The sequence below is a fragment of the Vanessa atalanta genome, chromosome 28 (genome assembly GCF_905147765.1).
Source record: "Vanessa atalanta chromosome 28, ilVanAtal1.2, whole genome shotgun sequence".
NCBI classification, from domain to species: Eukaryota; Metazoa; Arthropoda; class Insecta; order Lepidoptera; family Nymphalidae; genus Vanessa; species Vanessa atalanta.
The window spans coordinates 1,080,999-1,286,536 of NC_061898.1; the positions used below are offsets into that span (position 1 = coordinate 1,080,999).

The 205,538-nt window shown below is 34.9% G+C and overlaps 13 protein-coding genes and 2 non-coding genes across 25 annotated transcripts; 7 read left to right on the forward strand and 8 right to left on the reverse strand.

Moving 5' to 3' along the window:
• Positions 1-17,133: 17,133 nt before the first annotated feature.
• On the forward strand, positions 17,134-49,895 carry LOC125074608 (synaptic vesicular amine transporter). Its single transcript, XM_047685965.1, has 13 exons — positions 17,134-17,264; positions 22,227-22,366; positions 33,858-34,004; positions 43,678-43,816; positions 44,468-44,526; positions 44,798-44,919; positions 45,540-45,684; positions 46,286-46,387; positions 46,775-46,909; positions 47,210-47,301; positions 48,171-48,354; positions 48,990-49,123; positions 49,695-49,895. Exons 2-13 carry the CDS (start codon positions 22,237-22,239, stop codon positions 49,758-49,760), a joined length of 1,455 nt encoding a protein of 484 aa, XP_047541921.1. The 5' UTR covers positions 17,134-17,264; positions 22,227-22,236; the 3' UTR covers positions 49,761-49,895.
• Positions 37,381-38,230, forward strand: LOC125074642. Its single transcript, XM_047686020.1, has one exon. It carries the CDS (start codon positions 37,381-37,383, stop codon positions 38,125-38,127), a length of 747 nt encoding a protein of 248 aa, XP_047541976.1. The 3' UTR covers positions 38,128-38,230.
• Positions 49,896-53,746: 3,851 nt separating the features above from the next.
• LOC125074506 lies at positions 53,747-65,335 on the reverse strand. The gene is made up of 10 exons (XM_047685836.1): positions 65,330-65,335; positions 64,014-64,097; positions 60,444-60,512; positions 58,196-58,313; positions 57,822-57,920; positions 56,767-56,921; positions 56,348-56,405; positions 55,326-55,426; positions 54,590-54,697; positions 53,747-53,855 (listed from the first exon to the last, which is right to left on the reverse strand). Exons 1-10 carry the CDS (start codon positions 65,333-65,335, stop codon positions 53,775-53,777), a joined length of 879 nt encoding a protein of 292 aa, XP_047541792.1. The 3' UTR covers positions 53,747-53,774.
• Trnad-guc lies at positions 60,317-60,388 on the reverse strand. Its single transcript has one exon. It is a non-coding gene; the product is annotated as a tRNA-Asp (tRNA).
• Trnad-guc lies at positions 61,962-62,033 on the forward strand. The gene has a single exon. It is a non-coding gene; the product is annotated as a tRNA-Asp (tRNA).
• Positions 65,336-73,498: 8,163 nt separating the features above from the next.
• On the reverse strand, positions 73,499-87,266 carry LOC125074507 (probable tyrosyl-DNA phosphodiesterase). Its single transcript, XM_047685837.1, has 14 exons — positions 87,109-87,266; positions 86,777-86,875; positions 86,379-86,520; positions 84,930-85,228; positions 83,924-84,103; positions 82,411-82,513; positions 81,309-81,431; positions 80,016-80,111; positions 79,724-79,894; positions 78,489-78,657; positions 77,857-77,959; positions 75,812-75,911; positions 74,801-75,011; positions 73,499-73,621 (listed from the first exon to the last, which is right to left on the reverse strand). Exons 1-14 carry the CDS (start codon positions 87,143-87,145, stop codon positions 73,499-73,501), a joined length of 1,956 nt encoding a protein of 651 aa, XP_047541793.1. The 5' UTR covers positions 87,146-87,266.
• Positions 87,267-88,010: 744 nt separating this feature from the next.
• On the forward strand, positions 88,011-88,316 carry LOC125074508 (gametocyte-specific factor 1-like). The gene has a single exon (XM_047685838.1). It carries the CDS (start codon positions 88,011-88,013, stop codon positions 88,314-88,316), a length of 306 nt encoding a protein of 101 aa, XP_047541794.1.
• Positions 88,317-92,664: 4,348 nt separating this feature from the next.
• LOC125074594 (conserved oligomeric Golgi complex subunit 7) lies at positions 92,665-106,734 on the reverse strand. Its single transcript, XM_047685946.1, has 17 exons — positions 106,615-106,734; positions 106,453-106,539; positions 105,065-105,145; positions 104,546-104,719; positions 103,875-104,021; positions 102,006-102,123; positions 100,513-100,682; positions 100,093-100,194; positions 99,883-100,015; positions 99,203-99,336; positions 98,014-98,148; positions 97,269-97,467; positions 96,870-97,040; positions 95,557-95,651; positions 94,497-94,580; positions 93,600-93,693; positions 92,665-92,799 (listed from the first exon to the last, which is right to left on the reverse strand). Exons 1-17 carry the CDS (start codon positions 106,615-106,617, stop codon positions 92,696-92,698), a joined length of 2,031 nt encoding a protein of 676 aa, XP_047541902.1. The 5' UTR covers positions 106,618-106,734; the 3' UTR covers positions 92,665-92,695.
• A 290-nt stretch (positions 106,735-107,024) lies between these two features.
• Positions 107,025-112,687, forward strand: LOC125074623 (zinc finger protein 59-like). Of its 2 annotated transcripts, none has more exons than XM_047685992.1 (4): positions 107,025-107,043; positions 108,399-108,510; positions 110,526-111,092; positions 112,102-112,687. In XM_047685992.1, exons 2-4 carry the CDS (start codon positions 108,419-108,421, stop codon positions 112,685-112,687), a joined length of 1,245 nt encoding a protein of 414 aa, XP_047541948.1. In that variant the 5' UTR covers positions 107,025-107,043; positions 108,399-108,418. The 2 variants fall into 2 exon arrangements, with proteins under 2 accessions (XP_047541948.1, XP_047541947.1); XM_047685991.1 differs by lacking the exon at positions 107,025-107,043 and adding an exon at positions 107,144-107,198.
• A 6,019-nt stretch (positions 112,688-118,706) lies between these two features.
• Positions 118,707-178,564, forward strand: LOC125074580 (myosin heavy chain, skeletal muscle-like). Of its 7 annotated transcripts, none has more exons than XM_047685929.1 (16): positions 118,707-118,956; positions 124,609-124,859; positions 160,266-160,417; positions 164,213-164,347; positions 164,664-164,806; positions 166,151-166,312; positions 166,958-167,194; positions 167,375-167,584; positions 168,740-168,917; positions 169,608-169,772; positions 170,673-170,798; positions 171,666-171,768; positions 176,179-176,310; positions 176,735-176,866; positions 177,418-177,545; positions 178,361-178,564. In XM_047685929.1, exons 2-16 carry the CDS (start codon positions 124,726-124,728, stop codon positions 178,549-178,551), a joined length of 2,328 nt encoding a protein of 775 aa, XP_047541885.1. In that variant the 5' UTR covers positions 118,707-118,956; positions 124,609-124,725; the 3' UTR covers positions 178,552-178,564. The 7 variants fall into 7 exon arrangements, 6 of the variants coding, with proteins under 6 accessions (XP_047541885.1, XP_047541886.1, XP_047541880.1 ...); XM_047685930.1 differs by having other exon boundaries at positions 124,625-124,859; XM_047685924.1 differs by lacking the exons at positions 118,707-118,956; positions 124,609-124,859 and adding exons at positions 139,650-139,756; positions 148,588-149,828.
• On the reverse strand, positions 126,274-129,378 carry LOC125074654. The gene is made up of 3 exons (XM_047686032.1): positions 129,331-129,378; positions 127,327-127,778; positions 126,274-126,516 (listed from the first exon to the last, which is right to left on the reverse strand). The coding sequence occupies exons 1-2, from the start codon at positions 129,340-129,342 to the stop codon at positions 127,332-127,334; spliced, it is 459 nt and encodes a 152-aa protein (XP_047541988.1). The 5' UTR covers positions 129,343-129,378; the 3' UTR covers positions 126,274-126,516; positions 127,327-127,331.
• Positions 133,099-151,322, reverse strand: LOC125074660. Of its 2 annotated transcripts, none has more exons than XR_007120150.1 (3): positions 151,252-151,322; positions 134,190-134,509; positions 133,099-133,188 (listed from the first exon to the last, which is right to left on the reverse strand). XR_007120150.1 is itself a non-coding variant. In XM_047686039.1 (3 exons), exons 1-2 carry the CDS (start codon positions 135,161-135,163, stop codon positions 134,192-134,194), a joined length of 333 nt encoding a protein of 110 aa, XP_047541995.1. In that variant the 5' UTR covers positions 135,164-135,222; the 3' UTR covers positions 133,099-133,188; positions 134,190-134,191. The 2 variants fall into 2 exon arrangements, 1 of the variants encoding a protein (XP_047541995.1); XM_047686039.1 differs by lacking the exon at positions 151,252-151,322 and adding an exon at positions 135,149-135,222.
• A 2,660-nt stretch (positions 178,565-181,224) lies between the features above and the next one.
• Positions 181,225-183,100, forward strand: LOC125074649 (39S ribosomal protein L43, mitochondrial). The gene is made up of 3 exons (XM_047686028.1): positions 181,225-181,429; positions 181,705-181,811; positions 182,106-183,100. The coding sequence occupies exons 1-3, from the start codon at positions 181,293-181,295 to the stop codon at positions 182,417-182,419; spliced, it is 558 nt and encodes a 185-aa protein (XP_047541984.1). The 5' UTR covers positions 181,225-181,292; the 3' UTR covers positions 182,420-183,100.
• Positions 183,101-183,190: 90 nt separating this feature from the next.
• LOC125074638 (zinc finger protein 267-like) lies at positions 183,191-185,375 on the reverse strand. Of its 2 annotated transcripts, XR_007120149.1 has the most exons (3): positions 185,050-185,375; positions 183,743-184,789; positions 183,191-183,657 (listed from the first exon to the last, which is right to left on the reverse strand). XR_007120149.1 is itself a non-coding variant. In XM_047686015.1 (2 exons), the coding sequence occupies exons 1-2, from the start codon at positions 185,289-185,291 to the stop codon at positions 184,114-184,116; spliced, it is 918 nt and encodes a 305-aa protein (XP_047541971.1). In that variant the 5' UTR covers positions 185,292-185,375; the 3' UTR covers positions 183,191-184,113. The 2 variants fall into 2 exon arrangements, 1 of the variants encoding a protein (XP_047541971.1); XM_047686015.1 differs by having other exon boundaries at positions 183,191-184,789.
• Positions 185,376-193,048: 7,673 nt separating this feature from the next.
• On the reverse strand, positions 193,049-205,053 carry LOC125074583 (mannosyl-oligosaccharide glucosidase). Of its 2 annotated transcripts, XR_007120147.1 has the most exons (17): positions 204,733-205,053; positions 203,620-203,771; positions 202,557-202,734; positions 201,721-201,877; positions 201,304-201,452; positions 200,033-200,220; positions 199,134-199,289; positions 198,355-198,503; positions 197,882-198,054; positions 197,094-197,224; positions 196,509-196,619; positions 196,302-196,390; positions 195,589-195,708; positions 194,960-195,077; positions 193,726-193,916; positions 193,252-193,497; positions 193,049-193,214 (listed from the first exon to the last, which is right to left on the reverse strand). XR_007120147.1 is itself a non-coding variant. In XM_047685933.1 (16 exons), the coding sequence occupies exons 1-16, from the start codon at positions 204,952-204,954 to the stop codon at positions 193,355-193,357; spliced, it is 2,427 nt and encodes an 808-aa protein (XP_047541889.1). In that variant the 5' UTR covers positions 204,955-205,053; the 3' UTR covers positions 193,049-193,354. The 2 variants fall into 2 exon arrangements, 1 of the variants encoding a protein (XP_047541889.1); XM_047685933.1 differs by having other exon boundaries at positions 193,049-193,497.
• Positions 205,054-205,538: the final 485 nt, after the last annotated feature.

Sequence of the window (205,538 nt, forward strand, 5' to 3'; positions counted from 1 at the left end):
TTAACAAAAAATAAAGAAATGTCAATCTCTCTTGAAAAATGCGGTTTTTTGTAACGGTGATTTCATTGAGTTTATTTGATTTATTAGAGATAATACACGGTTCTACGGAAGTATTGTGCAGTTTGGAGTATTATTTTTCAAAAGCAATTTCGTTCCAATGGGCTGCTCGCTCAAATCGTCTCGTTTTTTTTTTAATATATGTACTTTCTGATTGGTTACAAAATATAGTTCTGATAATGCGATCCATGAGGACTCGAAGGAGCTGTTCATTCTTTATTAATAATCTTTTTTTTATGATATCTGATGGTAAGTGGTCACCACCGACCATAGAAAATGGCGCGGTAAGAAATATAATAACCATCCCTTACATCACCAATGCACCACCAACCTAGAAAACTAAGATGTTAGGTCCCTTTCGCCTGTAGTTACATTGGCTCAATCACCCTTCAAATCGGAACACAACAATACAGAGTACTGCTGTTTGGCGGTAGAATATCTGATGGTGGGTGGTAGCTACCCAGACGGGCTTGCACAAAGCCCAACCAAGTGAATCATCCGTTATAAACGTTAATAATAACTTGTATTTGGAATTTAGTTTTTCCAAGTATATTTCGTTCATTCACGAAATGTCATTCGCTCATTTAATGAGTATAAACGAATGACACGAGCGTAATATGTTAATAGCGTGGAACGAACTGGAACGCTATGAATTTCAATATACAGAGTGCAGAGTAATAGCCTGTTGAATGTTTGAGACTAGCTTACATGGGGCCAAAAGTTATTCTCTATATTAATAAGGTCAGGTCTACTATGGACCCGATCGAAACCTATCCACAATTATAGATCGTTAAAAAATAATGATTTTTTAGTCGACAACATATATGTAGCATTAGCAGCCCGTAAATGTCCCACTGCTGGGATAAAGGCCTCCCTTTGAGGAGAAGGTTTTGGAGCATATTGCTCCAATGCGGGTTGGCGGAATACACATGTGGCAGAATTTCGTTGAAATTAGACACATGCAGGTTTCCTCACGATGTTTTCCTTCACCGCCGAGCACGAGATGAATTATAAACACAAATTAAGCACATGAAATTTCAGTGGTGCCTGCCCGGGTATAACATATATGTACTTATATGTTATTATTATATTCGTATAATCGAGATATTTCGATATTTAATCTGCAAACCCTAAACTCTCCCTATTGATTTCAATAGGGAGGATGGGTTTTAACTGTTGAAAGTATGGAATCCAGTGATAGAGTTATGCGAACCCTCGAACAATAATATAAAAAAATCGTGAATCGTAACGGTGTATTTCTTCTGTAAAACACGAGATCGACCGTCGAGTGCGTATAAAAAAAATAGCAATATAATAGCAAATAGTAGGGTTGAAAGTTTCAATGGTAGTGTTTACGCACGAAAAAGGTTTTTGTAAACGCACGAGAAAGGAGGTAGTCCGATATGGACACTTATAATGCCGTCAATATCTACCCGCAAACTGCAGTCTCGTGAACAAGACATTCGTAGATAATGTCGAAATATCGAGCTCCATTAAATAAAAATAAAAAAAAAACATGGTAAATATCCCGTTTTAAATACTTCTAGCTATAATACTCAATACTAATTTCAATGGTCCCTTAGGGCTGTGAAAAAATCGAATCTCTAAATCCACGTAATCAAAAAACGTTCTTCCCGTTGACCTAGAATCATTGTCAAGAATTTTTAACGTATGCTTGAAATATATCAATTTTTTAAAATTGATTTAATAAGTCCAAACGCCATGTAAGCCCGTCCAAAGATCGTGGATTGAATTATCCCTTCCACCTACCCTCCTCTTTCTTTACAAAGATTAACTTACAGAACTGTCGCTTCTAATAATCGCGTAACCAAACTTGGGTATCAGCAAGTCTGTGTTCTTTTTAATGTTCAATTTTATTTTTCGTTGTTTTTTTTTTAATTTAGGTTGCCTGCTTGTTTTCATTACCAGGAATTACAACTAAAGTATAATATTAGGATTAAAATAAGTTTTTTTATCATTATGGTATTCATATGCAATCAAAATTTCAGCCAGAATGTTGTGATGGGGTGTTATTTGTCTTCGTGAGTTTCTGGGCTCCTGGTATAGTATTCGGCCTGACTTCTCATAATCTGAGAATATTCGTTTGTTCTATTTAGTTTCGTTTTTTATGATATCTGAATGAACTAGAAATTAATGATTTTTTTATGAGCGATAACTGAAACTTTTATTAAATTATATGTGTAAATACGTGTAATGTGTGCACCTCACAAAAATAAGATTAATCAGATTAATCGTATATGAGACACATCAACAGACAATTTGTTAGTAGATTTTGGGCCCAGGACGGACAGTTAGTTATTTGTAAACATAGTGTTTTTTTCTATTCCACGCGTTCACATTTGTAAATTTATTTTTAACAACTACTACAAGTTGCTGTGCTCCTGGTACGTGAAATATACTTCATAGCCTGGACTCCTTGAATTCCTATTCTATGCGTTCTTCGTATCTGTTGACCTCAACTTACTACAAGTTGCTGCTCTCCTGGTACCCAATAATATACTTCATAGCCTGGACTCCAAGTTTCTGCTCTCCTGGTACATGACAATATACTTCATACTCTGGATTCCTCGAGTTTCCTTCCTATTGTTGATCTAATAACAACTACTATAAGTTGCTGCTCTCTTGGTACCCAATAATATATACTTCGTACCCTGGACTCCTCGAGTTCCTCCTCTATGCGTTTACACTTGTAAATTTCTGTCGACCTAACAACTACTACAAGTTGCTGTTCTCCTGGTACATGATAATATACTTCATACACTGTACTCCTCGAGATTATGCTTCTTGCCCAGAAATTGGACCAGAAGTGAACATATATTCTGAAAAGACCTGGGACAATAAATTTCCAAAAAGCCTTCCCCCCCTCCCCCTTTAAATACAACTTGATTCTGTCCTTCCCTTAATAGTGAGAAATATACGGGAACAATCCAAGGTTTCCCCTTAAGACAAGATGTAACGATTTTGATTTGGATTATGGGATTTATGCCAAGTCCCACGTCTGCGTGTTACTCTATCCCCAAAGGTCAATTATCACCCTTCCTCCTGCTAGCGACAGGATCGTTTCATCCCGATGGCTTCCATTGTGCTATAATGGAAGCTGAATACCAGTTATCGGAAACGAATTTTAAAAAAGTTCCAATATGTAATTATAATTTTCAAGTCCCAAGCTTCGTGAGATAAAAAAAAAATTAGTATCATGTAAAATAAAATTAAGTGTTTCTTAATTAGTACAAATTAGAGTAGATGTTTTTATTTATTTATTATCAAGAACTCCTGATGACGCGCCTCCATGTTAAAATATGATCTTTCATAAGTGTGAGTGACGCTCAGCCTTACAAAAGTTGTATGTGTACGTGAGAATTGAGTATATCTTAATAAAATGGCGATATTTAATTACGAGCAAATAAATTTATTTAATAATTTTACTCAACGATAAATGATTAAATTCTGAGGCGAATAAATAGTCAAATATTTTTGTAGTTATACTTATGGCGCGTTAGGAAAAAATAATGGGTATAGTTTTATGATGTGCGCGCAGTGAATACTACGCGATGAAGTCGCTCGCGTAACCGCCAATCAAGCGTCGAGTAGCTCAAAATTGACAACTTCACGACTTATCTTATTTTTAACCGACTTCTTATTTTATTGCGTCACAATATATTTACAACAATATTATGTATATTCGGAGTAGCATTGATGACTTTGATAAAACCATTGTTTGTGCACAAGACGTAAGGATAAGCTTATAACGCCAAGTTTCCGATTCCGCAAAGTCAATAAATCATTCTTGGGGCAAGGTATCCGATTCTTTAATAAAATTCCGCAGACATTTTTAACTTTGTCGTTTTATAAAATCAAATCATTTGCAAAAAATACGGTAAAGAAGGCATATTATTCGATACAAGATTATATTGATGATAAAAAAGCGTGGAGTCAATGCTTGTTGACTTCCAGGCAGGAGACATAACATACATATATAACTGTATTTAACTAACATGACTGTATTTTCAAATGTTGAAAAAGAGTAACTAGTGAGTTTCTTGGCGGTTCTTCTCGGTAGAATCTACATTCCGAACCGGTGGTAGCTTCACTTAAAATAGTTTGTTAAATGACGATTCAAAAGCGCTTGTAAAGCCTACTTGAATAAAGTATATTTCAAATTTTGATTTTGCCAATACAACTATCAATTAAAAAAAAAGCACAATTAAATTTTTTAAATTAATACGTTTGTCCATCGATAGCTTTTAAGTCACTAAAAATACCGTATTACGTGAAAATAAATCGAAAACCAGACCAAAATCTTTATCTAAAGTACGTCCTTACAAGTCAAGGAATCCGAGTGACGCCATCTTTAAAAATTCCGTACAGATGCCTCCATGTGCGAATTTGTCGCTTATTAAATAATTCGCGAGGTCCGCGTGCCGACATACTGATGGAGGGTGGCCACGAGTTTTACTTAACATGGACTAATAGACTAGCTATTCGAGAAATTGTTTAATTAACCTCACTATATACGAATTCATACTGCAGAGTCCTCGTCACAGACCTCATTTTAACGTAGCTTTATGCCGTATTGTCAGATATTAAATTACATAAACAGCCTGTAAATTTCCCACCGCTGGGCTAAGGCCTACTCTCCCTTTGAGGAGAAGGTTCTTGTAGCATATTTCGCCACACTGCTCCAATGCCGGTTGGTGGAATACAAATGTTGCTGAATTTCGTTGAAATTAAACACATGCAGGTTTCCTCACGATGTTTTCCTTCACCGCCTTAAACGAGATGAATTATAAACACAAATTAAGCACATGAAAATTCAGTGGTGCTTGGCTGGGTTTGAACCCGAAATCATCGGTTAAGATGCACTCGTAATAACCAAAGGACCATCTCTTTCTTATATATATATAACAACAATCAAAGACAACAACAAGATTTAGACGTAGACAATTTCATTACTTTTTGGTAATTGTTATATTACTAAAAATAATTTAAGAAAAATTAAGATTGATCTGATTTATTTGTTGGTAGGGTTTTGTGCAAGCCCGTCTGGGTAGACAGCGTCCACTCATCAGGTATTCCACCGGCAAACTTCAATACTTAGTATTGTTGTGTTACAGTTTGAAAGGTGATTTGTACAACTGCAGACACAAGAGACATCACATCAAAGCTCCCAAGGTTGACATCGTATTGGAAATATTTTAGAGGAAGGATTGGTTAAAATTTCTTACGGCGCTAATGGTCACGGACCGTGTGGCTGACGCCAGTCCTAACTATCCCAGAAAGAACGGCAAACCCGATTCTCTTGATGAAAAATGTACCAGCAGTCAGATGTTTTAGGATAAAAAGGAGAGATATCTGTTGGAACGAAGTTGCTTTCGTTACTTTTTTTTTAAAGTTGTAGTAGAATAGGCGTTTGTCTTCCATCTCACTGATGGTGTAGATGAAGACGAAGATGGTTCACGCTCATTCAAAAGAAACCTGCTCACTCTACTCTTAAAGGGTCCAGAGTTCAACTTGAAAAATAGACCCAGACAGGTCGTTACAAATCTTGGCGATTCTCACCAAAAACGAGCTGTCTAACCGTTTAGTTCGAATTTTGGGTATATCAACAACGTATGGAAGAATTTTTTGTTATATATAATGTATTAAATAACAGACAAAGTAGAACCGGAAACTTACCTTAAGTACGTCGAGTTGAAGAGACATTGTCACCCTACTACTAGAGGAAAGGTTAGTCTCAAATATGATCGAATTTAAACCTTATATCGTACAATTTAAGGTTCAATTTTCATTAATATAAATACATTGACGTCTTTAGAATTGAGTTGCTGTAGTCTACTAGTTAATTTCGACTGTATGGCTTCGGAATAAGGTGGTATTTTGAATGATTTGGTATCTCAAGCAATAATAAGTCTTATCGACGGTAAGACGGACACGTTATGGGGTATAATGGGGTTAGAGAAATGAATAATAAATGAAATATCTTTTATTGAGTTTGGTATTAAATCTATTATAAAAATTGTTAATTTTTTATATAACAATGTATTGACGTTTGATTTTAGTATACGAAACCGAAAACACGACGTTTAGTCCGTCTGCTCTCTGCCAAGCCCATGATCATAAGTGACGTCACATCCAACTATAAATTGAGAGAAATTGAATACCCGAATAATGCTTTTCGGAACGTTAATGCAAATTGCCGAAAGTATTAATTCGCTTAATCATTTAAGCTATATAGAAACATAAATCTGTCTATGTACATGACAAACATACACACATATGTATGTATGTATATATTACATATAATAAAGAAAATTGATAATCCGAGATGGCCCAGTGGTTAGAACGCGTGCATCTTAACCGATGATTTCGGGTTCAAACCCAGGCAGGCACCACTGAATTTTCATGTGCTTAATTATAATTCATCTCGTGTTGGAATCCTGCATGTGTCTAATTTCAACGAAATTCTGCCACATGTGTATTCCACCAACTCGCATTGGAGCAGCGTGGTGAAATATGCTCCAAACCTCCTCAAAGGACGAGGTGGCCTAAGCCCAGCAGTGGGAAATTTACAGGATGTTAATGTAAAAGAATGTTTTAAAAATTCCTTAGTAATAGTTCGACATACTTTTATTCTTTTTTTTTTCTCTTTTTTTGTACTTTGTACTTTTAATATAATTAAATATAAAATTTAAAACTTAATAATAAGTCTAATATGTAAACGCTGATTGGGAAAACACTAAAAGTAAAAAATACATCGATAAAGAAGGCATATTATTCGATACAAGATTATATTGATGATAAAAAAGCGTGGAGTTAATGCTTGTTGACTTCCAGGCAGGAGACATAACATACATATACAATTGTATTTAACTAACATGACTGTATTTTTAGATGTTGAAAAAGAGTAACTACTGAGTTTCTTGCCGGTTCTTTTCGGTAGAATCTACATTCCGAACCGGTGGTAGCTTTACTTTAAATAGTTTGTTAAATGAAGATTAAAAGGTAAAGTAAAAGCCTACTTGAATAAAGTATATTTTGATTAGATTTTTTTTATTTTTTTATTTATAATAAATAAATAAATATTGGACAACATCACATACATTACTCTGATCCCAATGTAAGTAGCTGAAGCACTTGTGTTATGGAAAATCAGAAGTAACGACGGTACCACAAACACCCAGACCCAAGACAACATAGAAAACTAATGAACTTTTTCTACATCGACTCGGCCGTCCGAACCCGGGACCTCGGAGTAGCGTACCCATGAAAACCGGTGTACACACTGCTCGACCACGGAGGTCATCGATTTGATTTGATATAGAGCGCCTTTTGGCACATGTAGTGTCTAAATCCTGTGATTGATGGCATATTGTTCTTAATTCTTGCAATGTCATGATTACTATCGACGCTTATTAATCCAAAAATATATTACCAGAATGTAGAAACCCGTCTGAGTAGGTACCACCCACTTCCAATAAAATATAAAAAGAACAAAAGGTTAATTGAACCAGTGTAATTACAGCCACAATGTGCTTAACATCTTCTATATTATTGAAGTATAAGGAGCGCTTGGTATTAATTTCTTCTTCAGTACCAATGTCTAAAAGCATTGGTGGAAAGACAGCCACTGATGTTAAGTGGTCACCACCGCCCATAGACATTGGCGCTGTTAGAAATATTAACCACCCCTTACTTCGCCAATGCGCCACCAATCTTGGAAGTTAAGATGTTTTGTTCCTTGTGCCTTTAGTTACACTGGCTCACTTAGCCTTCAAATAAAAATACTAAGTATTGCTCCTTGGGTCACAATATCTGATGAATGGGTGGTAAACCAGACGGGCTTGCATAAAACTGTACCACAAGTTAAACCACTGACTTAACTTGTTTATATATTAGTCATAATGAAAACTCACCCTCAACATTTAAAGAGAGTGAAAGAGCAAAATAATAGTACTAGCTATGCCCGCGACTTCGTGCGCGTATGTATTTAATAAAAAAGCGTGACTTTATTATTATTTTACATATCATTCTAAAATAAAAGCCTAAGTTACTCGTTATTACATCAGCTATCGACCAGTGAAAGTCCAGTCAAAATCGGTCCAGCCGTTCCAGAGATTAGCCGGAACAGACAGACAGACAGATAGACAAAAATGGTGATAAATGTTATTCAGGTATATGTACCGTGTATACATACATATATTTAGTAAAACGCGGTTATTTTAATACTACAAACAGACAATCCAATTTTATTATATGTATAGAATATATACTAAAAGCTTTTGCAAAAAACGCTCCATCTTATATAAGTTCTGTGAATATTGATTTAGTATTTTTAAATAACTTTAATTCATGAAATGTTTGTTTGTTCAGATCAAATCTTAATATTGAAGTCACTTCAACATAAGCGTTCTCAACGGAATTAAATTAGCATTTTTCAGATCCGTGTTTCAAAAAAGCTTAGAGGCTTTAATTATTAATTAATAATGACTTTAAATCACATTATTATTAGAGACCTTTTCATATGTATAACTAGTTGAACCTGTGACTTTACCGAAATTTTAGGCGAAATTCCAACGCGCCTTTTACCCCCTTTGGGGAGTAGTTTTGCGAAATCCGTTCTTACCGGATGACGACACCCTATAAGGAACCTACTTACCAAATTTCAAGGTTATAGATGTTATCGTTTCTGAGGTTTCGTGATTAATAAGTCAGTGGTATTTCGCTTTTATATATATAGATTAACGAATTCCAAAAAATGAGAAGTTTCTCAATTCGGGTCTATTTTTTCATGTTCTTGATCTTAGATCTCTTATTTACTTGTTTTTTTTTAATATGGTTACTTACCATTTGGTACCGAACCGGTGGTAGTGTTTAATTTGACTATCAATAAGTAAGTGTAATGCTTCTATATTGAATAAAGGAATTTGAGTTTTAGTTTGAGTTTGGTTCCATTAAAACAATACTAAGGGTTAAATACGCACCCCTCTTCTGCAAGCCTGGTCAGAATAAAAACAGGAAGGAGAAACGTGCGATCGTATTATTTGACTAATTTCAACCTTTATTACAACTTGCAGATATAAGTTACGATACTAACTTGGTTTTACTGGACGAAATAACTTGTTCTCATCAATGGATCGGTTTTTGTTTCAAAACCACGCAAATAAGTTGCGTTAAAGCGTCAAGGGTTAATTTGTGTATTTTGCGTATTCTCGAGATACATTTATTACACATAAATATTTATTATATATTTTTAATACATATTGTGCGAAATCCAGTGCACGGTGAGACTACCTGTAAGTAGTAGAACTTTTGCTTTGATAATTTTTAAATGTAATTTTTATTTTTATTCTGATGTAATATTGTGTCTACTGTTGGTTGTCCTAATGAAAATAAATAAATATATATATTACTAATGTTAAATTCGTAACATTGCAATTTGAACTTTAAAGGTAACGAAATTAATTTTTATACTCAAGAAAGAAATATTAGAAATACTCCATTTTGACGTAGTACTGTTTATTCGTATTCGTAGCACTTGTAGCTCGTACTACGTACGTAGCGGTCGAAGCTCGTAGTGCTACAACAGCTACGAAATTGAAAGCTTTCGTATTTATGGAAATTATATATTTAATGTTATTATTATTATCCGTTTAATAATATTCTTACCGCCTACCTACAACCTACCACAAATACCTTGTAGAGTAATAAATTACGCTACGAGTTGCAAGAGTGCATTACGGTTTTTCATGTCATCATGCCTCCCTTTCGCGTCTACTCCCTAGTTTATGCGAGTCGCGTACTATATTTTTGTATACATATATATATCCTAAATAATAATATTCATCCAAATAATTGTTTGAGAGCCGAGATGGCTCAGTGGTTAGAACGCGTGCATCTTAACCATGCAATTTCGGGTTCAAACCCACTGGGCAACTACCACTGAATTTTCATGTGCTTAATTTGTGTTTATAATTCATCTCGTGCTCGGCGGTGAAGGAAAACATCGTGAGGAAACCTGCATGTGTCTAATTTCAACGAAATTCTGCCACATGTGTATCCACCAACCCGCATTGGAGCAATATGCTCCTAACCTTCTCATCAAAGGGAGAGGAGGCCTTAGCCGCTGGGCTATCGTGGGAATTTCGAATGATTATTGTAAACGCCAAGCGAACGAAACCGCGGCTATAAATAGTGCATTTAAATAAGAATCGCCATTTCAGTATTGAACGAGGTCGGTATTCATTACAACTATCAATTGATCTAAAATTTCTCTAATCTCCGCTTAGTATAATTTCCCGTCTCGCTCGTACTCGTTCTGACCGCTGACCTCTCTTTCTAGCACTTAAACCGACCCTTAGGGTCTGGAAATGGATTGCAGAATGTGTAGAGTCGAAATTTTTGAATGTTTGTTTTTCATTAAAGGAAATTAATTTTAGTGTATAATATTGATTTTTTTTTATGATGTAGGTTCGCGGACGAGACGACGACTATTAATCCCAATAGCCTTTGATTGATTTGTCTGGAACAAATTAAAGAAAAATGTAATAATTATTTTTGGGTGATATTTGTAATGTAGCAACTTGGGAGAGGACGGATTATCCTCAACATCGGTAATTGAATTAGCGTAGCAGGACAGCCAGTACCTGATCTATATTTCGTTTGATGACTGATATTATTATAAACTGGTTCCTATATTGTATTTTTCCTCCATGTGGAAGTGGAGGGTATGTGGGATTCGCTAGTGCCCAGAACGCCGAATGTGCACACTGGAATACCCACTAAAAAAACCTTATTTGTAGAATAAATATATTATTACTATTCTATCATATGTAATCAATTATAAATAAATTTTAGTTAAAAAAAGATTATAGAATAAACTTGTACGAATATCGTCTCAATGCCTCTCTCTAGTCCTCTCAACCGGTACAGCGCTCTGCACTCGCCTAATCTCTGTGACGTCAGCCTCCATCACGAAGTCTTGCCTGGATGGGAAAATAATATATTGTTATATCTTGCACTATACTCACACCCTGTATAAAGAAAATTAAATAATTAGACGTAGAAATTTCTAGAATTTACGTTGATATTTTAGACTGTATTGTGGTTGGAAGACGCGCCTTAACGCGTCAACAAGAGACAACACTCGACAGTTCTCGATGTTGGTAACGCTATTAGAAATGTATGACATTTCCTACGGCGACAAAGTCCTTGGGCAGTGGTGATCACTTACCATCAGGTGGCCTATATGCCAATGCTATTTAAAAAGTGATTAAAAGTGTCCTTTATTTAAAAAATATAGCGTTCTGAAAAAATCCTATCGCAGTAATAATACTACGTATCAAAGAACGCTGGTGGTCAAATGGTATATTAATAAACAAAATATAGTTAAAAAAACATCACATAGTGATAGAGCTTTGTTGAAGTCCGTTTGGGGTATCACCGTCTGGACCGATTCGTATGCTGTGACTCATAAAGGCATTATTTAACTACCCTTGTTTGCTTGTGGTATACTATGTTAAACACTAGCTCAAATGAATAAAACTTATCATATAGCACACAAAGCGTCACCCGCATTTTAACCCCTCGAGGGGTGAATTAAAAAAGTAGTCTATGCCCTTACCCGTGTCTCAAGCTCTATACGAAATTTCACATAAATCAGTTCAGCGATTTAAAGGCGAAGAGGCAACAGACAGAGTTGTTTTCGCATTTATGATATTATACATAAAAAAGATATATCTCGTGGGACCTATCAATTGCTTTCGTTATGACATATCTGACATATCTGGTTCGATTCCCGGCCGAGTCGATGTGGAAAAAGTTCATCGGTTTTCTGTGTTGTCTTCGGTCTGGGTGTTTGTGGCACCGTCGTTACTTCTGATTATCCATAGCACAAGTGACTTAGCTACTAACATACGAACAACGTCTGAGAATAATAAAATCACAAGGAATCATTTTGTTATATATAATCCCTTCTGAATTAAAACAATAACAAAAAAAAACATCTTAATAATGTTATATGTTAGGCAGAGACAGAGAAAATGAGAGGGACAGGACACGTAGAGGGGGGATAAAAGTCTTTCCATACGTGACGTTATCTGCCTGTTCACTCTACTGTAAGGCGCGTTAAAGAATTTCGTCTCAAAAATACTTATATTATGACTATGTATAAAGTCACTTTCTCTGTCCCTATGTCCCTTTGTACGCTTAAATCTTTAAAACTACGCAACGGATTTTGATGCGGTTTTTATTTAATAGATAGAGTGATTCGAGAGGAAGGTTTTTGTATATAATACATGGACAATATAGTTAAGTAACACTGATAATTTTAAAAGTTTCTAATGTGATGTCGTAAATTTATACATTTTTTGCGCTTACATTGTACACGCTGGCTGAACCCTACGAGATTTATCAAAATAATTTACTACAGTATTGTACACCATAAAAATGATACGTCTATCTCTTAGGGATAACTCACAATAACCGTTTTTTATCCTTTACTTTTTACGAGAAACAATGACTTATTTTTGAGAAGATTTTAAGCAAAACAGCCTTAATCCTTATCCAATTAAGTACCTTAAATACATTGTGTATTTAATATAGATCAATATGGCCCTTTACAGCATGTAATTTAAATTAATATTTTCGAAAATATTACAGATTAAAAACGCAAGGACATAGCGGTTTGTATTGTCTGACGACAAAGAAGATGTGAACGTTGTAAGACATTTTAGTATATTTAGTATCAGCATTGCATCCGTGCGAAGCCGGGGCGGGTCGCTTGTTATGATATAATGCCTTCAATCCTCGCAACGACCAGATTTTTATCATTATACAATAAGATTTATTTTATTTATTTATTTAAAGGTACATTAACATTACATGTATTAAAATCTTACAACTATGTTACAGTTTAAAGCGTATATGTTACTGTAAAAGCTCGAACTGAGGTAAATCTTAAGATTTTCCATTTTAAGATTTACCAACACGAGTTGGTAAATGTTTATTATATTTGAGTTTGTAAGTATTTATTACAAAGGGACGACTTTTTCGGACTTTTACCTTTCCAACCTAACCTAACCTAACATGTAAATCGGTAATTCTTAGGTTTTACTGGAAAATATTAAGATTTACCGTAGTTCGAGCTTTTAAAGTAACATATTTAAAGATAGACAATAAGTTTTTAAGCTCAGTACTTAAGCACTGTTTAACAAAACAATTTAACAGCGAATACGCTATTATAGAATCTAAATATGACATTAAATTAAAATAAAGAAACTAAGAATTAATTAATTAATATGAATTAAATTATGAGAGCCGAAATTGCCCAGTGGCTAGAACGCGTGCATCTTAACCGATGATTGCGGGTTCAAATTCAGGCAAGCACCACTAAATTTTCATGTGCTTAATTTGTGTTTATAATTCATCTCGTACTGGAAACCTGCATGTGTCTAATTTCAACGAAATTCTGCCACATGTGTATCCAACCCGCATTTGACCAGCATGGTGGAATATGATTCAAACCTTTTCCTCAAAGGGAGAGGAGGTCTTAGCCCAGCAGTGGGAAATTTACAGACTGTTAATGTTATGAATTTAGGTAAGGTATATATACATAATATATGTTTAGATATTATGTTCGAAACATATGTCTGTGTGGAGTTTTTAACGAGCATTTTATGTCTCAAAAAACAAGTAAGCGAAAGGTTTATGGCTAGTTAAAATCACAAAAGCTGCGACCGTTCGACCGTAAAACTTACGACTGATCATTTTATATATCCAAAAAGTATAGGATGTCTGTTTATAAATATACAAAAATATTCACAAAAAATTCACACATCCATAATCGTTCCAATATTTTCGCAAACACATAGAAAAAACGTACACAGTCATAAATAGACACTTATTCACAGATGCAAAGATAACCACACACATACAGAGCCACTCACTAAACAGACCGCAAACGCACACAGATAGTCTTTTAAAAAGTCGATTTATAGGAAAATCTATTTTTTAATAAATAAGTATTTCAAATATGGAATAATTCGAGTTAAAAAAGGAAAAGTACTATGAGTCTGTCGAATTAATTTAAAAAAAATAAAATTTTTTACTGTGTATCAATGTTCTTGGGTCTCCTGAGAAAGAAAAAAAAAATGTGTTGAACTTATATATAAGTAGCACGTGGATATCATTCTTAACTGCCATTGAAATATATCCGATTGTATAATTGAAGATCAAACAATAATCTTTTCCAATAAAATTTTAAATCCAGACAAATCCGAGTGACTTCCTAGTAACGGACATAAAACGTTAGGAATTGTACTTAGTACGGAACGAGATGTAAATACAGAAGCGTGTGAGCGTAAACGAGATAGAGGGAGAAATTAAGGACCTCTCGTGACGCTCTGAAAGAAAAAGTACGTTATTGAATTTACTTAAATCAAATGTCAAATTTAATTACTTATCTACAAATTATTTTATTCTTAATAAATAAAAAAAATATTTAATCAATTATAACTACTACCAACTGATTTGTTTTCACCATTTTGCCGTCCTCTGCTGGACAAAAGTCTTACCAATGAAGTATCCCCATAAGTATAGTTCTTAAATTGGTACGTTACAGCACGTTCTAAAAGCATGGCACCTAAGCTTATCACCTAAGCATGGCTTCACTCTAGCTCGGATCGGTTGGATCGGCAATTAAGGCGCCTGGAGACATGACCAGCTACTGGTCTTAAGTGACTGCTACATAGGCGAGATTCGAAGTAAATTGAGGCGGATTAGATACACTCATTGCAGGCAAAACTACGATGAACAGTTAGTGTTGTGTGTGTGCTAGTAATCTATGCTCGTAAGCAGATACCATTGGTTAAGTGACGCTGATTGGAAATGAGATCTGGAGTATTAAAGTGTAGTATAACACAATTATCCCGTTATAGAACAATTTATTATTGGTATATAAGACATTCAGACGTTATATACTATTATATATGATATTTGTAGCTTCTCATTTACAAGATATTGCAAGAATATATTTTGTATAAATGTCTCAATTTTTTTACAATGTTGGGCTAACGTCACATCGTCTTGGGTTAGAATATTTATATAATCGTGAAAAATGGCCTTTATCGTACTAATTATGTATTACGATAGTCATATACTATCCATTATATATGTGGGAGTCCAAATATTTGAAAATAAATACTTTAAAAAAAGAAAAATATTTTAAACTGGATGAATCTTTTGGTTTTCCAAATGCTTGCAGTTTTATAGGCAGCCGTAGGTAAGTGGTGGGGTTCGTTACAAAGCCTGTAAATCGTCCTTTGTTTCTTTATAACTTCATTGTCTTATTTTTATTAGTCTTTATGCTTCGTTCTTTGGAGTCCAGGGCGTAAAGAATATTGTTTATATTACTTTTAAAATTATGGTCTCGAATTTGGGTGAATTGACTGACCTGACAAAGTTATTGAGTTTTTCTGTGGAAGAATTTTCAGTAACAGTTCGAAGTCTTAAATTTGGAAGAGGGTACACTGCCTCTCTACACTTAAAGCCGTTGGTAAGAATGAGGGTGCATAATCACTCGCCCACTGTATTATGTCCCGCGTAGTTGGCTGGTCTCCCTTATTATTGACTGGTCTCCGTAAACTCTCAGCACGACATAGTCATCATAATTTTATTTTTGTTTATTATTTCTGTATTCATTCGTATTGTTATGTAGAGTTTATCATATAGAGTTTTGTTGGTGATCTAATAAGTAAAAAAGTGTACAGTTAGGATGAGTAATAGTTCTATTATTGTATTTAATAATATATTTAACTGATATAATTTTCAATAAAATCTACATTCAGAACCAGTGGTTAAATTTAATTATGTTTTTTTTTTATGTTATGAAATTGAATATGAAATGTATCCTCGATTATGAAAATGATGGAAAATGACTACCACCGACCATGGACATCTGCAACACCAGGGGCTTATAGGTGCGTTGCTGGTCTAAGAAACGGTTATTCTCTTTCTTTAAAGGTTCCCAAGTCGTATCGGTTCGGAAAAACCGCCTGTAAAATGACGATTCAAAAGTGTTAGTAAGTGCCTACTTTACTAAAGTATGATTGAATTCTATTTCATTTGATATAAAAATTATATATTTTTACCAATACAGTAAAGGAAACGAAAGTCGCGGAACAATGACTGTCCAATCACAATTCGATTGAAACTAAGTTGCTTTCCCTAGATTGTCTTAAATAACACACTTTTAATTAAATTAACAATGTTTGAGAATAAATAAAGGACAATGATACAATTGTTACTAAAAATCCCGCGAAAAAAATTTTTATATATAAAACCGTATATAATAGAAAGAGACAAATAAATTAAGAGAAAGAGAGGGAAATGTCGTCTGGAGATGTATAGTTTTTCTGTTCGTGACGATTTCTACAAGATCGAAAAACGTAACTAAAGTCGGTTGACAATTTGGGAACGTATCAAATAACATATATCAACTAAAAACTACCTTTTTTGCAGTCGGCAAAGAAATATGCAGCCATTTTCAAATTCAATTATTCCAATTAAATAAATCGATTTTTCGTCCTTCAAAAGTTCATTTACAACATTCTGCGTTACGACTGTATGGCGCACTTTCAGCGGGAACTTATCGAAAACCTGTAGCTTTGATTATTTACAACATTCAATATTCAACCTTATTCTAAGCCCACAAAGTTGGATTTCCATTCGACGAATATCGATTAAAGAGTCCTCAATTTGATCATTCAAAATTAAACCCTATTTCCGAGACGATAACGTCAAAATTTCTCTACGTCACTATAGACTGAGATCTTTGAAACAATCAACTCCACGTTCACTGGAGATTGAATTCTAAATTCAAACGATATGATTCGAAGTTCCTTGTCAGATACTATTGTATGTCAAATCGCGACCAGTGTTAATGACCTCCCGCGCCTCTCCCCGGTACTCAATAGATGTACTATAAAGGGGCATACTAAGTTTAACTCGGAGGTCAGTGCTTGTGGTTGCGTTCGAAGTGCTGTTTCGTTTTTCTGGCTGTGTTAGTCGGTCCTCGGACGGCGCGAAGAGAGGACGTTTATGATTTATTTAAATTAAATAGTATTATTTTATTAATTATTATTTAAATTTTATTTACAAGAAGATGAAGGGTGGTCCTGACTTTATTTAGGGTAAGTATTTAATGATTATAAAATTAAAAAAAACAAAAACAAGAGTATTTTGAGTAAAGCGAACTGTTATTTATTTATGAACATTACAACGGTACCTTACTTTGAAATATAAAAAAAAAATAATTCATAAGTACCGTCAGAATTAGAAATAAATTTTAGTCTTCAAATGGAATATTTTCTAACAAAAAATTTAGTACTAAGCGTAAGTTTTTTTATGTTAATAACTGTTGCTTCGTGTTATTGCAATACCATAAAGATCATATCCATAAATATTTTATTAGCAAGACAGCTATGTCCTACAAGGCTAATTAAAAACGAACTATGCGTAAAAGGAACTTTTCCTTCTTACGTACCATAGAGTTAAAAACAATAGACAAGGGATATATTTCTCATAATATATTAATATAAAAATTTAAGACTCTGCGAAGCACTTTCAAATCGTAATTTAATAAGTAATTGAACTTAAATCTAGCGAAACGAAACGTCAACAATTATATACTTTGCTCTTTTACTAAAATCCTAATAAAATATTAAGACTAAATGAACCAATAAAACTTATTATTCATTAAAAGAAAACTCTTTATAAAAAATAAAACGCCCGGATTTAGGCTCGGGTTCCATCACAGGACAGATTGAACACGAATTGTGAACAGCATTGTAAATCTGTTTGTTTGAAAAGAGCAACTATGCGAGTTTCTTCTCGCTGGAGGCTGTATTCAAAACGGCGGTAGTGTTTAAATATTGACGATTCAAAAACGCTTCATTGTGAAGTTTACTTGAATAAACATTTGATGTGATCCATAACCTTGATGAGAGTAGAAGGCATTTTACGATCTTGAACTAGGAAATAGATATATTTGTATTTTTCTAGAAACAACAGACTAAAAATTGGGGGTTGAAATATAGGGGAACTTTGTTTTTATGGCATTGGTTGGCGGACGAGCATATGGGCCACCTGATGGTAAGTGGGCACCACCGCTCATAGACAAAGGCACTGTAAGAAATATTAACCATTCCTTACATCACCTATGTGCCAACAACCTTGGGAACTAAGATGTTATGTCCCTTGTGCCTTGTGACTACACTGGCTCACTCAAAAACTACTTTTATAATGAAAAAATAAATACACATTTTGTCCCATACATTATATACTAGCTATTAATCCCGGCGTCACTTCTACAAAAATCTATATACATTTTTGAATTGAAGAAAATCATAACTTTTCTCGACTATAACATTTATTATTCAAAAAACCTTCCTCTTTAATCGCTCTGTATTGGTGAAAACCTCATTAAAATGCGTTACATTAACGGCCTGTAAACTTCCCACTGCTGGGCTAAGGCCTCCTCTCCTTTTGAGGAGGTTTTTGCAGCATTTTCAACCACGCTGCTCCAATGCGGGTTCACATGTAGCAGAATTTCGTTGAAATTAGACACATGCTGGTTTCCTCACGATGTTTTCCTTCACCGCCGAGCACGAGATGAATTATAAACACAATATAAGCACATGAAAATTCAGTGGTGTTGAACCCGCAATCATCGGTTAAGATGCACGCGTTCTAACCACTGGGTTATCTTGGCTTAAAATGCGTTGCGTAGCTTAAAAGATCCCAGCGTACAGATGGGAAGCGACTTTATGCGATGTAGACTAAATACTTATGACAAAAACTTTTACGAAATACGCTACATTTTCAGGAATAAATTTTTTCATATATTGGTTAGAAGTTTTTTGCAGTTAGGCATTATAAAAGACTTCTCATTAATTAAATCAGATTTGAGAATATTAAACATAATACTTTAAGCATACCGCCGAGATAAATTAGTGGTTAGAACACCTCTTAACCGATTATGGCAAGTTCTAGCCCAAGCAAGCACTGAATTTTCATGTGCCTTATTTGTATTTATAATTAATCTCGTCAGTGAACTACGAGTGTTTAATTTCAATGAAATTGTGCCAATTGTGTATCCACCAATCCGTATTAAAGTGTGGTGGAATAAGCTCCAATACTTCTCCTCATAAGAGTGAAGAATTTACTTTGAATAATAACGTAAAAGATTTTACCGGCTTACTTGCAATCGTTCTATATCGGCGTTTCATTTAAACACATCTCTCTGTCTGACATCATTGATTTGACATGCGAAAGACGAAGATAGCATTAACTAATCATATCTAAATAACATTTCACGGATAGAGCCGTGAGTAATTAAAAAAGTTAAAAAGTCAATTAGAATTTAAATGTAATCTCTTGACCTATATTAAGATTTTCAAATGGCAATTTCGTAACCGTGAATTTGAATGGAATTAATTTTGTGAATTTAGCTTTTAGGGTTAGGTACTCTTTAAAAAGAGGGTTTAATTTCGTTACTGGAGAGGGTGGTGATTCCGTAGTAGATGTCGCTTTGACAAATTTCGGCCAAAGAATCCAATTTTCAATAGAGACCAATCAACTACGCAGGAGAAAGTATAGTGCACGTGTGTGGGCAAACACAGGTCTCTAATCCCTCACTCTCATAATCTTGGTGGTAGGGCTTTGTGCAAGCCCGTCTGGGTAGGTACCACCCACTCATCAGATATTCTACCGCTAAACAGCATTACTCAGTATTGTTGTGTTCAGGTATGAAGGGTGAGTGAGCCAGTGTAACTACAGGCACAAGGGACATAACATCTTAGTTCTTAATGTTGATGGCGCATTGGCGAAGTAAGGAATGGTTACCTCCGTGATCGAGTAGTGTGTACACCGGTTATCATGGGTACGCCACTCTGCGATCCCGGGTTCGATTCCGGGCCGAGTCGATGTAGAAAAATTTCACTAGTTTTCTATGTTGTCTTGGGTCTGGGTGTTAGTGGTACCGTCGTTACTTCTGATTTTCCATAACACAAGTGCTTCAGCTACTTACATTTGGATCAGAGTAATGTGTGTGATGTTGTCCAATATTTATTTATTTAATATTTCTAACAGCGCTAATGTTTATGAGCCGTGACTTAACATGGTCCGCTTACACATTACATAAAAAAGGGCTTAACCTGCTTTTCAAGGCTTGAAGACTCATTTCCAACTTACAGACTCCATGTCACTGAGTATTTCGATGGTCAAACACATCAACATATCCAGACACTAGACTAACAATTTGATAGATCATAATTATTGAATCTAAACGAAATGAATTAATTATATCGATATCTTACCTTAAATTTAACCCTCCCATTGGAATATTAAAGAAATAACTTAAATCGCCGTCTTTACGACAATAAAGTCCTCAAACAAAGATGGCGGATTCAATGGGAATCACACAAGTATTTTTAAAGGACTTCAAACGAAGAATGTTCTAAATTCGGATTAAATTGTTAACGCTTGTTACCTTTTATTTGTTGATAGGGTTTTGTGCACTTTTATAGGTAACCTCTCATCATCTATTCTATCGCCAAACATTTATATCAAATATTATTGATTTCTGGTTTAAAGGGTGAAAGCTAGTGCGACTCCAGGCACAAGGGACATATTATACACTGTATTACAGGAACAATGTCTATTATGAATGGTATTTAACATTCCAACAAACTAAATCATATAAAAACACACTAGAAATCGCGATCAGAAATTAGTATACATAAGATTTCAGAATAAGAATTATCATTTCCATAAAACTAGTCGTCACGTAACGATCATTTTGTAGACACCGTAGCGATAGTATTCGTAGCATCGTTCGTAGCATAATATCGTAGCAGACTACTGGACGCGTAGCTTTAACTCTGCCGATTTGCAACCTTATCGTTATAGGTGCGGACGCGTTGAATGGACATATTTATGTGAATATAAAAAGTATACCTAAAATGTTGGATAACATTTATTGTAGACGTTGGAGGCTATTTAAATCTTACTAGAGACTCACCTCAGATTCGCACGCTTGACATTTTAAATATATGTATGTTTGACAGTCGCTATGAGAAAACCTGTATAATAAGTTTTCTGAAAATTATTAATTAATCAATTTTCATTGTATTTTTCATCATCCGAGATGGCCCAGTGGTTAGAACGCGTACATCTTAACCGATGATTTCGGGTTCAAACCCAGGCATGCACCACTGAATTTTCATGTGCTTAATTTGTGTTTATAATTCATCTCGTGCTCGGCGGTGAGGGAAAACATCATGAGGAAACCTGCATGTGTCTAATTTCAACGAAATTCTGCCTCATGTGTGGCACAACCCGCATTGGAGCAGCGTGCTGGAATATGCTCCAAACCTTCTCCTCAAAGGGAGAGGAGGCTTTAGCCCAGCAGTGGGAAATTTACAGGCTGCTTATGCTTAATAATTAAACAATTTTCATTGTATTTTTCATCATCAACGGTATATTAGAAATTAAAAGAAAAAAAAAGGAAATTAGTCGTTTTCGAGTTATGGCGTGACCGATCGGATATATCGATTCATTTATATTGTACTATATATTATGTAAAGTTATATTTTTATTGTATTGTATTATTTTTCTTTACATCAAAATTAGTAACATTAAATCCTTAACCATATACAAATACGAATTAATAAATAGTTACGGTATAAATCTCGACCGCGTGGCCGGAAGAGCAGCATTTCCCCGTTGAATCGCAATTCCGAACTTCTGGGCGAGAAAGTACCAGCCCTCCTGTCACCAGTGCCAGACAATAAGGCGAGATGTTATAATTTTAATGACGCTTCTTGGACTACTCCAAGGTCCAAGAGTTCAACAGCAATGACAAAAAAACAATTTGGAATGAGACTCGAATATTTGAATCGTTTGTTCGCTTAAGCCTTTATCAAGGCGGCTCCAGCTCTTAAAGTTGTTTCTCTGATATGAGACGGAGTTTGTTTTTTAATCTAAAATTTGTATATGGACCCTTACTGTACACGTGTAAAGCTTGTTGTAGTAAATAATATAACACTATAGCAGTTTCTGTCAATGGTATTTAAGTTTAAATTATGTTTTAGGATAACAAAAATGGGTGCAGCATCTGACGGTATGGGGGTGTGGCGCGCGCGTATCGCCGCCTGTCGGGAGTCCCGCAAGTTGGTCCTCGTGATCGTTGCCATCGCGCTGCTGCTTGACAACATGCTGCTGACCACCGTTGGTAAGTTATATTATCGCAGGTATAGTATTCGTCCATTGGTCGAAATTCTTAAATACAAGGAAAAGCGTTATCACCAATTTTGTTTTTATTGAATATAAACGCACGGGTAAATGGACCACGTGATGGTGATTAGTCACCATCGCTCATGGACTAACTACAGACACAAGGGATTATCTCCCATATCCATTTTAGATCCAAAGGTTGGTGGCGAATTTGTGATGTAAATAATGGTTGATATTTCTTTCAGCGTCTATGGGCGTTCGTTGTCTATGGGCGGTGGTGAGCACTTACCATCAGGTGGCCCATTTGCTCGTCCGCCTAAACATATCATTAAAAAAAGTTGTTGATGATTGAAGACACAGCTTTAAGTGTTTACTTGAATTTATTGTAATTTTTTGTGTGGAACATAAATTATTTTCAAAAACACCAATTTATAATGCCCATAATTTTCACTTTTTGAAACAGAACTCACAACTCTTTTAATAACAAAAATCCACAATCCAATATCGAATTCAAAAATATCCTTTTTTACATTTATTTATAACGGCTTCAAATTAAAAATCTATCATACTAAAATAATTCTTTGATTGTATTAAACTCAAGCCCTGGTAGTTATACAACCTTCGTTTCAGTAAGAATATAGAAATCTGTTAAGTCAAATAAATTATAAGATAATCAAAGATCGAGATCCACGCGAACATTCTCTCATTATCCGAGAAGAACTTGCGGTGCACCAGCTTAAAGTTGTTTCCGAAGCACGCTAATGTCAACACTGTCAACTACAAAGTTTTCCCAGAATCCATTTTTGAATCCAGAAGTGTATGTATCCAGATGTGTATATGTGTGTAATCCAGAATTTACTTGGTGGTAGGGCTTTGTGCAAGCCCGTCTGGGTAGCTACCACCCACTCATCAGATATTCTACCATCAAATAACGGTGCACTATATTGTTGTATTCCAGTTAGAAGGGTGAGTGATCCAGTGTAATCACAGGCACAAGGGACATAACATCTTAGTTCCCAAGATAGGTGGCGCATAGGTCATAAGGAATGGTTAATATTTCTTACAGCACCTCTGTCTATGGGCGGTGACTACTCACTATCAGGTGGCCCATATGCTCGTCCGCCAACCAATGCCATAAAAAAAGATCGAAATTTGCATCCTCTTCATCTAGGACACTTATCCCACCCAATATTATTGTTCTTTATTCAATAAATATCAGACGCGATAGCAATATAATCCATCTCCGTCTAACAAACGATCGCTATCTGGAGGCGTAAATGAAAATTCAATTCATGAGATGTGCTCCATAATTTATGAACCCATCCAATCTCCAACGCCTTCAGATAAACATTGCGAGGGTTCCGTCGTTACAGTGTGCTTTTGGTTTTCCTTGTGATTTTGTAAATACGAAATGATTGTTCATTTTAAATATTTTTCTAAGTGCCCATTGAGTACATCTTGTTGTTTTAACAAAATTTTGGCTACGGAGGGGGCGTGGTAAGGGTGATTGATGATTACTTAAACACTTTTTTTACATTAGCAGCCTGTAAATTTCCCACTGCTTTAAGGCAAGGCCTTCTTTCCCTTTGAGGAGAAGGTTTGGAGCATATTCCACCATGCTGCTCCAATGCAGGTTGGTGGAATACACATGTGGCAGAATTTCGTTGAAATTAGACACATGCAGGTGTCCTCACGATGTTTTCCTTCACCGGTGAGCACGAGATTAATTATAAACACAAATTAAGCGCATGCAAATTCAGTTGCACCTGCCTGGGTTTGAACTCGTCGTCATCGATTAAGAGGCACGCGTTCTAACCACTGGGCCATCTCGGCTCTTAAGCATTAAACACTGCATTCTTCTTTTCCCTAATTAATGTTTAATGATGACAAAAATTAAAGAAACTTATATAAGGCCAATTAGTATAACCAAAAACGATTCGTCTTTCTTACGGACAGTAAATTTTACCAGCAGGTTGAAAAGGCGACAGAATTGAAACGCGGAAGACTTAGGTGGCAGTATATTTATATTAAGAGCAAGGGGACGGCGGAAAATTTAATTATTAACGCTTTTCACGCAATCAAATCTATACTGGTGTGTTTTATCAAATTTTGCGAGTTAAAATTGACCCAGTTTCCGTTGACCGATTGTGATGAAATCTACATCCGTTTGGTTCTAGTTCTAGGTACTCGAAATCAAAATACTTTATCCAAGTAGTCTTTTAGACTTTTGAATCGTCATTTTAAAGATTCTACAGAGAAAAATCGACAAGAAACTATAATGAAATCTAATTGACGTATGGTTTAAGAAGTTTTCGATTAAGATATTCTTGGAACGAAGTTCTTTTACGCGGCTTTTCTTCTAAGCGTTATTGAATACATAATATAAAGCAGAAACAACTTTAAACTTTAAAGAAACTATATATACTTTTCGTGTTTTTTTTATTTCGAAGTCCACGACGCTTCGCAGACCTTTGTTGAACCTCAAAACGAAATCATCAAAGACATTAACGAACAAAAGTTTTGAAACTTCAACCGAATTCATTTTAAAGGAGTTTCGCGAAAACTTCTCGGAAATGTTTTAAATGTACAGATTCTGGGCGGTTACTCCATACTGTAATGTCACTATTTGAAGTTATACTTTTGGAACGCTATAAAAATTACGACAGTGTTTTTTTATGATGCATGCACAGACAAGAAAACTACACGAAGAAGTTCCCAATCAAAGGAAATCAGTGAATAATAACGGCTTATAATTCATTTCGTGCTCGGCGGTGTAGGAAAAATCCTGCATGCATATTTATATATTTCAATAAAATAATGCCACATGTACATCCACCAACCCGCATTGGAGCAGCGTGGTGGATTATGCTCCAAGCCTTCTTCTTCAAAATAGAAAGGAGCCCTTAGCCTAGCAGTAGGAAATTTATGGCTGTTTCCCCCCTGTGTCTCCGTTCGGGACTGAAGGGAACTTAACATCGAACCTCTATCAAATGTTAGATATTCGATATCCAATAAGGTAACCATGACAATGTATTGTGTTTGAGAAATTTAATGATCGTCGTTTGATCAAGGATATGTTTTAACTTATCAAATTCCAATATCAGCGTCGCCAATATTCAAGCTTTGACAACAGCCGAGTCGGCGCAGTAGTTAAAAACGCATCTTAACCGGTCCAAACTCAGACAAGCACTGAATTTCCATGTGATAAATATGGACTTATAAGTAACAAATGACTCGCCCGGCTTCGCACGGGTGCAATACTGATACTATTATTATTTTTTATGGTATCGGTAGGCAAGCAAATGGGGCACCTGATGGTAAGTCGTCACCACCGCCCATAGACAATGGGGCTGTAAGAAATACCATTCCTTACATCACCAATGCGCTACCAACCTTGGGAACTAATATGTTACGTGTTACTTCGTGTTAGAGCTTGCACAAAGCCCTAACACGAAGTAAATATATACGACAGAAATAAACTGCAAAAACTAAATATACTACAAAATAGAGTATATTTATATATAACGATAAAAAAAAAACTGCTATGTCCCTGCGTTTTAAATCTGTAATATCTTCGAAAATATTTATTTAAATTACATACTGTAAAGGGCCATATTGATCTATATTAAATGCCCAATGTATTTATGTACTTAATGTACTTAATGGGATAAGGATTAATGCTGTATTGCTTAAAATCGCTTCGAAAATAAGCCATTATTTCTCGTAAAGTACTCTTTAAAGATAAAAAAACGATCATTGTGGATTATCCCTATGAGGTAGATATATAGGTACCATTGCGGACTTTTTTGAGGAACCTTTTTAGTCAGCAATGTAAACGCAAAAAATGTCTTCTAAAACCTCTAAAATTATCAGTGTTTCTCTACTGTATTATGCATGTATTATACATGTAAACCTTCCTCTTGAATTACTCTGTCTATTAAAAATACCGTATTAAAATCCGTCGTGTTTTAAAGATCTAAGCATACACAGGGATCGACAGACAGCGGGAAGTAACTTTTTTTTATACTATGTAGTGATATCGTGAGGAATCCTGGATGTGTCTAATTTCAATGAATTTTCCCTAAATGTTCTGCAAACCTGAACCGAGGTGCCTAATAGTTAGAACGCGTGCAACTTAATCGATGATTGCAGGTTCACACCCAGCCAAGCACCACTAAATTTTCATGTGCTTAATTAGTGTTTAAAATTCATCTCGTGGTCGGCGGTGAAGGAAAACATAGTGAGGAAACCTGCATGTGTCTAATTTCAATGAAATTCTGCCATATATGTGGCACAACCCAGGTGGAGCAGAATATGCTCCAAACCTTCTCCTCAAAAGGAGAGCAGGCCTTAGCCCAGCATTGGGAAATTTACAGGCTGTTCATGTTCTCCAAAACTCCTCAAAGGGAGATGAGGCTTTTGCCCAGCAGTGGGATATTTAAAGGGTGTTACAGATTATAGAAATATGTCATAACCATGACGATGCAATTAAAACTATGATAACTTTTATAATAACAAGGCGAGCCCAATTTCACGGCGAGATCAAAGTGAAACTCATTTAGCTCTCATCAAAAGCGTGACTTCATAGTGATGTGCTGTGATAAAATATATCGATAATATTTATTTTTATAATTATGACTTAACTAATGTGTTTTTTTTAATCTATACTTAATATAATAAATGAGAAGTAACTCTGTCTGTCTGTTCGTTGCTCGTTCACGGCTCTGAATCGAATTTAATGATTTTTTTATTTGTCAAACTTAAACTACTAGGAAAAATATAGGCTACATTTTCACGTCTAACCGTAATCGTATACCGTCACGATACGGTCGTTGGTATTAGTGAAGTCAATGTTGATTTGAGCTATTTTTACTATATTTTTATTAAATAATTATTTATTTACATTAAGTATATTAAAAAAAACTACAACTTACATGAATCATATACAATTAAATTTATATGTGTACTGTTATTTTATTATATTGACAATCTTGTACAAGATAATGTCTTAATTTATAAAATTAATTCGCAAAGCTAAAAACTAAAACGTAACATTAAAAACAGTGATGGACATTTGAAAGTATCGATAGATGTCGCATCACTGTAAGTGCAAAGCGTCAGGCTCAAACTTGGTGTAGTATAAATCTGATTATAGCAGCCGTCTCGCCTCGTGTCGGTTACATTTTAGCCTTGGATATAATTGAATTGGCATCCTGTATATTTTAGTTTTAACTCTATTAGTCTCCTAACTAACATCGACTACCTCGTCGGTCTAGTGGCTTGATATAAGGCCTTAGATCCCGAGGCTCTGAGTTCAAACAAAAAGTCGAACCTATCAAATTTTATTGGGATTTTCTGTACAAAAATTCTCAGTAACACAACGTCTGGATGTTGGAAGTGTGTGCACTCCTGTCTCTCGAAAACATCTTTTTTTGTGGTATACGTAGGCGGACGACCAAATGGGCTACCTGATGGTAAGTGGTCACCATCGCCCATAGACAACGGCGCTGTAAGAAATATTAACCATTCATTACATCACCAGTACGCCACTAACCTTGGGAACTAATATGTTACGTCCCTTGTGCCTGTAGTTACACTGGCTTACTCAAGCTTCAAACCGGAACACAAGAATACTAAGTACTGCTGCTTAGCGGTAGCATATCTGATGAGTGAGTGTTACCTACCCAGACGGACTTGAACAAAGCCCAACCTGTTGTTTGGCGCCTGTTGATCCTGTGCCTGAATGTTTTCCGGTCGGAATAGAGATAGACTTGTGCACTATATGTCCTGGGTAGTTGTCTGGTCTGTCGTGACCGAAATCTACCGGATGACATCATCCAATGTAATGGATTGATTTCTTACGCTTTTACATTTTAAAATATGTAACCGATCATGTAAATAGGATAAAAAAAACTACTATATACAATATTTTTTAAGTCAGTGTGGGCCACGTCATCCAAGAAGACGACAAGCTCGAAGTCCAGCGAAGATCTGCTGATGTTCAGTAAAAATATAAAATAACGCCACAATTTATAAAAGTAAAATGTAAAAAAAGACACGGGCAACTGCGAGCCCCTGGATGTTGTAATTAAATTAAAAAAAAAAACCGATCATGATAAAATTAATACAGAATAGAAGATTACTTGAAACCTGCCCCCTCCCACGGGTGAAAACTGACACTTACACTGAAATATGGTCGTTTGGACACGAGAGTCTTAAGTGCTCAAATCCGGGAAACTTTATTATTGTACTTTCTGGACATAATTCATTTCGTTGAAGGCATTTTTTTTTTTAAAGAGCTAGTTTTTCATTGGTCACTTGATGGTCTGCCAAAGGCACTGTGAGAAATATTAACCCTCACAAAACCAATGCATAATCAACATTGGAAAATCAAAACAAAATATACTTTATTCAAGTAGACTTTTACAAGCACTTTTGAAAACTATATTAAGTGAAGCTATCACCGGTTCGAAATGCAGATTCTACATAGAAGAACCAGCAAGAAACTCGGTAGTTACTCTTTTTCAACATCTAAAAATACAGTCTTGTTAGTTAAATACAATTATATATGTATGTTATGTCTCCCACCTGGAAGTCAACAAGCATTAACTCCACGCTTTTTTATCATCTATATAATCTTGTATTAAATAATATGCCTTCTTTACCAATGTATTTTTTACAAATGATTTGTATTTATAGGACGTTATGTTCTTTGCACCTATTACACTGGCTAACTCACTCTTCAAACCGTCAAACCGAAACACAACAATAGAACTGTTGCTTAGTGGTAGAACATGTGGATTGGGTTAATATAATAAATGAGAAGTAACTCTGTCTGTTTGTCAGTTCATTGCTCATTCAAGGCCCAAACTCTGAACCGAATTTAATGATTTTTTTATATATCAAACTTAAACTACGAGGAAAAATATAGGCTACATTATCACGTCTAGCCGTAATTGTATACTATCACGATACGGTGTTCGTGAATTTTATGTTAATTTGTGCAATTTTTTACAATAATTCGTAAATAATTATATATTTACATTAAGTATATGAAAAAAAAACTGCAATTTACATGAATCCTATACGGCATTACGGCATTAGCAGCCTGTAAATTTCCCACTGCTGTTCCAAAGGCCTCCTCTCCCTTTGAGGAGAAGATTTGGAGCATATTCCACCACGCTGCTCCAATGCGGGTTGTGCCACACATGTGGCAGAATTTCGTTGAAATTTGACACATGCAGGTTTCCTCACGATGTTTTCCTTCACCGCCGAGCACGAGATGAATTATAAACACAAATTAAGCACATGAAAATTCGATAGTGCCTTCCTGGGTTTGAACCCGAAATCATCGGTTATGATGCACGCGTTCTAACCACTGGGTCATCTCGGCTCATATACAATTAAATTTGTATGTATTCTGTTATTCTATTATATTGATATCTTGTACAAGATAGTTGAACATGTGGAGATATCTACCCAGACGGTCTTGCAGAAACTCCAATCACCAACTGAAAGCCCATTAATACCATTCAATTACTATTAATTATAAATTTTATCGGCGCGCTATTAAATAAACGATAAACGACGAGAGCCGTCGACGTCGAGTGTAGTTCGTTTCGATTGGAAAAGAGTTGAGGATCTGTTTTTGACAGATCGTTTAACTCGAGAGATGGCGGATTAATTTTATTATGATTTTTAAAACGTTTTGTGAAACGAAAATGATTTATGGAAAACTAGCAAAACCTAGATTCGGTCGTCCTACTTAATAATAATATACTACCATCTGGCCGCGGCTACGCCTAAATATGAGAAGGACGGGCGGGGGCAATGTTAGATACTTGTTGATATTTAGGTGGAAATAAATAATCGATCGGGTTCAAACCCAGGCAGGCACCGCTGAATTTTCACGTACTTAATTTGTGTTTATAATTCATCTCGTGCTGGTAACCTGCATGTGTCTAATTTCAACGAAATTCTGCCACATGTGTGGCACAACCCGCATTGGAGGAGCGTGGTGGAATATGCTCCATACCTTCTCCTCAATGGGAGAGCAGGCCTTAGCCCAGCAGTGGGATATTTACAGGCTGTTTATTTATGTTTATGTAAATATATTATTACTTAGTAAATTCAACGCACTTTTATTGTTATCACAAAGGTTAAAAACTTAAGTATCAATCACCGATTCGGATAGAGGAAAAAAATATATAAAATTTGTCAACTAATAAACGAATAAAACCTTATTTTTGCGGTCTTATATGTCAACAATACTTAATATACCTTAGTAGTATAACATACACTCACACATATGTATATACAGGGTTATTGGTAATTCGACTTATTCACGTTAGGAGGTGATAGGGGTGATTATTTGCGATAATTTTAACACCCCCATGCACGATGCAATAGTGAACCATTTTTGAGTTATTAAGTTTTTTAGATTTTACCATAATAAGTCAAAGATGCAACTTCAAAAAATGCAATCAATTTAAAACGAATAAACACGGGCAAAACATTTATCAATATTAAAACAATAATTATCGGTCCAAATTTAAAAATGCGAGACAGAAAACGATATATTTTCTGATTTTTTTTTCCACAAAGAACCTTAAAAACAAAAAAAAATAAATCGTTATGAAACTTGTCCTGCAGGTGATGATAGCTATCACCTCCTAACGGGAATACGTCGAATTACCATTAACCCTGTATAGCAAGCCCAAGCCCAAGCAAGCTAAATATCTAACATATGTGTATTAAGCGACAATACCGTAATAGTTTAAAAAGCACTTAGCGCTGTAAAACTCCCTTACAACTTCTTGCACGAACTTTTAATTGAAGAATAAAAAGGGGCATTGTAACGTAACTTATAAAAAAATGGACGAGCAAATGGGTCAGCTGATGGTAAGTAGTCACCACCGCCCATAAACAGTGTCGCTATAAGAAATATTAGTAATTCCTAACATCCCCAATGCGCCACCAACCTTGGGTACTAAGATGTTACGTCCTTTGTGTCCGTTGTTAACTGGCTCAACTTTCAAACCAGAACTCATCAATACTGAGTACTGCCGTGTGATATTAGAATATCTGATGAGTGGGTGGTACCTGTTCAGACGAACTTGCACGAAGACCTACCACCAAATACTATGCTTAATATGTGTTATAATTCATGTCCTACTTCGTGCAGGATCTCATCGTGAATGCCTGAATTCTACGTCAAGTGTATCCACCAAAACGTTCTTACTAAAAATATATATTACACAATTGATAAATTTAATTAAATATCGATATCGCACTGGAACAACCCTATGGACGCTTTGGTGCCATGAAATCCTTTGATTCAGTTCTAAAGTCATCAAAACTAACTTAGTTGTCAGGCTGTGAACTCCACTTGCCTTTAAACGTCTGCGAAATATTCGAGCTAAATATCTAACATATTTGTTTCCAACGTTGGTGGCGCATTGGCGATGTAATTGGTTAATATTTCCGACCAACAGTTGGCCCATTTCGCTGTCTGCCTATCTGGAACATAATAAAAAATGTTTGAATCAAAGGTGTAACAATGAAATTTCCCATTTTTCTTAAGTATGTCATTTTTGTATATTTTTTTTGAACGAAGTTCTTTTCCCCTTACAGTAGAGTGAACTGGCAGAAAACGTCACGTAAGGTAAAGGCGTTTTCTTATGATAAAGGTAAGCGGACGAGCAAATGGGCCACTTGATGGTAAGTGATCACCACCGCCCATAGACAATAGCGCTGTAAAAATATTAATCATCCCTTAAATCGCCGATGTAGTTACATTGGCTAACTCACCCTTCAAACCGTAACACAATAATTCTGGGCACTGCTGTTGTGCGGTAGAATATCTGATGATAATAAAGCGTGGAGCTTACACTTGTTGACTTCCAGGCAGGATGTGTTATATACATATATAATTGTATATACATATATTTATTTATAATACATATATAATTGTAATTAATTAACATATCTGTATTTTAAACGTTGAAAAAGAGTTACTACTGAGTTTCTTGCCGGTTCGTCTCTGTAGAATCTACATTCCGAACCGGTGGTTAGCTATATATAGTTTCTTAAATGACGATCCAAAAGTGCTTGTAAAAGCAAAATTTTGATTTGATTTGATGAGTGGATGGTACCTAACCAGACGGACAAACACAAAACCCCACCACCAAGTGAAGATATGCCTTCTTCTGGTGATATTTGCCTATTTTTCTATTGTATACGATTCTATAAAACATTATATAAACTATACTTTTGTTATTGTTTTAATTCAACGGAATTTTTAATAACAATTTTGTTTATTAACATTTAAACTCTTAAACGTTATTAGTTTATTTCATTATGTCTGTTATTAAATAAATAATATACAGAGGACTTATTATGATATATTATGATAAATATTCACTCAGGAATAATGTAGCTTTCTATGAGGAAACATATTTTTAGAATTGAACATCCCTAATATACAAATTTAAGCCCTTTATAATATTAGTACAAATATGTGATATCGATAAGTGTATCGCATCACTATCGAGTTCATGTTCAAGTATTGTCATAACGCTTTGATCTCGATCTCATCAGCCGCTGTCATCATAAGCGCTCCGATGTCTTAACTAATTTGATTCTAGATTTTAATTAGTATCTATATAATTATACTTTGATTTTTTTTTTTATTTAATCTACTTTTTTTTTTGCTTGAAATAGTTTTTTTTTTTTTAATTAATTTTATTAGATGTATTTATTATAGTTCTTTGTTTATATGTGTATAAACTAGTTATTGCCCGTGGATTTTCGTGAGCTTACGGCTTACCGAGCCACGGGAATGTAAATGTCGTAGCCAACTGGTTAAATTATCCTTTTAATTAACACTTTACTAAAGGCCGTTAAACCAGCGCCCTGAATGACACCGGCCAATGTATCCTCGAATAGGGACAATTTAAAGTAAAATATTTATATTGATAATTTAGGTAGGATATAATTATTCGGTTAAACAAAATACTCCGTTCCTGAGAAGGCAAATATTAATCATGTAATTATAACTTATAGAAAAATACACGTCTACTTTCCAGACTCGAGGCGGCCATTGAGAAATTTTCGACACAAAAACCCAATAATAATTTCATCAGCTCGACCTGGGGTCGTTTGTCTAGTGACCAAATATAAGGCCGCAGATCCCGACGTACTAAACACGGCACTATGGTCAAAATAGAAAACATTATTACAGCCGTACCCTGAAAAAGCCGTTGTTCCTGCGCCTGAACTAGATCCAGTCGTATCAGATTGCTCATCTGATTACGATGACTAGGAAACAGAGAGTTCATCTCATCAATGCTAGTCATGACCGAAATTTCCGAGAGGATTTCGTTTACAGAATTCCAGTTTGACAGAAGATCTCCAATTAATTCCATGGAACCTTAAGATAACCCTGAGAGCCTTACATCAATAAGATTAAAAGTTATTTTTTTTTACAGTCCCCATCATCCCCGAGTTCCTCTATGACATTCGCCACCCGGACGCGCCGCTCTCCGTCTCGATAGAGGACCTCACCACTCCTCTGCCACCACCGACCCCCTACTGCCCGTGCATGAACAAGACGCTCGTGGAAAACAACACACAATGTAAGTAAAATAAACTAATGTAACCTAGCATTCTTGCCACCATTTCACGCGGTCAAGATTTATGCAGTAACAATTTTTATTTCTTCTTCTTATGCTTACAAAATAACAAGTCCTGACTGACTGATTCTTCATCGCCGAACGTAAACTATTAAAGTTAGGGCCATGATATTTGCTGAGTAGGATCGTTTTATTGAGTCGACACCCACTAAGAAAGGAATTTTGGAAATGCTAACCTAAGTCCGTCATTTTATCGGACAGAAACGTGAAATGTTCTCTTTGGAATACTGATTTACGATGAGTAGATACGTATTAAAGCGTTTCTGGATATTCTGCCCTAAGGGACGAAATACACACCGAGGTGGTATACAAAGAGGACTTAAATTTACGTTATTTTTTGAGTTAATCTGTAACTGCAGATGCAATGCCGTGGCCTACAGCTAGTATTTGTACATATTTAAGGACAAATTGTTAATAATTCTTATGTATGACGGCGCATGGTGCCTCATCTTGTTTATTCATACTGGTTGGAAATTAGCGATTCGTCGCACACGTGGTGCGCGGGAAATCTTGAATGTAACTGTCGTTCCAAGATGGCTGCCACGCTACCACCGACGCGACGCTTCACTAGAGCGCCGTTCAAGTCCCATTGACACTCTTTTCCGACCAGTATGAATAAACAAGATGGCGGACCATGCGCCGTCACGTAAATATTTTATTATTGTAAACATAACCAAAGTAAATGTTAATACAATTAACGCAATATAATATTTGATTATTTAGTCAAAAATCTACCACCAGTTCAGTAAGACATATCTAACAAAGATGATCGATCAAACGGGCCAGCTGTAAGTGGTCACCGCTGACCACTGACACTGTGACATTGGCTTACATCATTATGCCACCACACTTGGAAACTAACACGCTATGTCCCTTGTGCCTGTCACACTAGCTCCATGTTTGGCGGTAGCTTTTGGCGGGGTTTGCACGAAGCCATTCTTTGATTGACAAGCCCAGGACCCAGGAGCCGAGTTGGCCCAGTGATTGATGATTCAAATCCAGGCAAGCACCACTGAATTTTCATGTGCCTAATTTGTGTTTATATTTCATCTTGTGCTCGACGGTGAAGGAAAATATCGTGATGAAACCTGCATGTGTCTAATTTGGAGCATTGGAGCAGCGTGGTGGAATATGCTCAAACCTTCTCCTCAAAGGGAAAAAAAATGTAACTGAACGGATAAATAGTATTAAATAAAACTCCATTTTATTTTATTCGTTAAGCATTTCACAATGATATAAGTTAAAAAGTTATTTCATAAAAACATTTCTAAAGAGGGATTATAAAAAAAATTCCGAGTAATTAATGTTTCAAAGGATATTTCAGAAAGTTTCTGTTCCCAGCGGACGGCCTGCGTATTGTAAATGTTCTCATTACTTAAATCCGAGGACTTTGAAAGGAAGTCTTTAAGGGATACATTTGTCAATTCTTTGATATACCCATCTAGATTTGTGATGAGTTATCCATTCTATATTAACATAACCGCTTATTACTAAATGCATATTTATGTATAGACGGTACATATACCAAAAATAACATTTTTTTCAAGTTTTTCTCTGTCTGTCTGTCTGTTTGTTTGTTCCAACTAAGCTCTGGAACGGCTGGACCGATTTTGACGGTACTTTCACTAGAAGATAGCTGATGTAATAAGGAGTTAGTTAGGTTACTCGCGAGCATAGTTAGTCTGTACTAATATTATGAATGCGGACGTAACTCTGTCTGTCACGACCAAACCTTTAAACCGAATCTGATGAAATTTGGTTTAAAGCAAGCTTGAGCTTTTTTGAAGGACAAGGGTTACTTTTTCATGCCGTACACCTGACGACTAACACATAAGCCGCAAGGGATGCTGCGTGTGCCAACTAAATTATGAACAGCTCGCTGCGCCTCTAGACATCGTACGATAAAAACTCATAAGCTGAATTTTCATGTGCTTAAACACTATATAAGATTTTAAATTAACATATTTATTTTTATTACTACAAGTATTTAAAACGGGATATTAATTATTTTTATTTGGTGGAGCTCGATATTTAGACGTTATCTACGATTGTCTTGTTCACGAGATTCGTAAATATCCCGTATTAAATTAAATACTTGCTTAAACACTAGTTTATAAATCAAGGGATCGGTCGTTGGGTTTTTGGTTTAAAAATTGCCAATGTCCTTTCTTGAAGTTCAAGTTTTCTTCATATCAAATCTAATCATAAATAATTCGCTTCAGTAATTCGGCAGTGAAAGACCAACAGACAGACAGAATTACTTTCGGCATTTATAATATTATAGATGAGTTAATGCAAGTATCGGAGATGAGACTGTTGAGAGGAATGTCTGGTGTTACGCGAATGGATAGAGTAAGGAATGAGTGCATAAGAGGAAGTTTGAAAGTGGCACCGATAGCCGAGGAGTTATGTTGGAGGCGGCTATCATGGTATGGGCATGTTATGCGGAGGAATGAGGAACATATTGTGAGGAAGGTCTCATGAACGTGGATATAGAGGAAGGGGACGACCAATGAAAAGATGGATGGATTGTGTGTAAGATGATATGGCTGGAAATAATGTTACTTGTGAGATGACGTCAGATAGGGAAGTATGGAAGAAGACATGCTGCGCCTACCCCAAGTAAATTGGGATAAGGGCAGGAGGATGATGATGAGATGAGTTAATAATCAAAGTCAAAATCTTTATTCAATAAAGAACCGTTAAACTTTCTTATTGCCTGTTTAATAATTGTAAATAGCTATAACAAAACTTGTTTTTTTTCTTAATTGAAATAGCACGGATGCTATCGTTTCATTCCCAAATTGACCAGTTACCAATCTATTCCTTGCCATAATGAATTGATACTTTACAATCAAACTATCAAACAGTCAAATAAAGAAAAATACTTGGGATTAATTTTAGATAAAAATTTAACTTGGAAAACTCATATAGATTATATACATTCCAAAATAACTTCGCTTACTGGAGCTTTACGTAAATCTGCACGTTGTATTCCTCCAAGAGAACGAAACATTATTAACAATACTTTAGTAAAACCAGTATTAGAATACCTTATAGAAATATGGGGCAACGCGGCTAAAACACATATAAAAAATTTGCAGATTTCTCAAAATAAACTTATCAAGGTCTTATTTCATATGGATTATTCATAGACAGCAAAAAGTTCTCTTAAAGTTTTTTTTTTTATTTAAAAATTATTGTATTTGTAAATAAAACACTATTTATGAATAAATTATATATTTAAATAACACCACCCACCAACAACAATCTCCTTCAAATAATTTTTCACTACAAAGAAGAAATTACAAACGACAATATGGATTCAATTAAGGACACATTAGCAACGATGACAGAATTATTTAATACAAGGATGAACGAATTTCAGCAGGATTTACAAAAAAACTCTTCACCAGTGACTACCAGTTCGTTGGCTGCTGATTTCAGTTCCTTCAAGAAATTCATTTTGTCAGCTTTAACTACACTGCAACGACAAGTCGAATTTCTGACTAGGATTATCGACCGTCAGGAAATGAAAACACGTCGTAAGACACTTTTATTTCACGGTGTTCCGGAGGAGAAGTCCGAGGATGTGTCGGCGCGCGTCACCAGTATTGTCGCCGAAAACTTAAACCTGGCGAATTTCTCCAGTGCCAGCATCAAATCGTCATATCGTCTTGGTTGGTCATCTGGCAACAAGCCTCGTCCCATTGCCGTTAAGTTTCGTGACGCAGCAGTGCGCGACAAGGTTTGGTTTGCCAAAACCAAATTAAAGGGAACTAGCTTCACTCAGTCGGAGTTCCTGACGAAGACACGGCACATTGCGTTCCTGGCGGCAAGAGAGCGTTTCGGTGTCAACAGGTGCTGGACGCGTGACGGGATCATATTCGTGATCACCTCGAACGGGAAGCGATATCGGGCTGAATGTTTAGCTGATCTCGACGAAATTCCGGGGTCCGTTCCATCTGAAGCGCTGAAGTCTCCCGTCCAAAACATCGCTGCCGGTCCAATAACAACTGAATGCAAGACAGCTGCATCGCGTTCGAAGCGGGTGATAAAGAAATGATTCACTTCGTATAGGTACTATGCTATTCTGTCTTGTCTATTTGTACAATAACTTTTATTTCTTGTTTTAATAACTTATTTCCTTAAATTATTTTTACTTTTATATACTTTCTTGTTATTTTAGTAGTAAGACACTTATTTACTTCGTTGATTTACTATTTTTGTTATGTTTTTTCGATTTTAATTTGTTTACATTTACTTTTACTTTTAATTAATGAACTACTGCACGTCAGATATTATACGTGGCTACGCGACGACTGCCGGTAGTTTGTTTATGTCATGACTTTATTATCTTAATATGTAAGTGCAAAATAGTAACTGACAATTGGCATACTTAGTTTTGTAACATTTTCTTTTTTTTTTTTTTTTTATTTCAGTTTTTTTTTTTATTGTTTTTTGTTTTCTTTGTCTCACTCTATTGTTTAAAATATATTATAATTCCAAGTCTATAGAAAGCTATAAGTAAACAAAATTGCAGTATGTATGTAATTGTGTGTATTGCTAATTTGCTATTATTATGTTATGTTGTGTATTTTTTTATATTACTCTCCTTGCAGCTGGCGGGTGCGTTGAATGGAATTTACAAAGGTTTTATTGTATTATTTTGATATATTTTAGGTATATAATAAACTGTATTATACAATATTTTATATTTATAGATATTTTATCATATACATAAATTTATACAATTTTAATTTGTTTTTATTTTTATTTATTATAGTAAAAATACCTTGTATTCACATATATATATATTTACATCTAGATAGTTATTTGTTTATTCTTATTATTCGAAAATGTCTTTAACAGATGATTGTGACACGTTTTTATCCTTATCCTCTTCCGACGGATTGTCTAGTGATGACAGTTTTTACAGTATTCCCCCTCTGAGTGATAGCCTAAACTCTCACTTCACAGATTGTTCAAAAAATTTCAATGCAGTCCATATTAATGCACAAAGTATTCCTGCACATTATCCTGATCTGTTGTCGTCTTTTAGTAATAATAATAATATTCACGCTATTTTAATTTCCGAAACTTGGTTAAAGCCTTGCTTGCCTTCCACTTCCTTCTCTTTACCGGGATTCCACCTAATCCGGAACGATCGTATCGGCCGGACAGGTGGAGGGGTTGCAATTTACCTTCGCTCTCATATTCCTTTCAATATCATTAATACTTCGCAACCTCAGACCGGTGCAGCAGAGCATCTTTTTGTTGAAGTTATTTTCTCCCACACTAAACTTTTACTCGGGGTTTTTTATAGTCCATGTCTTACTGTTGACTATTTTTCATCTTTTGAGACCTTATTACATTATTTAACTCCCTTATATAGTCACACAGTAATCATGGGCGACTTCAATACATGCTTGCTGAAAAATGACCACCGGTCTTCCCGACTTAATTCTCTTGTCAACAGTGCTAATTTAAACATTCTTCCTTTGCTTGCCACACATGTTCTACCTAATTGTTCTCCTTCTCTTCTGGATCTAATTATTGTTTCCTCGATTGACCATGTTGAAAAACATGGTCAATGTGATGCCTATGCATTCTCCTATCATGACCTTCTCTATTTGTCTTATAAAATTAAGCCACCCAAAGCTAAATCAAGAATTCTTCTGCAGCGCAATTTCAGTAGTATGAATTCTGAGCGACTGTCTGAAGATGCAGCTAAAATCGATTGGAATGCGGTTGAAAATGCACATACAATCGATAACAAAGTTGCTATTTTCAATTCGTTGTTAACCCAGCTGTATGATGTCCACGCGCCTATCAGACCCGTGCGGATCAAACATCTCCCAGCACCCTGGATTACATCTGAAATAAGGAAATTACAGGATAAAAAGAACTATGCCAAAGCGAAATATAGATCAGACGCCACTGAGTCAAACAGAGAGAAATATGTCAAAGTTCGAAATCGTTGCAATAGAGTGTGTAGAGATGAACAACGACGCCATATCTACAAATCTGTCATCGAAGAAGAAGATTCCTGTAAAGTATGGAATTTTTTAAAGTCACTAGGAGTTGGTAAGACGCGACAGGACAATTCTTATCAAAACTTGAATCTTAATGATTTAAATATCTATTTTTCCTCTTCTGTTGCTATTGACAGTGCAACTAAAACATGTACAAGGAATCAACTTTCAGCTTTACCAACTCTTGATACTCCTGTTTTCTTTTTTAGTCAGTTTTCCGAAAGTGACGTTAAGAAGAGTATTTTAGCAATAAAGTCCAATTCTATCGGGTCTGACTGCATTAGTCGTAAGATGATCATTCCCATCATTGATATCCTGGTTCCTGTTATCACATCAATTTTTAATGCATCCATTTCTACTAGCGCCTTTCCATCTATTTGGAAAAATGCTGAAATTATTCCTCTCCCGAAAAAAAGTAATCCTTGTTCTATGTCCGAATATCGTCCCATTTCAATTCTTCCACTTTTGTCCAAAGCTCTTGAACGTCTTGTTCATCAACAGCTTAGCAATTTCCTTTTAGAACATAGTCTCCTTAATCCTTTTCAATCTGGTTTCCGTCCTGGTCATAGTACGACTACTGCACTTGTCAAAATTACTGAAGATATACGATGGAATATGGACAATCAAAGGGTTACAGTATTGACGTTACTTGATTTCAGTAACGCTTTTAATACTGTGGACTTTGATATCCTGTGTGATATTCTGCGCACTCTTAACGTATCTCCTACGGTTACTGAATGGTTTCAAAATTACTTACAGGGACGCCGACAGCGAGTCAGACTGAATGATTCATACTCAGACTGGTCAATGGTCTCTGCCGGTGTCCCGCAAGGTGGCGTGTTGTCCCCTCTCCTATTTTCAATGTTTATTAATTCTATCAGTAATATTATCACTTCTCTCTATCACCTCTATGCAGACGATCTTCAGATATACTCTCACTGCACAGTTAATGATTTAACTAAAACTATAAACTGTATTAATAGCGATCTCACATCAATAGCAAACTGGAGCAAATCCTTCGGCTTAAAAGTTAATCCATCTAAAACTAAAGCGATAATAATTGGTAGCTCTAAATTACTAGCTCGAATCGATAGAACGCAGCTACCACCAATAATATTCGATAATATTGAAATTTCTTACAGTGACAGTGTTAAAAATCTGGGTATTTTGTTTGACCAACATCTCTCCTGGGGACCACAAATTTGTGACATAAGTCGTAAGATATTCGCTTCAGCTGGATCACTCCGCAGATTGCGTAATATGCTCCCGATTCCTACTAAAATTGTGCTTGCACATAGCCTTCTTTTACCAATTCTTGATTATGCTGACACATGCTATGTCGACATCACTGAGGAGCAACTAAATAAGCTTGAGCGCATTCAAAATTTATGTATTCGTTACATATTTGGTTTACGCAAATATGATCATATATCCGAATTTCGCAAGAAGCTCAAGTGGCTCCCAATTCGCCTTCGCAGGAATACTCATATTCTCAATCTGCTATACTGTATACTGTTCAATCCTGTTTCCCCTCCATACCTAAAAGAACGATTTAAATTCCTTAGTGATTCCCACGAGCGTTCCCTTCGATCTGAAAGCAACTTGCTTCTTGAAATTCCTTCCCACTCCTCTAATTTTTATAGCAAATCCTTTACTGTTCAAGCATCCCGTCTTTGGAACTCCCTACCCCTGACCATTAGACGTGCTCAATCACTGCCAGTTTTTAAAAAAGCTGTCAAGAAACATTTCCTAGAAATGTAACTTTGTAATATATAAATATTTCTTTATATGTATTTATCGATTAGTTTATATATTATTTATATATTTATTGATTATATATGTATGTTTGCCTGTGTATATGTATCTATTTATTTTTGTATGTATATTTGTATGCACAAATATACTCGTATGTATGTATATTGAATATTCCATTTAAAAAATGTACACCTATGCCGTTAATAGACCATTTCCTCTGCCCCAAGGTTGCCTGGAAGAGATCGCTCTTCAGCGATAAGGCCGCCTTTTGTGCCATGCTTTATTTTGTTAAATTTATTTCCTGTGTGTTTTACTTATCTTGGTGTACAATAAAGAATATATTATTATTATTATTATTATTATTATACACCTACTAAAGATTTATATAAAACAACTAAAATTTTATCTATTAAACAAATGTATAAATATAAATTATGTATACTTATTCGAAAAATATTAACAAAACTTACTCATTCTCAAATTATCTTTAAACCCAAAACCCATTCTTACCACACAAGGAACAAATATAAACTAGAAACACCTAAAACTCGAACCAAGTACGGCATTAAAACTATTTCATTTGAAGGAGCACAGCTGTATAACTCTTTGCCTCTAAGTGTTGTAAATTCGAAATCTCTAAATATATTTAAAAAACGATTAAGAACCCATATATTAGAGGATTTCACTGATCTTGTTTAATATCACTACTGTTATTGTTTGTAATATATTAATTGTAGTTGTAATTTTAAAATTTCCTTTGTAAGCGAACTTTGTTTCTTTTTGGAAATAAACTTCTTTAAACCTAATATACTAGTTGCAGGTTAGTTACGAGTCATGAAACGGATGTAATTTCAGATTTTTATCACCATTTACGGGTCTATTTCTTGAACACTTAACTGTGATCATTTAGACCCGACGTAACAACTCACGTCCTTTACTCGAGTGCTAAGGTCAACGCCAAATTCAATGTCGTTTGCGTAATTTGGTCGAATAACAAGGTTTAATACGTTAATACAAGAATACTTCATATAATTACTCATTGAAAACTCACAATTGTTATTTCATCAATTTTACATTTATTTTCATCAATACACACACACATACAAACACACGCCATTTTTGTTATTTAAAAACACACACACACACGCCTTATTTAAAAAGCCCGCTAAAATGACATATCATTTTTACAGATAATAAAATCTTAAATTGGAAGTCGATTAACAAAATTAACGTTCGATTCTAGTAGATATTAATAATAATTATTGGTTCGGAATATAAAGTAATTAATAAAATTAATATTTAAATAATTAATTAATTTAAATAGATGAATAAATACGTCTTATTATTGTTAACACAAGATTATATAACCACAGATTACAAATCAAAATCGTCCTGGCGCCTCCTGTATGAACGGTATAAAGTTAAAATCTACCGAAGATAACTTCAAAAGAATTTTACCAAAGAATGATTCATGAGAAAGGTTTACGTGTATAAATATTTGATATATTATAATGACTGTTGAACTGTGGACAAATCCTGCCTAAGTGCGTGCGGGTACTATTGGGTTGGCAAATAAGTGATTGCCGATTTTGTGGGTAGGTAGACTTTACACTTTCTTTTGTTTTCTTAACGTGGTCAAAACGTCTAAACCTAATTTTTTTTCGTATTGTTTGGACTTCTAAATTTAATTAAGTAAAAAAAAATATATCGATTAGAGCTTCAGTTTTGTTTTTGTTAAATTTCAAGTTTTTAGGTGTTGTAGTTTTAGAGATTTCGTGATTAATCAGGAAGTTTGGCTTTTATAATTATAGATTTCATTGTTCCAGTACCCTTGAACCTGACCGCTGAGAAGGAAGAACGCCACAAGGAACTGATCCACGAGACCGTAGCCGTCGGAGTGATGTTCGCGAGCAAAGCCATCGTTCAGCTACTAGCTAACCCATTTGTCGGACCTCTTACACACAAGCAAGTATCCAAATTGAATAAATTAATGAAAAGTATAAAACATAGCTTCCAGACTGGCATCGTGTGTTACCTCTCGCGCGTCCGTCTGAACATAGCCTTAACCTCATTAAGTAAATAATTACATACTTTTTTCTGAATTGCTAATTACAATTAGGTTCGAACAAACATTAAAAAATAAAAAGTATCATAGACCTGAGGCCTTTTAACGATGAGGTTCAAAAAAAGGTTTCGTTAAAAAAAAGTATTTTTTTGCTAGCTGTACTATTTTTTTAATCTGTTAAGTAACAGCTTCTTAACGTTCCACTACTTGGAAGAGGTTCTCTTTTGGATGTGGCAGACAAGGCAGATGATTTCCTTCACCACCGAGCACAAGATGAATTATAAACAAATTAAACCCATCAATACAGCGGTAGCTGTCCCAGATGCCAACTCAGAATCTTTGATTAGGAAACACGTTTAACCCTGATACTTTATTCAAGTAGACTATTCCAACCATTTTTGAATTGTAATTTTACAGAACTTATTAAACGTAGATACGTATGCTCTTCCGAATGTTGATACATACGAGAAGAAACAGCAAGATACTCAATAGTTGCTGTGACAAAAAAAAAATCATTACAATACTGATTAAATATGAAATCCTTGTTTCAGAATTGGTTACAGCGTGCCCATGTTCACCGGCTTCATCCTGATGTTCCTGTCCACGTTAAGTGAGTTTCGATTTATGAATATCATTTGTAATTGATTACCTACTTGGTCTAGTGGCTAGAAATAAGGCAACAGATAGGTAGGTTCTTGGTTAAAAACCCCAGGCCGGTCCAATAAAAAAATATTGGATTTTTCTGAAAACTGGTGAGTTTGATACCTACTTCGACAGGCTTGAACAAAGTTACAGTATTCACAGAAAGACCTAATAATGAACTGCCTTAGTTAGTTTCCTAAACAAAAACGAATGTATTTAAAAAAATATCTTGTTTTCAGTATTCGCCTTCGGTCGATCATACGGCGTTTTATTCGTGGCGCGAGCGTTACAAGGCATCGGTTCGTCTTGTTCTTCCGTTTCCGGTATGGGAATGTTGGCTGAGAGATATCCTGATGATAAGGTAAGTTATTATTTGTTATTCAATTATACAACAATTATATAAATTCTTATAGTCCAGTCTTTGCACACAGACGAGAAATGAAAATGTATTTTTAAAAAGAAGACTAATAATAATATAAGAGATCGCTTTTAGTGATAAGGCCGCCCTTGCCTTCAACTTTCTGTAATTAACCATTTTACATGTACTGTTATTTTATATGATATTGAGTGCAATAAAGTTTTTATCTATCTATCTATCTAATAAATGTCTGACTTTATATTGACAAATAGCCATCAACAATAACATTAATTACATTAAATGATAATTAAAAACAAAAGTATAATGGCATATTTCTATGACTCAGAAATATTATGTCCGAAACATCCAAACTTCGCGCCAAAGGTAAACCCAAGCGATGACAGACAATCGCGCGTTCTTTTTTTTTAAATATACGTCACAGGAAATTAGGCAATCAGCGGGGAGGTTGCTAAGAATATAAATAATATAATTATACTAATTGCTTCCATTTCGAACAATGTTTATGTTTTTTTTATCTAGCAACGTAGGCAATTTGATTTTTTAACTGGTATCATTAAACATTGATTTGTTTTGACCGTAATGATGTTTATCATACGTTTCAGGAACGTGGTAACGCGATGGGTATAGCATTAGGTGGTCTCGCCCTAGGAGTCTTAATCGGGCCTCCTTTTGGGGGACTCATGTACGAATTCGTCGGGAAAACTGCTCCATTCCTGATGTTGTCAGCATTAGCTCTTGGCGATGGATGTAAGTATTAAAACGCAGTCAACAACCAACACCATCAATTATTTAATGAACCGAGACGGCCCAGTGGTTACAGCGCGTGCATCTTAACCGATGATTTCGGCTTCAAACTCAGGCAGGCACCACTGAATGTTCATGTGCTTCATTTGTGTTTATAATTCATCTCGTGCTCGGCGGTGAAGGAAAACATCGTGAGGAAATCTGCATGTGTCTAATTTCATCGACATTTTGCCAAATTTGTTTTACAAAAACCCGCATTGGAGCAGCGTGGTGGAATATGCTCCAAACAAAAATCAAAGGGAGAGGAGGCTTTAGCCCAGCAGTGGGAAATTTACAGGTTGTTAATGTTGTTATGTTATATTAGTATTTAATACTAGTGCATAATTCGACTAGTTCAGAAATACTTCAGGCGCAGGACCATCGGCTTTACGTACTATATCGAGGCAAAGAGCTGTATATACTTACAACTTACAGAATCCATGGTCGTTATCATTGTCCATTGAGCAAAACAAATAAATTTGCAGACATTTTCAAGTGTTAGAAAACGCCATATTGATGCAATAAAAATTAGCTAGTTAGAATAATTGGTACCATTTATCAACAGTGCTGCAACTCATGATCTTGCAACCTGGCGTGGTGAGACAGGAGACGGAACCACCGTCACTGCGTGCCCTGGTTACGGACCCTTACATCCTCGTTGCTGCTGGTATATTTCATTCAATTGTCAAGGGTTTATATCGCAATATTTATTAAAAAATTAGATGCCATGAAACCTTAGAGTAAGTCCTACACCTACCCATCTGGGCTTGTCACTCACTCGTGAATGGTGAATGCGCCAGTGTTACTTAGTTTACAAGCACATGGAATATACCATCTTACTTCCCAACGTTGATAGCCATAAATTTTTCCTACAGATGCATTTTATAGAATCAGTAATAATCACATACCATCAAGTATCTACCTATCTAATTTAAGTTAAAAAAAAAGGAATTGACCATTGATATTGTCATTTGTGAATACAAAATAAAATAAACTGGATTTAATTCCAACACTCAAGCCGGAATCGATATGAAATGTTTGTTTATCTTCCCAGGAGCGATAACATTCGCAAACGTTGGCATAGCCATGTTGGAACCAAGCTTGCCGATCTGGATGGCAGACACAATGGAAGCTAGGCGTTGGCAGCAGGGGGTTGCATTCCTGCCAGCGAGCATTTGCTATCTTATTGGTAATATATTCATTGATTTTTATTCCATTACAACACCATGACCCAAAGGGTAGGAGACCAATCTTAACTCATCACTGTGGGTTCAAACCTAGACGAGCTTACTTACTCGGCCAAATTCAACGGATTAGTGGAAACCTATGGCAGAATTCGACTGCAGGCGACCTCACGAAACTCAAATAAGGCTCTTTAATTTCCCACAAGCTTCTTTTATAATAAAATCATCGTACATTTTTGACATTAAAAAGCTATAAGCATGCTATTTGAGTGACATGTCTTGAAAATACTTTTACATGTCCACAGGAACTAATCTCTTCGGTCCGCTCGGACACAAGATGGGCCGCTGGCTTGCAGCTTGCTCTGGACTTGTCATCATTGGTATCTGCCTTATCTTGGTAAGTTGAAGATTTATTCCCTTAAAATGACTATTACTATTTGTCAGTTCATTTATATAAAGTAACACTTTCCTCTTAGTCCATTGAAATTGAATTTTTCAAAAGTACTTTCCTAGTAAGTATCTACCTCGTGGAAATGGTAAATATGCTAAATTTGTAGTCAATCGGACCGGATAGTTTCGGAGATCGTTTCGCTAGGGAGTGGTATTTCGCTTATATGTATAGACAAGCGACCCGCCCCGGATTTGCACGGGTACAATGCTGATACTAAATGTACTATAAAATGTCTTACAACGTTCACAGTTTTCTCAGTCATTAGACAACACAAACCGCTATGTCTGATCGTTCCGTATCCGTTTTAAATCTGTAATATCTTCGAAAGTATTCATTTAAATTACATACTGTAAAGTACCATATTATTTAAGTTACTTTATTGAACAAGGAATAATGCTGTATTGCTTAAAATTGTTTCGTAAATAAGCCATTATTACTCGTAAAAAGTAAAAGAAAAAAATGGTTATTGTGGGTTATCCCTAAGAGATAGACATATACCATCATGGAGTTTTTTGTAGACTCTTTTAAGGTGTACAATATTGTAGTACATTTTTTTAATCTATCTCGTAGGGTTCAGCCAGCGTTTGCAATGTAAGTGCATAAAATGTTTTTATTTACGACGTCACTTTAGTAACCTCTAAAATTATCAGTGTTTCTCTACTATATTGTGCATGTATTATACATATAAACCTTCCTCTTGAATCAATCTATCGATTTAAAAAAACCGCAAATCAGTTGTGTAATTCTAATTCAGCGGTAAGCGACTTTGTTTTATACTATGATTGCATCATTACTAAAAAATGTTTCTTGAATAGATCCCAATGGCACGAAAATTGGAACATCTCATCATCCCCAACGCTGGTCTGGGCTTCGCTATTGGAATGGTCGACTCGTCCATGATGCCAGAGCTCGGCTTCCTTGTGGATATTCGCCATGCTGCTGTCTACGGCTCCGTGTATGCCATCGGCGACACTGCCTTCTGTTTGGGTTACGCTGTTGGTAAGTCATAGAGTACAGAACGTCAGGATCGGATTCAAAGGTCTTGAAGCCCAGGGGAGAAAATAGAGAAGTGAAGACTCAAATTATTATTTTACAAATTAATTCGAATATATTAATTTCTGTCTGTAAGTAATAATTTATTTACTCTTCTCTTAAAACAGTATTTAGTGATATAATTATAAATTTCTCTAGACATCTACAAATATATTACATTCAAATTGTTTGGTTGTGGGTCCGTCTGCCTTGTGGAGGCTCAAGGGCAGTTGCTTCGGTTCCCCCCTAAATCCGGCCCTGGCGAACATTGCGAGAAAATTCGCAAATTTGGTCAAATTTTGCGTTTTTAATCGCGGACAGTGCGTACTTTTGTATCAAACTTTTTGGTTCTTGGAATAAACAAGTAAATGAGGATAACTATTGGTTTATCGACTTATCATTCAGATTACACTGTTTCCAATTAATTAACAAAATTGCATACAATGTCTTGGGACTTCATCAAAATGGCGCGATAGATATGCTCAGGTACGCGTTTGCGCGACTCGCAAACAAATCTCTGCATATGGTAGCGAAGTCAGTCATTCTAAATATTTAAAAAAACATTAAGATTTAAATTAAGAAAACGTTACTTCGATCCACAGGTCCAGCGTTCTCAGGGGCTCTTGTGAACAGCATCGGCTTTGAATGGATGCTCGTCATAATCGCGATACTGAACTTCGCGTATGCCCCGTTCCTGTTGCTGCTGCGCTCACCACCAGCCAGGGATGAGAAACAGGTAAAGATTTGAAAAAACATACCCATCACGAAATTTTATTTTGTTTGTTTGTTAACATGAAATTCAATTTGTTTTCAAGTCCTATTTCTTGTGACTTATGACTTTAAGAAAAATACCGCCATGATGAATCAGTAAAAATATTGTAATCATATTCTAAGATCAGAATTAACACAGATATAAATCCGGACAGGCATCACTGAATTCAATTCATTGAATTATTTATAGTCAATCTATGCTAATATTTTAAATGCGAAAGTAACCCTATCTGTTACCTCTTCAACCTCAAACTGCTGAAACGATTTTGATAAAATTTGTTCTGGAAATAGTCCAAGACTCGGTGAAGGACATAGGCTACTTTTTTTAATTCACTCAACGAGGAGATCAATACGATTTGTGTACTAAATGTAAAGTTTTATAATTGACGCGCGGGTAAAGCCAAATGTTTATCTAGTAAATAATAAATATATTTGTCATATTAAGTTGCTGGTATAGAAATAATTTAGTATTAATAAATAAAATTTATGTTCAGTAATTTATCATTAAATGTTGACGTGTCATTACGTTTTGACAGAGCCTAATCATTAGCGAAAAGTCATCAGTTCGCTACGTGAGTTACCAGAACGAGGAAGAAGAATAAGCCCGAAGATTCAAAATCAAATTTGACAACGCCGCCATCTTGAGACCCGCCCGATTCTAACATTATTACTAAAATCTTTGCCAAAAATTATATAATGCTTGTATGAGAAAAGAAAAAAACGAAAAAAAAATTTTAGCATCATAGTAGTTAAAAAAATCTGATATTTACTATATTTAACTAAATAATTTACATATTTCTTAATATGTCTAGTTTAACTCTAACGATTTTAAAAAATCTTACACATATATAAAAAAATATAAATATACTGTAGCGGCTGCCAATGTTTGTATATCTTTATATATAAACATAGTATTGATTATATTTATTGAATATTATATATAATAGTTTAGTGCATTTTTTGACCAATTTTCCTCTTTGACCAGTTCTCTCTAAATGTATATGTATTCTGCGACTTCTTGTAGGCTTTAGCGTTTAAAAAAATATTGCCGTTTAGTCAGGGTGTCTATAGAAAAATGTATTTTATATATCAAAAATATATCAACATATTTTAAATATATATATCGCGAACGAGATTTTCTTTTTAAATTATGATTCAAAGTATTTCGCAATGGTGACTTTGACAATATTTTTGATTAAATTTTTGAAAAGGCGATTAGACAATAAGAACTTTTCAAACGTAACCTTATTTCTTTTACCAAAAAAATTTTATTTTTTAACTAAATTTACAATAATAATAAACATTCTTTTAAAAAAGAGAACGACGTGTTTTACGTACAAAATAACAATGATTTATTTTGTGTAAAAAAAAGAACATAAATTTTCGATACAAATGGCAACAATAAAACTTTTTTTTATATTTGACAATAATAAATACAATAATGTATTTAAATGCACACGTTATTCGAGCACACTTATTTGATTACGGACCAAAAATATCATTTTTTTAATTAATAAGGTATATTTTTATAAGTCATCGCTCTCACACCACAAACCACATTAGGTATGTAACAATCATTACATCTTGATTTTACATCATTTCATTAACATATTAATCATTAAAATTTTGATCTATTAGAAATAATATTGAAAATCATTTCGTCACGTCTAATCTTAAACATGTGTTTTGCGGTATTCATTACTGTAGTATCTTTTATATACGCTATAATAATCTCTTTGTAATCTATAAAGCATATTCCCATCAAATATGAATGGTTATTCTCACATTATCTCGATAGTAAAATCATATTTTTTATGATAAAAGCTTTGTATTTAATAATCGTTAAAGACGTACCAATATATGCATGCACTTATGTAAAAAATTTAATCATTATCTACCTTTTCATAAACTAGATTCGTGTTTCATTGTAACTTTCATAAGTGAATAGTTTTTCTGAATAATACAAGCTAGGAATATTAAGAATAAAAACCTATAACTCTTAATCAATATTTTATATAATAATGAATAATAAGGTATCAATAAATATCATTTCATTGATCGAAAATAAAATTGACACAATATTAAATCAAAGTTTAATGACTAAATCATTATATCCAAAGTTAGGAATGTTTACTGTAGTGTTTATAGTTCATGTAATCATTATTTAAAGTGGTTTCAATATAATATAATCTAACATAATAATGATGCGATGGAATGTTATTTGTCACGCGTGTCTTTGAAGGATGTGTCAAGAAAATCATTTTCTTTCTGTGTGTCAACGTTTCATTGTGTTTATAGTCTCTTCACGATATATGTCGATAAAAAAATCACATAACAAAAATAAACAAGAGTTTTATGATGTAATAAATAATTAGTAATAATAATTTAATATTTTAATCAAATTCTAAAGTATTTTTTTCTCAAGGAAAGTTCTATCAATATACGTATGGCTGCGTATTTGATAAAATTTAGTGTGACTTAAACATTACCATCGCTTAAAATATATCTTAGGTTATATTTCAATCTTCATACGTAGTTTATGACTATTTCTCGATCTCATAACATTTCATTAATAAGTTATACTTATAAAATATATTGATACAAAATAGGTAACGATGCATGAAGTATTTATAAATGGCTTATAATTGTAATAATAATTAAGGAAAAAATATAATCACATAAACTTCCAGTATTAGATGTTCAACGTTATCGAAATGTTTATAACGTATGACAAGACATAGAACTTTGAAATCGTTCATTTTTGACATTCAGTCTATCATTAAACCTTTATCATTAGTTGTTTTTACACATAGATTATAATTTTCATCGTTAAAATATTCATTCATAGATGTTAAGTAATGTAATGTTCAAAATATCATTAAACGTAGTGTAGAAAATAATGAAATAGAGCATTCATTTAAATTTTATCATTAATTATTAATCATTCATATTTGATGCTTAATTTCTATGTACAAAATATTATATAATAATTAATCCATAGCTGGAATTGGGTCCTTTCATGTCTTATATTAGTTGAAACAACATGAAATAAAAAAAATGTTGATTATTTAAAATAATATAGAACTATAACAAAGGTCTTGGTTCGTGCAGTGTAATTATTTAATTAAAAATACGTTTATTTCTATTCGTACTATGTAATGTACAGATTATATTCGAACTTTTGTAGTTATAATGACGAGGCCACGAGCTGAAAGTGTATGATAGTAATAATTAGAAACATTTGTAAAATATACAAAAAAAATATTAATAGATTTTATCTAAATATATCAAAATGTTATTGTGATAGTCATTAGTGATATTTTAAAGCTTTTAATGATATCATTATGTAATGATTTTCGTGTCGATAAATAATGATACTAACTATTTATATTAGCATTGTTTGAATGCTTCGATAAATATATCCTAGTCATGTTTTAAATGATTTATTTTTATAATTCGTTCAAATATATTAATTAGCGATGTTGCTTATTAATTTTATAATGTTTTAATTATATCAGTGTTACGTCAAGTTTGTGTTGAAATTTGGTGTTGTTTTAATAAAGTGTGGGTATATGAACTAAATTATTGTTTTATTTCATACTATGTTTAGTTCTGCGATTTGGTCTGCATAAAAACACATTTAAAGCAAATTGCCTACTAAAGTTTCTATTTTATTGATAAATTTTAATTTTAGTGATGAGTGATGTAATCTTCTCTGTTAACTTTTTAATTACTTTTTTTTTTTATTCTATTTTTTAATTTAAAATAAAAAACACATAGTTTCATTAATTCTTTCAATTTCTATTTTATTCATTTATGGGCTAAAATATATCTAAAGTCTTTATTCAATGTAGAAGCTATTCACTTGCTTATTGATTGTCAAAAATCTACCACCGGTTCGGAAATTAACAACTCGGACCTGAGAAGAACCCGCGAAAGAAACTCAGCGGGATATTTTTTTTTAATTTCATTTTCACAAATATAGTATAGTTCGTGTACAATAAGAATAAAATAATAAACACATTTTCGTTATTTGAAACAACCTGGAGGCGATCATCTCATTCCCAAGGTGTGTAATCAACTAAAAAGTCATTAGTGTTATAATATACTTTATATTATTACAATTAAAATATATCTCTGTCTTAGTTTCTTATTTGCAAATTCACTAGTATCAAATCGGCGGTGAAATCAGTCAGCATGTAATTTTAGATTCATTTGTATAAAAAATATTCAAAAGAAACGTCATCGACTGTCTCATAAGCACTCGTATTTAACGTATAGCACAGTAACAGCCTGTAAACGCACCTCTGCTTTACTAAGAAGTCATTTACCTTCTAAGTAGAAGGATTAAAGATATTGTAGTTGTACCGATGCTATTATACTCAATTTTAACAAAAAAAATGGTTAAATAACAATAAAATAAAACACATTACTCTTTATATAAATGTTTATATAAAAGGGTTCTATTAATTATTGCTGTAAACAAATACATTGGACATTTTTTTCAATACAGCTCAAAGTTTTTCTTATCTAAATCCAAACAATTTAATTTGTAAAAACATTTCATTTACTCCAAATAGATTCTCCACGGACGGATAACCTCTTTGTTTTTTTATTTAACCTTTGAAAGCGAACGCGTATCCTCCTCCAAATGAATGTGGTCCACGGTTTTGTTCCTCTATGTCGTTATCTCGGTACTGAAAACAAAAGGAAAATATATATTACATTATATCATAAACAAATGATAATAATTTGTAATACTATGATTTAAGATATTATATTTGGGAGCCGTGATGGCCCATTGGTTAGAACGACAAAGACAAGCACGGCTGAGTTTTCATATTCTTAATTTGTGTTTATCTCGTGCTCGGTGAAGGAAAACACCGTGCGGAAACCTGCATGTGTCTAGTTTCAATGAAATTCTGCCACATGTGTATCCACCAAACCGCATTGGGGCAGCGTGGTGGACTAGACCTTAGGTCAGCAGTGGGACATTTAAAGGCTGTTACTATATTTCGAACCATCAATTTATATCTACTGGAATCAAACGTTAATTTTGCTATTAGACTTATGACAAAACTTAAGTTTTATTAACTACTAAAATAAAATGGCGATTTTTTTCTCGGTGCTCACGGAGGTATAATTTATATAGTGATGATTATTACGTGTGACATTTAATAAATCAAATAATAATTATTATTAATATTATAGATTATTACCGTTTACATTATAAACTCAAAAAGACCAATACTAATGAAATTAAGGGGACCATCTAGGTCTTATACTTAATTAACGCAAGAATTTACCCGATTATATTATATATAACATAAAAAGCTTCTCCTTTTTTGATTTTTAAAAATACTTTTAAAAATTATACCTGAGTATTTGTTTATAAATGTCGCTAAAAAAATGATTCAAACATATTTCATACCTGACCATCATCACGACCATCTGGTCTCCAATTTTGGTTGAAATATTGACTGCCTGCGCCAGCTACTGCACCCGAGCCTCCACTTGCACCTCGCTGAGTTTCAGCGGCCTGAACATATTTCGAACATATGCATGAACTCAGACAGGCATTAAAATCGGCTAAAAGGTAACTATCATATTGTAACTGTAAGAAAATAATAAACATACTATGTTTTCTACACCAATAGAATATAGGATTTTCGGTGCTATGTCAATTATATCTGACAGTTTCTTTGGTCAATGTTATTTACACGCTTAGAAACGTATCATTTTGATGCTACCCGCATCAGTGATTACTTTTAAGTGCTTAATGATAAGTTGATGGTGTAACTTTTTCAATTAATAAATAAATAGGCCTATTGATTAGATGCTTTTAAAAAAAAGATAAGTAGCTATGCTCGATTTTAAGTTTTACTAATATTTCCATTTACAACACAAATTAAGTTTAAACCGTGTCATCCGTGTAGGCGTCAATAGCCCAATTGGTAAGGGTCGAAACTGCGAATTTTTATTTTAAACCGTTGCGCAATTGACGTTAATTTTAAAAAGCTTTTTTTTTAATTGAATACAATCAAGTAATCCATTCATCTATCCATCCATCACTTATAGAACAAACAAAATAAACTAACCCTATTAACAATATACGTATAATATTAGTATGCCTTATCAATCATTAATTCTTGACGTATCATTAATACCTGATTTTGCCACTGCGGCTCGGGACGCTGTTGGTTGTACTGTTGTTGCAAATCGTACTGACGACGTTGTTGTTCGTAAGCCTCCGAATAGTAATTACCTGCTGGTATATTAATTTAATTTAATTAAACGTTTTAGGGCAGTGCTATCTGTAATAGCCGCGTATATGTACGTATCTTACGTTATTTTGTAGTAATATAGATGATAAAAAAAGCGTGGAGTTAATGCTTGTTGACTTCCAGGCAGGAGACATAACATACATACATAATTTGTATATTGTGTTTAACTAACATGACTGTATTCTTAGATATTGAAAAAGAACTAACTACTAACTACTGAGTTTCTTGCCTGTTCTTCTCGGTAGAATCTACATTCCGAAGCTTGGTAGCTTTAATTTAAATAGTTTGTTAAATGACGATTTAAAAGTGCTGAAAAGCCTACTTGAATAAAGTATATTTTGATTTGATTTGATTTGTGACTTATATCTATTACATATGACGTTTCCGATCGTTTTCTACGATAAGTTTTCAGCTTGTTTTTACAGAATTTAAACGGCATTTTTAAAAATGAGAATTTTCTCCAGCGTCGACCTTACCGGGCTGTTTCTTGTATTGTGATTCATAAACAATTTTATTAATTTTATTTGAACATATTTTTTATTAATCAAACTTCTCTGTTAAAACACTATGAAGATTTTAATTTACAAATTTTCAGTTTGAAATTTTCGCCATGGGCGATTAAGGGTTGAGGTCCTAGCATGAAGTTAGAGTAAAATAAGGGTAAATAAAACATCTCACTAATGTTTTACAGTGTACGCCAGTAAAGCTGTTAGACATCATGATATTTTCCGCCATTTTCAATAGTTACCGTTAAATTTAACGCAATTTACTCCATAATGTATGAGGCACTTAAACCTTAGTCATAGATCACTCAGTTCAGTAGTGAAAATCCATATGAGCCTTACGTTCAGACAGATAGACAGACGCGGCAAGGGTATTGTAATTAATATAAATAAAATAATTACTAGGAGCTGCTGGCGGTACTGGCTCGGGGCTTTTCGGTAAATGACTTCCTTCCAGAATCTGGAAATACATATCTATTTAGAATTTGATACAAAATAACACCTTAAATGTTCAGAACTCCACAAAATTACTAAAAATTGAGTCAATCTTCTAATAAATTTACATCAATAGACCCAAAACAATATTGAATGAATGAATTAACTTTGTGGACGCAATATTTCGTATTGTTATAGTCTGATTCGAAGGGTGAGTGAGCCAGTTTAACTACTGGAAAAAGAGACAACATCTTGGTTCCCAAGGTTGGTGGCGCTTTGGCGATGTGAGGAATGGTTGATATTTCTCACAACACTGTCTATGGGCGTTATTACATTAGATGGCACTTTCACCCGTCCTACCTATATCATAAGTCAGTACTTCTTACTTGGAATCCTTCCTTTCCAGCGCGATACTTCAATTTCACGAGCTGTCCACTAGGATCCTTGTATTGATAAGCGCCGACCCTGGATCCGTCAGGTTCTATCACCTCGCCGGCCGCAAGGCCATTGTCTGACGCGTATTCGAATCGGAAAGCGCCCTCTGGGGGATGAATTCAAATCGGTTATAAGGCATCAATCGCTACTCGAGGTTATGTTTAGACCGTAGGTTTCCGTTTCTGGTTGTGCTTTTATTGGTACCAATAATGTCATGTGTGAACTCACTCCTACAACTACATAAATCTGACAAAATGGACTCCTGTGAATGTAACCTCAGCTGAGATTCGAAGCGTAAATAATGACAGATTAAAGAATTTACTCCTTCGAATGCCATGTTTCAATTACGGTGAATATTTTCAATGAATACTAAATTACTGTAGGAGTTTAATATTCAGGCGTCTGTTCGGAAATACTAATAGTCTGGCCTCATAGATCTGTCACAACCAGAAAGAGATAGACGCAGAATGCGCATTGAACTGAAAAAACTCTATCAAGTACCAAAGTCACGATTGATACGGAAAAATTCTCGAAAATATCACGAAATTTTGTAGTTCCAACATAAAAAATGGAATCTAAAATCCTATCCACTTTATGTTCATTTGTGAGAAAGTAAATGTTACCAGTTGTTGCATATATCAATACAGACTTGCAGAAATGATGGTTCTGTTGTAATGGCTATTGACTTCTAGCATGGTTGCATCAAGTGGCTTGATTGAAAGGCCGCAGATAAATGTAGAACAAGATTTAAACACCATTTAAAATTAATTGGGTTTTTCTGACTATAAATTCTCAGTAGCAGTTCCGAATTCCTCCTGTGCCTCGGAAATTACGTAAAGCGTTTGGGTAAAGCTGTTCCTAATGTGCCTGAACTCTTTCTCGTCTTGTTGAATTTGCCGTTCCTTTGGATTATGAGAGGGACGTATTGACAGCGAACTCGTGTACTATATCTCGTGCAGTTGCTTATGAAGAGTGGTTCATGGTCATCATAATGAATATCACAAACCTGAGCTCAAAGATTGCTTGTGGTGCAGGATCGCTGCTTGCTGTTCCTTAGAAATTCCGTACGGAACGCGCCAATTTTCTGATCGTGGACCTTCTGAGCCTGGAATGACAAAACTTTTTAAAGGAAAGTAAATTATTACCAGCCTGCCTATCAGTGTCACAATATTGGACTCTTTTTTTATTCCATCACGCTTCTCCAATGCGGATTGATGATTCATAAGGCAGAATTTTACCAGTTACACACTTTTCCTTCACACACAAGTAACAGATCAATTATAAATTAAATGAATCAAGCAAATGAATATTTCTGATATAGTTTCATGAATCTGCAAGAGGTGGCAATCGAGCTGAATTAATTAATTTAATGTAACGAACCTCGATTGTAATTTTCATAGACCGGTGGTGGATTGGGTCTCCAGGATTGTGCGGTAGTACCTTGTGGTGTGACGTCATCGGAAGCTGGGTTGAACAGCTGCGGGCGGTATGGATTTACCTACAACGTGATGAAAATAATTTAGCAGATCATTTTGTTGTGTGCCAAGTTACCATATCCGAAACGTACATAACTGCAGGCATGATATATAACGTCTTAGTTCTCAAGGTAAGTGGCACATCTTAATATGTGTCGTCCATTATGAAGAATTAATAACTTAGATGATTTTTTTGTATCTGTGGGGTGTGTACGCCGTGACATAATGAGTCACGTGATCGGAATCGTTTGATGGGATAACTGTTACATTTTGAATTCTATGCAGAGCGATGATAGTTCAGTCAATAAAGCCCAAAATCACTAACAAATTCGTAACTCGGCAAATTTTGTGGGTTTATTTAGTAAGGTAAAATAACTTACCGTGTGATTTTGCAGCGTCGTGGGTTGAAGGGAAAGGGTTGAAAAGGGGTGAAAAGCGTTTTTTGGTAAGACCATTGTTAAAAAAATTAGTAACACGCTGCAAATTTGCAAATATCATGTTCATAGCATTTTGTAACATCTATTAAATTTGCAGCGTTTTGCAACATACGGAACATTGTTTATTGTTGAAAAACATTGATATTTGTGAATAATAGGGTAAAAAAATTTGTAACACGCTGCAAATTTGCAATTATCATGTTTATAGCATTTTGCAATTTTTTCTAACAATGGTTTCAACAAAAAACGCTTTTCACCCCTTTTTGACCCACGACGCTGTAAAATCACACGGTAAGTTATTTTGCCTTACTAAACAAACCCACAAAATTTCGGCGAGTTACGAATTTGTTATGGATTTTGGGCTTTATTGACTGGACTATGAGTCGGAAGTTAATTATTATTAAAGAGAGCAATACAGTTTGGGCCTTCCAAACGGGACCGTTGGTTCACGTAACTCGGATAGTTATAATATACCTACTTTATAATATGTGATTGCTGATTACCTACTTAAAGTACAAGAATTGTCATATTGTATCGTCGTGGTTAATTGCCTGAGACCTACGCCATGAACCCTGTACCAGAAGCTCATACCGATAACGGGCATACCGCTGATCTATCGCAGTCGCCGTCATATATAATTAATAGCGTAAGCCGATTTGTGCCAGTGATTATGGGACTATAGCTGCATTGCACGCTTGTGTGCAAAAGGTTACTACACAATTAGTGAGTTTATGTTTGATAGCACACCTTGGGAATGAAACGATCGCCTCCTGGCCATTTCTATTCATATTCAATATGTATTTAAATAGATTGACAAAAAAAAGACCCGCTGAGTTTCTTTCGTCGGTTCTCCTCAGCTCAGGTATTCTCTTTTCCGAACCGGTGGTAGTGTATAATTTAACTATCAACGAGTAAGTGTTAATGCTTCTATATTGAATAAACGAATTTGAGTTTGAGTTTGATATAAGAGATCTGTTATGGTCTCATTTTGAGGAGCTCCAGCCGTAAATGTGCAGAAAAATAAAGAGAATTCTTGATAGCAATTTACTAAATTGTTACGATTTAAGAATTAATTTTAGAGAGTGGAAAAAAGTTCCTGGCCGTTTAAAGAGCGGTCCTAAGGCTGTATAAGAAAAAAATAAAATAAAAACGTAAACAAAATTAAAGTAAACTGTTATAGACAAATCAAATTCTAACTGAATTAATGTATACTATTTGACATTAAAGATTTCACTCAAATAAGGTTTGGTCAGTGACATGCAGTTTACAATGAAACGCAATCAAAACAAAACTCGTCATAGGTTTCGAAATTCCTAAAAAATCTTTTGTATAAACGCGTAGTTTCGCGGGAGACACACTAGTTGATGACTTTGTGTGCCATCAGGGGGCTTATCTGTTCGTCCGCCTATACCATAAAAATATCTTAACATTGTTTATTGTTTCATTTGGCAATCCAACAGTAAATATTAAAATTATGATTTTAGAATACTATAAAGAAAATATGTGAATTATAAACGTCATTTATAAAAAAAATGCGATAAAACTAAAGGCATTTAGCTAATTTGTTTATTTTAAAAATGAAAACAATCCTCCCCGGCGGGGAATCGAACCCCGGTCTCCCGCGTGACAGGCGGGGATACTTACCACTATACTACCGAGGATATGCTTACAAGTGCAATATTTTGGGTAGAACAGATAGTATCAGCGAGTACTTACTACGTCGGTAGTTCTCTGTGAAGAAGCCCAAGGTGTATCCAGGGGCTGGAACATGGCAGATCTTGGCACCTATAATATTTTTTTAATATTAAAGCTAGAATTATAAGGCAGTTCAACAATTCATAGCTCTATGGCCTTGAAATGCGGTTTGAGTTTTTTAGAATTGTTGTTCGTGTAAAGTTTTATTGTATTATGTTGTCTTAGATTTTCGCGATTATTACACATTGAAATAAAACTAGTTTTTAACGGATTTTTGACATCTCCTATATGTTCCTTGACCCTAGTACCAATACTTCTATATGACTGCAAGACCTAAAGATACAGTTAGTGCCTTCTGCGTGCAACCGGAACGCTACTCAAGATACCAATTAAGAAATCGTTGGCGGTAGTTGTAAATAATATTTCTTTTTAATTCGAACAGACAAATGTCACCTTAGTCTGCCCGTGACCACGAACACTGCAAAGTGCTCGAAACGTCGGGATGTTAAAATAATTAATATACGCGATTAAATCCGTTAAAAACTAGTTTTATTTCAATTTTATTGTATTGTTGTTTGTTGTTGACTGTAGAGTTTTAGTCGTCCAACAAAAATACCGTCAGTTTACGTTTCGTTTTGTGGCAGAGGCGGCTCTAGCCCTTGTGTGCAGCCAGTACCCTGGCCCCTCTAATAGTCAAAATTGAATACTCTTACAGTTATATTTTCAAACGGAAATTCGAGTGCCAATAGTGCAACTTTAAATGATATCGGGAAGCACAGCACGTGTTTATTAGGAAGGAAGGGGTTTGAGATGGTCTTATAACCCTCCCTAGTGTTAAATTGTATTTTACGTCATACTTAAGCGAAAAATTCAACTTATTACAAACGCGAGTGGGCGGAATGGTGTACATTTCGAGTATGAGGGAAAAGTTATTGTGTTGAGGGTTTAAAGACGCCTTGCTTTGCTACATAGGCCGTAACACGGGCGCAGGGTCTTGGAGAGCGCCGGTGCCGAACGACGCATCTTTAGAGGAGCCGCATTAGAGGGCGCTCCATTAGACCCTTCTCCCGTGTGCCCCGCACACAGACGTCTCAGTTACATATAACGTAATACGTCAAACTTAATCTTTAAGGTATTTATAATCTACCGCCAAGAAGCGATACTTTGTATCACTGTGCGAATTTAAAATGAGTTAGTAGAACTACGTGAACATGGGAAACAGAATCGTAGTTCCCAAGGTTGGTTGCGTTTGTCACTGCTAGCTAGTAATTAAATAAAAAATAACACACTGAAAAAAAATATCAGAATATACAAGAAACTGAAATATGACTAACAATTTTTTATTAATATGTATTAAAATTTTAAGTACGTGCCAAGTAAGCTATATCTTTCTGCGACCTTCTTGGTGAGATAGTTCAATTCTATCAAATTTGTAGTTCTTTCGTCGTTCAGAACTATGAACTAAGTTGAACGTTTATGATCAGCTTGTACGAAAACAGTATTAAAAGGAAGTACAATAATTTCGCTGTTTCATCCATATCCTCGGTAGTATAGTGGTAAGTATCCCCGCCTGTCACGCGGGAGACCGGGGTTCGATTCCCCGCCGGGGAGGATTTTTTTTTGCATTAGAGATTTTGACAAATAAATTGCCTCTAATTAAACGACTCTACTATAATTTAATTTACATCTCTTCATTTTTTCTTCTTAGGATTATTAATTATAATTTTAAGTTAAGATTATTGTTGTGAAATTGTTTAGTTACAAATAAACTTTATATTTATATGATATAACAGCGCCAGGGCTGGATCTACCGTATGGCTTTTTGGGCTTCAGCCCAGGGCCCCGAGGATTCAAGGGGCCCCAAGCTAAGACAAGTCAAAGTCAAAAATAGACGATGATGCGAAAGAATCCATCATTTTATTAAATTAAACAGATCGTATGGTTTGCAGCCCACATTCAGGTGTGCCTTAAACTCACGGTCCGGCCCTGAACGGTTCATCGCTAGCGCCAGATTTTAAATCACGGGGAAACAAGATTTGACAGCTTCTCGGTCTATTCGCGGGGATATTGAACACGACCATTATTCACGGTAATCAACTTGAAGCTCTACGACGTCTACGAGTCGTCTTTATTCCCTACAATGTTTATATTGTGAAATTGTATTTTCTTAAGTAAGATTAATCAAATGGCTAACACAGACAGAGGTAGATATCAGTCTTTATAAATAATCACTCTTTAACTATAAATTAACTTAAGTAACAAGTCAAAGTCAAAGTCAAAAATCTTTATTCAATATAGAAGTGTTTACACTTGCTTATTGATTGTCAAAAATCTACCACCGGTTCGGAATTTATCACCTCGGACCTGAGAAGAACCGGCGAAAGAAACTCAGCGGGATATATTTTTTTTTTTAACCATTTTCGATGTACAATTTTAGTTGTTTGAAACAGCCTGGAGGCGATCATTTCATTCCCAAGGTGTGCAGTCAACTAAAAAGTCATTAGTGTTGTAATATCCTTTAGCACACGAACGCTCTTTTGAATTTTATAAATGAATAATTTTGAACGTTTTCTGGGATCCTGTTGTAAAAACGTATACATTGCCCCAAAAAAGAGTTACTAACCCTGTGTAATCGGGTACTTGGAGTAACAATTAACTTAAACTTAACTTAACGTAAACTTTATTCTTGTTCCTAGTGTTAATAGAATGTACGTCACAATTTCTGGGAAAATTATTTATGTTTTTGCGTACATACATAACATAATCAAAAACAAATTGAGAAGCGACATTCATTATTTTAATTTCTTTAAATTTACCTCTTAACGAATCTTTTGGGCCCAGGTTATCAAAACAATAAAAAACTTGAATTTGTTGATTTTTAAGGCGTGATATATAGAGGCGGTCTGTTCGCTTAGATCTTTTGAACGACGCAACGGATTTCAATGCGGTTTTCATCAATAAATGTGATTCAATTGATTTTGTTTATATTCGAACCAAAAATTTCAACCTTTTTCAATGTAAAAGTTGTATTTAGGCTGTTATTGTTCCCGTTAATTTTATCTATATTAATATTTTAGAGCCGAGATGGTGAGATGGATGATTGGCGGGTTCAAACCCAGGCAAGCACCACTGAATTTTCATGTGCTTAATTTGTGTTTATAATTCATCTCGTGCTCGGCGGTGAAGGAAAATCATCGTGAGGAAACTTGCATGTATCTAATTTCAACGAAATTCTAACACATGTTTATCCAACAATCCGCATTGGAGCAGTGTGGTGGAATATGCTCCAAACCTTCTCCTCAAAGGAGAGGAGGCCTTAGCCCAGCAGTGAGAAATTTACATACATACATGTTTATATGACCTCTTTATTTTTATTTAATAGTGTTGTAAATACCTGTAGTGATGTATCACATTGTATCAGTCCGCGTATTTTCGGTTTCGGTTTCGGTTCGTATTTGTTTTGGTGTTTCAAATATATAAGCAATGGTGGCGCCAATTACAAACCTTGTCAACGGTCTGATAATAATCCTAGCTAAAATACTGTGGAAGACCGTGTATGTACATATCTATTTAAAGAGTAATAAGACTGACTTGTCTGAATGTTTGTGGTCCATAGTAATCTTCGTCCCGCGACTGCGCTGCCGTCGCTACGACGGCGCACCAGAAACATATTAACTGAAACCAAAAAAATATATATATTTTGTACGTTTAGACTCAATAGATTTAGCCGCGCGTTGAAAGTCAAAACATACGTTTAGGACCGGATTCGGAGGTCTAAAGCCCTAGGACTACAAAGGAGTCGAGGTCAAAAATTGTCATTAATTTATTTATCTTCTAAAACAGTAATAAGTAATATTATTATAATTTTACGATATTATGCATGGAGTTAATACTTTTTGACTTCTAGGCAGGACTTTGGGTTGTCTGGAAGAAATGGCTACTTAGCCATAAGGCCGCCCGTTGTACTCTACAATAATATCTAAATTTTTCTTGTAACATATTTAATTCTGTATCATGTGGTGTACAATAAAATATAACTAAATAAATAAAAATATATAACATAAATATATGATTGTATTTAACTAACATGACTGTATTTTTATGTATGTCGAAAAAGAGTAACTATTGAGTTTCTCGCCGGTTCCTCTAGATTGAATCTACATTCCGAACCGGTGGTAGCTTCACTTAATATAGTTTGTTAAATGACGATTCAAAAGTTCTTGTAAAAGCCTACTTGAATAAAGTATATTTTGATTTTGATTTTATACATATATCTAAACATATATGAACTATAATTCTTAACTCGTCGGAACCTCTACTATGGGGCCTTTCATAGAGGCCCTAGGGCAGTTGCCCCGGTTTGCCCTCCCCTAAATCCGGCCCAGCATACGTCGTAAAAAGTATATCAGATTATTTACTGGTTTAATTTGAAATTGATATAGTTGGACTTTTACGTAACACTCAATAAAAATCTTTATTCAATACAAGCTGTGCCCGCGACTGCGTGCGCGTTTGAATTTAAAAAAAAAGTTATTGTTGTAGCCTAAGCTAGCCAGCGAAAGTCCCATCAAAATCGGTCCAGCCGTTCCAGAGATTAGCTTATAGCAGAGATTTTCATTTTGCTATATGTACCGTGTATACATACATATGCATTTAGTAAAAAGCGTTTATTTTAATATTACAAACAGACACTGCAATTCTATTATACGTATATAGAAAACATCGTCTTATTGTCTGTAATGACAGGATTTCTCGTCCAAAAAATCGGATATCTCGCAACCATTCCACACGGTCGTGATTCAAAAGATATTTTCAAACCTTTATTCGTATAAAATTAAACTCAATTCAAATAATTCATATGTTTTGTTTAATAAACAACAAAAAAATAATATAACTAATCAACTTACCCTCATAATTAACAATAAAAAAACACTTTCTTTCAACAGACTAACATCAAGTATGCTCCACATACGAAAAGTACATCTATATATAGATGTTTGAGGAGCGATGGACCGAAAAGTAACAGGTTGGCATGCACTGGCCGCGCTAATTATTTACGTATGAAATAATTATGACCTATCGCTGTAATGAACACATTTCGATCATTAGCGAAATGATCTAATTGTCAAATCAAATAAAATTGTACCTGAAATACTAAAATGGCGGCATAAGTCACAACAATAAACTTTACATTAATATATTAAATGTGATTTGCTAATAACTCAGCTATATCGTGCACTACTAAGAGTTTATGATTAATATATCTTTATTTATAATACAACACTGTTACACTTAACTACTTATTTCCACTTTCATTTGACTCGCTAAGTTCTGATTGCAAAATAGCCGAAATTCAAAATTAATTCGAATTTTTTTTTACCATCCCTACGTATTTTATAAATGTCTGCCTGTTGCGCTTTCACGAGTAAGTCATTATAGATGAAATATCACATGAAAAGACATAGGATACTCAATTCACCCCTTGAGGCGTAAAATCGTGGATGAAGATTTGTGTGCTCTAAAGTTTGATAAAGTAAAGTGGGTTCATCTATTAGATCATATAGATGAATAAGAAAATGTTTATTTAAGACACAAATATTTTATATACCTGACAAAAAACATATAAAATATTATATTACTTAATCAAAATAAAAAATCGAGGCAATATTGTAAACTACGAAGGAAAAATGAAGAGCCGAGATGGCCCAGTGGTTAAAACGCGTACATCTTAACCGATGATTTCGGATTCAAACCCAGGCAAGCACCACTGAATTTTCACGTGCTTAATTTGTGTTTATAATTCATCTCGTGCTCAGTGAAAGAAAACATCGTGAGGAAACCCGCATGTGTCTAATTTCGACGAAATTCTGCCACATGTGTATTCCACCAACCCTCATTGATATGCGTGATGGAATATGCTCCAAAGGGAAAGGAGGCCTTAGCTCAGCAGTGAGAAATTTACAGGCTTCGTCTTCGTCAATGAATAAAATCTAACAAAAATGCCTTGTGAATTAAAAAAAAAAAAACAAAAAGTTAAAATATTTTATTTATAAAACCGTATATATATATATAAAAAAAGAGACAAAAATAAATAGAAAGGGATGGAAGATCTCGTGGATAACATAACGCTTTCTCCTTACGTGACGTTATCTGACAGCTCATTCTACTGTAAACCGTAACCGTAAAAGAACTTCGGTCCAAGAACAATGACAGACGTATAGGTGCGCCATTCAGCTTCCGAGTTGGGTTCCAATCCAACACCACCTGGTCTTCCATGGTAACTATGATAGTGACAATAAGTCAGACTTAGATTATTAATTAACAAAAACCAAATTTCTCAATAACTCGTTTACAGTACAGGCCATAAAGTTATGGAAGGTCCTTCCAGAAAATATAAAAAATCAATTTGTATATTTGATGAGATGATTTATTTCCCATTAAGAACAAAGTTCACTTACATAGGAAACTTAAACTAGTAACATAATAATAAACATATATATAGTTAATGGTGACCTTATTTATACAAACATTCAAATATAATTATAAAGTTTGACAGTATGTTTTTAATTTAGCCTTAAATTTCAAAAAAGATTTTTCGTTAAATATTTCTTTCGGTAGATTATTGTACATTAGCGCTCCCTCAAATTGTATAGTTTTGTTAACATAATGTTTAGTTCTAGACTTAGTTATTTGTAATTTATGTATATTTCGTGTATAGTATTTATGTGATTTAGTCTTAAAAGTAGTTTGTGTGTGTATAGATCCTGAGAGAATTTTTCTTATAAGTATGCATGTTTTGTATTTGTATAATTGTGCTATAGATAGTGTATCAGTTTTCTTGTAAAGTTCATTGGTTGGAAAGCGGTAGCCCAGTTGGTGTAGTGTTTTTAATAGTTTGTTTTGTGATATTTGTAAATCTTTTAAATTATTTTTGTGTGCAGATCCCCATACTTCTATTAAATATTCAAGTGAGGGTTTAGCTAATGAGTTATAAATAATAGTTCGAACTTTATATGGAATACATCGGACATACCTGCGTAAAGCTCCAGTCAGTGATGTTATTTTAGTTTGCAAATAATCTAAATGAGGTTGCCATGATAGTTTGGAATCCAAGAGTAAATACTTTTCTGTTTCTGATTTTTTTTTTTTAAATAATTTTTAAAAAAGTTGTTAAAAATTATAACCTAAATAATAATTTAGTCGACCTAAATTGATTTCCTCGAATTGTAACATTTTATTATCTTAATAGTTATATATAATATAAATATTTATTACAAGTATGTTACAACATTCTATAAATAATAATAAATAAATAAATATCGGACAACATCACATACATTACTCTGATCCCAATGTAAGTATCTAAAGCACTTGTGTTATGGAAAATCAGAAGTAACGACGGCACCACAAACACCCAGACCCAGGACAACATAGACAACTAATGAATTTTTTCTACATCGACTCGGCCGGGGTCGAACCCGGGACCTCGGAGTGGCGTACCCAGTATTGTTGTGTTCCGGTTTAAAGGGCGTGCGAGCCAGTGTAACTACAGGCACGAGATAACACCTTGGCTCCAAGGTTGGTGGCGCATTGGCTATCAAAATCAAAATACTCTTTATTCAAGAAATAACTTTTGAATCGTCATGTTATTGTTGAGTTAAATGTAAAACTACCACCGGTTCGAAATGTAGATTCTACCGAGAGAACCGGCAAGAATCTCAATAGTTACTCTTCTCCACCATTACAATTACAGAGTAAGTCAATGAATTACAATTAGATACATCTATTTCCTGTCTGGAAATCAATGAATACTAAGTCCACGCTTTTTTATAATTAATATAATCTTGTATTGACTAATATGCCTTGATTATCGATATTTTTAATATGAGTTTGATTTTTTTTAATAGACTTAGAATATTGTTGTAAACAATTGTGAGGCAAGTGTATACTCTATTCCAAACGTAACAGGAGAAAAGCCAAATAAACAACATTTGACAGCAAATTGACGCGATATCATTGGTCGAGAGCTTGATTGATCTATTTATTTATTGATAGGTACTCAAACAGAATACAATCAGAACATACATTCAAATAACGGACTTTAATAATATAACAAATTACACAATTTTGATCTAGATTACATTCCTAAGCATGTGTACACGGCGTGCTCGTAACAATTATACATCAATGCAGTCTGGTGCTATTTTATATAACAATTAAATATTAATAAATTACAGTAAATATATAAATTAAAATAAATTTAAATTATGTTAAATTAACAATGACGTAGCTATTGTAGGGCCAGGTAGTGCAGTGCACCGGGTCCCCGGAGCTCAGGGGGCTAACTTAAGCTTTGAAAAAAGCTTAGAATAGAGATGACGTATGGATTTAGCCTACTAATAATAAGTTCAACTCACCCTATCCTGTTCTTATTCCTATCTATAATTTTGAAGGGCAATATAAGTTAAAGGGAAAGTGGAAAAAGGGGATGAGGACCCGATTATTTTTCTATGCACCGGGGCCCTTGCCTACCTAGCTACGCCACTGAAAATGAATACTTAAATTATCTAAATAACATTGAATATTTATTACTTTTAAACTAATAATAATACATTAATCCATTTGAATTATGAGACTAAGACAATAAATTATATCAAATAATCATAAAATAATACAATTATCGAATTGAAGAGAAATAAAAAGGGATTTAAATTCATAGATTCAGAAATATCTGTCAATAAGTTATTAAGTAGTTACAGACGATCATTGAATCGTAGATATAATATTCCTTACAATGTTTTTAAATTTTGGGAAAATGGGATTGAATATGTGTGTTTAAACTATGATATTTACTATGGATTTGCGAATATAAGGCGTTTTGAACGTCGACGAAACTCTTATCGGAATTTCGGAAGTAAAATTAAAGTGGAAATAAGTAGTTAAGTGTAATAGTGTTGTATTATAAATAAATATATGTTAATCATTAACTCTTAGTAGTGCACGATATAGCTTAGTTATTAGCGAATCGCATGCAATACGTAAATCTAAAGTTTGTTTATCTTTTTTCCTACTTCCATTGGAATAGGCTATCAATCAAATTTCTCCCCCTGCCTCAATAGGCGTCGCAGGGACTAGGGGGGTCTCAGTACCCTGAGAACCCTCTAGGTGTTGGCCCGCATAAGCGGGCCGACCGTCAGGGCGTCACGGTAGCATGCGTAAGCGATCCCGTGGCGCCCGCCGAAAGACGGAGAGGGTACCTCTGGTTTCTTAGTGGGTAACCCCGGCGTACCTGGGCGCACTCGGTGTCCAGGGCTCAGGGGAGTCCCACACACCCCCCACTTACTATCACGTGGGGGAAGCGCGAAAAGCGTTTTTCCAGCGAGAAAAAAAAGGCTATCAATGAAAACATCGCAAAGGCAGTATCGAGCTCCAAGATTACAAATATACCGGTTTTTTAGTAATAAATATTGATCTTATCGTGTAATACGCCTTATTTATCAAAGTTTCTACTTTCTGAAATCATATTACACGACTAAAAATGAATATTACAACCGTGAAGTGCACGTAAGATCGGATATATGATAGACACTGATTGTTTTAAAATATACTAATCCTTATAATTAATGATTAATTAATGTAATTAAATAATTAGTGAGTATTTTGATTGTTAATTATAATATTTATTTATAACAAGTTAGCTTACCGGTTAGTGTATTAAATCTTAATAGTTTTAAACTTGAGCAAGCACCGTCATTTCAAACTTGGGTACTGAATATAAATGTAAATATTGGACAAGTTAAGTAGTTAAGTAGCTAAAGCACTCGTGTTATGGAAAATCAGAAGTAACGACGGCACCACAAACACCCAGACCCAAGACAACATAGAAAACTAATGAACTTTTGCTACATCGACTCGACCGGGATCGAATCGGGGACTACGGAGTGGCGTACCCATGAAAACCGGTGTACACGCTACTCGACCACGGAGGTCGTCCATAAAATAACCTATAAGGAGTATTTCGGAACGATATAATTATTGACATAATATTATAATTTATTATTTATTTAAGAGACCTGATACACTGACATTGGTTCCCTGGGAACGAAGACGGGCCCTTATGTGGGACGTTACATGCGTTAATACGCTGACTCCGTCTCATATCCGAGAATGTTAAGAGCCGGTGCCGCGGCGGAAAAAGCTGAAGCAAAAAACGATCCAAATGTTCGAGTCTTATGTCAAATTACTTTTTCGTTCCATTTGCTGTCGAAACTCTTGGCCCTTGGAATAGTGCGAAAAGCTTCATTAAAAGTATAACACCTCGCCTTATTGCCTCCACTGGTGATAAGTGATAAGAAGTGTCTACGTAATAAGAAACTAAGATCCAGTACTCTTATCTAACGTTCTAAAGTTCATCTCTTACAAAATATCTCCTTAATTTACTTGGACTTAACAAACATTTTAAACGTCTACGCGAACGGAGTCGCCAGCAAAAGCTAGTATGATGTATTCCTAACAGGTTGGTACAGCATTGATGTTGTAAAGGATTGTGTTTACTTCTAATAGTGCTAGTATTTTTTGGGATAATGCACGCTTCTTAGAATATCTCTACCGCCAAACAGCAGTTCTCAGTATTGTTGTGTTCCGGTTTAAAGGGTGAGTGAGCCAGTGTGACTACAGGCACAAGGGACGTAACATCTTAGTTCCCAAGGTTGGTGGCGCAATATTATTTCTTACAACGCCATTGTCTTTGGGCGATGGTGACCACTTACCATCAGGTGGCCCATTTGCTCGTCCGCCTACCGATATCATAAAAAAAACTTACCATAAGGTGACTAAGTAGGTCGCAACCCTATTTAAAAAAGAATATAATAGTCACATTTTTCTTTTTAATCTGTATTTAATACGTCGCCGTTAAAATAGTCAAGGTTTTCGTGAAAATTACATTTGATTGCTTTCAATTACGAAGTGCGCAACGTCGTTATTGATTTGAGTAATAAAACATTCCAGGTCAAATCAAATCTGATATATTTTATTTTAGTTCCTTAAGTCAATAATAGATGGCGCTGTATGCCAGTTAAATCGCGCTATCAAGTTATTTTTCTTGGACCTTATATACTCGGAAGCGATTTATATCGGGGTAAATTTGATCGACGAAGTCTCGATCGCTCTGTGGCGTGAATCGCACCCGGTTCAGACATCACGGATAATAATCCACCCAGTAACCCGTCTGTAGTTGCAAACGGCGTTGTCACCACTGTAGGGGGCCATCGCCCCGAGTCCCGACTAGTTACCCCGGGGCCCATGCGGGCCTGCGTGGATATCTCTTATCGGGGTGAAAAAATTGAGGAGAATAAAGGTGTTTACACCAAGTGGTGTTGTGTTCCTTACTTTTTGAGTTCCCACTTCCCAAACAACGGGTTTTTTTTAAACCAATATATATGACGGCGCGCGCCAAATGCGGCGCCATCTAATTGATTTATCCCGAATATAATTGTAAGGGTTCGATTATTCGACGAGGGTGCGCCAAGCTCTGGTGGTAATGGCGGCGTATGTCACGCGAACGCCGACGTCTATAATTATAATCCCAGTTAATCATTCGATTTAACAATTGAAAACTATTGTATGAACGCGTGTAAACATTACAACATTATAATTTAACGATACTGACTTTTATTTCCGGAATTGATTGGAACATTCCCGCGCCCTCGTGATGAGTGAAATAAATTCTATATTAAGAGACAAATATGATAATGGCGCTCCTGCCAAAAGCCGAGTGCCTTCATATAAATAAGCAAAGGTAAATAACTCTTTGATAAGAGATTTTCTATTTTTTATTTTGTTTTGTTTAGTTTGGCCCGTTATGAAAAAGTGATAAGTGACATAATAAGGATGCGGAATAATAAAAAACTTCTCGATGAAGTTGCTCGTTAAACCAACAATTAAATGTCAAGTCGTACGAAATAGACAACTTCACGCCTTATCTGAGCCGAGATAGCCCAGTGGTTAGAACGCGTGCATCTTAACCGATAATTTTGGGTTCAAACCCAGGCAAGCACCACAGAATATTCATGTGCTTAATTTGTGTTTATAATTCATCTCGTGCTCGGCAGTGAAGGAAAACATCGTGAGAAAACATGCATGTGTTTAATTTCAACGAAATTCTGCCACATGTGTATTCCACCAACCCGCATTGGAGCAGCTTGGTTATATGCTCCATACCTTCTCCTCAAAGGGAGAGGAGGCCTTAGCCCAGCAGTGGGAAATTTACAGGGTGCTAATATTATGTATATATGTACGCCTTATCTTATTTTAGAATGTTTATTTTATTACAAATTTAAATTTAGAATGTTTAAATTTATATAAATACAGATATGTATACAATACTTTGTTGTAGTGTTGCATATCGATAGTCCACTATCGATAGACTATCGATAGTTAAGGTGTGAGCGATACTATCGATAGTCTATCGATAGTATCGCCATGTGTCAATACTATCGATAGTATCGATACTATCGATAGTTTCACATGAGCAATACTATCGATAGTATTGCTCACGGAGAGCTATCGATACTATCGGTACTATCGGTAGTATCGATAGTATTGATCAAAACGATACTATTGATAGTGCTATCGATATCCTGAATAGTTTTCGATCGTCAAACTATCGATAGTTCTGCAACGCTGCTTTGTTGTATAATAAGTAAGTTTAAAAAAAAAAAAATTCTTTTTTCAAGTAGGCACTTCTTAATCATCATTTTACAAAACGATACGTGAAACTGTCGCTGTCTGCTTCTATTGATAATAGAACTAAGTTGAAACTCAGTAGAGTTTCTTGCCGGTTCTTATCGGTAAAATCTACTTTCCGAATCGGTGATCGCTTTTCAACTCTGTAACATGACGATCCAAGAGTGCTTTTGTGATTCTACTGCTGAATCAGGGATACTCTGTTTTTTAATGGGTATTTTGGTGTACTAAAGACCACTAGTCGTCCTGGGCCACTAGTCCCAGTGTACTATGGAAATGGATATAATAATAAAAAAAAAACACAAAATAATATAAACATTTTATTAAACATTTCAATGCAAATAATCAGAGAACCAGGGCGACATTTTGCTCGTGTATTTCTTTGGCGGAATATCGTATGGGATTATCAGACGATTCTTGGCGTTCTCTTGGAGGGGGAAGAAGTCTTGATTGATCTGTAATTACACGGAATGTTAATGAGTTCATTAATCAGGATCGGTAAGTTGGCCTTGGCTATTGGCCTCAGACATTGGCCACCAATGCGTCACCAACCTTGGGAACTAAGATGTTATGTCCCTTGTTCGTGTAGTTATACTCACCCTTCCCATAACATAATAATATAAATAATTGTTTGGTGGTAGAGTATTTGTTGAGTGGGTGGTGGGAACCTACCCGTACGTAACACAAAATTCTACCACCAATAAGGTATTTGACTGGTTTTTAAAATCCATTTTATATTATTTAGTAGAGAGCCAGTAAAGGTTGTTTTTTTTTTAATTCTAGTACATATTTGCTGATAAATATGAAATTAAAAATTCCATATTTAAATAGCGCGCGAAAACGCTACTTTGTCAATATTTCGCTGCAATGGGGTCGGTGACGTCACTTGCCTGTATCGTAATCTGTGGCACGTATAATCCACATACAGTAGGCAAACGAGGTTAACGAGCAAGTGACCTATCGGGAGTGTTTTGTGTCACGTGACAAACGTTTAAAAAAAATGCATTTTTGAATAAATTGATTATTATTTTCAACTTTCGTTGATAAATAACCATTTTTGAACTCATAATATACTGATTACAATAATTGACACTTTATTTTTCGCATTATCGAATAGCCACACACGATACGACGTAACGACTTGAGATTTAAGTAACATAAGATTGTATTATTAATCTGTAATATTTATTAAAAAAAATTAAGTATTTTAATTCAGTTTAACTATACTGATATTATAAAAAAAAGTCTGTCTGTCTGTCACGAACTGAATTCGATGAAATCTGGTTAAGTTTCAACTCCAAGAAAGGACTATACGGAATACGCTTTTTTATGCTTTACACCTGACCAGTCCCTAAAACGCAAGAAAACCCGCGTGCGATAACTATCATTACATACATTAGAAATAAATATATAAGAGAATACTTCAACCGTGCCTTTAAGTAGATAATATAATTAAAAATGTATTATGCATACTTTTAGCCAACCCCCCCCCCCCTTATCAAAGAGAAGGGCAACGTGTAATATGACGTCACGTCGTCGTCATGACATTATTATCATATTTCATTCGCAACCAATTCAAGAACGCGTTTGCCCAGCAGTGGGAAATTTAGACTTTAACCGAACTCATAGCCCACCACAAATCTCGGTAAGAACAGCACGCCGCACTCGTAGCTCATTACCCTCAGGGCTCTGTTGCCCTTGTTGAGGGAGCCCCAGGCGGCCTTGCTCACGTTGCCGGATGTGAGGAGGTAGTACGCCGCCATCTTGCTGTCCGGCGACACGCGCGTGTACGACTTGATGTGCGGCATCGCCTTGTCGCGGCCCGTCCGCGTGGCGAGCCATTGGCTGGGAAATTCATTAAATAATCATGTATTCATTCATTCATTCGCTCATTTGTACAAGATGATATACAATATTTAAGAGCAGTCAATAAAATACATCAGTAAAGAAGGCATTGATGATAAAAAAGCGTGGAGTTAACGCTTGTTGACTTCCAGGCAGGAGACATAACATACATATATAATTGTATTTAACTAACATGACTGTATTTTTAGACTGTAGTTCCTTGCCGGTTCCTCTCGATAGAATCTACATTCCGAACCGGTGGTAGCTTCGCTTTAAATAGTTTGTTAAATGACGATTCAAAAGTGCTCGTAAAAGCCTACTTGAATAAAGTATATTTTGATTTGATTTATCCGTCTAGCAACGCCACTGTCCCAACCATCAACCTTCGGACTGCTACTGAGAATTGTATGAAAGAACTCGATGACATTTGTCCTTTCAGTAGCCCAGTCGGGGTTTGAACTGGTATACGTTAAGTTGGTCTTGATAAACAAAAGACAGCCCCGACGCTCAAGGGTTAAAAGAAAGGGCGTGAACTTGGGGGCGTGTGGTGGAGGCCTCGCGTGTTCTATTTCAGACGGCCCAGAGGACACCTTCGCCCCCTGAGATGAGTTCCACCCAAACACGAGCGAGCAACGCGCAGCTTCTCCGATCCTTGCCGAAGACGACCATCACATTAGTTTTAGTGTGTAGGAATCCTACATAACCCAGTATCCTGGCTGGCTGGATTTTTCTGACTAAAAAGGCAGTTTCCACTGCATGAAAAAATAGATATAAAAAAGGCAGATATCCAATAAACTTACTACAAGTAATCGTTTAGCCAGAGTTGTTTCTTGTGGGCATCCGCCGCGTAAGGCAGGCAGCCTCCACCGAGGAGATCGTCGTGGGACTGTTTCACGTTCTCTGTTAAATACGTTATTTAAAATATAAAGTCTCGGCATATTCTTTTGCTTGAAGGATGATTGTCAGTCTGGGCTTTGAGCAAGCCCATGTGGTTACCACATAATCACATGTCTTACCATCAAACGGTAATAGAAACTGGAAGAATAACTTAGCCAGTGTAACGGACATAACATCTTAGTTTCCAAGGTTGGTGGCGCATTGGCGATGTACGAGATGATTTATATTTCTTAAAGTGTTAACGTCAATATGAGATGTGATTTCTAACCTGTTTGAACATATGGCAGTATAACCAACCTATTAAAATATTTAAAAAACTGGACTATTTACTTTGAGACTATATGAAATTAGTGATTTTTTTGGTGTACTTAAATAAAATCACTTAAAGGAAGCCCACGAAATGAGCTCTCAAAGGAAATTCGTTTTGTTGTTTAAATTTGTATACGTGAAATAGCAGTTTGAGTTAAGTTGTTTGCTTTTGTTAATTAATTAAATTGTTTATGGCGTTTTTTTTATGGCGTAGGTTGGCGGACGAGCATTTGGGCCACCTGACGGTAAGTGGTCACCACCGCCCATAGACAATGGCACTGTACGAAAAATCTGCCATTCCTCACGCCAATGCGCCACCAACCTTGAGAACTAAGATGTTATGTCCATTGAGTCTTGATTTACACTGGCTCACTCACCTTTCAAACCGGAACACAACAATACTAAGTACTACTGATTGGTAGTAAAATATCTGATGAGTGGGTGGTACCTATCCAGATGGGCTTGCACAAAGCCCTACCACCAAGTATACTAAATGCCATAAATCTCCACGTTTCACATAAAACAATTAGACTTTATAGAAATAAATATTCAAAGTATTTCCTAAACTGCGTGAACTTTATTAATTAAATTACTTTTTGGGCCTATCTCAAATGCGCATCGACCAATGACGTGCGAGTATTTTGTTCATTACGAGTTCGACACGTGGTAATTCTGCGTTGTACAAAACAAAGTTCGTACGCTTGGATCTTTTAAACTACTAGACGCATTTTGATGCGGTTTCCATCAATAAACGGAGCGATTCAAGAGGAACGTTTGTATGTATAAAACATGCATGTTACAGTTGAGAAATGTCTAGAATTTCAACAAAGTATCAAGTTGTATGTATTAACGTACAGTCGGGGTAAGAAAAGCTTCGTCACCTTAAGGTCTATTTTCGTGTGCTCAGTATGAGCGATAATCTGCTTTACCGATTGAGTATCAAAGTGCGTCGCAATGTACACAATTTTGAACCTAGTTATCATACTGTGTTAGTTTAATTTTATATGCAGTTTTCTGTTTAATGCTTTAGTTTCAAAAGGTACTAAGAGTTTACAGTTTTATGAGCCGAGATGGCCCAGTAGTTAGAACGCGTGCATCTTAACCGATGATTTCGGGTTCAAGCCCAGGCAGGCACCACTGAATTTTCTAGTGCTTAATTTGTGTTTATAACTCATGTCGTGCTCGGCGGTGAAGGAAAACATCGTGAGGAAACCTGCATGTGTCTAATTTCAACGAAATTCTGCCACATGTGCGTTCCGCCAACCCGCATGGGAGCAGCGTGGTGGAATATGCTCCAAACCTTCTCCTCAAAGGGAGAGGAGGCCTTTAGCCCAGCAGCGGGAAATTTACAGGCTGCTAATGCTAATAATAAGAGTCTACGACTTGATGAATGAATGAATTTGAAAGCTGACGAAGGTTTTCCTACTCTGACTGTACATTATTGATGTTTTAAGTAGTTGAATGTGTATTTGATTAGTTCGACAAAAAAACAAAGAACCGGTGAGTTTCTTTCGCCGGTTCTCTTTAGAACAGGGTGTATCCTTTTCCGAACCGGTGGTAGTGTTAAATTTGACTATCAATAAGTAAGTGTAATGCTCCTATATTGAATAGAGGTATTTGAGTTTGAGTTTAGTCTTACCTAGTGATGGATAAATTAGTTTCAATTCCGGCGGTTGCGACAACGTCTGAGCTTGATTCTTGACTTTTGTGAAGTTATGAAGAAAGTCTCCTGTCAGCCATAACTGAAAAATTACTTAATATTTTAAACCTTACTCAATTCAAGTAGGCTCTAAAATATTGCATCTGTGGCATCAGGCCAGAGATAAGGTAACAGTAACAGCTTGTAAATTTTCCACTGCTGGGCTAAGGCCTCCTTTGAGGAGAACTGAGGTTTGGAACAAATTCAACCACACGGCTCCAATGCCGGTTGGCAGAATTTGAAATTAGACACATGCAGGTCTCCTGGCGATGTTTTCCTTTACCGAGCACGAAATGAATTAATAAACACAAATTAAGCACGTGAAAATTCAGTGGTTCAAGCCCAGACACAGTTTGAACCCGCTATCTTTGTTTAAGACGCACGCGTTCTAACCACTGAGCCGTCTCGGCTCTCAAAAGCTCTCAGAAAAAGTTGAGTCAAATATTAAAATATAACAAATTTTTTTTGTACTTAAATAATGTACCTGACCATAGAGAACTATACAAAAATAAATTACTGAGTTTATATTAAAATATCTTCGTGAATAAAATTATAGTCAGTTGAAGACTGACCTTGGCTTCGTTGCCGTAGCTGCCGAGGCTGCTGGCTTGAGCGATGAGAGGCCACGAGCGGTTCTCAGCGGGCGGGATCTCGCAGTGCTGCCTGAGCAACGCGCCCACGCGGGTCATGCCCCAATCTAGGTCGAAGTGGGACCCAGGGGCTGATGATACGAGAAACACACTGAAATGACAATATTAATGATTTTATTGATGAAAGCCATCTTGGGATTAAAACTATCGCTTCCATGCCTGTTTAATACCATTTAATAGTATAACACCGAGATTATTCTGTCAATTTTTCTCAAAATTTTTCGACGTCGAAAGACGGGGTGTGTCGTGGAGTTCAATTTCGCAACACATTTTTTTATTAGCATTAGCAGCCCGTAAATGTCCCACTGCTGGGATAAAGGCCTCCTCTCCTTTTGAGGAGAAGGTTTGGAGCATATTCCACCACGCTGCTCCAATGCGGGTTTGGCGGAATACACATGTGGCAGAATTTCGTTGAAATTAGACACATGCAGGTTTCCTCACGATGTTTTCCTTCACCGCCGAGCACGAGATGAATTATAAACACAAATTAAGCACATGAAATTTCAGTGGTGCCTGCCTGGGTTTGAACCCGAAATCATCGGTTAAGATGCACGCGTTCTAACCACTGGGCCATCTCGGCTCTGATTTCGCAACACACCACGAAAAAAATTGTCTATACAAATAGCAAATGTTTCACTTACGAACGCTAAGAAATATCTGAATTATTTCTATAGAATATTTGTATAGGGTGACAAGTTCCATAAAAAGGTCCACGACGATGTTTTCCTTAATTTTACGGATAATTTACAAGTTGATTTTACTTGGCAGTAGGGTTTTGTGCAAATCCATCTGAGTAACCTACCATTCATATATTCTAGGCTACAAACAATAACACTAAGTGTCCCCACGAGCCACCGGCCACCACCACAAAACGTCGCCACCGGGATATTTCCCGTAGTTTTCATACATTTTGTGGACTCGCCCTGTGCGTCAATTTATGGGTCATTGAACCAGTATAAACACGGGATTAAAGGACATAACACCTTAGTTCCTGAGTTTTTTGAAGCATGCGATTTAAGGGGTGCTTAATATTCAAGAGTAATGTCTATTAGCAGTGGTGACCACTTACCATCAGATGGTCCCTACCTATTTAAACCAATATTGCTAAAAGATACATTTTGGAAAATTATGTCTGCTATTATAATGTACAAACTCACTTAATATGGCTGAAGTCGCATCTCTTCACTCTATCCAGGTAGAAGGCCAGCTGTGGCAGGTGGTAGTGCGCGAGGTACCGCAACAGGCTGCGCTTGAACTTCGTCGGGGACTCCCCGTCGTGCGGCATCGCGTCCGCGGGGAGTTCCGGGCAGCGCGGACTGAACCACAGACTAGAGAACATTTTGACATTTATATACTATATAAGCAAGTGTAACACTTCCATATTGAATAAAGATTTTTGACTTTGAGTCCGCCAGTGGACTACGTTGGTCTAAACAATTATCAACTCACCCCTGAGTCCTGTTCTCCCAGTCATCTATATACAAATTAGCGGTAGATATTACCACTCGTAAGGATCCGTCCTCGTAGCAGAGTACCATCATTTTCCTGAAACATCGCCCAATATTTATCTAATGTTTAGAGGAATATGGCTGCAGATCTTGAGTGCTTGGATGTAACTGACCAAACTAAGGCGAGTGCTGAGGCGGCGTGTGAGGAGGGGGAGGGGGGGTCAGGGACGAGAAATTGGACGTACAGACTTACTCTGCTTACTGTATTATTTGAGGTAGGAAGATCTAGATTACATATATTAAACACTTGTTAATTATTTCACATCAATCTGATACCTATACCATTTTGTTTTTTTTTACTGATATAAGTAGGCGGTAGGGCTAATGAGCCATCTGATGGTTAGTGGTCACCACCGCCCATAGACATTAAAGGTGTAAGAAATATTAACCATTCCTTACATCACCAATGATACACAACGCCGATACGTTGATCGAGGTTGAGATATTAAATTATTTGGGTTCTTCTCAGGTCCGAGGTGTATATATACGGTGATAGATTTTTGACCATCAATAAGGAAGTGTAATCACTTTTATATTGAATAAAGATGACGTTGACTTTGATACTCGACAAAATGGGAGTTTCGTATAATAACGAAGTTGATATCAGATTTTTGGAAATGTGTCAAAGTTTGGGGGTCAATTTAAAGTGGATATAAGTAGTTAAGTTGAAAAGTGTATTATAAATAAAGATATATTAATCATGAACTGTTATTAGTGAACAATATGGCTGAGTTTTTAGCAAATCGCATGAAATCTAAGGTTTGTTTATCTTTACTTCTTGTTCGATTGCAATGTATAAGTAATCTACCCGTCTAGACTTCTATAACATGCGTGTATTGTACATGTAAACCTTCCCCTTGAATCGCTCTGTTTATTGATGGAAACCAGAGTAATGTTTAAGCCGAAATATGTGTACAAACGTTTTAATAGCTTTTTTTTTGGTTTTTTTTTCTCTTGCTCATTTTTCGTTTTTTTTTCACTTTTGTTGTTGTAGCAAGCAATTGTAATTAATAGTTTAATTAGCACGTAGTGTTTGCTTTCAAATTATTTTACATAATCTATAGATGTAGGTATATACCTAATTGTGTATTCACATAAGAATGACAAATGTAAAAATCGCTACCGAACCTAATAAATAAATAAAAACCGTATTAAAATGCGTTGCGTGGTTCAAAAGATCCAAACGTGAGAAGGGATGGGAAGCGACTCTGTTTAATCATACGTTTGTACTCACGTGTGATGTTTCCCGAACGGTGTTGCCATGTTGACGTAGTGCGCTTCGACGTTTGGTTTCTTTTTGTTAATATTCTTCATATCCGAACAATCGTCGCCGTACAATATTGTCAATTTTTTCGCACTGTAAAATGTTTTATTTAATTTAATGTGAATATTAATTCATTATTTTGTAGCTACCCGACTTGCTTTCGCAAGGGGTAGCCATATACATTTATATTAAAGGACAATACAAACATTACATAACCATTTTTTTACATTAACAGTCTGTAAATTTCCCACTGCTGGGCTAAGGACTCTAAAGGGAGCCTCTGAGAGCAATGCGTATTGGTGCATACACATGTGGCAGAATTTCGTTGAAATTAGACACATGCAGGTTTCCTCACGATGTTTTCCTTCACCGCCGAGCACGAGATGAATTATAAACACAAATTAAGCACATGAATATTCAGTTGTGCTTGACTGGGTTTGAACCAGAAATCATCGGTTAAGATGCACGCGTTCTAACCACTGGACCATATAAAACATACGAAGATAAAAAAAAATTGGGTACACAGAACACCTCATCAAAGGTAATTACAGTGGAGATACTTGGAAGAGCAATTCGACCATCTAATGGTAAGTGGTCACTACCAACTGTAGAGATTGGGGCTGTAAAGAATATTACTTTGTATTTTTATAACCTTGGGAGCTAAGACCTTGTGTCTGTAGGTCCACAACAAGACTAAGAATAGCTGTTTGGTGGTAGAACATCTGAAGAATAGACGGTGCCTAATTAAACAGGCTTTCAAATCCGATGAACAGTTTAGAATCACATGGAAGCCGAATAATTTTTAACTCATAATACATTGCCGTTCCTTTCCGTTTCGGAATGAGTTTCTTGTCGGTTGTTCTCGGTAGAAACTACATTCCGAAACGGTGGTAGCTACGTTTAATATAGTTCTGTTAAATGACGATTCAAAAGGTTCTTGTAAAACCCCACTCGAATAAAGTATATTTTAAATACTTTAATCGAGTAGGGTTTTACTCACAGTCCGTCCGCTCTATGCCTAGAAGGGGGTGAAAAGTGTGATCTTCACGTATAATATATTGTAGCTGATTACCTGTATCCGGCGAAGTAGTACTGCGCTAGCAGCCACCCTATTTCAACCATGAAGTTTATCTGTAGGGAACACTTCAATTCACCCAGACTATTGTCAAGAATTTCTGTGGACAAATAATTATCAAATAAAGACACGACTAGGTTGACCACGCGTTGCGTTTCTAGCGCAGGACATAACTTCAATATAATTCGACATTACTGCGCTCGCTTTCGGTTAATAAACATCCTACAGATCAGACACGTAAATATTTTACGTACACGACTGTCAAAAGTAAAAAAAAGTTCAGCATAATAAGTCTGGCAAAATTAGTATTGCTTTAAAAAAGAGCCGAGATGGCCCAGTGGTTAGACGAGTTCAAACCCAGGCGAGCACTACTGAATTTTCATGTGCTCAATTTGTGTTTATAATTCATCTCGTGCTCGGCGGTGAAGTAAAACATCGTGAGGAAACCTGCACGGGGCTAATTTCAACGAAATTCTGCCACATGTGTAACCAACACGTATTTGAGCAGCGCGGTTATATGCTCCGAACCATCTCCTCAACGGGAGAGGAGGCCTTAGCGCAGCCGTGGGAAATTTACAGGCTGTTAATGTAATGTTAATGTTAAATATATTTTCAGTGTTTTTATACTTAGATAGTATTAGAGATTACACAAAAACTGGCGAATACTTTAAATTGTGACAGGTTTTAATTCTTAACTAGCAGTGGAACATTTCCACGTGGTTAACACAGGAGGAATTTTAATAAAAGCTGTGTCATGCAGACTTGCATGGGTTCCCTGTCGGTTCTTCTCGGTTGAATCTGCGACCCAAACCGGTCGTAGCTTCGCTTAATGAAGTTTGTTAAATGACGATTCAAAAGTACTTGTAAAAGCCTACTTGAATAAAGTATATTTTGATTTCGAAATAAAATGTTATAAAAGCGGATTCAACACCGATTATATCTCTTATTCTCATTATTGATTTTACATTTGGAAGACAGAGACAAAACATTGCTCCCTAATCAGCCCAACGCAACATTTAATACCTATATTCAATCAAAGAAAGTGTTAAGATGAACAAACCTTAGATTTAAATATTCCGTTCGATTCACAAATAGATATAATACAACACTATTACACTTAACTACTTATATCCACTTTAATTTACCTTCAAAGGAACCGATAAGAACTTCGAAGATATTCAAAAGGTTAAATCTATACTAATATAAATGTGAATGTAACTCTGTCTGTCTGTCTGTCGCTCTTTCACTGTAAAACCAATGAATCGCATTTGATGAAATTTGATATGAAGCAATCTTGAACTCCAAGGCAGGACATAGGCTACTTTTTTTGCCGAACACATGACAACCAACCCCCTTAAACGCGAGCGAAGCCGCGGGCGACAACTAGTATCATATATTATTAAAACTCTTGACCAATGAAATCGCGTCATTTCAAGGTCAACGGTTTATTTAGCGGTTCGAATATAACCTATCGTCTTATAGGTAGAGATATCGTTTAAAAGATACTCACCTTGAAAGGTAATGGAGTACGGTTGCGTGTGCGTCTGTTTTGCGTCCGTGATCGTCGTGTAGAAGATGTAGTACGGTGCTGAAGCTGCGTGCTTGGCGGCCATCTTGCCACGTGGTAAGACAACTTTAAGGAAGTCCTCTGCTTTCTTCGTTGGTGGCACAATGGGCCGGTAGTCTGAATCTGGTATAAATATGAGGGTATGTTGATATATTGATATCATCCTGACGTATTACGACCATGACGACTTTTTTTAAGCGAGATTTTCCAAGTATTATTTATTTGCTATTTGTATAATAAATAATGTATAAATAAAGTAACGTATAAACTTCGGAATACTAATGAGAATTACTCGACATAAAAACCCATAAAAGCTGTACCCAGTTGAACCTAGGAACTCGGGATCCAGGCCCGTTTCAAAATCCCATTTGCCGCACATTGAGCGGCTCGCCAATTGTAGACCATCGAAATAGGATCATTGAAAACATTTTGGGAGGGGGGCATAGGACATCTCCTCTTGTTTGGGAGATTGTTAGCCACGTCCCTTGAGCCTGTCATTGCACTGTCATTCCACTCATCATCAATATCTGTTTATTTGAAAAGAGCAACTATGCGAGTTTCTTGCCGTTTCTTCACTCTGGAGGCTGCTTTCCGAAACGGTGGTAGTATTTAAATATCGACGATTCAAAAACGCTTCATTGTGAAGTTTACTTGAATAAATTGATTTGATTTGTAACAACAGTACTCAGTATTGTTGTGTCCGGTTTGAAGGGTGAGTGAGCCAGTGTAACTACAGGCACAAAGGATATAACATCTGAGTACCCAAGGTTGGTGGCGCATCAGTGATGTAAGGAATGGTTAATATTTCTTACAACGCCATTTTCTATGGGCGGTGTTGACCACTTACTATTAGGTGATCCATATATATATGAAAAAGAAATAGAGAAAGAGAGGGCAAAGTTCGCCTGGAGGCATAACGGTTTTGATTATTTATCTTTAAGATACTTACCCCTTACTTTATCCCCCATCTTTGATGCAGGCTGTCTACCCGTATCACATTTAGAACTACTAACTAAATTTTCACTTTCGTTTTTACTCTGTGACAATTTCTCATTTGTCCTTGACAGATTCATAGTCTGTGTACAATTTGGATTTAAATTTTTATTACTTCTATCGGCTGTATGTTTATCAATTTCTTTTATCTGTGACACTTTTGTTATCTGTGAATCATTAGTCCTTGTAATATTTTGATTTTGTATATCATTATTTGATGTTCCTGGATTTTCATTTTGCATGCTCGAACTAGCTCTAAAAATATTTAATATTTTAAAGACGTTTTTTGATTTGTCGAGGATCAATCCCAACCCCTTGGACTATTATAGTCCCCATCCCTAACACAAATGATAATCTTAAAGTAGGGGTAAATAGGAATATTAATAATTCCTAAATATAATTTTTATGATATTGATTACTGAATTTTTCAATAATTCTTTTATTAATGAGTAGTCAAATTACTCATGTTTAATAAAGAGACTGAAATGGACCTTCTGGCATCTCTGCCTAATTGGAAGATAAATAATTTCAATTTAAAAAAGTATAATTTAAAAAAACTAAACAAGTGCGAGTCGGACTCGCGCACGAAGGGTTCCCTACCATTGACTAGGTAAACAACAGTAGGTACACACATTCATTGATGGCGCTTTTTGTATGTATGTATAATTTCATTATTTATTGTTAAAGTAATAATACATTAAATATTATAGCCATTATTGATATCAAGCAAACAAAGGGAAAAAATCGCGTTTGTTGTAGCCCCCCTTTATTAATTATTTTATTTTGATTTTAGTATTTGTTGTTATAGCGGCAACAGAGATACATTATTTATAAAAATGTCAACTGTCTAGTTATCGCGGGTCTTGAGATACAGCCTGGTGACAGACAGACAGCGAAGTCTTAGTAATAGGGTCCCGTTTTTACCCTCTGGGTACGGAACCCTAAAAATAACATGAAATAAAATGATTAAGAACTCATTCTGTTACTTAGGCATTAACAAATATAATCTTAGTTGTAATATTATGCTATCTTTATCCATAATTAGTCATCTCACACACACTAAGACATTACCTACACTATTACAAGAGTGTCACACACTAATGGACATTGATAGCCTCTTAGTGAGTGAATTAAGTTATAACTTAAGTATTTTTAAGACTCTTTTACAGTTTTATAATGTTCATATTAGGACATGGAGACTTATCTGTCTTACTGGAATAATATAATTCCATTTTTAAATCATAATTTTGAAAAAAGAGCATAATTAAATGATTATCTAGTTAATAATATTTTTTTTTACTTTTTACTGTTTTTGTTTAAGACATAAACTTACACTGCCAGACTTCAAATTTTGATAAATATATTTTAAAAAAAAGGAGAATAATTAAGATCAATTAGTACTTACCCATCTTTCACTTCCTCGTTTCGTATGTACAAATTCTTTTCGACTATAATATTTAACTGATCTATAAACATGTTCTTTTGTAAATTAAATTTCTCAGGAATTTCATATTCCTTTCCTTTAGAATTGTCCAAAATTGATTCCACTGTAATGACATAATTAAATTAGATTTTATAGAATTTCTTTGCAATTTTTTTTTTATTTTACTTTATAGAATTTTTCTTTGCTCACATAAAATTTAAAAAAGTAACATACATGTTGTTCCCAATCATTATACAAGTTTTTAGCAAATTTATATATAATGACTAAATATGAAGCAGAAATATATAAAATACATACTATATTATTGGTATCAATTATTTTAGCCTAAATAAAGACTTAGAAAAAAAAACTTATCTTACAATGTGGATGACTAAATTCTCTGAAATGGGCCGGGTTGAGCCTATAGCATGTTTCACCGTAACTGCATTCTTTCTTAGCACGTTTTATGTTTTGATTACCTAATAATTACAAGAAGTTTTAAGATTTTTTTACAAACTTAAAAGTTAAATAATATAGTCTGGAAGTTATTTTCTTAAATTATGCCGATTTCTTTTTTTTTACATAAGTGCAAATTATTCTGCCAATATTAAAAAATAAAAATACACTACTAAATGGTAATACAAAAAATCTTTTAATTAAATATAAAATCGAACAGAGTATGTATCGTAGAAGTATTCAGTTACGATTTTACCGTCCATTTTGTTCATACGCTTGTTAGATGGAATCATAATTTCAGTCTATATTATTTTATTAAAAAATATATCGAATGTTATATTTACGTATACGTTCAAACTATAAACTTTTTAAACTATCTACTTTGAAACAGCTGTGTTGCTGTTGACAACATTATTTGACACTGGCTATTTAGCAGCTCTAACTCTAAGTGTTGACTGTTGTATTCATAAATATAAGAATGCTGCCATTAAACTAAGAATTGTATAATATTACGAATGTAATATATTTTTTATTTATATTTTCTAGTCTAGATATTACAAATACTGTAAGTAAAGTTGTAAATTTTAAATCAGTAAAGAGAAATACTAAAATATGCATTTCAACGACTTTGAAATAAAAAAAAAAATAAAAGCAACAAAAGAAATTTTAATTTTTTTTTTTTAAGTTAATTGCAAAGGTAATATATGGTAGAACAATTAATAATCTCTAATATCTATATTATTATTTGGGAAAAGGTACTGGCAGCACTGGTATATTTCAATATTCAAATGAAGTCGATCTTGTGTTTGTAAACATACATTTTTCTTCGCATTTATTTCTTCAATAAATAGAGGTAACCATGTTCATAAATAAAATAATGAATATTCGTAAACAGTAGATTTTATTGTTCAAATATTCTTTAAATCAAACACATGCCTAATTGCTGCAATTTTGTTTAATAGAAAATTTACCGACACTTGGTAGTATTATTTTTATATGAATTACCAATATTAAAGTAGACTAACATTCAAAAGTCCTCATTCGTTCCAGATTATTTGTTTTAATTTAAAAGTTATTCAAAACCTTTTTGTTGTCAATTACTAAAAAGCTTCGTATTTTAAAGTGCTCAAAAAGAATCATTCAATTTCTAACAGGAAAATGGATGATCCATTCATTACGTGCCCATACGATCATTCGCACCGCGTGCCTCGATCTCGAATCCAAGCTCATATAGTACGTTGTCAAGAAAAACACCCCCCGCTCACCGCTTGCCCGTATAACGCAACACATCGCTTCACTCAAGCAGACATGAAGATACACGTCACGCAATGCCCGTCAAGGGAAGAGATGTTTCCAGAAGATAAGCCTCCAAAAGTAGTAGCCCATTTGATAGCACCTCGGCCAATCCTGCAAAGGGAATATCTTCCAGAGACGGACCCTAATCATGAAACATGGGACGATTAATTGGCTATATATTAAATGTTTATAATATACTTAATTTTGTTTATTTAGTTGATTTTTTGAATGGATTACATTTACATGATTCGACTATGTACAATTTTCAAACCCGCAGACATTAGATAGGGTTACACAAGAAATATATAACATCAATATGTTTTTCACACAAACAATTTGTATTATTAACGGTAGGGGGACAAGTAAATGGATTACCTACTAGTATGTGGTTCCTGCTGATCATGGACATGTTCTATAAGAAACATTAAACAATACTTAAACCTCTGATGTGCCATTAATCTCCGTGACTATGATGTTATGTCCCTTGTGCCTGTAGCTACACTGGCCCACTTGCCCTTCCAAACTGAACCACAACAATAGTAAATATTGATCTTTGTATGTAACTTTTTTTCCTGATTAGTAATTTATGTGAAGATCTGTCTCAATAATGCTCATCCTAATATCACCCAAGATGACTCAGTTTGACTCCCTGTTTATGAGTTTATTATATTTAAGTTAAAATTGTTAAAAAAAAACAATGGTTTTACATTAGATTTTTATTTTATTTACTGGTATTGATGACTAATTTAATGTCTTCTTAGTATATAAGTATATGAGTAATGTTTAAATTCCCTTAAGGAATTATGATATTAACTACTTTGTGATTTTATTAGTTTCATTAGTGTTAAGAAGAAGAAATTGTTTAATGAGATGTTGATTAAATAAAATTAGTATGTTCTTTATTTGAAAGTAGCAATTTCGTTTTACTTTTAGTCTTGGTAAGTCATTTATTACAAGTCTTGGACACTTGAAGGGCCGGATTGGTACACGCACACATTACACCAGGTAAGTATATTACATACCTGGTGTAGAACATAACTGTTACGCACCCCATGTAAAGTAGGCTTGTTTTTTTTAGTCCTTTTATAATACCTTTATATATCACTAGTCTTCCGAAAAAGTTTGCGTTTATGCATTAGCAGCCTGTAAATTTTCTCACTGCTGGGCTAAAGGACTCCTCTCCCTTTGAGGAGAAGGTTTTGGAAAATATTCCACCACGCTGCTCCAATGCGGGTTGGCGGAATACACATGTGGCAGAATTTCGTTAAAATTGGACACATGCAGGTTTCCTCACGATGTTTTTCTTCACCGCCGAGCACGAGATGAATAATAAACACAAATTAAGCACATGAAAATTCAGTGGCGCCTGCCTGGGTTTGAGCCCGAAATCATCGGTTAAGATGCACGCGTTCTAACCACTGGGCCATCTCGGCTCTCGGTTTGCGTTTGTTTAAAAGATTTTTTAGGAATATCGAAACCTATGACAGGTTTTGGTTTTGATTTAATTTCATTATAAACTTCAAGTCACTCATCTACATTTGGCGCCAAAATGATTAAAACTTTTTTGAATGAAATTTTTAATGTTAAATAGTACACATTAGTTCAGCTAAGTTTCTTTCGCCGGTTCTTCTCAGGTCCGAGGTGCTAAATTCCGAACCGGTGGTAGATTTTTGACAATCAATAAGCAAGTGCAAACACTTCTATTCAATTCAATTCTTAGTTTAATGGCTTTTAGTTGTGCCATAGGGCACAGATTATTTCGCCAATGTCACGTAGGATGGAGAAGACACGAATGAGATTGATCGGTATGGTTGAGATAACAAACTCAATTAAATTTTAAAGTCAAATATAGTAGTAGTAATTTCCTTGTTAATCCGTAACCTAGAACAACACAAACATTAAGGGTTAGTAATAGAAACTAAACTATATATAATAAGATATATCACTCAATTGGACTATTCACAACTTAATTTTATTACATTTAATATATTTACACAAAAAAGAACAAAATGGACTAAACACAAACGTCAACAAACATTCAACATTTATAGGACGAGGAACTTTAGGAGGGAGAATGTCGTAAATGGGATGAAGAAGTTTAGGACAAAGGAACAGGATATGGGTAGCGGAACCTTCGTCTAGGCCACATTCACACAGCGAGTGATCTCGAACTCTTATCTTTGCTAGGTGAGTAGGTGTGCATGAATGGCCGAGGCGTAACCGACAGATAGTGGAAGTGACCCAACGGTCAGCGTGCCTGTGAAATGAAAACCAAGGTCGCCTCGGAATTTCAGGTTGTAACGCCGAATAATACTTACCCTTAACCGATTTTGATGAAATCCAGAAAGCATTCCAGGATTTATCCATATGAGTTTTCGCAAGAGTGAGCAAGTCTCGAGATGAATTGACAAAATGCTCAGATGAACCAGATTGGATAGCAATCTTAGCATATGAGTCAGCCATCTCATTTCCAATAATACCGGAATGACTTGGAATCCAGACCAGCAAAACTTGAAGACCTTGTTGGTGACAGGACAACAGGGCCTCTCTGATCTTAAAAACGATAGAAAGTCTTAATTTGCTACGAAAAGGATTTTCTTTAATGGCCAACAGACAGCTTAATGAGTCACATAAGATAAGTGATTGTTGTATGTTGTGTGACTGGGCATACATAATAGCTTCCAGTAAAGCAATGGCCTCACCGGAAAATATAGAGGTTTCAGGGGGGCATTTAAATAAAAGGGCTATTTTATATTTAGGTATCCAACAAGCTGCGCCAACGCAGCCGGTCGGTGAGAGCTTAGAGGCATCAGTATATATAGGGAGGTGATTTGGCCAATTTTGATGAAACATTTTTTGGAATTGGACACTAGTATCAGGAGAACCTTTTATAAGACCAAGATTTGTTATAACAGGGGTATTATAAATAAGAGCTTTAAAGGAGGTGGAAAAGAGAGGATTAGAAGGAAAAGTTGTAAGGGGATGAGGGAGGTTGGTATACTTAAGGAAACTGTTTAATAGGAATGAGGATTTTGGACTGTTTGAGTTGTAAAGGTGGGATAATTTGTTTAATCGGGCCAATAGAGGATGGGAAGATAGCTGTAACAATTTGATGGGAAGATAGCTGTAAAAATGACAAAGCGGTCACATAAGTATTGCCTCCTTATATGTAGAGGAGGGTCAACACACTCAACCTGCAGAGCATTAGTAGGGGTGGATTTCATCGCACCCAAGATTATGCGCAAACATTTAAACTGAATTTTGTTTAATTTTTCTGAAGCTGATTTATTGAAGGGATCTAGAACAAACAGTCCATAGTCCAAATGACTACGAACTATTGCGTTATAGATCAGCTTCAATGTATAAGGGTGAGCTCCCCACCAAACTCCAGATACTGCTCTAAGGGCATTAATTGATTTTTCACATTTCTTGGCTAAATGGTCAGAGTGTGAAATTCCGTTCAGTCGGTGATCGAGAATAATACCAAGAAATTTTGTTTTGTCTACAAAGTTAATGAGTTGACCCTCATAAAACAAATTAAAAGTAGGTATACGTCTTTTTTTAGTAAATATCACTGCTTGACTTTTAGCTATCGACAGCGATAAGCCATGGTCAGAGAGCCATTGGGATAGGTAATGCAAAGCAGAATTTAATCGAAATGTTAAATTTTCTATGGAACTAGATCTATAATACAAAACAGTGTCATCAGCATACTGGAGTATGTTACAAAAATTGTTAACAGACAAATCGAGATCATGGGTGTATATGCTGTAAAGCAGAGGACTGAGTACTGAGCCTTGAGGAAGACCTTTCCAGACAAGTCTGGGGGGAAGTGAGAGATGTTGGTGTCTAACCGTTATTGATCTGCAAGTTAACAGATTACAAATGCAAACACTTCTATATTGAATAAAGATTTTTGACTTTGACTTTGACTTTGACTTTGAGCTAGAATTGGAGTTAGTAGATAAGAATTTACGTTAATTTCGTTGACGTTTTTCATTTTTTTTTTTCTTATACAGCCGTAGTACCGCTCTTTAACCGGCCCTGTACTTTTTTCCTCTCATAAAAATTAATTCTTTGTTAAATTGTAACTATTTAGTAAATTGCAATTAAGAATCCTCTTTAATAATCCTTTTCTGTGCATCTACGGCTAGAGCTCTTCAAAATGAGACGATAAACGATTTTTTTTTATGTGCAGCTATCTTCCCATAATCACTGTGACAAAAATCTTCTTACGCTATTAATATATAAGATTCTCCCACCATATGGCAAACATTATATTGATTCCCTTTTTTAATGGTAAGTTATGGAAGGGATAATGCCAGAAGTATAAGTATAGCCCACCACATGGAGAGGGAGACAAATCAGGCGCTAATGTACTACTAAAAAAGTACCAGGTAACCATAAACATTAAGAAGGTAAATTGTTTACTTATTATTCAATCTTAGAACTATAAATATCATTCATATCATTGTATGGAATACATAATAAAACTAAAATAATAATAATGAATTATATTTATAGCAATTTTATTTAAATTAAACAAATTATTCGTTTTGACTCGGCGTTGCTGCTCGTAAAGATTTCTCCAAGTTTTTCAAAGCTGGCGTGATGCTACTCCCCAAGTCTTCAACGACGCTTGATAAATAAACTGTAATAATAATTGTATTGTATATAATTATTTACATAAACCATTTCGACGTGTACCATGATGTAACACTATGGAGTTCTTGATAAATACTAATTGCAGTACATAATGAGGCCCCGGCATAAACTGCTCTAGTGTTGAATATCGATAGTTAAGGTGTTGCCGATAGTATCGAGTCTATCGATATTATTGTCACGTGTCAATACTATCGATTGTATCGATAGCTATATCCCATTAGCAATATTATCGATACTATTGCAAAACCTATTACTTTTAACCTAAACTATCGATAATTTGGGACTATCAATGACATCAATAGTATCGCCGCTACCAATATTATTGCTTACAGAGAGCTGGCTATACTATCGACAGTTTCGATAGTATTGTCACGTATCAATACTATCCATAGACTACTGATCACGGAGAACTATCGATACGTCGATAGTATCAAAACTAAACTATTGATAGAACCCTGAATAGTTTTCGAGGTCAACTATCCATTGTCAAACTCTCGATAGTTCTGCGACGCTGACTCAAATATCAAAGACAATGTTATTTAGACATAGACTATTTTTACTAATATGATATATTCTTAACATTCCAAAATAAGAGATAATTATACTTTCGCAGTAATTATTTTAAATAATCACCAAAAATTATATTTAAAATAATAAAACAACTAAGACATTAATGCCTAAATTTTAAAATTCAAAAACATTTCATTGTTTTTTTTTTTTTTTTCTAACCATAATACGCGCAACAGCGACAAGATACGTTTTTTTAAGTGACGTTCACATACTTACCGATATCAGTGAGACAACGTTTTGTTCCCAGCGCGTCCATATTTTGTATATTCAATATTTTTTCAGCATAAACTTCGCATGTGTGCGTGCAAAGCTGTAAATGAAAAATAAATTATACTCTATTCCAACCATAACAGGAGAAAAGCAAATTAAACAACATTTGACAGCAAATTGACGCGATATCATTGGTTTGCACGAGAGCTTGATTATCTATGATATCCACTGTGGATTGCCGATAAAAAAGCATTTTAAACGACGAAACTTTTATCGGAATTTTGCAAGTAAAATTAAAGTGGATATAAATAGTTAAGTGTAATAGTGGTGTATTATAAATACATATATACTAGGCAATAATAATTCGTATAGGCTATTTGACTGGTTTTTAAAATCCATTTTATATTATTTAGTAGAGGTCAAAGAACCGAGTAAAAGTTTTTTTTTTAAATTCTAGTTCATACTTGCTGAAAAAAATCAAATTAAAAATTCCATATTTAAATAGCTCGCGAAAATGCTACTTTGACAATATGGCGCTGCAATGGGGTCGGTGACGTCACTTTCCTGTATTGTATTCTGTGGCACATATATGTGGATTATACGGTATGTAAACGAAGTAAACAAGCAAATTAGGACGTCATAAGCTTGACTAACCAGGAGCGTTTTGTGTCACGTGACAAACGTTTAAAAAAAATTCCATTTTTATTCATGGTTTTTTGAATAAATTAATTATTTTCTAATTTCGTAAATAAATAACCATTTTTAAACTCATAAAAGATATTGATTACAATAATTGACACTTTTAGTAAATCGCATGGAATATGTCAATTTAAGGTTTGTTTTTCATAATTGGAATGGTAATAGGTGTGTGTGTTTTATGTTTAATAATAAAAGAAGACCTACTTCAGTGAGGAACTGCCACGGCGCTTGCTTCTCCGACAGGTACATTTCCAAGTGCTGAGGTAACGTCATGAGATATTGTCCGATCTGTTTAAAAAAAAGTTCGTAATTGTAGAAAATTAAGCCACAGATATTTATTCAAAGAATAAATGTGAAGGAAAGGAAAAGGTGTTCCCTCTCTTTCTCATGCTCTCTGTCTCTCCCTTTCTATTGTATACGATTTAATACAAAACTATTTAATTTTTTTTTTGTAATTGTTTTAATGCACAATGATTTGTCTTGACATTTGGGTATATATTGTCCAACGTGGTTAATTTATTTCATTGTGTCTGTTATTTAATACATAATATACAACGAACGTTTACTTGGTGGTAGGGCTTTGTGCAAGCCCGTCTGGGTAGGTACCACCCACTCATCAGATATTCTACCGCCAAACAGTAATTAAGTATTTTTGTGTTATGGTTTGAAGGGTGAGTGAGCCAGTGTAACTGCAGGCACATGGGACGTAACATCATAGTTCCCAAGGTTGGTGGCGTGATGTAAGGAATAGTTAATATTTCTTACAACGCTATTGTCTATGGGCGGTGGAGACCACTTACCATTAGGTGGCCCACTTGCTCGTCCGCCTACAGATATCATAAAGAAAAAGTTACAACCATCTGTTACTACGCGGCTCTCTTTAGTGTCTCGTTTTTTTCGTATGAATTTCGTACAATAACGAATATTTCAAGAACTTAGTTTTGAATGCTCAAAATATAAAATTCTGTATAAACAAGGCACATGCAGGTTTCCTCACGATGTTCTCCTTCACAGTCGATGAATTATAAGCACAAATTAAGCACATGGAAAATCAGTGGTGCTTGCAAATAGCGCTTTCAGCTTTTAAATAAATAAAATTCTAAAATGATTTATTATTATTATTATAACTCAGAAATTCAGCGACTTAGGACTTTAACTAAGTGGATTAAATCGAATCTATATTCTCCAGCCAGCTCTTTATCCATTGGGCTCACTGATGGAGTTCCACAAAGCCCTAATCACTGGGAATGTTCTCTCGTCTAACCTCTGTGATGTATTCCTGCGGCGAGAGAGCGAAGTCGGGCAGGTCTGTCGATAGGGCGTCATTGCTGTGCCATACCGACAGCTGCGGAATTTTCTCTGCAACGAATCATATTAAAACATTACATATGTCGGCGGGAAGCCACATATTTAAGAAGAACACGTGCCCGGAAATTATTATTTTAATAGTTGAAAACCGTTTCATTATTTAATTCATTTTGACTCTGATCCCAATGTAAGTAGCTAAAGCACTTGTGTTATGGAAAATCAGAAGTAACGACGGCACCACAAACACCCAGACCCAAGACAATATAGAAAACTAACGAACTTTTTTCTACATCGACTCGGCCGGGAATCGAAGCCGGGAGCCGGAGTAGCGTACCCATGAAAACCGGTGTACACACTACTCGACCAATTCTGAGATGTTAAATTAGTCTGAAATATTTTACCGTCCATAAATAGGTGTTATATTGAGTGAATAGTTCCCCCCCCCCCCTTTTGTTATACAAGGCCGATCGCCCGCTGATATCGAGAGACTTGTTCGAGCCGTCAAATCGATCGGACCACCTCAGCTTGGAATAAATCAAAGAAAAATATTTCCTGCGTTTCATTTCATACCTCCGAGGATGTATAGATATCCAAACCCTGACATTCGTGACGTCAGCAATGCTGACGTCATGTTTTTAAAAACAACCTGGGACAAGCCAGTGCTGTTATTAAAATAAATAAACTAGACTCCTCGTTGGTCTAATGGCTTCATATAAGAATCAAAATCAAAATTTACTTCACTCGAGTGGGCTTTTACAAGCACTTTTGAATCGTCATTTAACAGACTATATTAAGTGGAGCTACCACCGGTTCGGAATGTAGATTCTATCGAGAAGAATAAGAAGAAACTCAGTATGTCTGAATCTTATTCAACATCTAAAAATACAGTCATGTTAGTTAAATACAGTTATATATGTTTGTTATGTGTCCTGCCTGGAAGTCAACAAGCATTAACTCCACGCTTTTTCATCATCTATATAATCTCGTATCGAATAATAAGCCTTATTTACCAATGTATATTTTACAAATGATTCGAATCTATGAATCGGCAAAGTTAAAAATATCTGCGGAGTTTTACTATAGAAACGGATACCTTGCCAGTAGAAGGATCTATTGACTTGCGGAGTCGAAAACTTTGCGTTATAAGCTTATCCTTATATCTCGTGTACATACAATGATTATCACTGATTCTATCAAACCTATATATCCAATCTTTGTAAAGCCACAGATCTGGAGATTTTTTTTTAAGCAGGGTGTAATAACACTCACCTAACTGCACGTCGACAGGGTTCCGCAGTATCGACCTGGCGAGGCCCTTGAGCGTGTCTCGAGCGCGACGAAGCGCCGCCACGCTGGGGGGCGATGTCCGGGGTAGCTGTCTCGTTTCCGCGTCCAGTAACATAGTCGGCAGATCCAGTAGGGGGTTGTCGGGTTTGGGGTCTACAAAAAATTGGGCAGTATTTTGATAATTCTTAGAAAAACTTATAACATATATAACTAACATTCTGTAAGTATCCCACCGCAAATAAAGTCTACTCTCGCGTTAAAGAAATCGTTTGGAGCTTACTCCACCAGGCTGTTACAATGTGGATGGTTGATATACGTTTATCATAATTTTATTAAAATTACCGCGCCTTTATACCAGGCGAAAAGTCTATCGAAACCCACCTTCCTCGTCGCCCTCCCGGCGCTGGCGCTCGGCGAGCACGTCGAGCAGCTCGGCGGCCGCGTGCTCCAGCGCCAGCGCCGCCGGGAACGAGTCGCACAGCACGCCGGCCGCGCGGCCCGCCGACACCGCCGCCTGGAACCGCGCCTCGATGCGCCGCGTGTGCCCCGATATCAGGTTCGACGCCGCCGCCGTGAACGCCTGGTGAATGGAAATACGATAGACAAAACCCAAATGGACAACATTTGACATCGAATCGACGCGATATCATTGGACGAGAGTTTCATAGTCTATGATAAAACCTTCGGAAGAAGAATTAAAGAGCATGTAATTAAATGGATTAATGTGTATCTTATATGTATTTTTATAAAAATTATCAATGCGAAAGCAAATCTGTTATTGTTTTACGGCCAAGCCACTGAACCGAATTTCACTCAATACTGAAACCGGAACGCGACAATGCAAAACCATTATCAGACAGTGGCAATGTTACCAGCACTTAGCGTTGCAGTACATGTGTAGACAGATGATTATTTAAGAGTACCGTAAATTTTTGAATATTTAAGACAAAAGTAATTAATTTGATGTTAATAAATGAGAATAAGTTGTTGAACTGTTTCATTTGCTTATTCAAATAAAGATTAAACATAATGAATTTCTTTATATCAATTTAAATACACCATTATAATTTACTATACTAACGATCGATTACAAATGACCATCTTTTTTAAGAAAATTAAATATTACCTCAACAGAAGGAGCGTAGAATGGATATATAGCTGTTCCAGCTATCTTCTTTCCTCTTGTATACGCGGTGCTGAGCCAGACTTCACTTCGCTCCGCTACCGAAAGCAACGCTCTGGATTGTTCTAGAAGATCCTCCTTCAAACAAATGGCATAGTATGGAATTTGATGGTATTTTTAAATTGTTATGTTTATTTAGTTCACAATGACCAACCGAGTCCTCGGAGTAAGTATAAACAAAATGCCAATGACATTTCAACATTTGCCAAACAATAAATCTAAAGATAGAAGATATATCTTCTCGTAGGGGGCACAGCTCTAGTCGTAGTATTGAAGTAACACGAATAAGGACTGTTTTATTAATCGAATCGAATAAAAATATTATAAGCAAGTAATTATACAATGAAAGCACTTTTAAATCGTCATTGTTTAAATAAATTTAAAGCTTCTAGGTTCGGAAAGTAGATTCTACCGAGAAGAACCGACGAGAAATGCCCAGCAATTCGCATGTTGCAAAAAGTGATGGTTGGAATAGAATATACTTTATTGAACACCAAATCGAACAGCAATTCTGAATTTATTATTATTGAAAGAACTTATGAATTAAAATTAAATAATATTTTTAGAGTAAAATAAATAACAATAGTTTTGTTACTAAAATAAATCTTATATATATAATAACAATACATATGCATACACATTATAGTAGAGGGGGGGGGCTCATGACGTATTAAAAGAAAGGCATGTCAGTTGCCCTCAAGACACACGACTTGGCCTTATCTCTGATCTTAGCGAAGAGGAACCGTAAAAATTTCGTTTCAATAACATTAAATACTTTATACAAGGCGATAGGTTGTTGTTTTTTTCTGGTGGTTTTATAGTATACGAAAAAGCAAATGGGCCATTTGATGGTACTTATCCCCTATAGATATTGACGCTGTAAAATGTCCTTCCTCAATGCGCCTTTAATCTTTGGAACTAAGATGTGATGCTCCTAGTGCCTGTAGCTACACTGGCTTACTCATCCGTCAAATCAGAACACAATAACACTTGGCGAAATAATATATGACGAGTTGGTGGTACCTACTACAAAGCTCTACCATCAACTAATATAAACCACTTTTTAAGAGAATGAGGTTAATAAAACGCAGTCGCCTTCATAGTAGAATGTTCTAGAAAACATATCTGTTACCTGTTTCACTTGCGGTTCGTCCAGATAGCCCAAGAAGATAGCTGTTTGAAGATCTGTGTATCTCGGCAGCAGAGCACGCAGCGGAGCGCACAGAGCTCGACCTAATTCCCGGAGCGACGACTGAGGAACCTCGTCTGATAAAATAGAACAGAATAAACCTTATAAGCTGGGCAAAAAGGCTGTCAACTCACATTGCACAACTCTGAGTGAGCCAGTGTAACTACAGGCACAATGCATGTCAGTACCTAAGTTTGGGTGCGCTTTGGCGATGTGAGGAATGATTACTTGTTTATTTTATGGCGCTATTGTCTATGGGCAGTGGATCCACTTACTATCAGAACATCCATCTATACTCTTATCCAACTATAAGAGGAGAAAAGCCAAATAAACAACATTTGACAGCAAATTGACGCGATATCATCGGAGATCTTGATTAATCTATGAAATTGCGAAAAAAATACGTAAAAATACGTCGACAAAACTGTTGTCGGAATTTTAGAAGTAAAGTTAAAGTGGAAATAAGTAGTTAAGTGTAATAGTGTTGTGTTATAAATAAAGGTATCATGAACTCTTAGTAATGTATATTGAAGAACTCTTAGTAATAATATGCATGAAATACGTAAATTTAAGGTTTGTATATCATTTTTCCTACTTCCATTGGAATAGGCTGAATAACTCACCCTTGCTGGGCCTCGGCGCCTCTATCACATTTCTAATACAATCGATAAATTCGTCTATATCCGTTTTGAGATCGATCAACAATGTGAGTCCTTCCTCTGGGGTTTGGCACATTTTGAAATTAGCAGTAACTATCTGTAACAAAAAACAAGGATCACCAATTCTATCGACATCGATTGCGCGTGCTTTAAATACATAAAACTCAGCCAAACCTTTGTGGGTGACGGATCCAGTGACAGTAACAGGTCTGTGTATAGTCTCACTAGTTCAGCGAGCGGCTGATCCGATTTCAGTACTGAAGTAAGCCAATCCACCTGAGAAATTAAATTTAATAAAATTGTCAGCTTTGAAATATTTCTGACGGCAAGTCTCCTTTCTCTTTGGAATTTTATTTTACTACAATAGTCCCCCCCGGGTTAATGTATCAGAATTTCAGAGAACACGCAGGTGGTTCCAATAAGGTCAGGGTTGAAACAAGATTCGCCTAGGACCTAGAGGACCTTGAAGTTCCTCTGATTCGTGCAAAGGATGGTCATCCAGAGACCTTTAGTGGAAAGTTTTTTTTATGGTTTAACCAAATATTTTGAAAAAAATTTTACGCAGAATATTTAGAAAAAAATTATACGACAAACCTGCGTGCTGGCGTCCTCTGCTAGCATCCTGGTGAGGGCCCGCAGCGAGTGCTCGTGCGCGCGAGCCCAGCCCGCCGCGCGCCGCCCCGCCGCCGCGCGCCGCCAGCACACGCGCGCCGCCACGCCGCGCGACATGCCGCGGAACACGCACACGTACGCGCGCGTGCGCTCTGCCACCACAGCACGACACAATAACCAGCCTGACCACACACGCGCGCCGCCACGCCGCGCGACATGCCGCGGAACACGCACACGTACGCGCGCGTGCGCACTGCCACCACAGCACGACACAATAACCAGCCTGACCACACACGCGCGCCGCCACGCCGCGCGACATGCCGCGGAACACGCACACGTACGCGCGCGTGCGCACTGCCACCACAGCACGACACAATAACCAGCCTGACCACACACGCGCGCCGCCACGCCGCGCGACATGCCGCGGAACACGCACACGTATGCGCGCGTGCGCTCTGCCACCACAGCACGACACAATAACCAGCCTGACCACACACGCGCGCCGCCACGCCGCGCGACATGCCGCGGAACACGCACACGTATGCGCGCGTGCGCTCTGCCACCACAGCACGACACAATAACCAGCCTGACCACACACGCGCGCCGCCACGCCGCGGGACATGCCTTACATGCGCATGCACTCGTGCGCAGACAGCAGACATGTCATTTTCCTAGTTTAACTTTCAAATCGGACCAGTAGTTCCTGAGATTAGCGCGTTCAACCAAACAAACAAACTCTTCAGCTTTATTCAAGTATTGATACATATATATTTTATTATTGTCTTCAATTAAAAAAAAAAGTGTAATCGATTTCAGAACGTTCCTTGTATCGCTTTTGTATTCATAAGATTTTTCCCGCGTAAATTACAAATGACTGTCAACGATTGAATTATAAAATTGATAAAAAAAAATCAAAGAATAGCCAGGACTTGTTCGTTTGGTTTCAATTTGCAGTTCAATAGTTAAATTGTTAAAATTAACATCAGATAAAGCCGTACAATATTATATTAAGTTAAAGCTTCATCTCTTTTTCACAGACGGGTTACCGTAAAGTCAAAGAGAGACAGGACGAATGTTTTATTCGTTCAATGTTATCGTACTTTTAATGCACTGACTTACCAGAACTATATCAAATTTATTTTTAGATGTGGTGAGAACGGTTACCCTTCAACATCAAATCGATATTCATCTAATATTCCGACAACATCTAACTTTAGACGAGTTTGCGATATATCGAACACATGCCTAACGACTATGCGGGTTGTACAGTTATCAAAAATGAACTTACTAATTGTATAAATAAACTTTTACAAACAAACGCTCCTTTACAAATTTTCTTAAATTTGGCAACAGAAGCGTTTCAAACTATTTCTAGAATACCGTTGCTGTTTGGTCGTATCCCATCGCGTTCACGAGTGGATTGCGTTTGCTTTTGCACGAGTGGATTATATTTATAGTGTGTACGTGGGTCTTACCAGCGTCCATTTGCGTCAGGGCATCGATGAGGGGTGAACTTATCGCGGCCTCCAATCTGTTATATAACGTCTCTAGCTGCATCCTTTTCATTTCATAGTCCGATGACTCGCTTAGTGCCTGAAAATTTTTAACAAATAAATACTTGAGGCGTGGGGGGGGGGCGATGAATCATATGATCTAGAAATGAGGCCTTTTTTACGTAGATTTTAAGAAGGTCTAAAAGTTCTTCGTCCTTAGACACCAAAAGTAAAGTAACTCCTATAAATGTCACAGCACTGGGCTTAGACTGTCGTCCCTTCTGAGGAAAAGATATAGAGCTTATTCAACTTCTATGAATGATCCTCTAATGTGGTTTAGATGCACATCTGACAGATTTTCATTAGACACGTGCAGGCTTATTCACCGTTGTTGTTTCATTACAACCGAGTAGGCAATGAAAGCTTTAGAGCTGTGGTGCTCAAGAAGAAAACTTCGCATACCATGGATGGCTTAAAGCACCAACAAGCTTATTTTGAACCAGTTAAACATAACAACAAAGCTCTCAATATGTCGAAGAATCAACAAGTTTAACTGTAATTTATTTCAGTATTTATCGTACTCAAATGGACATGGTATTCAACGTCAATCTAGAACAGTAGTTCCCAAACTTATTTTTCTCGTGGACCACCTATTGGCATGTGTCCGTAAGCACAGTTTGAGAGAAACACTAAAATACGAACTAAATTTATATTTGTTTAATATTGGTGCTTTTAATTCTACCATTAGTAACCCTACGAGAATTTCAGCAAATCTATGAATTTGTTTGTGATTCTCTAAAACTGACGAAGAAAAAAAAAAGGTAAAGCTATTTATAGTGGTGATCAAGTACATGTCTGAACAAGCATTAAGCATTGTCGGGCGGATAGCGCTTTGCAAGTCTGTACACGAAATTGTACGTAATATCAAATACGCAAGTTTGGACAAGTAACAGTCGCTTGCCTTATTAAAATATTATCTGCTTAGTTAGGTACTTAAAACAATGCAGGAAGGCCCTTATCAAAACTATGCTTACATATTTGCTCTTTACTATCAAAAGCAGATAAATTTTCGTGGACCCCCATTAACATCTTATGGACCCCCATTTTTTATTCACGCCTACCCACCTACCCAGCAAGTCTCCCGTGGACCCCTGGGGGTGCACCTGGACCACTTTGGGAATCACTGATCTTGAACCTTGAGCGAGGTCGCGACTATGTCGTAAGTATGACGTAAGAACACGTCACATCTGGAAATTGTCATACTCGAGGTGCGCTGGCTCAGTTGATCCGACGAAATCGCAGAGTTACTGAATCGTGCTTCATCTTGTTAATCTTGTCATATTTTAAAGTTATTGTAATTTAATATTGAAAATACACTACCAACGTGAACAGCCATGCTTTAATTTTGAAGATCCCCATGTCTGATAACGAGTTGACGCCTAACCCCTCGTTATATACAACATTTCGGTCACATTGCTCGTCGTTAATCAGAAAACCAAGAGAAGTTAGTTGTGGTGGGAAAAGTGGAATGTAATAGACCCTGCGACCGGACACCTAGCCGCTGGTATGACCGGGTAACGTCTTTCACTGGCCTAGCAATAACAACGGCTCTAAAGGAAGCTGAAAACCGAACGAAATGGAAAAATATCGCAAACAATGCAAGGCAGGATTTTCAAAGTCTCTACTTTCAGTGATGAAAAGAATGGCCACGAAGAAGACGTGATGAATTGAGCACATGAAAACTCAGTGGTCTTTTCTGGGTTTAGGGGAAATACCACTTATTACACTGTCTAAGCATCAATAAATTAAAATACCCAAGAATACTACAAATTTATTTATCTGTGCCCTTACCTCCAAACTTGCCGTCATCGCCGTCACTTGTTCCCCTAATTCCATCAGTTTTTCCTTCTGTGTTGGCACACCTGCTTCCAGAATGTCTTCTAATGAAGTCGCCAGGGCAACCCACTTGTCCGCCTCTCGGAGGGTTGAAGCTGCATTCTGGGAAACAATTACCCAGTGACTTACGAGTGGTAAAACTTCACCAAGGTCAAAATCTATTTGTTGTCATGATAAGTGTTGCAATTAATGAACTTCATAGTTAAAAGAACCCATACGAGAATCTGATAAGCAGTTCCCTTGACTCTCTTTTATTATATGAAACAGCTTAGCCGAATTTAGGGGAGTCAACCGGGGCACCTGCCCTGGGGCCTCCACAAGAGAGGGGCCCCCATAAAAGAGTTTCCGACGAGTTAGGGATTTTAATGTAATGTATGTTTATATATCTGGATATAGAAAAATTACAATAATATTACTAAGTACTGTTTTATAAGACACCGATACAAAGAGTAAATAAATTATTGACAAAATTTACTGATAGAAATGAAATTGTTCTAATTAATTTGTAGAATAATAATTAGGGGCCTCCACTCTGTTACCCAGGGGCTCCACTCCTTTGTGTACTAGAGTGTATTTAGTGGCCAACTGTTAGACACTATTTTTTTTGACGCGTTCTCAAACCTTACCTCTAACCGACTTTTTAGCTGATCAATCTTTTGCAAGCTCTTGATTGAATGTCCCGTTTGTTCCTCCACGCCTTGGACCTGTTCCTCCAAAGTCACCAGCTTCTGTTGCAACAGAGCACCTTCCAGCTGCAACGTTGACGCATCTTGGAGAACACGAGGTATTGACGTCACAATCTAAAGATTACAAAAAAAGGAATTTTATTTTTTGTCAAAAAAAAAACACCAAAAAAATGAAACTTATCCTTAAGAAATCTGCATAAAAATCTGTCATACAATACCTACATATGTGTATACCTACATTATTTTTTTATGTAAAGTAGCAAGGTGGCTTGATGGAGATTCGCCACAAATAAACTTCCCAAAGAGAGGAGGTTTTAGCCCAACAGTGGGATATTTATAGACTGTTGCTAACTACCAAATGTAAGCAAAGAGTGCCACATCACAACCTGACTAAATGAATTCTGTGAAGACCTGAGCAATACTAAACTATGAACAATTAATCAATTTTTATATCATTACCTGTGTAGTTGTTTCGTCCAATGAATTGCTTAACTGTTTCATGTACAGCTGCAATCTTGTTACTGTGTTAACTACAAATATCTATAAATAAAAAAAATATTTAATAATAATTTAATCAATAATATTTAAAAAATAGTTTAACAACAACCTTTAGAAATTTAGTGTAGACTATATTGTTATTAGAATCAAGTATCTTAGTGTTCAGCTTCATTGGAACCTGAATTAAATTTCGTTCCAAGGAGTATACATATACTTAACTGGTGGAGTCAAATAAATGCCTGTGTCTTTTTAAAGTGTCGTATTAAAGACAATTATGTCATAAAACATTACAATGAATCAATTTAACTCATAAATTCGAAATCTTTATTCAATGAAATCAAACTACATTTTATTCAAGTAGGTGTTTTGAGTATTAATTTCATACAATTAAATTAAACCAACATTATGCAGTGCATATTCTACTGTAATTCACAGTACTAATAGATACATAGTAATAGATACCTCATCCTCCTGCCCCTATCCCAGTTTTACTTGGGGTCGGCGCAGCATGTCTCCTTCCATACTCCTCTGTCAGATGTCATCTCACAAGTAACATTCTTTCTAACCATATTGTCTTTCACACAATCCATCCATCATTTCTTGGGTCGTCCCCTACCTTTATATCCATCCACATCTATACTCAAAACCTTTCACACAATAAGGTCCTCAGTCCTCCTTCCTCATGTCAATTGAATAGAGACATAGACTACTATTACATAGAATAAAATACTATATGACATTCAGTTACATAGACTTTTAAACACAATCATTGAATGTACTTATTTCACTGGAAACCAATTAATACAAACACATTTTTTATCACCTATATAACATTTTAATATATCAATGAAATTTAATAATTGGCAAAGCTAAATGTATTTGAGGAATTTTATTATAGAAGGACTACAATTGTTAATCGAGTTCCTTTTGCCGTATCTTCTAAAAACGGGGTACTTTCTTGTGCCAATTGGTGGTACGATAAGTGTAATGCACATTTAATAAAGAACTTAAATTTCATTTCCACAACCGGTTAGGAGTTTAGGTTAATGATATCTTGGATCTGACGACCAGCAAAATAAATATAACGAGATAATTGTTTTTATTATTGCATGTTCTAATAAAGTAGCCAATGTTATCAGTTTAATAAAACCAATAGAGCAAATTATTGCTTGTAGTAAGTTTCATTTTACACATTTAATATTTTGTTTTGCATAATTATGTACACATAGAGGTATAAGTAGAATTATATTAATTATTATAGGATAGAACTAGATAGACATTAAAAGTATTGTGGAACAACTTCTTTTTTTTTTATTTAAAACGAACTTATCAATGATGTAATATCAAACCTCCTTTTCCTGATTTCCACTTGTACTCCAAGCTTTATTAATCCACTTTTTAGGATCGAACTCGTTATCAGCAAATGTCTTTAAATCCTAGAAAGGAACATACGAATGAGATATTTAATATTTTAAAAACTTAACAATATTTTACATTATTGATAAAATTACCATCTTGAAAGTTATCCAATTGACTTTTTACTTAATACTTTATTTATATTGTTAGTAAATATATCGGATTTAAAAATAATAAGTCTAATGACGTATGACATATTCTTATCATTATTGTTTTGTCAAAAACAGCTGATATTTGAAATATACAAATAAATGATGAAAACTTTAAAGCTGGTGATTAATGTTAATCCAAGTATAAATTAAGTATTATGTAGCACTAATTAAATTTACGAATTGGCTTAAATGTCATATCAAATATATAAGTAAATATCAAATGCTGGAGGGAATAGCAATAAACTTTTATTAAAAATGTAAATAAATATTTTTTGTTTAATCTGTGGTAATAACTTGCACTTGTAATGTACTCTGTGGCCTGGGTCCGTCTATTTTTTTATTATTTTCGTAGTCTGTGATTTCGAAATGGAGGTAAAAGAAATGACGTAGAATTTATAAAATGAGGATATTAACAGAAAATTTAGCAACAATTTAAATAACGTGAAATAATAATAATCATATTTATTTTACTAGTAATTTTAAATGTGTATTCTTCTATCTGTATATATTTTTGAAATTACTGGAAGGTATGTTTAAACGATTTGTACTTATACTTTCGACTAAAGCTATCTTCGCATTTGTTTGGTACAACATTGTGATTATAAAAACTATTCATTGCATCTATATATTCATGCTTACAAAATTTATACTTACAAAAAAAATCATAAAGTTTTATTAACATAAACTCAACGATTATCGTAGATAAATTTTAATCTACTCTTATTATTACTGTTATTGTATCAAAACTTTATTCTGTAGTAGTTTCTACAAGAAATAAAATTTTCATTTAACCACCACCAATGTGCCACCAACCTTGGCACAAAGATATAGTACCCCTTGTTCCTGTGGTTACATTGGCTCACTCACCCTTCAAACGAGAACACGACCGTACTAAGTATTGCTATTTAACGGTGGAATATATGGTGAATGGTACCTATCCAGATGGGCTTGCACAGAGCCCTACCAAATAAACAAATACAGTGTATATTTGTATCATATAAACACAATATGAGCCGAGATGGCCCAGTGGTTAGAACGCGTGCATCTTAACCGATGATTTCGGGTTCAAACCCAGGCAGGCACCACTGAAATTTCATGTGCTTAATTTGTGTTTATAATTCATCTCGTGCTCGGCGGTGAAGGAAAACATCGTGAGGAAACCTGCATGTGACTAATTTCAACGAAATTCAGCCACATGTGTATTCCGCCAACCCGCATTGGAGCAGCGTGGTGGAATATGCTCCAAACCTTCTCCTCAAAAGGGAGAGGAGGCCTTTATCCCAGCAGTGGGACATTTACGGGCTGCTTATGTTATGTTATGTTATGTATAAACACAATGGAGACAGAGTCGTCCTTAATCTAAATATTGAGGCTAGTTAAATATAGAGATTTTGCTAGCACAAAGACGATGTTTGCAATGAATAGTGTACATCCATATTTACCACTCAAAAACTTTAAACAGAGGACGCCCACTTGCCGTCATAATATAACATGGTGATCTTTATTTGTATCAGCTAATATATGTTAATTATTGTTCTATAATATATATAAATATTAACTGAACACTGGTATATAAGCTAATTAATATATTTTGAGTCTTTGTTGTTGTTGCGAATGGTTTGCTTTTTAATTTAATACACATACTTAATGTACTTTTCAGAAAATTAACTAAACTACATTAAAGTTGAGTAGAGTTTTATGTTATTGTGATTTCTCTTTTTTTACAGATTCACTCAATCGTCCAAGCATGAAAATTAGTAAAGATACAAATTCATATAAATCTTTGAAGACTTCTAGTATTGTGGCTTGTGATTTCTGTGATAAGAAGTTTAAAAATAGGTAAGGTAATTCAATTGGCATAGTTGTGCCATATTTTTAGTTTTAAGAAATCATTGTTATATGCTGTCAGTAACATTACCATTGTTTTTGTTGTACTTTTATATTTATTTTTGTCTCTAGAAGCTTACAATTTTTATGTTTGTGTTAAGCTTTAAGCTGTATGTTTTTCTTTCGCTTCACGGTCTTTTTGCTAATCAAAGTGTTCTGTTCATTTCAGCAATTTAAGGAAAATTACAATATTTGTATGTTTGTCTAAGTTTGTGCTGTTTTTTATTATTAATTTATTTGTGTATTACTTTTTTATCATTATTCAATAGTGCTTTAAATATCTATAATCGTGTATCGCGCTGTATCGGTCCGTGTACTTCTGATTGCATTGTTATTGTGAATATGTCGATGGTGTTTCAAATAAATTAAAATCGGATCTAGACAAAGCAATATACGTACATAGTATTGTCAATTTAGGTTTAGGTTAAACAACAAATACACTAGAGTTTGTTTTGACTGGCAATATGAGATGCTCAACTCAATCAACATGATGCTACAATGTTTTGCATGATGCATGTCTTCTCCAGCTCTAAGCGAGCACACATGTAAGGACAAGTGAGCTGACACGACAATGGGGCAACTTAACTCTAACTCCTATCACTTATAAGCTGATTACTTTAGACAGTAATGATGTTCTGGTACAAATATTTGAATGGGTAACCTTACCATTTCCAAGTGTATCCAAGGTATTCACTTCGGGCGTCAATTCTATAATCACTTAGCCTTGAGGACATTCCACGTAAATTGCCCCGCAGCATGGAAATTACATGTCTATGTTTTATCAAGTGATATATATTTTTTTATGGCATTGGTTGGCGAACGAGCATATGGGCCACCTGATAAGTGGTCACCACTGCCCATAGACAAAGGCGCTGTAAGAAATATTAACAATTCCTTACATCACCTATGCACCACCAACCTTGGGAACTAAGATGTTATGTCCTTTGTGCCTGTGATTACACTGGCTCACTCAAAATTGATACTCTACAATTGATATGTTGTTTGGAATAAGTTAGATATTAGCGAAGTTTGAAATTTCTTTAATAATTGTTATTACACTGTGTCTAACCTTCAGGATTCAGATTATTTTGTCATTTTAAAAAATATTTATATGTATCAATTTTTACCACGGCAGTTTTTTTTAATATAGTTGCTATCTAAATTAATTAATTATTCTTTTTAATGAGCCGAGATGGCCCAGTGGTTAGAACGCGTGCATCTTAACCGATGATTTCGGGTTCAAACCCAGGCAGGCACCACTGAATTTTCATGTGCTTAATTTGTGTTTATAATTCATCTCGTGCTCGGCGGTGAAGGAAAACATCGTGAGGAAACCTGCATGTGTCTAATTTCAACGATATTCTGCCACATGTGTATTCCGCCAACCCGCATTGGAGCAGCGTGGTGAAATATGCTCCACACCTTCTCCTCAAAGGGAGAGGAGGCCTTTAGCCCAGCAGTGGGAAAATTTACAGGCTGCTAATGCTAAAAATAATAATGCATATATAATGTAGAGATATTAAATATTGTAAATAAACGTGCTGTAATATCGAATTAGGACAACCGTGTCCTGTAATGATATGTATACAGTTTTGTATTATAAATAAATAAATTAGATTGATCAATCATCAATTTTATAATTCCTGTGATATAATAAAAGTTATATAATAAATTATATTGGTACGTTATTGCTAACTCCATTTGGTGTCTAGAATGTCAAATTTTTAAATAAATACAAAAACAAGAAAAAGTTACATTGATAACAAAGCAAAAATCTTTCAAACTAAATGATTGTAAGTTAATGGCAACTGGTTTTTTTAGATGCTTTTTAGGGAAGGGAGGAAATAAGATAAATTTGCATAACGTTACCTGTTTTATTCCTATAGATTTAAGAACTGTTTAAATTCACCACTTTATCTACCGAGCGAGATTGGAATTGGTATTTATTTAAGATTTCTCATTTTCAGATACGATAGTATAGTTCATAATGCATCACACATTATAATTCCTCTGTGGGCGCAAACGTTATATAGATGTAATATTTGCAACATATACACAACAACGGTTGAAGATATAGAAACTCATAACGCTAGGAAACATCAACAACCTCGGAATGTTACTAAACCAATCAATGGAATAAAAAGTGAAACAATATTAAAAGACTATAATAATGAAATAGAACTCGAGATAAATGGTGACGTGGGATTGGTTGAAAGTAAAATAGTTGAAAACGAACCAATCAGAAACAGGCTTAAGTTTGAAGAGGATGTTTTAAGCTCCAACGGTTTGATAAAAGACTTGGTGACGCAATGTAAGGTAAATATTCAATTAATGGACCCCCCATGGTCGTACCAGTCCATGAAATTCAGCAATTGTAACAATACCACGGTTTTCAATGAGGATTTTGTTAGAAGTGACTTCGATGATCTGTCAACGAATACTCAGGAGCCTGAATATAATTGCATAGATTACTCGAGTTTGATGAAACCGGGGATTTTCAATTGCAAATATTGTTTTAAGTCATACCCAAACAGGTGAGTTTGTTTATTATGATATAATTAATAATTATGGATTCAGTTACGATACACCCTAATTTCATTTTCAAAATTCTGATCAATAATTTTTCAACATTGATAATGGACGACGAAAGCCATGTAAACAACATTTGACAGCAAATTGACGCGATATCATTGGTCGAGCTTGAATTGTCTATGATATGCATTATGGATTTGCGAAAAAATTGCGTTCACACCATCGATGACTTATCGGAACTTTGGATTTAAGTAGTTTAGTGCAATAGTGTTATAGTATAAATAAAGATATATTAATCAAGAAATCTTAGTAGTGCACGATATAGCTGAGTTATTAGCAAATCGCATGAAATACGTAAATCTAAGGTTTGTTTAATCTTAATTCCTTCTTGGATTGGAATAGATTATGTCAATTAACTTCTATAAGTAAAAAGGACAAAAGGTCTCGTTATGTGGTATAAATATTATTCAGAATTTGTAACCATGTTGGCCAGAAGCTGGTAATAGTGTCCAAATATTTATTAAATTTGACCGCGCTGTTTACTTTGTGACGTTTTTGGGAGTATAAACTGCTCGTAACGCATTCTTAAGCCGTGTTTATAGAACGTGTTAATTGTGAATGTTGTAAATCGTCGTTGCGCCTGCAAAAGGCGCTGTGTTTTTTTTCTTATTTTTAGATTCTTATGCCTTTTTAATCCTTATTTAAATTTCAGTAGCTTTCGATGTATGAATGTCACATGGCTAAATTTTAAAACTTTTAAATTATTGAAGTTATCACAAAACTGATTTTACAGTACGTGCGTATTGAAATAACGATGATTACGGCAGTATTAACTTCAATAATTTAAAGGTCATTTATTCAAGATCTAAATATACTTTATTCAAGTAGACCTTTACAAACACTTTTGAATCGTCGTTTTACGAACTAAGTGTGGCGACAAGAAACTCGGTAGTTATTCTTTTTCAGAATTTAAAATACAATTAAAACTACTCAATATGTTTTCTATTTCAGGTTCTCGTTAATAAAACACGAGATAAATCATATGAAAATAATAAGAGGGAAACCGATATTGTGTTTATACTGTGACAGATTTATCGCTGGCAACTATAAAACATTGAACGTCCACATAGCGAAACGTCACCCAAACGTCAAAGCGAAGAAATTCAAAACGTTTATGTGCAAGCGTTGCGGTTTAAGGTTCAGAAAATATAAGAGACACGTGAAGAACTATCACGTCTACGATTGCCTCGAATGCGGTTTGGAATTCAACAACGCCGAGCAGAATGCCAGTCATTCGAACACATGCAAGTGCCCAAAATACAAGGCGAAGATGCTGAAAGTGTGTGACCTCTGTTACTCGTTTATGAAGCGACGGATTAATTTAATTTATTGCCTTATGGGTGATACAGACGACGAATTAGGTGTACGGTACCCCTGTGACAATTGTGGGAAGAAGTACTTTGTGCTGAAACTGGTGAAGCGGATACAGAAAGAGAGAAAGTGCTGTTACAGGGATCAGAAGAAGATGACGAATGAGGACAGATTGAAGAATATACAGCATCGTTTGAAAAGATTAAATCTCTTGAATAAGTTTTAATGTGTTGTTTGATTTAAATAAATAAATGTAGGCAAATTTTCTTCGCCAATTGGTGATTGGTTACCAATATATGGGCCAAGTTTCAGATTGGGCCATAAAATGTTATTAGTGAATAATCGCTATTGAGTTGTTAGTCTTGTTTAGTTACTTTACTAATATACCCTTCTGGCGTATTGTCAAGTATTATCAAAGAGATTTAGGCATAGACAATTTTAATACTTTTTACAGATCATTATATAGCATAAAACAATGTCGCTTTCCGTTGTCTATCCCTGTTTGTGCTTGAATGTATGCTTAGATCTTTAAAATTACTCAACGGATTTTGATGCGTTTTTTTTTATAGATAGTTTGAAGGGGAAGGTTTATATGTATAATAAATGCACAATATAGTAGAGAAACACATAATTTTAGAAGTTTCTAAAGTGATATCATAAATAAACACATTTTTTGAACTTACATTGCAAATAATGTATTTTAAAATAATGTATTTTACACCTTAAAGAAGTTTTCAAAAGGCCGTGATAACACAATAAACATTTTTTAATCTTTTTTACGCAGCGATTTTAATCGATACAGCATTAATCCTTATCCAATTAAGTACTTTAAATACATTGTACATTTAATATAGATCAATACGGCCCTTTACAGCATGTAATTTAAATGAATATTTTCGAAGATATTACAGATTTAAAACATAGCGGTTTGTATTGCTTAATGACTGAAAAATGAACGCTGTAAGACATTCTGTAGTACCTATATTTAGTATCAGCATTGCAACCGTGCGAAGCAGGGGCGGGACGCTAGTATAAGATATATCAGTAAAAAGTAGTAAAATTAGGTACTTCTCTTAAAAATGTTCATAAGTAGTCTGAACTTAGGAAGACGCACTTTCGAGTTTGGTAAATGCGTAGAGGCTTTGGTTCTTGTCGAATTGTCGTCCCATAGAATTATAGTAATAAAATAAATCGTTTATTGCAGACAAAGTTGCCATTTTGTTAGTAAAAAAATTATTTTCTTAGTGTTGGTACCAATAAATAAAATATTACGAGAGTTAGCTAAACTTCCTTGTAAGTGGAAAGCGTAGACAGATTTCTTCGGGATACAGGGCATTATTTAGAAGTTTTCTTGTTGGTAGGACTTTGTGCAAGCCTGACTAGGTAGGTACCACTCACTCATATCGCCAAGCAACAATTCTTAGTATATTTGTGTCACGGTTTGAGCGGTGAGTAAGCCAGTGTAATTACAGCCACAATGTACGGACACAACATCTCTAGTCCCAAGGTTGATGGTCCATTGGCGATGTAAAGAATTGTAAAAATGTCTGCGCCTGCGCCAATATCAATGGACAGCAGAAAGTTATAAAACTACATACTTACAAACCGTCATTCCAATTTTTTCTGAATCGAGGGGTGAATGAAAAAAAAAAATACATGTCCTTCCTTATTAACTAAATCGGCCAAGTTTTTTTTTAGCGTGAAGAGGGAACAGAGTTACTTTCAGCGGCACTAATACTAGCAACAATATTTAATTAATTATGGTTTATACTGTGAAAACTTTAGTTTAAGTCGTCGAAATGAAGCGCGCGCTATATTTTTCTAGTGCGTGTCGAGATGTCGCAAATTGGGTCATCGTTTATGCCGGCCGCAGGTGTAAGTGTATGTAATGTACCGATCTCGTCACTACTAGTGTTGCATATCGATAAGAATCGATAGTTAAGGTGTTAGACATAGTATCGATAGCTTCCCATGAGCAATACTATCGATAGTATTACTTTCAACCTAAAGTATCGATAGTATTGCCGTAATCAATAGTTTTTCTCACGGAGAGCTATCGATACTATTGATATCCTGAATAGTTTTCGATGTCAAGTATCGATGGTCAAATTATCGATATTGATGTGATCCTATCATCTGTCATTCAGGATTCAGCATAGTTTCGTCTACTCTTACTAATGCTGTACTGAAACATTTTTTTTTATGTTATAGCGGGCAAACGAGCAGGAGGCTCACCTGATGGAAAGTGATTACCACCGCCCATGGACATCTGCAACACCAGGGGGGTTGCAGGTGAAAGCTGGTTCCACAGAGTGGTTGTGCGAGGCAGAAAATGTCTTAAAAATCGCGCCGTTGTGGATTTTCAGACATCTAGGTGGTGTAGGTGATATTTTGAATTTTGTTTACATTCGAAACCGGTGTCTACGTTTAATATAATTCTGTTTATTTATTTTTTATGGCATTGTTTGGTGGACGAGCATATGGGCCACCTGATGTTAAGTGGTCACCACCGGCCATAGACAAAGGCGCTGTAAGAAATATTAACCATTCCTTACATCACCTATGCGCCACCAACCTTGGGAACTAAGATGTTATGTCCCTTGTGCCTGTGATTACACTGGCTCACTCACCCTTCTAACCGGAACACAACAATACAGAGTACTGTTATTTGGCAGTAGAATATCTGATCTGTAAAATGATGATTCAAAAGTGAGAATTGTTTATTTGTTTTATTCCTGTGATTGGAATAGGCGATAAATACTATGTCAATGAATTGTAAGTCTGCTAAATCTATAAGGGCAAAATGTAAAGGTAAACTTGATTAGTTACACAGAACGTATGTAGGCATTGTATAATGGTGTTTTAGTCAGGTCAAAATAAAAATTGTTATCCGCGTAATAGCGTTACACTAATTTATTATTTTTCAAAAATATACCATCAGATCGGAAACAAATACCTCGGACCTAGAGTACATCATAAAGAAATTCAGCGGTTTTTTTGGTTTTATTATTATAAAATTTTAGGTTGACTTGGATTTTTTGAGATTGATGAGAGTGAATGGACAAAAATATTTATAGCGGTTATTAAAAAATAACCTAAAATATGTATGTCAAGTACAATTTATGTTACAGAAATGTAAACATCAAATAGGGCAAAGCCCTTTATACGGTTCGATTTAATACGCAGTCTGAACTTAAGTGTCACACGGTGACGCCGGGTGACGTCTGAGTAATTAGTAAGGCTATTATTACAAACAAACGATTAGTATTTTGGCGCGCAATTCACATTTATATTTAGTTATTGCGTACGTTGTAATGTCAAAAGCATATGATTTTATTGTCTTTGTTTTACGATTTACAGTCTTACGATTGGATATCTACTTTGAAACAAATTTAGTAAGATGACAGCTATATTTTTTTTTTCTGAGACCGATGAATAAATAGTTCACAGTGTAAATATTCACGCCTAATTTTTTGGATACAAAAGAAGTGGATGTTCCCCTATGGAGTATAAAAATAATTAATATTAATCTTCGTCTAATCGTCTAAATAAAACCCTTATATCTAATGCATCGTCTACATCATTTGAATCGAAAAATTCAACAGTCATCATCATATTTCAGTCAATTTAAACAAAACCTTTTGAATTATAGACCTAAACCTTCCTCGTGAATCACTCCGTCCGTTAGTGAAAACCGTATAAAACTCCGATTGGTAGTTTTTGAATTATGGCGTACAGACGCGACGGAAGGACTTCATGTAATACGCGGTGAAGATACGTCATATGACATACAGTTATTTTTTAATTTAAATTAAAATACAGTTTATAAATTATAATTTAGTTTCTCGCAAGTAATTAATAGTAATACAATAAACACGAAAATAAATGTCTGACTGTTTTCAAATGGCTTTCACGACTAAGCCAAGAAACTGATTTTGATGACATGGCTACTTTTTTTTTTAAATTAAATCCGCGAAGTAGGTTTCGGGACGAAGGTTTGTACTATGAAGTTTTATAAATGCATCTCGGATAAAACCGCGGGTTAAGCTAGTAAGTAATAAGTCCACATGTACAGATGAAGTTGGTTAAGAATAGACGCGATGCAGCTCCGAGTGTCGACGGACAGAGACATATTGGAGTCGAAATAAAACAACTTATTTTATTTTGTTATTAGTCTTTATTTAAATAAAAGTAGTTTTGATTTTTTATTATTATATTTTCCACAAATCATTATACATCTGTCATACTTTTCGTGGAATGTTAAATAGAAAAAAGGTTACCAATATAAGTTCAAGTTTGTTCGACGAAGACAAACAGTTCTTTTCAGAAGATATATCATGTTTCAAATATTTTTTATTTCTTTCTTTTCAGAACTATTCGTTGTTCCAAACGATGACGTCATAGATGTGGCATGCGCTTGGAATGGCTAAGGGCATAACGACTTTGAGCGTTCAAGTATTACGTAACGCAATTTTTGAAGATTTTTGACGCCCCCTCCTCCCCTTGTAACGTAACGTTTTTCTGTACCCACGTTTTTACCCAAAAGTCGAAAAATTTTATGTTATAGTTATTATCTTTGGTATAGTTTTAATTGACTTTGCGGTAATAATACTAAATTAAACAAGACATTTTTAATCTACAACACCTGCATATTTTGTTTATTTTTTTATAAATTTTTGGCTTTACTCGTAATTGTTTTCGTCCTTCATTCTCCTTTTAGCTTTTTTTTACTAATAAACTCATAAAATAAAATAACATTTTTATATTAACCTTTGGCAATGCAATTATAAACAGAAACCCAACTGAAATTAAACATTTTATTTACTCGAAATAAAATCGTATTCTTAACAAAATTAAAAAATAATTAATTATTAACCAAGTGTCTAAGTAAGTCAATAGAAACAATTCTCTGTCCACGGGTTTGGTAGCCACTGAGATTCTTGCATCACCGGCACCTGGAGTGCAGTCAAAGACGGTTCTGGAATTGTTAAGACACTTGCATCAACTTCGTCTTCGTCGAGCCAGTCAGCATCCTCAGACGATGTTTCATAACGACGCACAATGCAGAGAGGCTCGTTCGCCCTTCTGGCAGCAAGGCGCTGTGGCCGTACTCTAGTTTCACAATGGTCTGAGACAGTCTTGCCACGCACGTAACGACAGTGCATTTGAACACTCTTGTGAGATGTGAAATAGATCCCACAGCTTGGACATACTTTTTTCCTTAGGTCGGATTGTACAGATGGACAAAAGAAATCGTAAGGCATCTGCTTAAAACCTTTTAGAGGAGGTGACAGTGGCGACAACTTGGATGTTCCTTTGTCTAGCAAACTGGGTACTACGAGCTTGCGTGGCGTTTGAAATATTGGGCAAGGTGGCAGCATGAAAGTATCCACAAACACAGATTTCAATGCACTTTTCGGTGAACAACAGGATTCATCCACGCATATTATAACCAATATTACGATTCACCGACGTGAACGCTATACCACACCAGATTTGGTTCTGCTGGTTCCTGCATGCTATCTTCGGGTTGCCAATTTGGGAGTTTTGATTCCCAAAGCTTTTATTTAAAAAAAAATCAATCTTACGTAACGTGTTGTAAGAAAGACACCCACCCCGCCCCTGTAACGCATCGTAACGTTTTACGAGACACCCCCTCCCCCCAAATTGCGTCACGTAATACTTGAACGCCCCCCTTAATGCTACACTTTTAACAGCTGAATTCTTCCTAAGATCAGAGACGTTTGAAGTGTGGGTTCCCAATCGACCACATAGCTAAGTCAGGTCAGAATTTCAAAAAAAGGTCTAGGTCGTTATTTTGTATGTAGACTCACACTCTCACACAATTTAACAGATTAAATGACAAAATGTCATATATTGTTTAAATATTGAAGTCCATGTCATAGAAATAAGTATGTATTAAATTGATTAGAATCTTGTAGACGTATTAGTGAAATGATGGAGTTTTTTTCATTTTGCAGTCGCTTTTGATTCAGAGGTTTTGACCTCTTATATATTTTCTTTGGAAAATATATAAGAGGTCAAATATATATATATGATTTTTATTACTTATTTCAGATAATATAAGGTATTTGATAATTTGAAAATAAATACCTTATTATGAAGATCATTTTTAAAATTTTATAATATTAAAAATATATTATTTTTATTTAGTGTCCACTCCACACGTTCGATGTGCTTCCTAGTCAATGTAGACTGAATAAAATGCCACAGTGTCTGTCCGCTCGCTTACAAAACCAACGCGCTAACAGAAAAAAAGTTTAAAGTCAATTTATAAACGTTACCCTATAAAAAACCTCTTATAAAAAAAATAATACCATTATTTTTAAAACACATTCAACGTTCGATGACATTCTATTTTCAAAAATCAAAATATAACTTCATTGTTGTGAGTGCGTAACTATAGATATTGAAAATTATTTTCGACATGTGTTGAATAGTGTTGTCATTTTATAAAAAATCCTGTAAATAAAGGTAATTATTATTTAAGAATAAAATATATATTTATTCAGATTTTTTAAACGTCGAACAGTTTGTTCAAGGTCATTGATACCTTATTTAACATACTAATTACTCATAATAACATACAAATTTAACATTACAAGGGCATCCATATAAATCCTTCATATTTGCGTACTAACAATTGTAAATACTAAGATATTCATAGACAATATTTACGTTTATTAATTAACCGGATATTATAATAAAAAAAAGGATTGTAATAAAATATATTAACACTTCTATTTTTAAAAGGTTTAAAGCAATAGCGTGTTAAGACCTAATATTTGGAGATAATTCCAAAGCGGGTTACACTTATAAAATAATGTTGTTGAAATTAAACGCTGCAGGTTTCTTTAATACGTTTTCCGTCATAAGACGAATTGGTGAACAGATATTAAGGACAATTCAGTCGTGATTACTGCCTTGGTGGTTAAGATAAGAAGGTACGCGTTCTAACCACTTGGAAAATTTGGCTCTTTTAAAGATTTACATATAAGATGGCAACCAATTCTAATTGTGGTTCTATTACCGAACACCAATTTTACTACAATAGTTACTAAGCGTCATCGCGGAAATTATTATCATCGCGGACAAAAATAATAATAATACATTGTTGCCATTAACGCCCCTTAAGGAAAATGAGTAATTTTAACTAAACTAATCTTTAATCTTAGATTGAACTAATATGGTTTTAATTTAATCGGCGATAGGTACACACTTATCAGATATTCTACTGCCATACAGCAATACTGTTATTTTCCGGTTTGAAGGGTGAGCCAGTGTAACTACAAGCACAAGGGCCGTAATATCTTAGCTCCAATTGTTTGTAATGTAATCTTGATTGGAGGAATGATTAAATACTTCGTAAAGTACATCAGTTTTTCGATCCGCCTACCAATGGACAATAAACAAATTCTGAAGTAATACTTTTTTTTAGATTGTTTTGTCAACAGCACACCTAATCTCACGTAATTAAAAAATCAAATTCAAAATACTCTTTATTGTACACCAGTAAACAAAAAGAAGAATCACATTTAAGAAAGATGCGCATGAGGCGGCCTTATCGCTGAACAGCGATCTCTTCCAGGCAACCTTGGGGTAGAGGAAAGAAACAGATATAGGAAGAGGTAGGGGTGTACAAGGCAGATAATTAGTTGAGCTTATAACTACCTTAGTTAAATAAATTGGCTAATAAGACATTGCATACGGCACAGAGAAAGTTTTTGGGCAATACCATACGCATATATAATAGGATACCGGAAAATGTAATTAATTACTCAATAAATTAATCTTATTATTCGTTTAAAAATAACGCCTATATTTAGACTCGATTTTCATCACAGGACTGATTGTGAATAACAGCTTCGTAAATATGTTTATTTGAAAAGAGCAACTATGCGAGTTTCTTGCCGTTTCTTCTCGATGGTGGCTGCATTCCGAAACGGTGGTAGTGTTTAAGTATTGTCGATTCAAAAACGCTTCATTGAAAAGTTTACTTGAATAAAATAAATTTGATTTGATTTAATTATCTTATACTAGACTGAGTAAAATGATGCTAAATAACTTCACAACGTCTTTTAATTTAAAATATCAACCGAAAATATTGGTCGATTAGACGCTAATTTTCAAGAAGTTTTCTTTAACGCCTGAGCTTCCTCTTGCATTTTCTTATCCAATGTGTGCTCTACGTCTGTTTGTTACTACTTGTGCAATACAACATGGCGGCCTTGCACAAATCCAGTACATTGAATCCGACATAACATTCAAACTCGAGTCAAACGATTGCATTTTATTTTTTTTATTTTGTTCCCTATTGATAACCGTCATTGAATCTTCGTGATTATTAATAGATAATTAAAAATAATCGATACGTCAATCAAGTACTAAGTTTCTGATATAGTTATCAGTCGAATGAATTATTACAAAACGAAATTGACTTAACATTGATAAATGTATGTCAAATCGTCTCGTTCAAATTCTTTCTCCGTAACATATGAGCGTTGAATTGATGTATTGCCAATTGTAGCAGCTGCCGTAAGCGTGCTGACAGATCATCGACAAGAAAAATGTATTTTGTTGACGTCATGCGATATGCGTCTTGCTTAGGCTGACCATTCGTTACGCATTAGAGCGGGACGTCGATAAGTGCTGAGATGCGTCTATAAACGATTTTTTTTTTTATGCGCAGCGATGATTGAGAGCGTCGTAATAATAAACCTGTGTATGTTTGATGATGATTGCATTATGTGTATTGTTTATACACGAACTCGAAATAACAAGCTCTAAGAAGAAAAAATATCCTTCTTTGAATTCACAGTAACAGCCTGTTAATTTCCCACTGATGGGCTAAGGCCTCCTCTCCCTTTGAGGAGAAGATTTGGGGCATATTTCACCACGTTGATGGATACACATGTGGCAGAATATCGTTGAAATTAGACACATACAAATTTTCTCACTATGTTTTCCTTGCACCGAGCAAGAGATGAATTATAAACACAAATTAAACACAGAAAATTAAGTGGTGCTTGCCTAAGTGTGAGCCCGCAATCATCGTTTAAGATGCGAACGTTGAGATGGACCTCTCTTGGGATCTCGGCTCTTCTTTGAATTCATTTCACGGAACACCTGCTTTGTCATAATGGGATGTTTTTGATATTTTTTTTTAACTACGCACGTGGACGGGCATATGGGTAACCTGATGGCTAGTGGTCACCATTGACACATTAGCAGCGTAAGATATATTAACCATTCCTTACAATACCGATTTTCTACTAAGTTTGGGAACTAAGATTTTATGTCTTTTGTTTTGTGTTAATTCGAACAATAATACAGAGTATTGCTGGTTGATGGTAGATTATATGATGAGTAGGAGGCACCTATCCAAGCGTGTTTGCATAAAGCCTTATCACCAAGTAAAGAAGTTTTAAAAACATTGAGTCACGTAGTTTAAAATAGGACTGTCCCATTCAAAATGGAACGTGTGGTCAAGATAACTTTGTTACAAATAATTTACGCAGAGGTTGAGATTGTCAAGGACAAAACATTTTTGTAGCTACCTGTACCTGTGACTCTTCATTGAAGTATTTTTAATCTTTTGTCAAAATGTCAATAACATAATATTATTGTAAGCCAAGCATCTTGTTCGACAGCTCTCAGGTCGGAAGTGTTTATTTCCGAACCGGTGGTAGATTTTTGACTGTCAATAAGCAAGTTTAACACTTCCATATTGAATAAAGACTCATATTACTCCTATCACGAAAACTCATCTTGGAAAACTGGCTCCGATAGTGCGCATATGTGCTAAACATAATGAATTGACAAAAGTTATACATGGCATTGACATCTTTCATGATAGCTTCATTACTTTTAAAAAAAAGCTCATGGATTACTTCTTGTCAGCTAAATAGTGCGTTAAATTCCTTGTTTTTTGTTTTTCTTTTATAATATGTAGTTATTGTGTTTGTAAACGACGATAGCATAGGCCAATAATCTTTTTTAAAATTGTATAATATATTTTAGTTTCAACTTAATTTAAACTTTATTTTACATGTTGACACCATACACTGTGAATGTTATGTACACTTGTAATCGATGTACATATCAGAAGTTGATTTTCTTTTTTTGGATGTTGTGTAAACCATCAATTAATATGTATATTGTTCGTGTACTTATTAAATAAAAAAAAAATAAAAATAAAATAAAGACTTTGACATCCTCAGATGTCATATCTAAAAATGTTAGTACAGTAAAAAAAATATGAAACGGTCAAAGTTAATCGCTTTATTATTTGTAAGTGTTAATCCATGGTATATTTATCGACCATTGTCAACCATAGCTAAAATTTTTGATTTTATTTTTGTTGCCATTTCAAAAAAAAAATCTGAATAATAGTAATTTCCTTTTATAAAACTTATCTATCTGTCTGCCGTGATCGTTCCAACCGGATCATCCGGTGACATAGTGTTACGAAATGCTAAATTAAATAACATGCATTAATATGCAATTATCTCATCGTTGGCAGTGTGACGGTCCCGTGACATTTCCCCGCTGAGCTGAGCCACTTATTTATAATGGCACACAATTATACGAATCTGGGGCGATCGATCGCTTCCTGGTTCAATCGATATACGTAAGATCGGATGAAAATATTTCCTAAGCAACACAAGTCAGAAAATTCTGACATGAGTCGGCCTTAACCATCCCACCCACCAGGCACCCCTCGCTGGACATGAATTAGGCGCCCTTTTTAAGGTCAAGGACAGACCTTCGAAAAAAACATGGGTAGACCTTTTTCTGACTCGAACAAAATGCGTATTAAAGACCCAGCTTCAAGTAATCAGGAACATCATATAATATTTAATATAGTTTACAATATTTATTTTTCCAGTAATTATTACAATCATCCATTATCTTCTGTTTTTTAACGCAGATTAACAGTTCCCATGTCAAATACAAAAATATTTTTCTTATACTTTTATTTATAAAAATGTCAAACCAAAAAGTATTCATTACATTTACATAATTCTGTGATTGAATATAACTCAACAGCTAGAAGCTATACAACCTTTGATAATTATTTATAAATATCTTATATAAAATAATTTATAGGCTTATAGTATTGAGGGAATGTAGGACGGTGTAGGAGACACTCCAGATCTCGGCGCCTACCAAATTTGGCGACCTGGACCGTCGCTCGTCGACTGACGAACTGGATAGATACCACCTAGTTATCACTTTTCTTATACATCAGAGATTCTGTATTAATACAGATTGTATTAGTGCGTTTCAGTTTAAAGTCTGAGTGAGAGTCACATCTAACGTTCCTATGGTTGTTGGTACATTTACGTTACATTGGTGCTAAAATACCATACATCAGAACACTTATTATCTCGTCTAAACACCTCACTTCCATATGAATCAATACTTATTTTATAGTCCAAAGGCAAAGTACCTTTGCCTTAAAAAAAAAAGGTGAAGCTTATGTCTACATTATTCGCGCTGTGTTCATTCACCGACATTTATTGTAAACACAAAAATAAACGAATGAATATTTTTCGGTGTATGATTTGATTTTATTTCGCAATATTAATTTAAGATTCACGTGTTTGATGACTCTTTGATAGTCTATTTGGTTGTAAATATTTTATAATTGGATTTGGAATATAATAACACGGATCTCGTATCTAAGGTTGTCAATTGTTTATAGTATTTAATATAATACATATTTATTTAAAGATTTTACAGTGTTTATCGATTATTCTCTCTATTTTATAGAGCATAATAAATACACGCGGCTCAAGATTCTAGGATATATTTAATAAAAATGATACGCTTACAAAGTTTCGCATTAATAGCGGGTTACGCGGAATTTAGAGGAAAATAGAACTCCGCCTGGCAGTATGATATTTAAGGAACTGTTAGTTAGCTCGTGAACACGACGTTTTTGTACATAATTAAATTCATGACGATGAAAGTTTTAAAATAATTACGTCTTTACTAACCACAATCTATCATGATAAGTTTCTGCATGATATCAGTTTTTAATTTATATTAAAATAATAAATTTATAAAATGACAACATTAATTAATTTCGAAGCATACTATATATATGTAAATGAAAATCAGTGGTTAAAGTTTTCAGTATGGCTTTGTAAAAGTGTAAAAAAGAGGAAATAATTGCAACATTGTGTAACTGTCAAATAAGTGCTAAAAGAACTCGGATAGCTGTACCAGCAACTTGCAATGAGTGTTGTACGTTCGGATACTGACAGCGACACAGCTAGTTCTGAAGAAGACGTCGATTCCGGTATTGCTGAAGAGTTGGAGAAAAAGAAGGACATCGATTGCATGGATCTTTCAGAATTTTTTGGTTACTGGTAAGTTAATAAGCAATTGTTTTTAATATAGTGTACTGCGTTACACAACATAATGGGGGTGTCATGTTCTCACCTTGAAATTATATGTAGTTTACCTTTAAAATAATAATATAACTAAAAACAGTCTAGAAAAATCTTAAATGATTTGTTTAAAACTATCGATTTAGTACGAACATATACTTTGGAAACGCTTTAAGACATAGAAAATAAAAATTGAAGTAATTGCTTCATGGTTTTAAGTAATGTCAAATTTATAATATTCAATGTTTTAATATCAAGAACTAAATGATGCTAAATGATCTAAAATGTTTTTTAATATATGTACGGATCCTAATATGGTGCCAGGTTTTAAGCAAACTTGTCCCGTCTTGTCCGATCTGGTTACATTTTCGGCGAAACTACGACCGCTTTGAATTAAATTGTATTATTAAATTCGTTTAAAAAATACTTTTAAAATACCTTAAAATATTTTTATTAATTTGTCTAAGCTTTGAATTTGTACTCAAAATCAAATGTTATAATACCTCAGTAAATTTATAGCTATATACTATAGGAATCTATCTTTTCGTCATTCAGTGGAATAAGTAACTAATTGTTGCTTAATAGGAGAACTGTTTCTCGGTAATGAATAAGATAAATCTATCTGTACAAATAGGGTTGCCAGATCGCAAACCTATTAGCCGGACAGACAAGCCAGTTTGGCCGGACATTTGAGTAAAAAGACCGGACACCCTACATTATATGGTGTAATGTAAGCCAAGAAGCCAGTGTAACTACAGGCACAAGGGACATAACATCTTAGTTCCCATAGTTGGTGGCGCATTGGTGATGTAAGGAATGGTTAATATAACTGTAAGAAATACTATGGTGGTGGTCACTTACCATCAGGTAGCCCATATCATCGACCGCAAATCGCAAACCACATGACATATAAAAATATATATATGTTAAAAAAATTGTGTCTCAGTATTAATACGTATGATAAAAAAAATGTATATAAGATCAACCTTTTCTGATTATTTCCATAGAAATATAAATTAAATCGAATGGATCTCCTTTGCGAAATAAGTAAATAAAATGTAAAAACCTAACAAACCTAACAAATTCCAGAAAAGCCGGACACCCAATCAAAAAGCCTAACTTTGTCCGGCTTTATCTATACGCCCGGCAATCCTATGTACAAACGTCAAGTTTCAAAAATAAAACGTCCATTATTATCAAATATATTTTATGACATAATAACTTAAAAAAAATAGACGCATCGTATATTTCCAAAGTTCGTTTCGTCTGGTTTTTATATAAACAAAACACAAGTTTGGTCAAATAAAATATTTGTATAATATATACACACAATTATATTTAAATCAATTATACCTTAAACATGTCTTAAAAATAAATCTAAATGTTGTAAAAGACATTACAAAAACAAAAAATATACATGTGAATAACAAAAATTTAGGTCAGTACTTTGTTAATTTTGGAGCAGGATATAAAACTTATTGTTTTAAAAAAGTACCGCATGTAATTTAAGAATTTCTTACTGATACGTGTCGTACTCTCCAGTTGAACCCGTAGTAGTTTAATGATTATAATTAAATATGCTTGATGTATATAACATTCATTAATAACAAATTCGACAACATCATAAAAACGCAATCTGGAAAACAAATACGAATAAAATTACTTGAAATCAGCAAAAAAAACAGTAGAAACTTCAAACGCCACTTGAGTGAAAATTTTGGCCCAAACATTGGGGCGCTGTAAGAAATATTAACCATTCCTTACATCGCCAATATATCACCAACTTTTGGAATCAAAATTTTATGACCCTTGTGCCTGTACAATCACTGACTTCAAATCAAACACACCGATACTAATTACTAAATATTGCTGTTTGTCAGCAGAATATTTGACAAATCGGTAGTATCTACTACCTCATGTCATGTTATAGATGAAAGTCACGTAGAAAATGACATCGGTTTCAAATTTTGACGTTTCTTATATTAAATCATTTTAATTATTCAATAAAATAAAAAATATAAACAATTTGAACTTCAATTGCCATTATTTTTTACATATTATTAAAGTTTAAGCAAGCAGGCTTAGGAAAGGATGACTGAATTATATCTACCTTTTATAGAGGGGGTGGTTAAAGTTAGCAAACAAAAAACGACGTATCAAATGACTAATACAATAAAATAAATTAGCAACATTTGAAAATCAATCACCATGATATCATCGTTAGTGCAAAGTCCGTGTTAATTAAGCCAATAACAAAAAAATTAGTTTGATAATATCATGTAAAACGTATACATTAGAAAGAGACAGAGATAGAATAGATAGAGACGAAAAGATCGCTTGGAGTTTCTTGTGTGTGAGTGCACTCCACTGTAAGCCGAGTAAAAGAACTGCGTTCCAAAAAACTGTGTAGCATTTTATGTAAATATCATTATAATAAAATAGTTACCTTTTTTATTCTACTACATGAACTCCACCTCCGTAATCGTAATTGTTATCTACAACATGTACGCCATGGTCCACAACCTGCACTCCTGAATCGTAATCAACCACATGAACTCCTGAGCCGTGGTCCACAACCTGCACTCCTGAATCGTAATCCACTACATGAACTCCTGAATCGTGATCGACTACATGCACTCCTGAATCATGATCGACCACATGAACTCCTGAATCGTGATCTACTACGTGAACTCCTGAATCGTGATCTACAACTTGAACTCCTGAATCATGATCCACTACGTGTACTCCTGAACCATGGTTATAATCATAGTCCACGACATGTACTCCTGAGCCATGATCAACAACATGAACTCCGGAATCGTTGTCTACGACATAAACTCCTGAATTGGTGTTGTCAACAACGTAGACTCCTGAACTGTTGTCTGCTACATTAACTCCCTGAAAGGAAAAAAACACCATTTTTTAATTAATTTATTATTAAGTTTTGACTTCGTTGGAAATATAATTCAAAATCACAAAATTTATTTTTGGTATATTGGTAATACAAAAAGTCTATAAAACCTAGGCTAAACTAACTACTTTTTTGTCAGTTCAGTAGATCTCTATCTACTTTTGTAGTAATTGTAGGTTATTTTAGCGTTCCTCATTCCAATATGATCTGGCACTTTGATAAACAACTTTTCTAAAGTTTTAATGCTAGTATTTGTACAATCAGACACTACAAACCAACGATAACGATTGTAATTCATTATTTTCCCAAAAAACACAAAATATTTAAAGCTGTAAACGTCGAATAAGCGCCGACACGACCGTTATTTTTTATCAATATGACGTCATCAATATGACTGACAGCGTATTTGCGGGAATAATAAAGGTTTAAAATTTAATTTATTTTTATGGTATGCGTGTTTATTTTGCCGAAATATATACTTATTACTTGATATTTATCAAATTTTATAATTTATCTTTCACTACTGAAAGTACAGCGTCCGGGCCGGTTACGAACGTATCATAACCCGTCCGGACGCCCGGACGCTGGCGCCATTACCTGTCCAATGCTCGGCGCAGTGTTGAGTTAAGTAAGCGAAACTGGGTCGTATAAGTGTCGATCAGCAGATTCTTAGAAATGTATTTTTTTGGTATCGTTTTAAACCTTTTTTTGTATAATAGGTAGGCTTTACAAAAGGATTAACTGATAGTAACCAGTGCCCAACATTGAGAGCCGAGATTGCCCAGTTGTTAGAACAAGCACCACTTAATTTTCACGCGTTTAATTCATCTCGTGCTCATCGGTGAAGGAAAACATCGTGAGGAAACGTGCATATGTCTAATTTCAACGAAATACGTATAAACCAACCCGCATTGGAGCAGCGTGGTGGAATATGCTCCAAAAAAACCTTCTCCTCAAAGGGAGAGGAGCCCTAGCCCAGCAGTACGAAATTTACAGGCAGTTACTGTGTACCCAACATTGGTGCTGTAAGAAATATTAACCATTCCTTCCTTGAGAGCTAGATATTATGTCCCTTGTGCCTATGGTTACACTGGCTCACCCTTCAAACCGGAACACAACAATATAATGTATAACAGTAGAATATCTTATCAGTGGGTGGTAGCAACCCAGACGATCTTGCACAAAGCAAAGTATACACTAATCAAGTCTTTGTCATAACTAACATTTGGTATAAGGCATATTATTCGATACAAGATTATATTGATGTTAAAAAGCGTGGAGCTAATACTTGTTGACTTCCAGACCGGATGTATTACATACATATATAATTGTATTTAACTAACATGACTGTGTTTTTGTTAAATGTTGAAATAAATGAACTACTAAGTGTCTTGCCGGTTCTTCTCGTTAGAATCTGCATTAGGAATCGGTTGTAGCTTCACTTAATATAGTTTGTTAAATGATGACTCAACAGTTTACTTGAATAAAGTATATTTTGATTTATATTAATTGATATTTAAGTAATCATATATTACTTACCGGGTTCCACATGATGTCACTCTTCGATAGACGATCACTAACAAATGGGTTATCTTTATTTATCTAATGTCCGTTTCTTATTATCTATATTAGTTACGCCCTTTTTGAAGTAAGGACATACAGTGTTATCTGAAATAGATATTAACTTTGAAAACAAGATAAACTGGAAATGAAATCATTGATATGACTAAGGGCGGTGTTCGTTTTAAAGCTACGATCCAGACCTTGATTAAGCCGTTGCTTAAATACTGAAATTAAAAAAAAAAAACACGTGCATTTATAAATATAATTCTGTAGGCCTGGCTTTCTTATTTTTATTTTAATATATAGAGGTAACTATTACCTGAAATGAACGAATGTTACGAGGTCTGTGTTTTCCATAGGTTAAAAAAAATATGACACGTCAAGAATGATAAGGTTATTGACCGTGTCTGTCGGAACAGCAGATTCCAGTGCCGGATCTACCATATGGTTTTTTGGGCTTCGGCCCAGGGCCCCGTAGATTCAAGGGGACCAAGCTAAGTCAAGTCAAAGTCCAAAATAGACGATAATGCGGAAGAATCCATAACTTTATTAAATTAAACAGATCGAAAGGTTTGCAGCGCTGCGAGTCCTGCAAGTAATCAAACCCGTTCAATTAATTTAATTCAAGTCTACATTCAGATATGTCTTGGGTGGACACCTAAGTAGTGTTAGCCCAGGGCCCCCTAAACTTACGGTCTGGCCCTGGCAGATTCTGTAAGAATTCACATCGTATCTCATTCGTGAGAATTTGAATTAGAATGATACACCACTTTGATACGTGTATCATACAGAATAAATAAGTAATCACATTCTGTCATTTGACGCTGAAATTCGATGTGAGTTACGAGTTCGGGATCCCAGAAAACGTTCAAAAATAACAACATTAATGACTTCTTAGTTTATCGCCTCCAATCTGTTTCAAATAATGAAAATTTATTCATTGTTATTGTATTAAAACAGTAATTGTTAAAAAATGATACATAAAATCCCGCTGAGTTTCTTTCGACGTTTCGGGTCCGAGGTTTTTATATCCGGTGGTAGATTTTTGACCATCAATAAGCAAGTGATGCCCAATATTTATTTATTATTATTTGAACAACATTTGACAGCAAATAGATGCTATACCATTGGTTAGCGAGAGCTTTATTAATCTATGATATTCACTATGGATTTGCGAAAAATGGCGTATTGAACGTCTCGTGGCGACGAAACTGTTATCGGAATTTTGGAAGTTAAATTAAATTGGAAATAAGTAGTTAAGTGTAATAGTGTTGTATTATAAATAATGATATATTATTCATAAACTCTTAGTAGTGCACGATATAGCTGAGTTATTAGCAAATCGCATGAAAAACGTAAATCTAAAGTTTGTTTATCTTTTTTCCTAATTCCATTGGAATACGCTAAATAATAATTAATAGACATTGGCCCTGTTAAAATAAGTTTAAGCGAGTGCCAGTGTGTTTTTATGTACTTCATCTGAATAATAATTATTATTAATAATACAAAAACATCAAAAAAATACTATATTTATATATATATGTCGGAGAAGCATGATGCCGAACAGTTGGGTTCGGGGATTGATCCGACATTTGTAAGACTATGTGGGCGTGCAATGGAGATATTCACAAAATAAAACGTATTTAATATCGTCTAATCACTGTATTCATTGATTCAATAATCGTACACCACAATAATATCAAAGGATTACAATAGTTCATCTCGATTAAGAGCAAATGGGTTTGCAAGCAACCATCGCATTCGAGAAGCTTGTCAAAACATAACGACTCGCGTTGCCAAGACACTTACAACTCCATTCGGGGTGACCCGCTCTTAAAAGTAAATCAGCCATCAAACATTATTGCCAACTACTCGATTCATTAATTATCCAAATCAACAACTAAAGTAACCACGCTCCGATATACATAAATATACAGAAATTTACGTTGATTTTTTTCACATTAATGAGTTATCTATGAAATAGATTAAATATGCTGTCATCGGCTAAATACGAACATGTAAATGTTTAAAATCCACAATGACACAGACAGTGTGACCTTCAGTATGAACACTACTCAAAGTTTATTGTGAATTTAGGATTTACGAATTGATTTATTATCTACAATTATAATATCATCTTCTTTTTCGTGTTCGTTACCAGGGCCGGATCAACCATATGGCTTTTTGGGCTTCTGCCCAAGGCCCCGTGGATTCAAGGGGACCCAGCTAAGTCAAGTCAAAGTCAAAAATAGACGATAATGCGAAATAATCCATAACTTTATAGAATTAAACAGGTCGTATGGTTTCAAGTTTACGGTCAGATATGTCTTATGTGGGCCCCTAAGTAGTGTTAGCCCAGGAGCCTCTAAACTTCCGGTCCGGCCCTGTTCATAACTGAAGGTCGTGCTTGTCCTGAAATACTAGCTCTAATGAATACTAGACCGACTAGCTTCCTCCACACCAATCTATCCTCGGCTAATCTCAGAGCTGCCGGAATATTGAGTCCCGTTAGATTTTGAATCTGTTCGGACCAACAGTTAGGTAATCGACCGCGTGACCTTCGATTTTCCCTACTTCAACCAGTTTATCCAGACTATCTGGTTGTCTCCGGGCAATATGACCAAAACATCTTAGAACTCTTTATTAGCATATAGCGGATTGTCTGATGGTTGGTTATTTAAACTGTCCACGGTATACTATGCAGTGGTGATAATATCATCAATACATAGTATAAAAGTCGCTTCCCGCTGTGTGTCCCTGTGTATGCTTAGATCTTTAAAACTACGCAACGGATATTGTTGCGGTTTATTTTAATAGATAGTGATTCAAGGGGAACCTTAAAAACGTCTACAAAAAGTCCGCGATGGTATATGTCTCATTCTTGGTAACAACTAATTCATTTAACATTAACAATTTTTACGAGAAAAAATTGCTTATTTACGAAGCGATTTTAATCAACAACAGCAACGTCTTCGTTCGTCTAGTAAAACGAATAGCCAGTTAACGTCATACTGCTGGGCAAATCTCCTCAGTGCGAGTTCGTGTATACACGTGACAGATTTTCATCCAATACGCGCACCACGCACACTCACGATGTTTTTTCTTTCCCGGCGCGCACGAGATGAATTATAAATACAAGTTAAGATTCACGTCTTATAACCGCTGGACCATAACGGCTCTCGTACGTCTAGTAGTCATTCAAAAATGATCGCCGTTGATATAATAATATATTATAATTAAATCAATTCGATAACCGAATTAAAAAACGTACAATTAAAAAAAACGCCTATTGTATTTAAATAGCAATTCTTGTCTCGTGCGATTGTTGTGTATACTTTTTTAAAAAGGCGTTTAAAATTTCTTTTTTTTGTTTTAAATATAACTTATATAATTATATTCCATGAGTTTATTTTTCAAAAAAGGAAGACAGTTCACAAGAAGGGGCTTTTCTAGATAAAAAATAAGGTATTGAATGAAAACGATAAACGATGTCATTGGTAAGATTTTAAACAATTTATTATATTTATTTTGATTTCAGGAAAAAATACGTTTTGAATGTTGAAATAGTGTTGTATTATAAATAAAGATATATTAATCAAGAACTGTTGGCAGGGAAAATGTAACAAAGGAATGGAAAATAATTTATAAATCAAGAGGGTCGTTTATATTTACTCATCTCAGGGGTTTATATGTCAAATAAATATTCGAAATTCGTTAAAAATAAAAAATTAAAAATTACTTATAAAAATATAATAAGTTCAACAAAAAATATTCTTAAATAATATAAAAAATAAATAAAATACACCGAGGAACTTCGTTGTTGCTATTTGTCATCTGAAACAAAAATAAATGTTGAATATTTTCTAGTAAAATATATATATTTTTTTTATATCGCATGTATCATCACTGTTATTAAAATAATTCATGTTGTAATATCATAGAGTTATATATTTAAACTTACAAAGCTGACTTAAAACATATATTTATATATACATATAAATAAATAAAATAGTATCTTTATTTACATTCAAAGAACATTACATTACATTAACAGCTTGTAAATTTCTCACTGCTGGGCTAAGGCCTCCTCTCCCTTTGAGGAGAAGGTTTGGAGCATATTCCACTACGCTGCTCCAATGTGATTTGGTGGAATACACATATGGCAGAATTTCGTTTAAATTAGACACATGCAAGTTCACTCACGATGTTTTCCTTCACCGCCGAGCACGAGATGATTTATAAACACAAATTAAGCACGTGAAATTCAGTGGTGCTGGCTGGGTTGGAACCCGAAATCATCGGTTAGGATGCACGCGTTCTAACCACTGGGCCTTCTGGCGTACTGTTAAGTATAAGATAATACTATCCCGAGATACCGGTATCATGTTTTAACCCCCATATTCTTTATCCGCACTCGGCTAATCTCGGGATTTATCCAATTATCACAGATCTACTTTGGAAGAAGACTCTAGTGGAAAAAAAATCAGCTTGAAATTGATAAGAATAATCCCTCTAATCAAAGACAACGAGATTTAGAAATAAATAATTGTATATCTATATAATTTCATGTATTAGTGGAAAAGGCTCAAATGATTTCTACAGGTGACCATAAAATAAACATTAAACTCAAATACACACACAGACACAAAAATAGTATCAAAAATCGCTTATTAATAAGCGATCAAACTTGTCGACTTGTCTTTTGACAGACGATAAATTTGCACATTAATGAAGTTGAAGAACCCATTAACACTTATTTAACCCTCCACACTTTTATAAATACAATGAAACCTCTGATTATGTTTAAAAAAATAAAATAATTCAAATTAACTTACCGTTACTGTACTACCCAAACTCCGCTTTCATTGTCTACTACTTGAACTCCTGAGTCGTTATCTACAACTTGAACTCCTGAGTCATTGTCTACAACTTGAACTCCTGAGTCGTTATCTACAACTTGAACTCCTGAGTCATTGTCTACAACTTGAACTCCTGAGTCATTGTCTACAACTTGAACTCCTGAGTCATTGTCTACAACTTGAACTCCTGAGTCATTATCTACAACTTGAACTCCTGAGCCATTATCTACAACTTGTACTCCTGAACTGTTATCGACTACTTGTACACCGGAGCTGTTGTCGACGACATTAACACCCTGTAGAAAAACGTCTGTGATTAGGAAAATAGTTACTATTCCAATAATTATGTTCTCCTAATGGATTGCGGTCACGTCAGTCATTGTCAAGGGATAATATTCAACTGCACAGGATATATTATGGTGTATAACTTCGTTCATAAACCCTAGTGCACAATACCCTCACTTTCATGAACCGATGACACGGCAAATCTAACAAAGAGTTGAGGTGTAGGACAGGATTTCAATGCTTTACGGCTACCGATCCAAAAAGCACGTAAAAGCGGTAGGAATTTGCTGAAAAGCGATCTCTTCTAAACAATTTTAGAGCATAGGACTCCACGAAACAGCAGCGGCCGAAGGTTTGATAATCAACACAGTAAAGTAACATTTCCACTGTTCAGCACACACGTTTGGGTTTCGAGAATAATCCAAGTGAATCGTCTTCACGGGCTTGGAGTTTGAACCAGTCAATGTAATTATTTTTAATTTAATTGATATTTTAAATAAAGTTCACAATTATATTCCAGTCTCGCTACATGTACTAAGAAAAGACATTTCGACGAACGTTCCAAAATGTTTTCTAAGACGTATGAAAAATTTCATAGATAAAGTTTAACAGAGAATTATTTAAAAAGAGGGAGTATTCGATGTACTTACATACATGCCAGACATTGTGTCGTATTATAAAGGAAAACCGAAACACTAAAAACTGACCAACCCAACCTAACACATATGCGATACAAAATGACTTAGACTCTTATCAAAGTTTCCTCAAATACTTTATCAGTTAAAGCATTTTTCATGCTCATTTTATCGAAATCAACGCAATTATAATATACTAGTGTTTTAGTTAAACACACACACACATACTCAAGTGCAAGCTCATTTGAATAGGTACGAATCATTCATCTAAAATTTTATGTCCAAACACCAATACTTAGTATTATTGTTTGAAGGGTGAGTGAGCCAGTGTAACTACAGACACAAAGACCAGAACATCTTAGCTCCCAAGGTTGTAGCACATTGGCGATTTAAAGAAAGGTTCATATTTCGTTGATTGGTCGTCGTGGATATCTTATAATGCTTGTATTCTTGAAGTTCTAGTATCCAGTAAGTAGTTCGGATACAGGAAGTGATACCCGTCCGTACCTCAAAGCACTCAAAGCAGTTGGTTGATCTATCTCCAGTCGTAAATTATCACTTGGATTGAAACGCTGGTTTGATTAAAAATAACTATTACTGAACCAATTCATAAATTATCTTTTAAACACTCCACGACTTATGCGAAGCAGATCAGGATTGTTGATCAGAAAAATGCCCTATTTAAATAATCCTGTACTCCTTTGAATATTTAAATGTATTATCTGAGAACGCGTCGAAAAAACAGCGACCAACTGTTGTTCACTAAGTACACGCACACTAGTAAAGTAGTGTGATGTGTGGCGAGTGTCAGGCGTAGCTGACACGCACACCAAGATAATAAACTTGGCCTGTTTTAGTTCTTTTATAGCGAGACTCTATCTACATATATAAATAATCTATGCTAGACTCGTACCAATGAAATATTCGTTATCTAAGTTTTTACAAGGAAATTAAAAAAGGTTATCTGCGATTAAAATATAAGTACATTCAAGATAACACGTGTTATATATGCGTGGCGGCCAAATCGATTATGTTACATGTTTCAGTCGTAAACAACAAAATAAACTAACAGCCTTGAAATGTCCCATTGCTTAGGACCTTTCACAATTTAAGGAGAAGCGTTTAATGTGACAGAATTCCACCAGACACATGCAGGTTTTCTGACGCAATTTTTTCCCACTCATTATCTACAAAATCTGTACTGATAAACTAGGAGACATTTTTTTTGAGATTTTATTAAGCACTATACGAAAACACGGCTTCGCTCGATTAAATAAATAAAACTAAAAAAATATAGCTTATCATTTATAATAAATAATTGATTGTGGATAAGTTTTCACCGTACCACTGCACGAAATTATTACTTGGAATACACTCTCTGAACGCACCCCTAAACGTCAAACATGGCCGCCCGTTGAACTGTCATGTCATTGATTTTTATGAATTTAATATCGAAATATCTCGATTCTACGAATTTTGCGGATATATGTCGTCGAGAAGAAATAATTATTTTTTTAAAGATTTATAATTGTGGATAGGTTGCGATCGGGTCCATCGTAGACCTGCACGAAATTATCAATATAGAAAATTACAAAGTCTTACTGAAAAAATGACTAAACCAATATACGTTAAACCCTTAAAGCAATGCAGCGCGTTCCGGAGATATATTTTTTCTATAGTATTGTTTAGCAGACGGGCAAATAGGTCACTTGTTAGAAAATGGTCACCACTGATATTGATGCCGAAAGGAATTTAACCTTGCCTTCGCCTATGTACCACTAAATCAAAAATCAAAATATAATCTTGTATCGAATAATATGCCTTCTTTACCAATGTATTTTTTACAAATGACTTGAATCTTTGAAACGGCAAAGTTAAAAGTGTCTGAGGAATTTTATTAGCAGATACCTTGCCCCAAGAATGATTCATTTACTTTGCGGAGTCGGAAACTTGGCGTTATAAGCTTATCATCATCTTAGCTTATTATTTATTATATAAATAGTTTCATCCAATATACATTAAGACACATAATGAGCGTGTATTTTAATAATATCGTTAATATTGACTAAATCAATATACAATGTCCATAGGTTTGAACCTACAATACTCACTTGGTTAAAGATTTACGTGTGAACTACTGGGCCATATAGGCGTAATCAAAGCTTATGATTGTTGAAGAGTGAAATTGAAACCGGTTCAGCCGTTCGATCAGGTCAAAGATCGCATAGGTAAACAGTTAAACAGTTTTTAATAGGCATATCATTGGACTTTCCTTGGAAAGCTGGGGACAAATCTACTAACAAAAAAGTCAAATCGAAATCGTATCGAAAACGAAATCGTTGCCGTTTCCCCAGGATTAGATTTATGAGAGTTTTTAAATCGAGTACACGACAATAGATTCCTAAGCCAAAAAACATCATAATAGCGACAATAAGAAACACATGTATACTATAGTAAAATTCATGAATAAATGCAGCAGAGCTAAACTGGTAAACTAACTTAGTTATTGATTGGTAACGTTGAGTAGATGAAAGGAGAAATACTGCTGGAGAAGGCACAGAAGGCGCAGATAAGGAAAACCTGGAAACTGTTGAAAGGGGATTACACCCGCTCGGGGCCATAACAGAATAATTCTAAATTAAGATATTCTTGTTCATACATTTTTATGTATGTTAAGGAATTAAAAAAGGCTTTATTGCTGTTATTATTATTAAAAATATCTTAATTATTAAGACAAAAAATTATTAATTTTTTTGGTAAACAATAATAGACCCCCTCCCTCTCCTTCTTTGCCCGTGCGCCTTCAGACCACTAAATCTAGCCCAGGGTTTACCTATTCTACTAACAGGAATCCAGTTGTGGTTCAGTCAAAGAATAGAAACGCCAAAGTATCGTAACCGTTATAAATTAGTAGAATAGACCCCAGAAACGTTTAATGATTCTATCAAAAAAATAATTTGCATATCTTCGAGATAAGAGAGATCGTAAAGGCTGACACTGACATTTCGATTATTATATTTATTAATGATCTGTGATGTGTTCTTTATATTAATTATATTAAAAAAAAAATGCGTCCACACCTGAAAAAAAAAAATAAAAAAAAAAACAAGATTTAATTTCGCTACTTAAAACAATTTCGAATTTATTTTATAAATATACCACCGAATCATACATATTGAAGTAAATTAATCTAAACTCGGTGAAATTTATAAATCCTAATAAAACACAACGAACAATTTTAACAAATCAAAGTCGCGACAATTTTGACCTTACTGTGCGAGCTCAAAAGAAAAAAGTAATGGCGGTTAAATTCAGTTTCGCGCGCTTTTGTTTTTTTTTTTTTTTTATTTAAATACACATTGAAGCCAGCCAATTGAGAGCTTTAGGTAGGACAAATTGTCAGCGCGTGGTGATATTTAGATTACTTAGATTGAAATTAGAATTGACTTAAGTATGTTACTGAGTTAGTCTATGTTAGTATTTATTGCTTGGTGATAAAGGGAAATATCGTGAGGAAAGCTACGCGTTGTGGGTACAATTGGGCGTGAGTAAATCAGCATCCTTGACAAAAGGAAAAGCATTCGAGGTGAAAAACTTTTTGAAAATAATGAACAATTTAAAAAAAAAAAAACATTGGCAGAAAACTAAATTATTCCTGAGTGAGAAAGGGTATATGATATGATTTTCTTTATTATTGAAATACACCCGTGAGAACGAGGGTGGGTCGCTCGTATTCTTTTAAATTTATGTTTGAAACTAATTCGAAAGGTTCTGAGCATTTTGATTGCAATTCATCAATCAATATTATATAGATAATAAAGTTTAAAAAAAAATTGTTGCATTACTATATATTTTTAATACTGGCATAAAAATTCAAATACATGTGTATAACAGAATTTGAAAATAGAATATTTTGTTTTTTGTATCGTCAATCAAAACTCTGACTTTATTAAAGGCTTAGGCCTTATTTTCAAAATCCAAAATCCAAACCACAGAACGCATAAACTCACAATTTACGATAAGCTCTAATCGACGGACATACGTACAAATTTCGTAAGTACATCGGGTTCAATGCATGAAAAAATAAATGACTTGAAATCTAAAATACGCGACAAGTCACTCGGTAACAGACGGAATAAAACAGAACGAAACTCATTCTATTTACAACGGTTAGATGGTAACTCGAACCAGTCTCTCGACCGCTGACTGACGCGCGGACGCGACAATCGATCATATATACACAATTAAATACAAATCGGAAATGCACACAAAAATGTCAAACGTCAAAAAACGATGTTGATTATTTAATCTATTAAAGGTCTTTTTTGTGTACATTTCAAATAAAAATCTAGTGATTCGAAATAGGTCTTTTATCATTGACACTTTGTGGATTCGAATAATAAATGTATTAAAATATATAAAAATAGCTCGTGGTTAACTGTTTTCGTTTAAATTTATTTTATAAACGACTTTTTTCTTAGAAAACTGTGAAATTATATGTTTGTGTCGAATATTCGTGTGTTATTAAAGTGAGAATTTCAAAATGGCGTAGCTGTCAATTTTCGCGCCTTCGTTTTTGTAAACAAAAACAAGTGCGCGTGACAAGTGACAGATCTTTAATTGGTAAAATGAGATTGCATGTTTAATAATATTCAAAGATATTCCATTGTTTTTTTTTTTTGTTTGCGATGTTTATTGCGTTTATTATTTAATTGTAATTTGGTTATGACAAAGTTACATTATTAAAACTTTCCACGGCTTATATTTTACCTTTTTGTATCAATATGTTATTTATTGTACTTAATTTAATTTAAAAAAAGAGTTTACTAAATATCGTCATATTTTAATTCATACTCTCAGTAAATCATTTAAAAAATAGACAAGATATAGGTATTACCACTTTTCGAAGTGCTTATATTTCTGTTAAGGAAAGAAGCAAATCTGAAATATTGATGGCATACAACTCTTTTATTTTTAAATTAAAAAAGTCAGTGCATTTCAAAGCTAGCTAATCAATTCCAAATTTAAACATATTTAACTTGTAAATTAATCGATATATTTTTGTTTATCTGTATTTAAAACAAACTGCTTTTTAAATTTCGAATTATACTCGAACGAATGCGGCTCGTATATCACCTTTTCATACCATTGTAGACCCGCCTTAACATAACACGATTCCGCTAAAAGATTTTCTCTTGATTCGCATAAAAAAATGATTAGTTGGTCAGGTTTACATTTGAATCGGTAATTTATGATCGTTTCTTAATTGCCTCGCCAATGCAGCTCCACCCGTGTGGAACCTACATTTGTTTGTTTAAGCTGAATACCTTTCGTTTATAAACATAAATAAATAAAGAAAGAATTTCATCTTTTGTTTGTTTTCAATGATTTTTTTTTAATATTCTGAATATCAGTTTAGATTGAATTTACAGATAGCAAAGTTTTGCACAAACTTGTTTGTAAAAATAACACCCACTGATTGATAAAAAAAAAAAAAAAACACAATAAAATTACAAGCGCTTTTATGTTCAAATAGAATCGTTGATTTTATCAAGAAAAACCGGGTCTGAGTAAATTGAAGTATAAATATTGGACAACATCACATACATTACTCTGATACCAATGTAAGTAGCTAAAGCTCTTGTGTTATGGAAAATCAGAAGTAACGACGGTACCACATACGCCCAGACCCAAGACAACATAGAAAATTAATGAACTTTTTCTACGTTGACTCGGCCGGGAATTGAACCCGGGACCTCAGAGTAGCGTTACCCATGAAAACCGGTGTACACACTACCCGACCATGGAGGTCGTCAAAAAAGTATACACTTTTTGCATCATAATCCTATATTTACTGTATATATTACAAATTAAAGTACCCCCTGGCGTACCCCCCCTTGCTTGTATGTAAGATTGCGCTAATCTCTAGAACTACTGTGTATATATTCATTAGGTTTCACCAAGGAGATTCGATTCACAAGAATGTTCTACATACTTTTTACTCGGTGGTATGTACCACCTACTTGTCATTACATTGAGCCAGTGTAACTACAGGCACAAGGGACATAACACCTTAGTTTTCAAAGTTATCACATTGACACATGTAAGAAATTGTTGATATTTGTCATAAAGTCAATGTCTATGGCCGGTGGTGACCACATACAAGGTAACGCCTTTAACATGAGGTCTGTTGGCAATTATATTACAAATAAAAAATATATATAAGTATTTATATATTTTGAATCCCAAAAGCAGTCGTAAGAAGTTTCTAAAAAAATAAAACTCTTAGTAACATACATAAATGTAAACGTGATACGGTTCCAATGTCGCGGTAAGACGACATCCTTCCTTTTGATGTCACATCCGTTATTTTGTTACGTTAAAGAAATTTATAAAGGATATCCCTATTTAGAATACTTTTCTAGAAAGATCACGTATTAAAAATTTATCTCCGGTTTTTGAAAAGCGATTTATAGCTCTCACTAATTTGGCTGTTTGCTGAGCGTTCATTGGTCGGATATGACGTCATTCATTGTCACCGACCAATGTTCATATTCCATTAGGAGAGAAACCTTTTTGCTGTTTATTTTACAATAATTTTCATTCCTGACTCGCCATCTGACCCGGCTTCGCATGGAATGAGAGTCTACATAAATCGCTTAAATCACGTAATATTTTAGACGTCATTATAAATTGTTATATTTCATGAATCAAAAATCAAAAAATCAAAATAAAAATATACTTCATTCAAGTAGGCTTTTACAAGCACTTTTGAATCGTCATTTAACAAACTATTTAAAGTAAAGCTACCACCGGTTCGGAATGTAGATACTACCGAGAAGAACCGGCGACAAATTCAGTAGTTACTCTTTTTCAACATCAAAAAATACAGTCATTTTAGTTAAATACAATTATATATGTATGTTATATCTCCTGCCTGGAAGTCAACAAGCACTTGTATCGAATAATATGCCCTCTTTATCAATGTATTTTTTATAATTGACTTGAATCTATGAAACGGCAAAGTTAAAAATGTCTGCGGAATCTTATTATGGAAGCGAATCACTCCGTACATTGGTGGAAACAGTAGATTTTCAGACTTTCTTATAATATGTCTTGATAAGTTCGATCGTCTTGTAATACGCTGTTGTATACTAGATTCTCGTCCGACTTTGTATGGAAAAAGTTAGGATTTTACCTAGATTCATTCCAAGATGTAATAAACATGTTTAAAAAATATTTTATCATTCATATATCTAGAAAGACTGTTAAAATTGAGAAAACGTCGAAAAAAATAGAGGCCAACAGTTGGATACTAAGTAAACTAGTAAAATAGTATGTACATTTGGTAAATGTCGAGCGTCACAATTCAAGATAATAATATTGGCTCATTGTGTTTAGTTATTTATATCAAGATATACTTATAAATAATCTAAGAAAAATATACGTCCGTCAATTAAAATAAATCTCAACTTTAACAGGAAGGTCTAACTAAAATAGATTACCATTTATTTCATTGCCACGAGTTTCATTTTCCCGCCGAAATCGCTGTCAATCCGTCACTCCGCCATGACAGTCAAAACGTCAAGTTTACACGGACGTATAAAGTAGACTCTTTATAAGCGTAAACATATCTCCGAAGTGTGTAATTTTCTTTAATGGAATACAAGTTACGACATTCAGAATAAACGCATTGAACGGTGAACCTGTGTTTGCGCATGGATGATTACATTCTCTCGCTAATTACAATAATAATTAACAAATCAGTTTCACTATCAACGTATAATAATTATTTAAAATAGAGAAATGTATTCTGAAAAATTAAAAAAAAAGAAATAGGATTAAGCACGCACTCTTAGTTATTATCGACAAATTACTATAATTAAAAAAAAAGATTCTAATCAAAGGCAAAATGTGTACGTTGCAATAATTTTATTATTTTAAAGTATAAATATAACATCCCAACATTTTTATTTTTTTTCAAATTCGATTTGCAAATTTTTTTAATCTGTAATTTTTTACACTAGATGTTGCTTGGAAGCGTTCTGTATAACATTTTAAACGTAAGGAATGCATTATCCAGCTGAATTCTCGAACAATAATTTATGACTTCGTAGATTTCTGGAAAATTTCCAACCGCAGTACCAGATTTCAAATTTTTTAGCCAGATCCTATCGGGTTTTCTTATTTTCTCTATATAAATATTTTAAACTAGAACATACTCGACTCAGCATAAAAAAGACACGTGCGATGTCTACTTGATAAAATTTTAAAATTGTCAGCTATTCCACAGGGTATCCTTATGGAATGTAAGTGGAGGCCCTTCCTCCAAAATATATAAATTGCTTGCGAAGCCATTATCTCCAATTCAATTAAACTTTTTTTAAATAAATATGGCGTTTACATTGGACATGTATTATACATATAAACCTTTGTTCGTTGACGAAAACCGCATTAAAATGTGTTGCGTAGTTTAAAAGTGTACAGACGGGAAGTGACTTTGATTTATATGATGTGAAGATCTTTTTATCAATGATCATTTTTTAATCGTATAATTGGCCACGTTTGAACAAAGATACGGCTATAAAACCGAAATAATTTCAGTCAAAGGTCTTTGCCTTGACTAAATTTAAACGTGTGCGCAGAGAAAGTGCGCAGGGACGCGCGTCAGTTTTATCGACATATCGATAATGACGCGATTAAAATAAATAAATTTGAATAAATTAGCATTTGGAATGGACAATGTTGATTTGTGATTGTATATATATGTGATATATGATTCGTGAATTCTTTTTTTTAGCAATCATCTAATTTAATTTTGAACATTGCGAACAGAAAGAAAATTAAACTGTTGATGATACAGTAAATACTAAAAAATCATTAACAAGTAATGTCCCACCCCGGGGCAAAGGCCTAAGATGCTTTACGAGGATGTATGTATCCCGTAGCAGACTAGTACAATAAAACTTTTATGACAAATTTTTTATTTTTTTATATTACAATATTTAACATTTGTTCATAAAATTTTTGCGTTAATAAACACAAAACTTATAAACAAAAACAACACATAAGGCACAACATAATCGTTGAATCATCAAACGCTCTGAATTAAAACAAACAAGTGTACCTGTCCTTAGCCTGATTGTTATTGCTAATTTTGTTACCTAAATTATGTATTTTCTCTATTTGATATTTAAAACTTAACTGAAAACATATTATTAATATTAATATTATAAAACTAAGGAGTCAGTTTGATGCAGGTCTGATTAAAAAAAAAATACATATGTGTCTCGGGACGCCCGACAGAAATGATAGCTTAGGCAGTCCGAAATTCGCTGTGAGTCAAAGTGAGAGCGGAGGAGCCTGCCTAGCGGTGCCGTATGCGCAAGAGAAAGGTAAACCAGACAGACTGGCGCCGTAACGCGTTACGTAACGAAGCGGTTTACCCTACTATAAGAAGTTATCACTTCAAAATAGTGTTATATAGCCCATTACCACGCTACAACCAATAGAAACGGATTATCAATGAAAAATTGCAAATACTTGGACATATTGTTCCCTTTGAGAGCTTCCATAAAATTATGTGTGATATAATTTGTAATATAGTCGAGCGAAGTCGGGACAAGCAGCTAGTGATGTTTAATATCGATTACAATTAAATTAAATTAATTAAGTCACGTCGCATCTCTAAACTCTGATTAATTGTTATAAAATTTACATCCATTAATCTATTGACAGTTTTTACGCGTTACGTTCTGTGCCAAGTCGGCTGATCATTTTTTTTAGAATCGCTGTACGCATTCGACGCTAGCACGTGGTTTGTATATTGAACACGTAGTTCATTTAAGTGTAATGAAATTTTACAGCAATATTATTACAAGATTTATAATCCCTCATAAATCCTGTTTTACATCGAAAAGTTTTACCTAACGTTATTTTTTTTAATGATGGTAACATTACAATTTGTCAAATGTTTGAATTGGGTAATAAATTGGCTCTTTAAATATGTGATGTTTTTATAATATCCGGGGCAATTACATCAAGGAACAAAGCCGATACGACAATGACGGAATACTGTTAAATTTACAACAGATTCCCTTACATAAAAGGAACTGTCATATCTTACCACTTTTGGCTCTACAATCAATGCCTTAGACAAGTAATAAAAACAAGCCTTTAAATTAAAAAATAAATCATTCTTTCTTTTTTTTTGATACTATTTATATTTCTATTTCAATGTTACGATATTGATAATGTTTACTATGTTAAACTAACAAATATGTGATAATTAAAATATAGTATTACAGCATACATTGCAACATAATTAAACAATTATCGGTTTTGATTCGCGCCACTGAGTCTAGATTTTTATTTATTTATAGTAACAGGCAGGCAGCCTGGTAACTAATGGTCACTTATACAAAGCTACCACTAAATTATGTGAATGATGAATTAAAATATAAAATACTAATTGTAACCTGCGGTTTCAACATTTTAGATTAGAACATTAATATCCTTTAAATTTCCCACTGCTGGGCTAAGGCCTCCTCTCTTTTTGAGAACGTTTGCAGCATATTCCACCAGGCTGCTCCAATGCAGGTCGGTGCATATACATGTGGCAGAATTTTGTTGAAATTAGACACATGCAGGTTCCCTCGCGACGTTTTCCTTGACCGCACACGAGATGAATTATAAACACAAATTAAGCACATGGAAATTCAGTGGTGCTTGTCTGGGTGTGAACCCGCAATCATCGGTTAAGATGCACGCGTTCCAACTCGCAGCCTCATTCGCGTTTTAATAGTTGGTCTAACCTTCCTTGGAATTTAAGCTTGCTTCATACTAAATTTGGCCATGAAAGACAGACAGACCGTTTTATCGCATTTATAATATTGTTATAGATTACTATAGAATAATTTCTGCCCGCGGCTTCAACCAAGTGTAAAGGAGGGGTGAGGAGGTGGGGTCAGATGCTCGGAATATGGAAAAAAAATCAGACAGATATACAATAACACAATTAAAAACATATAAACTACCGGCCAAAGTTTAAGACCGTACTTAAAACCATAAGATAAATAAAATAAATTGTCAAATGCATATTCTATTCTTAATATCGAATATTTAAAATAGACATTTTTATGTTTACTTTCAAGATAGTAGTAAAAATAATTCAATTTTTGATTAATTAAAAAAAACTATCGATAAAACGAACATCACTACGCAAGAATAGCAGCTGATCGAAAACGGATGCATTTATGTTTCGGACTATTTATAATTCCATCTGGATGTAAGTCAAGTGCGAGCCGGGTTTATCGCTTACACAAACATATTATTATAGCCGAATGGTTGAGTTCAATTCAATTTGATATTCAAAATGGCCGAATGTTATTTATGTTGTAATGGTAAGTCTTAAATTTGTTTGTTTGTGCGTAATCTCCGGAACTAAGGATCGAATTATGAAAAACTTTTCATTGGTAAAAAGCTTTAATATTTCTGAGTGTTATAGAATTATATTCATAACATGATTATTAGCGGAGGTATAAGAATTATTGTCTAAAAAGTCGGAAAGAAATACCTCTTAGAACAGAAGGTCTCTGGAAGACATCACCGGGTCGGGTTGCTAGTTAGTGTTGGAGTGTTTTTTTTTAAATTAGCTTTTGGGTATATAACTTTTGTATTAATATTTTCTATAAATATCGGATTGTAAAGCAATTCAACCCGACAAGATATTCGAAAGGAAACAAAAACTTTTTTTTTTTTATTACTATTTGCCGGCATGGGACAGTAATTATAATTCCTAATTCGTTAACTTTATTACAATTTTATTAATATAGAAAATTAACGAAATTTATTAATAAGAAACTCATTCAACTCAACATGAAAGATCATTCAACTGAATCAGTTCAGTACTCATTGTAAATTCCGTAATTCGTAATTATTTATACAAATTTTGAACTCTCTCACTCGTGAATCGTTACAAAAATACACGAAAGTATTTTATTTTCAAAAGTGCATTAACACGAACGCATCAATCAACACGTCAAATGCGATGGCGGCTGAAATGCGCGGGAATAATTCGTCGTTTTTTTTTTTTTTATTTATATCACACACACATCACATGCTATTCAGACGAAAAATGAATAATCTAAAATCGAAAGATGTTTCTTATCTTTGTTTACATTACTCACTCACTCTTTGCGGGACAAAGAGTGAGTGTAAATAATATATTTCTTGTATTTATTATAGTCTTATTTACACAGTTGCATCTTTACTTAAAAAAGATTGCTTTCGTCGTTTTTAGTCAAACTTTGATTAGAAAAATACAGAGTAATGTTTTATTAAACAATATTAATTATTATAGGTCTTCAACATAATTGAGAATTTATTCAGCACTGGTTACTTTTTTTTTAAGTATGATATAAAAAAACAAATATATTTTAGACCACAGAGTAGTAAAACACGATATGGAAGCATTAATGGACGTCTCGACATATCTTTTACGACTTTGTTTTTGATCTTAAAAACCCAACAAGATTGATGTATTCTTTATATTACGAATAGTTGGCAGTTTTGAGATTTCATTGAGTTTTAAACAAAAAAAAAAAAACAAACAAAATATACGTCATTCATTGTGTCATGTCATGTTATAACTTTCAAATGTAAATTGTAACGAGAGTAATCAACAAGAAACTCAGTAGTTATTCTTATTTATTCATCAACATATACTTGTAATAATTACGCAATTTTTTATTTGTGTATTCCTTATGAGAATCAACGGATACTTCCTCGAAGCTCATTATATTATCCTGTGCAGTATAAGTCAATATATAATATTGTTTAAACTTGAACCGAGATGGCTCAGTGGTTCGAACGCTTGCATCTTAACCGATGATTGCAAGTACAAACCCAAGCAAACACGACTGAATCATGTGCTTTACATGTGTCTATTATTCATGAAAGCTGCATGTGTCTAATTTCATTGAAATTTTGCCACCCGTGTATTCACTATTGGATAAGCGCGATGGCTACTGGAGATACCAAGCCGAGAAGGCTTAAAGAAAGGGGGGTCCTTAGTCCAGCAGTGGGATATTTACGGGCTGTTTCGTTGACTTTCCTTGAGTTTTAAATATATTTACTTGTATATGTATCGGTTTAGTTTAAAATTCTAATCACAATATCACGTTAATAAAAAAATATGACCTACGTTATACATTCGTTCCGCGCACTCATTAAGTACTATCGTGAATATATTTTTATTTCATGAAATGAAAACAAACGTCTTATCGTAAAATTAGTCACAGCTAAACACTATAATCGACACGCAAAACATCGCAAACTTTTCTTTAAAATATCACAGAACTACGTAAATAAATAACGTAGAAGCGATCTCTCCCGCATTATTTATAAACCCGCGGCGTAGGTTACAATTTCCGAACGTATTTCGACTTTGACAGCGCGCCATGTTCAACTTCTTCAAAAGAAAAGGCGGGAAGGCCGAATCGTCGCCCGAGACCTCACGGAGACAGCCGAGCGACACCAAACCATCCTCAGTCGAAGCTCGCGCGCCGCGAAATGACAATGACGTAACGAACGAAAAATCGGTTCCACGCAAAGATGTAGTTAACCTCTTGATACCGGAGACTGATTACAATCAAAGGACCGGCGTCAGCGCCATATTACAAATCATGGCGGGCAAACGGAAAAGGAACAAAAGAAAACGGGACTACAAAATCGAGAGCGATACGAAACGATGCAGCGACGCGACGCCTACGCCCGCCGAAAATAATCGAGACGCGCCCCAACCGTCCGACGATCCGGCCGACTTCGTTAAAGCACTCGTGCTGCAAAAATACGCAAAACCCGAGCCCAAACAACAACACGTGTCGCTAGTTTACCTATCGAACGAGCCAGATTTGGAAGACAAGCGACATGCGGAGGCATTGCTGCGCGAGATCGCCAAAAGCATCGATTGCACTATCGACAAATTAAATGAGAAGCAAATGGGAACCGCGGACAGTAGGGTCGCGAAGGAAGCGCCGGCTTACGAGACAGTTGAGAACAAATCCATCGATACATATAAAAATAACCTTAAAGGTGAACTAGAGAAGTTGATACAGGACGAGAACAAAGACGAGGACGCGAGAAACGACAAAGAGAGTTCAGAATCGCCTGCGACCAGGAAGTCGAATTTGAAACCGCCGCGCTCGGACAACGAAGGTTGCTCGGATGACGATCGTTCTGACAACGGAAAGAAACGCGTTACGTTCAGAAAACACATAATCTTCGACGATGGCGAACAACAAACAGACGAAGAAGTAGATTCATCATTCGAATCTCTTACTTCCGAAGAAGCTGACTATCTAGAAGATTTGCCAGATAACGACGAGCTTCTAGGTGGTTATGTTGTTTCCAAAAATGATAATAAAACTGTAATAAATGTTAACCAAACTGAACCAATAATAAAAGTTGAGTGCGTTGATGACTTGCGACGAATAACGAGTGACAATAGTGACAGTGGATTCATAGAAGGTGATAAGAATGAATCGGGTGATGAAACTAGTGATGTTAAGAGTATCGCAGAGAGTGAAGGGGCTAGTGAATCGGAGGAAGAGATTGAGGAGATTGTTGAGGAGATAGAAGAAGAGAGCGAAGCAGAAATCGTTGATGCAGACGAAGATGTTAATGCAGAAGAATCGTGAGTACCAATATAAATTATATAATGTATTTAATTAGACATAGAAATTAAAATTATACAATGTTGTGATCTAATAGAGTACACAGTAACATAGTAACCCAAAACTACTAGATCTTATTAAAATGACTCTCTCGATAACTATACAATTCTTAAGACCTTCCAAAAACATTGTATAGCGGTTTGCGCAGTGCTTTGTGCATTACAAATATTAAATATATGTTACTATATTCCACTGTATAATGTTTACTAAGTTTATGGGGAACACGTATTATATATAAAACTAGGTAGTACCTGACCGTCAGGCTGAGAAAAAAGGACGAAGAATCAACGGAATTCAAACAATTTACGGACTATCCGTCTAAGGATTGGGCCTCGATTAGTCTCATGTGCTTAGTAGCTTTCAGGAAAATAAATTTTAATTGTGTAATAGAAAACAGACTAAAAAAAAAATAAACTTGATCGAGTGTGTGGTTTAAAATGTAATAGAAAACATCTTCTCTTTCCTACATAATTGATTTGACATTTGAAAAAAGAAGACAGCACTGTTTAACAAACCGCCCCTTTAACAGCAAACATGTAATTAGGAAGCAACTCAACTTCATACATAATAATACCGGTATAGAACTTTGTCAGATTCACGTCTCTCACGTATGCTTTGTCTTGGAAAATCTATTTACGGTGGATATTAAAAAAGTCATACGGACGTCAAAATAACGCGTCATATTTTACTAAGCGACTACGTAAAATACTATAATATTATATCTTTGTTTGTATATAAAGCAAATTCGAAACTAAAGATTAAATTGTAAAAATGTTTTTACTGGTAGAAAGTTATAATATGTACATATATCCTAGATACATTATTTTTTTACTAATAAAACGGGTTGCTAGCTTCAAATAATGTAACTCAGTAATTATTGGTCACGTTTTTTTTTTGTTAACGGTATGGTTCCAATTCGAAGTTGCAAAGGTATTAGGCCATACAGCCTGATTAAAAAAAAACTATAATTTATTATTATTAAAACATAAACAGATCAACAGGATAAACAAATAATTAATATTTTTAAAATCAATAAGTAGGTTATTTTGACTTTATTTTTCATTTGTTTACATTTTGTACGCCATTGTTATGAACTCTGTGGTACAAAGATAATCTAACAAAGTGTAAACAATGAACTGTCAGACTAATCTAACATGTCAGAACGCGTTGTATTTTGAATTTTTTAGTAAAACCCCTTAAATATTGACGATGAGTGTTATGATTTTAACGCACATGTACTTTGAAACGTTTGTATTCTAAATTTTTTTTTTTTTTGACAAAGGTATTGATTTTGTCAGCAATACTAAATGTAAGCAAAGTTTTAGAAATAATATAACAGTAAACTGTATCATTCATTATATAGATATACTGTGAAATAAATACCTCATCTCTTGTATCGAGATACTACTCCACTGCTGGTTAAATAAGACACAAGTTAAGTTTTACGCAACTTTTTCACGAGAACTTAAAACGTAGATTGGGTCTGTATTCGAACCCACACAACTTACCCTCTGACTCATTTTGTCTCTGAGAATAATGACTTCGAGCTTATCCGAACTGAGTTCTCAACACGCGACCAGAAGTTTTCAAGGTGAAACATTGACGCACTAACGTCTTGAATCATGACTTATTTGTAATTATCTAAATAATCCACGCGACTGACGTCTAATGTTACACTGTGCTTAATTAAAATTTATTTTTAAATTATTTAGGCTGTAAAACTTGAACCTCGAACATTTTTTTTTTAAATTCTAATTTCCTTGATGTCTATTGATTGTCAATGTCAATCAAAAAAATATATATATACCCTATTTCAATCGAAATAGTAATAAAGATAAACAAACTCAGCTATATAGTGCACTACTAAGAGTATGATTAATACAATCATCTTTATTTATAAAACAATACTATTACACTGAACTACATATATCCACTTTGATTTTACTTCCAAAACTTCCTAACAGTTTCGTCGACGTTCAAAACGCCATTTTTTCGCAAATCCATAGTGAGTGTCATAGATTAATCAAGCTCTCGACCAATGATGTCGCGTCAATTTGCTGTCAAATGTTATTTATTTGGCTGTTCTCCTCTTATGGTTGGAATAGAGTATAGAGTAATGTATGCATAGATATAATAATATCCATAGACAAATATACGTTCGCGTCGCTCCACGTTAAATTAACGGCGCGCATTTATATTACTAGTGACACTCAATATATAAATGGTCACCTCGATTCGATTAACATACGACAACAAAAAATTAGATCATATTTGTTGATAAACGCCGATAATTTGAATAGGAGGGCGCGTCTTATTGAGTGAATATACCTATATGTGTTTCGGAAGGTGTGACAGAGACAAAGTGCGTTCTGTTCAGTTGTCATCGCTTTCGTCATTACATTCCTAAAGCAAAGTTACAGATTTTAGACTAATAGCTCCTTCTCTTTCTAGCACTAGTAAATATCTGAGTTGGCTAATAATTTGGCTTAAGCCCTCTCGTTGACAGATACACTTGTGACAGCATTGCATTTACACATGGAGGTTATCTTCAATGTTTTCCTTCACCGCTGACCACGAGATGAAAGTCAATGCTCTGATTCTGGGCTATCTCGGCTTCCAGTTTTCTTAACTCCTTAGAAAGAGAGACAGAGAGTGGTGAGCGTTAATGGGAGTATCATTTAAGCTATTTCTATTTCTTTAGTCCTATCTATTTATCGGTTCGTCCTGACTTTGCTCGGCTATATTACAGTATCTCTCATGCATAATTTTTGCGATACTTTAACCGTTTACGCATCGCACGCAATGGAAGCTCTCGAAAGGAATAATTTTCTGTCATTGCAACATTTCTTCATTGATATTTCGCGTAGTATATACTCTATGGCCATCCTCAACAATTGGGCTATGAAACACTAAAATACTTCAGCTTTATCATACGAATATAGTACAGATTAGTTTATTATTATTCAGCATAACCTTTAGTATTAATCCAGTGTTTAAAATAGATCACACAATGTTGCCCCGTATAACAAAAGTGAGTTCGTTCATTTCGACACCTACAATTTATACTACGCTAACTCGAATTTTAGTGAAAATCGTTTTTTTGTGCCAAGTTGCTTAAAATTTGTTATTTTATATGTATTAATAAAATCGTGAAGAAATATACAAAATTAACGAAGTTACAAATGTATACGACGCTAACTAAAGGCAATTTTTTATATCAATCGATTTATTTACGTTAACAATTATTAGCGGAGTGTGCGCACACTTTCGAGTTAGCGTAGTATAAATTGTTGGTGTCGATTTGTGTCACTGAGATAGCATCTCAGCTATTCAACCGAACTCAATTATTGTATAGACAACGTGATAGGACATAAACTAGTATTCACACAAACCTCCCTTCCATCATTAATCGGGGACAAAGTTCGAACGAAAACAAGAATTGCTATAAAGTCATTCTGAAAAAGCAAATGATGGAACTTTGTTTCATAACGTAGAGCGAATTCGTGCTACAGATTTTCGGACGATTGATTTACACGGACACTTATACAATAAGCTTTATTCCTAATCTCTATTATTAAAAAAAACATGGTTATGGGAACAAACTGACATTAAGTGTGATATATTAAAATAAAATTAATAATAAAGTAATTATTATTATTTATTTATTTTTATAATTATTTTACAATTACGTAATTCTATACAAATAGAAAAAAAAATAGTTACTGTAAATATCATGACCGTGTGGAATGGTTGCAAGTATTTCCACTGGGCAAGTGACTAATCAGTCCTTTTGTAACCAATAGAGGCAATAAGGCGAGGGGTTATACTTTTAATTAAGCTTTTTGCACTAATACTCCCAAGGTCCAAGTGTTTCAACTGCATTTATTATTATTAAAATTGAACGTAACCTATAGATAAATTCAAGGTAACACATATCAAATTTGAACGCTACGCGCCCATTTTAGACGTCAACTTGATCCATATTCAAATTGATGGATCTTTACTGCACCTCTCCTTCAATTTATAACGTCACCCATTTAGTCTAAAATCATTCAATAAATGGACTACAAACGTCGAAAATAAAATACAAAGTCTTCTAATTTATAATATAAACTGACCATACTTAAATTGGTCGTACAGTTTATCGCAATCGAATCGAAACATAATTGTGTCGTTGTTTTTTTTATATATATTATATTATATATTTATATAAATCGGTCAAATTTGGATCGGAATACAATCGAAATAAATAAGTATAATTCGTATTCAGTTTAAACGGAGGTTAATTTTTGTGATAATTTAGCAATATTGGCTTCCTGATGTCGTATAGCCCAAAAGATTTCTCAACGAATGGGCTATTTTACACCACGTTTTTGCCGAAATTGTCGTTGCAAGTACATAAAAACTTACAATTAATAGAGTATATTTTTATTGCGTTTATCAAAATCACCGGTCCAGAAATCCATGATTGGTCCGGAAATCCATGGGAGACTGGAAATAATTGTAGCAAATTACAAACATGTATTGATAATCGTTTCTTTTCAATATAATAACTATTCACAAGCAAAACAAATTGCGTCAAACCGAAGGAATTTGCTAGAATTCTTGCCATAAGCAGGTTTTATACACTCAGGAATAATATACCTTTCGACTAGTAAAAAGGTTTAGATCATTAGTTCCGAAGATTATTACATACAAATTAATTTTGTCTTTAAAATAATAGTATAGATTTTTAAGTAAATTGTAATTCATAATTTATCGCTTATAATTGCTTCGTATCTTCGTCTGTTATTGAAGTATGTCACGACGTAACTTGCGTATACAGGCATCTATTGCTTTCCCATATCAGGGTACCGATAATGCTCTAATGCTCTTTATTTTTTTTATGTCATGGGTGCCAAAAGAGCAGGAAGCTCACCTGATGGAAAGTGACTACCACCGCCCATGGACATTTACAACACCGGTGGGCTTGCAGATGCATTGCCGGCCTTTGTACTGGTTAAACTCCTTAATGTTACTGTGGGGGGCATAGCGCCGTATCCTTCCTCAATAGTTTGAGTATCTTGTCCGAAAAAATCTTCCCTCGTGTTATAAAATTCACCGAGAAAAAAAAACTCATTGAATCCAAGAGCAAGTTTATAAACGAATATTAAAATTTGTTGTGTTTAAATTTCAAGGTTTTTCTGAAACGTGTTTTCGTTCACGAAACAACGGAACTGATATAATGTAAATAATTCACCAGTTATAATATTTATTTACAAATAATCACGCATGGCACTCGGCCAGCGTTGAAAATTACTGGATAAAAAACCGTATGAGTCATTCTGTGTTCATTTTTTTAGCATTAGCAGCCTGTAAATTTTCCCACTGCTGGGCTAAAGGCCTCCTCTCCCTTTGAGGAGAAGGTTTGGAGCATATTTCACCACGCTGCTCCAATGCGGGTTGGCGAAACACACATGTGGCAGAATTTCGTTGATATTAGACACATGCAGGCTTCCTCACGATGTTTTCCTTCACCGCCGAGCACGAGATGAATTATAAACACAAATTAATCACATGAAAATTCAGTGGTGCCTGTCTGGGTTTGAACCCGAAATCATCGGTTAAGATGCACGCGTTCTAACCACTGGGCCATCTCTGCTCTTCTGTGTGCAGATAAAGCTATTCCAAAAGTTTATCACTCGTTGCTATATAGACTAGCTTTTACGGTTACAGATCTCCCAGGCCCTGTACTCGATATCCTGTATCCTATCATAAATACATATAAACTTTGTCTATCATAATCATTGTATGTATACTATTAGACAAGCTGTTCAAAACTAAAACTGTGTCAGTGACGAAATGGAAAGAAAACGGCGGGGGGGGGGAGGTTAGTGCAGATGCGGCACAATATTTTTTATCTTTTTCTGTTTGTCTCTGAGAATAGTATATTAAATTATTTGATTCGATAATGGTTAAATATAAAAAAAAGTTAATAGTTCGGTCTTGTATTAAGAAATGTTATGCCCGCAGAAGACATTATTGTTTTCCGAGAGAAGAATTAAGATGTTTAAATACTTTATTGTAAAGTTTGGATTTAAACTCGAATAATATATATTCGATTTAAAATTCGGCATATTTGTAAAAAAAAATAATTAATACTAGTTTTTGTTAAAATTAATTTACTTTTTATTTATTTTTTTTTAGCATTTGGCATATCTATTTTAAGTAAATATATTTAAAACTAATTTAACACCATGTATTATTAAAATAACATATAAGAACAATCACAAAATTATTTACAACTTGATTTTATTACGCTCAATGTAATTACATAAAAATTTACAAAATGAACTAAACACAAATATTAACAAACATTCAACACTAATAGGACGATGTTCTTCCTTCTAAAGTGAGGAACTTAACTTATATGGGATGGAGGGGTTTGGGACAAATGAACAGTAAATGGGATAAGGAACCTTCCTCTAGGCCACAGTCACACAAATAGTGATCTCTTATATCAATCAAAAATCGTAATAATAATAATAACATACGATAAAATAAGAGATACAGGATATACTGGGACAGAACCGTAATCACAGATAAAATAATACATTTCAACAGACCCGATATCACTAAGCTAATAAAACTGTGTATCTTATTGACAAAGCTATCCCTAGCATTCACAACATACAGACGAAAATTTCGGAAAAGCTCAGTAAATATCAAAACTTAGGCATAGAACTGAAGCGTCCAGAGTTCCATGGTCATATCAAGTGGGTTCGTACCCAAAAGCCAACAACGCAGCCTTGATATGTTACAGGTTCCTCATCAGACTAATCATTTACTCCAGATAGCAATAATCCTCAACTCTTGCCTCACCTGTAAGTTCCTTACGACTTCATTCATCTCATCTGCTTATACCATTACCTAGCTTGCACAACCGCTTGGCTACGGTTCGTGTGTGTAGGATTTAGTTACATCAAAAGAGAAAAAAAGTAAAATAAAATAATATTTATAATTGTATATATCTTGTACGGTGACGGTGAAGAAATATATTCCGAGACATATATTGAATAATCTCCTAATCCTAAATAGAAGAGGCTCTGCGTAAACTGTGGGACGTTAACTGAATATTATTGTACTGCTTAATATAATCCAAATTAACCTAAATCCAGAACGGAATCCACACGAATTTAGCGCTCGGAAATGGGTCAGAGAAATAATGCATCGCTAACTAAAACTAATATTTCATTGCACTGGCATGGATTGTTTCTATAATCTTTACAGTTATTTAATAGCGAACTGGTGTAACGATTAAGATTCAGGAACACACACAAGCTAAGGGTTCTCGTGTCTTTAATTTCATTTACCAATGTATGTACCAAACTATGTTGGTAACTGCCAAACGACAGTGGTTTTTTAACCACAACGGCGAGATTTTTAAGACATTTTACCTCGCACAACTACTCTGTGGTACCAGCTTTCGCCGACGGTTTTTCCGAACCGATACGACTTGGGAACCTTCAAGAAAAAAGCGAACTCTTTCCTGAAAGGCCGGCAACGCACCTGCAAGCCCCCCGGTGTTACAGATGTCCATGGTGGTAATCGCTTTCCATCAGGTGAACGAGCAGGAGGAGCTCGTTTAACACCTATAACATAAAAAACCACCTTACCAAAACCTTGCAAATTCGGTACTGACATCTGGATTTTCGTGAATAACATGGGCATATTTATGAGAGTGAGAAGGATACAGTTGTTTCCAAGGATACATCGTGATTCACCATTGAACTTACTAATACTCCCATGCTCTGCGAAATGCTGGTCTTGTAGCCAGTTTACAAGATAGCAGGGAAGTTCCTAGGTGAGTGATAAATAACTGTCAAGAAACTGTCGCTAACTATCTCCAGTAAGGACGATCGAAGACGGAGTGTCCGTGCAAAATGCTCGTGATGCCCTTGGTCATACGCCTGATTTTTTTCCTGTCTTATCGGATTATTAGAGCGAGGAAACAGAGAGCGCACCAATCTTTGTGCACGTACTTGCACTTGTGCAATATACGGTGTGCAGTTGGCTGTTGCTCCTTGAGAATAGCTATCGTGGCTGAACTCAGTAAGGACAAGATCATCATCCAATAACACGAATTTTTCATTTTATGTTTATTTTTTAACTTAAGACTCGTATAAAGACCATTATTGTGCTCGTGTGAAGTCAGGCTGGGTGGCTTCATTTTAACGTACATGAATTTAATTTGTATTTAGCATAGAATTAAATCTATTTCGCGTATCAATAAAGTTTATCAGTTTAGTTAACCTAAATAAAAATGATATTAATCTTCAAACCGATTGGTATGTGAGTCTGTTTCTAGTCGTGTTTACGAAACGTATTCCTAGAACAAGATTTAGATTAAACTATATCCCATGAAAGTCTTAATGTAAACGATTGAAATTATACCAAAATAAACACGAGTAGCAACGTCTTAAAGTATGTTCTGTGGTGCTATTCGCTAAGAATTTTATTTATTTTAAATTTAGAATACATAAAAAGAATGCAAATAGATCATCTGTTAGTCTATGGTTATCATATTTTATCGTCAAAAGCGCAAAGGTTTCCAGCCGAGCGATGTATAAAGTCACAGGATCGATCCTGACCCCTTGGGCTATAGTTATCCCCACTATTAACACAATATAGAAAAATAAGGAATATTTGTAATTTCTTAATCAAATACGGGCATTGCTGCAATTCTTAAAAAAAAAACATTACGCACTGTACGAATTCTTTACATCACCAATGCGCCACCAACCTTTGTAACTAAGATGTGATTGTGACTGTAGTTACACTGGCTCACCCTTCAAACCGGAACACAACTATTGGCACACACATTTGGCGGTAGAACATTTGATGAGTATTCAGTACATGGACGGATTTGCACAATTCCCACACCCGAATAAATTACATTAATAATGGGAGTAAACTGTGAAATCAAGATATCCTAATCTCTTATTGAGATTGTTTGTTAATGTGTAATGTTTTGCGTCGTGATAAATCAGTGTCTTCTGATGACAGACTCTAAATTAATTAACGCGCGTGGTATTTGCCGATCCGATGTTCGTTGGTCATTGCCCCTAACCAGAACAAACTAGTATCAATATTTTATATAATTCCGAAGAAAAATACAAGAGGAGAGCTATTCTGTAAACTCCAAACTCAGTGCACAACACGATCGTGAAATGTCAAAGTGACATTGATTCACAGACACGGAGTGTGTAGCCTTATAAACTTGTAAACTTGGAATAAACTTGTAACCCCTACTTTCCGTTTTTGGGCAATAGTATACGTATATAATAAGATACCGGGAAATGTAACCAATTTACCATTAACGAAATTTAAAAAGTTAGACTAAATTAATAAATAAGTCTTATTATTCTTTAAAAGAGTACTTTTTAGAAAGAAACGCCTGGATTTAGATTCGGGTTCCATCACAGGACACTAATTATTGTAAAAGAACAGCAAATGTAAATCTGTTTATTTGAAAAGAGTAACTATGCGAGTTTCTTGCCGTTTCTTCTCGCTGGAGGCTGCTTTTCGAAACGGTGGTAGTATTTTAATATCGACGATTCAAAAACGCTTCGTTGTGAAGTTTACTTGAATAAACTTGATTTGATTTGATTATAATCTAGTCTAGATACGAACTGAACCTAGGAACTGTACCACGCACGCACTATCGAATCGCTAAATGTCAGAAAGTAATATGCGACAAAAGACTATATAGAAAATATAACATTTAGAGGGTACATTAAAATAAACCATAGATCTATTTACTTACGAAGACGCGCCCTGCAATTTTTAACTATCGGCGTGCATTAGTACGAGTGGCGCTCGTGCCTTAAAGTCTTAGTGTGCGTGAGTTGACTAATTTATTAAAAAAGATGAGAATTTAGCGTGAGAGGGCGTGCTTTCGCGAGTGAACAGCAGTGGGATTCTGTAAAAATTGTCTACAAATCTCATTCGTGAAATGTTACCGACGTACGGTGATACGACATTTTGATACGAGTATCCCATAAATTTTATAATTATTATAGTCAGTCACACTTTGACATTACACGTTTTCTGCGCTGAGCTTCGAGATTTTTCTAACGGGAAAATTCGACAGATCGATATCGTCAGTAATCTTTCAATCTTTTACGAGTGCGTTCCTACAGAATACCACTGCTTGTCAGTTGAACAGTTTTGCACGAGTCTTATACTGCAAATGTTGAAATTATTGGAAAAATTCAACGCTATTTCAAAGCAGCTCACAAACCCCGCGCTGTTCCGGATAATTTCCAAACAGCAAAACCTCATAACTTTTTTTTGCTTCGAACCCCTTAAGATCTGCGGCCTATGAGCACAATAACTATAATGCAATTTACTTTCAGGAAGGATCTCGTGACTCAGGAGAGCCGGTTCCAGTCCCAAGTGGCCGCGTTAACTGAGCTGGCGGACTCGAGATGTGACGAGGCTGAACGAGCCAGGGAACTGATCGTCTCTTACAGAAAAGATATAGAAGCGAAAGACCAGGAGATCGAACGTATGTTTCTTATAATTAATTTTTTATATTAGGCAGACCGCCATGTGGAACACTTGTTTGTAACCGCCCATAGAATAGCGTTGCAATAAATATTAACCACTAGTTGTCGACCGCAGCTTCGCTCTCGTTTAAGAAGTTGGTTGTCATGTGATGGGCAAAAAAAGTAGCCATGTCCTTCCTTGGAGTTTAAGTTTGCTTCACACCAAATTTCATCAAATTCGGTTGATTGGTTTGGCAATGAAAGAGCGACAGACAGACAGACAGAGTTACTTTCACTTTTATAATATTAGTATAGATTCGTAACATCGCAAATGCATACTGACTCACTCACTCTTCAAACCAGATCATAATAATACTCCGTATTGCCGCTGAGATAGAATACGTAAGAAATAATAAGTTATACCTCTGTACAATCCAGTCTGGGTATGTACCTACCACCAAGTGGTACCAGTTAATGCCTATAAGTTGCTATAAAAATCAAAAGCCAACGGCTACAGAAAAGGACTCCGTCCTCCACCAACCTCACACTAAAATTGCAATTGATGAACGAATCTTGCATTAATTAACACAATTGCGACTTTTTGTTAAATTTCTTATCTGGCTCACAAAGTCATAACTAAAACTTCTTTAATGGCTCATTAATTATGACACATTCGTGAGTTACCCGTAATCTTGGCACGATTGAATAAATAAATAATGTAAACACCCACTAAGAAATTGTGATATAATTTCAAGAACATTAATTAGTAGTTTTAACGCTCTCGTTACGAGTAAATTTAGTTAAAACAATTTGACACGAACAGCAAGATGAGTTAGGCGCAGTAACTACGTGCTTTCCGAAATATGAGAGTGTACTCATTTCCGACTTCCAGATTCCAGGCTGCTGACCTTTTAGGTTTGAACCCAGGACCTCGAGCTCTGCGGCTTCATATCTAACCACAATAATAATGAGACATACATATAAATCACTATATACACAATCATAGAATAGTTAATCGACGTTCTACAAGATTAAACTGTCAACGGTGCGGAATTTATGCGGTAGAAACTCGCCTCCAGATTTCTTGGAAACTACCTATAAACGCGTATCTATAATAAAATTCCGCATAAATATTAAGTTTTGTAATAAATAAACATTTTAATAAATAATGAATATTACGTAATACAACACAACGATGACAAGAAGCGCGGAAATTGTATTTATCAAAAAAATACGTTTAGTTGGTGATTTAGTTTGATTTATGAAAATGATAAAATACTGGGTGTTATACTGGTTCTTTCCAGTAGAATCTACATTTTGAATTGATGATAGCTTTATACTTTAATTTTATTTATAAAGTAACGATGAAAGTGTTTGTACCAGTCTAAGTGCGTAAAGTAATTGACTGCATCCCGAGACCTCCTGTCCTTTTTAAGAGTAGATTCAGAGTTTAAGCACCACGCAACTCGCTGTATCAATGCACTACCACATGTATTAAATTTTATCAGACACATGTTTCCTTACGAAGTTTTTCTTAACTGCCGAAAACGATACAAATCAGAACGGTGCTTACTCAGATTTGATCTACGCTCTTTGATTAAAATTCAAGAGTTCTAAGCACTAGATCATCTCGTTGCACTAAGTGTGTTTTTATTGTAAAAACATAGCACTTCAAAAATCACCAAAAGTAACAGCAATCTATGACTAAATAAACGAGTATGTCAACAATCTCCGAAGGTTAAAATCATTTTATACAAATTGAAATCAAATATTTTAAAGACGTACTGTAAGCTGTATAAAGTAGACGCGAAAAGATAAAAAAACAACACAGATATAAAAGCTCTAAGCGAACGCAATAAGAGCCGAAATGGCTTAAAAACAATTATTACTCAACTGGCTCATCGTACCTTGGCAGTGAGCCAAGAAAGAAAATTCATCTGAGCGATCCGTTTCTTAGACATCAATTGAATATGGATTCATGTACATTTCAAGATAATGACTTTCTAAGATCGTGTTTTCAATTTCAAAATCAAAAACTATCTGTAAATATTCAACACAAGCATGAATTTCATCAGATTTCTTTAACCTTCGTTTTACTCGGAGGAAGGTTTAATAGGTACCACGCTCATTAGATACTTTACAACCAAACAACAATACTTTGTATCGTTGGATTGATGTTTGAGGATGAGGCTGAGTGAGCCAGTGCAACTACAGGCACAAGAGACGTATTTATTGGCGGTGGTGACTACTTACCATCAGGTGGCCCATTTGCTCGTCCGCCTACCGATATCATAAAAAAAGCTACCGCCCCGGTTTTTCACGAGTAGTGTTTGAGTCTCTTTAAATCATTTATATCATCATGCATCGAACTCTATTGGTCTACGTGGCGCTCGCTAGTAAAGATTCCAGTCAAATCAAACAATCTAAACTTTTCTCGTGACTCTGGGTATTAGTAAAAATCATATGAAAATTATTTTAGTAGTTCACACACACACACACACATAGACATAATGGGTTGATATTGATTAGTGCACTAGCTGCTTCGCACGTTTCGCTTCGGGGTTCGTAGTGATGCTATATAGTGTTATGACCAGTCTCCATAAAAGGGGCTTCTAACCTTTGCTCAGATTATCGCGTACAACCCCTATCGGCAGAGTCGTCTTAAGTTATGCTGTGGCCCTTGGGCACCTATTTAATTGGGGACCTTTTGGTAGATATTAATTACCATGTACAAATAATTTACCTACCCAGACGGGCTTGCACAAAGACCTACCACCAAGTAAAAGCTAGTATATTCATAAAATATATCGTTCAATTCCCTCCGCACTGACGCAAAGATTCTATACAGTAATAAACCTTGAGTAATTCCTCAAAATAAAACAGAAAATCAGCAAGACGTGGCGCTTAACAAAGGTTTTATTTTTAGTTTCACAAAAGGAAAACGAACGCTTGATATACGACGTAGTGACATTTTAGTGGACGGTCAGAGACAAAGATTAATATAGGCTCCAATTTTATTATATATATATATATATATATATATATATATATATATATATATATATGTATACATATAATAAAATTGGAGTATCTGCTTGTAATATTAAAATATGTACACGGTACATGTATCAAATTAACATTTTTACCATTTTTGTATGTCTGCCTGTCTGTCTGTTTGTTCCGGCTATTCTTAGGTGCGGTTGTATGGATTTTGACGGGACTACTAAGAAGTTTTTAATGTCTAATTTAGACTTTTATCTGACTTAATCTTGACCAGAAATTAAACGAATTCTAAAAAAAAGTACACAGTGGGTTTGTTTTATTGTCTGATTTGATTTTATTGTCTGAGTGAGACAGTAACTACAACAACAACAGTAACAGTCTGTAAATTTCCCACTGCTGGGCTAAGGCCTTCTATCCCTTTGAGGAGAAGTTTATTAGCTTATTCCACAACGCTGCTCTAATGCGGGTTGGTGGATACACATTAACCAAGCACGAGATGAATTATAAACACAAATTAAGCACATGAAAATTCAATGGTGCTTGCCTGGGTTTAAACCCGTAATCATCGGTTAAGATGCATGCGTTTTATGCTTTAGCCATCTCGGCTCGTAATTACAGGCTCAATCTTAATTCCCAAGATCAGTGAAGTATTAGCAATGTAAAAGATGGTTAATATTTCTTACACTAATAAAAATGGACGGTTACTTACCAATAGGCTATCCATTTGTTACTAGGCTTGGCTGGACTTATTTAAAATATAATAATATAAACAAATAATTATTTATTACAATAATATCAATGTTTATTTTCAGAATTAAAATGCGATTTAGCAGCTGCGTACAAGGAGTCGGAGCTCGTCAGACAAAGAAGTCGATCGCTTGAGGAGGAACTGTCGGCTGCGAGACGATGCTCAGCGGATTTAGCTGACCAATTACAGAGAAGAATAGGTGAGAATAAATCCATATGTTTAAGTTGAATTACTACCTGATCGGAACCAAATTATTTGTCTTACACATTTTCTAAATGCAGGCTGTTAAAATTTTGCAACGATTATTTCTAAAGTTATAAAATCCTAGTAGTTACAAAATAGTTAAGTTAGTCAAGTGACATCATGGTGACGTACTGTTGTGGTGTGTAGGGATGTGGATTGTGGTGACCATTTAACATCAGATGAACCATTTACACGTCCGCCTACCTATTATGTGATAACACATAAAACAGATCCTTTATAAATGATATACCCGAAAACAAATGGTTTTCCAGATGAAGCCAAAAAACAGCTACGATCAGAACTAGAAGATGCTCTCACACATCGAGCCCAGCTGGAGACGAAAGTCCAGGCGTTGGAGCGGGAAAAGGAAAGGTTGGAACAAGAGAAACTCCTGCAAGAGCAAAAGGCGAAAGAGGTACGACTAAGACATTGAAAGCTAATAACATTTCTCTTAACCGTTGACTTGTCTAGTAGTGTACAATATATACATTGTACACTACTAGACAAACCGTCAAATTTATGTCACAGTGACGGATAAGGGAAAGAAGGCGAGAGGAGAAGGTTAATTTATTGTGCAGATGTGTCACAATAGTTTTTAAAGTACTGTTTGTCTCTGAGAGTATTATAGTGAAATTATTCGATTCAATCATCATTGTAATGGTATTAAGCGTTTTATTATATTGACAGTAATAATTCTATACTCTATTCCAACCATAAGAGGAGGAAAGCCAAATAAACGACAATTGACAGGAAATTGACGCGATATCATTGGTCGAAAGCTAGCACTATGGATTTGCAAAAAAATGGCGTTTTAAACGTCGACGAAATTGTTATCGGAATTTCGAAAGTATAATTACAGCGGATATAAATAGTTAAGTGTAACAGTGTTGTATTAGAAATAAAGATATATTAATCATAAACTCTTAAACGCATTAACGCGTTTTTCTTTAATCTAAAACTATGAAATTTATTCAAAACATATTTGGCACTTGAGATCAGCTTGCACAGATTTCAATTCGTATCCTACGTTTATAAGCTACGTATCATAAATTTTGATAATTATGTATTTTGAGATCCAGATAAATAATAGTTTGCGTGGTATGAACGTGATGTACCGGATAACGGAAACGCGTCATCCTTCGATGTTATTTGGAACATGTTGATCATATTAGCTTCCTTCGGATAGCATAAACAGCGAATATGAGTAAATAACTAAAATTATGCTTTTTTTATCCAATAATTTTGAAATATAACGCTAATGCAACTTGCAATACTTATTCGACCTTAAATTTTTGTATACATAACTAGATACCCGGCTCGTCTTTACGCGGGTAGAACAGCTCCAAGTTGGCATGATTTTTCCAATATCTTCAATCACAATTCTTCTGTCAAATTATCAAATCAAATTTTATTTACTTGGTGATAGGGCTTTGTGCAAGCCCGTCTGGGTAGGTACCACCCACTCATCAGATATTCTACCGCCAAATAACAGTACTCTGTATTGTTGTGTTCCGGCTGGAAGGGTGAGTGAACCAGTGTAATCACAGGCACAAGGGACATAACTTCTTAGTTCCCAAGGTTGGTGGCGCATAAATTTAAGCAAAATTTTAATTATTTATAATCCTAAACCTTCTTCAGGCCTTTGATGATATATATATATATATATATATATATATATATACCACATAAACATATAACATAAAACAGAATATAGAAGACTATAAGACTAAGATTCAAAATTATATTTCTGAAATTCAAGGCGTTAGAAGCAGCGGAAGAGAATACAACAAAATGGCGCCTAGCTCACGAATCAGCGCGATCACAAGCCGCGTCGAGGGCGGAACGGATTCTTGCAGACTGCGAATGGAAGATGAGAGAGTTGGAGAAGAGAGCAAGAGATGCAGAGAAGGAGAAGAAAGAGGTATCGATTTTGTATATCAGATTTAAGTAATTATTTATTATACCAATCTTAGTTATTGTACAAATAATTATCGCGTGGCAAAAATGCTTACATCATAACCTACGCGGGACAAAATTAACCACTGACGCTGTTCCAAATTTCCAACTCCTATGAAAGCAATAAATAGGATGATAATAGCAATATTTTTTTTTAACTATTATTATACCAAATTAATGTAATTCTCGGTTTGACATTTCGACATATTTATTTGTAGAAATTCACGCGTTGGAAAAGACGGACTCGCGATACAAGAAGCCACTGCTGCTTTCTAGAGACCATTCCATGCCATGATTTGTACAGTAGCAATTATTAATTATGTAAATACGTATCAGATATCGTATAATAAAGTCGTCAATGGAAAAGATATTAATTAATTAACTTAACACAGTGTCAGAAATGTGACATACACGAAAAGCACAGGAGAAAACTGATTAAAAAAGGCTTGCTCATCCCGAAAGACAGATTACTTTAATATTCTTTTAAGCACCAAAACTTTCAAGTATAAGAAATTTGTGTTCGTTAATTGTGTGTCGCTTGATCAAGATTCTAATGCTAATAATATGATAATGTAATAAGATAAACATGTTGAATTTCATTAATTTTCAGTTATCAGAATCCCTAGACCAGCTTAAATCATCACCACCAACACCCTCCCACGTCGCTGAACTCCAACAGCTACGAGGCCTGGCTTCAGAACAACAAAGATCAGTACAGTCACTGACCCTACAGCTGCAGAAAATAGAGACAAGGGAAGAAGCGTTAAAGTTGGAAGTACACAGGTTAAAGGATTTGTTGGAAAAAGAAGGGCAGATCAGGAGAGACAGAGAAGAACAGCATTTGCAGGTATTTTGCACCCTTTAAGCCCTTAAGGAGAACATAAATTTGTCAGATTTTTTTTTTTTCTTTTATATTTATTTCTAGCTCACAATTTGGAAAAATAATCAACATATATGTTAGTAAACATAGCAATATAGTTAACGAAATATGTCGAATCGAAACTTTTATCTAAAATGATGTTCATAGGCAATGAATCGCCTGGAACAGCAGCATTCTGATAAAATATCAGCGCTCAGAGCGGAACACGCGGAAGCCGTCGCGAACTCGGCGAGCGCCCGCGCGGCGCTCGAGCGCGCGCACGCCGAGCGCACGCGCACCGCGCTCGCGCAGCTCCGCGCCGACGCGGAGAAGGACGCCAAGAACGCCGAGCGGAAGCTACGGGAACTCACTACGAGGGTAAGCGGTGTCCGCTGAGTGTGAGGCCTTATCTGGTTAGAAATCTTTGTTTCTCACTAAGAATAATCCACTTACATGAGAAATCAAAATGTAACACATGCAACATTTAGATTTAAATACATAACATGTGACCACATCTTAAAACAAATATATCAATAGTTTATATAAAACTAACGAAACTGTACTTTCTTGTGCACTGACAAGAAAGTACAGAGTTAAGCAGTCTTGGAAATGGCAAAGACATTTTAGAGTTTTCTTTTTTTAATTTGAGAAATTGAATTTTGTTATTATGACTGTGCTCCTTCAAACATTAGATTCTTCTTAACGTAATTAGCTCCGTAGCTAGTCCTTATATTAATAATAAAAATGAACAACTTAATTCAACGATGAATCTACTTCATTCTCAATTTGTTTTTGATAATGTTATGTATGTACGCAAAAACATAAATGATTTTCCCAGAAATTGTGACGTACATTCTATTAACACTAGGAACAAGAATAAACTTGTTACTCCAAGTACCCGATTACACAGGGTTAGTAACTCTTTTTTGGGGCAATGTATACGTTTTTACAACAGGATCCCAGAAAACGTTCAAAATTATTCAATTATAAAATTCAAAAGAGTCGTTAAAGAGCGTTTGTGTGCTAAAGGATATTACAACACTAATGACTTTTTAGTTGACTGCACACCTTGGGAATGAAATGATCGCCTCCAGGCTGTTTCAAACAACTAAAATATACTTATCATTGTACCTACATGGAAAATGGTTAAAAAAAATAAAAAAAAATATATCCCGCTGAGTTTCTTTCGCCGGTTCTTCTCAGGTCCGAGGTGCTAAATTCCGAACCGGTGGTAGATTTTTGACTATCGATAAGCAAGTGCAAACACTTCTATATTGAATAAAGATTTTTGACTTTGACTTTGACTTTGACATGGTATGCTTTTGCTAGTTCTTAGTATTGGTCTTCTAATTTGAAGGCTGACTGAATATCACAAGGGTAATAACATCTAATTCCCAAAGCTTAAAGCGCAATGTCACTGAAAGAGATGATTAACATTCCAAACAGACCAATATCCGACAGCACTTACCATCAGATGGTTAAGATTTAACAGTCACTTATTTGAAAATAAATGGATTAATAATTCAATTTCAGTTCGAAAATCTCAAAGAGGTGCTATCGTCCAAGGAGTCACAATTCGAGAGCGCCATAGCTGAAGCTAATAGCAAAGCCGACTGGGACATTTTGCAGCTCAGACATTTACTAGACAAGGCTGACATTAACTACGCGAACAATATTGAAGAGATGAACGAGAGATTTGAAAAGGAAAAAGGTGAGTCAACATGACTATAGAAAGAATTATTATTAAGAATTATTAGCGCAAGAAGAACTGCCTAGCGATAAAAAAGTCGATCGATCCAGACCCTATAGGGCTATTGGCGTCCCCAATCCTAACTCAAGCTTTAAGGTTAATGAGAGGGGTGAATTGATAAATAAATAAAAATTGGACAACATCACATACGTTACTCTGATCCCAATGTAAGTAGCTGAAGCACTTGTGTTATGGAAAATCAGAAGTATTTTTTTATAAAGTACTTATTTTAGATGACCTCCGTGGTCGAGTAATGTGCACACCGGTTTTCATGGGTACGCTACTACGAGGTCCCGGGTTCGATTTCCGGCCGAGTCGATGTAGAAAAAGTTCAATTTTTCTATGTTGTCTTGGGTGTTTGTGATACCGTCGTTACTTCTGATTTTCCATAACACGAGTGCTTTAGTTTCTTACAATGGGATCAGAGTAATGTACGTGATGTTGTCCAATAAAAAAAAATGTCATGTCTTTCATTGAATTATTATTTATATTAGACTGATATCAACAAACTTATTTAGACATTTTTTAACTCTGTGAATTAAAAAAATCAGATAACTATTTAGTACAAAGTATATAAAATTTTATGAACTTGTTACAAAGAAAACAATTTATAAATAATAAAAATTTAAATGTATTTCTTAAATTCCACAGAGTCATTAATAAAAGAATGGTCAGAGAAGCTCCAGCAAGTTGAGCACGATGCGTCGATCGCGGTAGACGATGCGAGGAAACTTCTAGAAACGACTAGAATTACGCTGATCGCGGAGAAGAATGATCAGATCAACAAGCTAAAGGAGAAACATCGACAGGAGATGGGTAAATATATATGAACAGTTTAATTTAATGAGATACAATAATTAAACTGACGTGATCGTTCTTTGTGTCAATCTTATGGAACTGTATCCAATTTTTTGAGCATTATGATGATTTATAGACTTCCACGTTTACTACTTAATAAATAAAACATCTTAACTGATGATTGCGGGTTCAAACCCAGGCAAGCACCACTGAGTTTTCATGTGCTTAATTTGTATTTATAATTCATCTCGTGCTCGGCGGTGAAGGAAAACATCGTGAGGAAACCTGCATAATTTCAACGAAATTCTGCCACATATGTATTCTACCAAACCGCATCGGAGCAGCGTGGTGGAATATGCTTCATACCTTCTCCTCAGAGGGAGAGGAGGCCTTAGCCCAGCAGTGGGGAATTTAGTGCGTTTCTAAACTATTCATCCAAGTAATGAGAAGGTTCCTCGTCCAAAAATGACAAAATTTTTCCTTTGTACGTTTGTCCCTCAACATGCACTTTATTAACCTTTTTATACACGTGCGAAGACGGGACAGATAGCTTGTAATATTTTAATCATGTAATGATGTACCTAAGCTTGTGAGTAGCAACTGTGATGAAAATTGTTTTAATTTAATTTTTCATATTCTTAAGTTGTGTTTATAATTCAACTCGCGCTCGATGGTGAAGGAAACATTATGAGGGAACCTGTGAATGGATGAAGGTCTGCCACCAATGTTTTCAAGTCCCATTGGTGTAGCGTAGAGGTATAAGCTCTAAAACATTTCCCCAAAGATAGATTAATCCTGTATTCTATGCATCCATAAATAACTATTACTGGAATTAAAAGATCGAATGAAAATTGCCCTATTTTGTTGACATTCCAAGTACCGCCATATTTATTATAATCATGTTAAAAATTGTTCTAGATGACCAATGGGAGCATTTTATGACGGACAAAGAGAATTGCCTTCAACGAATGAAACTGGAATGCAGGCAAGAGGGAGAAGAGGATCGGGCTAAGAGGGAAAAGGATCTAATGGAAGAAATAGAAGGTCAGCACAAAAACATGCCCTTAGTCTTGTAAAAGTAGCTTTAATTTATTATTATTAAGTATTTTAAATCAATGGAAATATTTGTCTATTTGTGTGCTGGCAACTACTTCCAATTCTTCTGAAAATCATCAATTCAATAACTAATGAATCATGCATTTCTGCAACGGATCAGCCGGAAGAAAATTTTGCTGATTTAGTGGCACCAAATAAAACTAAAGAAGTATTACGATATAAATATTTTATCTACATCATTCGAAACCAGCAAAGTCGAGTTAGATTTAAAAAAAAATACCATACATTTATTAAATTATACTGTTTTCGGTGCGTTATCGAAAAATTATGGGAGGCAATTTTAATGATGCGCGCGCACAGTGAAATCACCGCGGTGAAGGACAATTAAATGTCAAGTCTCTCGAAATAGACAACTTCACGCCTTACCTTATTCAACAGTGTTTATTTAATTTGTCAGTGTTTAAGTAGTTACATTTAGTATAATTATAATTTTAATATTAATAAGTAGATTATTATTATTCTATTTTAATTAGTGGTGTGTACTTGGTGGTAGGGCTTTGTGCAAGCTGTCTCGGTATATCACTCACTCATTAGATATTCTGCCGCCAAGAAGCAATACTTGGCATTGTTGTGTTTCGATTTGAAGGGTGAGTGAGCCGGTGTAACTACACAAGGGACATAACAACTTAGTTCCCAAGGTTGGTGGCGCGTTGGCGAAGTAAAGGATGGTTAATATTTCTGACAGCACTATTGTCTATGGGCGGTGATTACCACTTTATTCTGATAGTCCATTAGCCGATCCGCCTACAAATAACATTAAAAAAAAACATTTATGGTATTTTTTATTCATTACAGAACTGAAAGCTCAAATACATTCGAAAGTAGCAGATTTTGATGAGCTATCATCAAAAGCCGCCGCCTGCGGACGAACGTTGGCAGTCACTGAACAAGAATTGAGGTAAATGAAATTAAAAAAAAAACAACTAACTTTTTCTTTACACATTCGGTCAACGCATGTTTATGTAATGCCTGTATTTTAATATTTTTGCCGTGGATTTTGTTAAACAAGTATTTGTTTTTAATTATTTTAAAAATGGAATACAGTACTGTTTACATCAATCGCGTTCAATCGTATTTTACACGCGGTCAAGGAGATCCTACCTAAGCGAGCGTTCCTTGGTACGCCCGTTCCATGTTAGTGTGATGTTTGAAAATTGTGTACTAGTTTTCGTTCAGTCAGTTCAGTTTGCTGTATAAAAAAATTATCAAACTCAGTTCAGTTGTGTAGCCGTGAAATCGTAACATAAATAAAGATATGTTAATAAAAAAACTGTTAGTAGCGCACAATACAACAGTACAATATGGAATATGACAATTAAAGTTTTGTTTATTTGTACCTCGATTGAAATTGGGCATAGATACAAAAATTCCTTTACCACGTATAAAACGCGAATCTTATTTTAAAAAAAAAAAACAAGTTTTAAAGGCACACTACACTGTACGCTTGTTTATTTATCCTAACCCTGATTATATTATATTATTTAACAATTCCAAATAAAATTGGTAGCTAAATGTCCGTTTTTTTTTAAATAGTGTGACACAACTAATGATTTATAAATAATGTCTTTTGGACGTATTTGGCTACCAAAAATCAGCATGTCATAAATCCTTCATCCACTGTGAATAATATTAATTACATGACATTACTATAAGTACGAATGCGGTCTCTTTTTAAAATGTATAAGGAAAGAGATAGCATTCGATTTTATGTATCTGTCGCAGTTCATTCATTCACTATTTCATTCACTCATCACACGTCACTATCAATCACTGATGTATTATTTTCACATTTTCATTCTTTTAAAACAGTCCAAAAGGCAGTATTTACATTTCAAACCGAGTGTTTTCTTCTTTAGAATTAAATTTTATACGTTTATTAATAACAAGATATTTAATTAAATTTTTTAAGAAAATAAATTATAAAATTGGCTTCCAAGAAATAAGTTACAGTTTAAATTTAGCGTGTGCGTATTAATAGCAGACAATGTTGAGTGTTGTTTTTTTTTTCTATTTTAAATTAGCCCCGTCGAGTCAAAATGTGTTTTACCTCGCATAAATCCTATCAGCAATTTTATATATTAATATTTACGGGTTATTAATAGTCTAAATTTAAAATAGCGACCAGATTCCGTGGTTAGCCGCCTCAATACCACACGACGTTCACTTTTTCTACAAAATTTATAAAGATGAGATGTTGTCGAAAATGAATTTCTGTGGATTTTAATTTAAGTAAAAAGTGAAAATGTTGAATTAATAATGTAGAGAAAGGTTTTGAATCTAATTTACAAGGTCATAAGCCTACTCGACTGGGCTAAATACAAAAACATCTTGGAGTCTAAATTGAGGCCAGGCTAAATTTAGATTACGTTTATTCTAAACTACTAACTAAAATTTGCTAGTTTGGCGCCAATTTAATTGCACAGATAAAAAAGATATTCGAATGGATTTATTTCATTCAGCCTAAATAATATTGAATTGTACAATAAAGACATTTGGAAGAACCCTTTATTTGCCGCGTTATTACTATATAATGCACAGATAATTAAGAACTTATCTTTTTTTATATTTGAAATGTTGATTCTTTATTTTATATTAAATATAATTGCACGTAGTAGATAGATTTAAAAAGCACAAAGCACTACTACCTATGCACATTTTAATATAAACTTAAAAAAAAATGGGGTTCAATTGTTTGGTAAATTAAACAAATTTTAAATCTGATGACGTACGTTAATTAAAGAGACGAGATTATTTATATATCTAGAGAAAGTCTCGTACTATAAAAGATCAGTCAGCTTTATTGACTGACAGCTTGACACTCGCCAAACGTCATACTGTTTTACTAGTGTGCGTATACATAGTAGCCAACTGTTGGCCACTAATTTTTTTGACAATCTAAGTATATATATAATATAATGAATGAGACAGTGAGTTTTAAAATGGCGGCGTAAGTTCCGCTTTATGGCACTAGTCTGTAAATAAATCAAAAATAGAATTAGCACAATTAATGAACCTCAAATCACAGATAATATAGAAACTTAATAATGAACTTAGTTGTAAAATATTTAGCTATAGAAGTTTTTGGCGGTTTTTTAACAGTTGCGGTTGGGTCAGCGCGTTAGTGGCGCCATGCGCTTGCGTGCTCATCGGCTCGCTCCGTCTCGCTCTAGCGATCTTCCTTCTCTCTATAGCTATCTTGTTCTATATGAGATATAGAAAAAAACATTAATTAGAACAATAATAGTTTTGTATAGATTTTATGTGAAAATACTAAAAATAATACAAAAAAAAAAAATGTTTTTTAAATATATAGATTAAATTTTTTGAAATGTTACTGCCGTTTTGGACTGATATATAAATAAATAACTTTATATACTAAGTATAGACATAATATATGTATTAAAGGAGCGTCGTCTAGTCTTTTTCTTTGTATATAAAAAAAATAACAATTTTTTTTTTTCATAATATATATTTAGACCAAATACTTTCTAACTTTTATATACAAAGAATTATATAAATATATACATCATATATCATAAAAGCTTTTGTATTGATTTATATTATTATGTAATATGCTTACTTTATTGTATATTGCAACACAGAATTGCTCAATTAACACTTCATGTTCAAAATTAAATTTTTATTCCTTATCTATAAATATATATTTTATTTACAACTGTCTTTACAAGATTCGAGATTCCATTTGGGTTTAAATCCGAACAAACACGCCAAAATTTGTCATGTGATTTGAGTTACGAGCTCGGTGTTAAAGGGAAACGTAATTACGTCACCACCAACTGATGGTAGGATTTTGTGTGAGAATGCGTAGATACGATCCACTCAATCATATATTCTACTGGAAAACTAATTTGTGTTCCGGTTTAGAGGGTAGTTATACTGACTCAATCAAGTCTGTGTAGCTACAGACACAAGGGACACAACATCTTAGTTCCCGAGGTTGGTGACACATTGGCTATGTAAGGTTTGGTTAGTTTTTCTGACAGCGAAAAAATTTTTTTAAGAGTTGTTAATTTCTAAATTCTGTACTTTATACGCAATAATCATTCAGCTTTGTCACAACAGTTAAAGAGACATCACGACAGATTGACATTTTATTTTTTATAATATATGAAAAATCTTTTACTCTTTTTAAACATTAATCAAATAGTTCATCTGGGCAAAACTATTTAAATATCAACATCACATGACAAATGAAGTGATCTCAAGATTAATTTCCTTATATTGACATTAATATTATCAGGAGTATTTACGTAGGGTAACCCCAGACAAGGTAAACTAAATCATAGCCTCAAAAGCTCAACAGACGGACAAAAATAAAAACATTTTCGAGAATTTTTTGTACAGAGCGTAATGACAATTAATTAAATTAAATGCCAATCACATAGATTCACTGTTCAAGTCTGTTCCATACAAAACTAATAGAGCAAGAACTCCAACCCTCTCATGACAAGAAGAAGCCTCCACAAACATACATACAACAGTTTTATGGGATGTTATTTAGTTAAAACCAGTTGTCACGCGTTCACTCATTTTATGAGTTGGTCTTCAACTTTTAGGCACACAAAAATATATCCCTCCTTGGACTTCAAGCTTTATACAAAATTTTACCAAATTCGTTTAAATGGTTTGGCCGTGAAAGAACAACAGACAAAGTTAATTTCGCATTCATAATATCAGTATCGGAAAACATCTCATCACGTTACAAAATTATCCGAAAACATAACAAATTAGGGTACTTTATATAAGTGGGTTGACGCAATCCCACAAAAGATCTGAAGTCCATTGCTCCAACGCTATAAGCACCAAGCATTCCTAATTATATCCATTTTATTAATCCAATATAGAGCCGAGATGACCCAGTGGTTAGAACGCGTGCATCTTCACCGATGAGGCAAGCACCACTGAATTTTCATGTGCTTAATTTATGTTTATAATTCGTCTCGTGTTCGGCGGTGAAGGAAAACATCGTGAGTAAACCTACATGTGTCTAATTTCAACGAAATTCTGCCACATGTGTATCCAGCAACCCGCATTGGAGCAGCTTGTTGAAATATGCTCCAAACCTTCTGCTCAAAAGGAGAGGAGGCCTTAGCCCAGCAGTGGGAAAATTACAGACTGATAATGTAATGTAAAAAAAATCCTAATTTGACGCTACAATAGTTTCTTGTCAGGCTTATCTCTAGCATTAAAAGCTAAAATTCCGCCATTGTATCATAAAACACTGAAACAAATACACAACAATCTAAGTAACCCCTTACTTACCCTGTGACCCTAATTAACAAAATAGAGAAGCGCTAGAGCGAGAGAGGGAGCTACGAGAGAAGAGGATAGAAGACGCGTCGAATATGAAGCAGAATCAGAAAGCGTCGCAGGAGCAAATCGATCACTTAACAAGAAAGTGTGCGTGCATAAGGAAACTGTAAGAATTGATTTTATTAAGAGTTTTCTGCGATATTGTTTTTGATAAATCTTTAAATGGCTCTCCATAAAACATTCCAGATAAACATTTCAATAGAAATGTTGTAAATGACAATCTTATGTCGACATTTCAAAGTTATCAAACGATAACAAAGATTTGATTCAGTTAAAATAAACTATAATTTTTAATATTAATCAAAAACATACTCTTTAAAATATTTACGAAAGTTACAGGTGAGCTAATACCTAAATACTTTCCCTATCGAGATATGTTTATCGGTCTATCCAAAAAGTTCGTACCAATCTATTTAACAAATTTAAATTAAAGATGTCCTATTGTGTTCCACACTAAATATGTTAGCAGTTGAAACTCCTTTTGTTATAAAAGATCGCTTATTATAACTATATATTGATAATTGTAACAGTTTCGACGACATTCGCGCTCGTCTTGCGGCTCGAGAACGCACCGCTGAGCAGGAAGCTCGCTCACGGGAAAAGGAGCTCAACCACTTGCGTGCTGAGGTCGCGAGGCTCACCAAGCTACTCGTGGAACAGAGGTTAGTTGTCATTTACACAATACACTGATACACCCTTGTAAACCATTTATTTTTCTGTTTAGTATATTTGTTTCTGTACATTTCGACACCTACAATATATAGTGAAAATCGTTTTTTTGTGCCAAGTTGCTTAAAATATGTTATTTAATATGTATTAATAAAATCGTGAAGAAATATACAAAATTAACGAAGTTACAAATATATACGACGCTAACTAAAGGCAATTTTTTATATCAATCGATTTATTTACGTTAACAATTATTAGCGGCGTGTGCGCCACTTTCGAGCTAGTTGGTGTCGATTTGTAATTTTACTCCCAGGTTAGTCCAATTAAAGTTCTCGTTTTTGCTGCGGGCAGTATCTCTTTCGTGGCAAACTCGTGAAATTTGAACCATCTTCCGATGTGATCTTTTCGATCTTAGGTCTGGCGGTTAGTTTAAGTTTGCTCCACACTTACACGAACTTACATTGAAATTGTTGGCGTATCAAATCAAATTTTAAGCTTAATTTTTTTTTAACTTTCCTACAGTACAACGCCCAACTTGTTTCAGTAGTCCAAAACTAGGAGCTCGTACGCGTGCGGACGGTTGTGAAAACTCAATCCAAAATGAGGAGTCTTTTTTATCCAGGAACGGGCCTCTAGCGTGTGAGACGCAACTAAACGCGCCGAGAAGGAAAGGTGAGTCAAAGTATCCTGGTGAATCAATGAGAACGCTGACTAAAGGACAACAACGTATTTTCCTAATTTCTGGTATCCTATCATCAAAACAGTCATGGCATGTACGTTGATTCTCCTTAAGTCGGTAAAAGATCGTACTCAGTTTTTACTTAGGAAGCTATTTGGAGGTGATTAAGCAAAGATCATCTTAATGAGTGTCGTTGTACAAGGATCGTATATTATTATTGTATTTCTCGTACTCGTTTAATCACATTATTTTAGTAAGGGGCAGATTTGTTACTTACTCTTACTGTCGTAGACCTATGACCGATGCCGCCCCATACTTTCTGTAAATCATATAATAATGTGAGGAATTATTATTATTAGTTACATTTATTCGAGATCTTTTGAACATGTTTGAATTTTTAAGCAATGGCGTTTTTGTGGGTTTACTGTTGGAGCTCACGAACCAAACCAAAAAGATTTGCCGTCCCTTAAATTTTGAATCCCTAGGCCCGGGCCGAAGCGGCCTATGGAAAATCCGCCCCTTTCTTTAGTCTTGTCTATCTTTTCGTATGCATATATACGTATTAATAACTAAAAGTCTATCCGGCACCTGATCATACATAGCCTTATGGCATACTATCAAACAATATAACAAACTCTAGTTAATTATATTAAGTTGATAACGGATACAAGGACACATTCCTAGCCGTTATATGCTTTAAATGGCGTCATCATACATACATCTAGCTAGCAAATATTTTAAACTTTAAAAATCAAATATACATTAAACTTTTGTGTTACTATTAAACTTATTATTTCATCAATTTCAGGTGGAACTCTCCGTACACCGGAACTTGCTAGGAAACGTCCAACATTACCGGATTTACAACCTCTCCCGCCAGAAGCGCGTCGAACTAACATGGACATAGAAAATGGCCGACGACGCGCGAAAAGCGTCGACCTCCCCGCTGTACAAGTTCCTGTTCGAATAAAACAACTAGAAGAAAGAAATAAAGAATAAAATATTATAACGATCGGTGTCTTTGAATAATAATGTTTGTTTTATTTATAAGAATTAAGTATATTTTTCAGGGAAATTTCCGATTGAAACGGATTTTATGTTTATTGCGCAATTCAAATTTGCGAAATACATGTTTACAGATTAACAACCTGAAATTGTACGCTATCAAAATCATTGACATTACTTAATTTACGTTCACTGTAAAAAGGTCTGATGTCGGCCCTTTTTTCTAGAGCTTATAAGAAATTCGTCGGTTTTTAAACAATACTTTAAAAATAATCTTTATGTCAGATTTGAAATTTGTTTTTAAATGTGCCCAAGGATAAATTTCACTGCGCATTCATGTTTTTTTTTTTTTATTTAAATTATCTTAGAAGCTTAAAAAGTTTTATTACAAATTTAAATTTTCAATTGTCATTTTTAGTGTTTTTTGTTAAAGTAACGTCTATTACTTTATACTCTTTAATAATTCGAATAAAAAGTTTAATACCGAAAAGAAAAGGGTATCAAAGTAATCGATAAAAAATATTAATAATTAAATAAATAATTCATAACTCTGTTAGTTATATAATTATTTATACGATTTTTACTCTCTTGTGGTTAATATTTATAATGAAATTTACTTGAATTTACATATTATAGTTAAACTAAAGTATCCCGGAGGTTTACAATTCCTTATTTTTTTTTTTTATTATTTTTTCTTGCTTGTTAATTTTTATCCGTAGAAGCTAAACAATTTCACCTATTGAAGTATACGATTACTTCTTTCTCCGAGGATTTTGAGCTGTTTTATATTCGATGCATTTTAACTTTGTTTTTTTTTTTTAAATATGATCTTTTAATTGTACTTAAATTATTCTTCCAAGTTTCATAATCTTTCGTAAATTTATATATTGACAGCTTTAGCTTTTTTTTTAATGTTGTTAAAGATACAGTATATACCGAAATATATATTATTAATAGAATACTCGTAATTTTGTATTATAAAATGTTTTGCAGGATATTAATTACGTTTCTGTAAAATATAGATTATAAACTAAAGCCTTCTGCCCTTCAATCCATGTCTAAATATGACGTATGAAAGTTATATCGCAAAATGTTCGTGTAATTTTGATGTAAATATTATTTTTTCATAATAAACTTTTTTAAATACACCTCTTTTTTTCTAGCTTATACTCTTACCGACTAGAAATAAAATCGACAGAAAGATTAACTATCTGACTTTAAAATAACAAATATTTTTAACTACTTTAAATGAATAAGAAAAACCAACAAAAACGCAAAACTTCTTTTAATCAGATATAGTTTATCCGAAACACCCAAACTTCGCGCACAAAAGCATAATTCCAATAATTTAGAATTAATTCCACTATGTATTTTTTTTTGTTCAGCTTTGTATAAGCCCATCTTCCACGCGGGAATATCTTTAGAAAAGCCACTGAGTTCCTGGAAGGAAATCCCGATGGGTAGCCAGTAGCTCCACATCGGGAGTCCAAACGTAATGCTTGTATACTCTTTAGGGAGCCCATATAGGATAACTCAATAATTAGCATTGAAACGTTATCATTAAATCGTTATCGTTAAAAAAAACCAAATAAACAACATTTGACAGCAAATTGACGCGATATCATTCGATCAGGTCGAGAGTATGATTAATCTATGATATTCACTATGGATTTCCGAAAAAATGGTGTTTGGAACATTGACGAAATTGTTATCGGAATAGGCTATTTGACAATGCAAAAAATAAAGTGTCAATTATTGTAATCAGTATATAGTATGAGATTAAAAATGGTTATTTATTAACAAAAGTTGAAGATAATAATTAATTTATTCAAAAATCCATAAATAAAAATGCATTTTTTAAACGTTCGTCACGTAACACAATACGCTCTTGGTTGGTCGGACTTATGATGACGTCACTTGCTTGTTAACCTCGTTTGCCTACTGTATGTGGATTATATATGCCATAGATTACAATACAGGAAAGTGACGTCACCGACCCCATTGTAGCGCCATATTGTCAAAGTAGCGTTTTCGCGCGCTATTTAAATATGGAATTTTTATAATATTTAATTTTCATATTTTTCAGCAAATATGTACTAGAATTAAAAAAAAACATATGTTACTGGGTTCCTTAACCTCTACTAAATAATATAAAATGGATTTTAAAAACTAGTCAAATAGCCTATTATGGAAGTAAAATTTATGTGGATATAAGTAGTTAAGTGTAATAGTTTTGTATTATAAATACAGATATTATATTAATCATAAACTCTTAGTAGTGGACAATATAGCTGAGTTATTTTCTCTGATCGCATGAAATACGTAAATCGAAGGTATGTTTATCTTTTTTCCTACTTCTATTGGAATAGGCTATATGTGTACACATGCCTTGGATTATCACATAGCTCTTGAATGTTATATATATTATATCATACCTGTTATCTGTGACAATCTGTTTTGTGTGCCATATTTAATAAATAAATATAAATAAATTGAACAAAAACATAATAATTAGCTTAGCTTAATTTTTTACATTGAAATCTTATCGATTATCTTTACAGTAATATTATTCTATAAAATCGATTATAAAAATGGAAACTATTCTTTTACGGTTTAAATACTTTTCATTCAAAAGTATGGTTAACTGTCAAAGTCGATTACGTGATTTTGACTTATCTATCCGATTCCTAACCTGAAAATTATAAATATTTATTTTCAACAATTTATTACTGAAAATGTCTAATAAAAATATGTTTATGAAATCGGCGTTTGTCCGAGCACCTTTACAAAATGGTGTTGGTCGCTACGTATGCCAATTGCAAAGAATTGTTCTCAAATTCTGTAAAAGTCACGGGGGCAGCCGCGGAATTAGGTGCTAACAAAATATTAAAAACATTACACCTTAGCCTTTAACAATGTAAAGAAAAAAGAAAACAAAATTTGTGTACATATATTTGTGACAAAATTTACTAAGGCATAAAAACTGAAAATATAATTATAGAACTTTTATCTTGGCCAAATAAAATTAAATAAAGTAGTCTGAAACTTAAAACTGAACAATTTTAATTACTATTTAACTAAAACATTTTACAAAAAATTTTATCAATGTAGTATATTGTTAAGAACTCGTTTGAATTTTTATTACAGAGATTTCATCGAACAAGATCTAGTCGATTTTGCAAAACAAAACCCGAGTGTGGTCGTATACCTAAAGCCTCGTAGACATAGAGGGCCTGTTCTTGTTGCTGAATATTGTAAGTAACCTTAGGGTAAATAAATAACCGTATATTTACAAGCACTTGCAGTTTCAACCGTATATTATCAAAAGTATATATATTAGTACATTTCCATTGCATATTTCTCAAATTCAAACTTAAATAACTCAATATTCTCGGTATGTCAAATGGACATTGCGAAAAAGAAAATATCTTTCAAATTTTATGTTTATGGACATTCATATTTTTTCTATAATCCATGGTGATTTTTAGAATGTTCTGATCTAGAATTTATAATTAAAATTACAATCATGTACACAATATAAATTTCAGTGAATGGGGACAGAGTTTGGATGAATGTGCATAATAAGACTCACTCGGAAATCACAAAATGGATGGAAGTACTTCGTACCCAGCAAGGAGACGTTTCCGGAGCTCGTCTCAGAAAATACCAACACACTGATTACCCATCTGTCCAGGGTCCCTGGACTCCATTCACTTTTAAAGACCCAGAAATCAATGTAACAACATTACCTGATCCCAAATTCGGTGCAAACAACAGATTGTCCATATCTGCTACCGAAAAACTAAGACTTATGTTCGAGAAGCAAGCAATTAGCGAAAAGGATGTTAAGACGGGAGAATAGATTATTTAATTAATATTAATCTGAACATTTTATTTATCACTTTTGTATGAAATAATTATAAGAAAAATTAACGAAATTTCAATAAAATGGACTTTTGTAATGCAAATGGTATACAAACTTACGATAATAAACAAGTTTAACCAAGTTCCCACCAAATAAGGTTCTCAAAACATGACAGGTAGCATTACAGCACCAAATATATAAGATGTTTGAAAACAAGTAGCAATAATATTTCTCGAAAGACCCCGATAGGCGATAAAACCGCTGTATAATAATACACCTTGCATTTTAGAGCTTGAGAATGACAAATATTTACACAGTATGGTATATCTCCTGGTAAACCTCTGTAATGGTATTTAATCAAAAGAGTTTTGTTTGCAAACCAATAAATTTGTTACATTATATTACTGACGAGTTTTGCCATTTGACTATACTAACCAATCTTCTTTGTGTCTTCATCACTGATGAAGATATTGGCATGAAAGTAATTGAAAGACTCACTCGTAGGGCCTCATTTCTATTTTAAAACCTCTTTAATCTCTTGAAAATTATTCATATAAAAGTGATAGTATAAAACTACAATTTGAGAGAAAAAAAATCTGTAATCAATATTGTAGTGTTTTATCTGTATTGTAAATAATATTCTGTTGTTAATAGTTGTAATATTAAAAATTAGTTTAGACAATAATAAAACCTTGAATATAATTTGTTGTTATTATTTTTAACTCGTGCCGAATTCAAACAATAAAAAAAAAACAATATTGTCAAATATTTTTTTTAATAAATTAACTTATGTATAGTTTAACAATGTGTATAGGTAATTAATCTGTCCTTAGATACTAGAAGTCATTTGTTGTTCCAAGTTCGTCTTCAATCAGGGTGCGTAGCATTCAAAACATTCCGAGTCCCGTTTGCTGATAATAGTCAAGTCTGAGACCATCCGTGAGGTTCACCCTTAAATATATATTTTCGGAAGGGTATCACCAGAACATTAGTTACTCATGCTTATAATAGAGCTGTGTTGTTCTACTTCTGCCTGTTAACAGATATAAAATCCCCTTTTTCCACTTTAGTATGTAAAGTTACATCAAAATTGTCACTGTCATTGTTTTTTTGTACTAGTCGCTCGCATTTTAGGGTGTTGATTGTCATGTGTCAGTCATAAGAAATTTGCCTACGTCCTTCGAGATCAAGTCTGCTTCATACTTAATTTAATCTAATTTGGTTCAGTAGTTTGACTGTGAAAGAGCAACAGACAAGAGTTACTTTCTCATTTATAAAATTAGTATATTGTGACAATATTAAAAAAAAAAGAATTAAAACCTATTTTGATCTGTTAAAAAAAATAACATAATTTGTTTAAAAATTATTATAGTCCACTGGTTATTGGTCATATCTGCCCTGATAGTATCAACTTAATAAAATAAATTTACAGTGTTCTCAACCAAATGTACAAGTATTAACACTGGCTCCCTTGAAACTGGTGAAAATATTGGTCGAATAACTATTGACTCACTCATATCAATCTATTTCATGATGTATGTTAAACAGGTTAATGTATGAGCCCTTATTGAAGATTTATTCTACTGGTCAGTTTGGGGCAATATTTTAATAATTTGACACTTCAATCTTTGATAGATTTTAAAGAGTTGTTCAAGCATATTATTTGTATATAAAGCTCCATACTTAACACATTAAGTTTTCTTTTTTTTATATTTCTTCTGAGAGCTGTGGGAATTCTTAATATGTACTCTTACATACCTCGGTGACTTAAAAATCTTACCACAAACATCACAACAATGCAACTTCCCATCGTCATAGTGAACTCGATTAATATGTGTCAGTAAGTAGGACTTACTTTTTAATATAGATTTGCAAATTTTACATTGAAACTTTTTCTCACTATGACAGTTTCTTATATGAGTAGTTAAAGAGTTTTTATTAGTGAATCTGGCAGGGCATATCTCACACTGGATGTATGTTTTGATATTAGCAGACTTAACTTTGTGATAACGCCAAGGAGGTTTAACTCCCTCATGTGTGTACAATATATGTCGTTTTAAATACCTTTCACACTTAAATGTTAAATTACACTTCTCGCACTTCAATTTAAGCTGCCCATGGACATTTTTTATGTGATCGAACCAACTTTTATACGCAAATGTTTTTTCACAAATCTGACACTTATGTAGTGACTTTGTTATAAGTTCATCGCCATAATATAGCCTTTTGGGTTGGTGAGTTAATAAGATGTGGTTTTGGAGGTCTTTTTTCTTTTTATAGAAGGCGGGGCAGGCATCGCACATGAATAATTTACGTCGTATTAAAGGCACTTTTAGGTGTATGAGATTGTGTTTATACAAAGAGAAGCTGAAACAATAACTTTGCATAAATAAAGATATTATATTTTTTATCATAAAATATCAAGTTTATCAGTTATACACAAACACGTCAATTAACTTTAATGCTAATTTAATTTTTACAAAACGATTTTTGGAAAAATAACCCGTTAAATGTAAAAATAGTATAATTGTCATCAAAGTTTAAGGTCTGAGTACAACTGTTCATTTTATAAAAATAAAAAAAAATATTTATGTTTTACTTTTTTAAATGTAATATCACGCACAAACCTATCAGTAAAGTTTTCATTACATATTACACAAGATTGTTCGCACTCCTCTTTCAGTTTCAGGTAACTTATAGTTTCGTAGTCGTTCGTTGACGATACATTCTGTAAACACCAATCATCGAGTATCGTCTCATTTTCAACTTTAATTTTAATATCAAAACGTAACGGTAAATAATTGTCATTTTTATCTTCTACAAATTCTTGTTTCTCTTTTTTGATAATAGAACTTAGTTCGTAATCCATTTCAAACTATGTGTCTCAATAAGGTTAACTTTAAAAGCATTGGTGGTATTTATTTTGTAAAAACTAAAAAAAGGTAAGTTTGAAAACATTAGAAACTTTGACATTGCAAGATTGACTGTTGACACATGACGTAAAAAAAAAAATAATGTTTTTAAATAAATCGGAAATTGGTATTAACCAAAGATATTAAAGACAATTTATAAGACTAACACACGTTTTTTATATATTTTCTTTTATTTTACAAAATCTAGCTTTTAATATTTCTTATTTAGACAAATAGTGGAACACGAGTCGCTAAAATATGTTTTCCACTAAAAACAATTTCGGTTTTCTCAATTTCCGTCCTTAAAGTCTGAAGCTAGTGTAGATGCATAATATGACATATTAGCGTTGCGGCTCGCCTCGTTATTAGATTTTCAAATATGTAGAGCAATCGTCGTCCATTTATCAAAATTCGACTATACCCTGTACAAGTTAGCTTGATCTTTTTGACAGATGTAAATTTTTCTGATCGACGTAACTTTGCAATGACGAATAAATTATTTTCTTAATTAAATGATTTTGAAAATTGTAATATATAAAAAGTGTACATATAACACAAAAGATTCAAGCGTTATCCGAAAAGTTTTGAAGACTTTTCATTGCTTCAAATTAAAATTTAAACAGGAACACTGAAAACAATAGACTAGAAATAGAATGGTATTACCATAAAGAAAATAGCGCAAAGTTTATTTGTCTTAAAAAGTCGATAAAGATGATGATGATAGATGTCGGGAAAAAGCAATTAAAAAAATAGAGTATGACAAGTCCGACTATTCAATGATGTTTCAGTGCGTCTTACGGTGTGTCTAATTAGTCTCTTAGTTACGTATCTCGAGTGAAAGCATTAAGTGAAAAGGGGGGATGATAGATATATTACATATGAGCAAAATTATCCATGTCGAAATCTTATTGTCTTTGATTTGTATAAGTCTTGAGAATATGTAAAATTTAACATTACGCCAGAAGGCGATGTTAGAGTAGGGTCTATGTAGGAACGGCCCTGAGGAGGATGGCAGTCGGGATAGACTCATGCGACGCTCTCACTAGGAGGGGGTTAGGGGATTTTACGAGATCACCTTCGCCCTCACGGGTGGAACATAGCATAGAAGTGGCCGTGGATGCGTTATATCGATAAGATACTCCTGTTTTCATAATCATCCCGCCACCCCCATGTCCGTGTCGATGACGGCCATCGCAATGGTTTTAGTGGGTAGATAAAGAGATATTTAAAAGTAAAATACTTACTAGTACTAGCGGTACTTGTACTTAAGCACTCTAGTAGTAATAAAAACACAGTATTATTTTCAGAATGTTTATTTAAAATGTATTTACAAAATATACAAAAAATAAATACAACATAAATAAATTTGAAAGAGACTTATATGGCAAATAAATTGGAATAAAATCTTGGAGCATAATAAATGTCAATAAAAAAATAGAATCATTCAAAACTAATGACAGATGTCAAACGTTTTGCGTCAAATACGTTACGGTTTTTGATTATTTATATGTCTATAGCCTATTCCAATCGAAGTAGGAATGACGATAAACGAACCTTACATTTACATACCCATTTCATGCGATTCGCTAATAGCTCAGCTATATCATGTACTACTTACAGTTCTTCATTAATATATCAATATTTATAATACAACACTATTCCAATTAACGACAAAGAAAAATTTAAGTGGATTAATCCACTTAAATTTTTCTCTTCCAAAGTTCCGATAATAACTTCTACGTCGTTCAAAACGGCATTTTTTCGAAAATCCACAATAAATACTACAGATTCAGCCTCGACCAATGATATCGCTTCAATTCAAGGTCAAGTTCGCGTATTTGTCTTTGTTCCTCTTGTGGTTGGAATAAACTATATGTAAATGTTACCAGTACTGTTTTGTGATTTCCGTACGAGAACCAAAACTTATCCGTCCATATTATATTACTGATGGTGAACCATATAGATCTACGCAATACGCACTTATAGCGAGTTGTTAAAGATTTTTATAACGTAAAACAAGCAATTAATAAATATACAATCGATTAATATTATTGCACAAATACTACTAGCCTTAACTTTACAAATATATATATAAATTTAAAAGTATATCTAAACTTACACTTACTATACATTCTAAGTGATGTACTCGAAGAACACACCAACCTCAATATATCGATGGACATTCGATCGAATGCCTTGATAAAATCTTACAATTGTAAAATGATCCATTTGAACTAAAAAGTAACAAAATATTTTCATTATTTTATTACAAGCACATCTATAACAAGAGAGAACTGCTTTTATTAATTTACAGTGACCTTAAATGCTCTTATGTGAGCGAAAGGCTCCTCCACCGGTAAAGGAGTTCGAGCTAATATCCAGGTTGGTCTACTCGGTTGGCGGACATATTGGATTGGAATGAACTTCATTGATAACAATCTGATTATGTCTTGGTAATAAAATGTCACATGGAAATACTCAGTGGTTACGTAACTGAGCCCGTTCGACTACTGATAAGTTATTAATATACTACTTATAAAACACTGCATTAATAAAAATTGTAAATTTTTGGGAGTTTCACAAGGGTCAACATTAGGCCCTGTTTTATATTTAGCTCGTACGAATGGCTTACTCTAGGAAATTAACTATTTATTAGTTTTACGTTCGAAATGTATGAATAAAGTGTTTATTTAGAGGCGATATGAATTAATGGAAGTGATATTGTAATTAAAAAAACAACATTTTTTATGGAATACACTATATCAATATTTGTATTTATTATGATATACATTTTTTTTTGGAATGTCATTATTACGCAATTACATTTAATATGTTAAAATTTAATAATTGACAATTTTAGGTTTAAAATAACGATTACGTAAAATCATGCTCAGTTAGTGTGTTATTTTCTTAGAACCTTTAAATCTTGATTTTTTTTTTAAATTAAATCGCGGTTGTTATTTTTAAACGAAACCGAACGAAAGTTCAATATTAAAATGAATAAAAATACTAAAAATATTAGGAAAAAATTTAATGCTCAATTCCATTGGAATTTAAACCGCGAAAGGCAACTTGGCACTTTTTAATACCTTCTGCTTCGATCGTCTGTTGTAATTAGTGTTATGTTAAGACGTGTGCGTTGTTTGTGTGCGATCTGTTGTGTTGTGTGTTTTTGTGCATGTGTAGAAACTGTATCATAATTGTAAAGTTCCGTAGCTCTATGACACCAGTGTACCCGTGTGTGTATTTTCATAAAGACAATCCCATAATTGTGTACGAAATTATTGAAATTGATAACGCTTGGGTATCTTATTAATAACATTTAATTATCCAACAATTCTTTGCTCTATTAAGTGTATCATAAGTTTTATTAATAATTAATATCCGAGCTTATTATTATATCTACAATCCGATTGGTATCGATTTTGGATACGTACCAACGATGGATCGATTCGTTTGTCCAACTAAAACTACTCCATACATGGATTATATTAGTACGTTATTTTGTACCGTCAGCAAAAAAATATATTTACCTAACTTTTTTTAAAGGATCCTAAATTATATATTTTATTTTTATCGCAAAGGAATAACAACTCATTTACATTTTAAATACCAGTATTTAGTTCACTTGAAATTAATACTAATTGCAGAATCAAATACCGTTATGACGTTTTTTTTTGTCTTCTTACTTAAAAAAGTTATTTTACGGAACAATCGACGTACGCACAATTACAAAGTCTCGCACAGAACATGACGATAAACGCACAGACGATAAAACAAACCTGTATATGATAATCTTATTAGGGATGAGCGCGTGCGCACTGGGTCAATATTTCCTTAAAAGATAGCGAATTAAGACAACGCACTCGATACAAATATCGTCTTAAGCTTCGCTTTCTTTAGCGATTTTTTACATAGCATTAATAGTGGATAGACAGACTAACTAATAAATTATTAGGAAGGAATCGAAGTCGCTTCTCAAAGTGTTAATTTAATTTAGCATTCTGTATGACCCTTTAAGGACAATGTTTAACTGATTGATCGCAAATAAACGTCTTAGTTAAATTCGCTTTTTTTTAATATTTTGTTTAGGCAGACAGACTGACTGACTGATACTGAACGTCTACTGTCTCACACGGTGTAGGGGGGGGTGGGGGGAGAACTACAATTACACCTAATACTTAATTCACAACAATTTCTTCACCTTCAATTTACCTCGATCCAAACTGACCTTTATAAATAAAATAAAATGTTACGTCACATATACAAAACATAAGGGTCATTTCACACTGTAGAAATAATAAGATTTAGAATATAAGCATTAAAAACGGTTTATTGAAAACAAGTGCAAGTGACATAACACATTGACAGACACTAGGAAAAGTTAAGAGATAACAAAAAAGTATTTAAGCTATTAGGCGTTGTTTAACTTCTTCCAACATCCTCTCTTAAACATAAGCCCATCTTGGAGGCACAGAAAACCAATTTTGAGTGCGTCGTGGCTTTCGTTAGGGCATCTGCGACCATCATGTCCGTCTGAACGTAGCGAACGTCAATGGCCCCACCAAGCACCTTGTCACGAACAAAATGATGCCTCACATCAATGTGCTTCGTCCTGGAATGATAACCTATCTCTTTCAGCGTAGAATCAAGCTTCTTATTCCACTGCCTACTCGCTTGTTCTAACCCATACAAAGATTTCTTAAGTTTACATACTTTCTTATTACTCTCATATAGATGTGGTTGCTTCATATAAATCTCCTCTTCTATGTCGCCTTGCAGAAAAGCTGATACTGCGTCCATTTGACATATATCCAAATCATATTTTACAGCCAAAGCTAACAAGTATCTTAGAGATGCAAGTCTCACAACAGGTGAAAAACTTTCAGTGTAATCGATTCCAGCCCTTTGTGAACATCCTTTAATCACTAGACGTGCTTTATACTTAACAGTTTCTCCATTTTCATTTCTTTTTACCTTGTAAACCCATTTGCATGGTATGGCACGTTTGTTAGCTGGTAGAGTAGTCATTTCCCAAGTATTGTTTTCAAGTAAGGACTTGTACTCTTCATCCATTGCTTCTTTCCATTGCCTTGCATTTGGACCTGTTAATGCTTCTTCAACAGTTATTGGATCTGAAACTTCCATAAAACCCATGAAATTATTGCCTTCCATGTTTTTTCTCTGATGTGACCTCAATGTAATTCTACTTTGTATATATTCATCATTACAATCATCATAATCATCTGTATCAGGATAATAAGTCTCATCAGTTTGTCTATTCGAGATACTACTATCAGATGAATTCTCATTACTTGAAGATGTTTCATTTTGTGAGCTTTCATTGATACTTGCTTCTTCTGTCTGATTCTCTGAGTCTAAACAATCAATCTCTGTCCTACTCAGAGGAAGTGTAATCTGCTGTGGTACTGACACAGTTTTCGGAGCAACATTTTCCAAAACGTTACAATTTTCAATAAATTACCACATCTCTACTAATTACAATCTTTTTACTAACTTTATCATAAAGCCTGTATCCCTTCGTATTCACACAATATCCTACAAAGATTAATTCTCGTGATTTGCTATCCCACTTACGACGATTTTGCTTAGGAACATGTACCATGGCCTTAGAACCAAATATCTTTAAATGAGAAATGTGTGGTTTCTTTCCAGACCAATTCTCATATGGTGTTGTTTCAGCCAGTACACGTGATGGGGATCTGTTTATGATATATGCGGCTGTGGCGACTGCCTCTGCCCAGAATGTTTTTTGCAGTTTTGCTTCAAACAACATGCACTTTGCACGTTCTACCAGCGTCCGATTCATCCTCTCTGCTACACCATTTTGCTCGGGCGTATATGGAGTGCTGGTCTGATGTTTGATTCCAGAAGCTGCCAGAAAATCAGAAAAATTATTATTACAGAACTCTTTTCCGTTGTCACTTCTTAATATTTTTATTTTTCTTTCTAGCTCATTTTCTACTTCATTTTTAAATTTCTTAAACACTGATGTAATATCCAATTTGTTCTTTAGAAAATAAACATATACTTTACGAGAATAATCATCTATGAAGGTTATGAAGTACTTCCCTCCACCTAAAGATGGAGTCTCCATCGGACCACACAGATCAGTATGAATAATGTCAAGTAATGCATTTGCTCTAGAACCCGAATTTGGAAATGATAATCGTGTTTGTTTTGCTTCGCAACAGGGTATACAAACAGTATTTACTTCTTTACCAGAAATAGTTACACCCTCAGTACATAGAGGTAACCTCTTTACATCGGCCATATTTAAGTGACCCATTCTTTTATGCCATGTAATTAAATCTGTCATAGCATATGCATTTCCACTTACAACATTAAGTTTGTACATATTGTCTATTAGCTTCGCTGTTGCTACTAAATTCTTATTGCCATTGTAAATGTTACAACCAGTATTAGTAAATTCCACTTTACAGCCATTCTTTGTCAATTGACTAACAGATAATAGGTTTGTAGTTAATTCAGGAATAAGCAGAACATTTCTCACCTGTATTCGATGTTCATCTTTGTTTAATTTTGTTTGAATATTTACTTTACCCATACTCTGCACAGGGATCGCTTTACTGTTTGCCACCTTTATTCTATGAACCGGAGGTGTCTGTTCATCATACATCCAGTCTGAGCGCCTTGTCATGTGCATTGTTGCTCCAGAGTCAATATACCAGTCATCCTGGTTCAGTGTGCTGTAAGCTGAAAAAACTGCTGCAAAGGTTTTTTGATTACTTTTCTGTACTTGTACTGTACACTGATTTTTAAAATGTCCATATTTATTGCAGCTATAGCAACGAGGCCCCTTCCCTTTTGGCTTTTTATTGTCGTGAGAGGTATTTTTATGCTTTGTAAAAAATACAGAAGTTTCGGAAACTTTCACTTCCTGTAAGAGCTTTGTTTTTATAAAATCTGATGATATTTTGATACCGGAACTTTCCAGACCCATGATCATTGGTTTATAATTATCCGGTAAACCTGCCAGCATGAGTGTTCCCAACCATTCATCATCTACTTCGAAACCAATGTTCCACAACTTATGCGCTGTACTCATAACTTTATTCACATATTCTTCGATACTACCGCAGTTGTCCAATGAAGTATTGACCAAATCCTTAAGTAAGCCGACTTTTCTCGAAAGCCCGGAGTCTTCGAACGCATTTTGTAGGTTTTTCCAGACTTCTTTCGCTGTTTTTGCATTTTCGATATGTACGTAGTTCATAGGTTCAACCAACAAAATTATCTTCGACTTTGCTTTGACATCTTTCTTAAAATCGACATCGGTACCAGGTTCAATATTTTCCCACAATTCTTCCAATTGTAAATATGACATTACTGCGAACTTCCATGTGGAGTAATTCTCCCGTCCGACCAATTTCTCAATTTGTATGTTATTCATGGCCATTCTTTACGGGACCGGTAAAGTACAATATATCGCGCAATACTTTACTATGACTTATTTTAACGGTAAATATTTTAATGTTTACTCTAAATTAGGTATACGAGTCTGGGCCCATAACCTGTAGAAATAATAAGATTTAGAATATAAGCATTAAAAACGGTTTATTGAAAACAAGTGCAAGTGACATAACACATTGACAGACACTAGGAAAAGTTAAGAGATAACAAAAAAGTATTTAAGCTATTAGGCGTTGTTTAACTTCTTCCAACACACACTATCAACATACAAAAAAAATATGGTTTGTGCGTCAATAATAATTTACTAATGAAATGCTGAAAACTGACCCACGATTAAATATTATTATTCTTATAGACAATATCGCAATACTTCTGACATTTCACGATCGTGTATTGCGGCGAGTTTCGACTGTTTATACAGAATAGTTCCGCGCTTAACTGTCACGTGTGTCTGCTTTATAATGAGGATGTTTTAGATCCATACAAATAAACTTGGAGCGACTAGTGTGGTTGGATCGAGGCCCACTTTGGCTTACAATTTTTAACGAGTCCGATGAGATAATATTTACAAGTAATACTCATCGGCCATGATGAGCGTCACGAGCGCCGTCCAGCCGCTGAACGGTTTGCAGCCGCTTCCGTGTCCGTCCTCACCGGAGTACTGTTCCCAGAGGTAGCCTGTCCGTTTGTACTCCGACAGTATGTTACCTAATGAGAAATATACATATTGTTTTAGATCGGAGTCTAATTCAGAAAAAAACTGATGGCCGTCTTCAATCATTACTGCAAACTAAACAAAATAGTCTCGACGTGTAACAGGTGGAAAATCAAAAACTCACTTAACACCCTGCTCTACACTGCTCACTCGGCCTTACCCAGACCAAATCAGCCTGATACCTAGTCAGTCGGCCCACATGGACTCCTCCGGCCACTCACCGACGAGGTTGTCCCGCAGGCGGCGGTGCAGGTCCCGCGCGCGCGGGGCGTGCGGGCCGGCGGCGCGCGCGTAGTGCTGCAGCGCCGACAGCGCCAGGTAGTTGATGTTGACCCACACCTGCCCGCGCCAGTACGGCGGGTCGTGCTCGGTGTTGCGCTTCATGTACAGCGGCGACAACTTCGACAGAGATCTGAGGTAAAACGAAGCGTGGCTGGTGAGATACTCCGAGATTTCGTTGTCGGGACAAAAAAAGTGTTTCTAGGTAACGCTAGGAAGGTAGACCACCAGATAGACCAATCTGTCGCTTTAAAAATTTATGAAGCATTCCTGATATCATCTAAGCTCCACTGACTTTAACGGTAATATATCGCTTGTCAGAACGCGTCCATCACAACCGATAATTTCGGATTGGGTTCGAACCCAAGAAAACACTAAATTTCCTGAATTATTGTATTTGTAATTCAGCTCGTGCTCGGCGGTGAAAGAAAACATCGTGAGACTGGCACGTGTCTAATTTCATGTGTATTCATTGGAGCAGCGTGGTGGAATATGCTCCAAACCTTCTCCTCGAGGGAGAGGAGGAGGCTTTAGCTCAAATGAGTGAGGGAAATTTACTGGCTGCTAATGTAATGTATGTATGTGAAAAAATTCACCAGCCACCTATGCAGGATATATAGTGCAGGCGTCTGTAACCCGATGGGACGCCAAATCCGACGCGACCGAAAAAAGTTCTGGCGCAGGACCGACGGGAGTACACACTTCCAACTACCAGACTCCGAGCTGTTACTGAACATTTTTCAATAGAAAAAACCCGGCAACATTTTATCATCTCGACCTCGGGTTCGAACCCAGAATCTCAGGATCTGTCTTACATCAAGCAACTGGACCAACGAAGGAGTCACTGCATTACCCTCACTACAATACACTACTAAGGATTAACAATAGAAACTCATACAATTCCAAGAGTCATATATAGCTTCCCGCGCGCTTGCGGAGGGGAGGGTTAGATTAGGTTAGGTTACTCAATGTCCTTTTCTATACTTCTGACAACGTGTATGCAAAATTACAAGATGATCGGTAGAGTTCTATAGTATCTCATCGATCATTAATCAAGTTGATAAAATTAACCTATCAGCTGGTCCGACCAGATTCAAAATATACTTAATATTCTGTTCCCTGATTGGTGAGGAAGAAACTAGACGCGAAGACGAAGAATGCCGTCATATTACGTACCTTAAACCATAAGGAGACCACAACAGCTCCTCCTTGTCCAGCATCTCCAATATTTTACCCAGCTTCTCACTCTCCGGCTTCAAAACCTTCAAGAGCATCGGGAATAGGGACACGTAGCCTGCAAATATATCAATTAATTTAAAAACATACTTTTATATCCTATTCTCGGCAGAATCTACTTTCCGGACCGGTTGTAGCTTAACATTTAATTAAAAAATGTGACACGAGTCAAAAGTACTTTTATGAGCCTACTTGAAAAAATAATATTCTCATTGTGTCTGTTGTTCTTGGATCATGATTACTAATATTCTTATTTACCCCCTCCGTTTAAGCTTGCATCTTGTCTTAGGAGGGGGGGTGGGGACAATAGCCCAAAGGGTAAGTATCAGGTCGGATCCCTGGGCGGATCCTGCGACTTTTTACATAAACACAATACACCAATCAGTTAAACTGATATATACTGATATAATATATATCTAGAGATCTGATAGGTAATCGAATAAATAGATAATATATATAATATTAATATATATGTATGTATATATATATATATATATATGAGAGAGATTACAGAATATGAATTACAATATTCATGTACCAGGAGATCATATACAGTAAGAAGCGCTCACCGAATGCGGATGTCACCAATCTCGGTTGGGGAGCGATTGTAACGCTCCGAACCACTTTGGAGCCTTCCTGTTGATTCTTGCTGTGTTGCCTGACGAAGCGAACACCATCCGTGTGTAAGCCTGGGGGGGGGGCATTTAAAGCTTAATACAAATTAGCTGTTACGTACCCTTGGCTAAATTTATTTGGTACGAAGTTCTTTCACACTGCTTACAGTTGAATGAACTGGCGGAAATTGTCACGTAAGCGCTATGCAGGCGACCTTTCCCTCTCTTTCACACTTTCCCTCTCTTCGCTCTTCGAGGATTCCACGACAGCCTTTGTATTTTTTATATTACTAATCATGTGCCCACTATTTAGTTAATTTCTATACAACTCTTGATGTTACAAAATCTTTTTAAATAATTTTAACTATGTACACTCTATTCCGTATATAATATGCTCCAAACATTCTCCTCAAAGGAAGAGGAGGCCTTTAACGCAGCAGTGGGAAACTTACAGGCTGCTAATGCAAAAAAAAAAACTCTATTCCAACCATAGACGAAAAGCCAAATAAACAAAATTGGACAGAGATATATTAATCATAAACTTAATTAAATAGAGATATATTAATCATAAACTCTTAGTAGTGCACAATATAGCCGATTTATGAGCAAATCGCATGGAATACGTAAATTTACGGTTGGTTCCAGACCAATGAAGTAGTTCCTCTCACCATAATCAGCGTATGTCTGCGTGTGCGACGACCAGTGCAACTCGTTCAAGAGATCTTCATCGCCGAGCTGGGCTCGGACCGCTTCGAACCTAGGGCAATGTTTTGTCGAATTAATAGTGACATTAGGGGGGGGGTGTAGATTCTTTGACGCTAGCTTTATAGAAATGAAAGGATCGGGATGGAATATTACAACAGAACGGTACAAACTTGTCAGTGTCCCGCTCCAGCACTCTCGCGATGGTGGCCATCGCGTCCGCAGCCGCGTACATCCAGCACCGAAGGTCAACGTGACGCTCAATGTCCGACGGGTGCGATGCTCTGGGAAAACAACATCGCTATACAAACACTGTACTTTATTATCTAATCTCTTATACTCATTGAAAGTATTTTACATTAGCAGCCTATAAATTTCCCACTGCTGGGCTAAGGTCTCCACTCCCTTTGAGAAGAAGGTTTGGAGCATATTCCACCAGGCTGTTCCAATGCGTGTTTTCCTTCACCGCTGAGCACGATATGAATTATAAACACAAATTAAGCACATGAAAATTCAGTGGTGCTTGCCTGGGTTTAAACCCGCAATCATCGCTTACGTGACGTATTTCTGTTGCTATAACAACAAATACTAAAAAACAGGATAGAATAAATATTTAAGGGGGGGGGGACATACAACAGACATGATTTTTTTAATGGAACCCTTCGAATCCGACTCGCATTTGCCACTTGAACTTGATAATTTTAATGGTAAACGCATTAATTTCTTAACTTCATAGTTGGAGGAAAAAAATACCTTACCTTGGGTAATCATCAAGACCGGAAGTCAAAGTTTTAGGATTCAACTGAAGGCCATCGTCTTCTCTACCGCGCCACCTGTACGACGTGGGTTCTTCGCCTTTCTGGGTCGTCTGGAACCACTGGTACCATGCCTGAATATGAGCAGAGGAACATTGTTAATTATACCATATTAAATAGTTTGATTTGACTGACTATTAATTTACAGCAAAACTACTGAGCCCAGACAACTGAAATTTAGAATAGATATATTTTACAACTAAATAAAAACCCGTCTTCGCTCAGGTTAAGCTTAAATAAATAAAACTTTTTATAACAGCACCAGTAAACGTCAAACATGGCCGCCCGTTGAACTGTCATGTCATTGAATTCTATGGATTTAATATAGTAATATCTCGATTATACGATTTTTGCGGATATATGTTGTCGACGTAGAGTAATTTTTTAAGGACCGATAACTTGGATATATCTTAGATCCGCGCGAAATTATTGATATAGACGTGAGCATCCGCTAAGAAAGATTTTTGAGCAATTTTAAGTTTAGAGGTACCTTTGTATGATCTATACATATGATACTTGAACACCTGCTAGATTAACTTAAATGTGTTAAAGAGATAACGTACATTGGATTGTAACACGTGTAACACAATTCTATTTCTGAGCGCATGAGAATTTTGCGAGAAGAAATATGAAATTAGAAGGACTACTATCCGGCTCGCAGAGGACCAACATGGTGGAATACATTTTCCTAACACAACCTTTAAAAGAAGTGCGTTCAGACAAGCCGTTACCTGCAACCTCGGGAACATACGGTCCAGGGTGTGTCTGCTCGCGTAGCGGTGTTCAAACATCTGCGGCTTGGTCCGAACGAGCTTCGCAATTTGCAGCAGCAACATCGGCGGATTAGCAGCCGCGTTGCTCTGCACCACGAACTCCTTGGGTACTCTTGCCAACGCCTCCGCTCCTGGTACAATCGGAAATAACATTGTGAGTAAGTAAGTATTAATGAAGACTGTGAGTTCGATTCTCATTAGTGCACGTATTATTTAGCTCTGAATTTTACATGGAAAGACATAGATTCGATTCCACGTTTGTGTATTTATTTAAATTACCCAGAAATACAGCAAAACCAGGAACTAACAGATTAACAATTTTCATAATCATGTACTAGGAGTTCATACAGCCTAAGAAGGTCGCTTATAAAGATACAAGCTAGATCAACCAATCAAATAGTTATGTGCGTCATCGCTAACAATAAACTCACCTAAGATTTGTTCACGTGGTATCCAGCCCTCAACATTGATAAGGTCCAGCCAGTGAGCCGCTATATCGAGTTGAATTTCTGGAGACCACTTCCCTATCAACAAGCCGTGGAATCCCTCATCCCAGAGGAAGCCTCGTGGGAAGAAGGATCTGGAAATATGAGCTCAATTAGCATAGCTTTGTGGCAGCCCACCTGGGTAGGTATCACGCCCTCATCAGATATTCTAATCTATAACATCTTAGTTCTCAAAATTGGTGACACATTGGTAGGGAATGGTTTATATTTCTTATATAACCAATGTCTATGAGCAGCGATGGCTCACCATCAGGTGGCACACTTGCCGTCAGCTTGAATTTCTTATTCAAGAACTAAATTAGATTTTTATATAATAATAATTGATAATTACATGCTCATCTATACAGCCCCCCCCCCCCATTTATTACGTAAGACGATTTAGGGGAGGTCGATCATGAGTTATGTTTTCTTACAATGGGGTGGGAAGGAATTCCCATAGTTCTTACGTAAGATAAAAAAAATAAAATTATTTGAAAAAACACGGGAACATTTCAAAATGGTGTTACTTTGTAAAATAAACAGTAAAATAAATCAAACGTGTATTCATTTTCTCCTTTAGATTCTTACGTAATAAATATTAAACAGGTCGGTCAGTTCTTATTTTTTCTTACATTAGGGGGGGAGGGGGTAAAAAACCAGCTAAATTGGTCTTACGTAATAAATGAATGGTCCCTTACTAATTTTATTAATATATCCAAACCAACCTGCTGGGTACAGCTGTATACAGCGGCGCCCGCCAGTACGGGACCGGCTCCTTCGTGTACTGCGACTGGACCCGACTGGCTCCGTAGAAGTAGCCGATACCACCGATCATGTTGGACATCGCAGCCTTTGCTATCTTGACATCTTGGTCTGAATATCTGGAATGATTCAAACTTTATTTATCAAACACTCTTTCGGTCTCATGATGTCCTGGTACCCGTAATATAAAAACCAAGATGAAAACAAACGTCGGGACAGTCGCAAAAAACGCTATTTTGTAAGGATAATAAAATTCAAATAATGAATATAAAATTAATTAGGAAACATTCATTAAATTAACATAATATCATCATTAATCGGATTTCAATACTTTAAATGAGCGCGGTCTTAGAGATTGTCTACACTAAGTTAAAATTTACACTTGCTTGTAATAATTGCTCCTAATAAATGATGGTATCCTGGTACCCAATATATAAAAGCAGAATATTATTTGAATATTTCCATACATCCATCATTTACATATAGAAGTCGCTTTTTCTAAGCCCTAATTTTAGTTATCAGAGGAAAAAAACATAGCTCGGCAAGGGCTAATAGCAAAATGGACCGTATGCCCAGCACTGGGACATTTTATAGGAAATTTAGCTAATAAATAGCTCAGCTGTACACTATAAATAGTTCTAGATGAACATATTTTTATTTATAATACACCAATTAACAATAGATATCCACTTTAAATTCACTTCCAAAGTTCCAATTACAAGTTTGCCGACCTTCAAGAGACCATAGTGAATATCACAGATCACTCAAGCTCTCGACCAATGATATCGCGTCAATTCAAGGTCAAAGTTATTTATCTTTACTTATCTTGTGGTTAGACTTTATATATTTGAGAACGTATTACCCTTTCTTCTTCAAATTGAACTCCTTCTCGAATTTCTCATCGAACTCCTTTTTGTAGTTCTCCAATGCATTCGTGTACTCATCACCTTTCAGGGGGGGGCTGGGTAAGCCCTCCGTAGAGTATACAACGTCGAGTACAAATGGCGTCTCGATTAACATTTGTATTGGAACAAAGTTAATGCCTTTCTCCTGTAAAATGCAACAGAAAATTAAACAATGTTTTGCTTATTTTGTACCTGGGTCTTACTGCCTCTACAGATACTACTACTTTACCCGCGTTTAAATGTGATTATTCATTATTCCAATACACAAGGGACATCTTAGTTTCTATGTTTGGTAGAGTAACGGCAATGATTTGATGGATATCTTTAAATGTAACAAATACCATATTTTCCACTTGTTTAATTTTGTTTGTTTTGTGGCAGAGAAAAACCTCTAGAGAAACCGAATAAATATGCTGTCACATAAATATATCCCCCAACCCACAATGGACAAGCATAGTTAAAAAAGTTCCAATCCAATATCCTTCTAATGAGAAGGCTCTGGGCTCTTTCCCAGGAGAACGTTAATCCCTTATTTTATTTAAAATAAGTAGGTAGATAGGTACTTGGTGGTAGGGCTTTGTGCTAGCCCGTCTTGGTAAGTACCATCCACTCATCAGATGTTCTACCGCCAAACAGCAATCCCCGTGTTGTTGTATATCAGTTTGAAGGGTGAGTGAGTCAGTGTAACTACAGGCACAAAGGATACAACATCTTAGTTCCCAAAGTTGGTAGCACATTGGCGATGTAAGGAATGGTTAATATTTCTTACAGCACCATTGTCTATGGGCGGTGGTGAACACTTACCATCAGGTGGCCTGTTGGCTCGTCCGGCTCTTTTTTTTTCATTGTTGTAATGGAATAGGCGTTTGTCTTCCATCTCAGCTGATGGAAAGTGTAGATGAAGACGAAGGTGGTATCCATCCAAAAGAAACCTGTTCACTCTACTCTTAAAGGCTCCAGAGATACATAAAAAAAAGTAAGTGATCACCACTGTCCGTAAACATTAGCAACGTATGAAATATTAAACATCCCTTACATTTGCAATACGCTAACAATGTTCCTTCCTTACACTGACTTACTCACCCTTCAAACCGCAACAACGATACTGCTTGGCAGTAAAATGAGTGATGAATGTGTGGTACCAACCAGGCATAGATCACCACCAATTAGGTAAGAAGTTTACAGAACGGTTTCTGTTTGAAGAGAAATAATGGCTAGTAGTACATACCTTGTCATTGAGCTCATCGTCTGGTCCCAGTACAGCCAAACGACCAAAGTTCGGATGCTTCTCAACTTTCAGTAACGAGTAGAACTTCTCTTTGAGGAGGTGAAGTCCAGAGCAATGAGCCTCTGAGTACGATGTGTGGATAAGTTTACCTGAAACGAAATAGGCATGTTACAAAAGTCGAAGAATCTACTGTTGCTTACATCTTGGACATACATGTAGTCTCATCCAAATATTAGGGTTAGTTCACATTCTGTGTGAAAGTGGAGTAGACGAAGATTCCTCATCTCATAATCTGTTCTCATGCCAAAAACACCGCCACACAATTTACGATACTCTCCAACGAGACTTAGTAAAACTTGTTAAACTAAGAATTAGTAAAATTTATGAATATATTACATACTAAGCAGGATATCTCACCAGAATGAGGTACTAGATGTACTTTGAAGTTTCCTATCGCAGGCGTGTGCCCCCTTAAGGCTCCGTACTCCGCCCAGAGTATCGAATGCTCATCAGCACCCATCGATTCATCCAGGGCACCGTACCAAATCAATACTATGGGTGTGTTTTCTTTACCCTGGAAATAATTAACTTTTTTATGGTATTCGTTGCGTCACCTGGTGGTCAAGTTTATTATCAGCGTGCATGAATATAAACAGGATTATCAATTGGGCAATACAAGAAACTAGAAGAGACAAGACCAAGACAAGACGGGCCAAAACTTGGTACATTAATTTTAATATACATTTTAATAATTTTCTTATTTGCATTGGGTGATAAGTTTTCGTAATAAAAAAATCTTAACAATAAATAAAATAGCGTTGTGATGTTATAGGAAATTAGATAGGGTTAAAGGGGCCCGAAAAGTACATCGCCGATGGTTAATCCAGTCCCAAGTATGAGCGAGTGACGCTCGTGCGTGAGACGACTAAAAGTAACGACAGCAAAAAAATACAAATTAGATTATATTTGTTAAGCATATTTTATTTTAAAAAAAAATCTCGGAGACTCGACTTTTTGTGAATTGATCTATATTTTACTATTAAAAAAAAAGATCATAATGTTTTGTATTTGTCTTTAACCGTAATGCTCGCAATTGAAGTCCAAGCATTTCGGTCTGTCATCTTATTGACAAAATTATTAATTTATTATTTAACAATAATTTATTTAATCAGCGAATTTTTGTTAGCCCAATTTCTTATTTAAATGGCCTGCTTAATTCTTCTATACATACAGTAACTGTTAAATAATCTTACGGTCGCCGTTATATTGATACGTGCTGTCCATTGTCCTCCATACTCCCCACCGGGTGTCGTAATGAAGGAGGTGTGTATATCATGGGGGGGATCTGACACAAGCTGCTCACCGAAGTTGACTCCGTCGTGTCTCAACCAGCCATATGTCGGTAGATTATCGTTTTGCTCACACAAATGCCTTAAATAAAGAAATAAATTAAAGTACACGCTAATCCCGGGACTTGGGACCCGGGTGTAGCTGCTCTCGCTGCCCTCAATTTAGCTGCTCTATTTGCCCTCCCTGCCTCAAAGTCTTTAGGTACAGCGCAGCTTTAGATTTTACCATTAGCAGCCCGTAAATGTCCCACTGCTGGGATAAAGGCCTCCTCTCCCTTTGAGGAGAAGGTTTTGGAGCATATTCCACCACGCTGCTCCAATGCGGGTTGGCGGAATACACATGTGGCAGAATTTCTTTGAAATTAGACACATGCAGGTTTCCTCACGATGTTTTCCTTCACCGCTGAGCACGAGATGAATTATAAACACAAATTAAGCACATGAAATTTCAGTGGTGCCTGCCTGGATTTGAACCCGAAATCATCGGTTAAGATGCACGCGTTCTAGCCACTGGGCCATCTCGACTCAGCTTTAAATACTGTTTCGAAAATAGAACATGCTGCAGTTCTGAACAGGCTAAGGTCTTTTGGAATGTTATAGAGATTTTACTGGTAGAGGATAAAGTGAGAGGCTCTCACCCATAATGAATATCATAGACATTTCACACTCTCGACAAATTATACCACTTTAATTTGATATCAACAATTGTAATTTGTTTTTGGCGCTGTCAGAAACCATACCTTCCAGCAAAAATGTACCACCAACCTTCGAAGCTAAGATGTTATGTTCTTTGTGCCTGCCAGCTTGTGTAACTAGGCTTTAACTTCAAACCGGAACACGACAATCCTGAATGCTGCTTTTTGGCAGTAGAATATCTAATGAGTGGGTGGTACCTACCCAGACTACCACCAAGTAAATTAATATATCAATATTTTGACAACTAATAACACATAAATTATTAACTGACCTTATCCCCTTATGGGCTGATGCGGCTAGCTCATACCACATCATCCCAAACACCGGGGATCGTGGCTCTCGACTCTTGATTCCGAAATATACTCCCGGACGATACGTTCCCCAATACCTTTCCGGTACCGCCAGTCCTGATTGTTGGACTGCCTGAAAAAATATTGTTGTATAAAGTAAGAGTGTCACATACTATTTAGATTACGGATTTTTATTTTTGTAGTGAAGGACATGAGGTATGTATATGAATTAAACTCATAGTATAATCCAACAACAAGAAACAAAAGCCAAATAAACAACATTTGACATCAAATTGATGCAATATCATTGGTTATCAGCTTGAATAATCCGCAATATTCATTATGGATTTTTGAACATTGACAAAAGTGTTATCGTAACTTTGTAAGTCAAATTAAAGAGGATAAAAGTAGTTTAGTGGAACAGGAATTCAGTTCAGAGATATTAGGAAATCATATGGAATATGTAAATCTAAAGTATATTTATATTTATTCCTTTATTGGATTGGAAATACTAGTTACAGCCTGCCACTGTAACCTATTCTAGCGGCAAGATACGATTACGCAAAAAAAAAAGAAAGTTATCTTCGCGGTACCTTAATATTTTTAGTTTAGAAATCACATTCGATAAATTTTATGACTAACTGCACGTCACTATTGACAATAAAGAACAACAATTTGCTCCTTTGATGTAATTATTTATTAAATACGAAACTTCATGAGCGGGAAAACGTCAAAACGGCCATCAAAGCATGCCGCTATTATAGGTACCCTAACTCCTTCTGTGTAGATACAAAATTAGATTTTATAATATTCAACAGCAATTGCTACATTATTACTACTTTTTAAATTATTTTTTAATTGTTTTCTATTTAATAGCAATAAGCTAAACTGTTTTTAAAATTAAAATTTAATTTAAAAAATATATTATATTTTAACTAATGAATAAAACTATATATACACAGAGTCTTCACTAATCCTTAAGTATCTTATCTCAATAAAATTATTATATATCAAACTTTTATTAGTTCAATAGAATTTATTTAACAAAACATCAAAAACAACCACAAATCTGGTTAGACTATTGCAATCATCACCTTTTCTTCGTCAAGTGGTGTGTTAACCCTAGTCTCTAGGTAACCTAAAGTGCCCACGTACACGGCTATGATAAAACACATAACTCCAACACCGGTCTTCCATATAGATAACAAGTGAAATGTCCGACTAGCGATAGAACTCTCGCTGGCACCCGAACTCGATCCAGATTCGTTGATATTCCCATGTTTATGCGGAACTGTCGTTTTCCTGTGCTTAACCATAGCGGTGAACCATTAAACTAATGATTTGTATTCAAGATTTTCAAATAAAACGTTTTAATCATATAATATTTGATAGAACTCTGGGTACCGATCACTCAAATTTTGCAAAGTTGCAAACGTCAATATCTTTGTATGTTTGACATAATTCTGACATATTGAGTTCGAAATTGTTTCGTTCTGAATTTTATGTTCAATCAAATCATGTTTACTTTTTTAATGTTACAATGCAATTCTAAAGCTATTTACACTTATAATAATAACAAATAATATTAATAGTTACATTTAATTACCTCAAACGTTTAGTTGTACTTCTGTGCTAACCGAAGCCACGTCAAATAAATATTGTAATAGTTTATTCGTAAAAATAAAGGTAACAAGTTCAAATCGATCTAACATATTTTATTATGCAAGACAAATTTGCACATTTGTATGATTATTTTATTAGATTATGCTTAATTGTCAAACTGTATTTAAAAAAAACGAATACGTCAAACAAAACTCCTTTTTTGAAGTCTGTTAAAAAATATGAAACCATAACAATACTTTAGGAATTTTCCTTGTAGCAATTTACAACCAATAGGAAA

Coding starts and splice junctions, on each gene's coding strand:
- LOC125074583 (XM_047685933.1), bottom strand. CDS start 204,954: ATGGTTAAGCACAGGAAAACGACAGTTCCGCATAAACATGGGAATATC. Junction 198,504..199,133: donor TATACAGCTGTACCCAGCAG/GTTGGTTTGGAT, acceptor TCATATTTCCAG/ATCCTTCTTCCCACGAGGCT. Junction 193,917..194,959: donor TGGTCTCCTTATGGTTTAAG/GTACGTAATATG, acceptor GTTTTACCTCAG/ATCTCTGTCGAAGTTGTCGC.
- LOC125074638 (XM_047686015.1), bottom strand. CDS start 185,291: ATGGATTACGAACTAAGTTCTATTATCAAAAAAGAGAAACAAGAATTT. Junction 184,790..185,049: donor AATGAAAACTTTACTGATAG/GTTTGTGCGTGA, acceptor TTATTGTTTCAG/CTTCTCTTTGTATAAACACA.
- LOC125074594 (XM_047685946.1), bottom strand. Junction 100,016..100,092: donor TGGATCCGTCACCCACAAAG/GTTTGGCTGAGT, acceptor TTTTTGTTACAG/ATAGTTACTGCTAATTTCAA. Junction 94,581..95,556: donor CGCAGGAATACATCACAGAG/GTTAGACGAGAG, acceptor TTTTTTAAACAG/ATCGGACAATATCTCATGAC.
- LOC125074507 (XM_047685837.1), bottom strand. CDS start 87,145: ATGATTCCATCTAACAAGCGTATGAACAAAATGGACG. Junction 86,521..86,776: donor AGAATTTAGTCATCCACATT/GTAAGATAAGTT, acceptor ATGTCATTACAG/TGGAATCAATTTTGGACAAT. Junction 78,658..79,723: donor TGCGACTTCAGCCATATTAA/GTGAGTTTGTAC, acceptor TTGTCATTTCAG/TGTGTTTCTCGTATCATCAG.
- LOC125074608 (XM_047685965.1), top strand. CDS start 22,237: ATGGGTGCAGCATCTGACGGTATGGGGGTGTGGCGCGCGCGTATCGCC. Junction 22,367..33,857: donor CATGCTGCTGACCACCGTTG/GTAAGTTATATT, acceptor TTTTTTTTACAG/TCCCCATCATCCCCGAGTTC. Junction 43,817..44,467: donor GTCGGACCTCTTACACACAA/GCAAGTATCCAA, acceptor TCCTTGTTTCAG/AATTGGTTACAGCGTGCCCA.
- LOC125074580 (XM_047685924.1), top strand. CDS start 148,594: ATGTTCAACTTCTTCAAAAGAAAAGGCGGGAAGGCCGAATCGTCGCCC. Junction 149,829..160,265: donor GATGTTAATGCAGAAGAATC/GTGAGTACCAAT, acceptor ATTTACTTTCAG/GAAGGATCTCGTGACTCAGG. Junction 166,313..166,957: donor CAGAGAAGGAGAAGAAAGAG/GTATCGATTTTG, acceptor ATTAATTTTCAG/TTATCAGAATCCCTAGACCA.
- LOC125074649 (XM_047686028.1), top strand. CDS start 181,293: ATGTCTAATAAAAATATGTTTATGAAATCGGCGTTTGTCCGAGCACCT. Junction 181,430..181,704: donor GGGGGCAGCCGCGGAATTAG/GTGCTAACAAAA, acceptor TTTTTATTACAG/AGATTTCATCGAACAAGATC. Junction 181,812..182,105: donor TGTTCTTGTTGCTGAATATT/GTAAGTAACCTT, acceptor TATAAATTTCAG/TGAATGGGGACAGAGTTTGG.
- LOC125074506 (XM_047685836.1), bottom strand. Junction 57,921..58,195: donor CTATGAAAATTACAATCGAG/GTTCGTTACATT, acceptor TTGTCATTCCAG/GCTCAGAAGGTCCACGATCA. Junction 55,427..56,347: donor AGTACCGCCAGCAGCTCCTA/GTAATTATTTTA, acceptor TTAATATACCAG/CAGGTAATTACTATTCGGAG.
- LOC125074623 (XM_047685992.1), top strand. CDS start 108,419: ATGAAAATTAGTAAAGATACAAATTCATATAAATCTTTGAAGACTTCT. Junction 108,511..110,525: donor GATAAGAAGTTTAAAAATAG/GTAAGGTAATTC, acceptor TCTCATTTTCAG/ATACGATAGTATAGTTCATA. Junction 111,093..112,101: donor TTTAAGTCATACCCAAACAG/GTGAGTTTGTTT, acceptor TTTCTATTTCAG/GTTCTCGTTAATAAAACACG.
- LOC125074642 (XM_047686020.1), top strand. CDS start 37,381: ATGGATTCAATTAAGGACACATTAGCAACGATGACAGAATTATTTAAT.
- LOC125074508 (XM_047685838.1), top strand. CDS start 88,011: ATGGATGATCCATTCATTACGTGCCCATACGATCATTCGCACCGCGTG.